The sequence below is a fragment of the Lobosporangium transversale genome (genome assembly GCF_002105155.1).
Source record: "Lobosporangium transversale strain NRRL 3116 chromosome Unknown BCR41scaffold_27, whole genome shotgun sequence".
Classification (NCBI taxonomy): Eukaryota; Fungi; Mortierellomycota; class Mortierellomycetes; order Mortierellales; family Mortierellaceae; genus Lobosporangium; species Lobosporangium transversale.
In genome coordinates this window covers 275,384-534,556 of record NW_019029005.1, presented here as the reverse complement: position 1 = coordinate 534,556, position 259,173 = coordinate 275,384, and the positions used below count along the sequence as shown (strand labels likewise).

At 42.1% G+C, this 259,173-nt stretch overlaps 81 protein-coding genes and 1 non-coding gene across 82 annotated transcripts in view; 46 read left to right on the top strand and 36 right to left on the bottom strand.

Moving 5' to 3' along the window:
* BCR41DRAFT_109956 (hypothetical protein) overlaps positions 1-1,694 on the top strand; it is a 3,428-nt gene extending 1,734 nt beyond the window's left edge. The window contains exons 2-6 of the mRNA XM_022019378.1: positions 60-168; positions 526-595; positions 706-964; positions 1,190-1,548; positions 1,637-1,694. Coding sequence (XP_021879889.1) covers positions 60-168; positions 526-595; positions 706-964; positions 1,190-1,357 — 606 coding nt within the window. The 3' untranslated portion in view covers positions 1,358-1,548; positions 1,637-1,694. The remainder of the gene's footprint in view (positions 1-59; positions 169-525; positions 596-705; positions 965-1,189; positions 1,549-1,636) is intronic.
* Positions 1,695-2,366: 672 nt separating this feature from the next.
* Positions 2,367-4,527, bottom strand: BCR41DRAFT_356932 (hypothetical protein). Its single transcript, XM_022024765.1, has 3 exons — positions 4,207-4,527; positions 3,920-4,078; positions 2,367-3,825 (listed from the first exon to the last, which is right to left on the bottom strand). Exons 1-3 carry the CDS (start codon positions 4,288-4,290, stop codon positions 2,464-2,466), a joined length of 1,605 nt encoding a protein of 534 aa, XP_021879888.1. The 5' UTR covers positions 4,291-4,527; the 3' UTR covers positions 2,367-2,463.
* Positions 4,528-5,483: 956 nt separating this feature from the next.
* BCR41DRAFT_356930 (hypothetical protein) lies at positions 5,484-6,071 on the bottom strand (the record flags this gene model as incomplete). Its single annotated transcript, XM_022024764.1, has 1 exon — positions 5,484-6,071. A coding segment is annotated over exon 1 (209 nt), but the record flags the coding sequence as incomplete, so codon positions are not given.
* Positions 6,072-6,832: 761 nt separating this feature from the next.
* BCR41DRAFT_356928 (ClpP/crotonase-like domain-containing protein) lies at positions 6,833-8,567 on the top strand (the record flags this gene model as incomplete). Its single annotated transcript, XM_022024763.1, has 9 exons — positions 6,833-6,944; positions 7,174-7,276; positions 7,480-7,546; positions 7,648-7,745; positions 7,781-7,870; positions 7,944-8,002; positions 8,132-8,222; positions 8,355-8,383; positions 8,502-8,567. Coding segments are annotated over 9 exons (699 nt in total), but the record flags the coding sequence as incomplete, so codon positions are not given.
* Positions 8,568-11,622: 3,055 nt separating this feature from the next.
* Positions 11,623-12,764, top strand: BCR41DRAFT_109887 (hypothetical protein). The gene has a single exon (XM_022019376.1). The coding sequence runs from the start codon at positions 11,734-11,736 to the stop codon at positions 12,517-12,519; it is 786 nt and encodes a 261-aa protein (XP_021879885.1). The 5' UTR covers positions 11,623-11,733; the 3' UTR covers positions 12,520-12,764.
* Positions 12,765-15,326: 2,562 nt separating this feature from the next.
* BCR41DRAFT_356925 (hypothetical protein) lies at positions 15,327-18,453 on the bottom strand. Its single transcript, XM_022024762.1, has 10 exons — positions 18,134-18,453; positions 17,951-18,046; positions 17,339-17,536; positions 17,038-17,039; positions 16,922-16,962; positions 16,618-16,870; positions 16,387-16,534; positions 16,257-16,274; positions 15,777-16,119; positions 15,327-15,756 (listed from the first exon to the last, which is right to left on the bottom strand). The coding sequence occupies exons 2-10, from the start codon at positions 18,042-18,044 to the stop codon at positions 15,396-15,398; spliced, it is 1,458 nt and encodes a 485-aa protein (XP_021879884.1). The 5' UTR covers positions 18,045-18,046; positions 18,134-18,453; the 3' UTR covers positions 15,327-15,395.
* Positions 18,454-18,959: 506 nt separating this feature from the next.
* Positions 18,960-20,588, bottom strand: BCR41DRAFT_356923 (U1 small nuclear ribonucleo protein of 70kDa MW N terminal-domain-containing protein; the record flags this gene model as incomplete). The annotated part of the gene is given in 6 exon segments (XM_022024761.1): positions 18,960-19,152; positions 19,172-19,191; positions 19,289-19,390; positions 19,762-19,824; positions 19,924-19,978; positions 20,119-20,588. Coding segments are annotated over 6 exon segments (676 nt in total), but the record flags the coding sequence as incomplete, so codon positions are not given.
* A 6,799-nt stretch (positions 20,589-27,387) lies between these two features.
* On the top strand, positions 27,388-28,781 carry BCR41DRAFT_356917 (hypothetical protein; the record flags this gene model as incomplete). The annotated part of the gene is made up of 4 exons (XM_022024760.1): positions 27,388-27,823; positions 27,916-28,057; positions 28,090-28,373; positions 28,636-28,781. Coding segments are annotated over 4 exons (1,002 nt in total), but the record flags the coding sequence as incomplete, so codon positions are not given.
* A 258-nt stretch (positions 28,782-29,039) lies between these two features.
* Positions 29,040-30,536, bottom strand: BCR41DRAFT_356916 (ribosomal L28e protein family-domain-containing protein). The gene is made up of 6 exons (XM_022024759.1): positions 30,445-30,536; positions 30,242-30,312; positions 29,868-29,994; positions 29,515-29,832; positions 29,322-29,414; positions 29,040-29,204 (listed from the first exon to the last, which is right to left on the bottom strand). Exons 2-6 carry the CDS (start codon positions 30,310-30,312, stop codon positions 29,184-29,186), a joined length of 630 nt encoding a protein of 209 aa, XP_021879881.1. The 5' UTR covers positions 30,445-30,536; the 3' UTR covers positions 29,040-29,183.
* A 12-nt stretch (positions 30,537-30,548) lies between these two features.
* BCR41DRAFT_356914 (hypothetical protein) lies at positions 30,549-34,042 on the bottom strand (the record flags this gene model as incomplete). Its single annotated transcript, XM_022024758.1, has 14 exons — positions 30,549-31,066; positions 31,216-31,369; positions 31,399-31,591; positions 31,659-31,756; positions 31,795-31,808; positions 31,843-31,883; positions 31,989-32,081; positions 32,122-32,157; positions 32,275-32,370; positions 32,633-32,683; positions 33,137-33,229; positions 33,306-33,481; positions 33,602-33,668; positions 34,004-34,042. Coding segments are annotated over 13 exons (1,302 nt in total), but the record flags the coding sequence as incomplete, so codon positions are not given.
* Positions 34,043-34,272: 230 nt separating this feature from the next.
* Positions 34,273-35,954, bottom strand: BCR41DRAFT_356913 (hypothetical protein). Its single transcript, XM_022024757.1, has 8 exons — positions 35,399-35,954; positions 35,096-35,307; positions 34,866-35,051; positions 34,730-34,823; positions 34,624-34,682; positions 34,498-34,572; positions 34,404-34,468; positions 34,273-34,364 (listed from the first exon to the last, which is right to left on the bottom strand). Exons 1-8 carry the CDS (start codon positions 35,751-35,753, stop codon positions 34,295-34,297), a joined length of 1,116 nt encoding a protein of 371 aa, XP_021879879.1. The 5' UTR covers positions 35,754-35,954; the 3' UTR covers positions 34,273-34,294.
* Positions 35,955-39,937: 3,983 nt separating this feature from the next.
* BCR41DRAFT_372091 (hypothetical protein) lies at positions 39,938-41,285 on the top strand (the record flags this gene model as incomplete). Its single annotated transcript, XM_022026653.1, has 3 exons — positions 39,938-39,991; positions 40,077-40,440; positions 41,212-41,285. 3 exons carry the CDS (start codon positions 39,938-39,940, stop codon positions 41,283-41,285), a joined length of 492 nt encoding a protein of 163 aa, XP_021879878.1.
* A 152-nt stretch (positions 41,286-41,437) lies between these two features.
* On the bottom strand, positions 41,438-43,224 carry BCR41DRAFT_356912 (hypothetical protein). Its single transcript, XM_022024756.1, has 4 exons — positions 43,093-43,224; positions 42,557-42,788; positions 42,300-42,516; positions 41,438-42,254 (listed from the first exon to the last, which is right to left on the bottom strand). The coding sequence occupies exons 1-4, from the start codon at positions 43,097-43,099 to the stop codon at positions 41,556-41,558; spliced, it is 1,155 nt and encodes a 384-aa protein (XP_021879877.1). The 5' UTR covers positions 43,100-43,224; the 3' UTR covers positions 41,438-41,555.
* A 2,527-nt stretch (positions 43,225-45,751) lies between these two features.
* On the bottom strand, positions 45,752-46,669 carry BCR41DRAFT_109725 (hypothetical protein). The gene has a single exon (XM_022019375.1). It carries the CDS (start codon positions 46,615-46,617, stop codon positions 45,910-45,912), a length of 708 nt encoding a protein of 235 aa, XP_021879876.1. The 5' UTR covers positions 46,618-46,669; the 3' UTR covers positions 45,752-45,909.
* Positions 46,670-48,549: 1,880 nt separating this feature from the next.
* Positions 48,550-50,811, bottom strand: BCR41DRAFT_109687 (hypothetical protein). The gene is made up of 3 exons (XM_022019374.1): positions 50,790-50,811; positions 50,067-50,683; positions 48,550-49,963 (listed from the first exon to the last, which is right to left on the bottom strand). Exons 2-3 carry the CDS (start codon positions 50,436-50,438, stop codon positions 48,599-48,601), a joined length of 1,737 nt encoding a protein of 578 aa, XP_021879875.1. The 5' UTR covers positions 50,439-50,683; positions 50,790-50,811; the 3' UTR covers positions 48,550-48,598.
* A 2,150-nt stretch (positions 50,812-52,961) lies between these two features.
* Positions 52,962-53,453, top strand: BCR41DRAFT_397918 (hypothetical protein; the record flags this gene model as incomplete). The annotated part of the gene is made up of 3 exons (XM_022028919.1): positions 52,962-53,013; positions 53,113-53,217; positions 53,326-53,453. The coding sequence occupies 3 exons, from the start codon at positions 52,962-52,964 to the stop codon at positions 53,451-53,453; spliced, it is 285 nt and encodes a 94-aa protein (XP_021879874.1).
* A 1,256-nt stretch (positions 53,454-54,709) lies between these two features.
* Positions 54,710-55,216, bottom strand: BCR41DRAFT_372088 (hypothetical protein; the record flags this gene model as incomplete). Its single annotated transcript, XM_022026652.1, has 3 exons — positions 54,710-54,847; positions 54,949-55,100; positions 55,195-55,216. 3 exons carry the CDS (start codon positions 55,214-55,216, stop codon positions 54,710-54,712), a joined length of 312 nt encoding a protein of 103 aa, XP_021879873.1.
* Positions 55,217-55,843: 627 nt separating this feature from the next.
* Positions 55,844-57,319, top strand: BCR41DRAFT_356905 (ChaC-like protein). Its single transcript, XM_022024755.1, has 5 exons — positions 55,844-56,022; positions 56,283-56,424; positions 56,543-56,707; positions 56,823-56,913; positions 57,029-57,319. Exons 1-5 carry the CDS (start codon positions 55,964-55,966, stop codon positions 57,253-57,255), a joined length of 684 nt encoding a protein of 227 aa, XP_021879872.1. The 5' UTR covers positions 55,844-55,963; the 3' UTR covers positions 57,256-57,319.
* Positions 57,261-61,354, bottom strand: BCR41DRAFT_356904 (hypothetical protein). Its single transcript, XM_022024754.1, has 6 exons — positions 59,995-61,354; positions 58,933-59,906; positions 58,458-58,806; positions 58,095-58,243; positions 57,683-57,773; positions 57,261-57,463 (listed from the first exon to the last, which is right to left on the bottom strand). The coding sequence occupies exons 1-6, from the start codon at positions 61,327-61,329 to the stop codon at positions 57,359-57,361; spliced, it is 3,003 nt and encodes a 1,000-aa protein (XP_021879871.1). The 5' UTR covers positions 61,330-61,354; the 3' UTR covers positions 57,261-57,358.
* A 1,579-nt stretch (positions 61,355-62,933) lies between these two features.
* Positions 62,934-64,089, top strand: BCR41DRAFT_387713 (hypothetical protein; the record flags this gene model as incomplete). Its single annotated transcript, XM_022027919.1, has 3 exons — positions 62,934-63,365; positions 63,469-63,520; positions 63,614-64,089. 3 exons carry the CDS (start codon positions 62,934-62,936, stop codon positions 63,976-63,978), a joined length of 849 nt encoding a protein of 282 aa, XP_021879870.1. The 3' UTR covers positions 63,979-64,089.
* Positions 64,090-66,533: 2,444 nt separating this feature from the next.
* Positions 66,534-67,150, top strand: BCR41DRAFT_397913 (hypothetical protein; the record flags this gene model as incomplete). Its single annotated transcript, XM_022028918.1, has 2 exons — positions 66,534-66,965; positions 67,049-67,150. The coding sequence occupies 2 exons, from the start codon at positions 66,534-66,536 to the stop codon at positions 67,148-67,150; spliced, it is 534 nt and encodes a 177-aa protein (XP_021879869.1).
* A 55-nt stretch (positions 67,151-67,205) lies between these two features.
* On the top strand, positions 67,206-68,406 carry BCR41DRAFT_387712 (hypothetical protein; the record flags this gene model as incomplete). The annotated part of the gene is made up of 1 exon (XM_022027918.1): positions 67,206-68,406. One exon carries the CDS (start codon positions 67,206-67,208, stop codon positions 68,325-68,327), a length of 1,122 nt encoding a protein of 373 aa, XP_021879868.1. The 3' UTR covers positions 68,328-68,406.
* Positions 68,407-68,568: 162 nt separating this feature from the next.
* On the bottom strand, positions 68,569-71,027 carry BCR41DRAFT_356901 (hypothetical protein). Its single transcript, XM_022024753.1, has 7 exons — positions 70,704-71,027; positions 70,488-70,626; positions 69,812-70,125; positions 69,236-69,670; positions 69,034-69,199; positions 68,790-68,988; positions 68,569-68,685 (listed from the first exon to the last, which is right to left on the bottom strand). The coding sequence occupies exons 1-7, from the start codon at positions 70,869-70,871 to the stop codon at positions 68,574-68,576; spliced, it is 1,533 nt and encodes a 510-aa protein (XP_021879867.1). The 5' UTR covers positions 70,872-71,027; the 3' UTR covers positions 68,569-68,573.
* A 499-nt stretch (positions 71,028-71,526) lies between these two features.
* On the bottom strand, positions 71,527-74,402 carry BCR41DRAFT_356899 (hypothetical protein). Its single transcript, XM_022024752.1, has 4 exons — positions 73,904-74,402; positions 72,589-73,779; positions 71,912-72,544; positions 71,527-71,793 (listed from the first exon to the last, which is right to left on the bottom strand). Exons 1-4 carry the CDS (start codon positions 74,198-74,200, stop codon positions 71,728-71,730), a joined length of 2,187 nt encoding a protein of 728 aa, XP_021879866.1. The 5' UTR covers positions 74,201-74,402; the 3' UTR covers positions 71,527-71,727.
* Positions 74,403-75,303: 901 nt separating this feature from the next.
* On the top strand, positions 75,304-77,388 carry BCR41DRAFT_356898 (hypothetical protein; the record flags this gene model as incomplete). The annotated part of the gene is given in 6 exon segments (XM_022024751.1): positions 75,304-75,979; positions 76,287-76,495; positions 76,526-76,753; positions 76,852-76,970; positions 76,990-77,132; positions 77,230-77,388. Coding segments are annotated over 6 exon segments (1,461 nt in total), but the record flags the coding sequence as incomplete, so codon positions are not given.
* Positions 77,389-80,109: 2,721 nt separating this feature from the next.
* BCR41DRAFT_109467 (hypothetical protein) lies at positions 80,110-81,518 on the top strand. The gene is made up of 5 exons (XM_022019373.1): positions 80,110-80,146; positions 80,262-80,454; positions 80,610-80,873; positions 80,983-81,237; positions 81,366-81,518. The coding sequence occupies exons 2-5, from the start codon at positions 80,452-80,454 to the stop codon at positions 81,462-81,464; spliced, it is 621 nt and encodes a 206-aa protein (XP_021879864.1). The 5' UTR covers positions 80,110-80,146; positions 80,262-80,451; the 3' UTR covers positions 81,465-81,518.
* Positions 81,519-83,320: 1,802 nt separating this feature from the next.
* On the bottom strand, positions 83,321-84,693 carry BCR41DRAFT_397908 (hypothetical protein; the record flags this gene model as incomplete). The annotated part of the gene is made up of 3 exons (XM_022028917.1): positions 83,321-83,461; positions 83,619-83,709; positions 83,975-84,693. 3 exons carry the CDS (start codon positions 84,691-84,693, stop codon positions 83,321-83,323), a joined length of 951 nt encoding a protein of 316 aa, XP_021879863.1.
* Positions 84,694-86,766: 2,073 nt separating this feature from the next.
* BCR41DRAFT_109431 (hypothetical protein) lies at positions 86,767-87,171 on the bottom strand. Its single transcript, XM_022019372.1, has one exon. It carries the CDS (start codon positions 87,040-87,042, stop codon positions 86,818-86,820), a length of 225 nt encoding a protein of 74 aa, XP_021879862.1. The 5' UTR covers positions 87,043-87,171; the 3' UTR covers positions 86,767-86,817.
* A 2,288-nt stretch (positions 87,172-89,459) lies between these two features.
* BCR41DRAFT_109424 (hypothetical protein) lies at positions 89,460-90,750 on the top strand. The gene has a single exon (XM_022019371.1). It carries the CDS (start codon positions 89,753-89,755, stop codon positions 90,530-90,532), a length of 780 nt encoding a protein of 259 aa, XP_021879861.1. The 5' UTR covers positions 89,460-89,752; the 3' UTR covers positions 90,533-90,750.
* Positions 90,751-92,250: 1,500 nt separating this feature from the next.
* Positions 92,251-94,342, bottom strand: BCR41DRAFT_356892 (hypothetical protein; the record flags this gene model as incomplete). Its single annotated transcript, XM_022024750.1, has 9 exons — positions 94,014-94,342; positions 93,902-93,986; positions 93,719-93,776; positions 93,458-93,662; positions 93,333-93,344; positions 93,262-93,299; positions 92,569-92,808; positions 92,397-92,451; positions 92,251-92,348 (listed from the first exon to the last, which is right to left on the bottom strand). Coding segments are annotated over exons 1-9 (946 nt in total), but the record flags the coding sequence as incomplete, so codon positions are not given.
* A 4,720-nt stretch (positions 94,343-99,062) lies between these two features.
* BCR41DRAFT_372078 (kinase-like domain-containing protein) lies at positions 99,063-100,513 on the bottom strand (the record flags this gene model as incomplete). Its single annotated transcript, XM_022026651.1, has 5 exons — positions 99,063-99,397; positions 99,537-99,675; positions 99,908-100,103; positions 100,222-100,268; positions 100,370-100,513. 5 exons carry the CDS (start codon positions 100,511-100,513, stop codon positions 99,063-99,065), a joined length of 861 nt encoding a protein of 286 aa, XP_021879859.1.
* A 738-nt stretch (positions 100,514-101,251) lies between these two features.
* On the bottom strand, positions 101,252-103,008 carry BCR41DRAFT_372077 (calponin homology domain-containing protein; the record flags this gene model as incomplete). The annotated part of the gene is made up of 5 exons (XM_022026650.1): positions 101,252-101,569; positions 101,732-101,770; positions 102,293-102,359; positions 102,577-102,736; positions 102,840-103,008. The coding sequence occupies 5 exons, from the start codon at positions 103,006-103,008 to the stop codon at positions 101,252-101,254; spliced, it is 753 nt and encodes a 250-aa protein (XP_021879858.1).
* BCR41DRAFT_109346 (hypothetical protein) lies at positions 102,743-104,213 on the bottom strand. The gene has a single exon (XM_022019370.1). The coding sequence runs from the start codon at positions 103,924-103,926 to the stop codon at positions 103,030-103,032; it is 897 nt and encodes a 298-aa protein (XP_021879857.1). The 5' UTR covers positions 103,927-104,213; the 3' UTR covers positions 102,743-103,029.
* A 5,497-nt stretch (positions 104,214-109,710) lies between these two features.
* BCR41DRAFT_356889 (hypothetical protein) lies at positions 109,711-112,151 on the top strand (the record flags this gene model as incomplete). The annotated part of the gene is made up of 8 exons (XM_022024749.1): positions 109,711-109,833; positions 110,016-110,303; positions 110,329-110,412; positions 110,455-110,692; positions 110,939-110,993; positions 111,507-111,549; positions 111,571-111,945; positions 112,108-112,151. Coding segments are annotated over 8 exons (1,242 nt in total), but the record flags the coding sequence as incomplete, so codon positions are not given.
* A 9,323-nt stretch (positions 112,152-121,474) lies between these two features.
* BCR41DRAFT_308206 (hypothetical protein) lies at positions 121,475-122,153 on the top strand (the record flags this gene model as incomplete). The annotated part of the gene is made up of 3 exons (XM_022020900.1): positions 121,475-121,569; positions 121,750-121,896; positions 122,000-122,153. Coding segments are annotated over 3 exons (396 nt in total), but the record flags the coding sequence as incomplete, so codon positions are not given.
* A 789-nt stretch (positions 122,154-122,942) lies between these two features.
* On the top strand, positions 122,943-123,771 carry BCR41DRAFT_109273 (hypothetical protein). Its single transcript, XM_022019369.1, has one exon. It carries the CDS (start codon positions 123,066-123,068, stop codon positions 123,672-123,674), a length of 609 nt encoding a protein of 202 aa, XP_021879854.1. The 5' UTR covers positions 122,943-123,065; the 3' UTR covers positions 123,675-123,771.
* Positions 123,772-124,244: 473 nt separating this feature from the next.
* BCR41DRAFT_356885 (hypothetical protein) lies at positions 124,245-127,195 on the top strand. The gene is made up of 8 exons (XM_022024748.1): positions 124,245-124,725; positions 124,875-124,993; positions 125,035-125,334; positions 125,485-125,533; positions 125,703-125,838; positions 125,886-125,944; positions 126,031-126,707; positions 126,728-127,195. The coding sequence occupies exons 1-8, from the start codon at positions 124,458-124,460 to the stop codon at positions 127,112-127,114; spliced, it is 1,995 nt and encodes a 664-aa protein (XP_021879853.1). The 5' UTR covers positions 124,245-124,457; the 3' UTR covers positions 127,115-127,195.
* A 252-nt stretch (positions 127,196-127,447) lies between these two features.
* On the bottom strand, positions 127,448-133,032 carry BCR41DRAFT_356884 (hypothetical protein). Its single transcript, XM_022024747.1, has 16 exons — positions 132,499-133,032; positions 132,296-132,399; positions 131,140-132,172; positions 130,997-131,113; positions 130,681-130,874; positions 129,867-130,537; positions 129,477-129,846; positions 129,114-129,236; positions 128,845-128,921; positions 128,774-128,817; positions 128,451-128,497; positions 128,204-128,216; positions 127,929-128,134; positions 127,782-127,892; positions 127,669-127,742; positions 127,448-127,626 (listed from the first exon to the last, which is right to left on the bottom strand). Exons 1-16 carry the CDS (start codon positions 132,660-132,662, stop codon positions 127,573-127,575), a joined length of 3,402 nt encoding a protein of 1,133 aa, XP_021879852.1. The 5' UTR covers positions 132,663-133,032; the 3' UTR covers positions 127,448-127,572.
* A 1,771-nt stretch (positions 133,033-134,803) lies between these two features.
* On the top strand, positions 134,804-136,381 carry BCR41DRAFT_109186 (hypothetical protein). The gene is made up of 3 exons (XM_022019368.1): positions 134,804-134,925; positions 135,013-135,064; positions 135,163-136,381. Exons 2-3 carry the CDS (start codon positions 135,055-135,057, stop codon positions 136,056-136,058), a joined length of 906 nt encoding a protein of 301 aa, XP_021879851.1. The 5' UTR covers positions 134,804-134,925; positions 135,013-135,054; the 3' UTR covers positions 136,059-136,381.
* A 914-nt stretch (positions 136,382-137,295) lies between these two features.
* On the top strand, positions 137,296-139,784 carry BCR41DRAFT_423460 (hypothetical protein; the record flags this gene model as incomplete). The annotated part of the gene is made up of 5 exons (XM_022030305.1): positions 137,296-137,743; positions 137,839-137,909; positions 138,107-138,617; positions 138,776-139,080; positions 139,131-139,784. The coding sequence occupies 5 exons, from the start codon at positions 137,296-137,298 to the stop codon at positions 139,782-139,784; spliced, it is 1,989 nt and encodes a 662-aa protein (XP_021879850.1).
* An 841-nt stretch (positions 139,785-140,625) lies between these two features.
* Positions 140,626-142,756, top strand: BCR41DRAFT_356882 (7-dehydrosterol-delta 7-reductase). Its single transcript, XM_022024746.1, has 7 exons — positions 140,626-140,807; positions 141,084-141,142; positions 141,205-141,392; positions 141,511-141,520; positions 141,571-142,089; positions 142,232-142,451; positions 142,510-142,756. Exons 1-7 carry the CDS (start codon positions 140,717-140,719, stop codon positions 142,698-142,700), a joined length of 1,278 nt encoding a protein of 425 aa, XP_021879849.1. The 5' UTR covers positions 140,626-140,716; the 3' UTR covers positions 142,701-142,756.
* Positions 142,757-143,330: 574 nt separating this feature from the next.
* BCR41DRAFT_356881 (hypothetical protein) lies at positions 143,331-144,351 on the top strand. The gene is made up of 3 exons (XM_022024745.1): positions 143,331-143,691; positions 143,736-143,921; positions 143,944-144,351. Exons 1-3 carry the CDS (start codon positions 143,365-143,367, stop codon positions 144,004-144,006), a joined length of 576 nt encoding a protein of 191 aa, XP_021879848.1. The 5' UTR covers positions 143,331-143,364; the 3' UTR covers positions 144,007-144,351.
* Positions 144,352-144,922: 571 nt separating this feature from the next.
* On the top strand, positions 144,923-147,447 carry BCR41DRAFT_356879 (hypothetical protein). The gene is made up of 8 exons (XM_022024744.1): positions 144,923-145,400; positions 145,522-145,718; positions 145,817-145,887; positions 146,291-146,305; positions 146,332-146,519; positions 146,629-146,753; positions 146,875-147,008; positions 147,168-147,447. Exons 1-8 carry the CDS (start codon positions 145,251-145,253, stop codon positions 147,341-147,343), a joined length of 1,056 nt encoding a protein of 351 aa, XP_021879847.1. The 5' UTR covers positions 144,923-145,250; the 3' UTR covers positions 147,344-147,447.
* Positions 147,448-147,718: 271 nt separating this feature from the next.
* On the top strand, positions 147,719-149,684 carry BCR41DRAFT_356878 (hypothetical protein). The gene is made up of 7 exons (XM_022024743.1): positions 147,719-147,896; positions 148,096-148,219; positions 148,346-148,439; positions 148,592-148,757; positions 148,919-149,268; positions 149,297-149,422; positions 149,573-149,684. Exons 1-7 carry the CDS (start codon positions 147,765-147,767, stop codon positions 149,616-149,618), a joined length of 1,038 nt encoding a protein of 345 aa, XP_021879846.1. The 5' UTR covers positions 147,719-147,764; the 3' UTR covers positions 149,619-149,684.
* A 3,980-nt stretch (positions 149,685-153,664) lies between these two features.
* On the top strand, positions 153,665-155,458 carry BCR41DRAFT_356875 (Gti1/Pac2 family-domain-containing protein). Its single transcript, XM_022024742.1, has 5 exons — positions 153,665-154,020; positions 154,056-154,304; positions 154,370-154,382; positions 154,502-154,654; positions 155,146-155,458. The coding sequence occupies exons 1-5, from the start codon at positions 153,787-153,789 to the stop codon at positions 155,439-155,441; spliced, it is 945 nt and encodes a 314-aa protein (XP_021879845.1). The 5' UTR covers positions 153,665-153,786; the 3' UTR covers positions 155,442-155,458.
* A 1,513-nt stretch (positions 155,459-156,971) lies between these two features.
* On the top strand, positions 156,972-160,095 carry BCR41DRAFT_423455 (hypothetical protein; the record flags this gene model as incomplete). The annotated part of the gene is made up of 7 exons (XM_022030304.1): positions 156,972-157,210; positions 157,659-157,797; positions 157,910-158,004; positions 158,215-158,476; positions 158,649-159,018; positions 159,138-159,693; positions 159,771-160,095. The coding sequence occupies 7 exons, from the start codon at positions 156,972-156,974 to the stop codon at positions 160,093-160,095; spliced, it is 1,986 nt and encodes a 661-aa protein (XP_021879844.1).
* A 622-nt stretch (positions 160,096-160,717) lies between these two features.
* On the top strand, positions 160,718-162,860 carry BCR41DRAFT_423454 (heme peroxidase). The gene is made up of 3 exons (XM_022030303.1): positions 160,718-160,984; positions 161,713-162,068; positions 162,196-162,860. The coding sequence occupies exons 1-3, from the start codon at positions 160,780-160,782 to the stop codon at positions 162,715-162,717; spliced, it is 1,083 nt and encodes a 360-aa protein (XP_021879843.1). The 5' UTR covers positions 160,718-160,779; the 3' UTR covers positions 162,718-162,860.
* A 1,152-nt stretch (positions 162,861-164,012) lies between these two features.
* On the top strand, positions 164,013-165,513 carry BCR41DRAFT_324584 (Spo7-like protein-domain-containing protein). The gene is made up of 4 exons (XM_022021551.1): positions 164,013-164,488; positions 164,697-164,764; positions 164,906-165,015; positions 165,109-165,513. Exons 1-4 carry the CDS (start codon positions 164,287-164,289, stop codon positions 165,452-165,454), a joined length of 726 nt encoding a protein of 241 aa, XP_021879842.1. The 5' UTR covers positions 164,013-164,286; the 3' UTR covers positions 165,455-165,513.
* Positions 165,514-165,609: 96 nt separating this feature from the next.
* Positions 165,610-167,232, top strand: BCR41DRAFT_356870 (ClpP/crotonase-like domain-containing protein). Its single transcript, XM_022024741.1, has 5 exons — positions 165,610-165,758; positions 165,935-166,141; positions 166,241-166,368; positions 166,583-166,616; positions 166,744-167,232. The coding sequence occupies exons 1-5, from the start codon at positions 165,671-165,673 to the stop codon at positions 167,169-167,171; spliced, it is 885 nt and encodes a 294-aa protein (XP_021879841.1). The 5' UTR covers positions 165,610-165,670; the 3' UTR covers positions 167,172-167,232.
* A 124-nt stretch (positions 167,233-167,356) lies between these two features.
* On the top strand, positions 167,357-170,458 carry BCR41DRAFT_356869 (translation elongation factor G). Its single transcript, XM_022024740.1, has 7 exons — positions 167,357-167,772; positions 167,857-168,103; positions 168,200-168,365; positions 168,497-168,652; positions 168,761-168,911; positions 169,010-169,495; positions 169,528-170,458. The coding sequence occupies exons 1-7, from the start codon at positions 167,518-167,520 to the stop codon at positions 170,380-170,382; spliced, it is 2,316 nt and encodes a 771-aa protein (XP_021879840.1). The 5' UTR covers positions 167,357-167,517; the 3' UTR covers positions 170,383-170,458.
* Positions 170,459-171,328: 870 nt separating this feature from the next.
* BCR41DRAFT_356868 (NMD3 family-domain-containing protein) lies at positions 171,329-173,451 on the bottom strand. Its single transcript, XM_022024739.1, has 3 exons — positions 173,309-173,451; positions 171,872-173,156; positions 171,329-171,777 (listed from the first exon to the last, which is right to left on the bottom strand). The coding sequence occupies exons 2-3, from the start codon at positions 173,154-173,156 to the stop codon at positions 171,611-171,613; spliced, it is 1,452 nt and encodes a 483-aa protein (XP_021879839.1). The 5' UTR covers positions 173,309-173,451; the 3' UTR covers positions 171,329-171,610.
* A 132-nt stretch (positions 173,452-173,583) lies between these two features.
* BCR41DRAFT_356865 (hypothetical protein) lies at positions 173,584-174,491 on the bottom strand. The gene is made up of 2 exons (XM_022024738.1): positions 174,391-174,491; positions 173,584-174,279 (listed from the first exon to the last, which is right to left on the bottom strand). The coding sequence occupies exons 1-2, from the start codon at positions 174,442-174,444 to the stop codon at positions 173,599-173,601; spliced, it is 735 nt and encodes a 244-aa protein (XP_021879838.1). The 5' UTR covers positions 174,445-174,491; the 3' UTR covers positions 173,584-173,598.
* Positions 174,492-174,580: 89 nt separating this feature from the next.
* Positions 174,581-176,624, top strand: BCR41DRAFT_356863 (mitochondrial fission ELM1-domain-containing protein). The gene is made up of 8 exons (XM_022024737.1): positions 174,581-174,698; positions 174,721-174,936; positions 175,034-175,090; positions 175,198-175,287; positions 175,600-175,964; positions 175,991-176,112; positions 176,235-176,283; positions 176,306-176,624. The coding sequence occupies exons 1-8, from the start codon at positions 174,620-174,622 to the stop codon at positions 176,567-176,569; spliced, it is 1,242 nt and encodes a 413-aa protein (XP_021879837.1). The 5' UTR covers positions 174,581-174,619; the 3' UTR covers positions 176,570-176,624.
* A 317-nt stretch (positions 176,625-176,941) lies between these two features.
* BCR41DRAFT_356861 (hypothetical protein) lies at positions 176,942-178,638 on the bottom strand (the record flags this gene model as incomplete). The annotated part of the gene is made up of 6 exons (XM_022024736.1): positions 176,942-177,120; positions 177,152-177,439; positions 177,540-177,833; positions 177,923-178,267; positions 178,364-178,397; positions 178,432-178,638. Coding segments are annotated over 6 exons (1,260 nt in total), but the record flags the coding sequence as incomplete, so codon positions are not given.
* Positions 178,639-180,126: 1,488 nt separating this feature from the next.
* On the top strand, positions 180,127-181,700 carry BCR41DRAFT_356860 (hypothetical protein; the record flags this gene model as incomplete). Its single annotated transcript, XM_022024735.1, has 5 exons — positions 180,127-180,438; positions 180,584-180,695; positions 180,808-181,226; positions 181,308-181,425; positions 181,508-181,700. Coding segments are annotated over 4 exons (714 nt in total), but the record flags the coding sequence as incomplete, so codon positions are not given.
* Positions 181,701-183,874: 2,174 nt separating this feature from the next.
* Positions 183,875-184,923, top strand: BCR41DRAFT_338401 (putative autophagy-related protein 8). The gene is made up of 3 exons (XM_022022114.1): positions 183,875-184,173; positions 184,377-184,432; positions 184,543-184,923. Exons 1-3 carry the CDS (start codon positions 184,137-184,139, stop codon positions 184,828-184,830), a joined length of 381 nt encoding a protein of 126 aa, XP_021879834.1. The 5' UTR covers positions 183,875-184,136; the 3' UTR covers positions 184,831-184,923.
* A 326-nt stretch (positions 184,924-185,249) lies between these two features.
* Positions 185,250-186,362, bottom strand: BCR41DRAFT_387686 (hypothetical protein; the record flags this gene model as incomplete). Its single annotated transcript, XM_022027917.1, has 1 exon — positions 185,250-186,362. One exon carries the CDS (start codon positions 186,360-186,362, stop codon positions 185,250-185,252), a length of 1,113 nt encoding a protein of 370 aa, XP_021879833.1.
* A 412-nt stretch (positions 186,363-186,774) lies between these two features.
* BCR41DRAFT_423444 (hypothetical protein) lies at positions 186,775-188,020 on the top strand. Its single transcript, XM_022030302.1, has 2 exons — positions 186,775-187,033; positions 187,163-188,020. The coding sequence occupies exons 1-2, from the start codon at positions 186,842-186,844 to the stop codon at positions 187,943-187,945; spliced, it is 975 nt and encodes a 324-aa protein (XP_021879832.1). The 5' UTR covers positions 186,775-186,841; the 3' UTR covers positions 187,946-188,020.
* A 6,831-nt stretch (positions 188,021-194,851) lies between these two features.
* Positions 194,852-196,400, top strand: BCR41DRAFT_378217 (amino acid permease/ SLC12A domain-containing protein; the record flags this gene model as incomplete). Its single annotated transcript, XM_022027148.1, has 7 exons — positions 194,852-194,872; positions 194,917-195,070; positions 195,216-195,322; positions 195,345-195,649; positions 195,714-195,842; positions 195,888-196,216; positions 196,249-196,400. 7 exons carry the CDS (start codon positions 194,852-194,854, stop codon positions 196,398-196,400), a joined length of 1,197 nt encoding a protein of 398 aa, XP_021879831.1.
* A 315-nt stretch (positions 196,401-196,715) lies between these two features.
* BCR41DRAFT_356846 (hypothetical protein) lies at positions 196,716-198,505 on the top strand. Its single transcript, XM_022024734.1, has 4 exons — positions 196,716-197,156; positions 197,209-198,016; positions 198,055-198,099; positions 198,129-198,505. The coding sequence occupies exons 1-4, from the start codon at positions 196,842-196,844 to the stop codon at positions 198,395-198,397; spliced, it is 1,437 nt and encodes a 478-aa protein (XP_021879830.1). The 5' UTR covers positions 196,716-196,841; the 3' UTR covers positions 198,398-198,505.
* On the bottom strand, positions 198,477-200,586 carry BCR41DRAFT_356843 (hypothetical protein). Its single transcript, XM_022024733.1, has 6 exons — positions 200,298-200,586; positions 199,898-199,978; positions 199,368-199,728; positions 199,152-199,268; positions 198,765-199,042; positions 198,477-198,649 (listed from the first exon to the last, which is right to left on the bottom strand). The coding sequence occupies exons 1-6, from the start codon at positions 200,345-200,347 to the stop codon at positions 198,574-198,576; spliced, it is 963 nt and encodes a 320-aa protein (XP_021879829.1). The 5' UTR covers positions 200,348-200,586; the 3' UTR covers positions 198,477-198,573.
* Positions 200,587-201,203: 617 nt separating this feature from the next.
* BCR41DRAFT_356842 (hypothetical protein) lies at positions 201,204-205,329 on the top strand. The gene is made up of 12 exons (XM_022024732.1): positions 201,204-201,818; positions 201,932-202,047; positions 202,086-202,254; positions 202,356-202,391; positions 202,419-202,730; positions 202,763-202,856; positions 202,944-203,748; positions 203,777-204,347; positions 204,597-204,649; positions 204,702-204,938; positions 204,976-205,181; positions 205,211-205,329. The coding sequence occupies exons 1-12, from the start codon at positions 201,341-201,343 to the stop codon at positions 205,305-205,307; spliced, it is 3,174 nt and encodes a 1,057-aa protein (XP_021879828.1). The 5' UTR covers positions 201,204-201,340; the 3' UTR covers positions 205,308-205,329.
* Positions 205,330-206,013: 684 nt separating this feature from the next.
* On the top strand, positions 206,014-208,321 carry BCR41DRAFT_356840 (hypothetical protein). Its single transcript, XM_022024731.1, has 8 exons — positions 206,014-206,414; positions 206,440-206,694; positions 206,836-206,928; positions 207,016-207,143; positions 207,287-207,351; positions 207,461-207,599; positions 207,754-207,889; positions 207,912-208,321. The coding sequence occupies exons 1-8, from the start codon at positions 206,121-206,123 to the stop codon at positions 208,293-208,295; spliced, it is 1,494 nt and encodes a 497-aa protein (XP_021879827.1). The 5' UTR covers positions 206,014-206,120; the 3' UTR covers positions 208,296-208,321.
* A 187-nt stretch (positions 208,322-208,508) lies between these two features.
* On the top strand, positions 208,509-211,230 carry BCR41DRAFT_356837 (hypothetical protein). The gene is made up of 9 exons (XM_022024730.1): positions 208,509-208,744; positions 208,909-208,991; positions 209,548-209,728; positions 209,767-209,904; positions 210,015-210,180; positions 210,271-210,362; positions 210,441-210,509; positions 210,603-210,683; positions 210,721-211,230. The coding sequence occupies exons 1-9, from the start codon at positions 208,670-208,672 to the stop codon at positions 211,030-211,032; spliced, it is 1,197 nt and encodes a 398-aa protein (XP_021879826.1). The 5' UTR covers positions 208,509-208,669; the 3' UTR covers positions 211,033-211,230.
* BCR41DRAFT_356836 (hypothetical protein) lies at positions 211,217-211,728 on the bottom strand (the record flags this gene model as incomplete). Its single annotated transcript, XM_022024729.1, has 4 exons — positions 211,217-211,361; positions 211,481-211,520; positions 211,553-211,627; positions 211,648-211,728. Coding segments are annotated over 4 exons (231 nt in total), but the record flags the coding sequence as incomplete, so codon positions are not given.
* Positions 211,729-211,954: 226 nt separating this feature from the next.
* On the top strand, positions 211,955-214,494 carry BCR41DRAFT_356835 (WD40-repeat-containing domain protein). The gene is made up of 11 exons (XM_022024728.1): positions 211,955-212,083; positions 212,163-212,300; positions 212,402-212,532; positions 212,553-212,694; positions 212,810-212,939; positions 213,038-213,164; positions 213,307-213,457; positions 213,496-213,725; positions 213,828-214,112; positions 214,232-214,333; positions 214,428-214,494. Exons 1-11 carry the CDS (start codon positions 212,026-212,028, stop codon positions 214,452-214,454), a joined length of 1,521 nt encoding a protein of 506 aa, XP_021879824.1. The 5' UTR covers positions 211,955-212,025; the 3' UTR covers positions 214,455-214,494.
* A 43-nt stretch (positions 214,495-214,537) lies between these two features.
* BCR41DRAFT_108565 (hypothetical protein) lies at positions 214,538-215,583 on the top strand. Its single transcript, XM_022019367.1, has 3 exons — positions 214,538-214,682; positions 214,776-215,139; positions 215,244-215,583. Exons 1-3 carry the CDS (start codon positions 214,575-214,577, stop codon positions 215,324-215,326), a joined length of 555 nt encoding a protein of 184 aa, XP_021879823.1. The 5' UTR covers positions 214,538-214,574; the 3' UTR covers positions 215,327-215,583.
* A 63-nt stretch (positions 215,584-215,646) lies between these two features.
* BCR41DRAFT_356832 (metalloprotease ATP23) lies at positions 215,647-216,591 on the bottom strand (the record flags this gene model as incomplete). The annotated part of the gene is made up of 4 exons (XM_022024727.1): positions 216,300-216,591; positions 216,132-216,203; positions 215,948-216,090; positions 215,647-215,816 (listed from the first exon to the last, which is right to left on the bottom strand). Coding segments are annotated over exons 1-4 (632 nt in total), but the record flags the coding sequence as incomplete, so codon positions are not given.
* Positions 216,592-216,934: 343 nt separating this feature from the next.
* BCR41DRAFT_108539 (hypothetical protein) lies at positions 216,935-217,826 on the top strand. The gene has a single exon (XM_022019365.1). It carries the CDS (start codon positions 217,087-217,089, stop codon positions 217,705-217,707), a length of 621 nt encoding a protein of 206 aa, XP_021879821.1. The 5' UTR covers positions 216,935-217,086; the 3' UTR covers positions 217,708-217,826.
* On the top strand, positions 217,626-219,780 carry BCR41DRAFT_108545 (hypothetical protein). Its single transcript, XM_022019366.1, has one exon. The coding sequence runs from the start codon at positions 217,945-217,947 to the stop codon at positions 219,607-219,609; it is 1,665 nt and encodes a 554-aa protein (XP_021879820.1). The 5' UTR covers positions 217,626-217,944; the 3' UTR covers positions 219,610-219,780.
* Positions 219,781-226,289: 6,509 nt separating this feature from the next.
* BCR41DRAFT_t100 lies at positions 226,290-226,362 on the top strand. The gene has a single exon. It is a non-coding gene; the product is annotated as a tRNA-Asn (tRNA).
* Positions 226,363-227,774: 1,412 nt separating this feature from the next.
* Positions 227,775-232,248, bottom strand: BCR41DRAFT_356826 (Metalloenzyme, LuxS/M16 peptidase-like protein). The gene is made up of 20 exons (XM_022024726.1): positions 232,056-232,248; positions 231,971-231,998; positions 231,821-231,867; positions 231,614-231,711; positions 231,454-231,575; positions 231,206-231,358; positions 230,727-230,930; positions 230,591-230,622; positions 230,171-230,470; positions 229,992-230,054; positions 229,880-229,912; positions 229,524-229,850; positions 229,357-229,492; positions 229,185-229,245; positions 228,940-229,153; positions 228,614-228,850; positions 228,457-228,534; positions 228,299-228,436; positions 228,103-228,278; positions 227,775-228,001 (listed from the first exon to the last, which is right to left on the bottom strand). The coding sequence occupies exons 1-20, from the start codon at positions 232,071-232,073 to the stop codon at positions 227,893-227,895; spliced, it is 2,574 nt and encodes an 857-aa protein (XP_021879819.1). The 5' UTR covers positions 232,074-232,248; the 3' UTR covers positions 227,775-227,892.
* A 3,576-nt stretch (positions 232,249-235,824) lies between these two features.
* BCR41DRAFT_356821 (hypothetical protein) lies at positions 235,825-237,320 on the bottom strand. The gene is made up of 7 exons (XM_022024725.1): positions 237,222-237,320; positions 237,103-237,183; positions 236,887-237,076; positions 236,603-236,866; positions 236,201-236,537; positions 235,996-236,118; positions 235,825-235,922 (listed from the first exon to the last, which is right to left on the bottom strand). Exons 1-7 carry the CDS (start codon positions 237,292-237,294, stop codon positions 235,851-235,853), a joined length of 1,140 nt encoding a protein of 379 aa, XP_021879818.1. The 5' UTR covers positions 237,295-237,320; the 3' UTR covers positions 235,825-235,850.
* A 292-nt stretch (positions 237,321-237,612) lies between these two features.
* Positions 237,613-239,000, bottom strand: BCR41DRAFT_423433 (hypothetical protein; the record flags this gene model as incomplete). Its single annotated transcript, XM_022030301.1, has 4 exons — positions 237,613-238,223; positions 238,307-238,481; positions 238,646-238,736; positions 238,851-239,000. 4 exons carry the CDS (start codon positions 238,998-239,000, stop codon positions 237,764-237,766), a joined length of 876 nt encoding a protein of 291 aa, XP_021879817.1. The 3' UTR covers positions 237,613-237,763.
* A 1,769-nt stretch (positions 239,001-240,769) lies between these two features.
* On the top strand, positions 240,770-241,852 carry BCR41DRAFT_108317 (ankyrin repeat-containing domain protein). The gene is made up of 3 exons (XM_022019363.1): positions 240,770-241,022; positions 241,257-241,408; positions 241,576-241,852. The coding sequence occupies exons 1-3, from the start codon at positions 240,803-240,805 to the stop codon at positions 241,759-241,761; spliced, it is 558 nt and encodes a 185-aa protein (XP_021879816.1). The 5' UTR covers positions 240,770-240,802; the 3' UTR covers positions 241,762-241,852.
* Positions 241,853-241,873: 21 nt separating this feature from the next.
* On the top strand, positions 241,874-242,486 carry BCR41DRAFT_397863 (hypothetical protein; the record flags this gene model as incomplete). Its single annotated transcript, XM_022028916.1, has 4 exons — positions 241,874-241,920; positions 242,072-242,092; positions 242,203-242,276; positions 242,368-242,486. The coding sequence occupies 4 exons, from the start codon at positions 241,874-241,876 to the stop codon at positions 242,484-242,486; spliced, it is 261 nt and encodes an 86-aa protein (XP_021879815.1).
* An 81-nt stretch (positions 242,487-242,567) lies between these two features.
* BCR41DRAFT_397862 (hypothetical protein) lies at positions 242,568-243,236 on the bottom strand (the record flags this gene model as incomplete). Its single annotated transcript, XM_022028915.1, has 2 exons — positions 242,568-242,717; positions 242,835-243,236. The coding sequence occupies 2 exons, from the start codon at positions 243,234-243,236 to the stop codon at positions 242,568-242,570; spliced, it is 552 nt and encodes a 183-aa protein (XP_021879814.1).
* On the bottom strand, positions 242,971-245,487 carry BCR41DRAFT_108242 (hypothetical protein). Its single transcript, XM_022019362.1, has 2 exons — positions 243,534-245,487; positions 242,971-243,372 (listed from the first exon to the last, which is right to left on the bottom strand). The coding sequence occupies exons 1-2, from the start codon at positions 245,080-245,082 to the stop codon at positions 243,314-243,316; spliced, it is 1,608 nt and encodes a 535-aa protein (XP_021879813.1). The 5' UTR covers positions 245,083-245,487; the 3' UTR covers positions 242,971-243,313.
* Positions 245,427-245,999, bottom strand: BCR41DRAFT_356812 (hypothetical protein; the record flags this gene model as incomplete). Its single annotated transcript, XM_022024724.1, has 1 exon — positions 245,427-245,999. A coding segment is annotated over exon 1 (320 nt), but the record flags the coding sequence as incomplete, so codon positions are not given.
* A 1,789-nt stretch (positions 246,000-247,788) lies between these two features.
* Positions 247,789-249,480, bottom strand: BCR41DRAFT_356808 (alpha subunit of the translation initiation factor eif2b). Its single transcript, XM_022024723.1, has 7 exons — positions 249,292-249,480; positions 249,118-249,178; positions 248,916-249,005; positions 248,635-248,884; positions 248,408-248,511; positions 248,300-248,381; positions 247,789-248,179 (listed from the first exon to the last, which is right to left on the bottom strand). Exons 1-7 carry the CDS (start codon positions 249,346-249,348, stop codon positions 247,855-247,857), a joined length of 969 nt encoding a protein of 322 aa, XP_021879811.1. The 5' UTR covers positions 249,349-249,480; the 3' UTR covers positions 247,789-247,854.
* Positions 249,481-249,922: 442 nt separating this feature from the next.
* BCR41DRAFT_356807 (hypothetical protein) lies at positions 249,923-251,257 on the bottom strand. Its single transcript, XM_022024722.1, has 2 exons — positions 251,148-251,257; positions 249,923-251,119 (listed from the first exon to the last, which is right to left on the bottom strand). The coding sequence occupies exons 1-2, from the start codon at positions 251,150-251,152 to the stop codon at positions 250,039-250,041; spliced, it is 1,086 nt and encodes a 361-aa protein (XP_021879810.1). The 5' UTR covers positions 251,153-251,257; the 3' UTR covers positions 249,923-250,038.
* A 3,652-nt stretch (positions 251,258-254,909) lies between these two features.
* BCR41DRAFT_356805 (hypothetical protein) lies at positions 254,910-257,459 on the top strand. The gene is made up of 5 exons (XM_022024721.1): positions 254,910-255,156; positions 255,273-255,927; positions 255,951-256,174; positions 256,201-256,685; positions 256,742-257,459. The coding sequence occupies exons 1-5, from the start codon at positions 254,961-254,963 to the stop codon at positions 257,159-257,161; spliced, it is 1,980 nt and encodes a 659-aa protein (XP_021879809.1). The 5' UTR covers positions 254,910-254,960; the 3' UTR covers positions 257,162-257,459.
* The last annotated feature ends 1,714 nt before the right edge of the window (positions 257,460-259,173 follow it).

The window sequence follows — 259,173 nt, the reverse complement described above, 5'->3', positions numbered from 1 at the left end:
CTTTCTTTTATATACTTTGTCTAGTTTTACATCCGGGATACGAAATCATCTTCAGGAACATTCCTAAATATACTCGATTGTCAGCTGCGGGTGTAGAGTCAAAGCCTACACAGCTCAAGGATGGGGATGTTGTCCAATTGGGTGTGGATTATCAAGGAGGCACGCAAGGTTAGATACAGTTATCATTACAGCTCTGAAGCGGTTAATTCTAGAGGAGCAGACTCCAAAACAGAACCAACAACAACAATGACTACCTCCTCCACAAAAAAAAAAAAAAAAGCAGACGGTATTATTCTCTTGTTTTGCCAAGCATGCTCATTGAATAAGAGAGGAATGAGAAAGCCGAAGGAGGCTCATCAATATACGGAAGCGATGGTTTTCATTTACTTGTCACATAACGATATACCAAGAAGACATAAGCTTTTGACACAAAACCCACATATACAGAGAGTCAGCTTTAGAGGCATTGTATGAGTCATTAGCTCGCCGACACTGATTAATTGTTTCTTTACTTCATCGTTATAGAAATCTATCGATGCGTAAAGATGCGTTTGGAATTAAATCGCTCATGGCAACAGCAACCGAATGCATTCAGGTACGCAGGAATTTATAGTCATCCCACTGATTAGATTTTGATTGTATACACTTCCCTAGAAAGAAATTTAACATTAGTTGAATGTAATACGTGTTTTTCCTTGTTGCTAGGATGAATACCCTCAAGGCCATCCGGTCTCTCACAACAGCTAATGCAGCAAGTTCCACTGACTGTTGTATCTGTCTTTTCCGCATTGCATCCTTCCAGTCACTTTTTGTTGCTCCTTTTCTCTGTGTATCATTACAAATGCATCCGACCTCTTTTAATGGCCAACATCCAGGGTTTTATGTCCACTCTGCAGGACATTTGCTGATCTTGATGACAGTGTCGAAATCGATGAACCAGTTGAGGAGGAAATACTTGCCGAAGGTGATTGTCCAAAAATCATGAAGTGACATGGCATTTAGCATTAACACACAAGTCTCTACAGAAAAAAAAAGAAAAAAAAGAAAAGAAAAAAAGAAACAAAGAAAATCAGTATACAGCAGCCGCATTCTTTTATGCTTTTTTTGTGAAACATGTCATTCTACCAATCTTCAGTGATTGACAGCAAGGATTTTTTTTATTTTACTTCTGGATATTCCGTATAATCAGAAGTGGCCGCTGCGATTGAAAATCCAACTCGCAGACAAGAGGAAATTTCTAATGATCGAAATTGCGAAGGGCTTGAAGCCTATGCATCTACACCTCCGTCAGAACTGGCACACACGTTTCAACCTTGGGCACCTCCCGAGAGCTGGTTATTGCCAGCGGAGCCTATAGCAGGACAAGAACAAGAACAAAGACAAGGACAAAGACAAGGACAAAGACAAGGACAAAGACAAGCACAAGGACATTGTAATGCCCCAGATACTAGAAGAGACGCAGAACCACAACAACATGGTGCAGAGCCATCTGTGTCGACGGCCATCACCCATGCTGATTTTACACCACAATCACGATTGGCAAGAGAGGTAACAACAACATAGCCCGTGCACATTCATGCTCTTCCTACGGAACTGGACTTTTAGTGATGTCCAATCATTAACCTCATCTGCGCAGCAATCTCCTTCAGCGTTTTTCTTAGGCTCAGAATCGATTTCATTTGGCGTCCTGCAGTCGCCGTCATCTCAACATCAAGGAACAGTTATTGTTGTGAATGTAAGTCCATTGATGCTGTGAGCCATGTGATTCGGAATTTTGTCTGCATTTTGAATCCAAGAAATAGCGCTTGTGCTGTGCTAATTCGAATTCTTTAAATCCCAATTCTGTGGTATAGCCTGGAGTATCAAGCTCTGCCGGGATATCGAGAACATTAAACACGAATTACGAGAATGGTAATAATGGTGGCGTATTGCAAGCACCATCGGTGCAAAGTCATGTTCCTGGTAGGAGCGGCGAGCCTATTGGAGATGTTTTTGGAAAAACTCTAGTAACGGCTCCATCCTCGACACAATCTCTCCGACCGAACAACAGTAGTGCTGGTATGGATGGAATCACCGGAGAGGGATTGGGCGGAAATAGACTTGAAACTGGGGCTGAGATGATGGACATAGATCCGCCTTGCCAGAGCGCTGAGGCTAGTAGTAGCTCATCTTCTTCTTCCGCTGTCCATTCTGAACGACAGGATCAACAACAGCAGCAGCCATTGTCGCATTCACAATATTCTGCACAGCATGCAGCTTCCACTGCTGAGGCTTCTGTGTAAGCGCTGTACTGAAAAATACAAAGCACATAATACAATAAACAATATGAATGAACAAAATTGGTTTGGTGATAAGCTGTGTTTTAGTGAGGATCAGACTGTATATGAATAATAGATATATGGCGGGTTATTGTTTCATGGAGGACCCGACAAACCTATGACTATTAGCTTCATTTCCAGTGCTTTACAAATACAGTTGCTGCACGCTTGTCTTCTTGATCTTACGATTACAACTGGGACATTGACCTGTAGCACGCTTGACCAATTTGAACGTTCCGCTGCCATCTGTACTAGGGCCAGTGTCAGTGCCACGATTCACATTCACGCTTGACTCTGTCATTTTGCCTCCTGACTCCATGTACTGTTCGTCTCCATTAGTTGGTGCTAGCGAAGGCATAGGTGCCGTCCATTTAGCCTTCCCTTTAATGACTGATCGCTTCGAGATCGATTGTCTTCGTGACGATGTTGCTGCCATCCCTATTGATGTCGTAGCAGCATTGGATGCGACTTTAGATTTGATCGCCACCTTGGTCATAAAGATTCCTTCGATACATTCATCGCAAATGACATGTCCACAGCCAACTAGCACCCAGAGTTTTGTATTCTCTTTGCCAGCATGTCCGAGCTCATTTTGACATATTGGACAAGCTATAGTCACATTCTTGTTGAGCGATTTCGTATAGCCTGGTCGAGGTTCAACTGCGGGTTTGTTCAGGTACGATTCGTTATCCGATGAGGTTGACGACGTTGCCCTGCCGCCACGACCACCAATACCGGGGGTGATATAGCTGTCGAATATATTGCTTAACCTAGCAAGGTATTCGTCTATGTTTACATCTGAAGCAGCGTGACGGTAGCGAAGGTTTCCACCTTGAAATGGATGATGACGATGATGATGACGATGATGATAGCGAGGAGGAGAAGGACGTCTAGAAAATGTTAATGGATTATAATTGATGCCATGGACAAGGCTGTCCATGTGAAACCATCTGAATAAAGGGTCTGAATAATCTGTATCGCCCCAATGGTCAGGCCACAGAGGATGTGTTGTATGCTCTGGATAGTTTTGCCGGCCGATTGGTGTTTGCGTCCGTGGCCGCAATGGGGATCTTCTTGAGGCACGTCCTCCAGTATTTACTCCACTTCTTCCTGCAGTAGTTGATGTTGCCATTTCAGGTGTTGAAATCCTATCACGATGTTCCATAACACCTTCAGCTACCCTTGATTCCGATGGACGACGTCGATCGCTTTGTTGTTGCGGTCTTTCTGATCGAGAAAAGGGATTGCTATTGTTTTCAAAGAAATCGAAGAGGCTGGGGAAAGACAAAGGATGGGATTGAGGGACAGAGGTGGAATAGGGAAGGTCTTCTGCCGTGGTTGCCCTAGTGGCATTCCTACTTGTAGAAGATCCATTTGCATAAGAAGGATTGGAGGGATCTAAAGAACGTCCAGGAATTTCTGCTACAATTTGAACATCATCATTGTCATCGTATCTAACATTGGTGGCACCATTATTGTTGTTGTTGTTGTTGTTGTTGTTGGGACACTGCTACTAGAACTGCTGCTTGCGCTATTTGTGGTGTCGTGTTCATCAATAAAGGTTATAATATTATTCCATCTGGACGCCGTAGTTCCTGAACGTTGGTTAAAGTTAAGTGAAAGGGTGGTGCTTCGTCATCGCTTGGAATGTCAATGATTTCGACGCTTTCACTTGGTAAGGTCCTGGGATGAATGATCCGAGCAGGCGTAGGTATTGTTAAATCGATTATATTGTCCATATTTGATGATGAACTGTATTGCTAGTAGAGGACTAAAGGGAAGAAGAAGAAGAAAAAAAAAAAAAAAAAAAAAAGGCGAAACTAATTCATTAGTAAGGCTTTTTCTTTTTTCCGACATGTAATTTGCATGCAAACTTGCAAGTTCTTACTTCGCCAACAGATGACATGAAAGACGTATTCATGCTGTTGTTACTACTACTACTACCACTACTGCTGCTACTAGAGGCATTCATCTTAGTGATGTTATTGTTGCTAAGCTGTAAAAGAAGTTTTGAAGCTTCAAGGTATTCGGTGTGGTTGGGTGAAGAGTCCCAGTTATGATCAAGAGGGTCTGAGAGACTTATTTTTTATTGTGAAGAAAGGAAAACAGTAAGATATAGAAGAGTTTTAAACAAGGAGAGTGATGAGGTTGATGATTATGATGAGGCTTAAGGAGTATAGGATCGTGAAGAAGGCGAAAGAAAAGGAACTTCGACAAGCTTATTGTGTCAGTTCAGTTTTATTTGCTTCATTAAGAGAGGTTGAGTGATACCTTTATTGTGACTTATTACAAAATAGTATTTTTTTTTGGTGGCGCATCCAAGAAAGGAAACACAACAGAATGTTTGAAGTCTTTCATGAAGACCAATAAAGGGTATTCTCCTTCAGGATTATTTGAGGACTCAGGACAAATTGTTACTTCACAGCAGTACATATCCTAGTAATAACTCTATACGCATATCCATAAAGTCCTCTTCCCTCCTCCTTTTTAGCCCAGTGACGAATACCCCTTCTGGCAGATCCTTATTTACAGCGCAAAAAAGTTGTTTTTTGAGGGTGGATAGACGGATGATGAGGCATTTGTACTGTGTATAGATAAAGAAAAACGATTAGAAGGATGATTTTCTTTTACTCTATTTATCTTATATTCCAGCGATGATGATCATATTTCTCTGGCCAATTGGAAAGATGTTTTATAAGGGTTACCTTGGTTGACAGTAGCCGATATAGTTGTCACTTGTAGCCACGCCGAATGTTCGATCTTACACTAAAAAAAAAGTTGAATGTACCATGACCCAATGCATTCAGAAAATCATCAGGTTGAAAATCAGACTAGCTCTTCAAACGTTCGATATTCCCTGCCCAATACTACAGTCATAATAAGAATTGGTAATAGACAGTTAAACAGCATTAAAGGTATAGCTACAACCAATAAACAATATAAATTGAGATAGCAACTGTCATTTGAAGAAACAAGAACGAACCTGCTTTGCACTCTTCTAGCATATACTTCCCCTTTGTTCCCTTAAATATTCTTCTTTTCATCTACTCCAGCTACTCCAGCTACTCTAGCTACTCTAGCTACTCCAACAACAAGATTCAATACTTCAATATGTCAGCCAACAACAACTTCAACGACATCAACGGCTCTTTAGAGGCCCTTCCTTTGAGTCCTAGCACGGATGGCAGCCTCGGCTTTGACAACCAATTCCTGATCTCTGATATCGATAATTCTGTCTCTTTGGATGAAAAACCGGTCGTTGCCCCAGAGGGGTCAAAGGAAAAGGACCAAGAAGGAAAAGTGGGAGCCAAGGGCGGTTTCAAGCATACAGAGGAGCAAGAAGAAAAAGAGAAAGGGAGGGAAGGAAGAAAAGGAAGAGAAGGAAGAGACGAAAGAGGAGGAAGAGGAGGAAAAGAAAGAGGATCAGGAGAGTGAGGAGATCGAAGAAAAAGCAGAGGAAAAACTTGAGGATGTGGAAGAAGAGGAGGAAAAAGAAATTAAGCTTGAAGAGCGCATTGAGGAGGAAGAGGCCATAGAGAACGTCGGTCAATTGACTGAAAAAACAGCCAAGTTGACCGAAGATCCACAGGAAGAAGAGGCTATGGCGATGGTTGTTCCTGCCAAGGCGATGAGCAATGAGCCGGGGCTGATAGCTTCTGACGTCCCTAACCATGTATTCAAGCCTGATGCGCCCACATACGTTCAGACTCGTAGCCTTTCAGCAGCCAGTTTAGCACTCAAGAAGAAGCAGGCTGCAGAAGAGGCAGCTGCAGCGACCAAAGCTTTGCTGTCGAGATCCCAAAAACAGATTCTATTGCCGAGCGGATCAAGCTCTTTGGGGGTGCTGCCAATCCTAACCGTCTAGGAGGATTTCGTAAATGCAGTGTCAAGGAAATGGTCCGCAAGTTCAAAAACGTAGAAGAGCAGAATCAGGATACGATCGCACATGTGGTCCGAGGACACAATGATGCCGAGGCCCAGGGTGCCTGTAGCGCATATTCGTTGTTGACGGCCTCTAGATCGCTCCGACCGACCCCTCGTCGGAAGATGAGTCATGAGCTGGCAGAGAATGGGAACAAAGAGATTGTGAGATCTTGTAATACACATGATGACGACCACAAGGGTGGTGAGCCAAGAGAGCGTCCACAGTGTCCGTAATGCGAAGAGCATCTTTGAAAGCCTTGCGAAAAGGGGTGGTGCGCAGGCCTTAAATATTTAGAAGTCAACTTTTCGAAATGAAAGGGCAGGTGAGAATGGTTGCTTGTCCTTGTAAGAGAAATATATTGTTTATAGCAAACGGTTTAGTAAACATCATTTTTATAGGTACTCTGGATGGGTGAATTGATAGATATGATTTATACGTACCATGGATCTACAAAGTAACGCAATTGCGGTTGGTTGTAAAGTAAAGCTAAAAAAAGTTTTACTTACTTTTTTGCACACCAAACCCTCTTTCTTTCTTACTTTTCACTTTCATACATCGCAATCATGCTTCGCACATTCATCGCACGCAGTGTCCAACCCAATGCATCGCTCGCGCTCCTGTCGCCAAGGTTGCTACATTCCAAAGCATTCGCTTTCTTAACACTACTTCATCATCAGCTACTTATTCTGAGGACAAAGATTGTTTCTCGAGCGACTGGGAGGAGATGACACTGGTAATCAACAATCCGTTTAATTTCAATGACCAAAATTTTCCCACGGGTGGAACATCTCTTGCTAAAAAAAAAAAAAATTGCCAACACGACCACACGACCATCAACCACATCGTGAAAATATAATATGTTCTTGTCAATAGCCCCAATAGCTAATTAGCGCTCCACATTGACCATATCTATACGCCGCTTTCTTATAGGTATCGCCGTTATCAACTTTAACCGTCCTAAGGCCTATAATGCTCTTTCGCGTAAATTTGTTCGTGAATTCCGTGAAGCACTTCAGGAGCTTCGTTACGACCAGTAAGTAGGAAAACGAAGGAAACAAGAAAGCAAAAAAAGGAAAAAAAAAATACACAAAAGCATATGAAAGATCTGTTTTACTTTAGCGTGTAGTAATCAATAGATCAACAAAAACAATTAGTATTTGGCCAACATCTGTCTATTTTACTTTGTTTACTAATTTATCTGACATGATGGTGGCTTTATATAAATGCATATCATAGAGATGCCAGGGCCGTCATCATCAGAAGTCTGGTAGATGGCGCGTTCTGTGCCGGCGCAGATCTCAGAGTATGTTTTCAATGTTTGGCCTGAATATTTATAAGTGATAGTAATATTCCTTTCATCATTCATACCACCTCTTTAACTCTACCTTTTTTTATACTCTGTAGGAACGTTCCACAATGAACTTGACAGAGGTGAAGCAGTTCCTAGCCAATTTAAGGGATAGCTTCCGTGATCTTGAGACGTTGCCCATCCCACGATTGCTGTCATTGATGGTGCTGCTTTGGAGGCGGTCTCGAGATGGCACTCTGCTTGTGACATGAGAGTCGGAGGTGGCAACAAGAAAGTTAAGATTGGATTAGTCGAAACAAGACTTGCGATCATTCCTGGGTAAGGAAAACAAAAAAAAAAAAAAAAAAAAAAAAAAGAGAAAAGATTCTTACAGACTATTTCCTTTTTTTAGCCGGCGGCAGCACGCTCCCCGTTTAATTGGGATCCCCAAGGCTAAGGAACTCATTTCGCGTCTAAGATCTTGGACTCGGCCACAGCCAAGGATATGGTATGTTTACTTTTTTTTTTTTTTTTTTTTTTTTAATTTATTTCTTCTAGAAATCTAATATATTCTCACCCTTATTTCTATTTTATACACAGGCATCTTGAACCATGCTGTTATGGAAGATTCAGGATATGACAAAGCCTTGGAAATAGCCGTGAGATCCTACCCATGGACCTCTTGCTATCCGTATGGCAAGTCTGCTATTGATAAAGGCACCCAGTTCGAAATGTAAATTAAGCTGTGATATATATATTTATCATTTTTAAAGTTATTAGATGCAAATTGATCAACTATCTAACATTGTCCTGTGTTCTTTAGCGATTCTGGATTGGAGTATGAGCAGGCTTGTTATGCACAATCATGCCTTCAGAGGATCGTTTGGAGGTGAGGAAACAAAATAGATTCAGTAGTGTGTGTTGTACTGTGAAGTGGAATTTACAAATCTTTGGATGAAGTTTCAAATAGGTCTTGCTGCTTTCCGTGAGAAGAGGAAGCCCATCTACAAGGGTAAATAAATTAAATAGACAGCGACTAGACTTTGAGTAAATTTTTTTTTTTTTTTTTTTTTACATAATTTCATGTCTGTTGTTGGTGTTGTTGTCATTGTTTCATATCAATCAATCCAACGACGAATGTCATGAGGTATACATTCCTTTTTCTTGTAGTCTAATCGAGTCGAGATGATCAGAATCATATAGAATACCTTGACAATATCCTGTCTCTGGTATAATTCATACCCCATTTCTCTCACCATCAGCATCACCTCTTAATTATACACTTCATCTCCAATAACTTTGGTATATCGTGAATGAGTTGGAAAGTCGGTGAATATTACAGTGCCACCTCTCTTCAGGCCTTTTCATTGCTGTCATGTCATTATCTTGGCCAGGAATTTTATCAGAGGTATAAGATGTGGGATAGCATCAATCCCATGGCTCTTATGATAGTGATGGCTGGTGGCGGACATGCCTGCACATCTTGAGAAGAAAATGGAAGGACAGTTATTTGAATCTAACTGGATCCACTGACAATAGATCGTACCGCTGACGACAATCACGGGGCTTTTATCAGTTTTAAGGCAAAGACGATGGCGTTTTTGTCTTGAAATGTGAAGGAGGAAAACAAGGCAAGGAAATTTTATTGACAATCAGAGGTTGATGTCGATTTGAAGATGATTCCATAACACTGCTCTTGATATCCTAGCTTTAAAAATTCAAGGTAGGGCCGTTGCCACCGTTCGAAAAGCATACTATCACGATGGTTTATAATTGCAGTTGCCGTGTTGTAGTAACTATTGTAGTCTTCTTGTTTCGCTTTGTGTTAACTCTATAGTCTGATCCCTGCCGAGATGTCATTTAACCAATGCCTTGTCATCCCAGCCATAAATTCTAGTTCTATGATGTTTCTTGACAATTACTTACTACTTGCACGAGTTGTATTCAATCAGTAATGGAATTGCATCAAAGCCTGGAAGCACATGGTGCTCACACTTTTGATTGACTCGAGATCGGAACAATATCGATGTAGTGTTATGCTAATCCATTCCAACAGCTGACTTTGATAGGCTGTTTCGCCGAACTAAACACATCCCCATGGTCGTTCTTCTTCCTACTTCTGATTGTCGCTAATTGTTTGTTGTTGATATTGATCTGGGCCTTGTGCAAATTCTACAACACATGATATTATGATAGTGATCAGACTTGACCTTTTCCGTAGCTATCGATGACTGTTACTAATGAATAGACTGAATAAACGCGTTTTTATTTCAAAAAGCAATCGAATAAACATTCAGACAGCAAAAGATTTTCGCGACACCGATAATGATGGTTAGAGTAAGGAGGAGTGAATGAGGGTCTGAAGTTGAGATATAACAGCGACAACAGTAATGTAGACGAAGATCATTGTAATCCCAGAGACGAGCTGATACATTTTACGAAAATAGGAAAAAATAGGATAAGAAGGAGATAGAGGATGGAGATATGGGGGCCCAGAGAAGCAGGAGCGTGACATCCAGTAGTCTGGGAGTAATGATTTTATGATTGGGCGTAATGCTTTTTCCCAGGACGTGATCTGTGCGTTTAAAGTATGTAAATAAGGAAGTTTTTTTAGACATGGAAGAGCATCATTACCGTCAAGGATAGCGCATGACTACGTGTCTGCACATATTCTTTGATTATTTGTATTGCATTTTCTAATAACATGTTTATGCATGCTTCGCATAGCGTTCCTTTTATTATACCGTTGTAATAATCCAAGAGTCATGCTTTCCTCTCCTCTCTCTCTCCTTTCCTTTCCCGCCCCTTCTCTTCCTCTCCTCTCTCTTGTCTCTTGACCCTGCCTGGGTCACATTGAATTTGTTCGATATCAACTAAGTCTTTTTTTTTTTTTTTTTTTTTTTTTTTTGTTTCATTTACATTGAGCATCATAGACACAAGCAATTCAATTGACATTACACATTACACATCTCACATCCTGTTCAAAGTGTGCATTTTTTTCTTTTTTCTTCCTCCCCTTTTTGTCCCATCATCATCGGCTGTTTCGATATCAGTTGTTCTGCTATCTACTCAGCCTCAAGGTGGGGTCAGAGAGTGAGAGGGAGCTGTTCTTTAGTTCTTCGTATGTGTGCCAAAAAGGGTAGTCTTCACACAATATAAAAGCTCATTCCATTTCTCTTTCGCACTCTTTTTCTCTTACTGTTCGCCATAGCCCACTCATACGTACCCTATTCACTGACATATTCTCTCTGTTTTATCCCATACTTTGCTTCCAGAAGGCCTTTAACAGCTCATTGGGCCCATTAGTCATCTATTTTTCCTTTTTCTTCAGTGCAAACAATCCAGCCAGGCTGCTCAAACAGTCGCACGAGTATCGACATGAGGCAGGTTTACAGTCTTCCACCGCCACTAGACGTCCACCACGTACTGCGCCCAACCCATTACATCCAGTCCTTCATTTTCCCATATCTCTCATCAGCACCAACAGCACCAGCACCAGCATCAACAACAGCCCTTTAAATCATTGCATTCTCAACTACCACAGCTTCCTCAGCAGTTTCAGTATCAACACCAGCCTTCACCCTCAACTCGGATTTTGCATTATGGGCTCCTTGGGCGCAAGCACTCTCAATTCGGGGATACGTAGTCACCCTGGTAACACAGGCGTAAAAACAGCTGTGGCCCGTTCTTCATCCGCAGTCATTGCCAAGCCTGACAGGAATGATCACAAGGTCGTTGACCCAAGACACGAGAATACACTTGCTATCAGTAGTACTCATGTCAGTAGCCGCAACAATAACAGCAACAACGCATTGCTGGTAATAGTACAGGCTATAGCTCAGATATCTTTAGCAATAGCACTGGGAATAGCAGCAGCGACAGCAGCAATAGCATCGGCACCATCAAGTCAACGCTCACTAAGGCTCTCAAGGATGACCACATGGTCGACACGAACTCGGAGCCCGTTCAGCCATATTTAGTAGACTTTGGAGACGGATCTATAACCGCTATGACTTGCAGTACTGGTAGTGCAAGTAGTGCCAGCAGCACCACCGGGATAATAACAGTGGCAGTAATAGCCTCAGTAGCGACAGTAGCCCCAGTAAACGAGGCTTCTCCAAGAAGGCCACGCCATTTACGACACCACAACTTCTAGGTGATTTCAAGACACCAGTACCCCAAGGACACTTTCTTCGCAGAATATGCCTCAGGACCCTTCGCTGAGCATGCTCGATGACCTTTTCAAGCCCTCGCTTGATTCCCTTTCTATGCCACCGACGCGACCGATAGAAAGATCAATCTCATCGTCTCGTGACAAGCAATCATCACAACAACAACAGTCGATATCAGCTTCACAGCAGCCACCGCTACCATCACAGCTATCGTCACTGCCGCAGCAACAGCAGCAGCAGCAGCAATTACAACAAAAACAGCAAATGCAAGTACAACAGACGATGAAGCAAGCGACGAGACAGGCACAGCAATATCACGATAGTTCTACAGACTTTTTCAAGTCTTTAGAGAGTACACTACCAAGTTCGCCATCTCATCGTTCATCATCGCGCTCTCCTGCCTCTTTGTCCTCTTCATCATCAGCATCCTCAACGTTAGCGCAGCTACCAGCATTTCCAACCGTCTCAACCGATTACTCTGTATTTGCGCGCACAGGTTCATTCGCTAGAATCACACCGCCCCGCAGCACGTCTCAGGGCGGTGCAAAGAGTGCCGTGCCAAGTTCAGACCCATCACCTGAATCGGTAGCATCCCCTGCAACATCCATGATCACTCCTTTAGGGTTGCATGGGACAGTAGGGGGTGGAATATCCCCACATCGTCATCATCCCCATCATCGTCGCCTGCTTCAGTGGCGTCGCCAACGTCTCCTTCTTTGCAAAGAACTTTGCCTGAGGATTTGCAGTCATCGTTGCCACATTCATCGTCAGGATCGCCTGCTAATCGAGTTTCTATGTCTCCTTCATCCTCAATGAACATGTTTCCTAAAATCGAATTTGCTCCGACTCTAGGACCAGAGGAATTGAAGGTGAAGACTCCTGTCAGGGCTCTGAATGCTCAATGTCCTGCACCGCTAGTAAAACGGGGGCAGTCCGAAAAGATTGAGTCTACAACACCAGCCTCAATGCCAGCCCCAGCGCCGACACCACCCCAAAGACAGTCTTTACGACAACAGCAACAACATCAACAACAGCAACAACATCAACAACATCAACAACATCACAACAGCAACAACAGCAACAACAGCAACAGCAACAGCAACAGCAACAGCAGCAACGTCATCAAGAACAGCAACAGCAACAGCAACAGCAACAGCAACAGCAACAGCAACAGCAACAGCAACAGCAACAAAAACAAGAGCAATTACAACAGCAACGACAGCAACAACAAAATAATCAGCCTAAAGCTCATTCAAGTTCTTCTTCCCCTTCCACCTGTATTTCTCGGCAACAAGAACTTCATTATATGCCGGAGCCGCTGACATCTGTACTAGACACTGAAGCTTTGGAGCCTCGGACACACAGTGACACTCTGTCATCTTTAATGCAACCGAACCAGCCCATACTGTCGATGTGGCAAGATAGTGATGAGTGTTTTTATCGACAACCGTCAAAACTGGCTGTTGCTGCCACTTCTTTTGCATCTCAGAAGCCAGTACCAGGTACAACTAAAGATGCTATCCCACCTAAATCACCACAAAATCCGCAACCTCCACAATCACAGGCGAAGCCACAATTACAGCCTAGAGCGCAACTTCCATCACAATCAAAGGCTCAACCTGACCTGACAGAGCCGACACAGCGACCGAGTGAAATGAAGGCGGGAAAACAACCGTCTTTGTCATTATCACCCAAGGAAGATCGACAAGAAAAACTTGGTCAAGATGTATTGCTCGCCTCACCATCTGCGTCAGCAAGCATCGCGTCTCCATCCATATCAATATCCAGCTATCCACCTCCACCGCCATCAATTCTCTACAGCGACGATCAAATCACAGTTAGTTCTCTGCATCTCACTATTCATGCATTTTATTTCCCCCTCAATACACCTGTAACAATCCCATTGTTATCAATCACAGACGTTGAGACTCTTCCATCCGAAGTAGGCGGAGGAAGCTCGAGTGGGGGTATGGGAGGATGGTTCAAGTACAAGAACTGGAGCAAGACAGCGTTGACCGATATTTGGTGGGCTAGTGACCCTCATCGAAGCGCCACTGGGCGCTTTTGTCTGCTGTATTGCTGTACCACTTTCTAAATCTGGCAGTAAGGATAGTTCCTCGCCATCAGTTCATGTTGTTGTACGAGTCAAGGATGAGTGGCTGCGAAAGGGTTTTGGTGTGCAGCATGAACATGGTGTTAAAGTCCTGCAAGAGGCGTGGAAGAATGTTAAAGACAATGAGGTAGGGTTGCGGTCATTGCGGCCTACTATATCTGGAGCAACAACTGCCTCAACCCCAGGTATGGGTGACGACGATGACTTTGTCATTGACCAAAATCCAGTGGGTGAGACCACTAATGGGCCGAGAAGCGACGGTGGCTTAACTATCAGAATACATGGAACGCGTACCCTTACGCTGATGCTCGCCACAATATATAGCACAGCAGCAACGACGGGTGGCCGGAAGTCTCTCCAATATCGGAAGCATAGGTAGCATCGCTGCCATGGCCGGAATCAGTGCAGGAGGTTTGATTCCGACATCCAAGACTGCCCGGTATTACCAATCACAAAAAGCACGAGCTGGCACTACTATAAACGGTGTTGTCCTTGGCGAAGATGAAAGCTGCGGAGATGAGCCCTTATTTATAGACAATGACTTGAATGTTTATGAGGAAATTTGAGAACAAGCTGCCTTTTCAATTTCTTTTTTTTTTCTTTTTCTTTTTATTACGTTTTTTTTGTGTAGTGTAGTATACAGTGTTCTTTGTTTTTGTAAATAAATACTTGTTTTTTACTTTTAATTCAAAAAGAGCTATGCACACAGAGGTTTGAGCCAGGTAACTTTTAGTTGATACCAAAAATTTCGCAAAGAACAAGTATCCAGGACGCGCCAGTTTTGAGTTCGCAGGGACGACCTACACGACAGTAGTACGCAGGAAGGCTCTTGTAAATAATTAGATGGATTGCGGCTCCTTTGATACTGTTGTGTATCGTCCCCTTTTAGCTGACTTATATCACCTTCACAGTTCTCTTCGCTTTCATGATCTGGAGCTATTATCGGCAATGAAACGGCTTTTTAGGGGATCGTTCTCGCGATTATGTCATCACGAAGCTCAACTGGAATCTCTTAAAGAGTCTACTTTCTAGGAAACCTCAATGATACGATGAAGGCAAAGATTATTATAGTATGAAGGAATACATGTTTTTACATTCAAATTAAAGTTCTTTTTGATTGGATAGAATACTTTGCTTTTATAATTTTGATATTTCATCAAAATTAGAGAGACATGGCTTTACACAAAAGTAGCTTGGGTGATACCACCCGATTGGCATTTTTGCTGGGTGGGATGTTTGGTGGTCCAGATCATTTAGATAAATACACCGGAAATTTTAATCTTTGGCCAATTTGGGGAGTAAAATTGCTGACAAACACATACTTTTAGCCAAAAGAAATTTAAAATATCTGCTGAAATATGCAAGAGCAACCTTCATTGGATCCACATTGTCTTCAAACGATTGTCACAACGGTGGACACACCCGAGGTTTTGAGGGGTCCTTTAGTGGAGGTGAAAGGAGTGAAAGTGTATATATTTAATGTAATCATTGTAACGTTATTTTATTACTTCTTTTATCTACATAAACAAGTCTTCACGCTCCTTGAATAACTTGAGAGTTTCTGGTATTGTCATCTCACCTATCGTTCTCCTTCTCTCGTCCGTACATTCACTGTGCACCGCTCCTTCTCTTTCTCACCAATCACTAAAATAAAGTTATATTGAGCTACTTGTGCATCTCGGACCATTTTGTTGAGTGTTCCTCCTGATTGATCAATATCCACAAAGTAGTGCTTGTCATCCATCGCAACAACGGGATCTTTTCCAGTTTCTAACTGCTTGCCTATAGCATACTTTGATGTATTACTTGGCGTTCGTCCTGCTTTCGCCAGGGTCTCTTTGACATAGGCGGCATATCCTATTAATGATTCGCCATGGTTTGTTGTGCTTTCACTTTTTTCACCATTGTAACCTTCATCACTACTGTTACTGTTCCCTGTTCTGCAGCTTTGCCTCCAAACACTGGCACAACCATGGCCTGCCTTGGTGAGATCCAGAATGGCCACCTGCCACCTGTATGCTCAATCAAAATCGCCATCATTCTCTCCACGCTTCCTAACACTGCACGATGTACAATCACAGGAGTCTGCTTCTCACCCTTTTGATCCTGAAATACCAATCCAAATCTCTGTGGCAACTGGAAGTCCAATTGAATCGTAGCAGTCTGATGCCGTCGACCGAGCGCATCTTTGACCAGAATATCAATCTTGGGTCCATAAAACGCACCATCGCCTTCATTAACAGACCAGGAGAGCCCCGATTGGTCCAATGCCTGACGGAGTGAGTCTTCTGCGGCATTCCAGTCTTCAGTCGTGCCCATATAGTTGGTGAGCGGCGTGTTCGACAGTGCAAGTTCATAGGATGGGAAACGGAAGTTCTGTATACAGTATCAACAAAGGATAGCGTTGAACGGATCTCTTGGAAGATTTGATCGCGAGTACAAAAGATATGGGCGTCATCTTGATGAAAACGTCGAACACGGGTCAATCCGTCAAAGAGCCTATGGCCTCATTTCTAGATCGTGGCAATGGATACAGACGAAGGAAGAGCAGTGTTAGAACATAATAAAACATAAGACCAAAAATATGAGGAGGACTTTAAAGCTAATGATAGCAGCATACCTGTGAAGAGCACTAAAGTCAGCATAGCGAATAGGTAAATCCTTATATGATCGGTTCGACATATCAAAAATCAAACAATGACCAGGACAATTCATTGGCTTGAGTCCAAATACTTCATATGCTCTTCTGCTAATTCTGAATTTCCAGTATGGTGATGTCCATGACTACATCCACGCTGGACCTGAAACATATCGTCCTTGTAGTTCTGCCAATGTCCCGAAGTCTCCCACAGCTCCTTCTTGTACATCAATGGGGTCATCACTTCTTCGAAGCCATATTTGCGATATTGCTGTCTCATAAACCGCATCAGCTTCTCTACAATCCTAGTTCCATGTGGCAACATGAACGCAGATCCTGGACTTGTTGGATGTGTTGCAAATAGCCCCTGATTCTTGCCAAATAATACGGTGATCCCTCTTTTCAGCTTCAGTTTTCTGATAATGCCATTGTTTCAATTCTTTGGCACAGGAAATGCAATCCCATACATCCGAGTCAGTGTTTGGCGATTTTGGATCCCGATCCAATTCTGGCATAAAATAAGCATTCGAAGTCCTCAAGATCTCTATCGCCTGTAATTGTCCTGTATGTTGAACATGGGGACCTCTGCAAAGGTCAACAAAAGGTCCGCATTTGTAGAGCGTGATTTCGTTATCTGCAGGGATATTCTCAATAAAATGTTGCTTGAATTTGTTCTCTGGGAATAAATTGTAAGCAAATTCTTGTGAGACAGACAAGCGTTCAAATGGCAATCGCTGAGCAACAAATTGAAGCATCAGTTTTCTGGATATCGGCAAATTTCTTCTTTTGAGAATTGATGGGAAGGATAATTTGTTTCAACAATTCAGATATGGAATATTTGAAAGGTCCTGCCAGGCTTTGTCAACAGAAATTCATAAAAGAACCCCCCTGCTTGATAGAAGGGCCATCACATAAAAGAAGGCGTGGTCCATATTTAGCCTCAAGAGACATGCCAAGAACATGTGCAGATGAATGCCAGAATAGCGAAGTTAGGCGGTCGTTATTCTCTTGGAAGGGAATTAATTCTAATTGACATGTTTCTTCCAATGGTCGGTCATATCCCAGTATGTGGTGCCATTTAGCTGTGCAACCAGTGTTCTTGGCCAATTTCCCAGAGATGCCTAAAAAAGTATTTGTGTCAATGACTTGCCCATATAACCTTGCCTTCACTTGTTCACTAAGTAGTTCCTAGATCCTAACCTTGAGCGATCTCCAGTGGTGTGGTAATCCTGCTGTGCCGATCTTTCTGATATTGTCAGGAAGCAGAATTTCAATTGCGGTAGGTTGAGATCCATCCCTGATAGCCTTCCTTCTCAGCTCTTCCTGCCTAACTTTCTCCTGAGTAAATGCCTGAGCACGCTTTTCGAACACTGTTGAAGCTGCATGCCAGAAGTAATAATAAAGCAAAAGTCAGACTAATGAGAGTTAGTGTTCTTTTCAATGCCTTATTTTTTTTTTTTACTTTTTATCAAGCCTACTAATATAGTGAGTCTTACAGAGTCGGAGCTGCCCTTTTCCAATTGCTGATCTAGTCTTGAGCACAGAGGGAACATTCCCAAGCTTTAGACTCCTCCATTGCAATGTAAACATGGCTAAATGAAATTGTAAAAAGAGAATGTGTGAAGGACCTGGGCGTTTTTTTTTTTTTTTTTTTTTTTTTTATCGGAGGGATTATTTACCTCAATTTCAGCAGTCATGTCCGATGCTGGTTTTAACGACAACAATGCATGGGGAGTATATTGATGGGAACAACTATGACACTATATCTACAGGTTGCCAGTGGTGTCCTTAAACAAATATACTCAACCCACCAGTAGTAAACATGAATCCATGTTACGCGACTTAATATTCATTTCACGATGTCGGGGATCATACCTTGGGTAGCAGACAGGCAAGTTCACCTCTCGGTTGGATCCAAATGATACCATACCCGAAATACTTTACCCAAGGAAACAGTAGTATAGACATTATAAGGAAATGCAACAGCAATGACAATAACAGAGTAACAGCAACGACAATACTTTGATTGCATAAAAGAATGCAGGATTGATAAATAAATATACCCCTGGCAGTTCACCTGCCTCTTTTCTTCATTTTTTTTTTTTTCTATTACCATTCTTTGCTCGGGTTCGCATAGAGACCGAAAACCAGTCGATGGCATTATATGAACAATATAGAAAGAAAGAGGCAGAGGTCAGCAGCCCAAGGGAAGGGGGATAGGCCTATTTTTTTTTTTTTTTTTTTTTCAATGACTTGAGTGTGTTTCATTTGGACGATATTTTTGGTGAGTAGAGCAAAATTTGTAGGATGTCGCAAGGCTGTCGACGTTAAGGCTTGCCTGGTTGTTTCATAGAAGCTAAGAGAGCGAGCTTATGTGTCGTTGTCTTATCTTTCCTTAATGCGATCAAGCCGAGAGATCAATCCCTGCTGCCACGGCGGCTCCTTGAATAATCTCCGCCAATCCCCCTACTGACGAAATGCCTGGACTTCTAGAGCGACTCCTACTCTTGCGTCTCTTGGAGTCGCGCTCGTACGATCGATCGCTATAGCCGCCTCGACTGCGATCATCATGTCGGCGCTTATCAATCCGGTCTCTATCACCATGTCCTCCATAACCACGCCCATCCCGATAATCACCTCCACGAGAACGTTCCCGTTCCCTCTCATGACGATTGTCTCTTCCTGAAGAAGTCTGATTCTGATAGGTGCTCCAATACGCTACCACCCAAGCCTCCTCCTAAATATGAATAAAGTTAAAAAACAATAGACAGTGGTCTGTTAGCGATAAGGTATAAGGGCAGAATGTGTCCGGATAAACGATTAAAATTACTTACCAAGGCGTTTGGGTCTCCATCCTTTTACTGTCCTACCGCGCTCTACATCAACGACAATACGGCGTCCGAGGATTTTGATACCATCTGCATCCTTGTTGCTGCCTTCATGTCCTTTTCACGCTCAAATTTCAATAAATGCATATCCCTCGACTTCCCTTCCTTGTCTCTCACAACTCTAATCTGTGGGTGAAAGAGCAATTCGTATAAATATAAAGCTGTTACATGCTAAATAACATGTATCATAAATACTTTTCAAATGTACACATTCACCTGTATAAACATTGATTACTCAAACGTAATACGACTTACATTTTCAATATTCCCATACATCGAAAACTCTCTTCTAAGATCCTTTCTGTGCAGTCATAGCTCTACCCGTTCATTAATGTGTTCCAAAGAAAAAGAAATTCACAGTTAGTACTAAACACCAAACACGACCAATTATTGAAAGCAGAGCTCGTCAGTGGTCATACAAGCCGGGAGATATGTAATCTTGTAGGGATCACCAACAACCAGTTCGTCCTTATTTGGATCCCCTATAACAAATTATAGATTGAAATGTTAAAATTTCTGAGGGTAAAAATGAAAAAAGCGTAAAAAAGATGCATATTCTCGACAACGAGGTTTATCCTCACATGATTCTAATCCTTTCTTGAGTGCCTCTTGTGCCTTTCTTTCGCGCTCTTCTATCTATTTAAGCAGGGCCAAAGGTCTTGTTATTAGCTGCATTTTTTAAGATGTCCCTGACAGGATAAATGTCACTTGACATGCAAAGAATATAGGATATCTCGATTGTGCCGGTCTTTCTAGTTATGATATAGCACAAGTACCTTCTTCTTCTTCTGCTCTGCAATACTCAGTGTTGGAACATAATTTGTATCATGGTCTTTGCAATGCTCTAGGTATTGTGCTATGCCCATCAACCGTGACTCATTTTTCTTGCCCGGTTCACGATCAAGTGGCTTTGCATAGGGCAGTGGTGGGCGAGGTGCAAAGAGACGTAATAGATATGGTGGTAAAGCTGCTGTGCCCACACGGCCTTCAGGATCCTGGTTTCCTTGACGACGATTCATTCTTGCCTGATATTCTTCTATACCTTTGCTTTAAAGCGAGTCAAAGATCGATAAAACAAAACTATCCAAGAATTGAGCTGAGAGTGTCTTGCGATTCCTCGTCCTTTATGCTAATGTCGCTTGATTATACTCCTGTGTCCTCCTGGGGGCCCTCCGTCTGTGAATATCGATATACTGGGAGTAATATGGAAATGCAGTAAATACTAACAGGACAATGGCAAAAAGATGCAGCAGATGAAAGATCAGATCTGATTTTCCTGCCACGGGTCATCAAATTAGAGCACAATGTTGCCTAATGACGTCACACTGCCAAGATTTTTTTTTTGTAGTAGGTTTACGGCCAGGAGCAGATAAGTATCCACGACATGCGTGTGCCGAATGGCGCTACAATTACCGTTTGGGGCAGTGGCGCACAGTGCGGATATAATCACCACATCGATTAACAATCAAACTGTGCATACTGCAGCCAACCACAACGAAGAACGCGTAAACTATGGACAAGCAATAAAATCTTATTTTGCCCTCTGCTTTCCCTAATTATACTCACCATCCGCTTTCTCACCTCATAGCCCTTTACCTCTTCGTTACATATGATATGTGTGTGTTGACCGATGTGAAGCACCTTCTGCACCTCGTAAGCTATTAATGATTCGATTTCGGTAGAAATACGCTCCTCAGAGGCCCTTATTCGAAAACATGTATATTTCTTTAATACATAAGTCGAAAGCGATATGTTAAAGCTACTGGACGCTAAAAATTGCGCAATATTTCATTCCAACTTTTCTAGGTTGCTAATCACTTGTCTTGCGCGTTCCTGATCTCTGAGGGCCAACTGCTCAATAACAAGCTGATATTCCTGGATTTGCTTTATGATAGGGTTCCACGACATATTAGAATGGCCTTTCGGACCTTCTTCGTTACGTGCTTTACAGGACCAAGGTTGTACGCGTCTCTGCCTCCCTTCACCTTTAAATCAATACATTTTTTGTGAACTGTTTATGGCACTCACGCTCAAAATGATCCCCTACTTGCATACCATTTGTCCAAAATCACTTTGTCAAGTACGAATATTTAGGTAGTGATAGTTAAATTAATGAAAGGTACTTTCCTCAAAAGGTAAGTAAGGCTGTATAAGGAATTTGAGGGATGCCATGCTTTATCTTCTGGCTCGATATGCACACTGACTTTGTATTGTCCTAGCTAGCAGGGTTCTCTCTTCTCTGAAATGAGCAAGACTGTAAGGAGCCTTCGCGTCAAAACATACTGTATCTTGGTGCATGTTGCGTGTGGGTACAGGTATCCAGCATTTATACAATGACTTATACCCAGCGTACGGTTTCCGCATATTAACTTCGCGTTGTCCTTGAGTGCGTTTGCTAACCATTACGCAATCATAGATAACAACATTTCATAGATTATCATGACTAAGTACATACATTCCTATGTCTGAGGTCCTAAAAGCATCAACCAAAGGCGCAGGCTACTTTCGAGAACACCAAAACCAAGTTCCCAATTGAAAGCAGTATATGATTTCAAGAAAGAATTGGTGGCATTTTATGACCATACAGAGTGGTGCAAGGATAGAATACTTTCATCAGAAAGCTCAAGGTCTGTGATTAACCCTAATGAAGATTAAAGGTGGCCCATCCAGAGCCTTTAACTAAAATGATGGCTTCGGAATGGGCAATGAAGACGCAGAACGAAGTTAGAGGGTTGTATTGGATGATTTCTAATTGATATTGTATATATCATATTGTACTGGTCATAGCTAATTGATCCTTTGTACATACACCTTATTCTGGGTGCAATAGGAAAAGGCTGGGAAAGAGCATTTCCAAGGCCTGATACCGCTGCGGCTTCTTCGCAGACCACAATCCCAAAGCAACGAAGCAAACGAAAAATACCAGATGCATCAGACGTAGCAGAGAGAAGTATTAGCGAAGTATCTTTAAAATCCCACAACAAATTCTTCTATTACTACCACGATCTCTGCACCATAAGCCTCCACCTCAACATAGAGAAGTAAGTAAAGAGTATTTGAAGCTTAAGGCAGCTAAAATAGCACAGGAAATTTTGCTTGAAGATAACAACTTAGGCTTGGGATTGGCTCTTAAGCAATTTCAAGATAGGAGATCGTGAATGTTACGAAGTCTCGTTGTTGTTTTTGATGTTGTGGACTTTGTTATATCAGTGGCAATCACTTTGAATATTGTTAGGTCAGTAAATAGAACCCTTTGTATTGATCAAGTGCCACCATTTAAGATTCTTTTCCCTTATCTTCTCACCACCACTCAAACCTGGTAAGGCAGTCGTTTGTAGTTGATGATGAAAGGAAAATAAACTAAGTTTTGACACTTGGAGCAGAAACATGACAATACGTTTAATAAAACAACTAGATCGCACGCCCTATATTGTTCATCGCCCTTGGTTGTATACTTTCCATGGAAGGCATTTGCGGGCTCCACCGAGTTATTGGATGTTTCTTTGCCATCATGAAGTGTATTTAAATAATACAAAAGCATAGGAAAATATATACTGTATACTGAGAAATAAACAGACGTAGGCGAGAGTTACTTTCAATTATAGTATAAAACGAGGCTAAGAGACGTTTAAATGAGTACATCGAGCTCCCGGGAATGGATGATGAGTTTAAGCAAATGAGCAAAGTATCTTTATTGAGACACAGTAACTAAATGATATTCGTTTTAGCAGCGACAATGATGAAAACAGCAGTGCAGTCTTGCCTCGTCAGAAAATTTAATAATAAAGTACAAAATACAAAGTGTATAAAAGCCAAGAGGGAGAGCATCTGGCAAAAACAACATTGAACGGAGTAGCAGCAGAGTGGTGAATTGAAAAAGACTTCGAGATGAAGAAGTGCAGAGCAACCGAAGATCAAAAGACAATGTCTCTACTGAAAAATTTTAGACAAGCTAGTAGCTAGGGAGTAGAAGTAAGTGAGAATCAGATGTGGGGTATTTATTCAAATCCATGTCAAAGTATAACTACAAGTTTGTCTACGGGCACTATAGATAGGGTATCCATGGGGCGTGTTTTATGATATACAGCCGTTAGTAATATATTATATTTTTACATGGGAATTACATTTTAATTTTTATGTAACACGTGTACTGTGAAATATGCAACGTCTACAAAGCATCCTTGAAGATAATGTTCCGCGTGTATATCCCAGCCTTGCCTTCTATCTTGCCGTTTCCGATCAGTACCTCAAGATTGTTTGGGTCTGTACATCGTGATAGGGCAACGTAGAGATGGGCATGACAGGAAACGTCTTAAGGAAGATAAACACCGACATGTTTAAGTGTCTATCCTTGACTTGTTAATTGTCTTGGCAAAGGCTGACTTGACTGGAAACTGGAATCTGCAGAACATGATTGGGGAAGAGTGGTCATCGACCGTTGTAAGCGGTATGCGGAAGAATGAAGGCACGCTCTCCTTGATATTGCCCATTAGTATTCTCAGTCTGGATCATTCCTGTGTCTAACGCACATACAACCATGCGGGCGCCATTACATAATCCGCACTTTGGGCTCAAGTTGCGAAATAAATGACAGGTTGACCGACTCTCAGCTCCAGTTGAATAGAGGCAAGCCTGGCGGACTAAGTTTGTTCAGATATTTCACAGGATAATGGGCTTTGACTGCTGCTTCAGGGTCTTGAAGGCTATCTTGGCCAATATAACTGACTGACTGCTGTGCACTACAGAGCATATTGGTGGCCAATTGGTTTAGTCTGCTCCAATCTCAACTCTTGTTGCCTCTTCTTGACGTCTTCTTTCCTCCAATTTTTTTCTTTTCCCTCTCTTCACTTTCTTGTTCAAGGAAATCAAGTAGGGCGAATTCGTTATGGAGCTGTAGATTCTGTCATACAGCTTCTCTTCATCCTCCGCATCCTCCACACACTGGCCTGGTAATTCCTCTTCAAACCCCACAGGTTGTGCTTGGGCGGTATGTGAGACGACCTGCCGGGGTCGCCATGCTCGGATGGTACGTCGCACACCAGATATGGGCCGCTCGACTGAGAAATGGCTGTCGACCCTGTGGGAGGTGAAAGCGCAGCAGACAACGACGAACGTGTGGACCGTGTAGCGACCATGGCAATGCAAAAAATAATATCGATATAATAAATGAAAGAAACGAAAGCAAAGGCCTAGAAGAAATTGGAAGTGAACAGAGATCAAGTTCACAATTTAAATCTCTAGTGCATCATAGACGTGACCTAGTAAATTAAAGTATAGCCCGTTCCATTTGGTCGGGATCCCTTATATTTTTTGAATACTCTTAAATGTATTGGCAGCTAATTGACTCGCTTGTTATTGCAAGTGGTGTGACGTGACTGGTCATTAAAATTAATTTCAGTTTATTTTGTATCCACTAATCTGTCGAACCAGAATCTTTGCGCAAAGCCCTTTGTAGTCATAGGTGGGTCCGCCTCACCTAGAAACTACCGAGTATAATATGCTATATATATTTTTCGAATGCTTACTTTGGTATCTCAATGCTATTGTTTCCAATCTCGTTCATGCGAGAGCTTGTATTTATTTTCAATCTCTGCTATTGACTGGGACAAAACCCCAATCCAAACAAAGGAACTGAATAAAGATTGATGTGGCCTGTGAAGCAAAGGATCGATATCAAAACTATATGAGACAATGATAAAACTCATCATCAATCCAGGATATAAAAAGGGATCATTGTCTTCCTCCTTCAAAGTCCCATCCCTTTTACCACTGCCACTTGTTCCTGTATCTTTCCCTCAATATTCTTTATCTATTCGCTTTGAATCTTTACACCATAAAAAAGCTCATCCTTTTATACCTTTGTCGCTCTTTTTTTTTTTTTTTTTTTTTTTTTTTTTTTCATTTCTTTTCATACCACCATTTTTCCTTTTTTCTTTCTCTTTTCGCTTAGATATTGACCATGGGGCTGAAGTCCTTCTTCAAACTGGTTGCGGATCGCGGGGTTTTACCTTCGGAAACTGACGTGGGCATTTCTTGGCGGCAAATCCTGACCATTCTGTTCATTTAGATCTCCTCGGTACGTTCTATTACGACATCCTCCGCAGAGTCGTCCATGCAAAGATGAAAAACGAAACCATCATTGATGTAGGAAGGTCCCTGGCACTCGAGATAAAGGATCTTTTCACAACGGACAACTGACTATACATATTGATGGGGAACCTTGTACTGAGAAAGAAAAAGCAAGGACAGAACGGCAAGCCATAAGACAAAAAAATATGGACGCTTTGGAGAACAATATGAGCACCTTCGAGAGAAATTCTCGGAGTGGGGTATGGACTCGTCCTCAAGTCATGAGGCGCATCCAGAAGGGTCTTCGAGAAGTCCACACCCTGAGCGTCCAGGACAAGGATCAGCTGGCAACAGGCCTTAGTTCTGTCTTCGATGTCTGTCTGTGTGCATATGAAGCGGACCCATGCATAGGGTGCCATGATGAGGAGAATGATAGGATCGTGATATCCCAAGACTCTGATTTTTTTGCGTACGAACGAGTCTGCTTCCTAGTGCGACCCCTTCCGCACCGTAGACGGAAGTTTGGGGTTTACGACGTAGACAACGTTATCCAAGCACTAAGACTGCCAACACACGCGCATCTGGTGTTATTCTGTGCCATCGCAGGCAATGACTACTCAAGGAACCTCGAGACGTTAGGCCCGTTAATAATCTTCGATTAATTCGAAAGGTTGCGTGGAACAGAACTACAATAAAATGCTTCGGCTACCTAAGGGAAGCTAGTAAGGTGTTGGGAAGGAACGTAGCCTCTGAGGAAGGCCGTTTCAGTGTAGCTCTCCGCATTTTTACTTCCGGCCATCAAACGTCGGCCCAAGCGTTACCATCGAACAATGAGTTCGATAACTTCAAGCAGCGTCTACTCAATGGAAAGGATCTTCGCCATAGAATGGCTCAGCAAAGGCGAGCGCAGCGCCGCAGAACGTAAGAAAGCTCAAGCTATAGTTTTTGGCCTTGAAACCAGACGTCCCCAATACTAATCGTTAGTCCCTTTCTTGAATAATGTAGAGGCGACCATCATTCTATATAGCGGAAGGGTCACATAGGAACCAGTTCCGGCCCATCTTTTCTGACAAGGCGAGCATATTGAATGGGCGCACAGTTGATATCAGTAACTGCCGTCAGCACGATAGGCCGGGCCTTAAGCATCCACCACGTCGGAGAAAGGCAAAAAAGAAGCAACAGAAAAAACAAAAGCGGAAGCACAAAGGCAAGAAGCCCCACAGGGCAAAAAAGAAGGTGCACCAATTAGGAACTTGAAGGATGCTACGAAGGTTGATCACAGCTACAGCAGTAAGACCCTATCAAGGCCTTAACAATTGGGTCCCTTAAGGCCTCCATGGCAAGGAAAGGCGGACTGGACGCAGATGAAAGGGATAGTATTGCAAGCCAGATCCGAGGGGCAGTTGTTGTCCTCAACCGACTACGCCGCTATGCATACTGGGCGATTGCCTTGGACATTGAGAGGATCATGCGGTTACCAGGGGCAGCAAAGTCGAGGAAAAAGGCACTGGACGAGGTCTTGGATAGCAATGATTATTCCTTCCGTCTCGCCACCCTTCTTTTGAGTGGTCAAGGTGGCCCCAATTCAGCTTACGCGAGGGCAAAAAAACAAGGAAAGGCGGTAGAAACGCCCCACATCCCTCGCTTATGAACATTTCAAGGCCACCACTGAACTTTCCCCAATAAAGGAAATAGACATCACATTGGGGGACGTCAAGGCTTTGATCCCAAAAAGATCACATTTCCAAGAGCGTCAGAGCTACTAATGGGCCAAGTACAGACATCATTAAGGCAGCACTACAGGAACGCAATGGTATAGCTTTTATGGTTTTTGTTTTTTTTTTTTTTTTTTTTTTTATTCAGACTTTTTTTTTTTTTTTTTTTTTTTTCTAGTTTGATGTCGAGAAAACAAACGAAGATATGAGCGACATTGAGTTTTTTTTGCGGGAGAACAAAAAAGTGAAAAAATACTCAGACTTTCCTACGTCCCCTGGTCACCCGGGTATGTGTATCTGTCTGAACACGCCCTAGTTGACATCCTCTGGGCGAACGAAGATACCAAGCAGCTGCTGGAGCGTATTCTGCCTCTCAATAATCCTTCCAAGACTGCAATGTATGAGTGTGTACAGGGAACAAAAGGGGTTTTGATACAGGCTCTCTTTTGTGACATTGGAGGTGATCGCATGGTTCGTGGATATCAAGACAAAGTATCCCTGCAGTCACAGGACAAAGATCTAACTCGGTTCAAACTCAAAGGAACGATTTCTACCAACGGTCTAGTTCTGAATCTACTTGCCTATGACACAACCCAGACGAAGAGACAGCAGCAGTCTGACGTAGATGAAGAAGACCCCAGCCAAGAACTGGAGCTTTCTCAGGGATTTCTCAACACGACGTGTTCAAAGGCGGCCGGTGAAGACCTAACAGATGAAGACTACAGAACATAAACTGGAAGAGGAGCTCCAAGCTGCTTGAAAACGTTGAGCTCACATTCAACAAACCAGGGCGATGCCCATCCGCAAACACCACAACTATCGTCGGATGTGATCCTGGTATTGTTAACGCCCTTACGTTTTCCTCGCTGGACCCTCACAACCCTAACTTGCGGCAAACGGTAAAGGTGAGAAGCAGGTTCTTGTACCTCCCGTCCTCCGCTTCAATCACCTGTTGAACAAAAGGAAGCGTGAAAAAGGAATGATTGAGGTTGAGAGCGCCATCCCTGTGTTTGGAAGGGATACGTATAATGAGTACTTTCAATGGATGAACGAGGAGTCTCAGACACAGACAGGATCAACGAATTTGGATGTGCTTCAAGAGTTCTACGAATCCAGATGGCATCCTGAAAAAAAAATGGGACCTACGAAAGGCTCAACGAGCTACGTTCGACTACGCGTACAGCGAGTGTTGAAGATGCTTGGGGATAAAGGAGTGCTTGTCGTCGGCCTAGGGTCCTTTGAAAGTAGTAAAGGAGTTCCCAGCAAGCACACTGCTATAACGAGACATCTTGTCACACAGGTATGGCTTTTTTTTAAAAAAGTAAGAAAAGCTGGAAAGCCATAGAACCCTTGCTAATAAACGACTGCCATTTGAAACACTTAGGTCAAAGGCAGGACACTTACTGTAGGAGCGCACGAATTTTACACCAGCGCCCGCTGTCCCCGACCCCTCTGGATAGCTTTTTAGAGACGGTGTACCCTCGCTCTAAATATTGCCGGGCATGTAAGTATTCTTCGACCGTGACGCAGTAGGGGCGGAAAACATCGCAAGAATCGGTCTTGCTCAAATTGAGAGACAAGAGAGGCCTGCAAAGTACAAGCCCACGGAAGAGTCGCCTGCTCCGGCTGCAAAGCGCGCACGACGCTAGACACAATATTGGGCCGGCACACCCACAAAAAATTTGTAAGTTCTGTTTATTTTCGTCTCCATCCTCTCTAATCTTTTGCCCCTGAATTTCCGGACTAACTTTAAAAACCGTACAGATCAACAGATAATAAGGTTCATTGTTAAAAATTAATGATAGACAAATCACATCCAAGATTTCCAACCAGAACGCTCCCATGAGCTTTTTTTTTTTTTTTTTTTTTTTTTTTTTTTTTATTTATTTATTTTTTATTTATTTTTTATTTCAAGCTGTTTCCATTTAAGCCATTGTTTGCTATAATGTTATTATTTGTCGTTCAATGCAGTATATGTATATATATGTTTCACGGTGGCTATGATGGATATGTATGTATGGCTGTCGAAATGATGATAAACGATAAAAAAAAATTGTTTATAGAGCCACAGTCTCGTGCTAAGAGAATTACGTTGAAAAGATAAATGTTATGATTAATATAGCCATACCATATAAACGATGGTGCATCGAATAAAAAAAAAGAAAAAAAAAAAGCGTTACTAAATGATTGCCTACCTCATATTCCTTCTCAAACATGTCTTCCATATCTTCCTCATCCTCGCTTTGATCCGAAACAAACTCGCGTTCTTCATCCTCTTCCTCTTCCTCCTCTGCTTTGACTGTGAGTCATCTTCATCGGTCTGATCACTATCAATCTCTAGTTCTCCTTCTCGCCTTCCAAAATTTCTTTCCAAACATCTTCATGTACATTCAAGGGTGCATCGCCGTATGCATGTGACTTCAGTCGATCCAGTAGCTCCTTCTCGATCGCCTTATCTAATCTCGCTGCAGCTTCTGCCTTGGCTTCTCTCCTGGCCTCCCGCCGCTCAACTTTTTTCTTGATCCCTACCAGCTTGGGTCTCTCATCCGCTTTCAATTTTAGTTTACGCATCTTGATCAAGTATTGTGTAATCTCTGTCAGACGCTGCTTACACTTGTGGATCGAAAAGTTAGGCCAGTAGATCAATTCCTTATCAATTTGCTCCAGTGCCTGTGCATAGTTTTTGGACAACTTGATCTTCTCCCACTTGGCAGTGAGTGTGCTCGTTCAGGTGTCTTCACAAACAAGTAGATCACTCCATTCTGCTCACGAACTGTAGCGTATCGAGAGTTGGCGAGAGGGCAGGATTGACGGTTGCAGAGACCCGTCGCATTGTATTCGTTCCTGCAAAAATTCCCTGTTGGTGTCCTGATTTTTTTTTATTTTTTTTTTATTGGTTTTTATTGGTTTTATTTGGTTTATTTGGTTTTCCAATGATCCAATCGTTGATAAGATGAGGCATAAGTATAATAGGAAAAAAAAAGTGAGTTAATATAGTGAAGCAAAACAAGTGCTCCGAACCAGGCCAAAATTATAGGTTTTATTCATGAAATCAACCAAACATTTATATCTTTGATATTGTATGAATCTATATTATGTTGGACCCTAGACTTACTTGACTTTGTATGAGCAAAATTGTTGGTTGATAACCTGCCAATAACTACAGTTTTTTATGAGTTGCAACATAGATAAAGTCCATGATTAGCTTGGTTATTGTGTCTCTTCTTTTTTATTATTATTCCTCCTTTTGGGCTCAAGAGATAAAGCGAAAGGCTAGGATGTGTATATTAGAGCAACACATTGGTCAGAAAGACGTACCCTCGTCGGTATTATTATGTAAATGTAGAAGACTGACAAGAAGTATGCGACGATGGATGGGGAGATTTATAATGGCGTGTGGTAAAAAAAAAAAAAATACATGGCAAGCAACAAGCACTGACTGTTTATTATTTTTTTTTTTTTTTTTGGAGGGACAGTCACTTGAACTTTAGTTAAGGGTTAGTTAGATAAAGGAATAAAAATACAAGTTTGAGTTATTCACAACTCAAAGTAGACTCTCTGACTTGGTACACTACGTGTAACTCGCTCAATTCAATCAACTTTGAGATCACAGGTGGGCATAGTCTCTCGTCTACCCCACCAATGCTGTTCCTATGATCAACTCAATTTCGCTCACAAGGCTAGCTCTTCGACTTGGCTCTGACTAGGGCCACACTCAGAATCGCTGCTCCGGCTAATGTTGTAGACGATTTATGACCGATGTCCCGACTCAAATGTTCGCTCGTTGCTGTTATAGTCGTCGCTGTTGCTGTCGCCGCTGCTGTCGTTGTTGAGGCTGTTAACGGCAAATTTGATGTTGATTTGTGATTGCGTCAGTTGACTCAAAGCCAAGCTCTCAGCAATGGCTCTTCTCAAATCTTCATCCTCATCTTCATCCGTACTGTCATCCTCGGCGATAGTTGCTGATGTGAAGAATAGGGAATAGACTATGAAGGGGACGTTGGTGGATTGAATGGGTACTGGTGTGCGAATGAGATTGAAGAGTATAAGTCAGAGCTACTTTGGTCTTCTTCTCTGTGCTGGATCTACGACCTCCACTGTGATTCTTGGAAGCCCAGACGACTCAGCCATGGCTGCTGCTCAGAGTTGAATGTAAACAATTGATGCCCTGTACTAGAACGATTGCTATTGTTGCCTGAAGCGCTATTATGGGTAGGAGCACTTGACGATGAATGATTACCCACTGAAGAATATGTGGAGTATTGGTTGAACTAGAGGATGGCACTGATAGAGCTTGTAACGAAGGGGTAGCGGTTGGTGGCCCAATGCGGCTAGAATATTGGATGTCGCTCAAGGTAGGCGCTGCAGCTGTCTCAACATTGGCGCGGTTCACGTTATGACTAGAAATACCATTCGAACCACTATTCACTACCCTATTTGATTCTGTTTTGACGGACAATGCCGCCTGCATGTGGGACACGAGCTGTGATGTTAAGCCAGGACCGAGAAACAAAACAAGTGAAAGATATGACCACATGAAGGACTTTTGCTGAGGCCATACTGTCCCTGCAGATAGCACAGTCATCGCTATAATCTTCCAGTTCCTTCTCTGTTGCTGATGGGTATAATGCTGCATGTTATTGAGAGCCTGGCGGTAGGCATGATGACCGGCAAGTTTTTTCCTTAAATGTTGAACACGCTTCTCATGTTAAGAACAGCACTGCATCAATGAGTGTAAATGAGATCCCATGCAAATACTGATCAAATAATTAAAATAAAAATAATGTATAGATGTATAGATATATGTTAGATATAACTTTTTTTTTTTTTTTTTTTTTAACCAGATCTTCTTGTTGACTCACCATAAATGGAGTAGTGTCCCAAGTTGTCACCAAAATCATCGTGTCAGTAACAAATTCGGTATAGTATTGAATCATTCTTCGTGATTCACTGGTCTTGACGTGATAAATCACCAAGATGGATAATGTATTTCACAAGTGTCTGAACCGTGTCCAGGAACAATGTGAAGCACTAAGAGAATTCAAAACACAGGGGTTACAAGTTTAGCCGGGGCTTGTTAATTATGAAATCTTGGTTTTTTGTGTTTTCACGAAGAAGAAAAAAAAAAATCAAGATTTAGATACATACCTCAAAGGACAGGAAGTAACATGGATCGGAAGACCGAGATACAGAGTAAAACCACGCAATGTTCGAGACCAAGATCATTGTGAGCATGCTCAAAATCTTGATATGGACTATGACGGGGATTTAGGCGATACAGTTACTATAATAAGAAGGGAAGAAGGAGTTTGTTGGCAAAGTGCATCTGAAAGAGGCGAAGAGTTACACAGATGACTACAATGAAATTGGTACAGTAAACATTGTTGCATATTCATACAAATTCAAACCGATCACGGCACAGCATGCTAAAGACTCGTGAAATCCGAGGATAGTGAACCAGGCAGTCCAGATTAAAAGTTTTCCCAGCGAGGCTCCAGAATGGCACCCCAAAGACGACTTTAAAAAGCAGGAAGTTTAGTGCCCTATCATACATGTGCTATGATTTTTTTTTTTTTTTTTTTTTTTTTGGGGAGAGAGAGAAGGTGGGGAAGTGTAAATTATACTGGGATAGGATGGGATTGTCACACGATGATACTTTAGTGCTTTCAAAAAAGCAATAAAATCAAACCCAATTGGACAGGAACACAATTTGAACCTCCCCTCGCCCTTCTCCATGTTGATGTTGATAATTCTGAATGGAAAGTACCAAATCCCATGATGAACAAGTGGTGGTTGTATCCCTGGTCATGACGGGAAGAGGATTGATCCTCGATATAAGCTTTCTACTTTTTCACTTTTTCACTTTTTCACTTTTTTTTTTTTTTTTTTTTTTTTAAAAAAAAAGGTGTTGGGTATTGATTTGTCTCTGCTGTAGTTGGTCCTTTCATTTTGACTTTTGGTCATTCTCTTTCTTCTACCAATGATCAAGTAAATAGGAAAGAGCACCTACCTGCCGTTCAATCATTCGTAGATCGCCAAAGAAAGTCCTCAGGATCAGTCGCCCAGTGAGGAAGGCTAGACAAAATGCCATGTTTGTAAAGACCTAAACAAAATAGCGTGTGAATAAAGCTTCTTTTTTAGCTGTCGCCAGATGTTTGAAGAGCGGTTTGCTCACTCACCAGAACACACAGCTTTTCATTCTGCAAGTAGGACAGAATGACCTGTAGCTGCAGCAGCACAGCTGGAGATGGCGTCCTGAATTTGAGGTATCGTTCTGCCACTGCTTGAAAGACTGAGGGTCGGAATCCATTGCCTATACCTGCTGCTCCTCCAAGAAATCGGCTTGTCTCATAATCTTGTTATTCCCACAAGTTCGTTTTGGATCCGAAGTGTATCGATCGTGAATAAACTACAGATACGTATCCTTGTCCTTGACATTCTACTCAAACCATCCTTCTGCTGTTGCTTTAATTACGATGAAGATGACCATGACGCAGAATCTCATTGAGAACATTGTCGAAGGAAGAGTGTGAAACGGCGAGTCTGCGCCAAAAGAACAACGTCTTTAAGAAAGGGCTCAAGAGACTTTAGCAGACCAAGGTTGAGATGAGGATGGAGTATGAAAGAGCGATTTATGAAGAGGATAAGCGATACAACAACGTGGCTGCCACTGAAAGCAATGAGTAGCGGTTAAATCGAGAACGCATCCCGGATGCGCAAATAAGCGATGAACGATGCGAGGTTAAATCAAAAGAGTTGAAGGTATTGTGACAAAGGGTAAGGGGATTAATAAAAAATAAGAAGAGAGAGCGAGAGCGAGAGAGAGAGAGAGAAGAGAGAGAGAGAGAGAGAGGAGAGAAGAGAGAGAGAGAGAGAGAGAAGAGAGGAGAGAGAGAGAGAGGAAGAGAGAGAGAGAATGAATGAGAATGATGAAGAGACAAGAGCGAATGAGGTTGACGTTGAGAAGAGGTGAAAGAGAGCCAAAAATAGCGTCCTTTTCTTTTAATTCAAGCATAGCAAAAACGAGACACTGTTAGTAAGCCAACAGGCATCACTGGGTTTGTGCAGGACTATAAAAATGACACTCTTCATTCATTCATAGCGAAAAAGAACACTTTAACCAACACATGTAATAGATAGTCTACATGCAGAGGCTTCTTTAAAATGCTTACACAGGATTCTCAACTCTCCATTGTGAACTGAGATGTTGTGGCATAGCTCGTTCTAGGAATGCCTGTCTCACGACCGACAAAAGCCGAAATATCTTGCCATCCTACCGGAGCAGGATCCAATGGTTCAGCATCCTTCCATGACGTATCGTCCCAGGAGTTTCATCCGCATCCTAAAAAACTCAGGCGAAGATGCCATCACCCGCGCAATCACTAACTGGCCATGTTCCTTGTAGTCCGGCCCTTTATATATTGCCTGTGCTGCCATTGCTGCCGTCTAGAATAGTCCTATTTAATGTGTGGAGTATTCCTGGTGGTGAAATCGGACCTCTATCTGTGCCTCTCTCCCCCTTTCGCCTTTTGATCGTTTCCTTCGTATTGGAAATCCTGTTGAAGGTACAAGCGAAGTGGATTGAAGTATCAATATCATCAACCTTCATCTTTTTCGTGGCTCTTCCTGTCATCAGCATCGTTCATAGAGTCTCGCTTCTGTATTGTTGATGTTTCTATCAATTGTTCTTTATCACCCTTTTGATGACTATTCCCCAGTCAAGCATTCTTCTCGAGAACCTGCATTCTTCTAAGGGGTATCACATTCTGCATTTTATTTTTGTTGTCTTTCTTGTTCTTGAAGTCGAGCCAGGGTTCTCCTGTAACGGGCTTGCAGTCAATGTTGTTTGTAATCGATTTCCTTTTGGCTTTATCGCTTTCTTGTTGCTGTTGTTGCTGTTGTTGCTGTTGTTGCTGTTGGTTATACTGTGTATGATACTCCAACCATCGCCGATTCATTCTGTGATCACTGCAGCGGCAGATCTCTTTGCTACACTTGCCTCATGGTCTTTAATCCATCCAATACCTTCTAAAGGTATGCTATAGAGCCCGACAATCTTTTTGCGCACAACTGCTGCTTCTTTATCCCATTTGGCATTGCATTCTGGGCAGGCAACGACAATATCATGACTGGAATGGCTTTTCAGCCGAATCGGGAACCATTTTCTGTATTGTTCTGGAACTACGTGCAACATGGTCGCACCAGTTCTGCAGTAGTCAAGCCACAGATAACGCACTTATTTTCGCGCTCTTCCAGGTAGGGGATCATTTACATGGACCCTGTCCCGCGGGTGAAAAGTTGAGGTGGATCGAATTTGGAGACAGTGGCCGGGCAAGATTTCGAGAGAGGTACCAGTTAGCACGCTTCTGAGAGCATTTGAAAATGAGGTTGGAGTCCGGTGGAGCGTAGACAGAGATATTGTCGTAAACCTGTGTGTTACTCTTGCCAAAATGTTTCGGAACTTTGATTGATTCCTTTTGTGATCTTTTTTTTCGATCGTTGGGATTTGGAGACAAATCAATCTCAAGATCAGATTCAGAATCATCTTCCGAGTCAAATGAATGCGATGAACTCTGTTTCATTCTGCTCTTCCTTGGGTCAATGGAACTGGTTTTATCAGTCGCCATTCCGAGCATGAAAATGAGGTAGTAGATAGTTTCGCTTACTTGATCGCTTAAGGCGTAAACTAATGGTGGAGTATATCCAAAGTTGGTGCTGCTTCAGGGAAGATGAGATATATGTCTTCTTGCTGTCACTGTGTTGCGGCTAACTTTACGAAGCATGTACAACTGGAGCGGGATGAAGGGAAGGATGGGTCCTGTTTCTTCAGTGGCTGTAATGGAATGAGCCTTCTGTTTCTGATCAGATTGTCGTGTGTGACCTGACACGCGTTGTTACGCACAGGGCAAGTTTTTTTTTTAAAAAATTCAACTTCCGCAATGTTGTGTGTTGGTCTTGCTTCTCCGACTCTTTCTCGGCCAAAAAAACCCAAATGACATAAACTCCCCAAAGTGATTGACCAAAGCAACTAAAAAAGAACAGAGAGAGCGGCCAACGCATCCGGATGCTATTACATAGAACCTTTACCAAAAAAGATAGAAAAAGTCTGATGCACACCAAAGGTAATGAAAATGCTTCATAGATCGAATCAGAATCCTCTTTAACTTTGTTCTTTTTCTATGCGAGCCTATGAGAGTATGAGCATACTACTGTTGTGACTATTGCTGCCATCCCTTGACGCTGCTTACCATTAGCTGAAAGTTGTAGAATTGCATAAAAAGTTATTGTGTTGGCATTAATATGAAGAGCGAGGAAGTTAAGAGGTTTTGCTAAGAAGAATATAAGAATGCAAGGGTCTCCTATGGTATGCAATGCTGATATTGTTCCATCATGCAGACATGCTGATAATCGATGTGACATAATACCAGTTTTCTTATTTGTAGCGGCTCCACCAAAAAAAAAAAAAAAAAAAAAAAAAAAAAAAATGCAGCCCTGCTCTCGCTGGTCGATTCTGTTTCCACCGGTCCCCTTCCAGGTTCAGCTGGCATCGATGCCATCTCAACAGCGAAAAGAAAAGGCTCAAAACGCATTCATTACCATTGGTGTGCCTATCTCACTTTATTTTCATATTATCCCTTCGTTTGTCATTTGATTCTAGTAAAGAAGAAAAACAGTTCCCAATCGTTTCTCTTTTATGAATTACTTATTTTTCTGCTTTGCTGCTTTCTCGTTTTCATTCACTCACTTGCCTATAAACCCTTTTCATTCTACTGTACACAAGCGCTTTCACCATACTCCCTGTTTGCTTCAAACATCAGGCAGCTGAATATCTTCCATAGTCTATCCATACACTAGCGCTAGCTTACACTTCTTGTTCTTTTACTGCCCTTTGTTTCTATCACTTAATTTACACGCAAACATACCGTAACATCTATTCTTCTTCAATGCTCAAGTACCAGAGCATCCCAGCTTCCACAAAAGCAACGAGAGACACCAGCAACAGTCTATCTCATCCAAGAACAACACTAGGACAGCAAATTTGTTGGAAGCTCAATAAGCTTACTAAAAGCAACATCTAAAGGCACGAAAATCTACTGGTAAAAAAAATACGAAAAGTAAAGACACGTAGAATGTAATTTGCATGCTGATTTTTTCCCTATTTCTTTTTTTTTTTCTTTTTTTTTTACGTTTATAGTCCTCGCTTTCTTAAACCCAACAGGCCGTAAGACACACATATATTACCACCGTTATAGACAAGGCTCATGTAATCCTCGTACGCACCTTACTGCCCTCCACCACCGCTAGGTGCGGTCTCTACTTCTACGACTACTATCTCTACCTCTTCAAGAAGGGCCTCCATGCATGATATCAGGTTTTGACGGAAACCATGTTGGCCACTACAAACATTACCTTCCGACCCGTCCATTGAATAGTCCTACACGCTCACCACTCTATAGCATTCGACAGGCAGTGCACCAGTATCAACGTCGCCGCTCTGGAAGCACCGCCAGTACGAGTAGTGTCGACGGCGTTTGTAGTAACAGTAAGAAGGGAAAGACCTATGCAAAATCCCAACAGAACGCCAATATAGTCAGGAGAAAACTACAGCAACAAGGACCCCGAGGTTATCGGCTCCGTGGCCGGCAATAAACCAAAGCTGTGACCATTATTCTATAGCAGCAACTGCAAGCCGAAAAAGACAAAAAAAAAGCGAAGTATTCCTGGACGCAAAAAAGCTACAGGGACGTCTATACGGCCTGCCAACACTACCACTACTATTGCAGCTGTTGTAGACAATCTTTATACGGAAGAAGAAAAGCAAGTTGCGAAAGAACAGTTAAGAATTGTTCGTAGAAATTTACGCGAGTGTTCTCCAGGCTCTGCATACTTTCGGCAATTCGCAGAGTTGCAGACGACTGGCGTAATTTCTTGCCATGGAAAGAGGGCGAGGAAGGCAAGAGGAGAGGCCAGGCTGCAATAGCACTGGGAGCAGTGGATCTTCTTATGAAGACGGTGATGAGAGTAGCACAAATGAAGGTTCAAATGATGAGAAAGGCAAAGGTCATTTTTTTCCTATCACTTGTCAACTTGAGAACAAAAAAGGCCAATTGCAATTTCTGCCACGTTTAAACAAGGCCAAGAAGGAGGAAATACCTGATACTGATAGCTATTGCCATAGTACTATCACCAGCTCCTCTTCCACGTCGTCGTTGTCAAGGAGTTGCTCCGTGAGTGGAGCTCTGTTATTGTCTCTTCTACAAGCCTAAGCCGACTCGCCGATCGGTCTGAAGGAGTCTTCATCGAATTTGCTGCTTTCTCTCGAGCAGAATCCGCTTGCGGACATGATCCAAGTACGATAGATGCAAATGACGCAGGTTGGTGGGGATCGCCAGCCCAGAGGAGCTCTATGGGAGACGCTCAAATTAGTAAGGCATTAGAGAGGCATGAAATTATCACTAATAATGCAAATAATGCAAAGAAGTCTCGTCAGAAGATTAGGAAGACTGGGGTGAGGGGAAAGGCTGAGGAAGGGATAGGCCCTATGGACTTACACAGGACCCTCATTGGCAAACCAAAACTGAAAATTGTAGCGAAAGTATTATCAGCTATATCAGGTGTGATCATGGCAATAAATCAAGGACTGGGCATCGAACCAAGTTAACCAAGCTTCGTCGACAAAGCATAGAGGATAGCATAGAGGATAGCATAGAGGATAGCATAGAGGATAGCAGTGACGAGGAGCATCACGATAAGGCCAGCCAACGCCAGCATCATAATAGCAATTCGCCATCAGAAAAGGCTACACAAAAACTTTACCCCATGTCTCAACGCCAGCAAAAGCTCCTGAATCTTCAAAAGGCTCACTTCGGTGACAGGCGAATTGTAGACATTATTTGCAGTTCGGAGTCTGACTTCAGTCTGGCCCTTGGCTGTGATAGCCTAGGTAACAGTAAAGGAAAAGATATCGGTTCTGAAGACTCTTTGACCTACTTGGTTTCTGAATACGAGAATAGTGGCGCGGAAGACTTCTTGGGCGGCATGTCGAGTACTATGGGCGATCCAATAAAGCCTTCTGTTTCTATGGTGTCATCGTCATCAACCCTTTTAAATTCAAGTCTGGGTTCAAGGTCTGAATCGAATGAGGGCATACTGGCAAAGGAAGGCTCTGGGTCAAAGAAGAGCAAGGTTTGCCGTCACAGTCTACCTGTTACAAACAATCGCAAAAGTGTTTGTCGTCACCATTATCTTCCCAGCAGCAACACCAGGCTGATAGACTCGCATCTGGTGTCGAGTCTACGGAGCCTGCAAAACAACATGGCGTATCTGCTACGGCTGTTGCCGAAAAGAAGTATGATAAGAAAAAGAAATATTCAAGTACTGAGACTGCTACAACTGTGGCAGACCAACCTCCTTTAACGCTCCAAACCACAACAAGTGTTATGACTGGTATTGCGCCTGGGGCTTTGAGCGCGCTTGAGGGCCGGACCTTGGCTTCTCACTTTTCGTTAACGAAATGTAATTCAACTTCAAGCTTATATATCGACAGTACAATGACCAAGAGCGATGTGGATAAACTCTGCGGGCGTAAGGATTTTTTATTTACTTAATTTTGCGAGCTACCTCTTCTTAGCATTTCAGCACTCCTAACATTTTCTGCAAAAAAAAAAAAAAAAAAAAAAAAAAAAAAAAAAAAAAAAACAGGGTTACCACTGTACTTTACGAGAAAGTACTCCATTCCCATAGGACCAATGACTGCAGAACTGAAAGAATTATCAATTCGTCTTCCTATGTGCCATCTGAAAAGGTTACCATGACTCAAGCAGATATATTCGACTTTATGAGGTTTATCTTTGACTGCAGCCAGGTATATATATATATAAAGCATGGTTAAATCAAATATCTATAAATGTTTCCTAATTTTTTTTTCTTCTTTTTACTAACTCTGATAGAACCTCGGTGCGGAGAACGCCATTATCACGTTAATTTATGTTGAACGTATGACAGAGTTGGGAAACTTGTCCTTCCATGCGATCAATTGGCGTCGCTTGCTGTTAGGAGCCTTGATCCTTTCTATTAAAGTTTGGGAGGACCTTGCAGTCTTCAACTCGGATGTTTGCGCCATCTTTGAGGGCCTTTCTGTTAAGGACGTTAATGCGTTGGAGCGGTTCGCGATGGCTAAACTCCAGTATAATGTTTCGGTAAAGCGGTCCCTGTATGCGGCTTATTACTTCCGCCTAAGGGATGTCAGCGAGCAGCAGTATAACCAGCGTTATGGCCAATGGTCCCTTAGCATGAACCGGAGAGGCATGGGGGGTATGGTGACACCAATGCTCAGGAATAACAGCCAGGCCAGTTGCATTTCATCCACAAGCATCAGTTCAAATAGCAGTAGGAGCAGCAGCGCCAGCGATGGATTGATGAGCAGCCTTGGGCCCACAAGCGCTCTTAGCGGCATTCGTACATCATCGGCCCCCTCACTCGCTAGCAACCTTCATCTCAAAGCGCCTGTCGGGCCGGTTATAGGAAGTGGACGCTTAAGCCCCTCAGCGTTCGCGAGGCTGACCGCCTCGAGGCTCGCTCAAGCTTCTATACGTCTACTATGATAGTAGAAGAGCAAGAACGCAGAGGTGCTGGCTGTTACTTGGATGTATACTCAAGTGCTACGCTTGAAGAGCTCCAGGGTTTGTCGGCGACACTGCTGAGTGCGAAAGCGTCCACGCATACTATCTCGTCCATGACCTCTGTCTCCACCGCTGTTTCTTCCAGTGACGGATTTGGATCGGCCCTCAAAGCGGATTCATCTGCCAGCACCATTGCTAAAATGTCCTCAAGAGACTCTAATACAGATGTAGACGACATTAGCAGCGGCAGCAGCAGTGCTGCTGCTCAGGAAGCAGAGCTAACCAAACGTGTTCTGAGGCTTAAAAAGAGCCGTAGCGACTTTTTCTTCCAGAATACGACTCCAGCAGCTCTCATGTAAAAAAAAGGAAAAAACCATATAGGTCATCCGGCTATGCTACTTGTTTGTTTTCTCTTATTCTCTTTTTTCTAATAGCTATAATAAAATATAACACTAAAAAAAAGAAAGAGAAATGACTTGCCATCACTGGAAACAAGGTGGCCAGACAGGAGACAATCCATCCAATGGAAAGTACTAAACTTTGATACAAATAAAAAAGGGAAGGAGCAGAGGAATTGGTGCATACATATATTTTATTATATAAAGGTCTAATCCGGTTAGACCCAAAGGCATCCCATTCCTTTTTTTTTTTTTTTTTTTTTTTATCATTTACTGTTATTACTAATGCCATAATTATGTAAAGACATTGTAGACATTTAGTAGATTTGCAGGATTCTTTATACACGAGAAAAACCATATATGCTTCTTTGCCTCTGCCGCCTAAAGACGGCCCTTGCCGTGGCCTTCGTTACATGCCTTGAGGACTCCGACGGGGGCTACCACCATCTACATAACTGTCTGATACAGCCATGAGCTGGGGACTGTGTAGAGACTGACTAGGTACTATCGTGGGTGTTTCAGACTTTTGCTGATGGTGATGCTCAAACAACGGCGAGATATTCGTGACTGGACCACCTGCAGGCTGGTAGATTGTAGGCTGCTGATACGCCTCTGGTTGAGGGCTGTACACAGGTGCAGTGCCTGAAGAAGGAGGGACATAGGTGTTTTGCTGTTGATATGCGTTCTCATAAGCTTGTTGATGTTGTTGACTCGGTGTTGATTGGGGCTGGAAGATTTGTGGTTGAATCTGCGACGGCTGCTGGTAGTCATGAATAACAGGTGGCTGATATAGTGCATATGGTGCCTGGGAGTAGACGGTAGGTTGAGGTTGAGATTGGGGTTGGGGATGCTGGTACTGCCATGTAGCGTACTGTGCTACTTTTCCAGGATCTACTGATGCGGCTTCCTCTGCAGCTCCTGCTCCTGTTGCGGCCACAGTCATTTCACCATTGGTTGGATGTTGAGGTGTGGATGTAGATACCGGAGCCTTGGCCTTCTTCGCTTGTTGCCGTTTTCTGTTACAAAGAATCCAATGACGAGTGCAATAATGGCCAATCCCCCAACAGCGCCACCGATGATGGCGCCCAAAGCGGGACTGCCTCCTCCACTGGGAAAAGAAGGGTCGGTTTCAGGTATGGGCGAATAAGTAGACTGCCAGGCATTCTTTTTGATGTTGTAAATGACAGTCAAGTTGGAAGTATGACTGGATCTGCACACCACCACCACCACCCCAGGCAATAAATAGATCATTGGATACTGCACAAGCAGCATAGCCGCGCGCACTTGGAGTACCAGCATCTGCACCCTTCGTCCATGTCATGTTCGATATGTCCAGGATGTATATATCACTCAGGGCTGTGTTTTCTATCCTCCAAAGAGAATCATTTTGGCGCCTCCATAGGCTGAGACCATGCATGCGCCATAACGTGGAGAGGTATAGGACCGTTGGGTGTAATTCTACTCCAACCATCGCGGCTATCCCAGGTATACAGGTTACTGTTGGCAGTTTTCCCTTGAAAGCGTCCGCCAAACAAAATCATCTTCCTCGCCTGTTCGCTCCAAGCAATAGAGTAGTAGAAAGTTTGATCCAGATTAGGGTGCATAGGGAATAATTTGCCTTCACCATTAACTAGGTTGTATTCTACCATTTCGCCGATCCCATTTGACAAATGTCCATTTGGGACATACGCATAACCCGTGTTTGGATCTCTAGCAGCCCCTATACCCCAGAGATAGGTGCCTGGGATATTTGTACCCCAGGTATCATGTGAAATCGTGTATCGGATTGCGGTAGTATTTGCAAATATAAGCCAGTTCTGCTTGTCGTTGAATAGTACCGCATAGTGGTTATATGCAGAGGGCCATCCGCGAGGTGTCTGTAGGGTACATTGGAAGTATCCCAAGATTTAGAGAGGTCGATTTCAAAGGTCTGCGGAATTGCGTACGTGCCATCGCTACCGCCTTGGATAATAAACCTTTGAGCTTCTATAAAGGTCGATACACTACCCCATGTAGTAGTGGGCGTATAATATTGAGCGGCGGCAGGACTAGTGATGTAGGAAAGGAGCGAGAGTAAGAGAAGAAACATGCTGTAGTTGTCCTTGTAGTTGATGCCGATACAGTGATGCTTGAAATAATCATCTTCAATAGTTTTTTTTTTTTTTAAAAAAAAAAAAAAAAAAAAAAAAAAAGGGCTTTTGGCGATACGGTGAGAAGGGTCAATATCGCCTTCAGGACTTCGAAGTGAGGGGAAAAGGAGGAATAGACAAAAAAAGATAACCAGCAGTTGCGTCGTGTAACTGTGCGTGCAGGATGGAGTGTTAGGGTATGTACAGTTGTACGATTGTCACGAATAGTAAGATATGAAAAAAAAGGGGGGAAAAGGGTGTGAAGGCTAGTAGGGAGGATGAATAAAGACCATAGGCAACTGCACAAACAAGAGTCAAAGAAAGAGAATAAAAAAAGAGGAGCTAAGTAGAGGAGGGGGAGTACGGCTAGTTACACGTAAAAGCCGACAAGAAGCACAAAGGAAAAGGAAAAGACAACTCAAGTAAGGGAGATAAGCTAAGTAAGGAAGAGCAGGACCAAAAAAGAAAGGTAGGTATAAATATTTTTTTTTAAAAAAAAAAAAAAAAGTAGGATGCTAGAAAATTAAGGAGGGTATTCTTCCGCGGGTAGTTCAGGAAAATGGATTGTTCGCGTATCCTTTGGACTAGGGGATAACAGGCCTCGACCTTCGGGATAGTGTTTCCGTAAGCCCATCCTTTTCAGATATCTTTACACTGCCCTTTTTTTGGTTGAACATGATGCTACAGAAGATGAGATGAACTGTGTAAGAGGATCTACATAAGCTAAAAAGGCGCAGGTGTTCACATGTTCATCCTGGCGAAGTAAAGTTGTACAGTACAAATATGTAAAAAAAACATGTCGATGGTGAGGCTGAGCTAAAACCGCTTCTAATTTTAATGTTCTCCCTGTTCAGCTTTGGAGAATTGTGCACCAGCCGCCTTTATGCCGCGGAGGTCGAAGCTGTTTAACATTCCGTTTTATTTTATTGGTCACATTAAATTTACTGGTTAAAAAATATTCATAACATGTAAATAATAGTAGTAACAATAACAATAATAAATATATAATAAAAAACTAATGGAATGCTGTGTTATTCATACTGTCCACATGGACTGGCATTTCTCGTAGCTTATAAGTGTTCAGTTCTTCACGGATCTCATTCTTGAGCTCAGGTGTCAATACCAAAAACGTTGCATGCTTGTCACTCTGTCGATCATATTCATTCTTACGGTACACAGGAATAATCTCTATTCGGTCCATAAAATTAATCGATCGACGCTTATCTTGCCCTGGTGTCCTTGTCCTTGGTCCTGTATCTGATCATAACCAAATTGCTGGCTGCTGTTTTCCCCTCTATTATTGCTACTATTACTGTCTATCGTCCCATTACGTTGCAACTTGTAGCTATAATTATTGTCAAAGTTATTGCTGTAGTTGAGGCCTTGATTGATCGAAACCATTTCATTGTCGAGCATCTCTGCTTGAGACAGTTCTCCCCCTCAGGAATCACTGCGCCTGTACCCATCCACCTGTTGGTCGACTTCGGTGAGATGAATTTGATTGTATTCCCGGAGTGGAATCTGGAGGAATCGCTGCGCCTTTCGGTGATGATGAATAGGGCCCCATCAATTTTTGATGGCCATTGCCGCTTCGTTATAATTAAGGCAGCTGCGGGGATCAGCATCATCCACTATTGTCTCTGTGAACTTCTATCAGTTGACAGCGAAAAAGAGGATGTGATGATGTGGATGGTATTGTAGCGAATGGTTCTCCCTGCGGACTTCTTGACCGTTCCTCTTGTGGCTGAGGATGACTAGGCGTAGGAGAATGGGTTATCAGTTCAGCATAATGGTCTGTCGACATTTTCAGATTCTTGATTTCCTCTGCACTCATGTCAGCTGTTGCCATAGGGTGTACATCCTCTGAACCCAGAATGGGAGATTTAGTCATCCTTTCAGATTTCGTCGCAATAGGCGAATCAACTCAGCTCCATTCACGTCTGCAACAGGTGCATTTGATGCTTCTACTCTTGCAATGGCGGCAGGAGCAACAACGTTGTTATTTTGAGCATTAATATTGGCAGCATCTGCTAATCGTTTCTTGAGAATACTTTTGGTTGGTAACCTCTTGGCAAGCGAGATTGGATCCTGTGACGATTCCTTTGGTATCGCCATGACTACATAGAAGTTATCACCCGGCCAAGCTCTCTCCTCTTCTGAGGAACTCTCATGATCCTCTTCATTGCCTTTCTTCATGATGCGTTGTCTCGTTTCCGGATCCAAATGACCCAATTGATCTAATTGATTGTTTTTGTTTCGAGGAGATGTCCCGAGTGCTGCAGCAATGGATGCTGAGACGGCTGCAGTGGCGGCTGCCATGGCCTCATTATTTCCGGAGCAACTGCTAGATGGTGGAGGGTCAGCACCGAAACCACTGATGGAAACTCGACGCAAAGAGGACAGAAGTGCCCGGGGGATCTCTGTAATACTGGTTCTACGTTCACCTCCATGAGTGCCGAAGGCGCATTGATGTCTGAACTGTTTGTGTGTTTCGATGCTTCACTATGTTTTTCTGGATATTGACCGGCGAACTAGCCCGTCGATCCTTTGCACTATTTTGTTCAGTACTATGTCCATGATACTTTTCGTGGCTAGATTGGTTATCACATCGGTGAGGTATGTGAAAAGGCTCCGTCAAACTTTTCGACGATTGCGATCACCAAAAAATCGTCCGGTCAAAGACCATCTCCTTGGGCGATTGCTGTTATTAGTATCCTCTGCAGGAAGTGCTAGATGCCCAGAGGCTGAAGTCAATGAAGTGGACGTAGGTGGGACACCACGCTGGTACTCTCGTTGACTTTGATATTGGTGAAGATTATGATTGTTGCTTAGCGGCCATGAAGTTGATAAGCTTCTAGTGAAATATCTGCTCGAATGCTCTGTGGATACATCGGAATTCTGAAATGTATGTTCATCAACAGAGGAGATTGGGGTTTGTGGGTGCTGGAGAGGAAGCATTAACTGTCGAGGGTCCGATGGGTAATGATGTTGATATTGTTGTTGCGATTGTGGTTGCTGCGTCTGTTGTGTGAATTGGTTAGCTTTTGATGATGCTAATGCTTCAATTGCCTGTGTTCGTTGCTGAGGTTCATTCAACTGTTGTTCGTTCTCGGGTTGCACAGGCTTCGCAGGCTGCGGTGGTACAAGTGCAGAAGATTGAAGCCCTTGCATGTTGATTACTCGATTGCTTGTATCTTTGGCTGCTTTGTTCTCGGATGGAGTAGGTCTATATTCAAATATTTGCTGTGTTCGCAGAGATGCAGCCACAGCCCTATTAATGTGGCAGTAAGTGTATAACTTATTCTTTCTACTGAATTGGTAAATGTGTTCATGAGTCTTCATAAAAGATCTGTTGAATAAAAGAAAAGGATGGGAAGAACGAGAGAGTTGTCCGTGCAACTAAAGGAGAGACAAAAATAAAAAAAAAAGAAGATCATCTGTCTCATATTCAAACCAGTTATTATGTTTGCATGACGAACATGAAATTATGAAACTAAGTGTATACGCATTCTTTTATTTTTATGCACTGGTTTGTGGAATTAATTTAAGGCCTACGATACGTAGCTCTGAATTTTATTATGGTACAGGAAGCAAGGAGCAAAAAAAGTCTATGATGGAGATTGACACAATCGTTCTATAGTGTCTTATCCTATCGCTTTTAAGGTCTCTTCTTCTGACGCATCTTTGCAATTTTGCGATTGGCAGGCATCTCACCAGGAGCTGGACCAGCACCCATGTTGAATGTAAAACCCCCTGTCAGCGTACTTGGGGCCGGCTGGGCATATTGTGCACCGCCTGGTGCGTTGGATACGTTCTTAAAGCCAAATTGACCATCACTGCTGACCCCAAACCCACCAAAGCCTCCCTGTTGCTGTTGCTGTTGCTGTTGCTGTTGCTGTTGCTGTTGCTGTGATGGCTGCTGCATTCCAAAGCCACCCCAAATGCTGGTGCCGCTCCGCCGGAGTTTGTAAGAGAAATGAAGCTGTTGTTATTGCTGCTATTAGCACTGCTGAATACACCACCGGTACCATTGTTCATAGTATTTGACGCACCGAACATTTGACCAGATCCTGTAGCCCCAAAAGCGCCTCCTGATGATGCCTGCCCGAAAGGTGCAGGTTGTGAAGGCCCCCCAAATGCAGGCGTTGATCCAAAAGACACTGAAGGCGTTGAGGATGAGCCTCCGAATGTTGGGGTAGATTGTGCACTTCCAAAGCCTGTGCCTGTAGAGGAGCCAAATCCGCCGAATGATGTGCTGGCGGTGCTGGTAGGCGCTGCAGGATTGGAGCTCGTCATTGTGGGCGACATCATACCATTGTTGGTGTTTTATTGCTGCTCCCACTGAATGGAAAAGTTGGTGGTTTAGCAGCACCTCCCGCAAATGAGAAGGATGGTGTAGTGGTTGAGGGAGCGGAGGCGCCGAATCCTGCAAATCCTGAACCAAGACCTGAACCAAAGCCACCAGTAGCTCCTGCCCCAAATGTAAATGTGGATGCACTAGTGGACACTGCGGAAGATGGAGCGCTTGTAGTAGTGGTGGGGTTTGCAGCTGTAGCCGGTTGACCAAATGCGAAGCTTGGAGGATTGCTGGATGCGGCTGGCGTGCTGGATGTCCCTCCGCCGAAGGAAAATAAAGGTGCACTGGTCGGTGCACTAGTTGCTGGAGCACTTGCAGTAGTGAGGGAATTTGGAGTTGTATTTGGTTGACCGAAAGAGATATTTTGTGGCTTGCTAGACCCAAAGGAGAATGGCGAAGGAGTCACTGAGGTGTTCGTGGCCAGTGTACTAGATGCAGGTGCACTGGAAGGCGTGCCAAATAAAATGGATGAAGTTGTTGTTGTTGCTGTGGTTGCAGTCGCGATAGTGGCTGCGCCTCCAAATAGAGATCCTGCCGTTGATGATGGCGCAGCTGAAGCTGGAGCCGCAAAAAGAGGTGCTGAGACTGAAGCCGCGCTTGATGTCGAAGCAGAAGTTGAACTAGGAGTAGATGTTGCTGCTGCAGCGCGACAAGGCACTGAGGAAGATGCGAACGAAAACGTTGGCTTGCTTGGTTCCTACATATTTTTGAAGGCGAGAGATAAAGAGTAAGAGAAGGATAATTAGCAAGCCTTTCATTTCTCTTTCATTCGTAATTAACTTTAGTCTATTTGAAAGTCTCATCAATACCTCTGACGACGATGAAGACATCCCAGGAACGGATGCGGATCCGAATAAGGATGGGGTAGAGACAGCAGGCGGTTTCACAGCAAAAGGATTCGCTAGTGGGTTAACCGACGTAGTCTGCCCAGCGCCGGTAGATGCTGGTGCAGAGGTGGTAAGAACGCTAAAGAAAACGTAGGGGGCTTCGTCTCAGTTGAGGAAGTGGTAGCAGGGGCACCAAACAAACTGGGGGTGGTCGTAACTGCGGGAGTTGAGGTGGCAGGGCTGTAGCTCCAAACAGCGGGGGCGCTGACGTCGGCGTTTTAAAGCTGAAGAAAGAAGAGGCAGGAGCTTTTGCAGGGGATGCAGACGTTGAAACTGCAGCACCATCAGGCTTTGGAGTATCACAGCACGGGCATTTACTTAAATCGTTTCCATTGCGGACATCACAGGTGGGGCACTTCCACTTATCCACAGTATCCGGCATTTTGATGGATGTTGCTGCCCAACCTAAGGGCGCTATAGTAGCAGGAGCAGTCGGTTTGTCCATTGTGGTCCCAGCGAGTTTGTCAACAGATTTATCTGAAGCTTTGTCAGCCTCACCTGCTGCGCTAGTACTAGCAGAGGGAGCAAATGGCGAAAAGAGTGGTTTGGTAGCACCAGGAGCGCTTGTAGCTGCCAATGGGGTTGATCCGAATGAAAATGAAGGAGGTGCAGTTGTAGAAGAAACGATTGATGATGATAATGATGATGATGATGATGGCGCTCCGAATGATGGAGCAAATAAGGCAGGTAAGGCAGGAGGTTTTTGTTCTGCTGGCTTCTCGCCAGGTTTGGATGTTTCGCAACATGGGCATTTTTTCAATTCATTCCCATTCCAGACATCACAAGTGGGGCACTTCCACTTATTGGAATTGTCAGGGAGCTTGATGCCTGCACCCCAACTAAAAGTAGGTGCTTTTTCCTTCTCCTTCTCCTTCTCCTTCTCCTTCTCCTGCTCCTGCTCCTGCTCCTGCTCCTTTACAGACTTCAGCTTTTCCATCGCTGGCTCCTTTGCCATTTCTAACCCTTTAGTCGTCTCTGCAGTCATATTCTTGATAGTAGACTCTGTAAGCTTGACTGTGTTTAACGTCGAATCTGAGCCGAGATTGGCCGTCAATGATGTAGGTTTGGCAGGTACCTTCTCAGAGTCCTGATTATGGGATGAAATCCAATCTGATGCAAGTTTTGCGACACTTCCAACACCAGCAGCGGTTGCAATGGTACCAAGTACTGCCGGCGCTGCAGAAACAACCTCTGAGATGATAGTCGACATTTGGCTCTCTTCTCCATCAACCTGCTTGTCTCGTGTTACCGAATCATATGGCAGGGATGTCCACTTACGAGCTTCATCCAGTTTTGAATTGTAAAGTTTCCTGACGGATCCCAGTTGAAGGTTAGGGTAAAGCTGTGGTTGAACTCTGGTACCAGAGCTACCTTGGGATGATTCCTGTTCTTGGTGTAATGAAACCCCTGCCATAGAGGCTACGCCCTCTATTGCTTGCTTTGCCTACAGCAAGGCCGACAGGATAAGGTAGATAATTATAATCAATACTATGACACAAAATAGCTTGTAAGATCATAGAGATGAGTAAAAGAATACAATGACATACTTTCCGTGCCAACATCTGTGCAATATCTTCCTCTTCCGAATCCGAGTCCAAAGCAGAGAAGCGTCCTGGAATAGACCTGACATGTCGCTTAGGTGTCACATTTGACCTGATTTGAAATCCTCCGCGAGACGTACGCTGATCCTCGTGAACCTCAGGACGCGAAGTACGTCGCATTTTGCTTGGTGAACTCTGTGTAACCTCAGGTTTTTCACGACGACGAGGCTGACGAGAGCGGTCACGGAAAAACTGTTTAACATGGTCAGACTCATCAGCATCAAAGTCGCTATCCCCAGAGTCCATGCCATGATCCATGGGTTCGTCACGTGCCGATGCACTGAGTCGTCGCTTTCTATGTTCTTTATTGTAAGGCATGATGGTATCAAGAGGCTTGAGAGGTTGTTTAGGGGCTGGCTCTGGTTCTTCGCGAGCAAGCTATAATGAGCAATCCATGTACACGGAGATGTCAGACAAGAATTGGATCACCAGTATACACTTGGTTAGAGGTGAAAAGAAAAAAGACATACACGAATGAGAGAGTACGGCGTGACGAACTCGCGTGCGATCTTTTCTTCTTGCAGACGGTCCCCAGCGCTCACTCTCGCGTTCTTTCTTGCTCTCTAAGGAAAACATCCGTAGAAAGTAATGAGTCGGATTAGTCAACAAGGTCCAAGTTCCTGTTATGTTTTTAATAGTTTTTCCATGACTTGATTTCACAATACAAACCTCAAGTGGAGTCTCTGTGAGTTTGCGAATACGACCTAAAAGAATAAGCTCCTCCTTAGAAAGACCCTCGATCTCTATATTCAGAAGAAAATCATATAATGTTAACAGAGCTGACAACTGACACATCATTAGACAGCTAAAGCAATAGTGCTTATGTACCTTCTTCCGGTTGAGCATGCTTAGTGGGATGGATGGTATCCGACGATTTATCAGGACTTTCGTCGATGGTGACGTCTTCATCGCGTATTGAAGGGTTACCGTTGTCGACATGTTTCTGTACATTGCAAATGCGTAGTTTTTGTTTGTTTGTTTGTCTGTTAATAATGGGACAAGCCCTAATCATATAAAATCACGTCAAAGCATTAATTTTTACGATGTTGCACTTACATTAATATCGTAGGCCCCTGGTTCCATATTCGAGAGGGTCTTGCGAAATTTACTGCGAGAAGCTTGCCTCTCTGAAGTCATCACAGTATCCGTCTCATCTTCATCGGGTTTCCGAGGGCTAAAAGCATAGATCGACTGCGAGTGTCAGGTAACCATCCAAAGGATGACTTTAATCAAAGTGTATGCAATTTATGGCATAATATATGTCTTCAAATACCTTAAAAGTAGTAATATACTCTCGCAAATCCGGATAGAGCTTCTCTTTCATCTCTGATGAAGCGGAAGTCTTGTTGTTTTCATCATTGTTCGTAGATGACTCTCCTTCCTTTTCTGCACCAGGGTGGAGCTCAAAATCGCCACGAGTTGTGTTCAATTCCTTCCCGAGTGCTGAATCAATCACTTCATCTGCCGAAATACCAAACCAGCTAAGCGACTTTTTTACAAAGCTTACAATCACACTGGGAATATTCTAATATAAAATCATTGTTCGGGTAGTGAGAACGTATTAAAATTATTAGCACCTTTAGGTAGCGGAATTTGTAAAAAAAGAGCCACTCATTGATGCAAAAAAATAGCACACACAAATAAACATAAGAGTAGACAGGCTAAAAAAATGAGTACGATAATGATATTGGTTTCCTTACTTGAAAAAGTTCATTCTTCTCGTGGGACTGGCTGTGGCTGCTGTCTCCTGGGCGTAGTGCGCGCATACGGTTGGAACCGTTTTGTCGCGTATTGTTGCGTCCATGCGAGATTAAAAGTGTGCGCCGCGCGAGCAATGGAACTCTGTTTTTCTTCTTATTTAGGGTTGATTTCTATATGAAAATAAATGAATTATGGGTGTATTTCCACGCGCTTTTTTAGAGAAACGCAGGAAGATACAACAGAGATGGGATGCAAAGAGCCAAAATGAAGGATGATCAGTGATGTACATGAAAAAGTTGTTTTTATTGGCATAGCTAGGCTTATCACGTGGTAAGCGTCATCATTGACCATAGTTTTAATTGGATAAAATAGATAGGGAAATACAGCAAATAGGTCTGCATTTTCCTTGGAAATAAATATAAAAGCTTTTTTTTTGATGTGTGAAAACAAACAGAAAACTAAATATGCTGCGCATGCAAATGTAGCGATGGTAATAAAGGAACGATGCGGGAGGATAATACAATGATAGTATGGGATACTTTTTTCAAATGATCATCTTGGCGTAATGATTCTGTTACCACTGCCCTCTTGTTCCTGTATCTTTCATCAACCTTCTCTGCTGAATGTTGAGCCTTAAAAAAAATACCTCTTTTCGTTTTTTTTATCGCTGCCGCCACTTTTTCCTTTCTTTTGCTTAAGCATTAGCCACAGGACTGCAGTCCTTCAAATACTCGCGGATTGCGGGGTTTCGCCTCCGGAAGCTGACATAGGCACTTCCTTGGCGGAAAACTCTGCTCATTTTGCTCATAGATTTCTTTGACACGTTCGATCATAGCATCTACAGTAAAGTAGTCCATACAAGATCAAATGCAAGCCCATCATCGATGTAGGCAGGTCCCTAGCTCTCAAGATGAAGGATCTTCTCAAAACGAACAATCTGACCATACACATTAGTGAGAGTCCTTGCGCCGAGAAAGAAAAAGCAAGGACGGAACGACAAGCCAGAAGACAGAGAGGAGGGACGCTTTGGAAAACGATATGAGCATCTTTGAGAAAAATTCACGGAACGGGGTTTGAACTTGTCCTCAAGCCATGAAGCGCATCCAAAAAGGCCTTCGAGAGATCCAATCCTGAGCGACCATGACAGGGACCAGCTGGCAACAGGCCTTCACTCTGTCTTCGATGTCTGCCTGTATGCAAACGAAGCAGATCCATGCATAGAGTACCGTGATGGGGTGAATGGTAGGATTGTGATACCCAAGAGGCTCTAGTTTGTTTGCGTACGAACGAGTCTGCAAGCTAGTGCAGTCCCTTTTGCACCGTCGACGGAAGTTTAGGGCTTATGACGTGGTCGACGTTATCAATATGTATTTGACTTGCGAACTCACCAACATCTGTACTGCTCTGTGCAATTTGAGACAATGATTACTCAAAGAATCTTGAAACGCTTGGCCTGATTAATAATCCTCAGTTTCGAAGTAGCTCTCGAAGTCTTTACCTCTAGCCTTCAAACGTCAATTCGAGAGTCACGATCAAACTGAGTTCGATAGCTTCAAGGGGTATCAACTCAATGGAAAGGATCTTCACCGTGAAGTGGCTCATCAAGGACGACTGCAGCGTCGCAGGACATAAGAAAGCTCGAGTCGTAGTTATGATCCTGAAATCAAATATGTCCAGTACTAATCGTTAGTCCTTTCTTGAAAACTTTAGAGATACGCAATCATTCTATATAGCGAAAGGATCACATAGAAACCAGTTCCGGTCCATCTTTTCTGACTAGTTGTCACGTATCGAGGTTTGAGAGTGCATCTCAGGGGAACATCCATTTTTATTCATAAGGTCAGAACATTGTGTGGCAGTCATGGAGGGACCTCCATAAAAGGTTCCCGCCTGGCAACAATAATAAAGGCAGTTTTTGATCCCCTTGACTTTTAGAGTCACAGGAGATCTCACAGGTCGAACATATTGAGCGCACGCCACAATTAATATCGATCACTGTCGTGAGCACCCGAGGCCGGGTTTTATGCATTCACCCATCGGAGGAAGGCGAAAAAGAAGCAACAGAAAAAACGAATGCAAAAGCACAATGCCAAGAAAGAAGATGCACCAATTAGAAATTTGAAGGATGCTACAAAGGTCGATCACAGTTATAGCAGAAAGCATCTTATCAGGCCTTAACAATTGAGTCCCACAAGGCTTCCATGGCAAGGGAAGGCGGGATAGATGCAGACGAAAGGAAAATGTTGCAAGCCGAATCCGAGGGACAGTTGTTGTCCTCAACCGATTACACCGTTATGCATTTGGGTGATGGCTCTGGACATTGAGAGGATAATGTAACTATCAGAGCAGCAAGATTGAGGAAGAGGGCACTAGACGAAGTCTTGGATTGCACTGACTATTCCTATCGTCTCCACATCTCTTCCATTAACTGACCAGGATGGCTCCAGTTCAAATTATACGAGGGCAATAAAACAAGGAAAGGCGGTAGAAAAACCTCACTATCTCTTCGCTTATGAATATTTCAAGGTCACTACTGAACTTTCCCTAATCAAAAAAAGACATCACATTGGAGGACGTGCAGGCGGGAACCTTTTATTAAGGCCTCATCATGTCCGTCACACAATATTCTGACGTTATGAATAAAAAATGGAAGTAGTCGTAGTAGAGTGTCGCCAAATGCTGTCTTTATATATCCGTTCTAAAAAGATCTATGAATAAATCTCTGGATGCATAACAATCGTAACAACCATATAGTATTGGCGAGAAGAAAGTATGGTATTTGCCCCCTTGTAAGAGGATCACTTTTTTTTTCTTAAAAAAAAAAAAAAAAAAAAAAGGCGAATTGGTTTATTAGACAGCTTGTGTAATAGTTGGCATTAATCCAATTATCATGACAATGCTCGCTTCACAAGAGCCTCAATCTCGCTCAACTCAGTTAGCCATTGCATACTAGAGATGATCTGTCGTGCATCTTCTAGGTCTTGGTTAGCTGTCTCGACGCTCTTGCATGTCGAAGCCAGTGCTCGCTATTTTCATTCATGTATATATTATAGTGCAAATGCTTTTAGATCCTGGTCCATAGATGTGTTCTTTCTTTCTTTCTTTGGTAACCTACTGAAGCTTTTACCTTTTCCTCAACTAACTGTGGTACTTTCTTGTGAATGTGCTCATTCACTCTATAAAGCACTAAGGACGAGTCATTCAATACACTTGTAATCGACTCTGACATGTGTAAAGACACTGGTTGTGTAAGATAAGAAAAAGTATGTTTTAATGTTCCTGCAATAAGATGAAAAAAAAAAAAAAAAAAAAAAAAAAAAAAAAAAGCATTCCAGTACCCAGTTATCTTTATCGAAAATACTTTTTTTCTTACTTTTACGGGCCTTATTTTGCATTGTATACCTCCACCATCCATCATCACGGACATCCCGCTGGGAGCAGGTGATGATTTTAGTTCCAGCGGGCATAAACGTGGACGTATGTGATGAAATAAGGCTCGAATACCGGCTTCCAAGTGCAGACGCACGGCGCGTCGAGAAGAAGCTGTCAAAGGAAGGTACTGTCCATGAACCATAGGATGCGGAAAGAGGGGACAAAGGGTTTGCAATGGAAGAGGACCTTCAATATTGTCATTATGTTGTTGTTGTTATTATTATTATTATTATTAGAGGCTGTGTCAGTTATTGGAATTTCAGCTGGGGTTGCTTCGAATGCTCCTGCTCTTGAATTTGTTCCTATGGCTCCTTTGGTTCCTATTTCTGTGTGAGTACTTATCCTTGGTTGGTCATGCAAGGAAGTGTCTGTATGTCCTGCATGTCGTCTTTTAAAAGAATGTTAATGTAAATGTAAATGTAAATGTAAATGTAAATGTAAGAATCCAGGTCAATCAATATGTTTTAACTCCTTATTCAACTATCAATTGTTGCGTGATGACAAAAACGATCCACATTGTCCCACATGTCCGCATTGGGCCATGATTCACTGTTGCTATTAATTTAAAAAAGCTTTGTCTTTTTTCTTCACTCCAATTTATCCTCCTCTCTCTCTCTCTCTTCCTCTCTCCTTATTCTTCTCGGAACCCTTGTCTCTGTTTCCACCAACCCAACATACACTCTACCAAACCAACCACCTTATCCTAAACCATGTGGCTCTTTGGATATGGCAGCCTCATTTGGCGCCCTGATATGGAATACGAAGACAGGTTCGTCCCTCTTCTGAAAATTCTATTTTCATTCTTTTACAGTGCTTTTTTGTTTAAATGCTCCATCCCATTCCTTTAACATTGCATTCAAACCCCAATGTCATGTTGTCTATAATGTGAAGCAATAAAAGACATGCTTAAAAGTTTTTTATTTTTTATTTTTTTTATTTTTTATTTTTTTTATTTTTTATTTTTTTTTATTTTTTTATTTTTTTATTTTTTTATATACATATACATTTGTTAATATTGTATTATTACAGCAAGGTTGGGTATATCAAAGGTCATGTCCGCCGGTTTTGGCAGAGGAGCACGGACCACCGAGGCACCGAGGAGGCACCAGGCCGTGTAGTCACTTTAATTCCTTATGAAGAGTTCACAGAACGATTCAAAACTCTCGATAAGGTACAGTACATAGTACCATCATAGCTCATTAGAAATATTAATATGTATTCAGTGGCCCCTGAGTAATTACCCGCAGAGCCAACGTTTTACATATTTTATTTTATTTAATGACTAATAGCATTCTACAGATCAGGACGATATCACCTGGGGTGTTGCATACAAGATCCCATTATCCAAGGTTGCAGAGACAAAAGCATATCTGGATCATCGGGAAAAAAATGGTTACGAAACACACTTTTTGGATGTCTTTCAACCTGGTAGTGACATTCCTGTAGTGGAAAAGGTATTGGGATCATCTCATTTGATGAGATAAAATTTTTTTTCTCTCTAAAATCAAGCTTGCTTACTAATACAGAGTGTTTTTTTTATTTTATTTTATTTTTTTTATGGCTTTATAGGCGATTGTATACATTGGAAGCACTAATAACTCTGATTTTGCTGGACCTGCACCTTTGGAGCAAATTGCAAAGCAAATCTACATTTCACATGGTATGGGATCTTTCAGGGATGTTTTTTTTTTTTTTTTTTTTTTTTTTTTCCTCCAATATTTTATCTTTAAGTAAACGACTTACCATCGTTATCACTCTTCCCCATTAGGACCAAGTTGGTGCCAACAGAGACTATCTGCTTAACCTAGCCCATTCATTACGTACTGTGGCTCCAACAGGAAATGATCGACATTTATTTGAACTCGAGAACAAGGTCAAAGAGTTGATGTTCCAGGACGCAGGATCACAGGCAGCATTTGATCTTATGTTGTCAGAGATCATTGTTCAATCAAAAACCGCCTTCCGTAGTACCTGTATAGAACAGGCCCCGTCTCTATCATAGATCAATTAGAACGAAACTGGGTAATTTATTCTATAACATAAAAAAAATAAAGTAAAAATACCGGTAATAAAATTACAAAGAAATGTCTAAGACCCGATGTTGGTCAAAGGTCATTCAGTGTGAGTGTGTGGTTAATCACAATTGGTCCTTTCGGACGGTTCAATTGAGCAGACGGTGCCGACGTCGTAGCTCCTTGCGGTCTGGATGCCTGTGTTGGTGAATTTCTTGTTGCCATTTGGACTGGAGCTAACGGGATAAAGCTTCCACTTCTTCGCCGATTTCCCGGTTCCGGCTCTGCTGACTTCGATAAAGGCATAGCTGCTGATTCAACAGTGGGCGCAGTTGGCGCTAGAGATCGTATAAATGGGTAGTATCCACCTTGGCCTGCTGATATCCCTTCAGAGCTTAAACGCCCACTTTCGCTTACATCCTTAGTGCTGCTATTAGTGCTGCTATTAGTGCGGCTTGGGCTGTTACTCAAACGTTTGCGATAACCTGTTTCGCCACTACCCCGAAGCCTCAAAGCTGATACGCCGAAGCTCTTTCGTTAAGAGCTCCTTTGATAGATAGTGGTTTCCATTCCCTCCAAAAATTGTCCTTTGCGGATGATATTGGATTAGCCATGTTAGCTCTATCCAAATAAGAACCTGACTGGCCAACATCTTCATTATTTATTGTCGCGATTTATAGCAGAAATATTAGTGTGTATCTTTTCAGATAGTTGATCCGATGGGTATGGAGAACGGACAGGTGGTTGACGGAGACTATCTTGTCCAACGTTCGTGGGTTCTAGCTGCCTTCTCTTTTCAAACGGATGCCGTTGCTGCTCCATCTCATACCTCTTGCGCTTCTCCCCAATCATGGGGCTCACAGGCTCTGTCAGCGGTTTGACCGGCCTATGAATTGTAATCGGTCGAGAATGATTGATAGAGTGCGTTTGAGACGGCCTCTCGAGGTTCTGTCGACTATCACTACCCTGCTCCCGACCCTTTTTTTATATTTTTTTTTTATAATTTTTGAAAAAGAAATAACAGTCTTGTGAGACATCAGAGATATACACATCGTTACCAGTGATTGATATTGATCACTTTTAACACAAACACTCCGTACTTTGCGCAGTTTGAGTTCCCGCTGATTTAGTGCCGCTAATTCCTCTTCTCGTCTCCTAACTGATTGATCAAATGCTTCCCTTTCCTTAGCACTTGATCAGTGTAGAAGTGGAATTCATGTGGTTGCGTCAGCTCTTTGGTGCTCTTTTTGAGAAGGAACCGAGCGGGTTTAAGAGCCTTTACATGGGCTCGGCGGCCTAGTTCTGGTGAAATAGGTACAGTACGCCTAAATCGTGAAGCCTTTGCATTAGATGAGGCCCCATCTACGCGTGTTGTTGAACGAAGTGGCAAGAGCCCAGCAAGTCGACTAGGCCTTCTGGTGACCGTCGTATGAGCATTAATATGTGCTCCGCCATCATCTTGATGATGATGACTTTGTTGTTGCTGTTGTTGGATATGTGCTTCCGCACGTCGTTGGGTCATAAATTGGAAAGGAACGGGACTGTTAGGCGTTTCTACCAAATGAAAGTGATAATTATAAAAAAAGTAACGGAAAGAAAAAAAAAAAAAATTAACGATCAATATATTATATTATCTTCAAACGGAATAGCGACAGCAAAGGTTTAACTAACTCACCAGTGGAGGTAGCCGTCGCTTTAAAACCTCTGCAGTCTTCATTCTGTTATCTTCTACCGTTTTTGAAGAACCCTCATTCGTTGTTCCTAGACCCGGTGTAGCTCGAGGTTGAAACATGATATGGCGCCGCCTGAGGATCTCATCTGTAGCAAATTTAAACGGAATTGGCTGCGTCAAAGGACGACGAGAAAACGACGGGCCGTGAAGACGGCTCCCAGCTGTTGCTCTTGTGGATTGGCCATCCAAGAGCTGGTCATCTGGTTGTTCAAAGATGGCTTTCGATGAAAGACTCTCCACTGGACTAGGCCCTTCATAAACTCTGCTTACTCTACCCTCGTAATTTGATCCGTTATCAATATCGGCTATCGCATCCAGATTTGGTTGGCTGGCAGCTTCGGACCGGAATTGGGTAGCTATCTCAGTATTAATTGATCTAGCATCACTAGTACTAGTAGGAACATTATTCAAGTCAGCGTACTCCTGACCTGTAGACTGGGTTTGTGAGCTAGTGTTTACTGCGCTTAATGATGCCTCTGGCTTTTTGAGCGTGGCAATGTTGTTATTACGCAGTTGCGGTCTTATTGGTCCTGTCCTTTTAAAGTGGTCAACAACGGGGCTATTAACTTTAGCTCTGAATGTGGTCTTGGGTTCAAAAAAAGGGCTCCTAGCTGGCCCGGATTCCTCCATAGCCCGAGATTTACCGTGCATTTTGCTGAAAACTGGAGACACAGGCACAGTGAGAGGCCTTTTTTGAATTCTCGGGACCCCTAAATCCCCTGCACTCATAAAGACTTTTGGATCTAGACCTCTGGCGCGGAATCCAGACATGCGACTGGAACGTAACATCGCTCGTTCGTTGATTGTTGGAGGGGTATATGGTGCTGGTTTGCGCATTGTGCTTGCTCGTAACGAAAGGAGAGGGGAAGTACTATTGTTATCAACCCCCGGTCCAGTGGGTGTCGTGCTCTAGAGTTGCAGCATCAAAGTACTGTCAGTGATCCTTGCAACCTACATGCTACAGTTCGATCATAAATTCCAGGCAATCTGTACTTACCGGCGCTCTTAGGTCAAGCATTACTGTGTCTCTTGTGAGCCCGTTCTCCTGCTTAGTGATCTCTGTCGCCTCAGGAGCGTCTTTCTTTGTTCGGATCTGTTTTTCTTCGAGGTTAGGTCTCGATACTAAATCCTCCATGTTATTTTCAATAGAGTCTGGATCACCTGGAATATTGGGTATAAAAGATTTTGATGCTGACGGTGCCGTATCCTTGCGGAGCGGTGGTAGTGGATCTGTTCGCAACATGAAAGCTCTGTTTGGTTTTGCAGAATTCCGTTGCGACGCATCTTTTTGTTGCCAAGTATGTAATTGAGATTGTTCTAAATCCTCGGCATCTGTTGCTGTCAGTAGATCTATGAGAGATGGTACACCCTCGCTCGTTGCTGCCACTCGGTTAATCTTCCTGATGGCATTTTGTGGCGAAACAGCGGCACTTTGCATTATGGATTTCCTTGCAAAGTCCAAAGCACTAACGCCATACGGTTTTTTCTGGGGTGGGACCTCATCTACTATACCAACATCTGACTCTTCACAGTAGCTTTGATTCCCATAGTTGTCCATTTGTTGCACGAATTGTGGAGAATCAGTCTTAGGTGACTCGTTTAAAGTCGAAGAAGGATGGTTGAAACTAGTCGATGCCGTAACTAAAAGATTTTCGCTGTCTTTTGAGACAGAGCTGTTTGTTAAAGCTCCATTGCTCTGTGACGACGATGATGCCGATGTTCCAGCCATTGGAAACAACCTTGACTTGAAAGGCGAGCCTGTGTTAGTATTTGTTGGTAATACTCTGGTTAGGACGAGTCCACACGATGACTGAGTTGGTTTTCTTTCTGGAGAACGCGTTCGGATATTCGGTCGTAAATCAAATATGCTTGATGTGGCTTTTTCCTGAGGGCTGATACCTGAGAATAAAGTAGCTGCACCATGTCTGAGTGATTTCGGCGGTGCAGGTGGATTCCAAAAGGCGTCTTCACTCGAATTAGTTGTATGAGCACTCCTATGGTCACTTCTTGTTGTCCCCGTAGCAGCTTTCACGGTGGCTGAAGGTCGGGTTTTGCTTAATGGTATTACTGTATTGATGTCACGCGTGGTTGCATCAGAGAGTATGGATAATGCACGTCGCGACTGTCGCGACAGCTTCAAGTCCTGCTCTGTCTCTTCACGTATAAAAGATGTTGACATATAGCTCATTGGGTGTATTGATGTCATACGGGCTCCTGTGAATGACCCAACTGAGGTAATATCTCTGTGCGTCGCTGAAGCAGATGCTGATGCCCTAGTTGCAGCTGAAGACTTTCGAATGTTTAATTCATATTTCCCTGGAGCCCGATGCATTTAGGAATGCAAATATAAAAAAAAAAAAAAAGCGGAATCAAAGTCCAATGCAAAAGACAAAGGAATAAACGGAACTATAGAGTTTACTTCATGTGTCACATGGTTCAAATTTTATTAAAGTTATGACGCTTTTTACGTATTTTCGGTGGCTGTAAGGAGAACACTTCAAAAGCAGGGATTCTGGCTGTGCTACTTCAACATGCTAGCAAAAGACTACTGTTGCTGATGCGGTTTGCTATTACATCCTTGCTAAATTAGCATCTCACGGTTCTCATCGGTCAGAGTGATATCTTTTCGTGTTTGCGACCCTCTATCTGGCTCTTGGCGCACCAGACATCAAAACTAGCTGTTTTCGCTTAGACAATTAGAGCAAAATGCCCACGGCAACGGCTTGGAAGCACGGGGTCTCGTGTAACTGATTGCCGAGGTAGACATAGAAATAACACGTTTATATTTTTGGCAAAAACTCTGGCTGAACAGCGGAAAGAGTGGTTTATTGAAACAGGTTCTTAACCCAGTCAACGTGTCCTTTGAGGGTGGAACATTGACCATTTGGAGCCATTCGTTGAAAATCAGTCTTAAAATAAAAATCCTACTGCTTCTACAGTATTTGCAAAGTAAATAAGGGGCTTCAGAGCCACCGTTTACGGAAAAATTCGTTGATTGCGCGTCAGCTCGTAGAGTGAAATGTATCACCCCCTTGGAATGAAGTAGTGCCAGTGAGCTCTGTCAGAGTTGACAAAAAAAAAGTGACCTCCTGTGGAAAGAGATGAGTGCAAAGTGCTCTTCACACTCAAAGTCAAGAAAGCATCTCAAATGTCTATGTATTATTATACCCAACAAACACTTTCTTAAACAGATCGATGCATGAGACCCAGACTAAATGGATGGATGTACCTATATCCTGGATGGTTGCTCTGCTCCATCTGTTTACCTCTCTGTTTGCCTTTGTCTGCCTCCTTGATCAATAAAGATCTCTGCAAAAAAAAAAAAAAAAAAAAAAAAAACACTTTTTTTCATTTGACAATGAGCACTAGCCATCCCGATAGTATATGATTTTGTTGTGTGTGTTGTTGCAACAGGATTCTATTTAAAAGCAGCAACTTTCTATTCCCCATTCCTCAATTCAACCTCGCTTTCTTCCCTTCATACCCTTCTCTCATTTTTACTTTACCGCCCTTTCATATTCATTTGTCAATTTATTTTTGTAATTGTATCAATTGTATCAATTGTATCCCTTCAAACTAATACATTATAGCCACGCGTTTTATAATATACACAAGCACACAAGCACACAAGCACACAAGCACATCTTTACAGAGTTAGTAGCAACATGCGGCACACATCCTTCTTGACACTCGCTTCCCTATCCTTTACAAAACATTATCTGCACACAGGGTCAGATTATAGGAAATACACCAGTTCCCGTCAATGGCGCCGCATTCGTTCGTTCAAGAACAAAACTTTATGTACAAGGGGGTGTCGTCAGCCTTAATGGGAATACAGTCGCACAGCAAAATCAATTGTTTGCCCTCGACCTTGCCACTGCCTGGGATGCTGCTAGCCCAACCTGGATTGGGTTGAAACAAGGTCCTACTCAAGCAATGCACACAGCTGCCATTTCTACGGACGAGAACACTCTGGTCACGTTCCGAGCCACCTCCTCAGCTTCGGGCTCGGCTCTCTCGTACAGGTACCATATTCTCAGCAATTCTTGGGATCAATCTGTAGTCAAGGTTCAAAACCCTACTAAAGAGGGCGTTCGTGCCGTTCAAGATCCTGTTTCTGGTCTCGTCTATCTAGCGGGAGGATATCAGAGCGATGATTCACAGATGTACGTCTACAACATCGACACAGACACCATGACCATGCTCTCCATGCCTAGTAATTATATGGTAGACAGACTGTTTTATGCAGGCGTTTACCTCAAAAGCCGTAGAAGCATCATCTACTTTGGCGGAACGGCAAACAACAACCAATCCAGTCAGAATGTGATTTCCGAGTTCACACCGAGTAATGGAGGCTGGCTAACCCTCGTAAGTGCTGAGATCCCATACCATTTCCTACGTCTCATGCCTTTACGACGCAAATGAGCTTTTTCTCAGGCTTTACACTTTTTGTATTTGAAATTTTTCATAGAATACCAGCGGTCAAAGTCCACCACACAGGGTAGACCATTGTATGGCTGCAAGTAAGTTACAGAAGGAGACATACCTCACAAGGCTTCTTTATAGCAGCATTTTCATTTTTATTTTATTTATTTATTTATTTTTATCTTCGTTAGGCGACGATAGCAGTAAGGTGGTTGTATTCGGCGGTCGATTCGATAATGGTACGTTTGCCAGAGACCTTTGGATCTTGGATGTTTCCTCTCTCACATGGACACAGGGAGATCCTTGGTTTGAGCCCAGAACTGCAACTACATGTACTGTCGCTGGTTCAATATTCTTAGCATGGGGTGGGAATAACGGTCAGCGGACCGTAGACGGTACCATCGTCCTTTACGATCTGAACAGTGGTCAGTACATCTCATCCTACACCCCTCCATCTTACTACGCCAATGGTGCTACTAATAATGGGTACGGCGGGTCTGCTGGATTACCAAACGACAGCCCCAATCACGTCCGAAGGAAACGGAAGCAATGGTAATTCTTCATCAAACCCCATGGATGATCATAAGACAACATTATCGCTAATGGTGATTGGCGGTATCATTGGAACGGTCCTCTTGATTGCTTGTGTGACTCTGGTGAGTGTATTCGTCCGGAGACATCACCAAAAAATCGAGCGCCAGTGCATCAGTTATGCCGCCACATCTGCTCTAAAGGGCCCCCACAAAGCTACACCGGATCGACATTCTAGCGCCAATAACTTGGGATCCGTCACTGCTGCAAATAGAAGCAACTTACCTCGTGATGGGCTCTCATTCGATAAAGAGAAGTTTGCGGCTGGTGGAATCCAAAACCACATAACGCCAGAACTTTCTCCAGCAGCAGCAAGGTCATCACTCAACTTGGTACCACGATAAAAGAAAAAAGAAAAAAGAAAAAGGAAAGAAAGAAAGAAAAAGGAAAGAAAAGAGGAGGAGGGAGAAGGAAGGAGAAGTAATTGGATGGTGGAAGATAATTAACTCGAATGCCTAAGCATAGTCCCTGCAGGCGTTTCTTACTTAAGCGTACGTTCAAGAGGCTCTATGATGCATATTGACCAGAAAAACAGAAAAAAAAAAAAAAAGGGAGAGAAAACACAAAAAGGATGCTCCAAGAGATTTGGCCTTCAGGAAAAAAAAGGGGGGAATGAAACATGTATAAAAGCAGAGTTTGATTACATAAACGAAGAGGAAGATAATACAGAAATGCTAAAGAGAGAGAGAGAAGAAGAAAGAGAGAGACAAATAAAAGAAAAAAAAAAGAGGAGTGAAGGTGTATTTCAAGCAAGAAGTAGACAAGAGCAAGAAACGTTACAGGACCGATCATGAACCATCAAGGCTAATTTACAAATCTGGTTTGCAATGATTTTCAATTTATTTGCATTTGTATTTGTTTATTTTGCGTATGAAGGATACAAAGCATGTTTCATGAACGCGTTGGGAAGACTCCTCATGTCACCGACCTTCAGCTGTAAACAAAATCCATGCAAATTATATAACAGATATATATTTTTTTCTTCCTCTTTCTCATTTATTAACTATGCTTCCCTGCAATCCATCCTTCTCTTTTGCAATCTTTCGGCGCTGTTTAAGTACTTATACCGTAAAACTGCTCAAAACCAAAAGTTTTTATGATATGCATGTAATAGCCTCGAGCATCACCCATGCTTTTTTTTTTTTCTCTCCTTTTTCCCTTTTGAAAAATGTTATATTATGAATCTTTTCTGAGGCAAGAAAGCTGGCTATCGTGCCCCTCCACGAGCTACGTCTCATTTTCGCTCTATCAAACAAGTCTCAAGACCAAGTCTTTTTTTTTTATTTTTTTGGTTGCTTTCATACTACTCTGTCTTCCACGCCAATACTTTCTACCTTTCAAGTTTTCTCCATTTTACTCTTGATCATCGACATAACCCTCAGTCCAGAAAGCAGTCAAATGGGGGTCGCTGTATGATTGCGATCTCCTGCAAGGATTGTTAGAGAAAGGGATATTAGTAACCATTGTGATGCAATGTGTAAGACGTTAAAATGTCTCGTAATGCCACCAGAGCATCTGTGATCAGAAACATTTTTATTGCTGCCTACTTTTACCAAGAAAGAAAGAAAGAAAACAAAAGAAAGAAAGAAGCAGGAGAGAAAGAAAGAAAGAGAGCATCTCTTTGCAAGCAACGCTTCTGTTATTTGATACTGCACCGGATTGTCATTTAATTTACCAATTTACCAATTTACCACAGCACCAGAACTCCTTGCTGGATCAGGCACCACGTGCAACAAAAAGGCTGTGCAAACTTTGTGTACTCAAAATCCCCGCTACTGGTCGAGCTCTAAGTTAGAATGAGAGCGTCAAATCTTACAACTTAATTTTTTATATTCAGTTTGTAGACAGGTTTTATTTTACACAAGCAAACTCGCCTGCAATCAAGATGGCAACATTTATATAATGTATACATGTCTAATAAAAATACCAGGCCTTGCAGCTAAACAGATGCAAGATCTTATAAAACGGATTGAATTCATGAAAAAGAATGGGCTTTTATTTGTTTTCCCCCTTCTGTGGTGAAAGATATTTTCCGTTGAGAGCAATGAAAACGAAAGAACCAAAAGAATGTTAGTTTTCCTGTTTTTCAACAGACGAGGGCAAGGGGACAAACTTTCTCTCTCCTAAGGATTTTTTTCCTCTTTTTTTTTCCTTTCCTTTCCTTCTTTCCACTCTTCCTTCCTTCCACTCTACCCTCTTTCCTTCCTTTCGCTCTTCCTTTCTTCCTCCCTTCCGCTCTTTCCTTTGCCATACTTCCGCTACTCAATCCCTCTTTCTGCCTCTCTTCTTCTTTCAGTCTCTGTGCAGTCGCCTGTGAATCTATATCATTCCTCTATCAGTCTTCACGCCTTCATTCCCCACCATCCGTGGCAACCATACAATTATTTATACTACGACACTCACCCCACATACGCAGATACACGCGCCCATCAACTTGTCTGCAATCCACGGATTCTCTTTTTTGTCCCTTCCCTTGCTTCACCGCATCGACATAAACCTTTTAAAAAAAAAATATTGATGATGGCTGTTTTGAGCACCATCATATCGTCATCACGAGCCAAATCAACTACAAGGACAACTACAGCATGTCTCTTCCTCCTGCTCTCGCTCTCTTCCTACATCACTAGTCCTGCTGCCGCTCAATATTATACGCCCACTACTACATGGGGTGGTGTATCGACCTTTATAGAAGGTCAAAGGTTTATTATCCAAGGCGGTAGCAATGGCACGTACGCAATTCCGCAGACCTTTGAAATCGACCTCTCAACTCCTTGGGATACTTCCAATGTACCCTACAGACGTCTCGCGGATGGTCCTAGTGATTATAAACATTCTGCAGCACAGCTCAAAGGCGGGCAGGGCTGGTTCGTACTTGCAAGTGGCGTTGGATACCAATACGATATCTCTCTCAACAACTGGAAAACTATAGGTGGCTCCATTTATCTCAGCAAGGTACGCGGCATTGGTGGTGTCACAGATCCATCCACGGGCCTTGTATATATTCCAAATGGGTATATGCCAACAATGTCACACAGATGGCACAATACGACATTGCCGCGAATACGCTTAAGGGTGTTCCCATGCATCTTCGCCTGGCTACAATGTCACCTACGGTGTTGCTTGGAGCGAACAGCTGAAGAAGATTGTTGTTTTTGGCGGGTCCCCTATGGGGACCAATAATGTCATAATGATATGTACACCTGGGATGCTATTAATTTATGGCAAGACATCCCGGCCAAAGGCACTGTGCCTTCTCCACGTCGATCCCCATGCATGGTCTCAGCCTATGGAGGTGCCAAGATGATCCTCTTTGGTGGGCTCACAGAGCAATCTAACTCAGTTCTAAGCGATATTTACATTCTGGATACTGCAACCATGACATGGACAAAGGGCACGGATGCAGGTCTCCTGAGTGCGCGTGCAGAGACTCACTGTGCAGTGAGCAACGATTTTGTTTATTTCCTGGGGTGGTGTGGCGTCAACACAATCATTAGTTCCAACCTGACTATCATTTACAACATCAAAAATAATGTCTGGCAGTCTAAATATTCACCCACAGCTGAAGCTGACCCCTCTGCTCCTTCCGGGGGAATCAAACCCACTTCTGGGACTGGAAATTCTACAAATCCCACAAATCCCGAAAATCCTGGAAAGTCTTCCAACATGGGTGGCATCATCGGTGGTGTTGTTGGAGGATTGGCCGTTATTGCACTCGTCATTGGATTCTTTGTATATAGAAAACCGACAACAAGCGGAGAAGGCCAAGGTTCCGGTATCTACATCCACACCCAACAGCCAACCAATGGTGGAATGACAGGAGTAGGAGCTGCAGAAGGAGCCACATCATACCCCCCAGTAAATCCTGCGTGGCAGAACCAGCACCCACAGCCTCAGCCTCAACCTCAACCTATCGTCTATTCTCAGGCACCATATACACCATATCAGCCACCTGTTATCCATGACTACCAGCAGCCGTCGCAGATTCAACCACAAATCTTCCAGCCCCAATCACCACCAAGCCAACAACATCAACAAGTTTATGAGAACGCATATCAACAGCAGAACACCTATGTCCCCCCTTCTTCAGGTACTGCGCCTGTGTACAGCCCTCAACCAGAGATGTACCAGCAGCCTACGGTCTATCAACCTGTAGGCAGCCCAGTCACGAATGTCTCGCCGCCATTTGAGCATCAACAATACCAACAGCAAAAGCCTGAAACACCCCCAGCCCTTTCCCGACCTCCACAGAATCCTCAATATATGACACCAGACAGCTATATGGATGGTCCTCGTCGAAACCCCCAAGGCATATAATAGGGTTCATGAAAGCAGTTGTTCTTTACCATCAGAAGCAATGAGACATTATAACCTTTTCATGCATATTAAACCCTGGGTCGCACATAATAATGAAATTAATAATAATAACAATAATAATAAAATAAAAAAGTAGAAATAAAGCAAATTGGGTGAGTCATGTTGGATTAATCCTTTATGTATAATGCAAGGTATCGATAATGTTTTTTTTTTTTTTTTTTTTTTTGTATATATATGTGATAACGGCTAGTGTTGTTCAATGGATGGATCATCGCCTGTCTGCCCATCTTGTTTCCAGTGGTTATTGGCCACTATTTCCCAGAGGACTTCGTGATATCGAGCCGTGATGGGGTATAATCTATATGGAAATCCGCTTTGAAAAGCTTTGGATTATATTCTATTGGCATTGATTCCCCTTCCTGATAGAACTCAAGGATCGGGACTCGAAAGATGCCTTTATACCGCATCCGTTTCATCGGTGGATCCACTCCTAGGTTCTCAAAGTCGTCCAAGAGTGAATCTAATCCATAGACCGACGCCCCTGGGAACGAAAACAAGGACAGCTCCTCACCCTGTCGACCCCCTACAGCGTACGATTTGACCCCATGTGTATTCTTTAACCGGTTCAAACTCATCCCGCAAGCCGATCCACAGGACCCATCTGTCATGACCACGATTCGTTGAGCATCATGCTGCCAAGGCATACCCATCTCGAAAGCCCCTAAATTATGGTTCATCAGGACCAATGGCGAATAGCTTGTCCGATGCCGTGATCGTCGGATCAATCGATCCTGTAAAAAAGAAATTTGTCGTGAAATCCTGTCGTGTGACAGGGTCTGAGTACGCAGCTGGATCATGATAGCCATTATACTCTGCATTCACCAAACCACTTGTGACAAGGCTTTTACGCTCATGGGTGTTCGGAGATCTGATTGATAGACTGAGGTTATGTTGTCTAATGGGAACATCCAATCCACCAGATCATATGCAAATGTCACATAGCCTCCCCCATTTGCCGTCAGATCCAGGATTACATTCTGAACTCCAGCATTATATAATAGACCAAACCCTTGCTCCATGATACTGGTCTCTGTTTTTAAATTAACCGAGTGTGTCGGGATCACTACAACGCCAATCTCGGGTCTCTTCAATAGTTGATAAAAGGCAGTTGAGGTACCATTGTAAACCAGCCGAACGGCCGGGCTAGGTAATGGCTGTTGTCGCTTATGGATCCTTTGTATTGGATGGATCGTCTGATGGTTTAGTGGCTCGATTGCTGCCTGAATAGACTCTTGCAGATCAATGTTATGGCTCTTGACTTTGCCCTCCTTCTTTTTCTTTTTCTCAGTATCCCTTTGTTGAGGTCCATCATCGCTGTAGATTGTTCATCAGCTGTCTGCCCCTTTTTCGTCTCCGGTGTTGATTTTCCGTATTCTGTGGGTCTGTATCTTTGTAACAATTCTGTGTCAGAAATGATTCTGTACTGTCGAATTCATTCCAGTAATCAGGCGATAAATATCCCATTTAACATCCATATGATGTTCCTGTCCTTCCGGAAACTCTGGAGAGGTTGGGCATTTGATTTGATAGACCACTTTTTCATGTTCTGGTAAAGTGGCCCTTGTTGAGAACGATCCCGTAGAGAGTATATAGTCCTTTTTGTCTGTATCGAATGTATATGAAGCCAAAGCCTTGTTTAATCGAACACCTCGATCCTTTGAGATCGAAGAGTTGATATCGGCCCAATCCTGGATGGCATCAATGGCGTTTTTGCCATCGATCGTGACTACTTCGCAATCTCAAGATTGCTGAAAGTTTTATCTTGCAATATCCTTATAGTCTTTGGAAAAATGGCAGGAAGGAGAAGTGGGAGAGGAAATTAGTGGATACAAGGGCGATACTAGCAAGTGATGGCAAGTTAATTAATATGATTGGTATCATCATGGTCAAAATTGATATAAAAAGTTGTCCTGAACGTTATCAATGACAGGGGCATAAAGCTCAAACGGTTGAATAAGAGATAATGCGATAGCATTGTGCTAAAATTAAAAAAAAAGCGGTTTGGTCAGCTTTTTCTTCAAGGAAAAAAAAAGGGGGAGAGGAGGACATTTAACAATAAAAAAAAAAAAGGAATTATGGTTTTTTTTTTTTTTTTTTTACCCATATAGTTGGCATGAGCATCATTGAGACTGCTTACGAGTAGATCCACTTCCTTATGGAACTCGAAATCGCTGTTGAATTGGCGTTTAGATAAGAGATCAAGGCTCTTGGTCATATCCACTGGTGGAGTTGTGAAGGGCTTTTCTAGGTTATCAAGTGTAGCAGAGTCGATGAAGATGTAATAGTCCGAAACAGAGTATAGAGGGTTGAAAGGACATCGTCGGCAAGCGTTGCATTGTAAGGCACATGTTCATAACATCGTTTGACATGTTCAAATGTGATGTTCGGCTCAAGAAGTTCCCCAAGCGTCGCACAAGGGTCCTCTTCCACCGGCTCTTGTTCTTTTTCTTCCTCTTCTTTGGGTGGCAAGTCTGGTGGAGGCATAGGATTGTCCTGTCTATTGTATAGGAGATGCTTGACTGTTGGAGAGACTTGCGGACAACTGGCGCAGCAGAGACATATCCTGAGGTGTGTCCATCCAATTTCAATCCAATGTCATGAATGCTATTGCTGTTAGTGTTTGTGAAAGAGATGGTAAAGAGGGCCGAGGCTGCGGCGAGTGAACAGATGATCCGAGTGCCCAGCTTAAGGCCCCCTTGAGGCGTAGAGTTGCCTTGACATCTGGTAGTCATTCGTTGAACAAATGACTGAGAGTTGCGAGAGAGGAAGAAAACAATTGCTTTTCCTGCGGATTTTTTTTTTTTTTTTTTTTTTTCCCCCAAGAATCGACAGTCTATATGCTTGAGAAATCCTTGTGTCCTGTGAAGCAAGCAAAGGAAGAGAAAAGAGAAGTACAGAATGGAGGAGGAAAAGGAAAGAAGAGAAGAAAGAGAAAGAGAAGAAAAGGAGCTGGAGAAGTTGAAGAGAAAGAAAGATAAGGACTGAAACTTTGGATGCATTTTCGGCGATACATTTGTGTTTGGATAATGTGTGCTTATTGGATGGATTATAAACAAACAAAGCAAATCACACCAATGCAACTTTGATTCCCAATGCTTAACAGCAACATGGCTCACTCAACATAGCCTACTCACATCTTTTCTGTATTGTCTACTTTATTTCGATCGTCTTCGATGCGACTGAAAAAACTTTAGTTTAATTTATTAAATACTTAATACTTGTGGATTGATTGCCTTGGCTGCTTGGCTGAGGAGGAATCTCGTTTACTTTCAGTCCTGCGCAACGGTTTATAAAAAAACCTTAATACATGCAGCCTTAAAAAATCTCCAGCCTGTCTAGATTATACCGCACTTTGGCGTCGCGCATGGCGATGTCCGCGATCCGGATCAAGCACCCCTGCCATTTCCTAATTGTGTCAAAAATATTTAATGTAAACAATAGACATAAATGTATATGTTATTTCTTCCTTGTAAAGTATGGATGCATGTATTTCGTTGTACATGAAAATGTCAACACAAACTTACCAGTAAATCTCTATCAATGTCCTGTTCTCCATCCTTACTACGTAGATGGATTGTCGCGCGTCGATTAGCCTCACGCTGCTCAAAATCCCACTCTTTCTTCTGTCGCGCCTTCGCTTCAGGTCCACCCAATCCCCAAACTTCACATTCAATCACCTCGAAATCAATCTCAAATCCCAACTGTCGTTCTCCCCCTGCATTCATATACACATTACCCCCCGCAAAATCTTGTCGGTAGCTACCGTACTGAAAATTGTCATCATCCATAAACAACAAGCAACTGTTGGATTCTTGTCCTCCAAAGCCAATGCCAACGTTTTTGAGGAAATGAATATAATCCCGTTTTTGTTGATTTGCTGCTGCTCCGCCTGAGCCCATTGCCTGCCTTGGACTCGTTCGAGCAGGTAATGACCGTGGTGGGCCTTTATTAGCTGCAGTCGTTGAGGAATTTGTTACTTTGGCCGGAAAAACTTCGAACCATGGTGATAACTCAAAAAGTGCAAATGAATCATTGCCCCATCCTGTTTTAGAAACCTTCCATGTCTCTGACACATAAGCGCCCAAGACTAGTCTTTCTTTCCGAACTATTGGTCTTGGGGCTACATTGATAGGAAGACCCTCTGATGATGACGATGACTGTGTTTCAGTCAATTCTGCCAAGGCTGCGAGCTTTGCTTCACGTGTCGGTCAGAAGGCCATTTGGAGCTTTCAACACTCAATTGTGCATTATATGAAGGCGCATGGTGCGATAATGCAGAGCCAAATGAGATGGATTTTCTTCTATTTGAAGTAGGAGCCGCGGTTTTTCGGCGTTCGACCAGCAATAAAAGCAAAGTTGGTGCCGGATATTTACAAACATGACTTTCAAATTGGCTCATGCTGAATCCATGCTGACTTCCTGCGTAAAGCAGAGTCATTGTGGGCGTTGTCTTACTGAGTGGGAGAAACCATGAGACCAGGGCAATAGTCTCTGGCGTCAGAATGGTTGAGGGCGCACTCATTTTAGGGATCGGAGAGACCCCGGGTAGAATATACTTTCCTGCGGTGCTAGTGTTGGTGTTGGATCCTGTTGGTCGGAGGGTATTACCGATGAGAAAGAGATTGTAAAAGTAGGGTGAGAGTACTTGGAAGAGATTAGGAATGTTTCGCGAGACATATTTTGAAAACATGGCAAAATCAATGAGCTCTGAAGTCAAATCAAGAGGCGTGTTGATTCCTTTGGATGACGAGGCTTTGCTGTACTGAATAAGATGCTCTACCATTATTAGAGCTCGATGTCGATGAGATCCTATAGTTGTTGTGGTAATGGATACAGAATGTGATTCTGCAGCTGAATCATTTGTTGGGCTACCATTGTCATTGCTTTCAGTATAATGGAGCACTTGTTCGATAAGGCAGAATAAACCATCGAGGACTTCGACCAGATCTAATGCCTCCACCTTGGGACCACTATCTACATCTTCTTCATCTTCTGGATCCCATTGCAGCGTCAGTTCTTTAAGCGAATCCTCTATTGTCTTTGAACGATGTAGTGAGCCTTCTCCTCCCAATGACGATAAGGTATCGGCGTCAGTATTGGTATTGTTCACGTTGTTGTCGCTCCCATGGGCCTGGGCGGAGTCTTGCTCTTTGGGGACTGTGGCAGCAAAAGACTCAAAGATAACTTTGAGGGGGTTGAGATCCACAAATGTGCCTTCGCTTACTTTCTGACAATACAATGCCAAAGGCTTGATGAAATCACGAGCTGTTAGAACCTTGGGTAGCCCTTGGCTCCGCAATGTTTCTGGGTGATCAGGATACACTGAAAGATTGTAAAATGAACGGAAAAGCAGCTGTGCTGCACGGCTGTTACCAGGAATATCAAGATATTCCTGTCCACGGGAAGAAATAAGATCAAGAGAAAGAAAGGAAAGACAATGTACCGAATTTTAAACATCCCATCGGATTATTTGCCCAATAAAAGTACGAGACCATTGGAGATACAATGATGATTACCACAAAGGTCGCTTCGGTGATCCCAGAGACAGGACGGATGTCCTTCTTTGTTTGGGAAGCATTCGCTTCAACTGCAGCCTGTTGTCGGATGGCCTTGTCCTGTTTCTGCTGGAGTTGCTGAAGAACAGTACGCAGAGAAAGCATCTCAAGTTCCGTGAACTTTGAAGCCATGCTTTTATGCAGCTTCGTACTGCCCCAGGAAAGGTTCTTTTGGTCAGTCATGCTTTGCTGCCTGCCTGTTTCAGCTGCAGCAGCAATTTCATTTTCGTGGTCGAATAAGGACTGAACAGCACCCATGTCTTGATGTATCGAATTCTGGAGATTTTTTTCTGTTGAAAAGAGCGGAAGAAGAAAGGGAAGGAGAGAAGGCAGAAGCAAGGAAGAAGAGTCAAGAGTGAAGAGGTAAAAAAAGTGGGATGAATGGAATCGAATGAACCATGAATGAGAAGAGAGTAGGAGCAGAGATATACGCCTGTGTGTGAGAATGTATGCGAGAGAGTGCGAGAAAGAGAAAGAGAGAAAGAGCATAGCGCAAAGGCCATGGTTTTAATGATGATGCCATCATGGATAATTGTTATTTCCAATTAAGCAATGGTGAAAAAAAAAAAAAAAAAAAAATTGTCCGCGGGAAATGGCAAAAATGGCAGGTTTGTCAGCGAGGCCAACATGTGTTTCATTAAATGTATGGTTTATTCATTTGGAACGTGCCAATCTCTGTAGAACTACGCGCGTTCGCCTTGCCCTGTCTCCTTGACCCCTGCTAATTTTTTTCTTTAGCCATGCCAGACAAGACGATCGAAGGAATCAAAGGCGATGAAGTGGATCAGTTGGAATGCAGATATATATTTCTGTATAATACCGAAGAATACGTATAAAAAAAAAAATAAAAAAAATAAAAAAAAAAAAAAAAAGGTTGATAGAACGCATGCATCAATGTATGGTGCCCAAATGAAGATGAAAGAGAGCGCAGGGACATGTTTTCTGCCCTAGCCCAGCTCAGAAAGATAAAAAAAGAGAGGGGGAGGGGGAGAGGATAGAGAGCCTTCTCTTTTCTTTCCCTGGATGCATTGCTCGTAGTTCATCAATCGCTCTTTTTATTTTCAGCCTTCTTTTCATCCTCTCTTTCTCTCTTTCTCTCTTTCTCTCTTTCTCTTTCTGTCCTTACACCGCCTTCTCACTCCCACCTTTTTTTTTTTTTTTTTTTTTTTTTTTTTTTCCCTCTTTCCTGACCTTAATTTAACCTTCCAACGTATCTTTTCCCATCAGCATGCTTCAAAAAGGCCTCGCAAACAACACGCTCCTTCTTCCTCTTGCTCATCCTCATTCACATCCACATCCTCATCCCCATCCTCATCTTCATCCTCATCCCCATCCGCTTCCAGATCATTCTCATTCAAAGCTCTCCGTTACTTCTCGTCACCCTCACAACATCCCTAGACTTGCTAGTCTCAGCAGTTCAGGCACAGTCCACTCCTTTAGCTGTCCAGGGCCCTGCCTTTGCCAGAACTGCCACACGCTTTTATATCCAGGGCGGTCGAAATGAAGAGCTCTCGTATGGTCAGTTCTTCTCTCTCGACCTTGCTGTCCCTTGGAACTCTTCTGCCCCTGCATGGACCCAGCTTAATGATGGGCCAAAGCAGTATGTTTTCCCCGCTGCCTTCTCTGCGGATCAAAAGACCATGATTACCTTTCACTCTGGTAGTGCTGGTTTTGCTTTCCGTTACTCTCTCATCACAACTCATTGGACGCCTTCCAATTTACGTATCGGTAACACCGATCGTCAAGGCGTTGGAGCTGTGACAGATCCCAACACCGGTCTTGTTTACTTGGCTGGCGGCTACACAGACAACACTCGCGACATCATGAGCGTTTATGACTTTTCGACAGATTCGTTCACGTCAATTCCGATGAATACAACAATCTTTCAGAGCAGAGCTTACTACGCCAACGTGTGGTGTTCTCGACGGAAGAGTATCCTGTACTTTGGTGGTTACAACGCCACACTCAGGCCTGTCACTACTGATAATGTTGTCACAGAGTTTGTCCCAAACGAAAACAGTTGGTATACCATGGTAAGTGTGAGCATGCTGTCATAGCTCAATATGCGACACTTGTGCTAGTCAAGGAGTCTTGTTGCTCCTTTGGGCTTTTTTTTTTTTTTTTTTTTTTTTTTTTAAAAAAAAAAAAGAATGCTAACATCATCCCTGCTTACCCCCTTACTAATTTGTAGCATACAACAGGAGTTGCTCCACCCTGGCGAGCAGATCATTGCATGGCGTCCAGTAAGCTTAAACAGTAGAATAATATGTGCAACCTTATTTCTTTTGTGCCGTGCCGTTTCACGTTTTTCGTGTCTAAAGTCTGTCTTGAATCATGTTTATAGATGACGATGGCACATTGGTTATCGTATGTGGTGGAAGACCTGTCGCTGGGCCATTCACAGGCGATTTGTATATTCTGGATACAATCAGAGGAAATGGACTCAAAGGCGCTTCTGGACCTCCAAGGGCCTATACAGCGTGTACTATTGCAGGTGATCAGTTCCTGATTTGGGGAGGACAGACGTCCGATGATGCCGCAGGCCCTGTTGACGTCTCCATTTACCAACATCGGCACTAACAGCTGGGGTACAACGTATACTCCCCCGGAAGCTTATGTTGCAGAAAGAGAAAAGAAACAACTTCGTCGGCTCCAGCGCCTACAGGAACCAATGGACTCAAAGGACCGGAGAATGAGTCATCATCCAGTAATGCAGGAGCTATCGCAGGAGGGGTCGTCGCTGCGGTCGCTGTCATCTGCGGAATTATTCTTTTCTTCGTTTTTCGCAAAAAGCAACATCGTGCCACTCCTGTCAAAACTACTGAGATCCTGAGGAAAACCCATCATGCAAGCGGCCCTTGCAACCAGAAGGCAAAGATGATGACGAATTACAAAAAATGCGGACACAGATTCAGAATCAACAGGAGCAACTTGACTTGCAGCGAAGATTACTTCAATTGCAACAGCAACAACAACAACTTCAGTTGCAACAGCAACAACAACAACTACCACAACACCATTACAGGATGTGCCTTATAGCTATCAAGGTTATCAACCTCTATTATTTACTCTGCTGCGGGCGTATCCAATCCGATCATTGTCTCCGCCGTTTCTCCAATGTCGGGTATGCATGTTTCTCCAGAATCCATCAAAGCAGTACCTGTCAGTGGTGGATATACCCTACAGGATAGTAGGAGGCAATAGCCTGTATTCGGAAGTCATGCCATGACCCCTGTGGCATTTGCTCCCCCTCCACCATCGGGTTCTTCAGGAACAACGGTGCGCAGCAGCCCAAGCGAATACTCCCAAGCATGAGAGCAACTATTGGGAGGAACGCGCACCTGGCAACCCACATGCTATCATCGAATCATAACCTTTTACCCATTTTCTATCCTTCTCTCCCAATCTACGAATATGTGTATACCATATCATAATTAATAATTATTGGCAAAAAAAAAAAAAAAAAAAAAAATCATAATCATGCATCTTGCATCTTGCAGAACGCCTTTCTTTGTTTACATTCTTCCAAACAAAATAAACAACTAAAAAAATAAGCCCCGATCGACTTTTTTCCTTGGGAAGAAAAGAGAATCGATCTTGAATCGATTGAGCTATTTTCATACAACCTGACATTGGCAGGGACAAAAGTTTCTCGATTGTATTCAACCTCCATGTGTTGTGCTATGTTGCTCCAAACAAAAAACATGGGTGTAAATTAATACATCTAAATCATCCAAATACAGTATAATATTATATATATATAAATATCTACATTTGTCTGTTCATTTTTTCTCGATAAGAATTGTTGAACTCAATTGAAGAAGAAAAAAAAAAAAAACCTGATTTGATCTGCCTTTAACCTTGACCTTAACCTTGGCCTTGACTTTGAGCCCAGAACAAGTTTCTTCTTGCTCTCTTTTTATTTACTACATTTCTCATCTGTTCCTTCTCTCTCCTCTTCTTCCATTTCAAGTTGGACATTGCTGATTCAATTCTACACTAATTGCCGCACTTCTTGTTGTTGCCACCCGTAAAACCGCTGTTCATATTTCAAAACTTTTTTTATTTTTTATTTTTTTCATATTTGCTCACATTCGCATGGCACACGACCAGCGCTCAAGAGGTACCAGCGTCCGATCCTACAGCTCCAGCAACAGAAGTGGAAGTGGGAGTAGCATTGGTATTGCAGGCACAAGTGCTTCGCCCACTTCTCCTGACAGTCATCATCATAACAATAGCGCCGATCATCGAGTAATGCAGCTAATGATTCTGATACTCCATCAACACCACCGAAAATAAACAACGCCAGCAATGATATCAGGGCAAACCAACAGCGACCTTCCAGGATCACTATCCTTCACTAATGCCCAATATGCTAGGGTCTGTATTTCTAACCACCACCAACCAATTGACGCATTCCCCTACCTCTATTCAACCTCTCCCCAGCCTCAGACGCCTTCATCTCAGCCTAATCAGCTGACTACCACATCCATTCAGCACCCACGTCGCCCTCTTCGATCGAACACCAAAGTACCAAATGAGCTCTTGTTAACAGACCACTTGCCAGCCATTCTTTTGCTGAAGGCATGAGTGGAAGCCTTCAGTCCCTGCGCAGAAAGGCTTTTGAGCGAAAGCATTCTACTCGAGAACAACGTAAGATTGCAATCTTTATTTTATTCTATTTTATTTTATTTATTTTATTTTTTTCAGACGTTAAAGATTTCATCCTTACATCTTTTTTAACTACAAAAAAAAAAAAAAAAAAAAATAGTAATGGACAAGGAGTTGGGTCTGATTCAGCCGTTGGAATAACACAGCCGTAGCCAAGCCGATCATGCTAATTCTCGGCCTAGCATAGCCCAGTTTCGGGTGCGAGATCAGCCTTCAAAGATGATCATTCCACCACCTTACGGACAGGAAGAAGTCCAAGCGGCAGCCAAGGCCTTAGCAGCAGGCATTCCTGATGGAATTCCACATTCTGACATAAAAGATATTCCTGTAGCTCTTGAGCCCCACAGCGTAAGGTTTTTTTTTTTTTTTTTTTTTTCTTCTAGTTTGCATGACACTAGTTAGACTTGAGAGTTTCTGCTTATTCATCCTTATCTGTGTATTTCTTTTTCTTTTTTTTTTTTTCTTTTTCTTTTTTTTTTTTTTTTATTAATAATATATATCAAACGAAGTGCTTCCGACTTGGAGTCTGCTTCTTCAGATGAGGATCCTGAAGTACGCGTTCACCTTGGTAATAATATGATGATATATTGATCCAAGTCCAAATCCTGTCCAGGGGGAAGGGTCCAGGACAAAAAAAAAAGGTTGTTTAAATTAATTAACTTTATTTATCGATTAATTTCAAACTAGAAATTCATGTTCAGGAAGATGCAAAGAGTGAACCGATTTGTCCATTGAACGAAAAGAATCTCGCGACATTGACAGAAGAACTTGGACTTTCGCCAAAAGAGCGTCTGGATGTGGAGGCGATTCAAACTAAAGAGGAACTGGCCACCTATCTTGAAAAGATTCCTCGCGATTATGATGTCCGACTTGTTGCTTCAACAAAGGAACCTGAATGTAACTTTATATTATTATTGCCCAAGATATAAATTTATACTATTTTGTTTATCATCAACAGTTCTTTTAACAATTTTGACCTTTTTTTTTTTTTTAAAAAAAAAAAAAAAAAAAAAAAACTCTTTTAGCACCGGGGGTGACATTTGTCAGGATGATCAAGTTTTAAATGGAGACTCATTCGCTGTTATTAAAGAGAGTCCATATCTTCATCAATTAGAGAGAGAAAAACTCGGCGCAAAAAGCAAAAGTATAGGTAAGGAAGTGATCAAAGGAAAAAAAAAAAAAAAAAAAAAAAAAAAAAGAAATCATCGTTAACTGATGAGTATTTGACTCGTGAATGACCATATTCTTTTATCTTCCACTCTTATCCTTCCAAAGACGACCTACAACAGATTTATCGTTGATGCCTATTGAGGATCCAAAGGCTAGTTGGCTAGGTAAACAAAAAAAAAAAAAAAAAAAAAAAGCTAAATATTAGGCTTTTATTAAGTTAACTTATTAATTTATTTTATTCTAGAGTTGTTTTATGATCTTCTTTTTGTCGCCAATTTAACCGATTTTACACACAGCCATCCTATCACTGGGAGCGGAGCACTTGGTCATTACATTGGCTGGTTCGTTATCATGTGGTGGGCGGTATGTCTTTTAATCCGAACAAATACTTGCTTATATTCCTGAGTAGTAATGTTGCTCTGCTATTGCTTTATAATATATATATGCGTTACAAACTCTTTATTTCTTTAACGTACAGTGGGCAGGTCAAACGTTTTGGGCCGCTCGATTTGACATGGATGATCTGTTTACAAAAGTTACAATGCTGATTGAATTTTGTGCGCTTATTTCCTTTGGAGCGTTTTCGGTCGATCATCTGGACCGTACCTCGACCGGATTTATTGGAAGTTACATTGTTTTAAAGGGCGTCTTGGCTATTGAATACGGCAATGGTAAAAGAATTGTCTTTTCATCCTAGTCATTCAATTAACACCTTTTTTTTTCTTCTTTTTTTCCTTTATTACTGACAATGGGAGGTTTTTTTTTTTTTTTTTTTTTTTTTTTTTTTTAAAAAAAACTTGTTTATTACTACATCTCGTTACCGTAGTCCTTTACTGGGCTCGAAAAGAATCGGTCCAAGAAATCATTAACACCGCTATGGTTACAGATCGGAAGCAATGTTTTGGCAATGTTGATCTGGGGACTCTCAATGCTCGTACACAGTATGGCCTGGCGCTACGTGATGTGGTATTTTACGATTGTTGTGGAAATTATAGTTTTAGTGGCGTTTGGACGACGCACATCTGTCACCTTTGCTGGAAGCCATCTACCAGAGCGATTTGCATTGTTTACTATCATTGTCTTGGGAGAGGTAATACAGCAATAATCACAAAAAAAAAAAAAAAAAAAAAAAAAAGCTTTCAGGCGTGCTGATTTATGGCTACGATGTTTTTTTTTTTTTCTTCTTCCAACCAATATAGAATATCATTGATTATAGGCTTGGGCGCTGGCACGAGCTCTTGGACAAGGGGAACAAGCCCGTTCTTGTAATGTGTGAAACAATTTTATATCTCTTACCTCTTAGGCCCCTAATTAGAAGAATTAGAAAAAATTACCTAACTCACCCACACACTATTTTGAATCCTCTTCCGGATCCTTCTAGGATTTTATTCTTGTTAACCACAGTGATCCTGTATGCATTATGGTGGATCTATTTTGACGACTTTTCAGAAGATGTAAGGTTCTTTTTTTTTTTTTTTTTTTTTTTTTTTAATAACAATAGAAAGGGAAAAAAAAAAAAAAAAAAAAAAAAAAAAAGCCGCGTGTTGTTTAATCAAGTTCATTTTCAACAAAATCAATCTAGGTATTTCACAAGACAACGACACTCTCTCAACTCTGGGCATATCTCCATTTGCCATTTCATGTTTGTATTGTGTTGGTGGAACAGGCGCATTGGATTTGATCCGCCTTTATAAACTAGAGAACCATATCACAGAGATGACCATAGGCTCTTCTCATTTGACCTCGAATGCTGCTGCTGCTCGATTCATACCGAACGTAGCCTTGTCACTCATGGATCTATCAGAAAACTATTTTTGCATTGGGATTTGAAATCCCAATTGAGCGGCGATCTGCTGCAGGAGCCTCTGGTCCGGGATCTCTCCTCGAGCGTGCTACAGACTACGATTTGACCAGATACTTCCTTGTTGTCTGCGGCCTCGTTTCTTATGCAACTCATTACTCAAATGGATCAACCTACGGACGTATGACAAATTTCAACGGATCGTCTATCTCTCACGTTTCCTAATCGCTATCTGCATTCTCTGTTTACAGGCTTACCGCTGGAAAAGATGACTCCATTCGTCCTCTTGGGGGTCATGGCGTTTTTTCTGTGTTGTACAAGTGGGCGTTGATCTAGCAGTGATCTATTTTGGTGCCTATGGGTTCGTGAGATGATTTAGAGGCTTGGGCCAGAAGTGCACGCTCCAGTATCGACCTTGGTAGTTTCTTACCTTCACCCCTTGGAGGGCGTTCCCGCGCCAATTCGAGAGCTGGCTCCGTCGTGAACTTGAACGGCCTATACCGAGTGGTGGCAAAGGTATCGGTATGAATAACAGCGTCACTAGTCTGATTAACCCTACAGGCTCCCCGCTCACTACTACAGCATCTTATTTTCCTCAGCAACAACAACAGCAACAGCAATTACAAAAACCGCAAGAACATCAGCTGCAGCACCAGCTTTCATTGCAGCAGCAGACTTCTTCCTTGAGCCAACAGCAACAACAGGCGCTTTACAATATGCATGTGAATGCCAACAGTTTGGCGCTTCTGGTCCCTATGGTAACCTTGTCCAGGCTCTGGCCGAGATCAAGAGACGTGAGCACTGGGCCCATCCTTCTGGCGATGGCTCTACACCCATTCGGCAAGTATCACTTAGGGCTACAGAGCGTGGAATCCATTCGGTACCTCGCAATGGTAGTTCCACAGATGGTCCTCATGGCAGTAAGATGCATATCCAGCGCAACTCTCTTTCTCTGAATCGTCCAGGAATAGTAGGATCCATTTCTTCTCTCTCTTCGTCTCCACGCTCTCCGAGTGCCGGTGCCGGTGCCGGTGCCGGTGCTTTAAAGTTAGCTACTATGTTTGATCAGCCACTGTTGCCTCCACAGCAGCAAGGAAAGCAATCACCATCACTATCCTCTACACATGTGCAACTAAAATAAGTGCATATACCGCGCATTTTAGCGCCTCCTTTTCTTTTCTTTTTTTTTTTTTAGACTAATAAGACTTTGCATCATGTATTTGACGTTTCACGTCTCTGTATTAACCCCCAGTGATATTTACTTGACACTCTAATAACATTTTTTCTTTGACTACGCAGTATGATGAAATTACAAAAAAAAAAAGTTTTTTTTTTTATTATTATTACTATTATTTTTACTTTTACTACAAGGAGCAAAGGATGATGACGTGTTAAAGTGGATTTGAGGGAACGAAGACAAAGGGTGAAGGATAGGTTGTGTGAAATAGTAAATAAAAGTACAACATGCCAAAAAATAAAATAAAATGCCACATGGATCATAATGGAAAATAGGACCTACAAATTGGGAGAATAAGAAGTGTAGAGTTGAATCTCTGAAAGACCAGCTCCCACCAGATACAAAGGTAGAGATAATAGATAATAAATAAAAATACACACATACAAGGTTTAGAAGATACACATGAAAAAAAAAATAAAATAAAATAAAAAAAAAAAAAAAAAAAAAAGAGTGAAAGAAGGGCAAGCGAACGAGTTAAAAAGTCACGCTTGTTTGTCATCTATGCAAAGTTGAGATCCAGTAAAGAGAGCAACATGTCCTGTAGGATATGAATCATGACCAAGATGAAGACAACAATCAGCTCAGGGTATTCTTTGAAATCTTGAGGGCCTCCTTTGTGACATGGTGTCCCATCCACCTTCTGCAGATAGTCCGGTTAATAAAATTAGATATCAGCTCACTAGCCCAGATTCCCAATGAGCATAGACCGTGATATCACGGTTATTCCCTCGATTCTGATCCTTGAATTGGAAATACGAGTAAATTTTGGCATTGGGTCCATAATACAGAATGTTTACCCATAACAAGAACGCCAACATTGTCACATTCTCTGCCAAGTTTCTCAAGAACAATCCACGTCCGACCTGTCGTTTGTACTCCTCATACGTCCTTGTGATCCCAAACAAATAGACCAAGTTCTTGTAGACGGTATGTGTCATACAAATCGGGTGAAAAAATACAGACCCAGAAGGATGAGGCCAGCTGGATGACTAAGAATTGCTCATAGGATCGTAGACGTACAAACAGGTTCCGATAAAAAGATGAAATAGATCATGAAATAATAGAGCTTGAAGATCGACGATAGAGGATATGAACGAACTCGGGTCTCCACGATATAATCCGTGATGGCATCCAAAATATAAATCGTCCCCACCCACGAATACACATACACCAGTCCTCAATTGTCGTATGCGGAGTCGTCCGTGGTGCCTGAAACTGATCTGCATACATCTCTCCTGTGACAATGGTGCTGAGCGCAATAGCGAGGGCGACACAAAACCATAGGAAGCGGATATAAGAAGCTGGAATCCGAGATTCGATCGACGAAGCTGAGAGAAATGTCTTTTGAGCCATTGTGAGCGAATGTCGATATACATTTCGGTTTTCAGAACGGATGACTAGGAACGCAATAAGGAGTGGCATAGTCATGGTGCAGAAAGTGAGGAAGACCCAGGTAAGACGATAGCTTTCTAGTCCAGTAAAGTAATAGACCAAGATCCCCATGAGTTGTGTTGAGAGCCAGAAAATGAAGTAGGATGTGAGACCACCGAGGGCCTTGGGCCACCAGTTGAGTGAATAGATGTTAAAGATCTTGGTAATCAGCAGTAGTCCAATGGCGTTGTAGAACCCATAATAAACCATAAAAACCACCAAAAGTTGATCAACACTGCCGGTTGTGGAGGCGTCGTTGGAAGCATGTTGGTGAGATTGGCTGATAGGTTTGATAGGTTTGCTGATAGTGCGCCACCATCGAATCCTGCTGCTACACCTCCTGCAGTAGCTGTTATTGCTGCTGCGATAAGCGAAGAGGGCTGCAATGTAGCGTTTTGATCCTGGTGAGGTGGGTTCCAGGGGAAGCCATCCCAAGGCCATGTGGTGTTGCCTCCTCCTCCATCCTCTGGCTCATCTGGATAGGTACGTAAAGGCACTGAACACCACATGATGACCTATTGTCACACATCATAAGAATTTAGGATTTAGCAATTTTTTTGAAGTCATCGGAGATCATGTGTAAATATGAATGTGTATGGAAAACAATGAAGGTAATTCAGGAACAGACAAAAAAGACAAGCGCTAAATAACCTAAAACTGACTTACAATTGAGACAGGAAGAACCAGTAGCACGGCCTGCCGTTTCCATATGCTGTTTAGTCCATTGCGCGACTTGACGACGCGTGGGGATTAACCCACTAAGACAACAGTGGCAAAGTTTCGTCGTCCTCATAGATCGTGACGGCTCTGGAGGCAAGCGAAGTGGAGGAGCGGTTGTTACGGCTTTGGCCAATTGTAAACCGCAGTACTTCTGCACAATGAGACCACGGAAAGTGAGCCAAAAGAGCCAAAAGAGCCAAAAGAGTCAAAAAGGAATATCAAAGAGCAACATGGTTAGAGAAAAGAGTACAAGAGAGAGTTTAAAAGAGGCGAAAGGGGAATTTAAAAAATAAAAAATAAAAAAAGTTAAAAGAGCCCATCACCCCATTGGTCCCAACGCACAAAAAAAATAGTCAAAAACATCGGCTTATGTGATGCTGTTTGTTGTTGCTATTGCTTTTTACTGTTGAAAGATGACCGCGTGCACTTTTTTCTTTTTCTTTTATTTTTCTCTTCGAAAGGCACTGCACATGTCAACAGTGCACTTGCATCCGTGGTATGTGACCCAAGGCATGTCATAGTTTGTGTTTGGGTTTTGTTTATGTTTTGTGTTTGTGTTTAAAGGAACAAGGAACAGAAAAAAAAGAAAAAAGGAACATGACTTTGGCCTAGAAAAGGAGGCAGTATGACGGTGCAGAAAAAATAAGCATTCGCTGCTTACACATTCGTCAATGCGCACGCGCATGCACCCAAAGTATACGTTATCCATATAACCATATAAATGATGGATGAATAAATGATTAGCAAAAAAAAAAAAAAACGTTACTTACCATTCCAACGTGGATCCTCTATCTCCTCATTACCCTGCACCATAGAGTGATACATGACTGGATAATAGGATGTATGAGTTTAGGCAAGGATGGGAAAAGGGTCGATCTGTCTATCCAATGAAAGCTTGCTTTGGGAATGTGTAGATGAGTAGTAGTACGTTGCTACCGACAACTGTAAAATGCGGAGCAATCAGAATAGAGAAGAAAGTTGAAGAGGTCTGGTTTTCTAAACCGTGCCGGGAAAGTGTAATAGTGTCAGGAGGAGGAGAAACAGTGAGGAAGTAAAGGAGAAACAGACGTCGCGTTGATCCGCGGTGTATTGGCCAAAGAAGAGCAAAAGAGAAGGTGTTGAAAGCGGGCTAAAAGAAGAAGGAAGAAAAAAAAGTCTTTTTAAAAAGTGGTTGAATTGAATGGGTGTGGAGTGAATGAGAGTGAGAGTGAGAGTGAGAGTGATGTGAATGACAAGATCAGAGTTGAATGTATAAAGGTTAGGTTGAAAAAGTTTTATCTGTGAATGAAAAGGAGGAAAGAAAAGAAAGGAAAGGAAAGGAAAGAGAGAGAGGAAGAGAGGGGGCAGTAAAAGAGGTAAAAGACAAAAAAGGGCATTGCATTGCACAATTATCCACATCCATGTTCCTGTGGGTTCATGACGATCCTTTTTTATTTTCTCTCTGCATCTTCATTGACTCTTTTCAGCTCCTCATCTCAATCAACTTATCGCTACCGCATCTCAATCCACCAACGATTGTATAAACAGATGATGGACAATGGATAATGGCATAAGCATTTAAGCATCGGCATATTCATAAGCATAGACGTTAGCACAGGCAAAACCTCTCAACTCTTCTCCCGCCAAAAAAAAAAAAAAAAAAAAAAAGCAATCGTCCAGAAGCATCTGCCCTGGCATTGTTACGTTTGACAACTGTGCCTGGCATCAGCATGATCCATCATTCATCCTCACTCTACCCCTTTTTCTCTCAAAAACTAAAAAAAAAAAAAAAGAGCAACGACCCTTTTTCTTTTTTTTTTTTTTTTTTTTTTTTTTTTTTTTACTTTTAGATCCTCTTCTATTAATTCACAATATCAGCTTGAGCACGACAAGTTGAATCACAATCAATGAAGGAATGACGAGGAAGAAGGAAGGAACATCGTGCAAAAACAGACTTCCCGAAGCCCTGATGAATGACACAGACAATACAATCCCACCGAAACATCTTTTCATTGCCCATTGTATCACCTTCCCTTTCTTCCTCTCGACCCCCTTTTTACTTTTTACCCCACGGGGGTAGACTAACGTCATGGATCATGAAGAAGAATGAATGACATTAAAAATAATATATACCTCGAGAGAAGGGACTAATCTCCATCTCCGCTCATGCTCATGCACATGCAAGTTAAAGAGCCAAACATGTAACACCATCATCTCCCGCGCGATCTATCTTGTTCCTCTTGGCCAATGCTGATGGATTCATCTCTCTGATGGTGTGTGCTGGGACAATGCGGAAAAAAAAAAAAAAAAAAAATGACGGTAGAATTGTTAAGCACATACACGTCTTCTTATGTGATAAAGATGATAGAATTATGATTATTAGGTCCAACATCCCAAGGGTCGTCTGAATGGGAATGGGCGTTCAGTATTACTTTTTGGTTGATGTTGCCAAGCACGCGATACTTCATTAGATTCAAATCAATCCCCTCCTAGATGTGCATCAGGGGAGAATTGCTTTGAAAAGACGATCAATGACCCTGTTAAAATAATACGAAAGAAACAGGATGAAAAAAAAAAAAAAAAAATCCGAGTACAAACAATCAGTTTCTCTTTATTCCATGACTTTCAGCATCTAGTTTTTATCCACTTTACCTTTGTTCCCCCGTCATTGACAACCATGTCGTGGCGTGGGAAGAAAACCTTGATCTGCATAGTTAAGCATGGCTCATTATAAACCGTTCGATTCCCTTTTTCCATTTTACACACACACGATTCATTTTTTTAACAAGGACCCTCAGTTACGCATACACGATTCAATTCGACTAGATATACCCTTGACATGCACATGCCTCAATATCACAGGACTTTCACCTCTTTGTTGTATTTCTTACTGGACCGTTACACACAACACTTGCCATTTGATGGTGTGGATACTCGTGCCTACTGCCTATCTGGAGATTCGCCAATCAATGAGAGCAATTTTGTACAAGGAACTGGTTTTTTCGTTCATTGGTAAATTGCTTGTTACCAGTCTTCTCTTGATGGGGATTTTGTCTCGACTTTGTGTCCTACTGCACGTTTGTTACTTTTCTTTTTTCTCACTCTCCCACCTTTCTTCCTCCCAATTCTTGAAGCCCCATTGTCTCCCACTGTCTCCTCAGACTTACTTTCCTTGCTCTCTTCTTTCTCCCGTGCATGGAACTGTTTCCTCTTCTTTTCCCCCCTTTTTTTTTTTTTTTTTTATTTACCATCAATTTTTGCTGTGGTCAAAGAAGTCGTTACGTGTAAAGTCCTCTAAACCACCGTCTTTAGCTCATCATCACTTTGTCGTAGCAAGCAATCACTTTGAGCTGACAGGCCAACATCATTTTAGCCTCTTCCTTACAAAAAAAAAAAAAGAGCGTTGAATTTCTATGAATTCTTTTGTTTCCTCTGTACTCTTACAAACTTTGGGTTCATAAGCAAAATTAAGCGTTATTAAGTGACCAGAACAATAAAATTTGAACGTGCGGTAACAACAATGGATTACGAAGCCGACAAGCATTAGCCCAGTCTACGACGGCGTTTATCATTTCGTTGGATACAGATGAGACTCCGCTACCACCATCTCCTCTGCGAATACGTCAACTAAACTTTTTCCAGAAGGTCATATTATGCTTCTGGATCTGAAAATGAATATAACAGTTTCTAATTGTCAACCAGAGTCGTCATCGTCTAAATGGTATCCTCATCAGTATCAATCTCACTCAAAGTCAGAGCACCAGGCCAGTTCAGGAGTGCACCCTCATTCATGAAGGAAACACAGTAGCACACTGGCAACCATCAATATTACATAACCACAAGGGCTTCGCTGCCTCTTTACCCGCCAGCCTACGTACAACAAAACGTGATGACATGGAAGGACCTAGCCCTCACCCTGGGGCCGTTGTAGTCGAATCAACAACAACCTCGCTTCCTCAAAAGTGCAAACGAAACGTATGCAATAGAAACGGAGATGATACATCATCAGGGGCCTCTAGCACCAGCAGTACCAATAGCAGTAGCAACTACTTCCGCGCACCCATGCCCACACCAATATATCGCCGACCGTTTCTGGAGGAGGATGAGCTTCCGGGATATATCCCCATTCCCATATCCGCATTACCATTCAACCTTCCAGAGGATCAGAGTACAACCTACGTTGTGATCCCGAGCTATAGCCTTGTGGAATCTTAGACTATGAAGTCAGGCGGCAGCATATTCCATCGAATATAGTTGGCCACACACACCCTGCAACCACTCATACGCTAACACTAACTCAAACACGACACAGACAGGGCCTTGTGGGCCAGGGCAGCCTACCCATTTACAGCAGAGACAAGATGAGACATTACAAATCGAAGAAGCAGAAGAAGAAGAAAGAGAAGAAGTAAGAGAAGGCTCACCTTCTCAACAAGGTGCTTGGACATTAGAGTATTGGGTCGAAGATACAATCGAATATCTATGCTATTTGATGGATCCAAAACTATCTGGCAAATCAACACAATTAGTTCCAAGAACTCGCAACAGTAGGCGCTTCATCCGTAATCATAATCTGCAGGGATCACTTCGGACCTTACTATCGCAACGTTCAGCCTGCCCAATCTGACCCTAATGCCCTCACAGAGCTTCCTATGACAGTCAGGGATCTACAGCCTCAGAATCCATCACAGATCCGGAATTCGCATCAACTACTGCAGAATGAGCACGATTCAGGTCGCTCCTATGAAGTTGTAGCTGAGCGGACCGACAACCCGGACAGGAAGCTATTGAGTTCAATCATATGGATGCCAGTCAGCACCGAAGTCTTTCAGACACGAACATTAACAATGATCGGGTGCAAAGATCGAGCGGTCTAGAGAGGGTGGCTACTGGACACATCCGAGGCGGTCCGCCGCCGCTGAACAGGCCCGGAGGACCAGCGTCGAGATCGCGACGGTACGTGCCACCTCGTAGGCGTGGGCCAGTCCGACAATCAGAGGGAATGACCCCTGCTGATCAGCGTAGCCCTGGAGCAGCGACTACAGCCTTATTGGCCAATACGCAAACACATGCTTCCTCCGTTTCTAGTCATGATTTGGAAAACACAGATACTTTGTCTTTACCGGTACTAAGGACTATGGCTCCAGTAAGTGGAGAGGGGAATATCAGAGACATGTCACCACTGTCCGCGCCTAGACCACATTCTCCGTCAACAGAGGTGCCAGTAGCAGCGCCGGTAACAGTTTCAGTAATATCAGGACCTTTGCCATCAGCATCTTTAACGTTCTTTGGGGCGACAGCAATGGTCGAAATAGCAGATGTCACAGAAGAAGTTCTTGCTTCAGCAGACACAAGCCAAGCGTCCGCAGGGTCAGAACTACAGGTAAATCCTTCGTCCTTGGCAACACCAATATTGACATCGACAGTGGTGGTGCCAACGCCATTACCGCCACCCTCATCCCCAACATCATCACTACTGCGAACATCCATAAACGCGAGGCCCCTGCCGTCGGTTCAGCATGTTCAGGTCAACGATGGGTACGAAGGTGAAAGGAGGATACGATCCTGGCACACCAATTGAGCCTAGGACTGGATCAGGCTAATCGTAATGGCAGTGACAATAACCTATTCAATAACGCATTGACATCTGAATTTTCAAAAGACCCTCATTCGCGTTTGTATAGCTGAAGATCCACAGACATGGATTTGGTGGTCAATTCATCATGATACCAATCTTCAACAATGTCGACAAGAAAGCTCACATGGAGAGTGGTCATGTGGTGGCGGACACGGCTGGATTATTATTCCAAGGAGAATAAAGCCAAAAGGCAGAACAGAGAAGGCTAAAGAAGCTTCAGCAAAGGCAGGAGCAACAGCAACTACTATCAGCGATCCAGAGGGAAAAGGATGAGTCTGATTGAGCGATTAAAATCTTCATTGGATTTGAAGCCGTCTTATCGAGAATCCATGGAGATATCGATGCGCATTCGTGGACAACACTATGCTTGGCGAGAAGAATGTGGCACCACGCAAGCATCTCGTCGAGTGGTTCGGCCGATTTCGAGCACACAACCCCGTTACCACCGCCACCACCATTTGAACAGGCAAATAGCTCAGCTTTTGGGCGCTTTGATGGCCTTAAAAGCATTACTTCTCAAGGCCAAGAGCACAATCGAGGCCAAGGAAACATCTTCACCCCTAGAATAGCAACGACAGGAATAAATTATACTATGCCTTCAGTGCCGGAAACGCCTGCAAGGCGTCTATTTACTCTCGCTCGAGATGATTTCTTGGTCATGGGCCAGCGTGTCAAAGGCGGGCCCGTTGCAGAAGTTTGGATCATCCCCGACAATGACAGATCAGAAGATCCACTGTCAGTGATATCCAACCTGCAGGACAGGGAAGGGCAACAAGCAGATCCTTAGGGGCAGACCCCCTTAGCAGCGGTCAATCTCAATCAACAGCTGCGGATGCTGCAATGATGACATTGCGCGCAAATACACAGCAAGGCTACATTAATCTGTCGCCTTTCTCCTCCTCCTCCCTCCTACCACCCAAACGAGCATTCTGAATCATCCCCCAATGACCCTCGATGGTCATCTTCATTTCCTATCAGCCTCCGCAAACGAAGGGCAGTCATTCGAGTCTTACATGGTCTGAGGCCAGAGGTCGAGACATTTGCGCTTTCGACAGGTCCAAGGTTGCCGGAACTCTTTAATCTTTACTCGGAGGAGTCAATCCCAGGCCCTAGTAAGGCTAGTTTCGCTTGCTCCCTTTTGACTTTTGGCTTTGTCTTTTTGGCCATCTTTGTCGCCATTGCTTCTAGTCGGTGAAGAAAAAAAAAAAAAAAAAAAAAAAAAACTGCGAATCTTTGATACCACATTAACATTGTTAAATAGTAAAGTGTTTACAAGTAATAGTAGCGATCACCATAACTCATTTTGTATATATAATAGTATGATAATAATAATGATGGTTTAAAAATTATTCTAAATGATGGGTTAAAATTATATTTTGAGAATATGTACAGATGTTATATTTACAGAAGACAGATGGTTGTTCTTGAAAAAAAAAAAAAAAAAAAAAAAAAAAAAGCCAACAGGGTATCTAATTATTATACTATATTCCAAATTTCCCATTTCTCTGATTTCTTTGTCAGGCTTTTAGTTTGCAGACAAGCTCGATCACTGAGACCGCGAGACTGCCGAGATTGTTGAGAGACAGAACGACTTATGCTTAAAGAAGAGGAGGGAGGAGGAGGGCGTGGGTGTGAAGTAGATGGTACAGCCATGACATTACCCTCATTGTGCGCAGTACTACATGCGCAACTTGCCTGGGCATTCTCTTGATCAAACGCCTTGACCAGAGTTAGTGGTGGCATTTCTGGTTCAACTGATCTCAACGTTGATGCGGTTGCTGCTGTCGTCGCTGTCGTTTGCTGCTACTGTTGCTGTTGTGCCAGATGCAGATCTTGGTCGAGTAAGTCTCTGTGTCGTTGGACTTGTTTGAAGACTATTATTCTCTATTTCCCCTCTTTCTTCTCTTTCTCCTCCTTCTCCTTCTCCTTCTCCACTATGAATTGTGTTCATTGCAATCCCTTCATTGCTGCATGATAACTCGGAAGATCAGGTCCATTCTGATACATGGGGGCGGTTTCCATTTCTGGATAGAGAGTAGCTCCTCCAGGACCAAAACATCTAGTAAACATAAACCCCGTGTTGCTATTATTATTGAGTGAAGGCACGCCCCATCGCCAACGCCATCGGTTATTGCGGCTGTTGTTGTTCACAAAGATATCACTGCTTTGGGTAATAATAGACTCTGCTATGGAATCGCGATTATCCATTGCTACAACAGCTAAGACGATAACGACAATGGGTTATCCTAGTTGAATTGGCTGTCTCTTGTAATGGTCGCTTTCCCCTACAATGACACCAATAGAGATGAGATCCAACTTTTTGCCCTATCGCCAACAGAAGCAGAAGCAAAGGCAGTAGCTGTAGCAGCGGAAGTAGAGGCAGAAGCAGAAGAATCACAGGCTTGAGTACGAGATCGAGCACGTGTCGTAGTGTAACCGTGAAGTGTACGCGCTGTTCCTGTTTGTTCACATATGTGACCCATCCATCGTGATGTGAATCGTTTCCGCTTATAGTGCCCAAAACCCGACTCCGAGTCCAATCCCCAACGCTAAACAACATATCCGATCAAAAGCCCCTGAACAAGATACTCCTGTGCAGAATACTTTGTGGTCGCTCCTCCAGCTGGTGATGATCCACTGCCTCCGCCATCTCCGCTCCGTCCTCTCTGAACCATCGACACAAATCCCGTACAGCTGATCCAAGCCCGTCCTTTGACATACAAACGGTGGTCGACAATCCAACCTGGGCAAAGTGCTTTAAAAAGCAAGATCCTTGAACAAAATATTCCACGCTTGACACCATCACGCTACTTGACGTCGCCGTTGGTTCTTATTACTATAAATAATAATAATTATGGATGCTTCTACACAAGACTGAGTGTACTTGGTATTGATCCAAAGAGTGAGTAATAGTTGCCTATCAGACAATCCGAGCTACTGCTTCGACTCATCTTGCCTGATCCAGGCGAAGGTAGAGGCAAGAAATTGGCTGCTACACAGAGTTGATCCTGGCAGAGAATCGGACCATTATCATAATCTTGATCATCATTGGGGTCTTGGGTATCTACTATATCTGTACAGGCGTTTTGGAAGCTGTTGTTGTCGCAAAGGTATTGTAATGGAATGCACGTGTGTTTTTGTAACAAGTCATATTATTGATATTGGTGTTGTTGGGACCCATACAATCCTGGCATTGAAGTGGGATTATTAACGTGGGCGTCGAGGAAGGAAGTAGTAGTGAAGATGTTGCTGTTTCTGTTGTTGTTGATGTTGTTGTTGCTGTTCCAAATTGGTATTAGCTGCTGCTATTACTGTAGCAGGAACAGTAGCATCTGCAATCTCCATCGAACTTGTTATCGTTGCTGTTGTATCGATAAGAGCCTTTACAGCGCGCATTCTGTGGATTCACAGGGTAAACCAATACAATAGCAGACATAGTTTGGATGAAGTGGATAAGATAAAGGGGGGAAAGAGAGTATGTTGAATAGAGGACTTCATACGAAGTAGTTGCCGCCGAAAGCGTTGACGACGAGTGGAAGGAAGAAAAGGAAACGAGAGGACACTGTGTGACAGTTTCATTTTTTTTTTTTCTTTGTCAAGGCAATTTTTTCTTTTAAAAACGTTCAATGACAGAACACAATGAACATGTGAACGTGAATGTGAATATGAATATGAATGTACGTGAATGAGTTTTTTTTTTCTATTTTTTTTTTTATCAAGAGCGAGGTAGAAGGTGGAGAGAGGAGTATAAATAATAGAATTATAAAAGTTCATGAGAATGCCATTTAGCGAAAGAAAAAAAAAAAAAAAAAAAAAAAAGATCATTCCTGCCAAGAAAACAGAGAGGTGAATTTAATGTGTGCAACCAAGATAAAAATACAGGCCATGGCTATTCATTCACCCGCACAAGTTCAAAGCACACATTCTTTCGAAAACAATAAGAACTATCCTGGCAAGGTAAGAGATAAAGAAAGCTTTGTCCGAAGGAAGAACAAGTCCGTTGGAGAAAGAACAAAAGGCCCATTAAACAACATACCCATAGAACAATGTCTAAAATGAAAGATACATACATGCATTGTTTAAGGACAGATAACGTTTTGATTTATCAATATTGATAGACATTCATTCACTTTTCACTATTGTGGTTGATGATCTAGTCACATGACACATGGCATCCAGTTTCAATCTCTCTTCTCCGGCATCACTTCAAGTTACAAAGTAATAAGTAGAAAATTACTCTCATTGACCCCAACATCGCTGGATCATCCTGCTCAGTTCTCAAGACAACAAAAAGACAAAAACCGAAACACTAGGCTAATTTCATCAATGCTTCTTGAGTGAATCATTGACCAAAGCAAGATCTAAAAAGAATTCAGGAAACCTCCGAAGGATTCAGATCAGCTAAAAATATTTATATAACATACTTATTTACTTTATACACGACACTCAAAACCAACCGGGATATAAAAACCCATTCTACATTTCTTTATCGGGAGCCCCATATCCATTTCTTACACAAATTGACAAGAGAGAGAAAGAATAAATAATGCGACCGCTCACGCTGTTGCAGCGACAGCGAATCACTCTTTCACTCTTCTTCACTGTCGCGGTCGGGGCCGTCTTCACTGTCGCAGCACCTGCATTTGTTCCTTGGCAGGTCGTCGATGAAAAACGTGCCCAAGCATTGGATCAACAACGTCGTCAAGGCAAAGATTTTCATGTTATCGAAAAGAAGAACAAAAAGAATCATCATGCAAGTCAGTCGTCTACCGCTACTACCACCACAGATGCTCCATCAATATCATCACAAGGTCCCCTCATATCACTTTTGACAGATCACTCTAGACCGATAAATACAGGTACAGATACAGACCTAAACACTGGTACCTCAGATCAAACCCTCTCAGCATCCATACAGGATCCCTCGACATTGACAACTATCAAGAAGAAGAGGAGGAGACGGAAGAGAAGATGGTGAATGAAGGATGGCAAGAATTCACCGGACGGACTGCAAGAGAAGGAAAAGAAAGACAGCTATTAGAACAACAACAGGAAAATACCCGGCATCCATCATCTTTAGCATCAGCATCAGCATCAGCATCAGCATCTTCTTCTTCTGCTGACTATCAAAATCCTGTTAAAGGCGAAAATAGTGGTATTGAAATTATGTGGAAAAACAAAACTAGAGCATAAAATTATCCAATTCTTAGTTAAAAAAAAAAAAAAAAGGAAATGTATCTTTTATTGTCATTATCATTATCATTATCGTTATCATTACAAGTATTAGTACAATAGATATTAATTGATGTCCAGTCTGGAATGGAATGGTGAATGTTGGTTAAATAAATGGCATCATATCATGCCCATACCGATCTTTTTTTTTTTTTTTTTTTTTTTTTTTTTGCTCGTCATGGGACATGATTTGGTTTCTTAATCCCAGTGCTCTTTCTCAAGAGTTGCACCCATACTTCGCCGAATGACCTTACGACCCCTCTTGAGGGCCGACAAAGCAGCCTCTGCTCCTCCTCCTACCAAACCATTGGCATGTGATGAAGACGACGGTGGTAAAATTGTAGATGAAGAAGTGGAATCTGCTGAGTAATGGATCCCACCAGGTGATGAAGCTCTCCATGCGTTTGTTGCATTCTGTAATAATGTTCCATTCGCTGCCTCAAGTTGGTGGTGGCTCAATTCATACCCCTGAGCAAACTTTGTTCTCTGCCCGACAATGTTATCGAACTCTGTTGAGTTCGACATCCGTGCTTCTGGCAATCGTGTCTGATGTTTGCTGCTGTAATGGATGAATTGATCTTACTCCAGCAAGAGCCTGGCCATGAAGCTGCTGGTATTGTGTAGGAGCTTGGATCTGGTGCTTGATTGCTCCTGTAGACATACTGTTGATGTTATTATATGCATTTAATGGACTCTTGTTGGAAATATCGCGATGTTGTTGCAACAGCTGTGTCTCCTTTTCTTTTTTCTTTGTCATGCACACTCAGCGGCGGTCATAACCGTGTTGTGTGATCCTTGTTTGAAGCCGAGAAGCGGTTGAGCATGGTCCGAATGCCTACGTGATGAGCCTCTCGAGGCTGTGTTGCCAAATGAAATCCTGTGGGGACATTGAGCATTGCATTCTTGGACCGAGCCCCTCCAGAATGATACTGTTGCTGTTGAATTTCCTTCATCGCCCGTTTTCTTCTTCCAGCAATGCTGCAACCGAACCCAGAGATGAAGCAGACGAGCTATTGTTCGATTGAGTTGACGAATAAGACGACGTCAACGCTGCAGAAGAGGACCCAGAAGAGCTGTATCCACTATTCAGCTGACTGCGTCCACCACCAGAAAGTGAAGGTTGCTGTTGTGACTGTTGGGTTTGCTGAAGACACTTTCGCATAGCTGGTGACTTTGCGCCTGAGTGAGGCCTAGGAAAATCATTTTGGTGATAAGCGGCTATGTTTGATCGCGGTAGTCGTGGCGGTGGCGACGGTGGCTCCCGGCTTAGCTGCATTTGTTTATGACTCAATGCCTGGCCAAAGGATTGGTGGCTATTGACTCGAGGTGTCCACACCGTTAGTAACGACAACAGGATGTCCAGCATCGACACTCGAACGTGGTGTTCTAGCCACGAAGGAATTAACATCCCTTCCAGATCCTCTCTTCCATATCATCAATGCCATCATGGCCATTTCGGCATCATCATCGCTGTCCACTCTTTTCTGCTCTTGTTCATCGTTTCCATCAAACTCATCGTCACCATACTTTTTCAACGACGACGCGCTATGGCGGCTTCCCAGAACTCTGCTCCTGCTCCTAACCTTCTTCCCGCTACCGCCATATAGTCCGTATGAAACTGGTGGCGCACTTGTAGAGAAAATATTGATCGAGTTGGTCTTTGATGGCTTCGACTGAAATGGCCAATCACATTAATGTCATTATCATCCAATGGATCCAACGGTCCAGGCCCAGGATGATATAGACGCCCACGATATTTTCGGCCCGCGGAGTCATTCAAATTAACTTTATTGTTTTATTGTTGCCTGTGATCGGGACAGGAAGTGTTTTTGGTGGTGTCGTAGGAGGTTGCCGAGGTGTCTTGCTAGAGTCTGGAGTCCCAGCCTGCTGTCGTACATGTACAGTGGAAGAAGCGACAGCAGATGGCGTAGGATTAGAGCTATACGACGTAGGTGGCGTTGGGAGTGGATGGGCATTTGATGCAGATGTGCCTTTCTTACTGAACGAGAATCTCCTCCCCTCCTGAAATCAAGTTGCGGAGTCCTGAAAACGTCGGTGATGTAGGGCTATCGCATTGGCGGCTTGGTGGTCGCATTGATTGGCCCTGAATCTGATTCTGACTGTTGTATGGATCCGCAGGGTCAGGTACCCTTCAGGGGACATGGTACGCTGAACAGAAGTCAAGGGGAGCTGAGGTAATGGCAGTGGAGGTACAGGGGAAATAACCTACTATGCTCTGAGCTTTCGTTGATTGTGGTCGTCTCACGTTTGCTGAAAATTGAGAGCGGAGGTGTTGGACAGGGTCGTGGTGAGAGACCTTGAGAAGGAGTTGCGGATCGTGATCGGTCATCCACATTCAACTGTGAAGCCCTGGAACTGGGACGACTGCCTCCTTTGACTTTTCCATTCGCTAGTACTTTCAGGTTGGGCAAGGATGGAACAGGTGTGCCTGACTGGAAATAAGAGAGATGTGGACCCGGAAAACATGTATTACCGACATAGAACTGACATTTTCGGTGAAATACCATACTGCAATCTAAGGAGTCATAAGGAGAGTTTTTTTTTTAAAAAAAAAAAAAAAAAAAATGAGCACCATTTCTATCTCTCCAGCCATGTTCACATTTATAAGCCATTCTATTGAGCACCGACTTTACCTTGACAGATTACAGCCTGCTTCTTCACGTGATCGTGGCACAATCTACACTCCACAGCTTTAAGAGGTTATAGAATAAAAGAAAGTAGCATCAGTAAGAATATTCAGGAACAGTACGTATCAATAAGATATTACAGCTTCCAACATAATTGAAATCTCCATTACGTTTTGCAAATGAACTCTTAACAAACTGGTGCTGATTGGTTGCCTTGCCGCTCATTCGGTTCATTTCCTGATACCGATCATGGAGAACGGTCGGAGCTGGAACAGTCGAAGAAGCATAAAATGCACCAGCACTGTCAACGCTTCCTCGTCGAGTGCTACGCCACTTCCACTTGCCTGCAGTGGAACGTTAGGAGATACAGCCGGTGGTGGCCCTGTAGCTGTTCCTGAAGAGAGCCCAAGTGGCGTTAGAGACCTTCTAGCAGCCGCTCCATTTTCTTTGCCTTCTTCTTGCGTTGATGCAAGGACTCTCTCCTTTGGCTCCAGCAGTTTACGCTTCATAAATGGTAAACTGTCCATAGGCTTAAGTTCCTGAAAGAATGGAATAAATAGATAACCTTTTCGCATTAGACTACCAAGCCGTTTTTACAAATTGACAATGGGAAACGAGCAAAATGTTTGTCCTATGCTAACCTTTGCTGCAAAATTACGCTTAATCCAAACATGGCGACCCAAATCTCCTGCGCTGGGCCGCAACGCTGGGTCTTTTTGAAAACACTGGCATAAGAAATCCAATAGGTCTGCAGACACGTCACTGGGCAATGGCGGTCGCTCATCTTCTACAATGCGGAACAAAGTTGTCATTGCAAGTAGATCTGCATAAGGAGGCCGTCCCGTCAGCATCTCAATGATTGTGCATCCCAAAGACCAGATATCACTGGCTGGTGAGGCACCTTTCAACTCAATCACCTCCGGTGCCACTAATGAAAATTTATAAAAAAGGGAAGAAAAAGGGAAATGATATTAGAGAGAGAAGGACAAGATGTAATCGGAAATTAAACAATCCCATAGCTTTGTAAAGGCCAATCCAATAACGACTATTGCATTCGATCAACATACTCCAATTAGGTGTTCCAGCAACAGCACCAAAGTCAGACTCCTTCACCTTGAGATTAAGAGATACTCCAAAATCTGAAAGCTTCACGTTTCCATTCTTAGTTGTGAGAATGTTGGCAGCCTTTAGATCACAATGAACAACCTAAAAATGCCATAAAATAAAAACCCACCATATAATCAGTAGACAATCTCCTTTGCGTCATTTCAGACTACTTTACACAAATCATACATTCAGTGTCTACTTTCAATACAAAATAATAAAATTACCTCTTTGCCATGAAGATAAACAAGTCCTTCCAGGATTTTGACCACATATGCGACTACGAGCTTTTCGGGAAATGCCCCAAAGGATTTGAGTGTTGTCAAGAGCGAACCGTTCTAACAAACTCCAGGACAATGTTGAGATAGTCCTCTGTTTTAATAAATCCCTCATACTTGACAATTGATGGATGAGCAAGTGACTTCAATAAATCTACTTCCTGCATCAACATGTCCCGTTCTTCATCTTTCAGCCCATCGATCTTGATCCGCTTCACTGCAACCATCTGGCCTGTCACCATATTCATCGCTCTACAATTGTTATCAAATACATCGAGTATGAAGTTAGTTTAAATGATATAAATAAACATAATGATTAATAGGCCCCAATAATAACCGAGCAAAGTGTCAGACAAACAAAACAACTTACTTATATACAGAGCCAAACTGTCCCCTTCCAATACAGTTTCCAAGTTTCTACATATGACCAGCATAAATAAAAGTATTAGGTTAACGCGATATTAAAGCCAAACATGCCACTTCTTCATATCCTTGCTCCCTTTCATTGGTCTTCTTACATATGTCGCTACTTTTTCGTCGTTCTCCCAAAGTTCCAGCTCCTCACGGACAGGCTCGATGCTATGGTGCTCTTTCGAAGGCCTTGCACTGGTGTAGTTGATCGTGAGGACACAGGGGATCCCAAGCCTCCAGAGCAGTGACATTAGTCTTCTCAGATGAATACCGTGAGTGTTGCTTCAAATTTGAGTAGCCACCAGGGCTGGTGTTTGTCATATTAGAAATAGCGTTGTAGGAAGAGGACTGAGTCAAGCCAAGGGGGCTGCTGGGGCTAGCTAAACCATTCCGATAGCCTGGAGTGGTATAACAGCATTCGCAACCTGAGGGTCTAATGATATACTTTTCTTCTTCCTCCTGCTGGCGCTAATCCATCGTTGCCGCTGCCGACGATGATGATGATGTCAATATGCTTCCGTCTGCTAAAAACAGAGGTCCTGAAACTGACTTTGGAGCAAGTGAAGATCGGGTCTGTTCAAACAATGAGGTGAGCCACTACTGCCAAAAACCAAATCGCGCGTCGTTGTCTATCCTCAGCTGTCTCGAGCTGCGAAGAAGATTGAGCTTCACTCTCGTCACTGCCAAAGCTTATGTCCGCTACTGCTGTATCAATGTCACCTACGGTAGCGATACGATGACGAGGAGACCTCTTTGCTTTAACAGGTAGCGAGGGCGCTTGTTTGTTCATGACAAGGGGGGTGCTTTGATGGCGGGTATCTTTTAGCTTATTATAGAGATTCTGCGAATTTCTAGACGATCATATCCAGTTGCAAACCGGATACTATCTTCCTCCATTTTTTAATTTGGGCCGCATAAAAGGATGATGATGAGGATCGCATCGAAGACGATGACGACAATGATACAGCGCTCGGTGTGTGCGCAGTCTTTTATCGCATCCTTGTTAATGGCGCACCATTATCTGTTGCTTTTGGTATTTGCGACGATGCAGATCCAGATGATACGAGCGGGTTTGGTCCAGGACGCTTCTCTTTGGCTACTATCCGTGCTACTCCACCAACTACGCGCTCCAGCGTCAAAATTGTTGATACACCTATATCGGACCAAAATAATGCGTTAAAGCATGAACTCGAAAGCATTTGCCACAAACTATGCAATGTCCATACGTGCGCTAATTGTACCTGATTCATGTCCTTGCCTTCATAAAGATCAACGGTCTGAAACAGATCTGAACTCTGTACGCCAAGCTATGTAAGAATGAGAAAAAAAAAAAAAAAAAAAAAAAAAAAAAAAAGGCTGCTCAGCGATTCTGATCACATCCATTGTGTGCGCATGCTAACGCATCTGAAATCAATTATGAACTTGATCATGTATATCGCGGCCATTAACTCCACAAAAAGCGTCTGTACCTGTTTTGCTGCGTTCAGAAAGTTGCTGATATTCTCCATCTAAACAACATTTCAAACATACATGAAAAAAATAAAAAATAAAAAATAAAAAAATAAGACAAGAGTCATGAGTTGTGCAAGATCTAAGGTATTGAACTATAATAGGCATCTAGCAGACCGATCATAGAAGACAGGAAAAAAAAGACATCACGAACGGTAGGCAAGTTACTGGCATTGATATGTAACTGCATGCCTTATAGTTTGCCATTAGCTCATCCCAGGCCAAAAAAAATCTGTCATTGAGTACAAACAATAGATTTTCTGAACCGGGAACAGTGATGTGATTGTCGATTTCTTTTTTTTTTTTTTTTTTTTTTTTTTTTGCTAAGCATACTACCTATTTACAGCCGCAAGCCCTATTTTGTTTGTTTTTTGTCTTTTGTTTTTTGTTTTTTGGGATATTTGTTTTTCTTATTTTTTGTGCACTCCTATAATTATCCTCGTTGTTGTAGATTGCAATGTCACTCCTGCTCGCCTTTTGATTGCCTGCTTGCCTGTCAGCCATTTTGCCGCTGGTCTTACCTTGACAAAGGGGAGGTTTTTCAGACTGATTTGTTCGACAGTGCCCGGTCGTAGTCGATTCGCCAGTCTAAAAAATCATTTATACCGAAACATGTGAGGTTAAACACAGTGTATCCAATAACTTTGCATAAGAAATGGGGGTAAAAGAGAAAGGAGAGAGGATAGAGTGGGCACAATGATGGCACAGACAGGAGTCAAAAAAAAAAAAAAAAAAAAAAAAAAAAAAATGCAGGGATACCGGACAACGTTACTAGGATTTTTAAAATAGTCAAAATATCAATTACCGGCAGAGAATAACTCCATCCTTCAGTGACTCGTGCAGGTCGCTTGAAGGCAAGGCCTGACCCACTGTCCGCTCAATAAAATTCTGTGCAGCCTTGAATCTGTCCTGAAGTTGTTGCTCCCGTAGTCGTTTTCCAACCACGTCCACATTAGAGGCAATTGCTGTCGTTGTGGAACAGCAGAAGTACCATTGCTTTGCGCACTCGTTGTTGGACCAGTTGAGTTGGTTGAAGGCAATGTGGCTGTTGCGCTAGTCCCGTGATACAACTATCATTAGCCGCAGTAGTAGTAATAGAAGTAGTTGTAGCTGGAGCAGTGGTGGCAGTAAAAAGATTAGTAGCATTAGCGGGGGACGTTTGTGAGGTTGAGGTTGAAGTTGTAGGGACTAGAATAGGTTTTTGTGGAATAACGCGGAGCTGGAGGCATTGGTACATTGGGTATGGAAATAGACGACGTCATGTTTGGCTTTGGACTTGGTGAAGAAATCCGACTAGAGGGAGAAGACGCTGACGGCACTGAGATCGAGTGTGATTGCATCTGCGTCTGCGTCCGTGGCGATAGCGATGGTGTGATGGTACTGGTGAGGGTGCTTTTGTGGTTGTATTCAACCGTTCAGACAAGGCTGAATTGGCCAAAAAACTGAGTGCTACTCCAGATGGTCCTTGATCTCGTGCGTTGTAACCAGAACTGGTGGAGGCTCTGGCTCTTGTCTTTGAAAACCCCTCAGTAATTGCCGTTTCCATTCCAGGGTTCTCCTGTTGTGCTAGGACCTGGACTGCTCGATGCTTATTACTATTATCTCCTGCCTCAGTCAAATAAGATCGGGAAAATGAATCATTGATATGAGTGGAGTCGTTTCCAGTTGTGCTACTACTGATGCTACTGTCACTACTTTCTCGATGAGCACGTCGTTGAGAGTAGAGTGTTTCTGAGAGAGCGAGAGAGGGAGATTGATCTCGATAAAGCGGTGGATGTGGATTGGAACCTGAGCGCATTCTGGTGGCAACTCGATTGCCACCGATCCCGTTGCCAGGTCGGAGAAAAGCGAGTGACGGTCGTGACTGTTGCGTTTGTGAAGTAGAGAGTAAGATGCGGTGGTGATACTGGTACTGGTATTGGTACTGGTACTGGACCTGGCATTTGGGATATCTGACAATGTACTGGTGTTTGTTTTGTGCTTGAATGTGCATGAGAGAAGGGATTGGATGTTGTGGTAGACATACTGGTGTGGAGTGAAGGTGGAGGAAGAGGGGGGTGTGGACTTGTTGACCCATAGCGGGTAGAATCCCTGTTATTATCAGAAAAAGAGGAGGAGAAGGCTCCACTCCTACTCCGTTGGCGTGTTTGTACATTGTTGTTGTGTCATATTTCTGTTGGGATCGCAATGAAAGAGAGATGGAGTAATTGCAATGGGAGCAAAGTCAACCTTACACACACATACAAAAAAAAGAAATATGTATATTTATATATATATTTATAAAAAAATAAAAAAATAAAAAAATAAAAATAATAAAAAAAAATAAAAAAAAAAAAAAGAGTGTGTGAGAGTGGGAGTGAGAATAAGAGTGAAGAAGAGAGAAAAGATATAGACAGAGAAGGACGAAGTAAAAAGAAACAAACAACAGAAAAGGGAAGGAAGAGAGAGAATGCAGGCTAGACAGAGAGCTAGAGGCTAGGCTGGAATAAGCAGACCATTACATTGAAGGTTATTGAGAAAAAAAAAAAAGAAAAAAAAAGAGGAAAGGAAGAGAGAAAGTGGAGTGGGGAGAATGTTATTACAACCAAGAAGATACAAGGTATTGGCTCGATTAAACGATAATAATAAATGGGACTATTTACTGGACTGTGTCAGTCAAGCAAGGGAAAAAAGTAAAAAAAAAAAATTACAGTAAGAAAAGGGAAGAAAATAATTTTAGACAAAAAAAATTAAATAAAATAAAAGGGAATGAAAGAATGAAAGAATGAAAGAATGAAAGAATGAAGGACAGTTACAATGATTATAATGCAATGTGCTGATGTTCTTTGTATTTTCATTAATGTTAGTGTATCATGTTGTATGCTGTGTGTGCGAATTCCAAAGAGAGCCTCAAGGTGCAATGATGACGGATGCATGCAAATTACTCCATGTACAAAAAAAAAAAAAAAGGAGAAAGGTTCAATTCCATTGTTTTTTTTTTATTTCCTTTATTAATCTTGAACTAAAGGGCAAACTTATTTTACATCTTTTTTTGTCATGCGACATCGTAAATCCTTCTTCGGATGACAATGTCGCGAAAAAAAAAAAAAAAAAAAAAAAAAGATGTGAGAGTGAGCGATTAGATTAGGTGAGCGCGTCAAGGAAAGACGCGAAAAAAGGAGCCGTGGTTGTATAACTAATGTCATGGTGTGTTTACGTAGAAAAGGGCAATTGAGCCAATTTTCACACCTTTTCGCTTTACGTTTTACGCTTCCTCCTAATTCCGTATCCCATCCCATCTCCGGCTAGGGGACCTTTGTCCTCCCTTCCCACTTCTTTCCTCCTCTACTTCAGCGCAAAGTTGCAAAAAGGTATCTGTACCCGTTTCTTTGTAGCCCAAAAAGGTGTAAACAAATGGATCTCCCCTGTCCACGTCGCCATTGCATCACTGCTCTTTCTTCCCCTCCCCTCTCTTGCGACCATCCAAACCACTACCTGTCACAGAGTACATTTTTTTTTCCTCTACATTTATGCACGTTCCCAACAGAGGACTTGTCACAAATGTCGTCAAAGGAACCTTTTCCCCTTGACAAGATGAAACAGCTTCTCCTGATCCTGTGCAACAATGGGCCTTTATTCAAATATGTAATGTATGACCCTGCTCGATGGGCTGCATAATTTTTTCGTGATAACGGTAGTGCTGATAGTTAAATATGCATGCATGCACAAAAAAAAAAAAAAAAAGAGAGAGAGAGAGAGGAGAGAGAGAATAGGACAGAAATGCAAATATATCTCAAGAGTTGAAGATCCACCAGCGAGGCAAAAGCATATGTAACATTTCATTGGATGACATTTGAAGGAATAGACTATGGAGATAAATTGCATGCGAAAGTATAGTTTACAGCAAAATGGGGAAAGTGGTAAAGTGGGAAAGTGGGAAAGTGGGAAAACAGGTCCAGGAACAACAAAAGATGATCAACGACGCAATTGATGCAATGCGCAGACTTACACTCTTCTCAATTAAAACTGTTTCCGTTCCTGAAGAGCAGGGCCACATTCCTTGCCAAAGCAAGTAAACTAATGTGAAAAATAAAGTAAAAAAGACAATGACGAGTTGCATCGTCAACTGTGCTACAAAAGACAAAACACATAGCACAAGACACAAAAAGGCTGGCAACCATGCACAAAGACTTCATGTTTTTCCCATGTGCCACGCGACGTCCGCTTGAACATCCTCTCCCTCTCTCTCCTCTCTCCTCTTTCCCCCTTTTTTAATTTTTTCGATCAACAAATAAACAAAACAGATTGAGACTCTTACACTCATATTCGTTTGTCTAATTGATCTGACTACAGCTATTGGGCAAAGATAAACAAACGCCCCAAAAATCAGTGGTTAATTTGACGATTTGAAACATCGTATTAGTATGGATAGAGACACAGTTGACATGGGCAGAGGCAGAGGCAAAAAGACATAGATTGACCAAGATATATAGACATTGAACAAAACAAAAAGCTCCTCATGTAAATAGTCATTTAATATCTTTTTTAGACTGGAAAGCGATGAGCACCCATTGTCGAGCATAGACAAAATGTCCTTTAGACTCTCAACCACACACGCATCACGTCAGTAAAATGATCATATTGAATGTTCCGTATTACATATTATTTCATTTGGAATATTCCTTAATTGTGAGCAGCCATTTTCATATGTATAATATTAACTGCTTGCCATCCTTATCATTAACATCCGTAACTACATATCCGAAGCAAGCAATCATTTTGAATCATTTTGCTGTTACCATCCCAAGAAAAAAAAAGAAAAAAAACACTTTTCTTCTTTCAAAATGGATTGTGAAATATAAATAAAGAATAACATAGCAGCAATGTGGTTTTCATGTGTGGCTATTGACTTATTTTATAACACTGTTTCCAATTCGTAGCCACACGAACAATAACAACAACAATGAAATGATACAATAATATCATAGTAAGCAGATACTTGAACGCTCTTTTACGTACCCATCATGGTAGGCACACCCAAAAGGACGTGACATTTATTTCCTTGAAATGTAGGCTTTAATGGTGTCAGAGGATTCTGATTGGCGAAGAGCACATTCAGTTGTCGCCATTTACGAGCCTCTTTCATAGTTCTATATCTTACATACTTTATCAAGTCAAATGGCTATCTCATACTTGAGACATGCGTATCGTTGCAGGATCCTTTCTTTGTTCAGATGAATATGATCAAGTTAGATGAATAAAATATTAAGGAATACTAATCAAAGTCATAATGGTGGTGATAAGCCGGAGCAAAATGAATCCTTAGAACAAATATCTCTCATATTTGTCCAAGTACTTTTTTTTTTTTTTTTTTTTGGCTTTCTCAGCCTCTCAATCTTTTCAGCTGACTTTTACCTTGCCTTGTTCTCATTCACTTTAATCTTGACAAAGATCTTGCAGCAGATCTTCTCAATGGTCATACGCCCTCACTCATCATAAAGAGAATGGCCGAGAAGGGCGCTATGTCTACTCATTCTTTTTACAAGTAGCAGCGCTTTTTTCTGAAATCAGGACAGCCAATCAATGGCAGTGTATTCCATTAACCTTTACAAAATCCTGTAAAGGTTGATACTAGAATTGATGAATGTATCTTGTCTCCTTCTATAAAAAAAAATCGACAGGAAAGATCGAAAAGACCCCTGAAAATACTTTTTTTTTTTTTTTGCTGCATTACTATGCCTCTCTTTACAAATAAATAAAGGGTGACTGTAATTTTGAAGGATATTGTACATTTAATACATTCAAACAGGCCTTCCCCTTGATCCAATGCATGCGCACAAAATTAGATACATCGGATCAAAGGCCACTTCGTACAGTACCTTCCGCATTTTATTACATGGTCTGTAGGGAGGTCTGTAGCTAGCTTATTGTGTCAACAAATGTAACGTTTTGAGAATGAACATTGCGGATTGTAAAATGTAAGCCGATGATGCATTAAATGGGAAGTATGTACATGAATATGTACATATATACCAAGGGGCTGTTTAATAACTGCATACTTTTACCGAGATTTGTATATAAATAATTTCAAGAGAGGCAAAAGATGGAAAGACACGAGTATAAATGATCTACGAGTGTTTTGATAAAGCATAGGATAGCCTAGGGACACAGCACCATTTGAGTAAATGTCTGATCAACATCTTTCATTTTTCAAATTTTTTGACAATGTAATTTATTCTCCCAACCAATCAGAATATTTGACAGCATCGCGTTCACAAAATTAAAAATTTAAAGAACAGCTATTATCATGAAAAGGATTAACTGCCCAATATCTTTTTTATAAGCCCATGAGTGCAAAGTTCTGGATGAACGGACCTGGGATGATAACTGCTTTAAACTTCTCTCCAGAATAGCAAGGAGATTGTACAATAATAAAAAAGCATTTGGCTAAAGCATTGTCTCCTAGGAAAAGCATTTCAAAACTTTGCTTGGCCCCATTGTTACAACAAAAAGACTTGTCTATGGGTGGCTGCAAAATAGATCTGTTCGGATGAATCTCGTATGCATGATTACTGTCGTTCAGCTCCGCGATGAGAGCACCTGTCATTGATACCGGGATGTTGTTCCTTGTGATGTTGCTACGAAGACGCTCGTTTTAGTTAGAAGGCGAAATTGGGACTAGCGTGCAGGTGTCTCTTCCCTCAACCGAAGCATACCACTGTACTGGTCCCCTCCTCCCGGTCCCTGTCCCTGCCCCTGTCCCTGCTCTAGCGCTTTGCTCTTTTGTCCTTGTCTCAGTCCTGTCATATTTGCTATATGTATATGATAGGGACTAATTGATAAAACAGATAACACTTAATGGCCTCATCTTTATTTCGCGCACGCTCCAATTCAATGTATGTGATCATAACCTGACCCAAGAGCAAGAAACAAGATCGAAGGAGCCCTGGCCAATAATAGGCTGTCACAGTGAGAACTGTTTCACTATTATTGAGGATATGTATCATTGCAAGGTTCACATTATAATGTATTTGTATATACTTCAAAAGAATGAAGAATGACATTTGTACAAGGTCCCTCAAAAAAATAAAATAAAAATGTGGACTCATTTATTCTTTCTGTGTTGTGTATTGATCTTTTGTGCTTGAGAGCAAAAAGAGAGAGAAAGAACAACGTGCCATTTTTGTGTTCCTCTGCCAATGAAAGAGAACTGGGGTCAATATTCATTAGCAATTAGAGTGGTTTTGGTCCGACATTATGTTATACAAACTGAATGAAGATGAATGAGCCAGCATTTTTTTTTTTCATTATTTGTATGACATGGCACCTAATCCATTCCAGTAATTTTCTTCTTGAAGAAGATTTTTTTGTTATTGCACCTAAAATAAAAGACAGTTTTATTAGCTGAGGGCTCTCTCACTACTCACTGAACGAATTGGCTGAGGTATATTTATCTTTTGCTCAGCATAATCAATCATCTCTGAACTTGAACAAGGCTCTCTGATTCTTTTTGCACACCCTTTCTGGCGGGCAAAATAGGGTAGGGGAATTGGAACTAGGGCTCGGTTCCTCTCTCCTCTCATTTCTTTCCCTCTTCTTTTCTTTCTTTCTTTTTTTTTTTTTTCTGTGCGTTGTCTCCATTCCCTCATTTCTGTTGCATCGTCCACCTCATCACCCTCTCCCCCACCCTTTGATTTTACTGGCTGTTTTGTTAGTCCCATTCATTTGATTGTCCCTGAATTTAATTATCCGAAATTAAGTGGGAAAGCAAAAAAAATAAGCATTAAGCATTACGCCCCTCTCTTTCACAGACCTTAGTACCCAAGAAAAGAACAAAAGGAGTGAAGGATTGAACGTTGAATACAATAACATACGTGAAAAGGAAAGGACAGAAAAAACATTCAACAGTCATGCCGCTTGAAACAGCACACTTTTCTTTCATCCCTCACTTTCAACCCAGCACCAGTTCCAGCACCAGAGTCATCAACGCTCACCTTCCGACAATGTCATGGCTGCACCATCGTTACCGTCACCTTCCTCTCCATCCTCCTTCTCCTCTTCTGCAGGCAACAGTCAGAGTATAGTCAGTCCGCCTTTGACGCCCGCCTCATGGCATCCAACACCCTCTCCTATCACTAAAATATCCATAACCCCATTCGGTCTACACGGACACCCATCTTACTGGATCAACCACTCTCAAAAATGCCTCCCTCTAATTCAAGAGGTCCAACAAAGCCTTTAACACTTCTGCATCAATATCAACAGACAGGATCCTATACTCAGCATGCCATCAACAGTAGCAGCAGCATTAGTGGTAGCGCACAATCGTCCCCTCATACTCCTCAAACCCCACTTTTCCGCTCCCATCATCACATTTCATCCTTACCTTCTCCTCCTTTGTCCTCTGTGGAGCCTCCCAGTTCAGTTTTCTTCCCAAGGTCACCATCACAAGAACGATGTGAAGCCCTTGAGGCAGAGATCTCAACACTAAAGCTTCGTCTGAAGCGCTCTGAACAGTCATCGAAGCGCATGTCCCTCTTCCACCTCAACGCTGTCATCATCATTAGCCGATTTTCAGCCATCACAACCGCCACAGAGCATCATGGCCCAATATGAATCAACTCTTTCACAATTAGAGGACACTAAACGCGAGCTTGACGATGTAAGGGTGTCTCTCGCGCTCAAAGAAGAACACATTCGTCAGTTGGAGACTATCGTGCAGGATCAGGAAAGAAAGCTGGACGGGTTCTTGTCGGAGAGGGAGGCTTTGTCTTTGGAAATGAAGGAGAACTTCAAGGAGAATGCCGAGCTACAGAAAAGACTTCAGGAAACCACCGACAAAGTCGGACGTCTTCAACTAGAAAACCGCCAACTGATTGAACAGGTACAAGAGCTTCGAACTAAGACTCCAGAAGCGCAGAACACAGTCACAGACACAAATTGTCAAGTCAATAGACAGTAACTGCAGCAAGAGTTCAGAGAGCAACGATGTTCCTAAATTGGAGAAAGAAGCGAGTAAACACAGAATAGAAGTGGACAGATTACAAAATGTTGTTTTTGATGATGAGCAGCCGTCATGTCCAGGTCCAGACACAGCTCACGTTCTTCCAGCAGCAGGCTCAACGACTTCAACAACAATTGAACCAATATAAGGAAGCTGCTAATGTTGTTGTCCCAACTGACCACAGGGATAACAACAAAGCGCATGTACCACATTCTCGTCAAGGATCGACATCATCCCCAGTGAAGAATAATAACAGCATGATGATGTGTGATAGCACCTTGTCATCGCTTTTGGCCTCTGTGGCCACTGTCGCCGCTACATCTATTCTTATAATAGTAAGCGGTCAAAACCAAGCCGGCGATTCACAGTGAATGCACCCCGCAAGGATAATGAATTGACCTTGGAGCAACGCAAATGTGAATTCTTGATGGATCAAATCGCAGTCCTTCAAAGAGGGTATGATTCTCTCCGCCAGGAAAAAGTAACGTTGGAGCTTCAGCTGGATCTGATGCAACGACAACATCAATACCATCAACAACAACGTCAGAAGCGTCGAGAGTCCCAACAACAACAGCGACGCAGCAGTCAGGCCGGACAGGAACAATCTTCAGCCTTATCTAAAGCATTGGCTATCATGGTCGCCTCATCAAAGGAAACAAATCTACTTTCAGCTATCCCATCCATCCCTCTTTTGCCTACAATCTCTGCCGCAGAGCAAGAACAGGAAAAGGCTAGGATCCAACATGAGCTAGAGCAAGCTCAGATCCGAGCCCAAAAGAGGCAGAGGAAAGAGAGGTACAACGGCTGGCTGCCAAGGCAGCTGCAGAAGAAGCCGAGAGAGAGGCTATCCGGCTTCGCCGACAAAAGTCAATCCATTTGAAAGAAACTTTGGCATCCTTGGAAGCTAAGGTCGATCGGTCGGAAAGCGCTCGTGCGATCCGATTTTCGGACTCTGAGGAGCTAAAACATTTGGAACATTTGCGCCTTTTGAACGAACAACAAGAACAACAGCGACAGCAACAGCAACAGCAACAAAAGTCGTCATGGGAGGGAATTAACATTTTCCAGAATGCTGTTGCCGCGCGAGCTAGTAGAGGATTTATGTCACCATTTAAACAACACCATCGCTCGTCTTCTTCCACTCTACTTTCCTCACCTTCGCCTGCAGCGTCACCATCACCACTATCCGCGGTCACGACCCCAGCCCTTCATCAGCATCGTCAGCATCATCGCCATCACTGCATCCTTCTCATGACAAGCAGCAGCAGCGAAATAGGCCTGCAAATTATACCCGAACCACCATCTGCAAGCCAATTCTCGCTCTCGTCCAACCTATACCCTCACATTGAACAGTGCAGCTGCTGCCTTGGTTCTATCATCGAGCTCTAGTTTTGCCCTATGGTTTTTTTTTTTTTTTTTTTTTCTTAACAAGATAACAACACTCAAGTAAAAAAAAAAAAAAAAAAAAAAAAAAAATAAAGTCAAGCATAAAAAAATGGATCTTGAATCTTTGTACATATCGCCAATTTCATTTGGTCATGATACCTTATATTTTTAATGTAAAAACGATGATTGAATTGTTCTGGTGGCATTTCACTGCGTGACGGACTTGCAACAATACTCGCAACAAGCGAGCCAATTGGCTGCCAATACACTCGAAAGTATTCAAAAAATATAAGGTATATGACAAATGAAACGGGCTATATATACATTATTTATTCATTGAAGTATAAATAAACTTTTTTTTTTTTTTTTTTTTTTTTTTTGCTTGATGCCGTGAATAAGAAGAAATGAATGAGTGTGTTTTACAGGTCAAACATGCAATTATTAGAGAATGGGTGCATATCCCATGTTTTGTAAACTTTCTGAATATTCATTTATTAGCGCCAATATTAAATCTTTAAAGACAAAGAGCAATCCATACAGTAAACGAGCCTAATCAGCTGCATGTATTATCAACCATAGTAAACTACCTACAACTGTGACCCTTCTTACAATCTTAAAAGAATGGGCCTTTGCGTTGGACTAATTTTCGTAGGTTTTCCCATGGGAACATCGTCCGAATCTCGTGGAGGAGTTGAAGGTAAACATATTTCATCCAAATATGCCTGCCAAAACAAAAAACAAAAAATTAAGACGTTGCTCATGATTATGATAACAAAGTATAGGGAATTGGGAGCTTACCTTCAAACTCTCAAGCAGCTCCAAACATTGCAAAATCCTACCAAAATTATGTCGGTCCAAGGTAAATAACTTGTTCCTATGGCTGACCAATGATACAGCCCTTCCTTGTACTCCATGGCATATACTGTAGCTGGTGACTGTGATTTCAAAGTTCCACAAAGGTTAGTACCGAAGGCGAACATTAATGAGTACAAAGGAAAAGAAATAAAATAAAATAAAATAAAAAGAAAAAGAAAAGGATCATTACCAAATAATTGAATCACCGTCATCTTAGCTATGCCCCGAAGATTATGTAGGTATCATCTACCTCATCTTTACAGAGGTTAGCTATCTTCCACAGATCTTCAATATACTTCCTGCCGGAAGATACCTCTCTTGGACATTTGATCTCCACGACACACACTTTGGCATGCCATTTTCGAAGATAACCATCAGGCTTAAAGCCATCTATCCTTCTAGCCTGTGAGCCTTCATTGATTTCGTTTGCCCATCCGAATTCATAATCAGAGTCTCGAGGGAACAAATGTAGTATGGGCAAAAGTATCTTCATATTCTTCATTTGATGGCAGCCTCTTCTTAACGAGCCTTGCAACCCTATGATTGCACATGTGAGTATCAAAGGTTGTGATAAGAATAAGATGCATTATGAATAACTTTGAAAATTTGATAAAGCAACTTACAGATTTTGATAGAGCAACATGATAAATGCGCAAGCAGAGTCATTAAATAGCTGGGCTGTCACTCGACCAGTCCTCGAGAGTTCACGGGACAACTCCAAGCAAAGCATGACTTGGGACTGAGGTAAGTCAACTTGTCCTGCTGCACATCCATTCTTAATCAAGGAAAAACGTTTCGTTGCTCATTCCTGGGAGTGCACGCGATGGCAAATCGAGTATATAGTTTACAGCCCTAAACTGAGTCAAGAAACAATAACAATGACAAGGAGGAACAAGACGAAAAGTAAAAAATGAGACAATTATCTAAGTAACACGCCAAGAGTCCTCATGAATAAAAAAAACGAGACACTTACAAAAAGAGGTGTAAATTATCCATTGTTGCCTTGATTTCTTTCTTGTTCACGAGCTTGGCTGCTGAACATTGTAGTTTGTGAAAAAGTGCAGCAACGTCAAGTGACCCAACCAGGTATGGTATTAAACTTTAAGCATTGCCCTTGACGGGTTTTTTTATTGCACATTCCTATTTCAAATTACATCTAGTTTATAGTATATTATATTTGTAGAATATAAAATAACAAATACATACGCGTAATAGTGGCATCAATACAAGTAACCCTATCCAATCATAAATCGGACCGTCTACGGAACCAAGCCCGTTTCTACAACAACTTGTCCAATTCTGAGTTCTATCATATAGTGTAGATGAAAACATAGATGTATATATATATTATAATACATGTATATATTAAAGGCAGCTCATCTAAGCCTCAGCCTCAGCCTCCGCCACAGTCTTGGTTGGAAATGTTTACGTATAGGAATTTAAGAATGCTTGTTTTATTTTCGCGCATCATGAGGATATTCGAGAAAACATTCCTTCCTAGTGAGCACTCGCGTTTTTTTTTTTTTTTTTTTTTTTTTTTTCATGCATCGAAAAACGTGTTTTTGTTTTTGTACCACCATCCTTCTTACATGACGTGCAACAAAATATACGTTTGAATAATATTGAACTCGTCTACGTATAACATAAATATATATACATAATAGTTCCTACCCATTTAAGGCATAGTTGACAAAAAGAATTGGGGAAGGAGGAAGGTAAGAAGGGACCAAAGGGAGGCGAAGGCGGGATGGGAGAGTATAAGAGCGGGAGGACGTTAAGAGCTACATGGATCTAGTTTTTTCAAAAGGATTTTAATTTTAATTTTAGTTTTATTATTATATATATTTATTATAAAAATATACTCTTCTTTTTTTCTTTTTCAAAATCATATTAAAGAATGCTAGAGGAGACTTCCACCTTCAAACCTCATGAAACCCCGCCTTTCTGCTTAGCACCGAGACATGTATAAAATGAATGCCAAAAGCTCGCACCTTTAAAAAGGCGCCCTGTGCGATATGGGATCTGATACCTGATACCTAGAAACTTTAAAAATAATAATCATATTAAACATTATATAAATATATATATTATATATAGTATACATCTTCAAATAATAGCATATAGTTTATAAACATGAAAAGACTTTGGAAAGTTGCCCGTTGCGCAGTATCATCGCATTTGTTAAATATATATATATATATATATTATATTTATACATGTATAAAGACAAGGGAGAAGATGGAAGCAGGGTTTTGCTTTTTTAGACACTATGGGAAGAGATGATTATATATAATAGAGGTATGAGAGAAAAGGAGCATGTCATTCTTTACTCTCTGTCTTTGTCTCAAAAAAAAAAAAAAAAAAAAAAAACGTGGCGACTCTAATATGTTTACTTTGTACTCCGGAAGGAGAAGGTTTTTTTTTTTTTTTTTTTTTTTTTTTTTTTTAAACATGGTAAACAAACAAATAAAAAACAACCATCTGCCCTTTTCCTTCGCGCTTTTTTTTTTTTTTTTTTTTTTTTTTTTCCCGTATCTTCTCATTACGACCAATATCCTCCTAACTCGTATATTATACATATATAATATTTCATAGCAGAAATAGGTAAACAAATAAATAGAAATTTGTCGCGTTCAAGCACTTTTTTTTTTTTTTTTTTTTTTTTGGAATAACCAAGAAGTTATCAAATCAATGTCCGAGTTGAACAGTAATAAAAAGATGACAGGTTATTGAAGAATACTCAATAATATATATATTGTATATATAATACATATATATAGAATACCATAGCAATAAGTGTTTACTTTTTGCATACAAGCTGTAAAAAAAAAAAAAAAAAAAAAAAAAAGAATTAGCAATCAGCAAAGCATGCCTTGTCCAGTCGATGATAGGGATGGAAATTATCCGATTAACTCATTGGATATACTTTAATCTTTCTGCTGTATGTATTCCAGAGATCATTGGTAATATATATATATAAAATAAAACCATGGCGATGGTGAGCACTTTTGTGAGGAAAGAGACAAGGCGGTCCCTGGGAGCTTGAGCCAAAAAAAATAAAATAAAATAAAATAAAATAAAAAATAAAACATTGCTTGAGCTAAGCTGGCTTTCAAAAAAAAAAAAAAATACGATCAAGGGAAAGGAGTGTCTTACTGGTAATCTGCACAATGGCCAACTTCTGTCTTGATTTTACATCTTGTCCGATTACATCGTCTATTCTCAATCATACTTGACTAAAAAAAAAAAAAAAAAAAAAAAAAAAAAAGATGTCAAAGCGGTATTGATCAGTTCTGTTGATTGTATAATAGTATATATACATGTTACTCCAAGTCTCAAAACCTGGCCAAAGATCAATCCATGCTATGGACTCGACTTTCTGACGAAGTAGATGTCATTCATCTAACCATAATTTGAGCTTATATTTTTAATTATTTTAATTTATTTACTTTATCTTTTTATTTATATGAATATTAAATATTACATATACGTGAATAAAAATAAAAGTGATTGAAAGCGAAATAAAGACATCACATAAGAGTTCAAGCAGAGGAGCACCCGAATGGAGATGACATAAGACAAAATAAAGAAAAAAGAAAAAGAAAAGAAGCTAACGACGAACGATGGAGATTATGGTTGGTAATTGATGACGATGATGTTGATGGCTCTCTGATATGAATATGATCTTAATTTACCAATAAAACAACAGAAAACTGTAAAAAAAAAAAAAAAAAAAAAAAATGAAGATGATTGAGTTGACGCCTAAGCAAGTATATATATATATATATATATATATGCATATGATAGCCAGTTTAATAGTCAAGAGTGGCTATTCAATAGCGCCTTCTCTCAAAATATTGTTGAAAGATGTGGAGGCCATGCCTTTTTACATCTGTATATTTTATACTATCACCATCAGTTCCCTAAATATTAACTCTCCTAATACAACTCATAATGCTTTAGCTGCTCCAATATGTCAAAAAAATAAAAAATAAAAAATAAAAATAAATATAAAAACAAAATCAAAATCAAAATCAAATAACGTTAATTGACATATAGGATGGCGCGTTCGCTGTATTTTAGTATTGAGGATATTTGATGGTTGTTGATCTGGTTTGTTAAGGTAATGAGATGGAGAGCGAGGCATAGAAAGAGGTGAAAGAGCAATGAAGGAAAAAATGGGCAAACAGCAATTGGATTAGAATCAAAATGGAGAAGGATGATTGATGAATAAGCACAGGAAGTAATCCAATCATTATCCAGTGCCATGAACAAGTCAATATAATCTTACGTATATTTTAAAAGATATTATATAAATATACTATACAGTTGATATTAAACATAGTTTATTACACCGCATATACCACCTTGATCGATCAGACCTTGTTTTTGTTGTCTCGGGCGTTGCCCAGTCTAAAAAAGGACCGTAATAAAGCCAAGATGAAAGAAGAAATAAAGGAGAGGTCAATGTGTACATGAGCTATATATTTAGTCCGACTTTTGATGGGATGTTCTTCAAGTCTAAGCACGCGATTAGCATAAACGCCTTGTCTCTGAGACGAAGTGTTTCCGTTTTACTTGTTTAAAAAAAAAAAGAAAAAAAAAAAAAAAGGAAAGAATTATTGCGTTAGCAGGTTTTACTACGCGCTTAAAAAAAAGGAATTCTCATTCTTACCTTCTTTTTTTTAATCAACGCGTATCATCGCTTTATATTCAGAAATCGCTGTGGATTAGCGTCATGTGTAAATCTCTGAGTACGGCTTATGGTCATGATCATGATCATGGATTTATAATTATTTTTATTCTTTTAAGTAAAAAATAAAAATAAAAAATAAAATAAAGACGATAGGATTTACCAGTGAAGACTTGATCAAGAGCATGAGCATGGGTATGAGCAAGAGCATGGGCATGAGTATATTGAGTATGAATGGAGATGAATATTCGAATGTCTTTACAAGAACATGCTGTCTATATTATATTTAAAGAAGTATTAACTTTTAATTTTAAATTACATTTTTATATAAATACTAATGATAAAACATGACAACAACAACTACTGTATATACAAGGCTGAGAGAAAAGTGGCTCTTTTTTTTTTTTTTTTTTTTTTTTTTTTTTGAACGGACCAAGCTTTTATAATCTTCATGTAGAAAGCACAATAACCCATCTGGGCTCGGATGCATGCATCTGCATAGAGCTATGAAGGAGCAATGGGTGAGAACTGTAATATTTTTTTGAGACCACTGTGATGAGAATTCAATTTTGACCTTTTGCTTCAAAGATTAATGTCTGAAATGAATAATTCGCATGTCAATGTCTATACACTTCTATCATGATCACCTTTTATTCACTAATCATTCACTAATCATTTAAACAGGACAATAAGTATATGTAATACATGTTTTTTGAAAGAGAAAGAAAAAGGAAAAAGCATCTCACGAACAGTAATCTCATCATTTGATCAAGTAACGCCTTTGTCTGTTTATTTTTGCCTTGAATTTTGTGTCATGGTCCATTTGACCACGTTTTGTTTATTTCAAAACGTTGTTGCCTTTAGTGAGGAAAGATTGAGATACAAAGGGCTCTATACTAAAGGTTGCTGTTGTACATGTTTTTTTTTTTTTTTTTTTTTTGGGGGAAGAGGGGAGGAGGGATGTTGATCCTTATTAATCTTGAAGATCTGTCTGGAAACACAACTTCCAAAAAAAAAAAAAAAAAAAAAAAAAAAAGAAAAAAAAAGAATTTGGACATGGACAACTTCCCGACCCCATGTATGCACAGGATTGTATCACAGTGAGCATTGCACGTCATGCCACAGGTGAAGATGTATACACCTTCTGTATCCGTTGTGTAGTCCTCTGCGTGTATATTTTTATATATAAAAATACTGCAGACATTGTCCCCCTGTATATTTCGTATTCATTATTATATTACAAATGTTATTATATATTTTATCCTTCTCTCGCCTCTTTCCCATGTCTTCCTCTCCTTTCTACCCCTTTGGACAGAATCGATCAAGCGGTAAAGAAAGTCGTGCCCCTTCTTCCTCCCCCCCCCTTTTTTTTTTATTATTATTATTATTACCACTATTATTTATTCTTTTCAGGAACATGACGAAGATCGTCTCTTTTGTTAGACTAGGAGTGATCTGGATGTGTATGGAAATGCTTTTTACCGTGCCGAGAGCAGCGCACAACCTTGTAATTCATCATTCCTCATGCAGTCAAACAGAAAAAAAAAAAAAAAAAAAAAAAAAAAAAAGTTGATGTCCTCGTGGCTCAAGCGAGCTGCATATTGTGCGCCTGCGTGCGTCTGTGTTTTTGTTGATTTGACAAACAAAACAATTGCACTCAAATAAACATAAACAAAAAAAAGTTTTTTTACGGACTATTCCTCAAAACGGAATGCAAAAATAAATATATAATTCAACGGTAAAAATTCTAAACGAGAATAAACAAAGAGGAAGTTGGAGTCGTGCAGGGAATCTATGCAGCATCGATGTACGTTGACCACACTGGCTGAAGAAAAGAAGACATGCCTATCCAGTGGTTTGCTGGGAGAGAAAGAAAGGAAGAGAGAGACAGAGAGAGAAAGAGAGAAAGAGAATAAAAAAAAAGTTTTTCATCCGTGTATGTATAGAGTTCTGGCTCTCTTGTGGTGTATGTATTAAATACCCACCATCTGTGCAAACCCAACCAATTCTAATATATAAATATAGTATAAATGAATTGATCCGCTATATTATCCTTTCACAAATATTATCCTTCCACTCAGTTGTTTCGTCTTATTCCAGAGGTTGTACCTGAAAGAGTCTCGATTCAATGACTCTTCCGATCAACATGCTGTTTGTACACAAATCTCGATTCTAATACAAAAATAATCTCGATCCTAATACAATCAAAAATACAAAAGAGGTTTCAGCAAATCCCGCCTCTTTTATTTGCCATGAAATACAAAGAGAACCCTTGCTTCTTTTTTTTTTTTTTTTTTTTTTTATTGTTCGCGGACAACAAAAAAGAACAAAAAGAAAACCTTGCAAATGGGATTGGCATCCATGCACACAAATGAATGGATCTATAATAGCCTACATGTAATAGCTTTTGTGTATACCCTCAAGGAATCATACTAAAAAAAAAAAAAAAAAAAAGAACATGGAAAGCAATAGAATAAGTGCCTCGATTGTATTATATAATACACAGGATGTTATAATGCGCACGCAACTCCTACAGCGCAAAACAAATCAAGCAAGAAGAGCAAAGGAGCAGACGGATCAATCGTGGAAAACACTATTTTTCTATTATACATGTATTATTCACTTCATCCGACTCACTTTGGTTCTTTTCCTGCTCAACTCTATCACAGTCGTTTGTATATATAAACTTGTTTATTATTATTTTTTTTACCAGCAGAAACACACACAAACAAATCTTCAAGGATTGAGTCAAAGTAGGATCTTATTTTACATCTACACTTTGCTCTTTCTCTTTTCTTCCTCCCCATTCCGTTTTCTCTCTTTCTCTCTCTTTCTCTTCTCTTTACACTTGGTTTCTGTTGTCCTCGTCTTCGTGTCTCTCTGATCGCTCTGTTGGTCATTCCATTAGACCCTGCTTGTCACACCTCATTCATTTCACACTCCATCACTGTTTTATTCATTCCTTCACACCTTCATTCCTTCACTCCATTCCTTTATTCCTTTACTTCACTTCACTTCACTCTGTTTCATTTATTTCTTTTCTAAAACTGTATAGTTCCTCATTGTCCCCATTTTCTTCCCTTGTTCTTCTCTCTTTCTCTTCTTCCTTTTGAACCGAGTGTCTGCAACAGTCTCTTTTTATATTTTATTATTATTATTGTTTTTTTCCCCACTTTTTTTTTTTTTTTTTTTTTTTTTTCCTCCCTGTGTTGCCAATTGCCCGTGCGCACAGGAAGCATTCGAGTCCACGACCCTTTCTTTGTACCTGGTTCCACCATCACCTCCTTTTTTTTTGACCCTTAAATTTATTACTTCTTCTTGACCCTGTTCTCCAATCTTTTGTCGAACATCATCCTTCCCATTTTCATCTGCGCCTTTTACTTGTAACACCTGACAATAAAAAATATCACTAATACCGAATAACAATAACGATCAAGATCACGACAACAATACCAGCACCAGTACCAACACCAGTACCAACAACAATAACCCCTATTGATTACTTGTAACGCCAATGGATATCCGCAGCATGCTTAATTCCGGGCCTGAGGCTCAGCAAAAGTTCAAGCAAGAGCAGGAAAGGGAACAGGAACGTTTACAGCGTCACCCTTCTTCTTCGCATAGCCAAGGTAGCCGCAAGAACCGCAACAACAATCAGGAAGATATGGATCTTGATATGGATACAGATATGGACGATAATGCAGAGGAGGACAATGAACTGGATGATGATGAGGGTGAAGGTGGAAGGAGAGTGGTAGCTCTTCAGAGGCAGAGGGCACAGTCTCAGAACGACCTTATGAATGCGTCTGGGAGGATTGTACAAAGTCATTCTCACGTCGATCAGATCTGGCAAGACATCGCAGGATCCATACTGGCGAAAGGTATATACATATTTTTATTTTCACATAAAACGGATCGAAAGTTCTGCTTGTTCTTGAGCTTCTTCACCTCACAGATGCAAGAAAAAAAAAAAGGATTGCGAGTGAGTTTCTTCATGTCTCGATTAAAAGATTACTCATCCAGCGATTACTATTATTTTTATAATTTAATATTTATTCAAGACCTTACCAATGCGACTGGGCTGGTTGTGGAAAACAATTTATTCAGCGGTCAGCACTCACGGTTCATTACCGTACTCACACTGGAGAAAGGCCTCACGTATGCGAGTATGAGTCGTGTCAAAAATCATTCAGTGATGTAAGTACCATGTCTATGCCTCTACCAATAATTTTAACAATCAAATGAGCATCAGAAGTTAATAAATTAGTTATTTTATTTTATTTTATTTTACTATGTTTTATTTTACTTTAGTCTTCATCTTTTGGCTCGTCATCGCAGAACACATACTGGAAAGAGACCTTATGTGTGTGATCACCCAGGTTGTGGTAAGACCTTTACCAGACGTACAACTCTCACTCGGCATCAAAAGGGCCATGAGCCAGATATCAGAAGCTTTATTAGGTAAAAGCACCTCTTTATGCTTCTGCACAGAATGCATATCACTTCAAACATATTTTAATTATTATTATTATTATTATTATTGTATTATTATATTATTATTATTATTATTTTTTTTATGGCTTCACACAACAGTGAGAACAGGGAACAGCTTGCTGCTGCAGGCGTCCTCGATTCGCTGAGCTATGGTCCAAAGCGCCCCATCCCTCCGAACCGTCCTCATTTGCAAAGGTCCCAGTCCCACTCGGTTGCACATTCCTCACCACCGTCGCCTAGTCCTCATGGTCGGCCATATGGTTCTGGATTCCTTCCATCTCTGAACCACGATCGGTATGGGACCTCGCCACTTGGATCCAAGTCACTAGGACCATCATCGGGATCCAAGTTCTTTGGCACAAGTTCGCCCAGCTCCTTCCAGAGACCTTCTCCACCAGCGCTCTCCAACAGCGGGGGTCATTCATCTTCATATCAAGGCGAGAGTAGTCTCCCGCGTCATCTGCAACACTCTAGCTCTAGCAGCAACCTTTCCGTAGCTCCTCGGCTCATTACCATGATCATGGTCATCATGGATATTCCCAGAGTAGCGGTTCACAGCACTTGCAACAGCACTATCGTCATCATTCGGAACATGGCGGACACCATCATCACTCTTCTCAGCACGAATTGTCCTCATCGTTCCTTCTCACTTCCACATGCAAACTTCACAATCAAGATCTGGAGGCCGATGGGAACAGCCTCCCAGTCATCGTAGCCAAGGCCATCATACCAGCAGCGTGAGCCCCAAGTCGGAGCCTATCGATACTACAATGTCCTCATCCCTACCATCTCTGCCATCTTGAGCTCCAGTTACTCTTCGCCACGTGCTGGCAGTGGAGGGCAGCTGCATTGTCTTACGCCTACCACAACAGCAGCAGCCACAATGTCACACCTCCACGCCCGCAATCTCCTTCACACTCACAGACGCTCTCTCACCGCCATCAGCCCCAACATTCACAAGATTTTTCTGGCCGTTCGCCCTTGTCGACGACCACACACAAGTTCTCACCAGGGTTATGATGTTCCTGGTGACATCGTGACCAAGGTGCCCATGGTCGCGATCAAGGTTCTGGATATGGACATGTATCTCATTCTCATTCGCACTCGCACTCGCGTTCAGGTGCTGGAAGTCCTGATTCTTATTCTCAATCATTCCCCAGCTATTCATCTATGCACCCACACCAGCATCAACAGCACCATTTCCCTTCCTCGCCTCACCCTCAGTCACCTCGCCCTCAGTCGCCACATTTGGGTCACCACCATTACTCCTCTTCGCCCTCATCATCTTATCTCTCCTCTCATCCTTCTGGACCCAATAGTAGCCATCATCATCATGGATCATCGTATTATAATCAATCATCATCGGCGACATCTTCGCACCACCATCCTCAACAGCAACAACAGCATCCTTTGCATCAAGGTTCTCCTGCCCCAATGGAAGAACGTCGTTTCCATTCAGCCCCCATTCCTGTACGACATCGTTCATAAATAAACAAGCAAATCGAATAGATCATTATAGACCTTTATATAGACTTTTTTTCTTTTTCTTTTTCTTTTTCTTTTTTTTTTTTTTTAATTGTACAAACACCTAATGTAGAGACGAGTAAAGTAATAATAAATATATATATAAAAAGAACGAGAAATATATATGATGTGGTGGGAGTGCCGTCATGGATAATAAAGATGGCCAGGCACAGATTTACAGATTCTACGAATTCTATTTTGGGTACAAGAGTACAAGTGTACAAGCTACAAGGGCGCGTGTTCGGCTTTTGTTTTGCATGACTACCCTTCTTTTTATTTTTTGGGTTTTTTTGCGTCAAAGCCCTTCATTGCATGTCTGCTTGTCTGCTTCATTGTGCAGATCCATGAGTAACAGAGCAAGAGGCAAAAAAAAAAAAAAAAAAAAAAAAAGAGAGAAAATGGGGGCGAGAGTGGTCAAGCATGCCAACCGACTTTAAGTCTAGGAGCATTCTTGCCCTGTGTGGTCAGCGAGGAAGTAAAAAAAAAAAAAAAAAAAAAAAAAAAAAACAAAGCAAGTGGTCCCTGTGGCTCTTCCTCTCTCTTCTTCTCTCACCCCTCATCTTTCTTCTTTACATTACTCCTGCTTTCTTTCTCATCATTACATCTCGATTCCTTTTTTTTTGTGCATTCCAGTCGATGACTCTATAACATAAACTTTAACAGCAGACAGTAGATAATCGAAGTGCTATTGCTCGAGGCTGCATTTTCTTATTTTGACATTCCCACCATATATACATATTGCTCTTTAAGAATGAAAGAGAGCTGTGCTTCTTGCTACTCTGTTGCACCACCACAGAGGCACCATAGTCATGGCCACCCTTATCATTGTCGCGTCCACAGTGCCGTAGCAACCCACTCCTCATCTCCCTCTTTCTCCTACTTCTTCCTTCTCGCCATAACTGTTGTGCTTTCAGCTTTTCTGTCTTTCATCCCTCTTACTGAGGCCCAGAGCGAAGGCCCAATTGGTCGTCGACGCATGGCCTTTGCTCAGAGTGGTGATTCGCTTTATATCCAAGGTGGTTCTCGATTCAATCATACAGTTCTCAGTTCCAGTCACTTGATTTGTCCAAATCCTGGCCTACATCCGCACCCGCATGGTCCATGCTCCCGGATGGACCCTCGGTCACCCATCATGCAATGGTAAGGGTGGCACCTCAGCATTCTGCAGGCCTTGGTGGAGGGAAACAAGGTTATCTGTTGTTAATCGGAGGCGCCTTTCAAGGTGCCGCAACCCAGCCTTTCTTTAACGCCTATGATCTGGAATCAAGAGTATGGTCATCTGTCCCAGTGAGCGCAACATCAACAGCAATCCATATACAGCATTGGAGGGTCATACTGCAGTGTCAGATCCAGATACAGGACTAGTCTATATCGTTGGAGGTTACTGGACTGGTGGGATCTACAATGCATTGATGGTTTTTGACCCTTCAAACCGGTCGATTGTCTCGCTGCAGAGTGAAGCGGCCCAGACTGCATCCCTTACGGATGTGGCCGCTATCTGGTCAAGTGTTCGAAAAACCGTCTTGACCTTTGGAGGGTCGCGAGCACCGCCTTCAAACCCAGATGGACTTGGTTTGCAATCGTTGAGTGAATATGATCCTAAATCCCAATCTTGGAGGCAACCCATGGTAAACAAACACAAACAAACAAAAAAAAAAAAAAAAAAAAAAAATCTCTTCGCCCTATTTTTTTTCCCGCGAAATGGGGCAAAGATTATGCTAACAATGGTTCCCATGCATGCATCCCATGTTCCCTCGCCCCCCTTTGTGCTACAATAGAGAACTTCAGGCAGTATTCCACGTCGATTGGATCATTGTGTTGCAGCTTGTAAGTTTGAACGGCAAGAAACTTTTGCACCTTCTCTTTCACTTTTTTTTATTTATTTATTTAGCCTTATTTGTATGTTAAGGCCAATATCAACAACTAACACAAACAACAACAATGCCTAATTTTTTTTTTTTTTTTTTTTTTTTTTAATATTGACGTACATTTTCAGCTGACGATGGGTCAAAGATCGTGCTCTTTGGAGGCTCACTAGACAACACGACCTTCTTTTCAGATATTCACATCCTGGATGTTACTACTGGACAATGGAAAGCCGGCTCACCAGCCAGCACTCCTCGTACTCGAATGTCATGTGCTTTCCACAGGGTCAGTTTATTGCCTGGGGTGGCTCAAGCGGAGACAAAAGAGACATCACTATGCACAATAATATCCCCATCGTCTATAATGTCGCTCGTGATGAATGGGTTCAGAATTATACTTCAGACCCATCCGCGTCCCCTTCCGTAGATCCAACCCATGGGATGACAAAACCAATCTAGGGCCTATCATCGGAGGTGCTGTAGGTGGGGTGGTGGTCTTAATAGGATGTATTGCTGCCTTCATCATAATAAGGCGCAAGAAACGGGCTGCGAAGAAAGATCCAGTGTCTAATGGAGACAAAGTAGGAGGAAGCGGAGGTGCAGGTGGAGGAAAGCATTCATCTTCAAATGACGACTATGATGATGGTCTTGGCTATATTGCAGGGCCTCGCACAGGAAACCGTCAGCAGCAGCGTTACACTAACGTAAACATGGTGGATGATAGTGAGCCTGAGGCTCATCATTATCCAGATAATCGATATTCTATGGGGCCAATGGTACAAACGTCAAATCATCTCGCAGCTACAAACGGCCTTGGTGGAGTAGGACAAGACCCATACTATGCAGTTGAACCTGGAGTAGGAGCAATAGCTGGAGCAGGCGCTGGAGCAATGTATGGACATCCGTTGCCAGGAGAGCATCCTTTACCAGGAGGCGCTAATACAATGTCTGGCTATTGGGACCCTCTCGCTGGCTATATGGACCCGGCAGCTGCGAGGCCTTTGTCTGGTGCTGGTATGCCGCTCGAAGAGAACGCTTATAGTCCACAAACTTTTGTGGACCCGTATAAAATACCACCACCTGCAGGCTATGAAGCACCACCAGATATCGGTGCAAAGGTCATCCCGTGGCCGCCTGTACAATACCAAGGGCTCAGTACCAGGAACAGCAGCAGTATTCGCCACAACACCTCCAGTTTCAACAGCAGCAATATTCGCCGCAATATTCTCCAGCTCAACAACAAGAGAAATTAGCATACCACGATCAATATTCTCAAAGATCCAGCTATGCACCTCCGCTATCACCCCCTGCATCAACTTCGTCTGCAAATTCTCCATACCCTTACAAAACACCATACGATGACATGTCTCCTAAAAGCTCAAAAGACCAAAGACTCAGTATGCAGAACACAAACCGTCTTTCAGGACCACAAAGTATCCGTGACTCTTCTGGCAGCGCTTTTTCAGATTCCAAATCTGCTAGAGCTCCCCAGGTTTTGCACCCGGTAGGAGAGGACCTGGGATACGTAGCGCCTCCAAAATGATTGTATTTAATATCATTTTATTATCATCATCATTCATTTATTCAATCATTCCATTCATCCGTAAAAAAAAAAAAAAAAAAAGGCTTTTGGCTGCCTCTTTAAGCTTTTTTTCTGTTAGTCAACATATTTTCATTCTTGTAACCATATAATGGGCATAATAAACAAATTTGTTCATATTAACACGAGTATGACCCTGTCATGGCTCAACCTCCCTTGCCCTAAAGTTCTTCCACCCACTCATCGAGTTATTGGGGAGGCGGCTCCAAAAAGAAGGGATCATTTGCTAACTGCTCACAAGCAAATGGTTCCTGTGAGTTTTTATATAGGATTGTAGGGAATTTTGTCGAATGTGCACTCATTTGTTCGATGAGGACATCGTTATTATTATAAGTATTATATAATATGTTAGGGGATAGCAAGGTACTAAGATAGCAAGATAGTAAGATAGTAAGAATATATTATACTCCAGATCTATCGGGCTTGTCCGAGTCGCGCCAAAAACTCATGGTCCGCTTCATAATACCCTCGGAGCGTCTCCTGGATATGTCCCTAACCTTGGGGACAGGTAATGTTTCTGTCAGATCAAGGTTCGCGGCAGGTGAAGGCGTCTTTTGGGATTCCTCTAGTCCTAAGGGATCCGGTCCAGTTTCAATAGCGCCACCGCTACCATCTTTGCTATTACCATCTCCATCACCAGTACCGCTTACAGCTGCATTCGCACTTGAACTCCCCAACGCTTTCGGTACATCCTCATCTTCATCATCATCGGTATCATCTTCTTCAGTATGGTTATGGCGTCGACTGACCCACGCACCGCCTGTCTCATATCCAAACTGGGGCTTATCTGTTCCTGTAGGCCTTCCATCGCCATCATCATCATCGTTGTCGTCATCATGGTTCAATCCACCGAAAATCATATTCAAAAAGCCTCGCGCATTTTTAGGTTGTGTGATGTGAATTGAGCTTCCAGAAACTGTACCAGCTCCAGAACCTGAATGATTTTGGGCTGGAAAGAATGTGCTGCGACGACGCATTAATGGTGCTGCTGGAGGCAGCGGACGCCCGGGAAGTGGAATGTCAAAGAATTACTATTGGCTAGGTCCTGATCAGTACTTTGTTCAATTATGGAAGGGCCATGGGAACAAGAGCGCAAAGGGGTCCTAGCGCGAGGCCTTGTCACTACTCCAGATGATGATAGCGGCGTGAGGGCATCTTTCCGGCTGACATTGCTACTATCAGATGCTTGTCCCACTGGGATCGTCATGCGTCGACGAGGACGGAAGCTAGCAAGAGAAGATGCGTCTTGATCTAGAGATTGCTGTAAAGCCTTGTGAACCGATAGAGGCGACATAACTGGAGTGCTCAATTAGCGATATAGGTTGACTGCATGGAGAGGAAGTCTGCGGCGAGGAGGAAATGTATTGCGATTGAATGATATTTGTTGCATCCATAGTTCTGGTCCTCAACATATTCCTCTGGCATTGCATCTCCCTCGATTGAGGCAACGGATTTCTGCAGAGCAGAGTTCTGAGCGGCTTCGAGATTTGAAGGGCTTCCTAGACATCCTTCCCAATTAGAGGCAGATGTTAAAGGCGCCACGGCTGATGTTGGAGCCGACAAATCCCCTGTGTTGGGTCCGTATGTGTCATGACAAAGTACACGAAGATCAAACCGAGGACTTTGAGCAATACCAATGCCATCAACTTCATACACACGAAGCTTGAGTTTACCCTCTGTAGCTGAACTGTTGAGCGCAAAATCAATTTCCATCGTGTCATCCAGATCCCAATGCTCATACAACGGGTTTCTAGGTAACCACATCTTACGGTTCAAGGGCTTGAACAGCGCTGGATGAATATAGGTCTCAAACTCTGATGTCTGATCCTGATATATGATTTTGGACGGAGAATGGTCAAAGTGAGCTGCTGGATCGGTACAGGCCTGTAAGAAATGAGACGGCCCAACAGTCTTGGAGAAATAGTTATTGTCGGCCAAAAACCCATCGCCATACGTCGCTCTCTTGTTTCGTCTAGATGTTGCCACCTCAGCCGAGGGCCCTGAGCCGCCATTAGTAAGTTCAATGGCTGTTGCTGTTGCTTCGTATCCAGTAGCAAAAGTTCCACTATGGTTATCATAATCACAGAAATCGTCATCCATATTTAACTGAGGCCTTGCATCTGCATATATCATCATCACCCTTATCAATAATATCATCTCTGCCCTCTTTGCTTGTATCCCGTGATATCGCTATAGTTTCCTTTTCCTTTTTGCAGGCTCATCTACGATATCTTCCAGGTGGCTCTCATCCAAAATATCATCATTCGAATCGCGGTGCATCAGTTTTCATATCGATCCGATTGACCCGCAGCTGGACGTAATCGAGAAAATGTCTTTGGTTGGCTCAAACCCAGATTGCTACTACCAGAACCACCGCTACCAGAACTGCTCCCAACAGGATCGCTACTGCCTAAGTCTGCCAACCCCTCTGATGTCAAATTGCCCAATGACGCGACAGAAGTAGCTGCAGTCTGCGCGTTTTCGCCAATATGACGCTTTCTCAACCCCCCTCTTCCGGAAGTGGAAGCAGCGCTGCTAGCGCAGGACCTTGTTGAGGTGGACCCGACAGAAGTAGATAATATATTCGATCTTAGTTCTGTATCCGGACCCGTAGGATCTGGTTCAGGCCCAAAGTTCCGAAGTCCTGTATCCAACGGCAAGTATTTTGTCCTTGTCTGAATAAATCTGCACAAACAATCTTGAAGTAAATTGTGAATCCGAGCAAGACCACAATGAGGAATCCACCGACCACAGCCTCATTCAACCACAAAACACCGATCATGGTGACGTTGAAAATGATCAGACCATCCGATGTGTACTGGAAGACGTGTCTGAAATAACGCCCACTGTTTTCATATCGACGAATATAGCAATAGGCAAGCTGATACTTGAAGATGAGGAGTGCAAATCCAAAGAAGAACACGGCAGCCAAAAGGATCAGTGGACTAATAATCGAATATATGAGTGTGATTACAAAGGCGAGGATATTTTGTGGTAATAGTAGTAGTACTGAAAGCACCAAGGGGTGATGGCTCTCTGAAGGGATCGAGGTGTTCCTGTTAGTCTCTTTGCGGTAACAAAGATATGGATCACAAGCTGCGCCCACACTTGAAGTAGCTCTAGAAAATGAGTACAAGTATTGAAGATGATGTAGAATACGAAAAATTGTTGATCCGGAAGGCAAGAGATCGGCTAACAATTTAAAAATGTTGGTTGGTTCCTGAAGGATACTGATGATAGATTTGACAACCGCGCTCCCGATCATAAACACAAAAAGGACATTGAAGATCAAGAAATGGTAATAGCGCTGTAAGACTTTGCCCTCCAGTTCTGAATGGGATACGGGAAGTTCTTGCTTGGATATGGCTAAAAAAATTAATAAATCAATAAAACGAGGAAGGATGGAAGTCATGAAGGTAAAAAAATGGGTCGAGTTAATATCTATTGTAGCTATCTATCCATCTCATTGGACTCTGAGCTCTATTCCACATCATTGTTATCCTTATTACCTAGGATGATAACTGGTGCAAGAGCAAGGAAAATGGTGACAAAGATGATTGGGAGGACGTTCTGTATGAGGGACTGTATCAAGGGTGAGGCCTCAAGGATAGGCTCCAGGAATTTGAATCGTTGCGAAAGTTGAGTCAATGACATCAATAGCAGAAAAGATGATGTAGGGAAAATCCAGAATATGATTAAAGCCCTAAGCCATAAAAGCAACAGCGTGGTCAGTTGACAAAGCTTCTTCGCTTTTAAATGAATTCAGACATAGACATGAAAAAAAAAAAAAAAAAAAAAAAAAAAAAAGTCATCTGAAGTACTCACCATGAGCTCAAGTTGACAGCCACTGTGCGGGTAAAACGATTTCGGAAGCTAACAGTTAGGTTACTCCATAGTACATCCCTAGGTTCCATTGCCAGGCGCACACTCAGCCCCTGAGGCCTCGAATCGATTTTGTTTGCGCACACAGCTGTGCGGATAGATGATGCTTAAACGTGACAAAACCAAATGAAGTTGATTTGTATCTCAAAGAACCATCCCGAAGCTCCTCGATTTTTCTATCCAGACGGTTAAACTTCTTCAAAAAGTAGTCAATTGAGTCCACACGTTCCCCGCTCTTGAAGCGCTTCTCTGTCCGGGTCGGTTGGAAGGCATCCAAATCTTGACGACGCAAGGATGCTAGAATATGCCATATACTGTTTTTGCCAGGGTCATTATAGCGACCAGTAGTAATGACGGTACTAGTTTCTGGTTCCTGCAGTCCTGTCCGGAAAGGCGCAATGGATTCAGGTTCCTGATGAACTACAATGTCAATTGTATCCAAGTCATGACGCGCTACGACTGTCTCAGAGGTGGCTGTCGTCTCAAGTATTTGTTTAGCAGTAGTTGGTTGGTTTATGTCTGCAGCAACCATACTGGTGTCCTTATTGCCCCTAGTTGCCAGAGCACGCTCTATCGCAGAAATCGACTTTCGCACTTTATTGTAGTGTTTCCTGTCTTTGTATAGATCTTGCACAAGTTGCTGCAGGGTTGCGTAATCCACTGTGGTTGAAGATGAAGTAGCATGAGATTTGTCAGATACTATTACTGTTGCTGCTTCTTCGGGAAAATGTCCTGATTTGACATTTTCAAGTACAGAGCGAGCAAGATCAATATGCGCCTTTTCCAGTCTGTTGAGTGCACTGTCCCTCCGATCCAGTTTTTGAGAGAGGCGACCACAATCCTTGACAACTGTTGCAGATTCGACGGGTCCCATCTTAAGAGACTCAAAATATTGCTTAAGTGCTGCATCGGATCGAAGGTTGGAAGGCAACCGACTAATAAAGATGGACCGTTCTGCAATCTCACCATGTCGAATTCGTTGTAATGTGTATTCCCGCCGAAGGTCCATCCACTGCCAGTAATTTTTGAACAATAAAAACATCCAGCTGAGACTGATAACGTACGTCAAAAAGACATGCGCCCCAAAACAAGTTAGTGTCCCGGGGCACGTTTGTGATGCTCATCCGAGCGACTTCTGTTAGAGTTCCACCAGCAAAATAGTGAATTGGGAGTAAGATCCCGCCGGCAACGATGCCATTGAAGACACAAAAATGAAAACACATCCGCAAGAAGCGTAAATACATGACTGCGTCCAGACCAACATTGTTAATATAGAATCTTCCTTCAACTTGACTGTCGGTATAATCCAACCTAGAAGTTTGCGTGATACTGGCGGAGATGGATCACTAAACAAGTGTGATTGGCGATTAAATGTTATAGGAGTGATAAACAATACAGAAATAGAAGAAGAAAAAAAAAAAAATAGCGCAAAAAGGATAGCTTACACACTTAGACGACATCGAGGTGAGTAGAGATAGTCGAGCGTCTTTTTCCGACGATTGTATTCAAAGCAAGCAAGACAAACGACGCTAACGCCAACGCTGAGGCCGATCTGGGCCATCAAGCCATTGAAAGTAGAGTCGTAATAGCGAGTTGAAACATCGGTCATGGTTGTCAGGCAAAGTGTCTAAAATACCAGAAAGGTATAATGTCGGACGATTGCGTCTGACAGAATTGACAAGAGCAGGCTGAGCGTTAAAATAATAATAATGAACAGTGGAGGTATAGGGATTTTCGTTTGGGTTATAAGGGAAGAGGGAAGAAGAGAGGATAGTGTACAAGAATAGGAAAGAAAGCAGGAGAAAAGAGTGGGAAAACGAAAACAATAGCCAAATGTAAATCGAGAGAGAGAGAAGGAGGGTAGTTAAAGTGGTATGATGGGAGAATGAGCTCAAATATGTAAGCAACAACAGCCAAAAGACATCAAGGGTTTAGGGAGGAGAGGAGAGGAAGAAGGAACAAATAACTGAACAGTTTGGATGAAAAGAGGAGACACCCTGGTGTTATTTCGAGCTCGACTTCGAAAGTGCCACCATGAAACTCTCGGCAAAAAAAGATACTAGCACAAGGCAGGACCATGCAACTTTAAAACAGACACAGACATAAGATGGTGATATTTATAAAAAAGCTCCCTCAGTTGCCTTTCCTACTTATTTTAATTAAAGGGTTTGTCTTCAATCGTACCAGAAGGTGATGGAAGTTGGCTATGATGTGGGCAAGCATGTGTTGACATTGACCGGGCTTTGCGTCACTTTTTTCTGGAAAAAAAAAAAAAATCGTTATCTAGTGCGTTGACATATTCATGTCAATGGCATAAGCAGCATAAACAGCATAAACAGTACAAACATAATCTTCCAATCATGAACTGTTTATTATTTGTGCTTGCATCCTATAAAAAAAAAAAAAAGAAATCCTTTTTTTGAATGTGCAAATGAACCCAGACATTTCATGTTGCTCCATTGCTGTGCCATGTCTTTTTTTTTTTTTTTTTTTGATATTTTCACTAGGCTACAACGCGTTGCCTAGAATTGCCGTTCATCTTGTGCCTTGAATATGACTCCTTTCGGTGCTCACTGTAGAATATAAAAAACAATTATATATATAACATGTATACAAATCGTACGTTGTGCAACAAAGAGTTTGATTTATCCATTCTAAATACATCACCACATGCGAGTTGTGCCTGGATGGTTGTTGCAAACATGCTTTAAACTTCCAGATGCCCAATGAAATGAGGCATGTAGGCAAATTCCTGCTCCGAAGAGAAATGCAAGGGAGGAAGAAAGTATGCTCATTAGATTGCTCACCCTTTCTTCAGACGGCGTCCAATGTAAAGTTCAATCCCTTAGAAAGATAACGGATTCATGTGTGCCTGATTGTCTTTGATCAGTCATTTGCGAGTAGACATCAATTATGTGTTTTTCTATGCACATGCATGGTGTTTATTTCTTTGTTTGATTGTTTGCTACTACTTTTTTTATTTTTTTATTTTTTGCTTGTTCCTCTCCTTCACCATTCTTCTTGAATCTCACCTTCTCATTCATTCTCTCCACCTGCATTGCATGCCAGCATTAGTTTGGGCGATTTAACACAGTTCCTGTCAAACTAAAACATTGAAAATCCCACACAAGAAACAAGCAGGATAAACAATCATGCAAACCTCACGAAAAAACACTGCCATGCAACTCTTATTCTCACCTATTGCTGTCATTCTTTTCTTTAATGCCTTAACAGCTCTTTCGCACGCACAAGTGCCAGCCCCTGTCCAGGAGATGGCTTTCATGCGTGCGGGGCAGTATCTTTATGTTCAAGGAGGTAAACACGTGGCTGGCAATAACGATGATCCGACCATAGGCCAACTATTTGCTCTAGACCTGGCTGTATCCTGGGACGCTCACACGCCACATTGGAAGCCTCTTTCTTCTGGCCCTTCCCATAATCTGTACAATGGCGTAGGGAGCCCTGACAACCGGACTTTGACGACTTTCTTTATGGATGCCAGCAAAGAGCTCCTAGTTAATACATATGATATCCAGCAAGACAAGTGGGAACGCTCTGTCATGGCCACAGACAGAATAGAACCCATGCAAGCGATTCGCCCAGTCTTGGATCCTCAATCAGGCACTGTCTACATTGCTGGACCTAATAACTTCTATACCTACCACCTCGCAACCAAGCGTTCGTCTATACCCCTATCCCACCTGATGTTCTCACTTCACGGTTCTTCTCAGGTGCTGTATACAATGCTTATAGAAACTCCATCATGTATTTGGGTGGACTCACAGTAGAGGTAAAATGGGAACCACAAGCATACATCACGGAGTACTCTTTAGGCACGGCTACAAACGAGGGTAGATGGCTTACTTTTGTAAGTGAGTTGAGCAATCTGCAAACGGTCTGCTTATTCACTCAAGTTCAATATCTTATCTAATCTTGCCACGTTTATTTTCTTTGATTAGGACACGAAAGGTGATCTTCCCACGCCTAGAGCAGATCATTGCATGGCCTCTAGTAAGTATCTGCAGCTATAACGTGTCATGTCTTTACCTTTTATATAATCAAAACTCTGATGATACTTTTTTTTTTTTTTTTTTTTTTTTTTTTTTCAGGCGAAGATGGACGTATCGTCGTAATATTTGGAGGTAGAATACCAGCTAATATGACTGCAACCCCTCCTACCAACTTTACGAGTACACTGTACGTCTTGAACGTTACTTCATCCATATGGTCTCAGGAGAAGTCTGCACCGACACCAAGGCTCTATACGGCCTGCATCATCATTGGCAACCAATTTATCTCATGGGGCGGCTACGATGGCCTCAATACCGTATCTGCCACACCGATGATCTTTGACTTAACTAAGCGTCAGTGGACAAAGTCCTATTCTCCACCAGACTACTATGTAAATGCATCTCATCCTTCCCCGAGGCAGCCCAAGTCGTCCCCCGCAGAGCCCTTCCTGCCCGTATTGCCTTCACAATCAGGGTCTGTAAATATGGTTGTCATCCTTGGAGGCACATTTGGTGCATTGTTCGTAGTAGCTCTAGCGGGCATCGTCTATCTCTACATGAAGAGGAAATCCGATCGACAACTGCATGACTTAAAGACTCAGCAGGAACAATCAAAAGATGGAGCTCAAGCCTTTGCAAGCGGAAGTGAAAAACCAGACATGAGCACAAACCCGAATCAGCAGACCCCACCCCATGCCTACGGCCGAAATCCTCATGCGGTAGTTCAAAATAGTCATATCGTTGAGCGTCACCCTCAAGACGCTGTGGCTATGGGTCTTGTACACGACTATACACCTGTACATGTACATACTTTAAATAATCAGCACAGTCCTATTCCCGTCAGACATGACGCAACAACAATACCCCCTTATCCCCGCATTACTACAGTGTCGGAGCCACCACGCCCGGATACCATCATCAATCAGCCATATACGCTACTACCACCGATGGGGTTGCCGTCTCTGGACCTGCTCTTACAACAGCAGCAACAGTAAGCTACGTCCCAAATGTGTTTATTCCCACAGCCGCTATAGCAAGCCCAGTCATCTTTCAACCAAACTCTCAATACAGCCATTATAGCCCAAACAATCAATACAGTAGCCAATGGAATGACTTCCCTACTAATGAAATGCATGCAACTCAAAGATCACCTAGTTCATATTTCTTATCGTCTCAAGGATCTTCTAGTCCGAGTCCATCCAACGCTGCATCCGACGTAACCATCATATCTAACTCTTAGTAGGTGTACTTTTTGATAGAAAGCAATAAGTAGACTACAAAAATAAAATAAAATAAACAATATTATAATTTAAGCAACATATCAAAACGTACTTCCAAGACAGTTGCGAAGAACTTTGATAGCGTCGCGTCTTTTTTTGAGCTTAATAGATGCACATCTTTATTTCTAGTGATAATTCAAAGTAACTACAGCCTGTCTCTCAGTTAGGATCCTCAGGACGACATATCTATCTTTACAGCTTTTTTTTTTTTTTTTTTTATTTTTATTTTATTTTTTATTTTTTATCCAGTTAGTTTGACACGTCAGATCACAATATCCAAGATACGGGCGCGACCATGGAGCCAGGGCCCCTTAATCGTGCCCTTGCAAACCATCACATAAGGCCGTAAGTCTCTATTTTGGAGCTCGGATTTGGATAAGAGGGGTTTTTCAGCACGGTACTATTACTTGAAGCTGGTTAAGATTGGCTATCGATATCGAGTCTAATATAGAAACACGTAGCTCCATGATATGACATCAAAGCTTCATTCATAAGGAAAGTATTTGTAATGGCTGAAACTTCAAAAGAATGACGCTTCAAAAAAGAAGAAGCACAGTGATAGAAATCCTACCGGGAAATTGTTTTAAATTGTAACATTGAAAGTTTCGAAACAGGAGGTGCATTGCAAAAAGTTAAGATTTGGCGAAGCTTGTGAAACCATTAGAAAGGGAAAGGCCGGTGGCAAATTTTCGACTTTTATTTGGTGGAACCGTTAAGAAAGAGTAACTGATGGCTCAGTAAAGTAATCCCAAAAGTCTAAAATGAAGTCAGCAAAGAAAAAGACGTTATCTAGAAAAAAAACATTTTTCAAAATATATTTGTCGACGACTTAATGGCGAAGACTCTCTCAGTCCGTTAGTTGCTCAGGAAGTATAAATAAAGTAATGATTCCTCTTTATTTTTTCTTTTTTTACTCTATCTCATTTCCGATCCTCTTTGTAAACTACTACCAATGGCAAACTCTCACAAACCAGTCGCGTTTGCGCTCGCACTTGTATCGGTGCTTTGTATTGCACTCACCGTTCGCTCCCTCGCCGATATATCTTCTCCTCCTCCTTCTCCTTCTTTTGAAAGTACAGACCCATGCACGATCCTCAGTCATTTAGAAACGACAGAGATTACTAGGCGAGATGTCGCAGCTTGCTACAAATCCATCGAATTCAATCCGGATTTCGCCAACATCACACTTGATTCGCTCCAGACCCTTTTCAACGACTTCTTTATCTTCCGAGATTCTGCTCTGACGCCTAATTTGACACAGCCTTTTTCGAGTGAACCTGTTGATGCCTTGGCTCGTATTGAACAGATCCGCCAAACAAAATATTTCGCGGATTTTGATTTTCAAGAGGACCTGATCATGCTAGCAGAATCACTCAACGACGCTCATGTTTCCTACTGGCGTAAGTCATCAAATATATTGGTATAATTCTTTTCTATGATAGCGGTATCTACTACTGTTTCTAACCATCGTACCATGGACACTCGTCATATTTAGCAACGTGCTATACCTCGTTCATATTTATGCAGCCGTTTACACTCTATGCCCCAGTTGTGAACAGCAAGCAGGTAAGACTCTTTTTTTTATTTTTTTATTTTTTTATTTTTTTATTTTTTTATTTTTTTATTTTTTTATTTTTTTATTTTTTTATTTTTTTATTTTTTTATTTTTTTAAATCTCCACAAATACCGCTTTTCCATTATACCTTTACTTATTTCCTTTTTACATATTCAACAATCCCCTCTCTGTTGTCATCTGCTTCTAGTCCATCCGAGTATTTGATATGAGTGGCAGTGATATTCATGACTGTGAAGTGCTGACTATCAATGAACAAGACGCGCAGTCGCATATTCAAGCTTGGGCAGACAAGTATACGGGAGAATCCAAGGACCCTGGCGCTCGGTTTAATTTAGCACTTGGGGAAGTTTACCGTGATCCCGAGACACAGAATTGGGATATGTATATGATGGGTCTATTTTCCGCAAGAAATCGTCTACCAGAAACCGATGATCTGATCTACCACTTACGATGTGACAGCAATGACAACAATGTAAACGGTCCCAAAGACATGAAGTTCCGTGTCCCATGGCTGGTCGTTGATGGACCAACCCCTGGAACGTTCAAGGATACAACTTCGTTCTTGGAAAACGTTTGCTATGCCACATCTCAATCCCAACTCACTTCTGAGGATGCTCCACTTGCCTTAAGGACAGTCAACAAAGTGTATCGCAAAGCCGGTCTAAAATCAATGGAGTCAAGCACACGAGTAAGCGCAAGTATGCAGACTATTTCCAAGGACTCTACTCGGGGAAGGACAAGCTGGTTTTCAAGAAGGGATCGATAGAAATTGAAAGAGGGGAAGGAGAAGAAGGCTTTCCAGTAGTAGTACATCAAAAGTCTTCCATCAACCTCCAAAACGCTACTTTTATTGCAGGGAGGGATGCCGTAGCTGTGTACCAACTAATGTCAAGGCCAAATGTGGGCATCCTAGCTATATCTTCCCTAGAATGGGAAGATGATGAGGTAGAGGTCTCAGCGATCCAATCATATTTGGAGATGCTGGCACAGAGAAGCGTGACCCATATCATTATTGATACTACAGGCAATACTGGAGGCTATATCTCTTCTATGACAAATCTGGTTAACGTTTTTTTCCCCTCTGAGGACAAACAAACAAACTCTCACCCGGCTCGCTTCCGACTTATAGCTGAAGTCTCGAAACTAGCGGCTGCTGATCTAGTAAATGCTGATATAGATACTTACTATGAACCGGAAATATTGGCAAATAGGACAACCCAGCAAAAGTTCACAACGACGATTTGTTCCGACAGCCTGTGTCCTTGAAAATCAATGATCGGGTTGCTGAATACACAGATCTGTTTTTTATGGCCGAAGACTACGTTTTACCTCTCAACAATACCAATAACCAGACATTGGCAGGAAGAACACAACATCCATGGTTGCATAATGCTGCCAATATCACGATCCTGACAAGTGGCCTATGTGGCTCTGCATGTGGCATGTTTAGTGACCTCCTTGTACGTCAACATGGGGTTAAGGCTGTAGCGGTTGGTGGCTACCATCATCCAAGGAACAACAACACCACCGGGGATAATGGCAGTGGCAGGAACAACACTAGTGACTATGTGTCTGAGGCTCTGTCCATGTTTTCGTATGCTGGTGGATCGATTATAACATTGGACGAGCTAATTGAGAGCTTTGAGGATTTGTCAGTACTTCCACCTCCAAAATTGATGCGTTTGCCGTACAAGGGCTTTTGCTCCATTCCTTTTATTGAGATCTATGCTGGCAATGACACGATTCCATTAGATTATAGCCCAGCAAGACATATTGCGGCTCATCGGCTTGCCTATACCCCAGAGAATGCATGGAACCGAGACAGCTTATGGACTGCTGTTGCAGACACTGTCTGGGCCATATAAAGATTTTATAGATACATTCATTTCATACCCTGACCTAAATAATAAAAAAAGGCTTTTATAAATATACTGTTTTTACTACGTACAGATCACAAGCATTAAACCTCACTGTCTATTATATATATATACATCTATATACATATATAATGCTGTTATGAATTATAATTATGATGGCGAGAATCAAGTCTTCCTTGTACGTGAGCTAATGAAAAAGAGGTCCACCTTATCTGACGCCAGAAATGAAAAAAAAAAATGGAATGATAGTCGCGTCAGCCAATCAAAATGCACTGTGGAAATCAGATCACATTTTCGAAAAAGGAACACAGTTCCCTTTCTTACACGCCAAATTCTTGGGTAGGATTTACCAGTAATTCAATCAAAATGTGTTCTGATTTGCCTCCACATCCTGTATCACAACCAGTCGACCAGCCTTTCCTGTTTGTCCTGCCAGTTGGTTGTACATGTGCAATCCTCTAATTCTCCAGTCGTTATGCGTGTGAAACTTTTCCTCCTCGTTCTTTCAATGATCAATTACAAGGCATCAATCAATGCTTGAAATGATAAAAAAAAGTAATCGGATCCAATCCAACTAAGCATTCAGGAAGGAAGAGAAGGACAATGGTCAAGTTGTTTAGTAAGAACAGATAATGAGATAGAGGGTCAATGGATAGGTCTGTTCTCTGTGTCATTGTGTGTTCAGTTCACAAACAAACAAACAAACAAACAAACAAAAGGAAAAAAAAGCAGTGCTTATTGACTGTTGAGAAAATGCTATTTTAGATAAAGTTGTTTTCTAACCGTGATTAAGGAGTTTTTGATGTTCTCCCCACACAAAAGATCCCACTTTTTTTTTCTTTTTTTTTCTTTTTTCCTTTTTCCTTCTACAACTCTTTCCTCTTTATCCTTCTCTTCTTACTTATTTCCACTTCATCGCCATGGCTGTGCAGAGGAAACCATCACCTCAAGAGACAAAGGTTGAAAACAAAATCGATGCTCAGGTCGGCAAGACATGGGGACGCGATCGAGGTAAAAATAAAAAATGAACAACACAATAAAGACCCACGAACCCTCTTCAAATAGGAAATGAGTGGAAGAAAAAAAAAAAAAAAAGAAAAAAAAAAAGACTAAGAGGCTTCCCTTTGAACTGGGGTTGGAACGTCCTTTCTTTCTGACTTGTTACCTTCCTCAATTGTTTGCAAATGAGGAATACAAATGGAATCTCCTGAATGAGAAGAAATCAAGAAAGTGAAAACATTGAAATGTGTGCGTTTTCTCATTCATTTCTTTTATTGATTTCGCTAGATGTCTCGTTTGGCACGATCTTGATATCGCTCGGAATTCTGGTTATGTCGCCTTTGTGGGTGATGTACAATACATTTCCTGCAATGCCTATGAATGTGCCATGTCTGCACCTGCATTGGAGGTCTACAACGCGCCTGACCACATGGAGGCTCTCAAAACCCTCCTAATCCGTGAAGTCCCTCGGTTCTCGCCCCATGCTACTCGTATCGCCTTCGGCTGGCTGCTCTTCCAGGCTGCTCTCTATGCCTTCTTGCCCGCCAAGATTGGCTATGGTCAGCGCACCCCTGCTGGTCACCTTTCCCCTACAAGGTAACAAAGAAAAGGAAGAAAAAGGAAAAATGGTGTATTGCTGTATACGACGCACTCCTTTATCAAGCAATGGCGAGGGTTTTTTTTTTTTTTTTTTTTTTTTGCTTTACTGAAACAGAAAAAAACGCGTCTGAATGTGTTTTTTTTTTTTTTTTTTTTTTTTTTTGGTTTCTTATAGGTTAATGGCTTGCTTGCTTGGATCATTTCACACATCATTTTTGCTGCTGGCGGACTGTACTTTGGCTGGTGGAGACTCTCAGTCATTCAGGAGAACTGGGGTGGTCTCTTGCTTGCTGCCAACATGTACGGATACTTCTTGACCTTCTTCTGCTACTTCAAGGCCCGCGTTTTCCCCTCTCATCCTGCTGATCGCAAGTTCTCAGGCTCGTTCATCTATGATCTTTTGATGGGTATCGAATTTAACCCCCGTATTGGCAAGTACTTTGACTTTAAGCTCTTCCACAATGGTCGTCCCGGTATTGTGGCCTGGACTATGATCGACCTTTCCTTTGCCGCAGCTCAGTACCAGAAGATTGGTTATGTCACCAACTCGATGATTCTTCTCATCTTACTCCATGGTACCTATGTCCTCGATTATTTCTACAATGAGGACTGGTACCTCCGTACTATTGACATTGCTCATGATCACTTTGGATTCTACCTCGCCTGGGGTGATGCCGTCTGGTTGCCCTGGTTGGTAAGTACTACCACTAGTTAGTCATAAACAGTGATTCATTAAGCAAGGAGCATGATTATTCACCCTTGGTGCTCATATACATATCCATACCTATATTTCATGCTTATGCTCATTCTCTTTTTTTACTTATTTCATATAATAGTACACTCTCCAGTCACACTATCTCTTCCGCAACCCTGTCGACTTGACGCCTGTGCAATTCGCCATCATCTTTGCCATCGGCTTTACTGGATACTTCATCTTCCGCTCTGTCAACCATCAGAAGGACATTGTCCGCTCCACTAACGGCGAATGCATGATCTGGGGAAAGCCAGCCAAGGTGATCCGTACCTCATTCGTGAACCTCAGATGGAAAGTCCACAGTCTCTCTTGCTCTGCTCAGGTTACTGGGGTCTCTCTCGCCACTTCAACTTGTCGGAGACTTGATGATGGCATTGGCCATGTGCATGACCTGCGTACCAAGCACCTCTTGCCTTATTTTACATCATTTACATGAATATCTGCTCCTTCATCGTATCCAGCGCGATCACACTCGTTGCAAGGGCAAGTATGGCAAGTACTGGAGAGTACGAGAAGCTTTACCATATAAGCTGTTCCCTTACATCTACTAAGACATCCGTCCTTTTAGTAAATGTATAAAAATAAATAAATACGTCAATTATACAGAATGTGTTTCTTATTTTATGGCCGATATATTGGGGTCAAGCTTGTCGCTCTTTTTGGTTAGTCCTTTTCAATTATAAGATTTTGTTAAGTAAACCATTTATATTTGAAAAGGGCTAATCAAAAGAGATCTACTGCCGGATCATTCAACATTTCCAAAGGCCAACGTGAAGGCCTTGAGAAATAAATAGCACCAAGACATTTGTAAGGATGGGGCAAACAACAACAGAGAAAAAAAAAAAAGGTCTGTTTGAGGAGAAACTTCGGAGAAGGACGACAGACGCGTAACGTTGGGGCATTATGAAAATGATCGGTGCGGTAAATAAATAAGCGAAACAAAATGCAGAATAGGTAAGCACATCCTTTTTCTTATTTTTTCCCTCTCACCCCTCTCCCCTTTCTCTCCTTTTCTTCACATTCATTCATTCATTCGTCTTTCATTGCATTCAGTTTAAACGAGAACAACAATATACGGCCATAAGCAATTTTTTTTTTTTTTTTTTTTTTTTTAAATATACGAATAATTCCATCTATCACCTCACCCTCAAGTAACAAAGGAGGCAAAAAAAAAAAAAAAAAAAAAAAAAAAAGATCCAACTGAAACTTTTGCTCATGACTATCTCAAAGAACTCGGCTCTTATCTTTGGCGGCACTGGTGCGGTGGGGAAATGTCTTGTCCGTGATGCTCTTGCCTCCAAGGCTTTCACTCATGTCCTCACCCTTGGCCGCCGCCCCGTCAAAACAGACGACGGTAGTTTTACAAATACAGAAGTGATTGAGCAAAAAGTCGTTGATTTTGAGAACATCACCGAGACATTCCCACAATCGGACTTGCCTCAGGTAGTGTTTTGTACTTTGGGAACTACACGAGCAGCCGCAGGAGGAGCCGAGGGTTTCAAGAAGATTGATCAACAATACGTACTGGACTCGGCCCGTTATGTCCATGAGAAAGCACCAAAAGATCCAGGACCGGACGATCAAAGGTTCATTACCTCTATTGTTCTTCTGCAAATGCGAGTGAGAAATCATTCTTCTTGTATCCCAAGACTAAAGGTGAAACCGAGAATGCATTGGCCGCGATTGGCTTTGAGCGAGTGAGTATTTTCCAACCTGGGTTCCTCAAGCCTGTTGAACCTCGTGAATCTGGTAACCGGTTCGCAGAAATGGCAGTTGATCTGCTTATGCCGGTAGTGGATTTGTGGCGAGAAGAAAGCAAGTGTCGGTGTAGATAAGGTGGCGAAGAGCATGCGCTAGTCGGACCTCAGATACGGTGGAAGTGGTGGGCGTGACACCAAGCAGGGTTGAAGTTCATCCAAAATCCAAGACACAGGTGGCTTTTTACAGCAATGCTGATATTCACGACATAGTCAACAACGCGTCAAAGTTGTAAATTGCAGATGAAAAGAAACCTACGGATTGATCTTAATCTCTGAAGTAGCATTTATCCGACTTGTGCTAGCACTCCTATTTTGTGTATGCCACCACTTCTTCATTAACTAAGAAAATAAAAGTATGAAATATAGTTAGTCTTAATAATTCATGGACTGATTGGTTGGAATCGAAATGATAGGACAAGTATGCAGTGTAATAAAGATTGATATTCTTTCTACCATTTGAGGCAGGAACTATGGAGCAATCGAGTTTAAAACAGGAAGGAAAACAAAGAGATGGAGGTATCTTTGGACATACCCCATGTGACATCTGCCCAAAATAACTCAACATTAGAATTCATGATAGAGGATATGCCACCAAAGACGCGAGACTCCACAGGTCAGGATGTGATGATCCGAAGAGGTGAGCTCGGCTCTAACGCTTCGAAAGAGAATTGGGCGAAGGAAGCTCTGTAGAAACGCCCAATTGATGACTAGATCTGTAGATAATAGAGATAGGACCATTGAGATTGAAGGCGCGGTTATAATGTTTCTCGTCGAGCATTATTCATTTTCACAAATTAGCAGATCGTTTGATAATTCTCACACATGGTTAAGGTGGCTTACATGAGATGGCAGTGAAACGTTGAAGTGAGCAAAACTATTGGTCAATTATATTCTGCTCGAGGTTTTGGGTATGGGGTTTATCATACCTTTGTTTTATTGTCTTCAATAAATTAGGCACAGAGAAATGGTGTCATGAAGCATCTCCATTGGAACCTCTATATTGTCCCTTTGATTTCCATTCGGTGCTCGAGCGAGACTGTGAGAGTATTTTCTTCCACCCTTTTAGGTCAATTTTCTCACAATTAATGCTACATGGGAAACTTGAAGGCGTCCCTGAATGCTTTGCATTTGAATCTGTATCCTACATCCAATAAGGATTGAATCGACCGTCTCTACTCCCAAAAAAACTGATAGTAATATATACATCTGTATTTATTCTTATTATTCTTCTTCTTCTTCTTCTGTTTCTTTTTTCCTTCTCGCCAACTCAGCTTCGTTCTTCGTTTATAGACAAACTCCATCTACCTACTCATCTATTTATTGCAGTGTTGTATCCATATCATGACCTATCCTGACGCAACTGAACACCCTGCAGTCACTCGTTTCCGCGAGTATTTGCGAATCAAAACTATGCAACCCACCCCCGACTATGCTGGTAGTACTGCATTCCTGATTCGTCAGGCAGAGGAGATTGGTATTCCATACCATGTAGTGAGTTGGGTAATGACCATGACAAACATTTGTTGGAACCCTCATTCTCATTCTCTTGCAATAAACTCATTTCTTTTTTTTTTTTTTTTTTTTTTCTCTTTTCTGATTCCATAAAAAAAAGTGTGTGAAGGGTAAACCAACGGTGTTCATGACTTTGGAAGGTCAAGACCCTAGTCTGCCTTCACTCCTACTCAACAGCCACACAGATGTGGTGCCTGTCTTTCTCGATAAGTGGACCCAGGATCCATTCGCAGCTAACAAAGTAGATGGCTTTATCTATGCCCGTGGATCCCAAGATATGAAATGTGTTGGCAGCAGGTAAAAAGCGAAAAAAAAAAAAAAAAAAAAAAATTCACTTGAGTTGAATGGAATGTCTAACATTTTCCTTGTTTCATTTTTTTTATGTATTGTGATAGTTATCTCGAGGTCATTCGCCGCTATCGTGCTGCAGGAAAGAAGCCGCTCCGAACTATTCACCTTACATGTGGTCCCAGGCAAGAGCAATTTCGTAGACTTTATTTTAATTATTTTTTGTACAATAATTGTTTTATTTTGTGGCGTGAGAGTTCACATCAATGTTGTGGTAGCGCAAGCATTCAGTTTTACCCGTCTTCTCACAATTGCCCTTGATTGAAGGAGAGAGGGTTGCATTTACACTAAGAAAAATCACGCAAAAAAAAGACATGCCGCCTACTGCGTAACCTTACCTTATTTGGTCTGATAGTTACACAATTGCAGTAACTAATCAAATAATCATTAATCTGTGATCAATAGAGGAGGAAGTCGGAGGCGTCGAGGGCATGAAGTTACTTGTACATCAATCCAGATTTTAAACGTCTCAATGTTGGATTCGCCTGGATGAGGGTATTGCGCCCAAGAATGCACTGAAGGCTTTTATGGTGAGCGTATGCCATGGTGATCAAAATCACAGCTACAGGCCCTACAGGTCATGGGTCGCAATTCATCCAGGATACTGCCCCCTCCAAGCTGCTCAAGGTGATTGAGAAGTTTATGGAGCTGAGAAATGAGCAAGAGAAGTTGCTTGAAGTTGGATTGCATCACAATGGCAAGCGCTACACACTTGGAGATGTCACTACCATTAATCTGACTTTCTTGCAGGTAATAATATTTAAATATTCAGTGGATCAACCAGGGTTACATACCTTATCAATGATAGACTTAAGCATTATGCTCATCATTTTTGATTAACAAATCACATCAATTCTAGAGCGGCGTTCAATTCAATGTTATTCCCATGAAAGCTACTTGCGGATTTGATATCCGTGTAAGCCCCTTCTTCGATATGAAGGAATTCCAGGCTAAACTTGAGAGCATGGTTGCATCTCAGCCAGGGTAAGGAATAAAATATAAATAAAATAAAATAAGGGAGCCTTTTCTTTTCCTTGTTAAGTTATGAATGCTTGCGGATGAAAATAACAACGACTTTTTTTTTTTTTTTTTTTTTTTTTTTTAGCGTCACCATGGAGTTTGTCAATGGCCATTTTGACAACACACTTACTTCTATTGATGAATCTAACATCTGGTGGAAGGTTTTCAGTGAAGCCTGCAAGAGTATGAACGTAGAGTATGAGACTGAGATTTTCCCAGGTAAGAAAAAAAAAAAAAAAAAAAAAAAAACTACTTTGCCATGGCAACTGCTTTTTGTTACAGCAAAAAGACTATTTAGCTCTTTAATATTAAACTCTATCCTTTTCCTACATTAACATAAAAAAATTAGCTGAACGGATTCACGTTATCTCCGTGAAGTTGGTATTCCAGCCTTGGGTGTTTCGTATCTCAAGAACACGCCTTTGTTGTTGCACGATCATGATGAGCGTATGCATGAAGATATCTTTTTGGAGGGCATTGACTTTTACGAGACTTTAATCTCGCGTCTTGCTAATATTACTGCTGCTGAAGTCGAGGCCACTCTTATCAAGTAGACAAAAAAAAAAAAAATGCTTTTGTGAATCCGTTGGACACACATTCACATAAATATATTCATCGGATTATCCATATTATTTTATAAAAGTGATCCATGACAATAACGTAGATATTTAACTCAGGGAGAGTGAACCATTCGAAGAAAAGTTAAAAACAATTTTCACGTCATAAATAAAGAGAATATTTCTTCACTTTAGTCAAAAAAATAAAAAAAAAAGCTTCTTGAACTTGAATGAGAAGTCGTGTAACTATGTTATTTCCGAGCAAAAATGTTATTTCCAAGCGAATTTTCAACTGTCGACCATCAAACTTTTTTAATAGTGAAGTGATCAACTTTCTTTTTTTACAATTACCACATCACTCCTTTCGAACACCTTTCTCTCTCTCTTTTTTTTTTTTACACCGGTTTTATAATATATAATGGATAAGCGCAGGGATCCACCAACATCAGAAGGGGCGCTTGTGAAACGCCAGAAAGCAGACGAATCTGGTGCACAATCGAATGCTGTCACGATCCAGACAAAGGGAGCCAGTGGAGCACTTGTTCAAACTGTAATGGATAAAGAAAAAAAAAAGTCAATACGGGATGAGAAGAAGGAAATATACTCATTATCTAAACAAACGAAGTGATCGCTGGATAGCATTATAGACACGGAAATCCCTTTTTTTCTTTTACTATTATCATAAAAAAAAAAGTCATGGATCATTGGATTTGGTGGCTAATATCACTTAAAAATACATATAACATTAGGTCAAGAGAACGTCCGCGCTCAAGGCTCCAATATTGTTATTACAGGGTCAATCAGAATTCCATACTTGCAAGTTCAGTCCTTCAGGAGAGCATATTGCATCTGCAGGAACGGGAGGCAATATTAGTAAGTTTTTTTTTTTTAATCTTTTATCTTTTTTCTTCTTAAAAAAATGAATGAATAAATAAATAGAAATATAAACTACCCAATGATCCTTAATCATTATTGTTCTCATTAATAAATACACGTCAGATCTTTGGAATACATATGGAGATTGCAATAACTATGGAGACATCAAAGGACATTCAGGAACTATTTCGGAGCTTCATTGGTCGAGAGACAATAGGTATATCAATTATGGACATATAAATGCAGGAAGATATAATTGTAAACAAGCATGGAATGTTAACATTTGAGGGAAAAATAGGAAGCGAAACCACTCACAGTTAATACTCTTTTTTTTTTTTTTTTTTTTTTTTTGTATTAATTTGATTGCAGTATGATTTTTACGGCTGGTACAGACAAAAGCTGTGGTGTTTTTGATGTGCAGACGGGCGAAAGAATTAAAAGATTTAAGGGTCATTCAACATTTGTCAACAGTTGTTCACCAGCAAGAAGAGGACCCGAATTGCTTGCTAGTGGATCTGATGATGGTTCAGTCAAGGTATATGGAAAAAATTAAAAAAAAAAAAAGCACGAGAGACCCTAGAGACGGTGATACTGGTTCTTTATTATATAATATATGTGTCTATTGTTTTCCAATATTTCTAATGAAACACCTAAAACGCGTTTTTTTTATGCTTTCTCCTGATATTTCTCTACTAGATTTGGGATCTTCGATCCAAAAATGCAGTTGAAACATTTGAGTCGCCCTATCAGATCACAGCGGTCTCATTTTCGGATGCAGGTGATTTGGTATTTGCAGGAGGGATTGATAATACGATTGCAGCATGGGATTTGCGGAAGAAGGCGGTTTCATATTCGTTGGTGGGACATCAAGATACAATTTCGGGGATTAGTTTATCACCGGATGGTAATCAGCTTTTGTCGAATGCAATGGATAACACGGTGAGGACCTGGGATGTAAAACCGTTTTCAGCAACGGGTAATCGATTGCTCAAGACGTTCGAAGGCGCACCGCATGGGTTTGAAAAGAACCTAGTCCGTCCTGCATGGTCGAAAGATGGAGCCATGATTGGGTAGGCTCTGGAGACAGAACCGTCGTCATCTGGGCACTGTGACACGTAAGATCCTCTATAACTGCCAGGACAAGGGATCTGTCTATGAAGTAGACTTCATCCAAAAGAACCTATTGGTAAATATAGAATTGTTGCATGGCTTTGATATTTTTATATTTCTATTGTTTTTATTTTTTTACTGGTTCATATATGTATACTTTTACTAACTTTTTCCTTTCCTTTTCGGCTTATTATTTTTCATGATTATGGATGCTTCCCGAATAATAGTTGTTTCATGCAGTTCAGATAAAACTATGTTCTTGGGAGAAATCAATCCAAGCAAGTAACATTAAAAAAAAAAAAGATAGACAGAGATCGGAGTTGAGTGAGTGAGTGAGAGGGTCAATTTGACGAGTAAAATCAAGGATTGATAAAGATATCAAAAATAGACATTTCTTAGGCCTTGCATTGCATTGATTTGCTTTTTTTTTTTTTTTGTTTTTTGTTCCATGGTATATACGTATAATCGTCACATCCCCGCCGAAACTTCGAATATGCTCAAAGTTTGATTAAACTCTTGTGAAAAAACAGCACTGTGCATGTACTTGAAGCTCCACGAGGCTCTCATGCATCAGTAAGTTGGCCATCTCTGGAAAAGAAGGATTAGACCAGCATATGTGCATATTCCAAGCACGAACCTTTGCCTAATTTCTTTCCTTGTTACAAGGCGCCCGACAACTTTTACCGTGACCTCGAAGGTACTTGGAGGCAAGAAGGGACCATGAGCAATTTCGGCATTAAGCCTAGCTTTAAACAAGGGGAGCCTTATTGGAGAAATACACCTTTATCAACAAAGGGGTTGTCCAAAGCCAAGGAAGTTGGAACAGACGAAGCAATTTCCAATAAGCTGTGTTTCTGAATTCCTGGCTGTTGATTCGTCAACTGTGGTCCAAATCTTATAGAGAGGAAGGGCTGTGTATGTTTCCTGCAGGGGCGTGTTCTTTCTCCGAGCTCTTAATTAATTCTCCGGATGTTTGTACTATGGTGGTAGTACGTACATGTACGTCTACAATTTTACGACGCGTAACAGCAACAGTAACACGAAACATTTTCCATGAGAGCGTGCATATGCCATGTACATGTATACAAAACGTTTGGATATGTGAGCCTTTGACTTTTTTTTTAAAAAAAAAAAAAAAAAAAAAAAAATTTGGTGAGACGTCAAGTGATCTACCGGTTAACTGGCACCACTGATCAAAAGTAAAAGAAGAAGAAAAGAAGGAAAGAAAAAGAAGGAGGAAAGAAAAAATGAAAAAAAAAGAAAGGGTCTCTCAAGGTCCTTCTTTTCTGGTATCATTCGAAACTCAATCCGGTGTTGTAATAGCCACGTTGTACATGTACACAGGAGAGGCAAATAAAATAAGAGTAAAAAAAGGTTCGAATAAGCATCTGCGAAATAAAATAGAAAAAAAAATAAAAGAGGTTACCCAATTTTGAATCTGAACCAATGGCAATCCAACGCAGCAAGAATGGTAATACATTTTCCTGGCCACAATTTCTCAGGAACATAGTTTCTCATCATGTTGAGATATAAGGGTTTTAGGGTCTACAATTTTCACCTGTGAAGCATTATTCATCAATGTGTGTTACCTGGTCTTGAATATGGATCCTTCTTTTTTTTTTTTTTTTTTTTTTTGCCTAATGCTTTCTTGTTAAACTGATATCCGTTGATTAAAGACAGATTTGGCATACACATAAAAAAGGGACGTCAATAGAGTGTAGGGAATAATGTAATGCTGCACAACGCAAGGGTCATTAAAGACAAACACTATTTCTAAGAACGAAGCACATGCCTGCGCGTATTTTGAAGAAAGAAAGAGAGAAAAAATCATTCGAACATCTTTCCTAACATCAAAATATTAAATACAGACACCATCTCCTTTTTTTTTAAGGATCACAAGTGTGGAAGAAAGGAGAAAGGTATGACATCAAAGACTACGAATCAAACACCAGATAAAGTGAAACAATAAAGAGCTTAGAAAACCATTGAAGGAAGGTTTCCACGGGGAGTTATGGATGTACAGAATTTCTTGAGTAGGGCAAGGTCGGTGTCGGACTTACCTGCTTTTCCTGCAAAGGACCTTAATCTTGTCGTTTTTCTTTAGCAATTAGGTTACTTGGGTGAGAGTAATAAAGAAAGTTAGGGCGGACCGAACCATGCAGGTCCCACTTCCATTCTCTCTCATCCTCATACACGGAACATTGAGGTCCTTTTTTTTTTTTTTTTTTTTTTTTTAACTAGACATTGTTCTTTGGAGTATTGGTGTGATCTTTTCTTTTACTTCTTTCTCCATCTTTCCTTTTTTTTTTTTTTCTTTTTTTTTTCTTTTTCAGTTTTTAGGCTTTTCAAGCTTTTTCTAATTCTTTTTATTTTTTTGTTGTTGTTGCATCGAACATTTACACTTTCTAAACCTTCTCGTTAAAACCTTTTCTCTTCATAATCTCATTGTTCTTGACATCGAACCTTACTCCTCCTTCTATTGCTCTCCTCATTGATTCGTGTTGATTACAATAACGGTGAGTACTTCACAGTGCTTCACCATTATCTTCTTCTTTTCGCTGCACCGTTAGAATATTTAACGCACAAAGATCTGATCCACAAGACCCATTGTTTATCTAAAAAAAAACAAATGAAAAAGAAAAGCGGCTTTAATACATCAAAAAAGTCTTTTCTTTTTTATTTTATTTCTTGTTTCCTACAAGTGCCCTCATCCATTCCTCTCATTGCATCTCATCGTTTTGCTCATTCCTAAAAGTCCTCTCATTCCACACTTTTGGTTTTCTGGACTTGTTCTTGCAAGAAATTTTTACCCTAAAATTTTTACGCTCGCAACAAGATCAAGGCTGAATTAAAGTATTTAAAAAGAGCACTTTCTTTTTTTTTTTTTCTGAATCTCCCCCTAAATTTGTATTGAATTGATTGTCATCCTTTGAACAAACAAAGCTGCAAATCAAAGTACTTTGCTCAGGTTGGTTCACACATTGTTTATTTTATCCTCATCCCTCCCGCGCCCTTTTCATATTTGCACGTATGGCCATTGGCCCTGTTCAGTTACGTATTTGCAAATAAGTGAACCGTAGTACAGTACAATAAGCACATCTGTAGCCATTTCATAGGCTCATCGCTGGAGGCAGCGCAAAAGGACACTGAACTGAATTTATAAGCTTTCGTGGCATTTTTACAATTGCTCCGCATTGTCCTTGGTAACTTTATCACACCATCACACTATCACACTATCACACTATCACACAGAAGCATATCCATTACGGCGTGTCTTTCGGACTAAAATGCATATTTCTTTCCCGTCGAGAATCTTTTTTTATGCGCTCCACACTATATCTCTCCCTATCTCTTTATGGGTATCTATAAGTGTTTCTATTCTTTCGGGACCCATTTATTTTTTGTGGATCTTTTTTTTTTTTTTTTTTTTTTTTTTTTTTATCCCTAGCCATACTCCCTTTTTTTTTTGTCCGCATGGTCGAAGCGGGGATTGCTCTTTGCCAAAATATTGTTTTTTATTTGTGCTTCAATGTCCTTTATGAACACACCACTACCCTCTTTATTTTTACTTTATTTATTTATTTCTTTATTTCTGTTTTTTTTTTTTCTTTTTTACGGAAGATCAGGGAGCTCTTGTTCATGCAATGATATACAATAATGCGGGTACAGGAAGGACCATTAGGGAAAAAGAAGAGTTAAGAGCGCATTGTGAGACGTATTGCTTCTCCTTACTGACACCAAAAGGCCAACATGTCATCGTTTCTCTCCGCTCCAAAAACACAAAAAAAAAAAAAAAAAAAAAAGAAAAAAAAAATAATCAGGGAGACTAGCCCAACACACGCCGCTGCCATATTATTTCTGTCACTCTTTTTTTTCTTTTCTTTTCTTTTTTTTTCTTTATTACTTCTTTTTATTTTGAACAACCACTTCCAGATCGAAAGAACATTGAGCTGTCCGGCTGTAGTCTTCATTGTAATTTAAGCCTTTAATTATGCTTATGTATGATGCACTGTCGATCTCTGTCTTTTACGAAATGATCCAAAGAAAGACGTAACTGAGCTTGTTTTTCGGTTGGAACAGAAAAATATTGGTGGTTGGAGGCATCTTATGGTCCCTTAAAAAAATAAATGAACGTTGGGAGGGACGCGGACAGGGATAAGATGGGTGACAACCCAAAAAAAAAAAAAAAAAAAAAAAAAAAAGGGACCTTTGGGAGAAGTATTAAAAAAACTGATATAAATAATAAATAACATTACATTGAGAAAAATGGAGCTGAGTGTGTAATATGTGAGTCGTAATGTCACCATACGCACCGCGCGCTCACTTTCCAGTCCTCATCAGACGCTAACAGAATCTCATTTCCTCATCCATTCACCTTTCTCATCTGCAGTCCCTCCAAGAGAGTTTTCCAATCAACCCTATCTGTTTAAAACCTGGTCCTTATCAGATTTATTATGAGTATTGTCGAGACATTTCACGGTTATGTCGAGACGACCCAAGACACACTCCTTATCTTTGAAGCGTGTCGTCGAGGCCTTCTGCCTCGCATTTGTCGCCGCCTTCAGGAGAAAGAGCGCCGTATAGTCCAGTCGGGAACCGTCTTTGTCTTTGATGAGCGTGAATCGGGTATTAAACGTTGGACTGATGGTCTTATCTGGTCACCCTCGCGAATCCTTGGGAACTTTCTAGTCTACCGCGAGCTAGACAAGCGTAGCAACGGCAGGAAGGATACCCGCCTTCCGAGCGAGCCTCCCGCTCTAGTCCAAGTGACATAGAGTCTGCGGTCGAAAAAAGCAAGGAACGCGCGCTTGTTGGATCTCTAACGAATTCTTATCACTTCAAGAAAAACGGTTTGATCAAGAAGACCATGTCCATCGTTGTCAATGGTGTCCCTCAGCATATGATCTCGTACTATTCCAGGGAAGACGTTCTAGGAGGGAGACTTCGTACTCCTTCGTCTGTGCCCGAGTTGGTAGGCCTTGAGATCAGTCCGGAGTTTTTAATCAAACAAAACTTTCGTATCCCCCTACTGTAGAGCAACCATATGAACGTAAGAAAACAGCACACTTGATTCTATGGACGTCTAGCAGAGTGCCTTATTTCAATTCATCCGCGAGCATTAACATGATTTATTCTTTTTTTCTTTTTCTGCATAATAATTTAATAAAGTCCTTAACAAGCCTGGATCATCTGCTCAAAATCAACACTCTAGGCCTGTTAGCGGGTCCTTTGAGCACACAGTCGGCCCAAATAATGATTTCTCACCTGTTACCTTTGGCCACAATAATTTGAATCTAAGAATCGAGACAGATATTACAGAGAGTTCAGCTATGAGCCCTTTATCAAATCTTATCATCAGCAATCTACTCATTCGGTGCACTCTCAGCAAGGAGCTTATCAATCCATTCAATCACATCTTGGTGGAGCACATCAACAGCATCGACACCATTTACAGCAACAGTCGCAGCGGCATACCCAGCATCCTTACAAATAGTACTTCATACTTCTCGGCCAACGCTGGATACAATTCTGCCTCTAATAGTAACAGTAGTTCCAGCGCGCTTCCGGAATCACCATCCTCGCTCCGATACATGTCTCGCAGCCAAGAGCTTTTAACATATTCAGGTCAGTCTCCTTCGTCTCAACCCTCCGGTTTCTCCGCAACAGGGTCCGACATATCATCATCACCATCAGCAACAGCAGTCACCACACATAATGTCTCATCAACGGCATCTTTCATCAAGCCAGTATAATGGTGGCTCGCCGGGCCCATGATGCCAGCCAGTCCCACAACCCCTGGTCCTAATCCTCAGGATTTTGGGCTTACAATGGGATATCAGTCTCCAGTCCAACGAGCGGCGCTAATACATTTGGTGGCGCTCCCTCGGATATTAATAATAACCACTCTCAGATGCCACAGCAGCCACAGCATACACATCAGCAGCAGCAGCATCACCAGCACTATCAAAATACACAGCCACCGCCAAGTACGCAAGGCTGGAGTGACTTTAATTACCCATCTTATTCTACAACGACTGCCCCTGCTAGCTTAGGACCCACTATGGATCATCCCAGCCAGCAACGTGGTCCACGCAACGACTCTTCTTGATATACAAAACCACGTGGAGGGGGTTTTTTTTCTTAAAAAAAATTAATTAAAAAATAGTTTGTGAAATAAACAGAGCAAAGTTTCTTAGAATGTTATGCCAGCTATGGTTTCTGAGGCGTAGTTGTTCTGGAATAACGGAAAGATCCAGCAGAGCTGAGGAAATTAGTCCACACGATGAAAGCTCCTGAAATTGTGGTATATCAAATTCATGCATGAGCTCTTTGTTTTTGGACCAGAATTCTGCCTCCCAGATCTGCTTGTGACTGTGATTCAGGTTTGATGTTAATGAACGCGATTAATTTGAAAAAGCCACTTGGCGCTGTGTAATAGGTGAATGAAATACATATTCCTTACGCACCTCTTTTTTTTGACTCCCCTTTCCTTCACTCTCACATGTGCTTCACAAACTGCTGTTTCCTCTTTTTTATTTGATTTGATTATATAACAATTCAGAACAACCTCCTTTACCACCTTCCTATTTTTCCCATTCAATTTGAAGAAAAAAAAAAGTGCGTAAACAACACGCTATTTTACTGCATCATCCGTCCATCTATAGTTCTACTCACTTTGAAAACATTCATCTCCCCATCACTTCTCCCCTTTTTCTCTTCAATAGAATTACACTTTAGAAAAGAAAGCAAAACAGCAAGTAATCTTCAGCCTTTAGCCCTGCGACTTGAACAAAACATATATAAATATACACGTACACATCACAAACTATCACATCACATCTTTTTCCATCTCTCTCTCTCTCTCTCTCTTCTCTCTCTCTTCTCTCTCTCTCTCTCTCTCTTTTTTTTTTATTTTTTATTTTTTTCTTTTTTTCTTTCTTTCTTTTCTTCATTTTTAAATCAACAACATACTCTCAATCACATCCCCCATTACCCGCAAAACATTCTATCTTTTACTGCATATTCAAGTCGTCCTTTCTTCCGCAACTCTCATTTACCTTTGGATATTGATTAAACACAAGCAAGTACAAGCAAGCACAAGCAAGCAAGCACAAGCAAGCACAAGCAAGCAAGCACAAGCAAGCACAAGCGAACAATACTTCATCTAGGCTTTAATACATTCACATTCACTCTTTTTTTTTTCCTCTGCCACAACCTCAAAACAAAAAACTATCAAAAGCAATCTTTTTTTTTTTTTTTTTTTTTTTTTTTAATATTCGTATTTTTATCCAACGGACCTACTCAGTTTACCCAGCAAAAGTCCCAGCAGCAACAACAACAGGAACAGCGATAGTACAATAACAAAGGTCTAAGGAGCTATCACGTTGAGATCGAGATCATCTTTTTTAAACAAAACAATACACTCCATTTCAGCCCCCGAAAAAAACATATACGGCCAGGCACCACAGTTCGTAACAGGCGCATATCAATTCGTCGTAGCCTTTGCACTTTATTATAATTATCGAGATTACCAAGCACATATTTGCAAACGCACCTCTTTTATCAGTGCTAAGCTTTCTCTTTCCAATTTTTCATATTTTTTGTGTATTGGTTGACCACTTACCCATAACTGTGGACGATGATTACAGTGCCATCGCAGGAGCTTGCAACCTTTCTCGGGAATCATCTCGACCAAGTGCTTCAGCAGAGTGCGCTCGAATTTTCACAGACTTTAGCGGCGAATCGGCAGTTCAAGGCAGGATGTGCACTCATGGATGTTTTGAACGCTGTCGAGTCTGTTCAGGAACGGATACGAGCATTTCTACAGGAACGGAGAAGAACACTAGTGCCAACCAGAAAGATCTTGTGGCTTCAGAGGTAAAAAAAACTATTCTCACTATCCAGATCCATTCATCGTTTACCTGACCTAACAATCATGATATTCAGTTGGTTGGCTTGAAATTGAGATATCTCTTACATTTGCATTATATTTGTATCTTTCCTTATCGTTCTATATATTCGCTCGCATAATGATGATGATAATTATTGATATGTGTGAATCATGAGGAAATCATCAAGTTTGTTTGATTTCTGAGATTGGAAAGGCTTTTTTTTTTGTTTACATGCACGCTATGTCAACGGTCATCAACCTCAAATTTAGACGTTTTCTTTTTCTCTCATTTCCTGTTTTGCTCAACTTGTATAGCGGACCTGGTTTTTATTTCATTACTTTTAACATTAAAATTTACCAACTTTTTTGTTTTTGTTTTGGTATCTGATCATAGCCGCTCAAGATCCGAATAACGTCTTTGTATTTGCTCTACAGTTTGTACAGCCGCTTTCCGATCCATCAGAATCCATTCCTTTGTCTTTTCATGGACATTTATACCACATCTCTACAAGATGAACAGCAGCGGCCAGAGCGCTTTGTCGTCAGTGTGATCCTCAGTGGCGATGGAGAAGAGGTAATAAATCAGACCATGGATGTTATTTCCTGTCCATAATTGAGAGATGCAATACCGAAAATTACATATGGTTTATTAAGTTGTCTTCCTCATTATGTATTAAACATGATAGCTAGCTCCCAGTACTCCTTCAGAGCTAATCACAATCGCACATGAGGTCGAATCAAAGCAAATAAACTTTCAGCGTTTGGAAGATTTCTTCCAGAAGTACCACTGGAGGAGCAAGTCACCCTAGGATTAGGTTGGGAAAGTGTTGGACGCCAAAAAGCGGGTCACCATAAGGAAGTCTGGGAATCATTAAACTTGCTGGACAAGTTGGATGGCTCAGGATATTCATTCAAGAGAGAACAACATGGAGACGACGGGAGCTCTACAGCTATCATAGGACAACCGGGAGCAAACAACGGTTTAACAGAGAATCTACGTCAGTTCTTTGGCCACAAACCAAATACAAAATAATGATGATAATAATAATAACGGAGAGGACGAGGAAGAAGAGCTTGAAGAATGGGAAATTGAAGCTGAGAAGCATTTTCAGGATGCAGAGGATGCAGCCCCTGCGCCAGCAAAAGTCAATGTTAGAGTTAAAAAGCCTGTAGAGGTTACTGTCAATCGCCAACAGCTAAACGCCATCATGGAACAGGCTGCTGTGCAACCACTGACGTTTGATCAAGAGCAGGTACATGGCATCGACATCTTGTTCGGATGAAACAATAATTTAAAATACCAAAGGCTTTATTTGTTGACCTATTTTTTTTTTTTTTTTTTTTTTTTATGGCCAATACGCAGTTTATGCTTTCTCAGTTTAATACGAACTCTACCAAAGTTCACATCCCACTTCCACCTCCGAGACTCTTCCAGGGATCGTTGATAATAATCCATCGATCGCGTTTAATTTGCTGTTGTATTTGATTCAACTTTCATCGGATCTGGATGGAACCGATATTTCTGGGACAGCATCAAAACTTAACGGCAATACTGGAACCCCAGGCAAAATTAGTGCAAAGAGTAGCAATTTTAGCAGTCCGGAGCCTTCGATCGTAGATGCATACTTGGACACGATGACCCACGCCAAACGATTAACTCTTCATTCACTAGAGGTAGTGAATCGATTGACTGGAGCCACAACACTTTCACCTCGCTTTCTTCACGCTTATATTGAAAACGCAATCCGATGCTGCGAACTAGTGGACGATAAGGTTGGGCAAGCTCGCGTCGTCCGTATGGTAAGTTTCCAAACCTTTCACATGTTAATTTTAAGTAATTTATTAAAGATAAAAGGATATATATATATATAAAGGTATTAAGAGAAATTATTGTTGCTCTACTTTACATCATAGTTGTGTGTCTTCTTGCAATCGCTTCTACGGAGTGGGGCTATCACTATCGCAGGATATTATCATGCTTTGCAGAGTTTTTGTGTTCAGTTTGCAAGAGTCAAGAGGTTGCAATCCTATTCCAATCACTGGTAGAGTATCAGAGGAAAATGGATGCACCATCACCTTCTCCAGTACAAACACAAGGTCCCTCTTTCCGTGGATCGCCACAGCAGCAACAACAACAACAGGCATTTTCACGTCAATCTACTCAGTCCGCATCCGTACCCTCAACTCCTACTACTGATACTCCTTCACGGTCGTCCTGGCTAGCCAGTTCAGGGTCTATCAGTAATGTTAAATCGACCCTCAGCAAGCATAGCTCCTTGAACGGGTTTTCGACTCCGGGCGTGCTTTCACAGTTCATTCATCCAGGACCAGCTTCATCCGTAAACAACAATAGCAGTAGCCAACATTCTGCTCTAATGGTACAGGCAGTGGTGGATCCCACTTCAAAACTCACCACAAGCACTCGAGTCAACATTCCTCGTCATCGGGAACACTATTTTCTTCACCAACAGTAATGTCAGCTTCTGTGAATGCTTTTAATTCGGGATTAGGAAATCCTACGAGTCTAACACTCAATGGTGGTAATAGTGGGAGTAATGGACAAAGCGGATTCCGTGCGAGGCCTGGATCGGGCGCACCGTCAGGATCGACGTCAACGCCGAATTCAGCATCCATAGATGGCTCCTATGACCTTGACGCAGCATTGAGAGCGAGTCTAAGAGATATGGAGGCCCGCGGAGGAGTATCTTCGACAGTCAGTGGTTCTACAAGCTCTAACCGAACATTAAGCAATGGACAATATCAACAGCAACAGCAACAGCAGCCGCAGACGATCCATTTAGGACCCAAGGGGCTTAATACCACATCTCATTTCAACCAAGCTCGAGGACGAGGCGCACGCCGCGGTGGTTGAAACAGCATCTCACTTGTAATATAGTTTCATTTCATGATTTTTTCTTTTTTTTTTTTTTTCCTTTCTTTCTCTTTTTTTTTTTTTTTTTTTTTTTTTTTTTTTAAGAATTTTTTTATATATTTTTTGCCACATTAGACAAACCACCATTGTATATTATTAAAGAAATAACTGTTGTCTGTGCTAAAAAAAAATGGCGTACCTGCAGCGGCCATTTTGTCTGAACGACTGCGCAGTTACAGCGCACAGACATCTCAGTTCAGGAAATCGCTTAATTTAGTGGCGTATGTCGGACCTGCAATAGCACTGTGGTGTAGTGCTCCACCTAACATGATCGTCTTCCATAGACGCAAAACTGTTAATTAACTGATATGAGATTAAGAATGAAAGAAGAGTGTAGGGATGGCCATGTGATCAAGTTTGTCTGAAGGGAAAAAAAAAAAGGATCTAAGCCATCCGCGCGTTGTCTGGCACAGAGAGGGCTCTCTCGGGTTTTCGGATACTTTCACTGTTGTCCTCTCGGACTTGTCGAGGAGAATCTCATGTCTCCCCGCTCTTGTGTATAAAAACTAAAAGTTTTGACTTGCTCATCTTTCTCTTTCTCTCTCTTTTTTTTTTTTACTCATCTCATTCCTTCACCTCATCGTCACCTTCTCCCTTCGAATCCTCACTCCACTCTACATAAATATGATCGGATCCCGTGTTCTCCTCCGAGCTCCCTTGGCAATTGTTGCTCGCCGCGCAGCTTTCACAACCTCGGCTCGTGTTGCCACCCGTGCCTATTCTTCCCAAGCTTCTGCTCCCTCTAGTGGTTTCGGCTCCAAGTTAGCTTTTGCTGTCCTTGGTGCTGGAGTTGGTGCTGCTGGCTATCACCTTTATCTTGAGAATGAAAGTAAGTTTGTATAGGATCATAGTGGAGAGATTACAAAAAAAGAAAAAAAAAAAAAAAATAACAGCAATAATTCAGGCACCAATCTCCCCGTGGACAGAGTAGTTTAAATTTTTTTTACCCCTCTGCTGCGCAGTGCCTAAAAATCCGAGATTCGCGTCTTGGACACCAAGAAAAGAATAATTTTGAAACATAAAAGAACGAAGAAAAAGTTATTTCTATACACTTCAGCTCTTATCTTCCCAACCTGAACTTGAGTGCTGTCTTTTTTTTTTTTTCTTAACGTTGTCATATGGGGAAGAAACTGTGTGCAGTTGGAGGCAGAAACTCTTCGGGGCAAAGTTTAAATTTTCTTATGCCTTCGATCGGAAGAGGGAGGAAGAATTTTGTATTTTGTTGAGTAAGATGGTTACATGACTGATCTTGTTATCCATTGTGTATCAACCCATCTCTTGTAACTCTATACTACACCAGACTACAAAAGTATCTTTATTCCAAGTAGGAGTTGATCAAACATTTGTACTCCAGTCACCATATCTTATTTTATATATTTATCTTTCCCTGTTCCCTGTTCACTGTTCCCTGTTCCGTGTTCACTTTTGAATGCATTTCGGGAATATTAATATCTTTTACTTTTCCCATCTCATCTCGGAGGCGTTGCTCCTTTTCTGATATTTTCCTGGTCACTAACTTTGTTTTGAAATTCAAATCCGTTTCAACAAAACTCTCAGATTCTTCGCTTCCTAAGGTCGCAGCCGCTACTGCTGAGAAGCCCAAGGAGCCTCTTGATTACCAGAAGGTCTACAACGCCATTGCTGCCCTCATTGAAGATGATAACTACGATGATGGCTCATATGGTCCAGTCTTCCTTCGTCTTGCATGGCACGCCTCCGGTACCTTTGACATCAACAACAAAGATGGTGGCTCCAACTACGCTACCATGCGCTTCAAGCCCGAAGCTGGCCACGGTGCCAACGCTGGTCTCGGAATTGCTCGCGAGCGTTTGAACCGTGTCAAGGACCAGTTCCCTGAGATTTCTTATGGTGATCTCTGGACTTTGGCAGGTGTTGCTGCTATCCAGGAGGCGGTAGGCTTAAAAAGAAAACTGACATGATTGATATAGAGGATGTACGACAATAATGTCTAAGGTAAAACGATGGCTGACCAATCCTGTGTTCTTTTCTCTTCCTCCCTTCCTACTTTTTCTCATGTAGGGCGGTCCCACTATCAACTGGAGACCCGGTCGTGTCGATGGTGAAGAAAACCATTGCCCTCCAGATGGTCGTCTCCCTGATGCTTCTAGACCTGATGGCCAGCACTCTCGCGATATCTTCTACAAGATGGGCTTCAACGATCAGGAGATTGTCGCTCTTTTGGGAGCACACGCTATGGGTCGCTGCCACACCGATCGCTCTGGTTTCGATGGTCCATGGACAGCCTCACCCACAGTTTTCACCAATGCCTTCTACACTGAACTCTTGGGTCGTACCTGGACTGAAAAGAAGTGGAAGGGTCCCAAGCAGTACGAGGACAAGGAATCCAAATCATTGATGATGTTGCCTGCAGATATGGCCATGGCTAAGGATAAGGAATTCCGCAAGTGGGTCGAAATCTATGCCAAGGACGAGAAGAAATTCTTTGACGACTTTGCAAAGGCTGCTCAGAAGCTGTTTGAGCTCGGTGTCAACTTTGATGAGAACACTAAGGTCTACCAATTCAAGCCTACCAACGCCTAAAAAAAAAAAATCTCATATAGAAAAAACTCGTACAGTGCAAAGCTTATTTTATAGATCTTTCACAGACTCCATCTCTTCCTCACATATTCATAGACTACTATTATTTATGCCTATTTCGCATCATTTCAAAATAAAGAAGCCAGCCTCATAGAAAGAAAGAATTTAAAATTGACATTCTCTCTGAAGTAGAAATCTCTTCACTTCTTTCAGCTGCACACATAAAATACATGAAAAGGTTTACATTGCGTCGATTGAATGGTTGTTTCCGACATCTGTGAAAATATTTGTAGCAGTAAAGCTAATCCAATGATCTGAGCAATAGCAATGACGACGATTTCTAGTCGAGTGTTTCGGAAGAATCTCTTAGATGTCAGCCAATGGTCAGGTCCAAGCTTCGTGAAGGGAGTATATTCTTCACTCAAGACAAATATACTCGAAAGCAAGAAAGGTCGTTATTGACGGCTTGTTGAAGCGTGTTTAACCAGCCATGAACGTATTTACAAACACCTTCACGCTGATCTAATCCTACAACGGATCCCTGCATTGCTGACAGTGAAATCATTTGCAGAGCTTGTTATTATATAGAACCTTGATCAGACACTCTACCCAAATCCATAGTCGATATCGGGGCGCTTTAGTACAGGAACGACAGTATTTTTTTTTTCTGATGATGTGCCCAGAGATGGAGTATCCAATAGCCTTGGGATGGAGAACATTTTCACGCGATCAACTTTAATCGCATCATATATACTCTCGCCATACGACGCCTTGTTCACATCTTTTGCCATGGTCCATAACTATCAAAAAAGTGATGTCCCTCCCAGCTGCGGTCGATTGCTTGGTTAGCTTCTATACTGATCTCCTTCACATCGGCTGCCTGTCGTTGTCCCATGATAGGTCCTAGGAAATCGTCTTTACGCTCAATGCAGTTCGCACCCGTCTGTGTGTTTACTTATAAACGTGGTATCTTTGGTTCCAGTTAGCACTGACTTTGGCAGCGTCCGTTCCAAAACCCTCCCAATTTCCTGGATATTCTTGGCAGGTCTACATGCTTCAAATATTAGAAAGGTATTGAAAATATCCCTTCTAGTTCTGACTATATTTTTGACACCAACCCGTGACAAAAACCCTGGACTGCTGAGAAGGCTCCTTTGCTATCGTCATTTTTGTGTTCTAATATATATATATATATATATTAACTGTGAGTTGGTGGCGCAAGTGCTTCCTGTTGAGTGCGCACGTGATGCATTTCGGCACAAGAAAGGGAAGCGTCCATGTAAGCAAGCGGGCCCTCTCATTCCTCTACATTTCTTATTTCATCATTTTCAATAGAAGCTTGTTTCTGTCATTATTTAATCTACTCAAAAAGACCTTGGCATCAATAGTATTATATTAACATTCGGCACTCGTTGGTTAGCCTGCATGAATGATTTGGGAGCTTTATATTAATAATATCGGCTCCACCCCGCCTTTTGTACACACACATACACTGTCTATTTTTATTCATACCTTTACCTTTGGGACCTTAAGCACGGAGAAAAAAAAAAAGGAGGGAAAGAGGATTCAATTATGTCAGCGCCCCAGGATTTTTCACCAGTGACTCAAGTGTTGGAGGCGACGCCAGCATCCTCACCACCTGAAGAGAAGGTTTCGGAAGAGCAGTTCAATAGTCTTCATGCATCGTCGGTTACATATCGGGATCTTTTGATCTTTGAGGAACGGCTCAAGCTGAATATGTTTAGGCTTAAGAAGCGGCAGCAGAAATATGAAGGTACGCCGCGTGTAACAAGATAATCTCTTATTCATAACTCGTATACCCGCCTGCCTCTATTCTCTTTCTCTCCTTCTTCCTTCCACTTCCCCCCTTTTGGAATTGGAAAAGAGATTCGGTTGCAGGATGCAATCAATATTTGAATGACTCTTTCTCTGGTTCTTTCACGCGTATTTTTTAATAATATAATATTATTATTGTTTTATAGCATTCTTGGGTTGCTTGATTGTTTTGATTGCATATTGCGCCTTTGCCACGTTTTATCAACCTAGTCAGGTACAAGTGTTGAAAGGATGACACAGTTCACGCTGAATCATACTAATTAAATGCATTGTGAGTCTACTTCTCAAAAACATTTTTCATCTGTTTAAATAGAAGATTCATTAACTGTTGTTTATTCTCGTATTTTCAATGTAGATATACTATATTCATCTACTACACAAATTCTTCTTGCTTCTTTCTGTAACGACGCTATTTCTCTTCTTTGCTACTGGAATGTACTCTGAAAAACTAGGATACTCTTCAAAGTACGTAGAGAACCCAAGATATCACCATTTGGCAGCTTTTGTTTAAATAATAGAATAGTGATTCTTACTTTTTCCGTGTGGTCGTTAAATTAGATTCGTTCCGCAATGTAACAGAGTTCTTCGCATCTTTAATATGCATTTTAACCGTGATAATCGACCTGAGCTGTCATTTTTTCGGAAAGTGCCCAAGAAATTTCAAGAGGGATTCAGTGCCTACAAGGCTAGTTACTTTAAGCGCAGATCAGAAAAGCGAGCAGCGGCTCTAGCAGCTAAGTCAGGGTCAAGTAGCGCTGCATCAGGGCCAACCGTATCAAGGACAAGTAGTCAGGGCAAAAGACTACAGCCATCTTCTAGAGCAAGAAGAATGGCAGGAGGCGGTGGGGGATCTGCATCTGGATCAGATTCAGGCCCACGCTCAACTATGGGATTTCATCGTTGACAAGATCAGAAGGAAGTAGGGCAAGAGCGCCTCTTCCAACTAGTTTGTGAATAAAAATGAATTTGTCACATCAGCCGTTGAATTTACACGTGATTTTGATGGAGCATTCTGTATCCGTGATTGCTGTAGCACCACTCAAATTCACTCCCGATTTTTCTTTTTTTTTCTTTCTCGACTTCAACTCACTCCACTCCAACTCCTCTTCCATCTATCGCCATGTTTGCTGCCCTTCGTCAACCTCTTGCTCGCGCTTCTGCTGCGAAGCCTCTCACTCGTGCCTTCTCTGTTTACAGCCCTTCCTTGAGCAAGTGTCTTTTATAGTTATTACTGGTCTACCTGTTACAGAACAATTGTATTTTAAAATACTCTTTCACACCCAAAAACTAATTCCCACGCCATAAAATGTTTTCTTGCGCGCTTTTCCCCCAATCCTCTGCTCTATTTCCACTCTCATTCCCATTTCAACATCGGACGAAATAGATGCTGTTGCCCCTACTTCTCCCAAGCTTGAGTATCTCTTGACAGAGACCCGTGGACGCGTCGCCCTCGTCACTCTTCACCGCCCCAAGGCTCTGAACGCGCTTTGCAACGGCCTCTTTGTGGAGCTTAACCAGGTCTTAAGGGAGTTTGATGATAATAAGGATATTGGTGCTATTGTCCTTACTGGAAGTGAGCGTGCCTTTGCTGGTAATGTGTCTTTATCTTTATCTCCTTTTATTTACATATAATTCATCGTCGAAATAGTTCATAAATATAAAATATTTTATGTTTGAATTAATATTGTAGCTGGCGCTGACATCAAGGAGATGAAGGATAGAAAATTCATTGAGAACTACAGCGAGGATTTCCTTGGTCACTGGACCCAGATCACCAAGATTCGCAAGCCAATCATTGCTGCTGTTAATGGTTTTGCTGTAAGTGGAAACCAATTTTAGACTTTTTTATTTTATTTTTTTAATCTTTGTTAGCTATGATCTGACATACTGTAAGAGCAACAAGTTTGGATGGTTCATGGATAAAAAATGAACCAGATCAAGATCAGATCAGTTATTCATAGACTCTTTCTTGACTCTTATACATTTCTTTAACTAATGTGAATTGCTTAATTACTGACATTGAAATATTTAGCTTGGCGGTGGATGTGAGTTGGCCATGATGTGTGGTAAGTGTTTACACAGCTGTTTCGACATTCACTTGACACTCAGTAGTACTTTAGACAAATTTATAAGCTTTGTAATGGTGGCCTTATTCACCTCGAATTCGCCATTTTTGTTGCATTTCACTTATAGATATCATCTATGCTGGTGACAAGGCCGTTTTCGGCCAGCCCGAGATCAAGCTCGGAACCATCCCTGGTGCTGGCGGCACGCAGCGTTTGGTCAAGGCTGTTGGCAAGTCCAAAGCTATGGAGATGTGCTTGACAGGCTCCGTCAATTTGACAGCTGCTGAGGCGGAGCGTGCCGGATTGGTGAGCAAAGTGCTCCCAGCCGATCAAGTCATTGATGAAGCTCTTAAGACCGCCGAAACAATTGCTAGCCTGTCGCAGCCTATTGTGCAGATGGTCAAGGATGCGATCAACCAATCTTTTGAGGTTCCTTTGGCGGCTGGTTTGACCTTCGAGAGGAGATTGTTCCACTCAACTTTCGCCTCTAATGATCAGAAGGAGGGTATGGCTGCCTTTGCTGAGAAGAGAAAGGCCAAGTTCACCCACAACTAAGAGATTTTAGGGGTTAAATTGTAAATAAAAGTAAAGGGTGTTCCCTCTACTTGTTCACTACTACTGATCACTTGCCACTTGCCATTTGCGACTGTTTGTTTACAAAAAAGTATTGTCCGAAAGAAATGCAGTCACTCGTGCATTGGTTGGTACCTGACTGTCTTCTCTTCTTTCCTCCTCTTCCACTCTCACTCGCCCTCTCCCTTCCGCACTTCTGCCTTCCTTTGGGCTACTTTCCTTTTCTTCCGACAGTCCTCTCTCTCTTTTTTGTTTTCTTTCGTTCCAACTTCTGGAATACATTCAAGAGATCCTTTACTTCTTGGTTGCTCATTCATTGTTCTTCGTTATGACTTTCTTCCGTTCTTTCATCAACGCACACAGTGCGCTGACCGCACAGGCCCGTCGTACATTCTCAACAGCTATGTATGGCAGCAACAGCACTGCCACTGCCACCAAAAAAAACTGCTTTAACCCAGATATGCTCTATTTGCAACCCCGCTGGCATGTTCAGAAGGATCATGCTGCTCAGGGTACTGGAAAGGTTCTTGTCGGAATGATCCAAAAGCGCTGGAGTTCGGCTTCTGCACAGCCTGTGAAGCCTGTAAGTCTAGCTGCGTTTTTTTTTTTTTTTTTTTTTTTTTTTTTTCTTCAATTATTAATCCTGGAAATCCTTCTCTGATCATAGGGATCGATTGACAGGTTGCGCAATATTGGTATCTCGGCCCATATTGATTCCGGAAAGACAACATTGACGGAGCGTGTCCTTTTTTTTACTGGTCGTATCAACCAAATTCATGAAGTTCGTGGCAAGGACAATGTTGGGGCTAAGATGGATTCAATGGACTTGGAGCGTGAGAAGGGAATCACTATTCAGAGCGCTGCCACTTATGCGGCATGGAAGGACTATAACTTTAACATCATCGATACACCTGGTAAGAAGAAGGAAATATGAAAACGGTTTTGAATAATTGATTCAAGAAAAAAGGCTCGAGAAGGACTGATTTGTGTTAATCGCATGTTCAATATAGGGCACGTTGATTTCACCATCGAAGTGGAAAGAGCTCTTCGTGTTTTGGATGGAGCTGTGCTTGTTTTGTGCGCTGTCAGTGGAGTACAATCTCAAACAATCACGGTCGACCGCCAAATGAAGCGTTATAACGTCCCTAGGATTTGCTTCATCAATAAGATGGATCGGTAAATACTTCAATCCTAGCAATAGCATTCTCGAAAGTATTATCGATGTTGACAGTACTTTAATGATGTTCATCAAAACGTACTTACATTGCGCATTTCATATGACTATGTTGAATCTCTAATCTTATTAGTGCTGGTGCAAATCCGTGGAAGGTTGTAGATGCTCTCCGGACCAAATTGAAGATGCATGCCGCCGCCCTTCAGATCCCGATGGGTGCTGAGGATAATTTCAAGGGTGTTATTGATCTTCTGAAATGGAAGGCTATCACCTTTGAAGGCCAGGATGGGTAAATGCTTTATCTAAACTATTGAAAGTCCGTGCGTCTCATTTGTTTATTTGTTTGTTAGTTTGTTTGTGAAACTTACTCGAAACTGCTGAATATTTATCCATCCAGAATCCAGGTCGTTGAGAGCGAGATCCCACAGGAGTTCTTGGAGCTCGCTAAGACCAAGCGTACTGAACTCTTCGAGCATTTGGCTGAGGTTGATGAGACCATGTCGGATATGTTTATCATGGAGGAAACCCCCACAAGTGAGCAGCTGGCTGTAAGTGAGTGTTTAAAAGATCTAAAGCCCATTATAACAAATACATCTATAATTGGTTGATACTGATGTGAATTTTAATATAAATCATGATTATCTAGGAAGCTATTCGTCGCGCCACTATCGCCCGTAAGTTCATCCCAGTCATGATGGGATCTGCTATCAAGAACAAGGGCGTCCAGCCTCTCTTGGACGCTGTTTGCGCCTATCTTCCCAGTCCCAATGAAGTTGAGAATATTGCTTTGGACATCAAGAATGAGGAAGCCAAGGTTACGCTATCATCAGGCGAGAAGGATCCCTTTGTTGGTTTGGCTTTCAAGTTGGAAGAAGGGCGCTTCGGTCAGCTGACTTATATGCGTGTCTATCAGGGTATGTTGCGTCGCGGAGGGTTCATCACCAACGTTAAGAACGATAAGAAGGTCAAGGTCCCTCGTCTGGTACGCATGCATGCCGATGAGCTCGAGGATGTTGATGAGATTGGACCCGGAGAGATCTGTGCCATGTTTGGTGTTGACTGTTCCTCTGGAGATACTTTTACAGATGGCGCTCTCCAATATACCATGACCTCGATGTTCGTCCCTACCCCTGTCATTTCACTGTCGCTTAAGCCTAAGGCAAGGAGACTCCAAACTTCTCCAAGGCCCTGAACCGTTTCCAGAAAGAGGATCCTACCTTCACGGTTCACGTCGATTCTGAGACCAAAGAGACTATTATCTCTGGTATGGGAGAGTTGCACCTGGAAATTTATGTTGAACGTATGCGCCGTGAGTACAATGTCGACTGTGTGACTGGAAAGCCTCAGGTCGCTTTCCGTGAGGCTATTACGAACTCGGCCAAGTTCAACTACACTCACAAGAAGCAGTCTGGAGGAGCTGGTCAGTATGGTCGTGTCCAAGGATATATTGAACCTGCAGAGAGTGACGAGGATGGCAAAGATGCCTTCTTTGAATCCAGAGTTGTGGGAGGTAACATTCCTACTAACTTTATTCCTGCTTGTGAGAAGGGATTCCGTGAGGGCATGCAGAAGGGTTTCTTGATTGGACACCCCATCACTGGTGTTCGCATGATCCTTGAGGATGGAGCCGCTCACGCTGTCGATTCCTCAGAATTGGCTTTCAAGCTTGCAACATTGAACGCATTCAAGGAAGCGTATATGAAAGCCAACCCCGTGATTATGGAGCCTATCATGAAGGTTGATGTTACTGCACCTATTGAGTTCCAAGGTACAGTCATTGGTGGTATCAACAAGCGCAAAGGAACTATTGTCGATACAGAGTCTGGAGAGGACTACTTTAGTTGTGTGGCAGAGGTTTCGCTGAATGCCATGTTTGGATATGCCTCTGAGATCCGTGGTCAATCCCAAGGCAAGGGTGAGTTCTCGATGGAGTACCTTCGTCATCAAAGGGTACAACCTCAGGACCAGATTGAATTGATCAAGGCATATCAGAAGAAGCAGAAGGAAGAGCAGAAGTAAATAAAGTAAAAATAGACATAAAAGTAGTTTTAGACAATTGGCCTTTTCACATTTTTTTTGCATCAATAAAGTAGTATTAGAGATTTGCACAATCTAATATTTCCGGTTTTAATTCGCTAGCTTGGGTGTCCTGCTTGGTTGAAATTCCTTGCTTATCTTGGGTATCTTGAGTATCTTGGCGCCTTGGTATGTTGGACGACTTAGATAACTCGATGATCTTGACGAACGCCGTTCCAAACCAGCCAACTTTATTTGAGCACGAGCCATATTTAGTTACACGTGGAATGTGGCGATGAAATTAAAGTAAGAAGTATGAAAGAACCTTCCCCATGCTGGTCAGTCTTCATTCGAATTATCTATCCTCTTATCCTATCGATTCATGCCTTTTTTTTTTTTTTTTTTTTTTTTTTAACTGCTTTTGTCAATATGCTTCTCCCATTCTCATTATTCCATACACTAGATTTATCCATCCACATTACTTAACATTTTGAGTACGTCAAAATAACTGCCACGAGATCTGCATGCGACCTATTAAGCACACAGCAAGCGCTTGGACGCCGCATACCCTCACAGTAACTGGCCTAAAGTCAGTGAGCAAGGGACAAGACATTTACCTTTCTTGGGAAGGCCCGCCAAGAATATCTAACTGTAAACTGGACTCATAATAAAATAAAAAAACTCCAAGGACGCCGCGAAATAATAACGAGTGAAGCAGGCTAAACCCTAACGGAGCTGATCTATCCTAAAACTAACTTGCATCAAGAGCCGGCTTCGGATTCTGTAGTATATTTGCCTTTTTCTTCATACGTTTTCTAATGATTTACCTAGCATGTTATTAGGCTAAAAGCTCACACAGAGTAGAAACTTAAGCAGAGTAACACGTTGCCTCAGCTCTTAAACTACCAATTGTTTATTAATAATATAATGGACTATTAAATATCCATGAGGGTATGACCAAGGAAAAGGCTGGACTGCGATTATAGTGGAGCTATCAACTAACTTGAGCCCAGAAAAGTCATGTCTTTTGAGCGGAGAGTTACTGAGCAGTAGAATTATAGACTTTGTATAACCAAAAGTTCATATGAAGTGGGCCATTAATGTTTGAATGAAACCAGTGTCTAGGATGCTAAAGTTTATGGACATCATTGTTTTACAAACAAAAATATGAAAAAATGTAGGAGTTGGATGGAGGATATAATCTACAAGTATTCTGCTTCGGTGATGATGCTTAATCCATCATCATGTCTTCACCCTCCTCCGAAAACTCGCCATCAGGGCCATCATCCAAATTGAGGTTGTCCAAGAGCTCATCTAACTGAACCTCAGGGAAATCTTCGTCTTCAAAGTCCGACTCATTATCCATATTTGAATCTTGCACCGGTTTCGGCTTGTCAGCTATAGAATTGATAAATAGTAATAACAATAACAATAAAATTAATATATGTGTGCTCATTGGTGCAAAATATAAATGATGCTAAAAGATACACACCTCTATAAAGATTAATAGTAGCTCGAAGTTCTGGATCTTCTTCAAGATCGCGCAAGAACATTTCATAATCATGCTCGATGCGTTCTTGATCTTGTTTGCGAGGAGCCATTTCCTCCTCTTCCTTCTGGAGCTGTCGCAATTGCCAGTTACGTCCACGATTGCGCTTTCGATGTGCTGGGTAAGCCTTCTTGATCAAAATTACATCTGGCAAAGATCCTCGGTGAAGTCCATCGAATGCATCGTTGTTGAAGTTGGATGATGCAATATCATAGCCCATAACACTGTCACCAGGGTTGAGAACACCTCCAAGATGAGAGCGCGCAAAGAAAGTGGTATCGTTACGGCCAACGTCATTTGCACGAGCTACCTGGATGTCGGCCAAGACATACTTGCCACGGACAGGCCCACAAGGCTCAACATCGAGGACATAGTACTCAGTCAATTGTTTCACCGATGCTAATGCTTGAAAGGGAGTACGCCAGTATGTTTGGGTCGAGACCTCTGCAACAGCAAGTGTGTTTACATCCATGACATGGACAGAATTTCCAACTCTATAACATATGACCAAGGGACTGATGTTTCCCAAGGCCTTAGCAACCTTAGGTGGTAAACAAAGCAAGTCATCTTTACAGATAGGAACCAACTCAACCGAGTAACTGAACTTGTAATTTGATGATCCTGAATGAATATCGGTAGAAATGAGCTGTTCAGAGGATTTACTCCTCAATGGCGTGACTGCTGCCAGGAATTCGACCATTTTCAAGGCATGTGAACGAGATCCATAGTAAAAATCGATTCCGTCTTTGCATTCTTTGATGTTAATAGTCTCCTTGTGTGCACTATGCTTGATAATCAACTGCTCCAAGTATAAGAAAGTACGTTTGTGATCAACCTTTTGACGAACTTGAACCATAGCTTTCCATGTATTTTGAGCCATGACCTTGGCACAGTCATCACACTGCTGATGCGAGACGACAAACTCGACTTCAAAAATTTGTTGCAGAATAGTCGAGGTAAAGACTTCTTTTTGGATAGTCAACTTGAGCTTGATACGTTTTGAATGAGGTTCTGTCCAGATAAAGCCTGCATCGACAAGGCGGACTTTATTTAGACCCTTGAGCTTCTTTAAGCACAATGCAAGTAGTTCTCTCGACTCCAACTGGCAAGCAACCCAATGCATAGGAGGCTGAAGGTAACGTTCGCAGTTACGGCAGAAGCAGATGGTGGCGTGCTTTGGGATCCCTTCAGTTATATCAACTTGATTACGAATACAGTTGATACACATATTCGTAGGGTTTGGGGAATAGTTGTTCCACATGAACAACAAAGACTAGAGTATCATATGAAGAGATATAAAAACATACTTATTTAAAAACAACAAATTTTTACAAGTACAAGTAACAAGTAAAGTCGATGGGGTTATATACTGTTCCTTACATTTGTTGTTGAGTGAGCTCTGGTCGATACTCCATTGTTATGTACTGAAGGAAAAGAAAGCGAGGAAAGAAATAAGTTGAATGTAAAGATGTGAGGGCAGTGAGGGAACAATGGAAGAAAACCAATGCTGCGGCCTGTCGATGACAAATTGCTTCCTTTAGAAAGGAAAAAAAAAAAAAAAAAAAAAAAAAAATGTTTACATTTTGAGACTGCGTTTCTATGAAAATAAGATTTTTTAATCAGCACAAGTTTTTGCGCAGTAAAAAAGTTTCAATGCCAGGACAGTACTTCTAATATTGAGTGACAACTGCAATAACCATGTCCTTGACGAACTGTTGAAGTTCCTCTAGTGAGTATGGGTTACCAACCGAAGGAAGATGCACGAATAAACAAGCTCGCTCGTCCTCACCCTCCTCTCCTGCTTGAATTCTTCTGTGTCTCTCAGCCATGCTCAAGTAAAATGTATATTCACAAAGATATAACCCAGCATCCATGCTTTTTTCACAAATCCAGCCTTTCTCGGTCTTTAAGTATTCAGCCAACGCTTCAGTGTCGATAGTTGTAGTCAGGCGCTCAGGATCATTAGACCAAGCATCTCTAGAAACAGGAGGAATATCTTTTGATTCCGGATTCCACTGCGAATTATCTGGATGGGAGTAACCGACTCGATGGGCCTGTGTTTCAATCGCAGTATGTCCATCGCGACCAACGCCAACATGAATATAGTAAGTCTTTATAAAATCCTCAGATTCTTCCTCCGCTTGCTTGTTTCTGCTGTGCTGAGCATGTAAGGCCGGCACGAGATCAGGAACCTTACGGTATTCGACTGGCAACTCCTGGCACACGATATATGCTTCTGTAGCTTTATGATGCTTGGGATCCTGCTCGGAGTGAGGGGGCAGTTGTAAAGTATTACAATTGAGAGGTTGGACGGACAGCCATGAAGGGTTTGTCAAATGTTTGCCAAAAGGCTACAAAAGAAAAGGGAGTAGATGTATAAATAGAAGAATGTCAAGAAGTGAAAGTTTATTCAATATCAGGTACAAAAATATGCAAATGACCCATGTCTATGTGCCTATTACCTCAAAGCCGGTCAATACGACCTTGACCTTGCTGTGGGGGGTAATAGGCGCCATAATGATGATGGAAGCGAGGTGAAGAATTAATAATGGGAAAGGATGGAATGCTGAGGAAGCAAAAAAAAAAAAAAAAAAAAGAGCCAATTCAAATCGTGAGAAAATTTAGTACTTTGTACTTGTTTTTTGGCCATGCATCCTGCTTTTGGCATCGATCAGAATTGGACAGTATTGAATGCACATCATGGATCCCTTGCGAACTGTCGCAGGATTTACAACCCGTCATGTACTTCTGTCTGCTAATCAGCTGAATCGTACGACCATGACTCTGAACAGTATGCTCCAAAAGTCGCCGGTTAATATGGTGCCATCGGAATCTATATGCTACAAAAGCTATGCACGAAAAAGCCTATCGAAGAACACGCTTTGCCCCCCGGGCTGTATATCAACCTACTACACCCGTCACTTGGATTATATCAGAGGGATCTGTCAGTGCTGACAAGGAGTCTATTGCTCTCGCCGAAGCACTTGGGCTTCCTTGGGCTATCAAGCGTGTTTAAATGGCGCCCAAGGTAATAAACCAAACGCTTGCTCTACAGGAGGTTGATATATAGAATAACAAGCCCTATTCCGTAACTTCAATCTTTAGGTTTACAATGGATTCCAACGCCTTTCAAAAAACTTTTAATGGGACTATCATCATGTTGTCAATAGGAAATCGAGTAGGTTTCTCGCTTGACCTGTGACGTATGGTAACCTTGACTCTCCTGTTAATTAAAATCGGCGATACATTGTTGCTAAAACTGTGATTAGCGGACAAACTACCATGGTTCATGGAAGGTGATGCATTGGCTGCACCATATCCTAGTTTTGTGATTGGTTCGGGGGCCAAAGCTTTTCCTGGTCTGTGCATGTATCAAGGATGAGTGGAAAGGCATCATTTTCAGGTACCACTGCTTTTAAACTGTCCATCCAAAATAATTTAATTCGCCTCTGAGGCATTGACCAATCATGGCATACGTCTCTTCCCTTTGCTCTCTCATAGCCCATATTCATTTTCCTGCTTTACCATTTGTGCATTTCGATCAAGTGTTCCTTCAACGGCACGAAATCTAGTCCAGCTTGGTAAAATAATTGTGGGTGGTTTGAATGATGCTTCAAATACGTATTTGGTCAATGCTGATAACCCTCTTCCTTTTTTTCTGACGCCTATAGCGGGTCTGGGGCTGATGAAAGATCAAAAAAATTACTTCCGTATCAATTCAACGCTTAATACCATCACTCAAAGATCACTTGATGTTGCTAAACGCAAGGCTTTTGAACTAGAACTTATTCCAAAATCCTTTTTCAATCAGGGAAATAGAAACGGGCTAACTCGACAGCCCATTGTTACCATACTGATTGGTGGTCCGAACGAAGATTGCTCGCACAATACTGAAAGACTAATCAGTCGGCTATCCCGCTTATTGGATGTTCAAGGCTCCAGAGTCTTACTTTCGTTTTCGCAAAGGACTGCCGATAATACCAAAGTCGCAGTCAAAAAGCTCGAAAGTCATATTCAGGATGAGAACAGGCTTTACGTTTATGATCCGGTCGCTGATGTAAGGTCCAAGATACTATAGGATTCATCAATGATCATAATCCATACGAGGCTATGCTGGCATTAGCGGACAAAATTGTGGTCACAGCAGATTCGGTTGCAATGACCAACGAAGCTCTGGCCACTGGGTAAGTCCTTCTATTTTATTTTATTTTATTTTATTTTTTTTCATTACTTTAGAAAGTTGTGAATTATTAGCCTGTCTCGTTATACTCTTTCTGATTCTAATTGCCCCCAACCTTTACTCTAGTAAACCAGTGTACATCCTTGGCGGTGAGCTCGCTCGTGGGAAGCTAAAGGTTTTTCATCGGTACTTGGCAGATCACAATGCGACCCGCACGTTCCGGCCTGCGTCGTGTTCCAGTCTTGAGTGGCAACGAACCCAATATTGTTTCTAATATAACGACTAACGATACTGCGGACCCCTTGAGTTATCCAGGTGATCATCCACCATGGAACCACAAGCTACTAGCAGATCAGGGAACAGAAGAGGTCAAGCGTCTTGCGCAGCGCCTCAAGATTATAAGGGATTGTCGCATATCGGGTAGAAGAATCCCTGAAGAGATAGCCAATAGCACCTGCTGATCAAGGCCTTCATTTTAGTGCCTTGATTTTAAGCTTCCTCAGGGTTCAAACAAACAAAAAAAAAAAAAAAAAAAAAAAAAAAGTGCACACATTTATGCTTGGCCGATTCTAGCCTAGCCTGTCATTTATATGAGTATAGTACTTGGCTATCATGTATTCTGGTCTACATCTGATACGTAGCAACGACCCAAAGTGAACAATAACGGCTATCTGCCATAACAATGTCATAATAAGCACAGAATATAGATATATTCAACTTCGAAGATGCAGATGGGCTAGAAAGTGAGGATTGACACAGTGGTCAAAAGGGTTTCTTGAATACAGTGGCATTGGCTGGTTGCATCCTTTTTTTCGAGATTTTTACAGAATTTGTTTCAGAAAGGGCTGCAAGGCTACACTTACACCTGATGGTATCACATTCTTTTATCCATAAAACAATAAATATATCTTATGCTATAATCACTCTGGGATTTCATAAAGGACGTCGGCTCGAATGATATATTTGGCTCCTTTGAGTACTGGAGATCCTTCATGGAGCAGGCTACCTGCTGCTTCACCGTGTGGGAAAACAGAGTACGCTACCTGCTCTCGGTGAGACTGCCCTTGCATCCATGAAGCCAACATCAGCGGAAGGAGTAAAAAAAGTAGTTCCGCCACCCTCAAACTCATCATTCAAATAAACCAAGAACGTAAGCCGAGACAACCTCTTACTCCCATATGCATCATACAAGTACTTTCCTGTCACTGGATCTAGGCCACTACCTGGCCATTGCCCATCTACATGAATGCGATAGATAGCTCCAGGAACGTACCGATAAACCCTCCATCTCGAATTGATGCCAACAGCTCCTCGTCCATCACCACTGGTCTCTGGAAAATGAGCCTTGCAGCGCATAAATATGCTCTAACAACTGGTCATCAGCCATCCAGAAAAAGTTGTGCGCTAGCACTGAGATAGATTCTGCTGCACTTCCGACAATGGGGACATCGGGAGTAAATCCTACGGATTCTGCAGCTGAGATCATCTGGTGGCATTCTTTACGAGTGAGTACATCTTTTAGTAAGAATGCACCCGGCACATGCGGCATGTCGATGCGTTCGACAGGAGGTTGTACTGCAGGATTGTCTCGGTAGCACAAACGGACGGTATCGGGCTTAGAAAGATAAAGTGTGAAATCATGTAGGTTCGGAGTCCGGCGGAGTGGTCCTTTTTGATGGGAAACAATTCTAAACGAGGCCCTGTAGTGTTCTGCCTCTTCCTCCGCTGAGAGATGTGGGTGAGGCCAATTAGTTCAATGAAAACCACCAGGTTATACTAAGCACTTATAAGCGCCACACTGAAACAATGCTTACAAAACAAGGTCTTTGCCAAGGCAGCTTCATATTTCTGGACATTGTCATCCACTCTTGGGAATGCGTGCCACATTGGATGCATTCTCACAGGGGACTCCTCTTGACCATCTACACTGACTTTTTTGGGGATCATAGAAGGATCCACTGTTCTAAGTATTGAGTCTAGGAGTCTCAACACAACAGGGTCTCCGAATGCACCACTCTTTGCAGATGCTGCATCACAGTCGCGCACCCACCGTTGCAGAGCCCCTAACTTGGGCACCTGGCCTCGGGACCTCATCTCCTCCAGCGCCGACATAGCATCATTCCATCGGCCGTCCACCAAAGCATCAGAGATACGGCCGACTGGGTTTGTCCTAATATGATGTTAAGAATGGTCATGAGCCTCATGCTACAGCTTTCCAAGTTAAAATAGCCTTATTAGTAGGAAGTGATTCTTACCCATGCCAGACGCTGCAGTGGCTGTCTGTTGGAGCTGGTGAATAACTGCTCGAAGGGATTTGCATGACTTTTGATCGGAACACATCAGTATGCTGCTCCAATGTCAGCAAAGTACGGAGGGTGGTAACCATGTCCTCTTCAGAGACAACACCTCCAAAAGACTTTGTGAGGTTTTGTGAAGTATTCTCATCATTGCCGATGAGATTCTCTTGATTCTTTCCGAATTGACGAGCTCCTACACCTGTTACCTCGGCGAGCAAACGTCGTCGCTTGCGATCTTTTCACAGCTTTCCCATGGTTTCTAGGTCAGTTCGACTAGGACAGAAGGAATGACCAAATAAGAAAAAAAAAAAAAAAAAAAAAAAAGAAATAGAAAGAAAGGCCCAAACAACCGTCACGATAGTTCATGTGTTGTGTGCACATCCTCCATTTCACAAACAGACGATCAGGAACTGGATACATGAGACCGTGCATGGCGCTGTAAGGACCGGTAGTAAAGGCTAAATATTGAACTTCTCACATAAAATCGGTACATTTCTAGTGCAATATGTCTCGCGTCCAGCTCGTTCCGCTAAGAAGAGATTACGTCTTATTTTAAGTGGTGGATGAGGGGCCAGTGGAAGAGGTACGGAAAAGTAGACGCCGCAAAGCAAAGCACAGCGATAGCTCTGACAATGGATCTGACTACAAGGGTGATGATGATGATAAAGAGAGTGATGGATATAATGATGATACTGGCGCGAGGGTTTCTGAGGCAGAAGACGAAGATATGACTTCAAATTCAACTAGAAAGCCGCGACGGCGCAAGGCCATGCAGAGCTTCACAGTCTCATTAGATCAAATGAACGAGCTTCTAACGGAACAAAATGAGTCTTCGCCTACGTTGAGTGCTGTGCGTAGCAACGATGGTAGTGGACGTGCTTTGAGCATTACTCCTGCTAAACCTCAACACCGATTCGCACCGATAACGACTACACAGCGTAAACCTCGAGAGAGCAGCAAGAATGTGCCAAAACCCAAGAGAGGACAGTTGCTTAATTTGAACCATTGCCCACAACATTGGAGATTCTTCATTTGAGGCACCAACCTGTGAAGATGTGGCTCAAGTTTGCATGAAGGAGGAGTTTTTGAAACAGACCGTATATCCTAACATTGGTCCAAGTATAAAGGACTTCCGTGTGCTTAGGTTAGCATTACAACTAAATTTTCGCTATCGTGGCTGTACATAATGCTTTTGATCCCCAAGTTGACAAACTATTCTATGTCATTAATAGAGAGCCAACTGATCTGGACGAGTACCTACCTCTCCTAGCCACAACAAAAGTAACCGCGCGTGAAACGCAATTCGATATGAACACTATGGCGGCTCACTATGTGAAGGCAGCTCAAGTCTGTTGGTTATAATTAGCTACAAATCCGAAACTCATGCGCTGGAAACAATGATAATCTTAAGATTATGTTGTATCTCTTTGATTAGGTACTGGAAACAAAGATTACTATCTTCTAAATACTGGTTTCTCTTTGGGCTCTCGACTGGTGTCCGTTCCTAGTTATGGCGGCGAAGAAGCAAACGAAAACAAAAGCTATGTAGCCATTGGTGGCTTTCCAGATACTGCTGAAAACTGTATAGCGCGCGATCAGTTGTATCCTTTGGGGAAACAGGACGCACATCCGAACTTGATTCAGCTCTGGAGTATGAACTGCAATACCGATGATGATGGTGCACTTCAAGGAGAGCCTCTCCGTATCTGGCTCTGTGCATTTTACACTCGTATGGTGCTGTCCTTGATTTAAAATGGTGTCCTTCAGGAGGTTTCATGCAGGCGGTATGAACATGACCTAAAGAGAGCATCTTGCTCTCTTCAAGACTATAATAACTTTGCAATTCATTCATCTAATATCTTCTAAAATATGTTGTATAGGAATCCGCATCAGGGCATTTGACAAGATTAGGTATTTTAGCCGCTACATTCAGCGACGGTTCTATTCGGATCTTTAGCGTACCAGACCCGAAAGCCTACGCCATCACCTTAAGGTCGCAACGGCAAATGGCTCGCTGCCGGAGACTTTATATAGTATGTTCCTTTTTGGACTAATTTACGCATCTAACACTAGACCAGCATTCACTCTAACTTGATCCCATCTTACATAAAATCTAGTTGAGTACTTCAAGCCTTACGTGACGATACGATTAGGCGATGTCAACTTCATGTCTATCAGCTGGGGGCATCGGAACGACTAGCTGCAAGTGCAACTAACGGAACTGTCGCAATCTGGGATATGAAATCTATGCTTGTTCAATCAATCGAAGATCTTGCTAGCAAAGATTCTGGTAAGAAAGAAGTATATAGACCTTTGCTGGTTTTTTTTTTTTTTTTTTTTTTTTTTTTAAATCAGTTTGGAATAAGTAGACTCAAAAATTATTTTAAAACCCTTCGCTACAGAGTATCTTGATCCAATATACCTACTTCAAGTGCATGATGTCTGTGTACGTTGTGTTGACTGGCTCAGGTCTAGTGATCCTGCAGTTGTACCTTGGATCATTGTAACATCTGGCTATGATGGCCATGTACGCTACACCGACCTTCGCGACCCATATGCACGGATTGATATCAAGACTATCCTTGGGGCTCCCATGTCATCTATATGTGTGCCCTGGGCTGAGGGCACAGTTTATGTCGACATTGATTTTGGAGCCAAAATGGATCAACTCTATGTTGAGTCTCGAGGACTTCGATTATTTAATGTCAAGGGCACAATTTGGGATTTTTCTTATTCCGACTACCAACCCTATTTAGCGGTAGCGGTCTCTGATGGCCGCGTCAAGATCTCAAATCCTGCTTTCAAGGCGCGCCGTGGATTTGTAATGAACCTTACCCATCTCATTAGCTAATGAATAACTTGCTTCCTTATTTCGGCTAATCAAAATCCTTTTTTAAAACAGGGAATGGTCCAGAATTGCGTATATCAGCTTCAAGAAGCTGACGTCGGTGATGAATCCAATACAGCTATCCAAAACAACTGTGATAGCATAGACGATGAAGCCCATCAAATACAAGAGAGTCCGCAAGTAGAACGAGAGCGAAGCTTTTTTTCAAAGAAGATGAAGAAAGGAGTTTATCAGCAAGTCAGATGGACTGTTAGGCTTCTATGGAGCCAACATTGCTATTCAGAGGGTATTTAGTCTCTTCACACTGTTTCGTTTTTGATTTTGATGGCGTCTTAAGGTTTCATCTAGAAAATCTACTCTAATTTTTTTTATATTTATATACGGTTCAGGTACAATGGTCACGGTGCTTACATTCAGCAACATGGCTGGCATCGGGCTCGGCTGGAGGATTAGTTAGGATCGATAATACCATGATGCGAAAGGAACAAAGCGGCACTCGTAAAAATGTCGGGAATAAGCGACTGGGTTCTAGTACTCAACCCGTCAAGGCTGGAAAGCAAAAAAAAGAATTAAAATAAATATAAATGTTCAGAAAAGTATAATTTACATGCTTGATTAAAACCTCTCCTCTTCCGCCCCTCTCTCTCCAATTTACTCAAATAGCCATGGCGTTGTCTTCCTGTAATAGCATTCCTAGGAAAGAATGTTTGCAACACCTCTTGTTTGTTGGTCGATCGCTCACTACTGATTTTTTTACACAGTGGTGTTGGTCTTTCCAAAAGAGATTTCGCTCTTTCTAATCACCATAATATGTGTCTAAGATTCGCAAACGCCGGAGCCTTATTCATCAAACTGTACAATCTCTCTCCTATAAAAGAGTATGCAGGGTAGAGCGTAGGCACATGTGGTAGAGGATCAAGGATTGAAATAGCAGAAGCACATGAATTCTATTTGAATCAATGATGGTAAGCAATAACGCATGATTTTATCAACCTGATTGTAGCCCATGTCTACTGTGCAGGTTTGATGCCTCAATATGCTATTGCTCCATCCTTACGCTGCAGCTTATATGTCCAAGTAGCAAAAAAAGCTAGTTTTGGTATCAGAATTAAAGTCGATTCTCTCGATAAGAAACGCGATGGGACCGAATTTCTTATATAAAGTACATGCTAGGCCCATGTAAGAAAGTTATTTGTTCTGAACTATGAGGGGAGAATCGGCTGTATATACATTTAAATGGAGGGCGTCAGCCTTGGTGGCTCTAATGAGGATGGTAAAGCCTACTGGGCTTGGAGCTCGTTTGGTTTATTCCAAGATATTGGCTCCATTTATCGACTCATCCCGCTCTATATCCATTAGTTATCAACATCATAACTTATAATGACAAAAGTCTTCAAAGTTCTTCAATAGCGGCGAATACAATTAGAGAGGGCTTATCAGCTTCCATGAATTATTATCGTTTGGGGGAAATAAAAGCCATTTTATCACGAGATAGGCTAGTTAATTTTTTCAACAAATCAGAGAATATCGAGACGAGACAAGATAGGGCTCAGGCAAATAGCATCGTCTCTCAAGGCACAGAACCAACGACTTGCAAGAGCCATCCAACTCTGGTATTAGTCAGAAGTGGATAACGAAGGCCACAGCATCTACACCGATGTTTAAACAATATCCTTAACCTAAAAAAGGTCGTGTATCCAGAGGTGTACGGAGCAGACATTGAAAAATTCCCCAAATACTGCGGCAGTTAGAGGAATAGAAAGGTTTATCGGGGGCGGAGAAGCATCGAAGTAAGCGAGTATGAATGAAAAAGTAGCCGCAGCTGCAGTCCCACTTGATATCAGCACTGTAGATAAAAACATACCGGACACTATCGCTTTGTCGTGGTTGTTAGAGTTGAGCGACAAAATGATCCAGCACACCTTCCACAGTCAACGAGAAAGTCTCTTTCAGTTCCAATCCCTTCACGTAGCGTGGGGTCCTTTTAGTGTCAAGAAGTTTCCTGCAGCGAAGCAAGGGAATCATAGCTTGAAAGGAAAAAGGAGGATCGAAGAAATGAAGGCGACACAACCTTGTGAATAGGGCTGCGATAACCCATATCGACTTTGATAAGTCGAGTAGGTTTTAAAACAATTCATGTTATTGTAGTTTGTATTTTGCTGATGAGGCGACCCACTAACGCCGCACTGAGTTATATTAAAGCCCCATGGGACTTTGACTTTTAACCTAACAGACAAACTATTCCTGCAGTATACAGTATAGTTGAATACCTGCTTCAATGAAATAAATCTGACATCTTGTCATTCCAAATACCTTTTTTTTCTGTCGTGTTGCATCGTAGGGACTGATTTCAAGTCTGAGGCAATAGGCAACCGATATACGACAAGTAGAACACGGGGCACAAGTAAGTAAGTCTAGCAAATTTGAATAGACGCAAGAGCCATCACGAAGTAGCACCATGCTCACAAATGGAAATTATTTTTGTTATCAATTCAATAAATATAAGAATGAATAAAAGTCGAAAATTTGCCGAGAACAGTCACGCGGACTCACGAGTTCGACTTTGGAGTAAGGGATGCAGCCCAAAGTGATTATTTATAAAGACCCGCATGACAACTCCAAACAATTTCACTTCCCTCTTTTTGCTTTCCAATCATTATCAGACTTACCCCATACAAATATTCAGCTTACTGTCTTTCATTTGTTCATCCATCTATTCATTCACACGCGTGTTATTCATTTCTTTTCAACCTCAATTATCTTCATTCTAGTACACATTCTCTGTCCTACGCTTCCTCTTTCTTTCTCTCTTTCTCTCTTTTTCTCTCTCTCGCACACGTAAGCACCTATACTCTTCAAATCAATCCATCCTCCAATTTCAATATGGTTCGCTCCGCATTCCAGCAAGAACATGCCTTTGGTAGGTAGTGCTTTGTCTTTTGGGTTGCTGAACCATCCTCAAGTAGACCTTGATAGATGTTGGTTTCAAAAGCCGCGCATCAAAGGAATTGAAATATGCAAAGCATTTACTTTCAAACTTTATTACCAAACAAATATATTACAAAAACTTATGACGTATGCATATTATTATTACTATTACTATTATCATTATTGTCATTATAGAAAAACGCAAGGCAGAGGCTGAACGTATCCGTCAAAAGTATCCCGATCGTATCCCAGTAAGTTAGTCAAAGATTCAGCTTTATTATTTGTCATTCATTTTATGCATTTTATGGAATTATTATTCTAAATATTTTTTGTGCTTCCAATCTGCTTAAATCATCTCCAGGTCATTTGTGAGAAAGTCGACAAGTCTGATATCGCCACTATCGACAAGAAAAAGTATTTAGTACCCGCTGATTTGACAGTAGGCCAATTTGTTTACGTAATTCGCAAACGTATCAAGCTATCGCCCGAAAAGGCCATCTTCATTTTCGTCAACGAAGTCTTGCCTCCAACTGCGGCATTGATGTCATCAATCTACGAAGAGCATCAGGATAAGGATGGATTCCTCTATATTACATATTCTGGCGAGAATACGTTCGGTGCAGAATCAGAGAGCAATGAGACTGACTAGAAGAAAGTAACAGGCTATACAAACACATTGTCCTCTTTCCCTATTCATTCTTGGCCACGTGTTAATCATGCAAGAAAAGAATGAAGAATGAACAAACAAAAAAAAAAAAAAAAAAATCATTCCACAGGGTTTGAAGTTGACAGCAATCAGTGCCAGTCTATCTTACTAGAAGTTCAGCATTTGAATTTTCCCGCCCATGTTTTTCTCTGTTCATGTATATTCCTATATTTCTCTTTGTACCATCACCAACTTTGCATCAATCGTCTTTTTCTAGCTGTAACCTTGTAGTTGTTTCTTACTCATTTTAATGCGATGGCGAATAGGAGTGAAAGCAATAAAAAAGACGGTTCATTCAGTAATAAAGAAAGACCATTACTATCTAGTAGATTATTCAGATCATAGAGTCCATGTCATAATCTCTAACTGCTTTTTTTTAAATCCTCAGTCACCGACGAGCTGGTATCTAATTCATCAGACATCTCGGGTACGCGTTCTCCTGCGCTGATGATGGCATCGATGTACTGGTCAGCCTGTTGTGTAATGGCATCAATGTCTATCCTGCTAAGGGCTAAATCACGAGCCTCCCTATATTCGCTATCGCCTAACAAAAGACTGTGCTCAATCTCCCGTCGTTTCCAATACTCGACAAACTGCTTCCTCAACGTTTCATGCCTCAGCGATGCGACTCTGGCCAATTGAAGTGCCCGATGTCTCTGAATCATGGCTTCTTGCGCATGACAAAGATCGTTGAGGATTTCTATCTCATCCCTCGATCCACCACTACGGCCAGATCGCTGCAAAAGTGCAATGATTACCGCCGACATCAAAGCGAGAGCACCATGTCGAAGACGATGTGCACCCGTGTATCCTACCAACCAGGCATCGTCATTCATGAGGCCATTTAGCGTCCCGAAACCAGCGCTTCTCTGGTAAATTCCGTATTCAAGCACCGCAAATAGAACCAAGGCGGCAGCTCCCCAACTTCTGTATTTGTTTAGATGTGAGGTTTGAGTGGTTGCCAAGCCCAAGATAATACCCATACTCATATAAGAAGCCAATGCTCCAGGGATGAGATATAGCATGAAATCCGACTGCTCTGTGCAGTGATCACAGTTCAAAAAGGCATCTTGCCCATATACCTCATACCAAAGTCGATACTCCATAGCTTTGAATCGCTCTCGCATCGAATCCGGATACTTGTCCATAAAACCTGGATGGTGATCCGCGTATTCCTTCCACGACTGATGCAGAATGAAATTAGGGCAGTCAGGAGGTAAAGAGAGTGCCCGAAAGATATTAGGAGGATTGTATAAGGCGACATTATAGAGATGGTAAAGAGTTGTCAGACTCAACAAGGCTAATATAAACCGATTCCATGAACGAGTCTTTGGAGATATGTCTTCCTTATGCTTGTTGTTTAAGCGTTGGAGTGGCGATGGCGGGGGTGCTTTTGCAAAGAACGACCGCACGGCCTTAACCGCATATGGCAAACCGAGAACCACAAGGATTTGGATATAGGATGCGTTGAGCATCATGAGCAAGGTCGCGGCCAGGTTGTTAGTGCCCGGTGGAAGGAGAAGTCAATGAAAGTGAAATGGGGGGAAAAGTGAGCTCGTCACCAGCCTAAGTGGCTTTTGTTTAATGCACGCACAAAAGCTCGCTGTCTCTTGTCGCTTACGTCGTAAAGAAATGGCACTCTTTTTTATTTATTTATTTATTTATTTGATTGTTGCGAGAGTGATGGAGATTGCAGAAAAGTGTATTTTTTAGTGGGCGAGGATGGCAGTGATCGGAAAAATGGATGTGATCGTAATGATATGGGTCATAATAAAAGACGCGACATGAACGACTGCAATTTTCAAGTCCAGGAAACCTGTTGTGGCTTGGGTGTAATCAACTATCTTGGCTAGTTAGTACATCTTCTATTCATTCGAGAATGCTCTGTGCTTCATGAACTTGACGAATATGCAATCCTTAGAGGACCTGTACCAACTTCAAGAGTTTCAATTTGATGGACCACGTGGATATTACTATAAAGTCACTACAAACACAAATGCCAATACATAAGGCTGGTGTTGATACCAAATCCTCTGGTACCGACAATGCTGCACAAAAACACCTCTATGCTTGGCAATTATTACCTGATGAGGAGCTGCAAAGGATTTCATACAATTCTCGCAAGCAGCAGCAAAAAAGACTAATGGTATATATTTTTTAATCCGACGCTGGTTGCTTATCTTGGCTGTGTTTGCTTTGGTTTAAAACTCCTTGTTATTTATATGACAACAGACGTTCTTTTCTTTTTAAATTATCGCTGTTTACCTTTGAATAGGAAAACCCACCAAAATGTCCCACTTGCCCAAATGCACGTTTTACCTCAATCGCCATGCTCACAACTCATTTATCGTCTAAAAAGCACCTTGCAAGAGTAAAGCAGTTACATAAAGATCAAACCTCAGTATCCACAGTTGATCCTTCCAACAAGTTCTCAAAACCGACCTCTGCACTATTAAAGCCCGAAAAAAACAACCCCATTGAAGAGGTGGAAGTATCACGCCGGCAAGGAGCAAAACAACGAAGAAGACAACTTGAAAGAGCCATAAAGAAGGCAAGGTCTCGGAAACAGAGGTTAGCTGACTCAGGTGATGCAGGACTAAAGATGAACTGGATATCCAATGAAAAAACGCAAGACAAGAATAAGAATGATCGTCCTTCGAAACAAACATCTATAACACACATCTCGGCCCCCCGTCTGTTAAACCAAACAGATATAAGTATAGCAGCCGCTTCCCAGACACAAAGTAGCTGTACGAAAAATGCAGGACAACGTGCAATGCCATCAACTCTTCTCAACGAAACTTCCATCAATGCAACTCAAGCTCATTGGTATTGTTCTGTTTGCGGGTCACGTTGGAATAGGTGGAAGGCATGGCTAGGCCACCTCCTTAGTGCACAGCACTTGCGTCATGTATTACGCACTATGAAACAGGTAGCTCTACCAATTGCTCCATATAGAAGAATAGATGTGGCTGCATCAAAAGATGTTTTCGGGTGGGGCACTGGTGCAGGTATCGTTGAGGAAGAAGAAGTAGAAGATGAAGGTGAGGTGAAATAAGCTAAAGAGAAAAACCTTATTTGTTCCAATCCTCTTTCGTCAACAGACCCCACGATCAATAAAAGTCAGACTCAGTAGATATTTAGTATATATATATATATATATTATATATTATATTTATACACTTCAGAACAGAGATAAAATCTCTAATCCATCAGCAGTCTCACATCCTTGATAACGTCAGTCCCAACGGCATCCAGACATTCAGGGTGTTGGAGAAAAGTATGTAAACAATCGTGGAAAACTTGCCTTGTTTGATTGTTGTGCTACCCACAGAACTCAAGAGGACTGTGCACTTTGCTCTTTGATCTCCCAAATTGCAAAGTACTTAAAGAATCCAACCAGAGTGATGGGTAGAGCTATATTCATTCAGATATTCGTATACTTTGCTTCCTTAATCACATCTCGTAACGAATATGATTAGGACGACTGACTTAAAACCTGTCGGCGACTGAAACATGGACGATGCCAATCATTTCTTTATTGGATCTGCTCATGACAAAAGAGTCTCAGTAGCGTGCACAGGGTCACAAAATTTTTCCTGTGATCCTATATATGTCGTCACATGATATTTCAGTCCTCCCTTTTTGATTTCCATCTATCTATCCGTATCATTCTCTTATGGTGAGTTCCTTGCGTCAATATGAATCACAAATATAGCTATTCATTTATTATATTTTAAAATAAGAATCAAAAATGGATAACATTCTCTTCCTATTTGCAAGGCGCATTGTGGCTTTGCGCTATCGCCATCCTTTAAAATACTCGCTCCATTGAAACTATTGAAACAAACAATCATAACACTACCATGGCCACCGAAGTAACCCTCTTTTGCGTTATCGATGGAGATTCCTCCATATTCTCAGTGGATATCTCCTCTTCAAAAACGATAGACCATCTCAAGGATGCCATCAAGAAAAAGCAGCTAGAGTTTCATGATATTAATGCAAGCAAGCTCACTCTCTGGCATGTCGCCATTTCTTCTATCTCCAAGAAACCAATTACATTAAGCAATCTTACAGACGAGCAGAAGGCGCAGAAAAACCCAGAGAAGCTCGAAGATCCGACTAGCGAGGTCTCTGAGGTTTTTGGCGCTGTACCACCAAAAAAAACCATCCATGTCATTATTGAACGACCAGGTACTATTCCACTCTACTGGTATGCCTTTTTTTTTTGTCCACAGTTAACTATGATTAAACAAGTCATACGCACTTTCTATTTGTATTCCTTTCTCCTAAGTTAAAAGTGAAGGGAATGAACCTATAATCGCAAGTCTACAGACGACGAACGCAGATCTACAAAAGGAAATCGCCGACTTGAAGCAACGACTGCATACGAACGCAAATTTAGGAACGATGATCGTAACTTTAGAAACGACAATCGCAAATTTAGAAACGATAATCATAAATTTACACAAGGAAATGACCGACCTGAGGCAACAAAAACTGCATATGGAAGCAGATTTAGAAATGGTACAAAAGAAAAACGCCGAATTGGAGCAACAACTACAGGCGGACACATATACTAGTAAGTGATAATCAACAATAAGTGAGAATGTGGAATGGAAAGATGTCGAAAGGAACCATAGTGAAAGAGAGCTGACTTTGTTGTTATTCTAGCACTGAGCGTCGTGAACAAAAGAGATCGGAATAAGGTTATTTGCACATATTCCACCAATATTAAATCAGCTACTATAGGAAGCCTGCGAGAAAGCCTTCGAGATTATTGCTTGGAGTTTGAGGAGTTCGAGGAAGTCCAAATATTTGTGTACGATGAGGAAACGAAGACATTTCCGTTGTTGAGAGACGACATTCAATTTCGTTCTATCTTGGAAAAACTTCAGCAAAAAAAGTGGAAAAGGCTCATTATATCTTTGGCTACCCCAGCCATTAGTTTTTCGTCATGGGACTGGAAAAAAGTTCAAGACACGTATAAATTACAATCGTTCATTGATCTACCAAAATTTGATCTCAAGCCCAAGGAGGACTTGACAGAAGCTGAAGAGACAATATTGGGACATATTGTGGACGATTGCATTCGCAAAGGTAGAGCCTATGCATTTAATGCACAATCAAATGAGGCTACAAGATCAACAATTGTCGATGCATTCATGGTTGGAGCAGTATCGCTCTATGCGCCCGACATGATCCTTTCGCAACAACAGTCTTTGAAAGGCACGCGCGGCTATGGGACTTTGGACTTTGCTGTTGTTGACTGTATCAATTCGGGACAATTTCTTGGCATTACGGAAGTGAAGAAGGACGATCATGTGCAAGGCCTTGCACAAAATATGGTACAGCTCGATGTAGCCTTGCACAATAGGAAACGAAAACGAACTGAGAGGATGGAGATTGCCCTAGAGCCCTTAGGGCTTATGGAATCGTAACCAACTCATTTCAATGGGCATTTGTTGAATCTACATTGGAAAATGGCACGCTAAAATACCGAAGGTTGGAACTGACTAAATCTTTAGAAGTGATAGGAGAAATGGAAGACGTGAGAGACAGATGCAAGCTTATATTTGGCTATGTCCTTACTCTTTTCGAATTAATGAAGAATGAAATGAGCACGAGAGGTAGTTTCAACATCGAATCTGACTCCCCAGCAACCAAAAAATCAAAATTTGATCAGTCATCAACAGCAACGATAACAACACCAATAACAACAACACAATGATATCCGCTTAAAATAGCATACAGCAGTTTTGTAATAAATAATATTCCAATATCATCAGTTGGAAGCTTTCAAGTAAAATGGAGTGACACTTTAGAAGTGTCTAACGAAACGCCTTCAACGGTGTGGTTTATTTTTATTTTAAAGAAATATATGTATAAACACATTACTTAAAAGCTTTTTTTCTTTGTGCTCGACGCATCTTAATGTAGGAATTGTTGGAGCCAGCGTTGATGATAGCCTTGGAAACTGACGTCAGGGCATCAGCTTCCTTTTCCACTAACGTCATGCATGTTGATTTTGATATCTCTTCTAGCACAGCCTCAATTAGTTCCTTCTTGAATTGATACAACTTCCTTTTCTGTGCATCGAATCCTGAACGCCATTTTGCTCTTTTTTGGTCAGAGCTCTTATTCAAAGCCCAGATCGAGGGCCGTCCATCGACACCATGGAACCATTCCTTCCATTGATCCTTGAGAAGCGCTGCTTGCGGAAGCATTTCGTGCGAGGACAGGGTTGTTCCAATCTGAACGTAGAGCATGGCGATCTGTTCTGCCAACTGGTCCAAATCAACTCTACCTTGCATACCAGACTGAGATTGAGGTTGAGATTGAGAGTGAGCTTGTCTTTGTTCTACAACTACTTCTTCTTCTCTTTCTCTCGCTCCGTCTACTTCATTGAAGAATGAATCCTCGCCTTGTAAAGGTGAAGAGGTGTTGGTAACGCTCGCTTGCTCATGAGCCGGCTCATGGCTAACCAGGTGCCCGTCTGTGTGCCCTTGCTCCGGGGTGAATGGGCTCCTCTGTCCTGCTCCACATCCCTGCTGTATCTGGAGATCGAACTCTCGTATTTGCTCTCTTTGGATTGATTTGATCTCAGATACAGTGTGGCCTATAGTTCTTCCTGCACCATTGAAGGCCCCCTCATCCCTTGAGAGAGTGCCACTAGCTGACGATTGACACTTGACATATGCGTCCTGAATGAAGAAGTCAAGTTACAGTTAGATGTATCAACGCGTTCTCGTGATCGTATGAAGTCATCAAGAGCTGAAAGCTGTGCTCCTAAAACATCAAGTTTCTGTGCTATTGCGGGAGCGTTTGCTGCAAGGCTATCCATCGAGGGAGATCTTGCCTCACTCATTGTTTGGCGCAACTTTGCACTAAACTCTCCGAACTCTGGCGATTGAAAGACTGGCATCTGGCAGATATGGTGCATCCGGTAAATCTGGTAATAGCAATTAGCATTGTCGGTAATTTCCATAAGTACAGCCATATCCTGAAGAATAATCTTCCGAAAATGAGCAAGAATAATATTAAAGCGTATTTTTGGTATTTCCTCCTTGCAATGGCTTGTTTGTTCCAAAAGGGGTCGATTGTAGTCCTCGGGGCGGTCCATCATGATATTCTCAATGCGCTGCTCCCAGTCTTTGTTTCCTTCAAACAGGTTCTCAATGAAAGGAAAAATCATTCTCTGAAGTTTGGGATCAGGAATAAGTGTGTTGCGAGGAAGCCAGAATTCCTCATCAGTTCGCGTGAAGCCTGCCATCGAATACGGAACAGCTCTTGGAACTGGATGTAGGTAATGGATCGCCAAGCGAGAATGAAGCCAATTGCCTTGCTGAGATATCTGGTCATGCGATGATCCATTGAGCATCGCGTGTTGTGCTCCAGCTTTGCGGCCCGCATGAGTAACTTTATCACTATGATGGCCTGCCTTATTCATAACCCCTTTCATAGCCCTAAGAGCAAGAAGTCGCGAGGAAGCGTCAATCCATCAATTACTATTGCACTACCATACAAAGCCATGTATACCCTGTACTTACTTGTAGAGTGAGGTTGAGGACATACGGGTTCTATCAGAAGCGCCGAAAATGAGGAAAGTTTCCATCCATTTGTCGTCATGAAAGTCAGGAACGTTTTTTTTGTCCTACAGTCAAAAGTTACGAATAATAATAGATGTGAGCAATCGAATGTCGGTACAGCCCCGAAACATTAAACAGAAAAAGTATCAGGAACTAACCATCCATAGCTCTAATAGATAAAATCCTAAGGCACCTAAAGGACACAGCTCAACATCTTTATTGCGAATACAAGACGAATAGATAGTGAAGTCCTGATTTGTCTTGCCATGTGTAATCTCAAGAACAAGGGCAAAAGAAAGCTGGCGCCCATTCTCAGCCGTTGCATGGATATGTGGGAACAGGCTACTCAATTTCGCATCAAGTAAATTTTGGCCACGAGCAATCAAAAAATGATTCAAGGCAAAGCTAACTCGGTCGCGAGCCCCAAGCAGCTTGTGAGTCTTAGCTCCACCATTCAGAGGTTTGTAAGATCGAGTCCAACAAAGTTTCAAGAACTGCTTGAGTTGAGCTGGTGTGTATGCATTGTCGACCGACATTCGATATTGGTTCTTGAATTTATTGCTTTGTTGATACCTGCAGAACAGCAATTAGGGCAATTAGCAATATGCAATATTATATGTTTTAAAACAACATCCACTCCTTCAATTTTCAGGCCTCAAAGTTAAATAATACTACATTATGCTGCTGTCTACTCCTACCTTTTTCTGTATGATGAAATGATCCCTCTGAACTCGGCTGTACGTAGACTTGCCCATGGCTGGTTGCTAGGGTTGGGAACTAATGCTCGCTGAGACTGATAGAGCGATATGACCGACTTGACATATGCATCAACTGTCTCTGGAGAAGGGAGATCACCTTCATAATCTATTGTGACGTTGACACGCAATGGCTTGATGCTATAGAAGTCGTCCTCCGCCTGTACTGATTCTTCTGCCACAAGTTCACGCACATAGAGTAAGAATTTCTCGTATGTGACCATGTCTCCATCCATGAAATGCTTACGCTCGCACCAATCCTATATATATTGGATCAATTAATTGCTACCAATAAACATTATTTTTTGCATTGCTCAACTACTATTCAAATAAGCTCACGCACCACCCAATGCCGTTGGTATTGTTGATAATGATACACTGTTCGACGTGCTAGGGATTTTTCACGATCCTTAGCTGCCTCCTGTAGGACCAACGTACAAGCTATTTTGTTATGGGTGGCATATGCTGTCTTGTTCGCCATGGATGCAACAACATCAGCTCTGCTCGCAGCTGCTATAGGTTGACCTTTGCGTCGTTTAGGAGTTGCCGGGTTTTCTTGTAGCGTTATATGCCGCTTTTGGCTTTGAAGTCCTTGTTCCTGAAATTGGAATTGATCTTGGAATTGTACCTGAAATTGAATTTGATTTTGGAGTTGGGGCATGTGTATGTGTGAATCTAACTGTTGTCCTAAATACTGACCAACATTCTGTGGTGATTCTAATTATAATTTCAAGAGTTCAAGAGTTATTATTTGGTTTTCTTTCTTTAAAGGATCAACAGCAAGCGACGACTATTGTTTGTATATAATATAATGCTGAATAACGAATGTGCTCACCAAACCAGCCTTAGTCCGCCAGCGATAGAGAGCGATAGGCTACCTTGAAGAGGACTTCCTAACTATTCTGTGCATTGGTTGCATTAGATGTGAATAGCGCTTCCATGTTATTTAATGCTGAGTGGTGGGGAATGAAGGGGTGGGTGAAGGGAGAAGTGATAAAACAAGTTAAGAAAAATGTTTGCTTATCCCTCTCCATTAGTGCAAGTCATATGCGATGGCCTTTCCAAATTTACACATCTACACAAAAACGGTATTCAGGCTAAATCACGCTGGAGATCACATTCTATATATTTTGTCAATTTTTTATATTACTTTTCTTTGTGATTCAATAAAAGAAACAAGGTTTGTGACCACATAATTTCAAAATACCAATTCAGTAAGCGGACAGGGTTTGCTTTTTACTCCTTTCTTCCCTTCTTTTCTCCGTTCATCCTCATCAATTATTCATTATTCCTTGATATACCCATAAAAACACTAGAAAAAAAACCCTATACAGATTATCAGAAATTGAATTCTTCAATATAAAATTTACTTCGTACTCTTCCCTTTTTGTATATATTTATTAAAAAAAAAAAAAAAAAAAAAAAAAAGCCAAGCAACATAACAAGAGACAACAGTATTGAGACGGTTGGAATGCCTTCAAGGGCTTCTTCTTGGTCTTCTCGATCTAATGAAAAGGTTGATACCATCGCCAAATTGCCAAGCTTCCGATCCGATCAGCAGCCAATTCCTCCAAAAGATAACGAGCTCAAGCGTGGGCTCAAAGCACGACATTCTCCATGATTTCGATCGCTGGCTCAGTTGGAAAGGGTTATTCTTGGCTTCAGGGTCATCCATCGCACAGGCTGGACCTCTGGGAGCCTTGATTGCCTACATCATGATCGGATCAATGGTATTCTTTCTAATGACTTCTCTCGGTGAGATGGCAACGCTGATTCCTACCGCCGGCTCCTTCACCACTTATGCTACCTGTTTTGTGGACCCAGCACTTGGATTTGGTTAGTCAAGGAGGACATAATCCTTTTTAACGTCGTTCTTGAACATACCAACTTTAAGAGTGAAACTAATATCACATATTTATATTTGTTTACCAATGTGTATTTTTTTAGCCTTGGGCATCAAACTACTTTTTTGGTTGGGCAGTGACAGTGGCTGCCGAGATCGCAGCTGCAGCATTAATTCTTCAGTTCTGGGTCTCATCTGACGCGCTGCCAGCCTGGGTTTGGAGCATAATCTTTTTGGCGTTCATGGTTTTTGTTAATATTATCTCAGTCCGTGCATATGGCGAGCGAATACTGGTTCAGCATTATCAAGGTCCTCACTGTCATCATCTTTATTATTGTCGGGATCCTGGTAGATGCTGGAGTGGTTGGAGGGGATAGAATCGGATTCCGCAACTGGACACTACCAGGTGCACCAGTGGTCAATGGGTTTGGAGGTATCCTCTCTGTGTTTTTGATCGCTGGTTTCTCTTTCCAGGGGACAGAGTTGGTTGGTGTTGCAGCTGGAGAAAGCGAAAACCCACGCAAGAATGTCCCTAAGGCCATTAAGCAGGTTTTTGGCGCATCACGCGTTTCGTTATTCATATCTATACATTATTGGGCTAATTATTCCCTACGACGACCCTAATCTTCTCAACAGTGTGATGTCGCGCAAGACTGCTGTTGCTGTCTTCCATCACACTTGTACTTCAAAAAGCCTTAAGCCTGCATCCCATATTATGAATGCTGTCATTTTGATTACAGTCATGTCAGCAGGCAACTCGGGTATGTCGCATCTACGCGTACGCTACTGATGCTAGCTCGTGATGGAAAGGCCCCCGGCTTTTTTTAGCCGAGTCAATTCCCGTGGTATTCCTATGCATGCCCTCGTCTGCACGACTGTTGTCTCAGCTTTATGCTTTGGTGCATCGCTCCTGGGCTCGGGAGAAGTTTACTATTGGCTCCTCAACATCTCTTCTGTTGCAGGATTCATTGCGTGGTTGGGGATTGCACTCTCACACTTCCGTTTTCGACGTGCATATATCGCACAAGGTGGTGACATTTCGCACTTACCATACAGGGCTGCCATGTTTCCATTTGGACCACTATATGCGTTGCTGCTGTGTATGGTTGTAGTATTAGGCCAGGGATATTCCGAGTTAAGTAAGCCTAATCCACAAGTCTCTAATCTGTAGCGTGCTATATCGGTCTCCCCTTCTTCTTGTGCATGTACCTTGGCTACAAAATTTACTATAAAACCAAAGTTGTGCCCCTGATGGAATGTGATTTTGGTGCTTCTAACCTAGAGAACGGAGATATTAATCACCCTCATGAGCATTGCCAATAAAGTATTTGTCAATAATCCTGTGTGGGAAGATGACTGTGTGGGTCAATGCTTAGTATATACATTACATATTTATACAAATGTCTTGTAAGATTGAAAAAGCAGCCAATAAGCACCTTGCTCATGTTGCACAACCTAATTTATCCCCGAGACAGCATCAACGCCCCTACCCCTGGTATTTCCAAGATTTGTTAGTACCTGAGATTTTTTTTTAAACAGCAATTCCTCTCTCCTTTTCTTCCCTTTTTCTTTCCTCTCTTCCTCCCGCCTCACCTCTTCCTTCCTCCTCTTCCTCTTCCTCTTCTTTTTTTTTTTTTTTTTTTTTTTTCTTCCTCTTCTCTTCTTCCTTATCCATTTCTTTTCTCATCTTTTCATTATATGCATTGATCTCTTAGCCACATCTTTACTACTTCATCCTTTTTTTTTCTTTCTCTCAAACATATAATGCGATTTCACAGAACCAACGTCAAAACCGCTTTGATCCTATATCTCTGCCAAAGCTCTTTTGGATACTACCTCACAAACAGTAATGATGTGGTTGATAGACAGGATATTACACCCACTGCACAGAGTACATCATTAGCCACTTGTCTCAAACCTTTAGGCTCCAAAGTTCTGGAGCGCAAGACCACTGCCTTTGAGAACAACAGATATGCGTTCGATCTTCGCTACACTTTCAACCCCCAGATCATCGTTATGGCATTTCTGCATCCGATGTTTCAAACAGCAGTCAAGTGCGCAAAAGCTGCTAATATTGCTGTAGCGCCTCGATCTGGAGGTCATTCATTTGAAGGCTATTGCATTGGCGCAGGATGGATCTTTGGTGGTCGATCTTTCTGGGCTGTCTTCTGTTACTTGCGACCGGCACCACATTCAAAGTTGGTTCAGAATTCGCTTGGGCCCACTCTATCTGGAGCTCTTCAATAAAGGCGGCTGGACGATCAATGCTGGCACATGTCCTAGTGTAGGAATTGGTGGTCATGCACTCGGAGGTGGATTTGGACTGCTATCTCGCAAATATGGCCTGTTAATTGATCGCATTGTTGAGATGGAGATGGTCGATGCCAACGGAAATCTGCTACTCGCTTCAGCAACACAAAATCCGGATTTATTTTACGCACTACGAGGGGCAGGAGGAGGCTCCTATGGTGTTGTTACTTCGTTCACTATCCAGCCTATCAAACCTCCTCCTGTGGTCACCTACTTCTCTTTCAGTTGGGGCATGGCGAGCCATGCTAGCGTTTTGCGCGCCTATGTCAATTTTCAAGCCACGGCTTCACGAGATGTTGGTGTAGAGATGAATATCTCGCCTGATGGACTAGAGTTATATGGCATCTTCCAAGGCGCGCGAGCACAAATGGACGCTGCTCTCTCTTCTTTCTTTAGCACAGCACCAAAACCATTATCCGCAGAAGTACAAGAGGGACGCCAAATTGACGCTAATTTACGTTTTGCATACGTTGCCGGCGACCCTAAAGATATCAATGCTCTGGGTTTGAAAGGTCCTTATAAGGCTGGTGATTCGCACTATACGAATGGCAAATCTCTAGTCTATTCCAAACCTTTGACAGACTCGACCATTGGCCTTCTTGGGAAATGGGCTGCAAGAAAACCCATCGGTTCAACTGCCAACTATATCATCGTTGATATTTGGGAGGAGCTATCCCAGATACTCCTGTGGATGCAACATCATTCGTCCACCGTGACTCGCATACTGTCTCGAATTCGTAGTCGAATGGGATGGGAACCCGGATGCGAAACCAGGCAAACCCGACTGCCAAGATTGCCTCAAGTGGATGAACGACATGTACAGTGAGTTCTTGGCTGACTACACTACCAACTATGGCCCTGTTCGTGGCTACCAAAATTATATTGATAAAACCATTCCAAACTGGCAGGAAGCCTACTATGGCTCGGCCCTTCCTCGTCTAAAACAGATTAAAGCCGCAACAGACCCTACAAACGTCTTCCGATTTCCACAAAGCATTCCACTACAATAATAAATGTCCTTCCTCTGTATAATAATAAATGAATTCGAAAAATATATTGATCTTTTCGCAACACTCATATATACTATAGTTCTAAAGCTCTAGCTCGAATTCACTCTCTTTGCTCTGTATCAACGTCTGCTCTTTATTAGATCAACTATACCGAGCAGGCTGTAGGTTATTATTCATTAAGATGGAGGCGCAGGCGTATTGAAAATAAAGTTCTCAATCTGCGACTTGGCCACCTGCGGATCAGATGATATACTAATAATAATAATAGATAGAACAGAAGAAAAAAGGCATGTTGAATACGAACACTCTGTATTGTCGTTGGACGCTGAGTGTAATGGATGACAGCTCCAGTTCAATTTGAACTTACTTTTTCAGTCTAAGGTCGAATCCGTCACCATTCGGCTCAAAATATCTGGAAACATGCGTGGTTCCCTTCTCTTCGCGCTCCCTTGATTTGAGTCGTTGGGCGTCCTCGACCTTGCTTTTCTCCTCTGTTGCCAGTGATTGGTTATTAACTTTTAGAGCTGCAGTCAGTTTGCTCCAAAGGCGACGCGATTCGTTCCACTCTTGTTGATCTTCAGGCGCGACGATCTTTGGATGGATTCTGGCTGTCTTAACATCAAAATAAACCTCCTTATTGTTGCCCTATTATGCCATATAAAGTAACTTAGTACGATAAAAGATCTATAAAGGCCCGCAAAAAAAAAAAAAAAAAAAAAAACTTTTATCCTTTGCTTCATTCTTATTCTTGTACCTTCTTAGAAATATAGATTTCGTTGGACCACTTTCCAGAAATTTCATAAAGAACCTCCCCTGTGGAGATGCGTTTGATTTTTCCTGAGATGCCATTGTAAGAGCCCGTGAAGTACCCCTAAAAACATTGATATATGACCTTTAAGTCGACAAGTTCCAAGCTATCCTCTCTAGTTATCTCGGAGCGATTAGTATCATGAAACACTAAGCTGCGTACCTTCACTTTAAACTCAAGAGAGCAAATAAGATCTAATTTCGAACACTTTACAGTTGCAACGTCTCCTAACTCCATCAACATCGTACCAAACAAAATACCCCTAGCATAGACATTTGGCATAGTAATGAGGTATTCCTCGCCAGGACGGTTCGTAAATGAGACATTAATCTCACCCTGCATTAACGTTGCCGCGCTGTTGCCAAGAAATTTGGATTTAGGCAAAAGATCACCAACAATCCTGAGATTATTCTCTGGGCTGGCATAGTAGTAAACCGAAATAGGAGGATGATGCGAAATTGTTCTGCCACATAAAATGCCTCTGTACCGTCTGCGAATTCCCATTTTGCACGGAAATGTTCGCCTAGAATAGGGTTATATGGCTTTTTCACACCCTAAAAAAACATTGAAGTAATAATAGTTAGAGAATGTTTGATAGACACAAACTAAACTAAAAAATAGAAAATTATAAAGACCACCATGTCTTGCGTTTTGCGCGCTTGAAGCGATTGTCTAATACTTCACTAGCTTACCTTGGGCTTAATGTGCCAGCCTGACAAGAAATAGCGGTCACGGATACAAATCTCTCCACAGGATCCTCAAGTTGGTTGGCTCTAGAGTCGCAATGGAAAAATTGAACAAAGTAAGCAATCACTATCCAAAGTAAACTGTACAACCATAATTGCTTAAAATAAAATAAAATAGAGAAAAAGGGGCGGGGGAGGCCAAGATATTGGGACAAAAAGAAAAAAAGCATGTTGTCAAAAAGCTTCATAGTTATCAATATCTTGGGATAATAATGCAATCCCACATCCATAGTTGCCAAAAGTAAAGAAATAAATATGCAGCAAATTGCCATCAACATGCGAATTGCATTATAAAATTAAGAATAAAAAAAAGTCTAATTGTGTGGTAAAATGTTTCCGAGCTTACTTGATGATGAGTTCAGGGTGGGACATGAAATCGGTAATACGTTCCAACATGCTACGGGTTCGAGAACAAAGGTTGGAAGAGTAACGCGATGAAGGTCGCCGCCTTTGCTGAGCTGGGAGATGATGTCCATGAGGATGCTACGGTTACCCTCATCTACAACCTCAGTGTCTTCGCCATCAATAGGAGAACCGTTAGTGTTATTGAGATCAGTCATGGCAAGGAATAGATTAATGAGAAGTGGACTGGAAGAAGGGATGCCAAAAAAAAAGATCCAAAAAAAAAATAAAAAATAAAGAAAAAAAAAAAAAGTAAAGCGGTGACGAAGAAGAGAGTAGAGAAGAGTAGCGAACAGAAGCAAGAGAAGGAAGTACGAGAGTTAAAGTAGGAGTGAGGAGTAGAGTTGGGGTTTTTTTTGTATTACCGTGAGCATGCTTTTTTTAGTCTGTAGAGAAAGGGCCTGTGACCTTGTGCCTGTCCTTGTATCCCACAACAATTGGATGGCTGAAATGTCCCCATGCCAAAGGATTTGTTCAGCAGGAGCGACAACTTTTGCACGCTTCATGTCATTCATCCTGCAGATATGAATGATGACGAAGACTAATTGCCGCCAAAAAAAAAAAATAAAAAAAAAAAAAATAAAAATATAGATATACATAAAAGTCAGGTGAAGATGTCTTCTACTTACAGTCTAATATCATTAACAACAACCAACTTTCAAAATGAAAGATCTGCTCTTTTTTTTTTTGAATTTATTACTCACTCCAGATCATTATGTGCCAATGGCCCTTAATAGACTCGAAATCTTATCTGGTGAGTCTTTGATCTTGATGTACGATTCATATAAAGCACTCAACCACACCCTTTTCTTCTTTTTTTTCTTTTTTTTTTTCTTCTTCACCGCCCCACCTTCCATTCACCGGCTTCCACCTCTGCCTTTCAGTACTGATTGATATTCGACCAAGTATCATCTTTACGAGAAGGACCATTCCACTTTGCAAAACCTACATCCAAGCGACCAAAAGGATTTCTATTAATCATCAATCATGTATAAGCAACTCTACAACAAAGCTCCCAAGGCGGTTTCCGTCAAGGGCTCTTCTGCTCTCCTCTCCAATTCGTTGATCTCGGTTCAGCGCGCCTCAAAAAACATTAATTCTTCTCCACTCCCGCTTCTGTCCACGAAAGCTATGTTCCATCAAGCGACTAGCCCTGCACATGGAAGCCTTCGCTCTTCCATCCCTATGCCACTTTTATCCTTACGATCAAGCGTCCACAAGACCGCTATTTCCAAACAGATCGGTATCAAATCTATGGCTAGTTCTCAAGCACGATGGTTCTCCATGACCCGTGAGAACCATCAGGAACACCGAAGCTCTGGTTCGGTAGCTGATAAGACTACAACCAAGAAGCTCGTGTCAGAAGCGATTCTAGCAGATGTGCCTCTAGTGGAGGTCAAGAAGGTCCTAGTTGTGGGCTCTGGTGGTCTGACAATTGGACAAGCTGGCGAGTTTGACTATTCAGGTAAGAGATGAAAGTCTCATGATGGCTTTGTAAAAAAGAAAAAAGATCAGCGAACGATCTTTCGTCTCTTAAATAACTGACATGATTTCATTTCGACCTTTTTTTTCGATTAGGTTCCCAGGCAATTAAGGCCCTCAAAGAGTCTAATATTCAAACTGTACTTGTCAACCCTAACATTGCCACTATTCAGACGTCTCATGCCCTCGCAGATACTGTCTACTTTTTACCTGTCACTCCCGAATATATCGAGTACATCATCGAGCCGAGCGACCTGATGGCATTCTTCTGACCTTCGGTGGACAAACAGCGCTCAATTGTGGTATCCAACTCGACAAGATGGGCGTCTTTGACCGCTTGAACGTCAAGGTACTCGGTACTCCCATCCGCACTCTGCTCGTCAGTGAAGATCGCGACCTCTTTGCCAAGGCTCTGAATGGTAAAGTATATTGAATTCTTGGACATACTGTTTGTAGCTGATATAGTCACACCCTCTTATCTGTTTCTCCCCCCCCCCCTCTCGACTTCAAATCAACTTAGAAATCGATATCCCTGTCGCCCCAATCTGTTGCAGTTGTATATAATAGGATGCTTTGGCTGCAGCCGAGGAGATCGGCTTACCCTGTCATCTTCGATCGGCATTCTCTCTTGGAGGTCTAGGCTCCGGTTTTGCTGCCAATGCTGCCGAGCTTATGCTCTCTCGGAACAAAGTCCTTGACTCTTTCAGCCCAGATTCTGGTCGAAAAGTCTATGAAGGGATGGAAGGAGTAGAGTACGAGGTAGTGCGTGATGCAGCAAACAACTGTATCACTGTTTGTAACATGGAAAACTTTGATCCCCTTGGCACCCACACTGGAGACTCGATTGTCGTTGCGCCGTCCCAGACTTTGAGTGATGAGGAATATCATATGTTGCGTACTGCTGCATCAAGATCATCCGTCATTTAGGGGTGGTTGGAGAATGTAACGTCCAATATGCTCTACACCCTGAGAGCTTAGAGTACAAGGTCATTGAGGTCAATGCTCGTCTCAGTCGCTCAAGGTAAGGCCATCACTTGTAGAATTGGAATCTATCGTTTTTTTTTTTTTTTTTTTTTTTTTTAACCAACTGAACTACTCTATAAATTAGTGCTTTGGCATCCAAGGCAACTGGATATCCTCTGGCGTTCATCGCCGCCAAGATCGCTTTGGGTCATACACTTCCCAACCTTCGTAATTCTGTCACTAAGACTACAACTGCTTGCTTTGAACCATCTTTGGATTATATTGTTACAAAGATCCCTCGCTGGGACTTGGCAAAATTCCAGCACGTTTCTCGCGAAATTGGCTCGTCTATGAAGTCTGTCGGCGAGGTCATGGCTATCGGACGTACGTTTGAAGAGTCTTTCCAAAAAGCAATTCGTCAGGTTGACCCTCAGTTCAAAGGATTCCAGGCTCTAGAATTTCCAGATGTCGATAAAGTCTTGGCTAACCCCACTGATCGCCGCCTCTTCGCAGTTGGTGATGCTATGTTAAACAAGGGCTACACCGTTGATCAAGTCCACAATATCACCAAGATCGATAAGTGGTTCCTCCACAAGTTATCAAACATTGTAGCTGTTCATAAAGAACTTGGAAAGTTCAATGTTCAGAACCTTCCCTTTGAGCTTCTGCACGAGGCGAAGCGCAAAGGCTTCTCTGATGCTCAGATTGCAGGATTGTTGCAACAGAAGACTACAGAAGACACTATCCGCAAGGCTCGTAAACAAATGGGCATTACACCTTTCGTGAAACGCATCGATACACTCGCCGCTGAATTCCCTGCCGATACCAACTATTTATACACCACATACAACGCTTCTTCACATGATGTTGAATTCAATGATAAGGGCACCATGGTCTTGGGCTCTGGTGTCTACAGAATCGGATCATCGGTTGAGTTTGATTGGTGCGGCGTTTCATGCATTCGCGCTCTTTCGCGAGCTTGGAAAGAAGACTGTTATGGTCAACTACAACCCTGAGACAGTTTCAACCGATTTTGATGAATGTGATCGCCTTTATTTTGAGGAGCTGTCTTACGAGCGTGTCATGGATATCTATGAGCAGGAGTCGGCACAAGGCGTTGTTGTCTCCGTTGGAGGGCAACTTCCTCAGAACATTGCCCTCCGCCTTCACGAAAATAACGCCAATGTCCTGGGTACATCTCCTGTTATGATTGACGCCGCTGAGGATCGCTACAAGTTCAGCAAAATCCTCGATTCAATTGGAGTGGATCAGCCCGAGTGGAAGGAGCTGACTTCTCTAGACCAAGCGTCCACTTTTGCGGAGCAGGTCGGCTATCCTGTACTCATCCGTCCTTCCTATGTCCTCTCTGGCGCCGCTATGAACGTTGTCCACACTCCCGAAGCCTTGCACCGCTGTCTCACTTTTGCTGCAGAAGTTTCACCTCTGCACCCTGTTGTCATCACCAAGTTTATTTCTGGGGCACAAGAGATTGACGTCGATGCCGTTGCCCACAATGGAAAGCTTGTTTGTTCACGCCATCTCTCAGCATGTTGAGAACGCCGGAGTCCACTCTGGGGATGCTACATTGGTTCTTCCCACGCGTGACCTCAAGAACGAAACCAAGGACAAACTGAAGACAATTGCAGAGCAGGTTGCAAAAGCATTCCAAATCACCGGCCCTTTCAATATGCAGATTATTCACAAGCCTGCGACTTCTGATAATGCCAACCAGGAACCCATTTTGAAGGTTATTGAATGTAATATTCGTGCTTCTCGATCTTTCCCTTTGTCTCCAAAGTTCTTGGTCACAATTTCATCACCACTGCCACCCATGCCCTCTGTGATACAGATGTACCTGCCCTGAAGACTTGATGGCTAAAGATTACAACTACCAACTGTCAAGGTCCCACAATTCTCTTGGACTCGTCTTGGTGGTGCTGATCCATTCTTGGGAGTTGAGATGGCGTCAACGGGTGAGGTAGCCTGCTTTGGACGTGACAAGGAGGAGGCTTACCTTGCTGCAATTCAGAGTGTACAAAATTTCAAATTGCCTGCCCCCAATTCAAGTGTCTTGCTGAGCTCGGATGACTTGACTACCTCGGGCGATTTGGCTAAAACGGACAAGGACTTCAAAAATATGGTGTCAACATCGTAACCATGTCTAAGCACACACAGAGATCTTGGACGCGTCGGGTGTCTCCTGCAAGTTAGTTGATTCGCCTAATTCGTTGCCATTGATGCATAAGACTATGGCGAAGGAGAACGTTCAGATGGTGATTTCACTTGCACGGAATCGTGCCCAGAATGTGGCGGATAAAGAGTATATGATTCGTCGTGCTGGTGTAGATGCAGGAATCTCTCTTATCAACGATGAGAAATGCGGGTCCTGTTTGTTGATTCCCTTAACAAAAGTGCAGAGCGTAAGGCAACGTTGGCACAGAGCAAGGATGGATCCAAAATTCCTCCTGAGGTCAAATCCTGGGCCGAGTTTGTTGGTGGTCGTTATTAAGGATGGATGTATTTATTAGCCATCTTTTTTTTTTTTTTTTTATTTTATTTTTTTTATTTTTCTTTTTTTCTTTTTTTTCTTTTTCTTTTTCTATTTTTTTTTTTTTCCTTTTTTATTTTTTAATTGCATCAACATCACTCCTTTTTTTAATTCGAAGTACAAGTTGGTTTCCTAAGGTGCTTCTTCTTTTGGTCGGGAAGCTGCAACTACTGAATCTAACAATACTTTCGAACGGCTGGACTACTATTCTCTCGACAACAGAGTAATGTCATGATATGTGGTCTTCTTTTGGTCGGGAAGCTACATATCGCAAGGCATTACTGCGCTACTGCAATTTTGGATTGCTTCATTTTCTTTTCCTTTTATTTTATTCTGTTTATTTCAATCCTATCTTTCGATCATTTTATCTTTCAAAAACCTGCCTTGCATTTTCTGCTCGCTATTACCTCTTTCCTTTTGGTCGGGGAATGTAGGTCATAGCAGATGGATCCCACGGTGGACAGGATAGCCTTTCACACAAATTCGGGGCTTATGAGGTTTTCTTTCGAAGGATTTCTAGATGTAGACGGATTGGTGGGTGCTAAGGAAGAACGGAGACATAGTGGGCCTCACAATTGGAGAATAAAGCAAAATCGTTTGGTTGCAGTTCATTCGTGACTTTTTTTTTTTTTTTTTTTTTTTTTTTCCCTTATCAGACATGTTTGCAATAAACTCTCCACTCACGTCGTCAGTTTTGCATCATCACCTTCTTAACAATCACTTCACTCACTGCACTTTATACACATTCATTTACAAAACAAATTGCGTCTAGTCATGTCCAGAACTCCAAGTATATACAGTGACGCTCTTGATACACTCCACTTTGAAGCAATGGATAGTACCACCAGCTCCTCTGATCACAATCATCAGACAAACCTCCAGTCCACAACTATGGGCTCACAAAACCATAATATACAATCTCTTGTTAGCGAAAATCCAGGAAACCGCTATGAAACGGTAGTTGATCAATTAGGAAATGACATGGATGTGGATGAGGATGAGGATGAAGACGAAGACGAAGACGAAGACGAAGAAGAGGAAGAAGACGAGGAAGATGTAGATGCGGATGTTAAATGGCCGTGCAAACAATGAGGATCACCCATCTAGAAATGACACTGAAAACTCACAATCGGCTACTGTATTGCGAACAGGAAGTAGCTCGGATTCTACGAATATATCGAGCAACGAATTAAGATTAGGACCTACAGCTGCTGTTGCTGCTACATCAGGAAGGACAGTATCCGTCCCAGTTGTGGATGAGAAAGCTCAGAACGAGCTGAGGCGCAAGATCATGGATATCCAAAGAGATCCCAATATCAAATTTGCAGACAAGGCTGGAATGATACAGGTATATTATGCATATCAAGATGTACATCTTGCCGCTGTTGTTCAATATTGTTTTCTTTTGTTTTTGTTTTGTTTTGTCAGTTTCATTATGCTTACTTTCACCATCGTCTGATATCTCTTTGCTTCCTTGTGTTTTGTTTAGAAACTTATGTCGTCCAAGTGGCATGACTCGCAACGCTCATCAGACAATCAAAGCGGCGAGGCTGGGGCAGACGATTTGAAAAAGACATATTATGTATGTGCTCTTGCCATTCAGTGGACTTTGTGATCAAGTTTCGAAGACTTCGAGTCTAACTTTCTGTCACACTAAATTTTACTCTAGAATGAAGAATTAAATCAGTTGGGATGCAAACACTATATGCGAGGGTGCAAACTCAAGGCCAACTGTTGTGGCAAATGGTTCAACTGTAGGTTTTGCCACGATGACGCCAGTGACCACGCAATCGTCAGGTAAGATGGCGCTAAATTAGTCTCTGCTACTTTTTTTTTTTTTTTTTTTTTTTTTTTTTTTTTCCTTTCACCTTTTGGTCTTTTGTATTCATCTTGCATCAGTGTCTTATTGCTTTACTCATCGAATGTATTATTGGTTTTAGGAGCGAGACGAAAATGATGCTTTGCATGCATTGCCAGACAATTCAGGCAGCCGCGCAAAACTGTAGTTCTTGCAAGACTAAACTAGCAAATTATTATTGCGATGTTTGTAGCTTTGGGATGATGACATCAAGAAAAATATCTATCACTGTGAAGATGTGGCATCTGCAGGATAGGACAAGGACTTGGACGAGATTACTTTCACTGCCAAAAGTGTAATGTGTGTATGAATATTCAGCTCCAGAACAATCACAAGTGTATTGAGAGGAATTTAGAATGTGATTGCCCAATCTGCGGCGAATTACATGTTCACGAGTACGACAACAGTTATTTTTATGGTACGTATCACTTTAACGACAAGTTGAATGCTGGATACTCATGCATGGATTGAGATCATGAAACATATTCTATATCCTCGTATTTTGCTTTATTAGCATGTGGTCATTGTATCCATTCGAAGTGTCATGAGGAACTACATCAAAATCTCGTACCAGTGCCCTACATGCTGGAAATCATTAGGCGACATGTCAGCATACTACTCAAAGATTGACTCGCTACTTGCAGAGCAGACAATGCCTCCAGAGTATGCAAATATCTTTTCTGTTGTTCTCTGTAAACGACTGTGAGGTTAAGTCCGAGGCACCATACCATTTCCTGTATCACAAATGCGATAAATGCAAAGGATACAATACAAAAGTCTTGGAAACATTTAAGCGTGTCATGGATGGCCAAGTCCAACTTGTGGAAAACGCTACTGCAGCGGGAGCAGCGGGAGCAGTACCAGAGAACAATATCTCTGGAAGCAGTAGTGGCCATGCTGGGTCCTCTTCATCAGCAGGGGCAGGGCCTTCTTCATTGAATACCAATGGAGGGTCTTCTTCCTCTGGCGCAGGAACAGGCGCGACATCTATCAGCCTGACAAATGTAACCTTACCCAGATCGCCATTGATAGACGAAAATGCGTCTGGTGACATGACCATGACTGGTATCTCTGGCAACTCAGCGCCGTAGAATTATTTTCATTGTTGTGATCCTACATAAAAAATGTATAAAAATGTTTGTACACCATTGATGCAACCTTGTTCCAGGAGAATGTCATTTTTGCTGATAGGAGAGATAGAGGAAGGGATTTGAGTCAAAAGCAATGAAGCACGTCACTGGTCACTGCCCCCAGCGGGAAAAAAAAAAAAAAAAAAAAAAAAAAAAAAAAAAACAGAGGACCTTATTCTCTTTAGCTCTATTTTTGCTTGCACTCCACCTTTTTGCACAGCAAGCATCAGGACCACGCACGGAACCAGAGCAGCATTCATCTTGATCGACCGCGTAAACCCTGTTAAAAAACATTGGACACACATTGCTGAACTGGTCTTCATCTTAGTGGCAACATGACAGAAAACCTTTACCCCGTTGGAACCACCGTCTTTGCCAAACTCAAGGGATATCCTTGGTGGCCAGCGCGTGTAAGGAAAAAAAGAAAAAGAAAAAGAAAAAAAAAAGAGCAATGAATGCACACTATTTCTTCATAGGAAAAGTACACCTGAACAGAAACCAATGTTGACAATATCCTGTTATTGGCTTTTTTTTTTTTTTTTTCTTTAATTGCTGCCATGGGATGTACTTGTAGATTGAGAATGAACAGGACCTACCAGTCAATGTTAGTAGCAAGAAACCAAAACAGAGACCCATTTGGCCAGTTTTTTTTCTTTGGTTCATACGACTAGTAAGTAGTTTTCGCGTCGGACTGTTGCGAGCTCTTAAAAACACCTCTCGATACGTCTAGCAGCAAAGACCAGAGTCAAGAACAACGCTAGATTGGAAAAGTGTTGGAATGCTTTCGACCACACTATATTATTACAAACCAGTAGTGTTTCTTGTAGCATGGTCGGCAATCAAAGAGTTGCGTGGATGAACAGCATCGCTATGCTTATTTTTTGAGAAAGAGAGAGAGAGAAAGAGGAAGATGGTGGCTGTATACTGCCTAATAGCCATTTAAGCTGCTGAGCAGTATCAGGAGATAGCACTGGAAGTACGGATTGCAATGGAAGATAGATGTGAGGAACTGGCAGCAGAGATTAAGTCTTGACTATTTTGACATCTGTCTTTTTTTTGCACAGCTATCCTTCTTTTTATCCTTGGACACTGAGCAGAAGATAAAGTTCCCTTCTCTTCGTTTAGAAAGCCGGCAATAGGGCGTTCTTATGGTTTCACTATTACTCCTGTTTCTGACATTGCCTTGCAATTCTTCTTTCTGCCTTTATCTTAGTGGCTGGTTCGGGACCACAGAACTCAAACCATTTGATCCTGCCTCAGCTGAGAAAACAAAGTCAACTCTCAAGAGAGGGAGTGCTTTAAGGACTGCACTGGGTGAGGCTTTAGATCCAAGTATTATCGCACATCGAATTACAGGCGATGCCGAGGAAGATGACGACGATGACGACGATCAAGTAGCAGCAACACCATCCAAGACGAATGCCTCCGAAAGACCAAAAGAACGACACAAAAAGGCCAGACTAATGTGGAGAAGAAAAGACGACCAAGCACTTCAGAGGACCAAACTGCAAAAAGAAAGGTCTCCAAGAAGACGGCATCGGTTGAAGATGATAATAATGAGTTAGCCAAGGTGTGTGTAATGCAGTTTGGGATATACTAAAAATAGCTGGGTCATGGCATAATTAGAACTATTTCCGGGATCATTGTTTATTATTGACACATTGACCTCCGTGCCTCTAGCCTTCCATTAAGCGAACGGCAAGTGCGCCTCGCTCCCGCCTCGAGTCAGACTTCAAGAGCGTGGATGATGATATTAGCATTGGAGATACAAGCAATGGACGTACGAAACAATCGGAAGATGACGCAGGGGACGCGGGAGACTTGAGAGCAAAGAAGAGGATTAAGAGTATGCCATAGTTCTGCGTCAATATTTTGAGCGATGAGAGAAAGTGTTCGCATTATATCAAGCTAATAACATCTTTTGGAAATAAAATAGGTGGCCAGCCCAGCGAGCGTCTTCTGAAACTCCGACATAAGCTGCAGAAATTGCTTCTGGTGGAAGGCCTTTCAGACGATGTTTTGATTCAGGTATAAAAAAAAACATTTGCTTTTTCTCTTTCTTATTGGGTACCCTAATCTAATATCCTCCTATCCTTACGCTACTAGAATCTGGAGCGTGCGGACCCAATCCTCGCCGAAGTAGAAGCATTTGACATTGATTTACAAATGCTTAAGGTATATCAAGTATCCTTGTATATATATAGTTTCAAAATTCACAAGCAGAAAGATATGAACATATTGTAATGTTGCTTTTTCATTTTTCGTTAGGATACCAAAATTGGTCGATTAATGAAAAAGATCTCGGCACTTCAGTTCAGCCAGGACCCTCACAAAATCGTTGAAAGATCAGTAAAGCTCATCAAACAATATAAACATGATGGAAAAGGCACAGGAACATGGCGAGATTTTGAACACGAGCGTAGACAAGGGAACAGAATCGTCTACACCTGTTACAGAGACAGCACCTGTCGTGGCCGATAAAAACTCCAATGCTGCCGAGGCGGAGCATGAAATGGCGACCGCGCCGCTGGCCAATTCAAACAATAATATCTCAGATCCTTCAGCACCTGCGCCAGAAGCTGTAATGGCAGCCATGGCAGCCATTGTAGGAACAAGCACAGTTGATCCGCCTGCCAGCTCAATCGAACCTGTTGCAGCTCAAGATGACCAAGCATCAACAGGAAACAATGTGGTATAAAGCGCGCCCAAAAATGGTCTTAACTGAAATAGCCAATCATCAGGAAATTGACTAGAGAAGGGTAGGAAATATCGGTGCAGCAGCAAGAAAAAGGAAAAGAAAAGAAAAAAACAGCCCACAATGCCATAATTCTCAATGATTCATTCTAAAGCATTATGGAAATTAAATACAGTTATTAAATATGGAACAGAATTGGAAGAGATGATTTTTAATAATTTACATGGGCATAGTTCTCGGAAGTGCTGATTTAACAATGTTGATATAATGTGTTTGTTTATGCAACTATCGCTCAAATTATTTTTTCTTGAGAGTGGAGCGACGACCTTGACCTGGTGAACAGTAACATTTGTTTTAGCATACAATCCATATTGAAATTAAAAAAATAAAAACAAAAAAACAAAAAAATATATTCAAAGTTAAACAGTTACCTTCTTTGGAGGTCCTTTACCACGCTTCTTGCGCTCTGCAAGATCTTCGAGGCGTGTCTTCTCTGTTTGGTCAATAAGATTCATCTCTGGACCATCCTCGTGATCTCGCGCAACTTGATCTGCTTCACGTTTGGATAGTATGAATTGATAGTAGGTCCGATGAGTCGCTGACGAAGGATCTTATTACCCGTTGGATGTTCTGCGGGTTATACACATTCCCGAAAATTGCACATGAAATCTTGTTCAGCAATGCGAGTTTGTTTGTCGCCTGGGTCGTCAGGACATGATGAATGGTTTAAATATGAAGAGTTTAGAATGGATCCGATCGTTTTGTGTATAATTTCTGTTCAAAAGCCATTAGTCACGTGGTAATTGGCTACTACAACGGAAGCAAGTTATCTCCTGGAAAAGCATAGCCTTCCTGATCGCAAACTAACATAAAAAATCTTTTAGGCTTGCAAAATCCCTTTTACTAAAGGTACTTATTCATCTAACCCGTCTCGCATCACGCAGTCTTCAACAACTAAAGTCATCGTATTTGTATTATTGCAAAAAAAAATACAGGATGAGCGTCACCAGTGAGGAAATCAACTATCTAATTTTTCGGTACCTTCAAGAGTCAGGTAAGGCTCCGCTTTGAGGGCATCACTAGTATCACCAACGTGATTTTATAAAATAACACATACCACTCGTCTATTTCAGGATTTGTTCATACAGGATTTTCCTTTCAGAATGAGTCACATATCCACAAGTCTGAATATCGGAATGCAAATGTTCAACCAGGTGCTCTCGTGAGTGTGATTCAAAAAGGCTTACTGTATATGGATTTAGAGCTTCAATGTTAATGAGGTAAGTAGACCTGAATCTCTCAATGTCGTGCCCTGGATCTAATTTGTAGTGTAATTTTTATTTTACTTCTCGATACACATTATTTTAACAAGACCTTGCCATGAATTTTCCATCACTATCATTTACGACTTATCAAAACCAGGATGGAACTGAACGGGAATGTACGGGACCAGTGGCACTTATTGGACCTCATCGCTGTGATAAGCAAGGCAAAAATCAAGGCGTGATGATTTAGTTGGGAAGGGTAATAAACGAGATCGAAAAGAGAGTAAACGGCCTCGAGAGCAGCAACAAGGTCGAGACAAGCGCCTGAGAACAGAACTTGATGAAGATGATAAGGATGACGACCCCATTGTAGATACTGACCAAGTTGAGGATGTTTCCTGTTGGCACGCGTATGTCCAATGTCGAGTATTCTCTCATGCTAAATGTATATTAGAATGGACACCTTACTCTTCTTTTTTTTTACGCGTGCATGTGTGATTTATGGGATAAACTAGCTGTGGAAATAATGGATGCGGCGGAGGTGAAGATCATACCAGCAAGCGATGCTATTACTTTGAAAGGCCACACTGCGGATGTATTTGTATGCTCATGGAGTCCTACCTCACCCTTATTGCTGGCATCCGGGTATGTGTCTGATTTACAGAATGCGAAAATTGCGCAGTCATCTTGATCATATCTTTATCTAATATTCCAATCATTCTTTAATACAATTACTAGGTCAGGGATGCAACGGCTCGTATATGGCAAATACCCAGTAGCACCGATGACGCCCTGCTGGAACCAATTGTGCTAAAGCATCTGCCAGCATTAACAGACAGCAATAGAGATGTCACGACAATGGATTGGAATGTAAGACTAATGTGCACGCAAGTCGCAAGGCTCGAAAACCTATCATTTTCATCTAGAATCATTAAGAAGAGTTTACAGACGCATGAGATTATTATTTTATTCTAATATACCTATTTATTTATTTATTTATTTTTCTGGATAGGCTTCAGGAACACTTCTTGCTACAGGATTTTATGATGGACAGGCTCGAATCTGGACGCAGCGCGGACAACTGAGATATTTGATGAGCCAACATCGTGGACCGATCTTTGCTCTAAAATGGAATAAAAAAGGCAACTATATCCTCACAGGAAGTTTAGATCACACTACGATTGTGGGGACGCTACAACAGGGGACGCTAGACAGCAACATGAGTTTCATACTGGCGCAGTACTAGATGTAGATTGGCTTGACAACACCACATTCGCGACATCATCGTCTGATGGGAAAGTGTATGTATGCAAAGTAGATAGCTCTGAGCCCGTCAAGGTGTTTGATGGACATAAGGACGAAGTAAACGCTGTTCGCTGGGACCCTTTAGGAGAACTTCTTGCGTCGTGTTCAGATGATAAAACAGCAAAGGTAGTGTTGGTTTTTGTATTCAAAAAGTCTGATGTCGATATACTTTTTTTCCTTTTTCTTTTTTTTCCTCCATCACCCTCTAACTCGATCATTTTCATGTAGATTTGGACTATGTCGCGGGACGAATGTCTATTTGATCTTACGAATCATACTGAAGCTGTCTATGATATGACGTGGGCACCTCATGAAGCATCATCAAAGGAGCCAAGGATTCTGGCGACAGCCTCGTTCGACATGACAGTGAGACTATGGGATGCTAGAAATGGCGATAACCTTCGTGTCCTCTCAAGACATACCGAAGCAGTATACTCTGTTGCTTTCAATCCAACTGGTACACATCTTGCCACTGGGTCTCCAGACACGACAATCAATATATGGAGAGTGCAGGTCTGTTAATCATTTAAGATTTCATGCCACTCCTTCGATATTTTACTTTAAGGCATGTTATTAACCCAAAAAAATACTTTGCTATTCTTTTTTTTTTTTTTTTTTTTTTTTTTGAGTAGGATGGAGCACTTGTCAAGACATATCAAGGAGAAGGCGGGATTTTTGAAGTGGACTGGAATAGCACAGGAGACAAACTTGCGGCATGTGTGGCCAACGGCACTGTAAGGAAGAACATGCTTATAGTGCTTGTGGTAGACTATGACTCTGATGGCCTTACTAATTCCTAGCATGAACGTTATATTTAATTTTCAATAGCTTGTAGTCGCCCATGTCAAGCTTTAATGGTTGCATTTATAATAGCTCTGTAAACATCGATACCCACATTCATATAAAGAATATTTTTGAAAACGTAATGAACCTAAAAAAGTACACTTCTCATTAACTCTTGATCTGTAAAAACTCATGTCATCTGCTGACAATACATCCCTGCTCACTGAGGCGACAGCGCTCATTACTTCATGGAGAAATGCACTTTCGCTATCGCCTGCAGAACTGCGACCGATTCTAATCGTAGGCTTTTATTTATTTTTTTTTTTATTTTTTTATCTTTTTTTTAAAAAACGTAATATGCTCAACTCTCATAAATCCTCACTTTCTGAATAGGCATGCACGCTGGCAGGAGCCAATTTCCCCAAGCTACTCATCCCGCTGGTCCAACAGGCTTTAACAGATATTGCCGAAGGGTCACTATCGATTTCACTGACTCCTGTCGTTTCCTCTTCAGATATCTTGCCAAATCAAGTACATTTCATTCGTAGGCTTCGGGAAGCGCTTTATAAAGGATCGGCCTTGTGCGGCGGTCCCTATGGCATCAATGCTCTTGGCGCTGTGAATTTCGCGCTTGATCCGGATCTAGTAACAGCTGTGAACAACCATGGGCCTGTGCGTGGACCGAAAAATGCTACGACTCCTGAAGAATACTATAGGCGTGGCCGGGATCTCTTTCAGGCTATTTATCAGCATCACAGTAAGTCCGAAAACCATCCCATTATTATTGGTGACTAAAGATCATATGCTTTATTAACCTATAATTTCCTTTTAACAAAAAAAAAAAAAAAAAAAAAAAAAAAGCCGAGCCGATCCTTAGAAAATTGGAAACAGCAGTCAAGATTTGGTGCAAAGCATTCTCGTTGACACATATGGAAGAGTGTTGAGTGACACCTCAATAATATCTATCCCTGAGACGGAGCTATGTCTGGTAGCGGTACTAGTACCGCTTAATGTCCCTCCTCAATTGAAGAGCCACATCTATGGCGCAAGAAATGGGGTGTCCCAATGGAGCAGGTGCGACAACTTGTGTCTGTGGCTGAAACGATTACACATTGGGTTCATAACCATGCAAACGAGAAGAGTTTGTTATAGACTAGTACTCTATGTTTTTTTTTATTTTAGTTTTTTCTGATTGAAAAAGGAGGATTTTTTTTCAGTAAAATTCATCAAAAGGCCGTGTATCATTGTAACAAGACTCAAAAACCCGTTAACAGCTCTTTCTGCTGCAGTGCGAGATGGACATTCAGGATTGGCCTCGACCGAAAGAATAGCGCGTCGCTTTACACACTCTTGATGTTGCTTTGTAAACGTATAATTTCCACGTCTCACCTCACGCAACCAGTTACAATCTCCACTTAGTGCAGCTGCACGAATCTAGCTCGACATATGAACAATGATGATGATAACATTAAAATAAAATTAGTAGTAGAAAAAAGACGAACAAAAATTGTGTCGTACACTAAGAAAATACCGTCTACACAGGTGTAAAAAAAAAAAAAAGGTACCTCACTGCACGCATGATGACGAAGGTTGTCCCACTCGACATTAAAGACACAATGGTCATACATATGTATCATCTCATGAATCATTGTGTGCTCCTGGTGTTTTTTACTGAAAAATCCATTTTGACAAAGCATGATACCATGATCTTTGGAGAATCCACCAGATTTATCTTGTCGCAAGGAACACATTCGAGCATCTCTCTGGTCAGTGGGCAGCCAGCCTTTGCCAAATTGCTCATCATGAACCGTACGCCCGGACCTAAGATAATTAATATCAAGGACACTTTTGAGTTCATGCACCTTTTCTGTGACGCTTTTATCAAGTTTACAAACTGAGGGGGAAACTGTAACCTACTGCTCTTAATAAGACGCTCTTTGTGAAGCTCACATTGCTTTCGATCTGCTTTATCAACCTCAGCTTGGAATTCTTCAGGGGTTAGACCAATACCAGTAATAAGTGAGAGAGTCTTTCTCCAGCGTTCAAATGACTTGTTTTCCTTCCTTTCCTTCTCTGAGGCACTTCCGCTCGCAGTTGCCCAGGTTGAGGACTCAAATGATTTCGGCGTCTGTTCTACAGGCACTTCCGTGGGCGCTTGTGCCATTTTGAATAGTTGGAATGGGGATGGCTGGTTGGTTTGTTGTAATGCTGCAACTAATGAAAATTATTTCAATGTCCTACTTCAATGTCCTGTTTTTATATAACATTACCATTTTGGGAACAGGAATAGATCCGGCGGGGCTTGGTGTTTACTCAACACTTGCAGGGCGAAAAGTGCCTGCCTTCAACCACCTCCATTACCCAGCACGTCTCTACGCCATTCACTACAAGTTTTATGACAAATGGCCTCTAACTGCTGCGTCTGAAGGTATTGTCGAGACCAGGTGCGAAATTGTTTTTTCACTATTCCAAAAGAGCATAGGATATCCACTCACTTATGAACAACTCTTTTAGCATAAACCTAGATACAACATGTCGAAATCTAGAGCTATTCAATGGCCAACTGTAGTTATCAGCTCCCTTCCCAAGTCTCATTCAATACATGGAACATCGCCAGCTAACTTGCCATTCAGTACTCCGCGACAACATTTGCGCATGAAGACACATAGATTGTCTTCAGAAATATCAACTTCAAAGCTTTCATATGATCAATCTTTCGAGGCGACACCGTTTGCAAAAAATCAATGCTGTTCCCAACAAACGCGTAACCCCACTACGTGCCCGGTCTTTAAGCCAGTGCATTTGCACTACAAGTTATTTCTTTGAATCTTTGAACGTACTTGCGCCAAAGTGTAAGATATTGAACTCGACTACAAATCGCTTTGGATACCGACAATATCGCCAGTCTCACACCTCAAGCGCATCTAATGCGCAAAACCTTCAAGCTAGTGCCGCGACTCGGCCTTCCACTGACAATAGCAGTCCGCAGCGCTCACGAAGGACTCGTGGCTCCAGACTAGCTGACTTCTTTTCAAACAGTACGCCATCAAACACTCATAATACCCCCAACATTGTCGTAAATTCTGTGAAGTCTTCAAAAAAAAAGAATACGTCAATAAGACAACCTCGCCATTCCTCAGCTGCAATACATATCAAGAAGGCGGTCGTGGCTCTCGATAACTTGAGATTATTAATATATCCAGATCGATTTTATACTCACTCGTCCCACTTGGGACGTAACGACATATCACAGAGCATTAATGGAAAAGCACCGTATACCATCATCCATAGTCCCACCACTGCCAGCGCTTCAGCAACTCTATAATATCCTTTTCACATCGAGACACATTAACTTACTTACACCGGCTGATTGGGACGCCTATATTTTCTGGCTCTCACACCATAAGGACTATCATATGCTAAGCTTAGTTCATCTACCATCCTTGGTAATCCAAAGTTAGCACGTAAATGCAGTGCTCAATCATACATCTTACTCACCGAGGCTCGATTACACACACTTGTTAATGGGAAGCAGTCCATCCTGGATCACTCAGAGTCAAATATGCGATCAGAGGATACAAAACAAACAAATGGGCTGGATTTGCCTATTATTCAATCACCATCAGAGCTTGTGGAAAATACGATTGAGTACATGAAAGCCCATAAAGTCCTTCGCAATGCAGATCTCTATCGTCTCTGGCTTGCCACAGCATTTCAGGAAAGGGACTGGCATGCAGGGATAAAGGCTTGGAAGCAGATGGAGTCTGAAAAAAAGAGCTTGCCTCTACCTTCGATCGCTACGATTGCATATGCCATTCAAAGCTATATCCATACTGATGAGATTACGAAGACAGTAAAGTTACTTGGCTCGGTTATAGATCGATATATCTCCATTCAACAGCAGCAAAGTGGTATCGATCTTCTAGATGTAACACCGCTTGTTGTGACAAGCGGGAGTACTGGAGGAAACACCACGGATATGGAGGCGGCTGATGGAAGGATAGAGTTCCTGAGACGACGAAAACAAGCCATACAAAGCCTTGCCACATCGCAAGGGAAGTCGATTGCTGCTCGGACTCCTAGTTCAATCGAGGGATGGAAGGCTGTCATCAATCCTATATTAATTGAAGTCATATGCCTGGGGCGGGATGAGCATGGGTTCCCACTGGCCATGGAATTGGCGCTCGATCTATTTGAGAAAGGACATGCTCTTGATGAGATCCAATTTCAGTATTTAATTCGATCCATTGCAGCTAACAAAAATTCACAGAAAGCTATGGGGTTTATGAGGCGTTTAGTTGAAATGAATAAATGGACCCAACTTGGCTCACCAAAAACACATAATATCGAGATTGAACGCGTTTTACAGAGCCTAAACGATCAGAATAGCGCGAAAAGCCCGATTGAATCAAGGAGAATAATGACAGAACTTGGGCTTCAGGAGATTCTGAGGCAAGCGAGTAATGACCATGATTTTGATCGCGTTCAGGATATGATCCAGGAGCTGACCGATCAGGAACTCCCATTGGCAGCAGACGTGTCGGAAAAGGTCATAATTGATCTAACGATGAATCATCGATTCGGAGCCGCCCTTGAGGTATTGGACAAATCTTTGCGAGACAATCATGTACCATCTATCAGTGCCTTGAACCGTTTGTTACGTGGCTTGGTTAAGAGTGACATGTTGGACGAGTCAGTAGAGCTGTTTCGTAATTTGGCTGAGAACCATGGCGTCAAGCCTGATGTCCACATGTACCGCAATGTCTTGAAGTTGACGGCAGCATACGGACAGCCCCCCATGACACGAAGAATACTATCAATACTCGAAGGACTGGGCGTGAAGCGAGATGGCGAAATGTACCTACAACTGATGCTGACCTATGTTCGTTCAGAGAACCTGTCAGAGGCTATCAAAGTATTTGAGGAGATGGATCGTTCTGGAATAGCAAACGAGATCAAGCACATCAATGCTCTACTCGAAGGGGCTGTTCGACACTCAATACCAGCAACAGTTGTTGGCATCTTAGAGATCATGTCATCACAGAAAATACGTCCAAATGCTCAAACTTGGAACATCCTCCTTGGTGGCGCATTAAGGGCCCGAGATCGACTGTTTGCTCGTGAGTTGTACCAAGAACTTTGCCACTCGTCTTGGGTGATACAGAGGATAGGTCTGATGGATCCCTTCACGCATCTCGTCATCCAGAGACTTTTCAACTTCTTATGAATTCATTTGCAGATCGATATGGTGTCGAATCAACACTAAAACTACTAAAGGAAGCATTAGATGCTGGATATCCTAGTCGCGTGGCATCGAGCATGTACCGAGAATTGTTGGGCAAAAGCTGTAAACGAGGAAGGGAGCTGTTGGCTATGAATTTTATCGACTATTACGACAGTCTGAAAATGTTAGAAATAGGACTTTCCGAAGGGCGATGGTCAGGGATCGCCAGACCATGCCGTAACATCCTTAATTCGCAAGGCCGCTGTAACGCTCGCTTCTCCCACGGCGATCATTCCAAGCTCTCCATCAAATGTACCTACTTTGACCGACTTATACCAACAACTAATGACACAGCTGCATGTGGAAGATCAGATTGCTTATGGACGGGATATGTCGACAGATTTGATCCTTTCCGGGTTCCATTTGACTCAGCATTTAGCTGCGGATGCTATACGCTTTTACGCCAAGTCAGGAGAGTTATCAGCTGCATTTGGGCTGTTCATGAAGATGGCCGTGCATACGGAATAGAATCATCATATGACATGGTACAAGTGTTGTATGAGGCTGCTCAGACATATGGATTAATTGAATCATTGCCTTCAACTGAACTATCCTCCAAGATGAGTGGGGTGAAGCAATCTGCTAATTGGGATGAAAATTTGACGCAGCTCTGGATAAAGGCGTTGCGTACTGCCATGGAGAAACATAGCCTCCCAAGACCGGCAAGCATACTATAATAAAATTTATGGCATTTGCTCACATTTGGTACCTTGGAACCCTTTAACTACATGTATACTAGCTTTTAGTTGATTTGGATAAATAAGAAGATCTCCTCCTTTGGACTTCATCCTATATTTTGACTTTTGAGGCTCACTTTTCCGCATCATCAAGCAGGGTTATGCTCGGACGGAAAGTAGTATGGCTACGGAACTCCTATAAACAAAATTCAGTTTACCACTCATGCTGGTGTAGTTTGAGAATTGAGTGCGATCAAGACCGCAATAACTCATTTATAGAGTCCAGTCTTGCGGTTTTCAAGGCATTGAGGCTTCTTGATATGATCCTTGGCATTGCTGCGGAAAGAGTGCACAGGGTGTTTATCGACCCAGCGTTGATCGCTACTCCATATCGTCAAGGTTACAGATCGCTCTCTTTGTGCATCGTTGGGCTGTCCATGCTTGTTTGCCATCGGATGATGGTTTGTTGCTTGAGAAGTTGACGAAGCCCTGTTCAATCAATTGGCCATGAAAGTATGCAAAGTGTTGGATATCAGATTGAGCACTGAGATCGGCTTTCCAAGGTGCAGAAGCCATTCTAGCTGTTCTAGTAGCCACCATATCAGCAAACACATTGCCAGCGCTGTTGCTATGAGCACGGACCATTTTATCTCAACTGACCCTGGTCTGTCGTTGACGGGTTAGTAGACTACTGCCCAAAGCCCAGCATAGTTACATTGAGGACGTTTCCTAGGCAATATATGGTGCCGAGATTTGACAGGCTGTTGATATTGGATCACAACTACCTGGTTGTCGAGCTCCACACAAATATCTTTACTAGAGGGGTAGAGAGGATAGCAGTAAGCAGGCCTATGTGCTCCGCTTTGGCAGATGAAGCAAACCCATCAATCCGACCTTGTACTGTGGTAGCCGCCGCTTGAGGTCTGTCAACGACACCGAAAGCTATAGTGACATCGGTAGAACCAACCTTTATCATGGACCCGCCTGAAGAGAGGACACGTGGGGTTGTATTGTCAACAAGTCACTCGCGTATCTTTGTCCCCTCGCTCGCGACCTCAGAGATCGACATGCAGACAAGGTCAATGGTCATAGAATTAGTACTTTTTTTTTATAACGAGGACCACGAGGTCATGTAGGATTTATTTGCGAGGGTCATCCTTAGCCGTAGGCCTCAATCATCAAAAATTTACCGCCAACTCCACCTACTGTCGGTAGCTTGCCGTCACCCGTCGATCTGCCTCAGCCCTGATCCCGTTCACGTCTGCTGCTCGTCGATGTTCTTGGTGAGAGCCAAAGGATTCACCTCTACTACGTCTGTGCCTCCCAACACAGTTGCGTCCCCTGGCGCGTTTGCTTACAGAGGTGGTGCCATTGTCTCCTGCAGTTGACAGTGACTTTGCAGCGCCTGTTTCAGATTTCAGTCCTGCCGAGCCCTCGGCTGATAGCGGCCGGCTGGCGTCTCCGTTGTTGTACAAAAATGTTCAATAACTGCTCCTATATGATTTGCTGGCGCTGAGCGCGGAAGGTCTCACTTTTTTTTTTTTTTTTTTTTTTGATAAGGACCTCGGGTCATGGAACCCTGACCGCCGTGGTTGGTACTCAAAGTCCACCTTTCCGGTGTGGCCTGTTGCGCAACACGACAAATTATCCGCTATCCATAGTCATCAAAAGCTCCATTCCACCTAGCCGCTCTACCACGTCCAGTTTAGTTTTCCCAAGGTAGCTGTCCCGGACTCGATCATCCACTGAGTGTGGAAGGCTTTTTTTTTTTTTTTTTTGATAACAAGGACCCACGAGGTCATGTAGGATTTATTTAGATGTTAGCTCTATAAATGGGTTGCCCCATTACTGGGGTCGCAAATAAAGCGGTATCCAATAATCGACCGAAGCCGCATCGTCATACTGCCACAGTACTACATCCTGTTCATAAACCACGTCAGCATTGAGTAGACTTCCTTGGTCCCAGAGGACCTGTGGCACGGCTCTACTCCCTACTTGGCCTGTTGTGCGCGAAGGTCATCCTTTAGCCGCTGTCCTCAATCATCAAAAATTTACAGCTTTCCAGGCGCTCCATAATCGCCAATTCCACCTGCTGCCGGTAGCTTGCCGCCACTCGCCGGTCTGCCTCAGTCCTGATCGCCTTCACATCTGCTGTTCGTCGTTGTCCCTGGTGAGAGCCAAAGAATTCACCTCTGCTACGTCTGTGCCTCCCAACACAGTTGCGTCCCCTGGCGCGTTTGCTCACAGAGGTGATACCATTGTCTCTTTCCCAGTTGACGGTGACTTTGCAGCGTCTGTTCCAGATTTCAGTCCTGCCGAGTTCCTCGATTGACTTGACAAAGCGGCAAACAATGTACCTTGAGATCGATGCTGTGGTTCTGAAGATCGTCTTCCATTTTTGTATCAGTTCCTTCGGCACCAAACCGTGGTACAAGTCTTGGACAGTCCAGTGGGCATCTCACCCTCGTTCCTCCGTCCCATATCCACATCTTCCTCACCAAACAGAGTGCTCGCATGTCGAATCTCTCTGACGCCCTTGAACATCGCTTCCAAAGAGCCCCAAATCACGTTGTCGGCTACAGGTGTAAACGAGGGCCTCCTTTATTCAGGTTTGGCTCCTGTGTTTTCCCTTGTTTGTCTTCCCAGAGCTTCTTCTCCTTCACTAATGCTCTTTTGCCATCCTTCGTGATGAGTTCTATGGCCTGCTTCCAACCTTTCAATTGCTCGTCCAGTGTCATGGGACATCGCCAGAGGTGTTCTATGTCCTCCTGCTCCTGTTCACACATCCTGCAGATGTCAGTCTCATACAGGTCCGGTCGCCACTGCCTCATATAAGTGAGTGTAGGAAGCATACCATGGACCTTTTTATTCTGTGCGCTCTCTTGTGACAATCTGCTGGGCTGGTGAAGAGGCCTCTAGGCGTGTTGCCATCGTGAAGAATATGCAGGCTTGCTTTCCATTCTACTTCTCGCCAGTCTGCAATATAATTCCTGACTCTGTTCTGAGACGCCCACAAGTAATGTGTTCTCACTGCTGATTGGAGTTTTAGCAGGTGTCTAAGATCATCCTCCACCACCTCGTTCTCGAAAATAGCGTGACAGCGCAGATCGTTGTGTTCCAGTCTTTGATTGTCCACATTTCGCTAAAATGAGCATCTTTGGCGGCTTGGTCTGCCCTTATATTGCCTCTATTCCCAGCATGGCCCTTGACCCATTTCACAGTTACCTTCCCGCCCTGCTTAAAGAGCGCTCTCGAAATGGCTGCCCACCACACTGCGTACTTGGATCGCAATCGCTGCCGTTCAGTGCTTGCTTCTCGCTTTTGAGCAAGGTCCTTGAACTGAACCACTACCGCCATGTTGTCTATGTAGACAGTCGTTGGAACGTTACGGGGACTGACTAGAATGGCTGCGTACAGTCCTACTAGCTCTGCCTTGGTGGATGAAGCATACCCATCGACTCTACCTGAAACTACATTTGAGAAGCTTTCTGGGCCTATCTGAGCCACCACCCGAAAGCCATCCGCGCCGCCCTTCTTCCTGCCTCTTCAAGGGACCCATCGGAGTAAAGTGTTAGCTGACTCATCGTTGATAGTTTCTCTCTTTGACGCAGTATATTGTCCATGTCAACCTGTGGGATCTCTACACCTAGGCACTCAGAGGAGCCAAACCACCGATGATGACCCTCTGGGATTTTATTATTCCTTGTTCTTGAGGAGTCCATCTCTTCTTGCGCTTTCGTCCTGAGCCTCCTATCGAGAGCTTGTTCATCGAGTTCATGGCGTCCACGTATCTTGTTTCGCTCTTGTGCTCTACGTCTTGCTCGGTTGAAAGCCGCTCGTCGTCGCTGTTCTCTTCTTCCTTGTTCATCGAGCCTTTGAAACCTAGCCTGTAACCGTAGGCGTTCTTGACGGCGAGCTCTTTCGATAGCCTTCGAGTGTGCGGCTTCTTGCTTGGCTTGCACCCACTGTTCACGTCGCCACACTCTCCTTCTCTCCGCCTCTTCTTTTTTCCTCTCTTGCTCTATTTTTCTTAGCAACCATTGCTCCCTCTTCCCTCTTTCCAAACGGTCGCGAAATTGTAACATTTTCCTTCCTTGAGGATCTTTCCACAGCCTATGCCTCTCGTTAGCTTCGCGCTCTTTTTCTCTCAAACGCTCTCTTTTTTCAAAATTTTCTCGCAAGTATTCTTTTTGGAGTTCGCGATCAGACTCAGTGTATCCTTCATACTCCTGCATACCCTCTTGTATGTAACACTGTGCTCTTCTTTCTCTTTCCTCCCGCTGTTCTACACTTAGGGGATCAAGTGGCTCTCTGGGGTCTTCTTCCACGTCACTGAGGTAACTTATATATCCAACTTCATCATCCTCATCATCCTCAGTGGGCTGCTCCTCCAACATATTGTCTTCTGTGAGTAGTTCATCTGCTCTCTCATTGTTTTCAGCCTCATTTAGCTGTTGGAGCTCCCTTAAATCTCTCTCTTCCTCTTCGTCTAGTCTCTGAAGAATGTTCTTTTTGTCTCTACACCATACTTCGATAAAGTTGTGTGTGTAAAGGGACTCATGAAGGGCATTTTGAACATTGTGGAACCATGCTGGAGATGCCTTTGGGTCTCTTCCGAGTGTGGAAGGCTTTTTTTTTTTTTTTTTTTTTTTTTTTTGAGCAAGGACCCTCAGGTCATGGGCCGCTGAGTGCGGAAGCCTCATCTGGTCCACTTCACCGGTCCGCATCTCTACTCCTTAATCTGTCACTCGATGTTGATGTCTTCCGTATTAAATAGTTTAGATCCAGTTCGATTTTGTCGTAGAGCATCTACTAGTGATCTCTGGAAACTAGTAGGTAATGATGAAAAATGAAGAATTGGGCAAGAGCCTCGTGGTTTTGGGATACGATAGTGATCCTAAGTAATGCTTTGAATGATTTTGAGGATGCTGCAAAAGGGCATCGATAATAAGAAGTTTTTTTTTTTTTTTTTTGATAACAAGGACCACGAGGCATCGATAATAAGAAGAGAGTCATTTAATAACTGCTAATTTTCTGAGAATTCATAATGAGAATAATGAAGATAAACTCACCTGCAAAAGGCATCGAATAAGAAGAAGATTCTTTGCAGTGAAGGAAAAAGCTTTTTTTTTCTTTTTTTTTTTTTTTTTTTTTTTCCTGTTAACAAGAACCCACAGAGGTGAGGAATTTTATTTCATAATCTCGCTCTAAAGTAATGATATCGCCCTCAACTATGAAACAAGCGAAACTCTCAAAGTTCGCACGGGATGGCTGTGAAGAGCCAATTCGTATCCATGTTTTTCTCTACCAATGTACACCGTGATCGGTACTCGAAGTCCATCCTTCCGATGTGGCCTGTTGCGCCCGTGAAAAGCCGCGGAGGCTGGCGTGCCGACTCTAGCTAAGGACGACTTTTAATTTTTTCTATTCGATCAAATCCACTGGCATGTGGACCAAATCTTGCGGAATTGGTCTGAAATTTCTACTTTGGACTCCGTCAAACTTTGTGATCATCGCTGTCCTAGTCAATGGGTGATGGGGGATGCTGCCAGATGTACCGCTGGTTCGGCTGGGGGTGGAATATAAACCTAAGACATGTGGCCAGCCAGGCGACTTAGGGTAGTGCACCCACGATCTTAGCCTTAGCGGAGAACACTAGGCTGTCTCGGAGAGAAAGTATAAAACTCAAGCAAATCCCTGACCTGGCACATGTTTGCTTCACTTTATGTGCCTTAACCAGGACTCGAACCCGGCCCCTGGGCTAGACAGGGGGGTGCCCTGACGAGTTTTACTACTCAGCCATTGGCTTGTTTGCTCTTGCAGTGAAGGAAAAAGCTACTTAAATACTATTTAAAAATGGTAGAAAATAGGATGATAGGAAATAATAAATTGAAAGGAAATACATATTTAGGTAAATGAATAGGCGTCATTTACGACAATTTTCAGGCTCTTGTGGCGCAATTGGTTAGCGCGTCTGACTGTTAATCAGGAGGTTGGTGGTTCAAGCCACCCAGGAGCGTACATTTTGCTGGTAGCATTTTATTCGGGGTGATGATATTTGCACGGCCCCGTACAAATAGTAATTTTTACCATTATTTGGCAGCCTTTTTTGCGGCAGCAGCTGGGCTGCCAAATAATAAGCTGTTTGCACGGGGTTATTATCCCAGTTTTTTAATTAAAACCCGCCTTTAATTGGTGGGCTTCCTCTAAATAAAAATGTCAATAGACAGGAAGCATTAGGATCGCAAAATATGTTGATGTGCCTCACTGGATTGTAGCTGAATATCACGATCAAAAACAGGATTGTCCTCAGTAAACGAGATACGAGAGTTTTTACAGAAATAATAGAAATAGGCTAATAACGCTAGGTAGGTTGCCAAATCATGAGGGTGTTCCTTGACAGCTGGGCTGCCAAAAAAAGTCTTCAAAGTTGACTATATTTGCACTTGGATTGCCAATTAGATTAATCCAATATCTTTTTCCATGAAGGTTATTTGCACAGGAGACGGAAGTAGTGTAAATCAGTGTGTACGTTGGTCGTGCGATAATTTTTTTAGATTATTACATGGGGGGGGAGGGGCATGCGAGTAAGGTGTGTAAGGACCATGCAGATGTCTTTTCTTCAAAGAATGAATTTACAAGAGACACGTTTTTTCCACGATACAAGCGCATTGTGGTGACATGAAGTAGATGAATCAAGAGAAAAAGAGCTCCAGAGAATGGGCACATACATAAACATACTCCTCAACTTCCTTCAGCTTCTCTCTTGTTCCCAACTTCTATCACTTACTTTCATTACTCCTTCCACTCGTGCTCCTTAATTGTATTCTTCCTTTAACATTTATTCTTTCACAAGAACGCTGTATCTCTAGTCATTCGTTCCTTCACTGCAAGATTGGTGGGGAGATGATCTTTACACATAGGAATGGCTAACCTATAGGAAATAGGATGTCCGAATAACAGATGGTATCAAGAAGGCGACGACACATCTCAAGCCAATCGAACCGAATCCTTCTACTCGAAAGGATGTGGATTTTTGAAGCGGTATGGGTAGTACTTGAATCTTGGGGATCTATACTTTACCTCTTCCCAAAGGACTCTGACACGTACAAAGTCCTATCATGGATGCATGGACGTAGAATGCTCCAGTTCTTTAAAATCCTAATAGAGCGATGGTTGCATAGGTTTTCTACTACATTCACTTGCTTCTTGTTCCTTTATGGGGACAAATATAGCGCATTTGCTTCGGACGATGAGTATTATGGGTCCGGCAACTATGATAGTGATGAACATCGATATCGATCAAGACTACACAGCATGCAGCTCGTAGGACTGCGGCATGTGTGGCAAATACGGTTACTAGTTTAAGTGATCCCGAGTAAAGGATGGCCACTAGTCGCTCTGCCCTTGAAATGTATGAATAAACTTCAACTGATCTTTTTATTTTAAAATCGGATACACGCGTGTATTTTCGCTAGTTTAATGTCCGTGCCGTGCCGCGGTTTGATGCTTTATTGCATTCTATCTGAAAGAAAAACGAGTGAAAAAATTATTCTTCGTCACCAAGGATGCAATGGCTCGATGGCTGGTTGAGTAGATAGCGGTTAGCCACCTCCTTGACATCATCGCTTGTAACTTTGAGAAGCTGTTCACGACGGCTGTTGTAAGAGAAAGAAAGAGAGAGTATCATTAGTCAAGTGTTCAGGAGGCATTTCCTTGTTATCTCGAGGGCCTTTTGTTTCATTCTTCTAAAACTTACTTTTGACGCATTTCATCTGTGATACCCTCCGAAAATATAATCATTCCTTCTTCAGCTGCACTGACAGGGGTATCCATGCGTTGGAAGATTGATAGCTTTGCTTCTGCCATCTCTTGATCAGAAAAGTCCTTACGATCCAGCACCCAACGAACAGAGTCTTCGTAAGTGCTTAGCGTCTTCTTGGGGCTAGGATCACGATAAGAATAGAATGAAATAGACCGCCTGTAGAAGAGTAGCCGGCCCCACCACCATAGGCACCATTCTTTTCACGAATCTCACGATGCAGGAACAAGTTCGACATGAGTGAAGCAAGGATCTGAAGCTTTGCCCCATCCTCATGTGTGTAATGTACACCGCGCAGGCATTTTGCAGTGAATTGATACCATATGGTAATCCAAAGAAGGAATTTTCATACGATGGCGAGAATTCAAGCTAATAATTGACAATAAAATGGTGTTGATATTTTTTTTTTTTTTTTTTTTTTTAAACACTTTAAATTAATCCATCTTACCTGGGAAAAAGATTTTACAGGGCTAGCATCAAGACGTGAAATAAATTGTCCGATAACTTTCTCATTGCTCGACATTTGATCATCTCCACAGGTAACGGCAAGTCTTAGGCTGGAACGCTTGATTGCCACGTTAGCAATCTCCTTTAAACGTTGCGATACTTCAGTGAGGTCATCCATTTGCGCAAGCGAATTCATGAATTGAACCTGAGTCATACCACCATAAATCTCAGAAGCATACTAGATAATAAAAACAACAGTATGCATTAGCTTCACATGTAAATATTTAACGCTCATACTATTATTTGTTTATATCCAAAATGACTTACGCCAGCAGGTGTCAAGCGCGAACCAGCATTGGTTCTAGCAAAGCATGTCCAGAGTCTGCAACGGAATTGGAGAGAGCCGAAGCATTCTACAAAAACAATTGAGGTCGATCGAATTAAATTCAGTGCAAAGCTTGAACAGATTTCTCTTTGATACACGCTCACGTACCCTTTAATCAAAGTTCTGAGCTTGTCGGTATTGTCAAAGTTTGTTTCGCTAATGAGCGCGCCCATAAGATCGTACATACGATTCTTGCTTGTCCAAGCAATAAGAGCTGAAGGACAGGCCCTCTTCAGTCCTGTCAATTGCTATATAGTTCATGATCATAGAAGGGAAATAAGTAAGGCAAAATGGCTTTAATAATCATGACAATACCGCTCAGCTAGAATACAATCAAGCCAAGCAGAAGTATAACTTACTAGAATGATTCGTGGAAAGGAAAGGCGCAACACGGACTCCACCTGTGTGTAGCCTGATCTCGTCATCAATCTCACTCATTGCACGCTTATGCGTACCGAGAGATGTTAGAGAATCAGCGAAAAGCGGTAGATATTTCTTTAGGTCAGGGGTAATTCTGAGATGACACTGATCCTCGGAAATAAGTGATACCGTTGGTTGAGGTGGGTCTCCATTGCACGGGGACGCTGTTTACGGCGCTATGTTCCAATGAAAAGATCTTTGTCTTCTTCGAAATATCATCTACTTTTAAAGTCGGAAGACATGAAACATCCTCAATCTTTTCTTGGTTCTTGAGCAATGCCTGGCCTTGCTCATAGATAGCCTCCTTGTCTGCCTTGGTTAGAACACTAGTCTTGCCCATAAGGCGCGTCATCTCGTTAGCTGCGACTTCTGCTCCATAGTCAGTGCTGGGAACCATAGTGAATACGAGTTTGTGTGGGTTATTCAACAAGTACTTGTTTATCAAGTTTTGGAAGAATGGACCAGATGAAACTCGGATTTTAAACGATCAATGTTCTAGGGTACAAAAGGCTGCGTGTCAGTCTAGGCAGCGACTCTGAAAACAATACGCATTATATTTGTTATGTTTGCTAACCTTATTAAGCTCTAAAAGATCCAATGGATTACAGCCATTGAACCAGCCAGACGAAAGTCCTTGCTAAGACCCATTCCAAAAAAGGATGTTTTCTGTTAAAGAAGATAAAATTAATTGGTGTACTTTCCGAGTGGAAAAGAGCGTAAACAGCATTGACTCTATTTGAACCGATTTCATACATGTTTCTGTCCAAGCTCCATCTGGTGAACAATGGCTTCGACACGCTTGGGGTCGACGCCTTCTTCTCTGACTTTTTCAAGGACTGCGATGATGGTCTGTTCTACCTTGGGCACATTTTCTACTTTCATCCCTTGAACGCCAAATGACAGTGAGCTCATCATGGTTGACCCATCGTATCCAGTGTTCGAAGAGTATTCTGACCCCAAATCAGACTCGATTAGAGCTTTGTACATTGGTGAGGCATGGCCATCTGTAAGTAAATCTGAAAGGATTCTGAGGCCAAACCCTTCAAAAGTATCCTAAACCCAATAAACAAAAGTGTTCGTCAATTTTCCCCGTATATCTCACGGATGTTCTTCATTAGTATCGCATCGAGGAGATTTAAACGCGTACAGTAGCCTTATTTGCAAGAAAGAAACTGACATCTTGGCTTGCTTTTCAGGGGGCGTCACTGAGAAAAAAAAAAAAAAAAAAAAAAAAAAAAAGTCAGTCAGATCAATATTCGAAAGGTTATGCAACACTCTATCCCATATACTTCTTCGAATATTTGCGTACTAGGATCGACAGGGCAGGTTAGATTGATTCGCCGAGGGCTCTCGAAAGGCTTGACGACTTTATCGACGACTGGAGGCGTGATTGGAGAAAATTCATGTAGCTTTGAATTGATAGCCTCAAGCGTATCCTCCAAACGAAAATTGCCATAACTGTAGAATTTAGCGTTACTTGGATGATAGTGAGTTTTGTGGAATCGAACAAGTTCTTCGTGTGTCAATCCGTGATATAAGCAGGGTCCCCTCCACTGTTATTAGCATAAGTCGTTCCAGGAACATGAACTGCTGCATCTTTGACAAAATAAATATCCTGAATCTGCCATCTGTCCCTTCATCTCATTATACACGATCCCTTTGAAAACAATCGGGAACTCTTGTCTAGAATCAACCAGCCCATTGAGACAAATTTTACGGTTATTATCCAAAGTCAACTTTTGACACCGACAATATCCAATCTTTAAATAATAGACAAAACAAAAGTACCATTGGGGTCTTCATGTTCTAGCCTCCATCCTTCTTGCTTGAAATCCAGCTCCCTGAGATGCGGAAAGAATGCAGCGTCCATGTAAACGTCCCTCAAGTTCTTATAGTCAATGGGATTAGTTGTTGAAAACGGATACAAAGTGTAATCACTTGCTAGTCAATCGATATTTGAATATATTGTGCGTAAGCACGTCGATTCAAGCCCAATCAATATTAATGACAATCATTGAAATGAACTACAAACAAACCTGTGAAAGCATTCATAAACGTAGCCATGCTACGATTCAACATCTTGAAGAACGGGTCTCTCACTGGAAAAGATCGACTGCCACAGAGTGTCGTATGTTCGAGAATATGGGGAACACCCGTGCTATTTTCTGGAGGCGTGGCAAATCCGATGCCAAAGACGTTTTGGAATCATCTCGGGAGATATGAAGATGCTCTGCTCCTGTTTTCTCATGCCTTAGCCGAATAGCGTCGAGTTCCAGCTCCTTAATGTGTCGAGTCTATCTCCGATTAACAAAATAGGTCAAATTTCCAGTATTTCTGTATAATGCGCATATTGATGGGATGGCATGATACAGCATCGGGTTTAATTAGACATGTCAACCATACCTCGAGCACTTTATATCCACACAGTGTTTTTCCAGGCTTCCATGTCTCTATAGTGACAAATAAGCAACATCTCACAAGCGTCAGTTATTAGCTCTATAAGCTGCGTAGCCATATGTATCCATGCCTTCCTCGACGCTCACACTTCCATACCACTTGTGGAAAGAGTAGCAAGACCAGTCTGTACGATTTAAGGATGAGACTGGCGTGCGCGCAGTTATTTCCGGATGGCTGCAACCTTTGCAGCAGCAAGCATGAATTTAGTGCGTTTTGGTGAATGAAGTTGCGTCGCCGGACAAATATTAAAGAGTTTATGTCGAAAATTAAACAAACAGCATGAACAAGCGAGTCACATCACCATTCTAAAGTTTGCCTTTCCAGTGTGATGGTCCACAAACAAAAGGCAACTCATTGAAATGAACATCTTGCCACACAAGAGGTAACAAGGAGTAAATCAAGGCAATAAGTGCAATATGCTTTATGAAGCGCAGCATACCAGGGAAAATATTGATATATTTATATTTCTATATATTTTTTTAATAATCTGTATCGCTTCAGTTGGCACGTTTATAACCAAAAAAATCGTGACCGTGTCCGAAAGGATGAAGCAGAAGCAGAAGCGAAGAACAAGAGGAAGGCCGAAGAGACATTAGCTGCAGTAAGACTTACTTCCACTGCCCATTAGCTATTTTCGTGAATGGAGCTATTTCAAGCCCGGAGCTGTATGATCTAACCCTTCGCGATCAAAAATCACCATAAGGATAGAGAATATAAGCTAAAGGTGCTAAGGGATCGAGCGAAGCGCCGGGTGCTCTCTAGCAATGACACTGAAATCCTTGACGAAGGGCAACCTAACTTGCTAGAAAAAGAGACTCGAAGTCCATATCTAAGGATTCAAGAGCTCAACATGTCAACTTCTGGGCCGATTTAGAAGGGCGAGTAAGTGTATTACACAGTAATTATGTATAAAACATAGTTTTCTTTTCTTTTCTTTTCTTTTTTTGCTATTAAGCACCTCTTTGATTTTATCCATAATTCATTTAGGAGGCGGGCTATAATAACAAAGGAAATGAAGAGTATGAAGCAGAGAAAAAAGCAAAACTAAATAAGTTTGAACGAAAGTCGGGCATGTTTCTTGATAATGTCAAAGGATTTTTTTTTTTTTTTTTTTTTTTTTAAAAAAAAATGCGTAGATAAAGATGCCGCTTTTAAGATACCAATTTGCCATATAAATACATAAATAGGAAAAGAACCATGGTTGCTTCCTACGTATTCTCAAGGGGACATCAGCAAAAAGTAAAGATCGAAAGTTTATTTCTCTGATATGGTGCCTGATCATTACCATAAAACTGATTCATAACACTAATATGGATGTATTTTACGATGTTATTTTTTTTTAAAGAGATCGAGACCATAATTTCAGCAAAGTTCGAGAGATCCTATGAGTGCAATGAAATCAATGCTGGGAAAGCGAGACGAGCAACGTCTGAAGAAGTACAAGTCATCATCGTCACCGCATAAGTCAGAAACGAAGCGTTTACAGAAAGGAGACGAGCCATTGCAGCCAGTAAATACCCATCGTTTTGTTATATCCTTATCGAGGCTATCTCTTGGTCCTCTCATTCATTAGATTGTATTCTTCTCTTAACCATTAGGTCCACAAAGAGAAAGAGCTGAGCACGATCGAGAAACTGAGGAAGGAGCGTTTGGAAAGAGAACAAGCAGAGCAAACAAAAGTTCACAAACTATTGAATCCAGACTATGTAACCCACAAAAAAGCCATGGATCTGTCGGTGCATATAGCCAACAGTTTAATCCAGAGCAACCAACCTTGCACACTCATCCTCTGTTTCCATTAAACGGCAAGAGCGCAATCATGATCACTTCATGGTCGAGCGTATAGTAATAACGGAAGCGGTGGAGGCCTGAGGCATGACGAATATCCTCCAAGGGATATCCGCGATCGCTATTCACGCCCACGTCGGTATTAGAGTTATGTTGTAGCATAGTTGGCCCTTCTAGCAGGACCTTTTGTAAAATATAGTCGTTTATTAATAAATATATAAAAATGCCTACCACTCCAAGTCAGAGACAGGACAGGCATTTAGAGTTTCGTCAGGGTGCGCGATACACTGTCCGTTCTTGACTAGATCGAAACCCCAGTAGTGCACACCACATCGAAGTGTCATGTCTGCACGTAAAACTCCCTAGAAGAAACACATGGTTACATTTATTGAGCAAAAAATGTATCAAAGTTAAAATGCAAAAAAAAAAAAAAAAAAAAAAAAAAAACATACCCACTTGAGGAATCTGCGTTAGCATGCGGGCAGTATCGATCAAGATCGAATGTTTTTGACTTCGTTTGGATACGGAGTCGACGGGGCAATTAATATAACGTAAAAAACCTGGCGATGTGTGCTCTTGAGACCCTTGGCCCTCAGCAAGCTTCCTCAGGGCTTAGTATCTTCCTCTATCTTCACGGACTGAGAGGCATTCTTTGTGTGCTCACACCTCATTTGTATTACTTTTATCGATTGTGTTCATATCTGATAATTCAGACGCTGGATTGACCGAGAGAGTTGCAAAGGATTCTGAAACATTATCAATGGGTTCGGGTGTCGAGGATGGCGGTACTCCTACTTCTGTTTTTCTTCTGTGTTCTCTTCTCCTTTTGTTATTGAATGATAGCTGCTGTTTGGAGATGTAGATGTTATGTTGTTACCGCCAGACCTGAATTGACTTGCTGTGCTTGAGAGGATTGGCCTTCATTTGATGAATATCATTTTTTTTCCTTTTTTTTTATTCACTGGGAGTGGGGGTTGGGGAACGAATTGGTGCAAGAAAAAGGAAAACAGAAGGCAACAAGAATTAATCGAGGCTCTGAGAGTGTGAACGTAGATAAATTGCACAAGAGAAGAGAGAGAAAAAGAATAAAGAACAGTTCAGAGAAAGTTTTTGTTTTTAAAATACTGGAACATCATGTGTAGCTAATATCCCACGCTCCCATTCAGATATAATCTAAATTTAAATAAAATTTTGGTGTGCTCGGTCCTGACATTCCTTCAGAAAAAAGAGTGAGCGGTCAGGGATATCCATCTAATCCTTATTGTCTAGTTGCTTTCGAGGAAGGGTATAAGCTTATGAAATACAGCTTGGTGAGAAGAGATATAAAAGCTGGAGACCCATCCAATGTGCATCAGTAGCCTCTGTAGAGGTCTAACTCCTATGATTTCCCATCAATATTGCCGATTTCATTCTTTGTACCATCTCTGCTCTCTATCCAACAGCCACTCCCTTCCTTGCCTTTTAAATCTAGCTGGTCAATGTTACCCTCAGTTTGTTATTACTGCTCACAGCAGGAATGTCCACTAAAAAAAAAAAAAAAAGAGCTTTATGCAACATTCTGGCACGCAGCTAACACCTACTGCCGAGAATTTTTGTAGACGGATGTGCTGGCCAAGTGCATAATATACTGTCCTATACTCAAGTCGTTGCGTGACCCGTACATTTCCAAACCTCACCAACTCTGTCAGGATTTCATCCCACGCGTACTTGACATCGTTCCCGCTCCACTGGCTTGACTTCTGTATGGGTTCGATCACTCTCTGAAATTGTCACTCCTGGTTTGAGCGATTATCTTTTCCAATATTCAGATTTTGAACTCGCTCAGGGTTGAGGATACAAAATAAATAATTGAATAGTTCTATCCTGGAGTTCCTCACCCAAAATACTAGACATGGATACCAGCAACAAACTAACGGGCGGATCAGAAGCTCAACTGTGTTCTTCCGCCGTGAATATCAGTCTGGCTTTGGCAAGACGGCCCTCGAGGCATTGGCCTATCACTACTTTAGTTTATGAGCGTATTGTTTCTTGTGTAGAATCCAGATGGCATTATCTGTTTGATCTGTACGGTTTTTAAAGTTAGTCCAGAAATTCAGGGGCAAAAGATTAGAGAGGATGGATACAGGAGACGAAAATAAACAGAACTTACAAATTTTTTGTGGGTGTGCCGGCACCCAAATACTTGTGTCTAGCGTCGTGCGCGCTTTGCAGCCGGAGCAGGCGACTCTTCCGTGGGCTTGTACTTTGCAGGCTCTCTTGTCTCTCAATTTGAGCAAGACCGATTCTTGCGATGTTTTCCGCCCCTACTGCGTCACGGTCGAAGAATACCTTACATGTCCGCAATATTTAGAGCGAGGGTACACCGTCTCTAAAAAGCTATCGCAGAGGGGTCGGGGACAGCGGGCGCTGGTGTAAAATTCGTGCGCTCCTACAGCGAAGTGTCCTCGTGCTTTGACCTAAGCGTTTCAAATGGCAGTCGTTTATTAGCAAGGGTTTATGGCTTTCCAGCTTTCTTTACTTTTTTAAAAAAAGCCATACCTGTGTGACAAGATGTCTCGTTATAGCAGTGTGCTTGCTGGGAACTCCTTTACTACTTTCAAAGGACCCTAGGCCGACGACAAGTACTCCTTTATCCCCAAGCATCTTCAACACTCGCTGTACCGCGTAGTCGAACGTAGCTCGTTGAGCCTTTCGTAGGTCCCATTTTTTTTTCAGGTGCCATCTGGACTCGTAGAACTCTTGAAGCACATCCAAATTCGTTGATCCTGTCTGTGTCTGAGACTCCTCGTTCATCCATTGAAAGTACTCATTATACGTATCCCTTCCAAACACAGGGATGGCGCTCTCAACCTCAATCATTCCTTTTTCACGCTTCCTTTTGTTCAACAGGTGATTGAAGCGGAGGACAGGGAGGTACAAGAACCTGCTTCTCACCTTTACCGTTTGCCGCAAGTTAGGGTTGTGAGGTCCAGCGAGGAAAACGTAAGGGCGTTAACAATACCAGGATCACATCCGACGATAGTTGTGGTGTTTGCGGATGGGCATCGCCCTGGTTTGTTGAATGTGAGCTCAACGTTTTCAAGCAGCTTGGAGCTCCTCTTCCAGTTTATGTTTGCGTAGTCTTCATCTGTTAGGTCTTCACCGGCCGCCTTTGAACACGTCGTGTTGAGAAATCCCTGAGAAAGCTCCAGTTCTTGGCTGGGGCTTCTTCATCTACGTCAGACTGCTGCTGTCTCTTCGTCTGGGTTGTGTCATAGGCAAGTAGATTCAGAACTAGACCGTTGGTAGAAATCGTTCCTTTGAGTTTGAACCGAGTTAGATCTTTGTCCTGTGACTGCAGGGATACTTTGTCTTGATATCCACGAACCATGCGATCACCTCCAATGTCACAAAAGAGAGCCTGTATCAAAACCCCTTTTGTTCCCTGTACACACTCATACATTGCAGTCTTGGAAGATTATTGAGAGGCAGAATACGCTCCAGCAGCTGCTTGGTATCTTCGTTCGCCCAGAGGATGTCAACTAGGGCGTGTTCAGACAGATACACATACCCGGGTGACCAGGGGGCGTAGGAAAGTCTGAGTATTTTTTCACTTTTTTGTTCTCCCGCAAAAAAAACTCAATGTCGCTCATATCTTCGTTTGTTTTCTCGACATCAAACTAAGAAAAAAAAAAAAAAAAAAAAAAAAGGTGTGAATAAAGAGCATTTGATTGCAGAATATGCATGAAAATACCCTACACAAGCTATACCATTGCGTTCCTGTAGTGCTGCCTTAATGATGTCTGTACTTGGCCCATTAGTAAGTCTGACGCTCTTGGAAATGTGATCTTTTTGGGATCAAAGCCTTGGACGTCCCCCAATGTGATGTCTATTCCTTTATTGGGGAAAGTTCAGTGGTGGCCTTGAAATGTTCATAAGCGAGGTGATGTGGGCGTTTCTACCGCCTTTCCTTGTTTTTTTGCCCTCGCGTAAGCTGAATTGGGGCCACCTTGACCACTCAAAAGAAGGGTGGCGAGACGGAAGGAATAATCATTGCTATCCAAGACCTCGTCCAGTGCCTTTTTCCTCGACTTTGCTGCCCCTGGTAACCGCATGATCCTCTCAATGTCCAAGGCAATCCGCCCAGTATGCATAGCGGCGTAGTCGGTTGAGGACAACAACTGCCCCTCGGATCTGGCTTGCAATACTATCCCTTTCATCTGCGTCCAGTCCGCCTTTCCTTGCCATGGAGGCCTTAAGGGACCCAATTGTTAAGGCCTTGATAGGGTGCTTACTGCTGTAGCTGTGATCAACCTTCGTAGCATCCTTCAAGTTCCTAATTGGTGCACCTTCTTTTTTAGCCCTGTGGGGCTTCTTGCCTTTGTGCTTCCGCTTTTGTTTTTTCTGTTGCTTCTTTTTTGCCTTTCTCCGACGTGGTGGATGCTTAAGGCCCGGCCTATCGTGCTGACGGCAGTTACTGATATCAACTGTGCGCCCATTCAATATGCTCGCCTTGTCAGAAAAGATGGGCCGGAACTGGTTCCTATGTGACCCTTCCGCTATATAGAATGATGGTACGCCTCTACATTATTCAAGAAAGGGACTAACGATTAGTATTGGGGACGTTGGTTTCAAGGCCAAAAACTATAGCTTGAGCTTTCTTACGTTCTGCGGCGCTGCGCTCGCCTTTGCTGAGCCATTCTATGGCGAAGATCCTTTCCATTGAGTAGACGCTGCTTGAAGTTATCGAACTCATTGTTCGATGGTAACGCTTGGGCCGACGTTTGATGGCCGGAAGTAAAAATGCGGAGAGCTACACTGAAACGGCCTTCCTCAGAGGCTACGTTCCTTCCCAACACCTTCTAGCTTCCCTTAGGTAGCCCGAAGCATTTTATTAGTAGTTCTCGTTCCACGCAACCTTTCGAATTAATCGAAGATTATAATCGGGCCTAACGTCTCGAGGTTCCTTGAGTAGTCATTGCCTGCGATGGCACAGAATAACACCAGATGCGCGTGTGATGGCAGTCTTAGTGCTTGGATAACGTTGTCTACGTCGTAAACCCAAACTTCCGTCTACGGTGCGGAAGGGGTCGCACTAGGAAGCAGACTCGTTCGTACGCAAAAAAATCAGAGTCTTGGGATATCACGATCCTATCATTCTCCTCATCATGGCACCCTATGCATGGGTCCGCTTCATATGCACACAGACAACATCGAAGACAGAACTAAGGCCTGTTGCCAGCTGATCCTTGTCCTGGACGCTCAGGGTGTGGACTTCTCGAAGACCCTTCTGGATGCGCCTCATGACTTGAGGACGAGTCCATACCCCACTCCGAGAATTTCTCTCGAAGGTGCTCATATTGTTCTCCAAAGCGTCCATACAATTTTTTTTTTTTTTTTTTTTTTTTTTTTCAGTTTCTTTTGTTTGCACTGGCCCTTGCTTTGTGCTTTGTGAGGAATTTAATGAGTAAAAGAAGATTTATAATTTTGAACAGGGGTAATAAATGCATTGACAGATATGACTTGATGATTATATCCTTGTCAAAGGTAACAAACTAAAGAAAAAAAAAGTCTTTTTTATCAGAGAATGGGTTCAGATGTCGTTCTTTGCTCCAACAGCCCCAGTACTATTGCGTTAAAGCAGAGATATTCGTTGGCTCTCAGGTTCCGGCATCAATGGCGGAGATAGGTGATGTGCTTATTGCTTGGAGTAAAAGCTAGCTAAGCACCCTTTCTTACTGGACGGTGCCTTGTTAATGGTGATATTGCGCAGCGCCTTGTGGATGGATGGAGAGCAGAAGCGAGAGTGGTGGTTTTTGGCGGTCGTTTGGTGTGTGTATGTGCGAACTTGATAGTTGATACCAATCGCCAAAATATATGCATTTAGAATTACAGAAGCGAGATTAATACCGACGCGTTTCATCCTTTCCTAGGGATTGTTATAACCATGGCATGATTGTGGAGTGGCCACCAAAATAAAGTTTGTTTATTTCTTCTGGAGGCACCAATGGAAAAAGCTTGTGTTTTGTGTTTTGGAATTGCAGAAAATAAATAAGACGCCGCGATGTAAAATGTGTCTACACATGTACAGAAACCAAGGAGATGCTTCAGCTGCTTATTCGTGCACACAGTGATTGACGAACAAAAAAGGAAAAAAAAAAGCCCGCGATGAAAGAAGGCATGTGCAGACAACAAATAAACACAGCAACTGTTTGCTCACATACATTTTTTTCACCGTTGTGTCTGTATGTCTTTTAAGCTTTCTGTCTGGCCGTTTAACACAAGGAATCCTCAGAAAAAGAAATACCTCGCATGATTAGTGCCAGGTCTGAAAACACCAATAATGCAATGCTGTACGTGGAAGATAGGGTCTAGAAACTATACCATTGTTATGCGGACTCACCGAAATCAACTTTTGATCACAACTACTACTCATGCTCTCTTGCCAAGGACTTTAACAGGTATACCAACCCCTTCTTCCTTGCTCTCATAAACCGCTCACATCCTTTCGATGCATCCTTTCGCCGTTTATGTCCACTACATCTGAACCACACAGTTCAGCACTCACTCCAACAGAGATATTTGTATCATCTTGGGTTGATATGTTGCTGTGGTTCCCTCTGGTTTCAACAAGCCCAACAAACTCTATTAGCAGTGTTTACCAACCCAGGGAACACAGAAGACGAAGAAGCAAATGATGTGACAATCAAGTCTTGCCGAGCAAGCTCTATGGTGCGGTAGAATGAATCAACTCAGATTGCCCTCCTTTCAAGTCGATACTATGGCAAATATTATCACTTCTATTACACCAGTCAATAAATAAACAACACAATGGCCCCCAAGAGGATGCTAGTGTCATGCGAAAGCCTTCAAGAGTTTTTTATTGGCACAGATAAAGAAGCCAGGATAGCTCCATGACAGTTTAGTTTTCGGTCATTTATTTCGACATCGAAATAAATTTTCAAGGCAATGCCCATGAATTGCTGGATTTTAAGCCCATTTATAATGGCAAATTTGCCAGGTTGACGGTTTAAGGGATAGTTGATTGGTGGCAAATAACTATCACGTGGAATTGTTGTCTTAAATGTAGAAAAGCTTTTTTTTTTTTTTTTTTTCTTTTTCAGTAGCCATTTATTTTCATTAAAGCCATTGCCACAAATCATGACAACAGAGCAACAGCTAATACAACCCATGTCAAAGCTGTCAGTCGAAGATGCCGAGAGTTTAGAGGAACTGATTGAATGCGCTCGTTACGGCGAACTGGAAGAGATTCAGGGCATGGTCAAGTCATTAGGACCAGAGAAGGCCAAGACCGTTTTGTCTCAACAAAGCGAATATGGAAAGACCCCCCTCCACATGGCAGCTGCTAATGGACATATTGGTAAGCGAGGAAGCACTGGAAATATAATAGCAGGATGAATTTTATCTTCCTGCTTGAAGACTCGAGGAGAAAACAACCACCATAAAAGAGGTTATGATCAGTGACCATGTCAAATAAATACCAAAAAAGGACGTGACTTGAAATTGCGGACATCAAGGAAACGGAGGAGGGACCCATTATTCTTCATTTGTGAACAAAGAGGGCTTACAGTAGTATTCGATTTCATGTAATGAGTAGATATAGTCGAGTATCTCATATCTATTATATCGCCGGAGGCTATCAATATTCAGAATGAACAAGGAAACACTGCTTTACACTGGGCTGCCACTAATGGTCATGTCAAGGTTGTCGAGGCTTTAGTCAGCAAAGGAAAGGCTGACTACAAGGTATTGGTGTTACCGATTTCTAATATAGCTTTGCAGATATCCTATGGATCGCCGTCCACACATATATTAATGCACATTCATTTGCTTTTTTTTTTTTTTTTTTTTTTTTTAACTTACTCTTTACTTTCTATTCCCTGATATTTCTCTTTTTTTTTTTTGTTTAATAGCTAAAGAATGCAGCTGGACACACCGCTATGGTGGAGGCAGAGATCCAAGAACGTGAGAAGGTTGTGGCCTGGATGTTGATCAACACAGAGCCCGACGAGGAACTTCAAGAAGAGGACGATAATGACGATAACGAGGAGGAATCGGACGATGACGGCGAGGACCAAGGATCAACATCAAAGGCATAGAGAACGACATAAGAAAAGCAGTCATTTTCAACCTTTCTTCCGCTCCTTCCATACACACACCATGCATTCTTTTTCTTGATTCATTCATTCTTACATGAACATCATATAAACCATGTTTAAACTTAACTTGAATAAACCTTCACATATTATGCTTACCTGGTAAAGAATGATGAAATGTCATTTTAAAACTTGATTTAGCCTTGATTTGAAATTTTCGAGATGCCTGTTCTTCACTGAGCCTGCCATATAACTTTGCACCTTTTTTTATTATTATTATATTTTTTTTTTTATTGAATATATTGGTAATTAGGGCTGGTTTAACAGTCAGTAAGTAAAAGGGTTCATCCTTAATCTTTATGTACATCTCCAGCACATGTTTATACAGTATTTAACCACTAATGCATAAAAAAAGCTGGCTTCAGTTTCTATGCCTTAACGAAGAACGACATTTACCTTCGCCGTCGGGAACAAGCGTGCCTTCAAGTACTATCCCAACCAAACCACAGAAATATCCTGTAAGGAAGTTCTTACAAGAAAGAATGAGACATGTGGCGAATTTGTAAAAGAAATTATACAGTCATTGATTTTTTTTTCTTTTTTTTATAGGGGAGGAAAGAGTCGCAATGGATGAAGCAAATGCAGCAAAGAAGGGATACAAAGTCAACTATAAGGAGATCTACAAGGCGTCTGAAGAAGCTGCGGCAGAGTCTGAGGCAGGAAAATGAATAGAACTGATCATCATCGGTCATCAAAAATTAACAATAAATAAACATATAATAATAATATTTGAAAAAAAAAAAATTTCTTTAGTCTACTGCTCGCGTTGGAGGCTGTATGCATTCTGAGCCGCCTGGGCCGCCATCTGAGCACGTTTGAATTTGATGCAGTCCTCCAGATGTTCGCCTCTTACTTTGTAATGTACCCGCCGCTTTCTTTTTCTTTACAGTTTTGTTGACCTAAGGGCATTGTAAATGTTAAATAGCAAAATGAAATGGCAAGGTTAGGATAAACCCCAAGCGACCGATGTAGCGATAGGGATACCGTGAAAAAATCCATTATTTCAAACTTCTTACCGTGCATCCTCCAGCGCTGTTAGAACATTTGTAATAAATACTTTTACACCCAGTCTTTCTTCTGAGTGTGTTTCCATTGTTCTTCCACAGATATTGATCTATATGAGGATCAGGTGACTCGACAATCTTGTTAACAGGCTGCATTTCTCGACGTTTACGTTTTCTCTTTTGATCTGCTGCTGATACCGCGGCTGACGTAGTTGAGCCACTTAATCCTGCTGCGCTAGTTGGCACATTTCGTACAGTGGTACCATGCCCTAGCCCGGAAATACCCATAGAAACTACGGAGCCTGTCCCATGAAGGGATGAAAGGATCGATGAAGAAGTGCCTGGCTGGTTATGCTGACTGCCTTGTTGCGGTGGCTGAGATGTATATGGCCCATTTCCAGAGACAGTAGCCATGTCCGAAAAGTCCAAGGTGAGTGACGTCTCCCATTGCCACCCATCATGTTGTGCATACTAAAGATGACCCTGGTCGACTATCCATCCATACCACCCAAAACTGGATGGTCGTTATAACCATCATCCGATTCGTCATCTTTTTTTTTTTTTTTTTTTTTTTTTGTATGATTGTTGGTAATCAATAGGAGGGAAAAAAAAAAAAAAAAAAGAACAGTCAGTAGGCGGCCAGTATATATATGAATATGGGCAATTGCTCACTACTTGTAAAGTCAATATCAATAAAACATCTTCACATACCACTGTCATCTAGTGTTCTGAACGAAGAAGCACTGTCATTCCTTGGTCGACTTGCGGCTAGGCGAGGTTCGGTCACTGTTGCGTGTGGATTCTGAGCAAAGTGTGAGAGGTGTGAGAGCGAACTTGTTCTACGAATAACGTTTTGAGGTTGAAACTGAGACATAGTATGATATGGAAAAGGTTGTGGGTATTGGCCAAAGTGTGGTGGCAGCTGCTGGTGGGCTACCTGCTGCATCTGGTTCGATTGCTGACTCTGGTGCTGCTGAAAATGCTGTTGCTGGAATGGTTGCTGCAATGTGAATGGTGCCAACTGATTCAGTGAGGGGTGCGATGGTATTTGGTGAGGGTGATGCTGTTGCTGTTGCTGAAGAGCTGTGTTGGGTCCGGTCAAGCCCATCATTGATAGCGTACCAAACTGATCAGCGGAAGCGGTTATAGTCGATCCTGTGCTGGAGAGTGATGGTACCGAGGACATGGATTGTGAGCGCAGATGACCATGGTGTACATCTCTGGCAAAAGTAACAGATCTCTTACGGGCAAGAGCCAGATCTGCTCCTTGAGCGAAGCCATTGCTCCCTCCACTCCCATTTCCTGAGTTTGCTGCTCCAGAATGCGAATCAAACGCATTATCCATAAAACGTTTTCCAGAAACTGCCAGGCCTAAGGCGCTAGAAGTTGTAGTTGTAGTAGTAGGGATGGTAGCAGTGCTCGTGGTTATAGTGCTTGTAGCTACAGTACTTGTTGTAGGGCTGGTCCCCATGTTACCAGTAGGGATGGTTGATGTGGGTGTCCCTGCAGTTGGGCCTGGAACAACTTGACCAAGCAATCCTTCATAGCCTGTGATGAGATTTCGATTCTCGCCTCTCATGATCAGATCCATCATCTTGAATCGAGCCTCCTCAGCCCAGCGCCGGTCTTCCTCTGTTTTAGAGGCAATAATAAGCTTAAGCAACTCGGGCTGATTCGCATAGGTTGCTAGAATTGAATCTAGATCCGCAGTGTGTGGTGGTGGAGTTGAAGGGAGCAATGTAGCAGTGGTAGGGGTAGAAGGGACTTGAGAGGATTGCGGTGATGGCAACATATTGCCATAGCTTGTGAGTATAGCAGTGTTGATGGTTGGATGTCCATGGCTTGCAAGCGTGGGACCTGAAGCGTTGCTGAGTGTGTTGTTACTAACACTGACTGGCGATGCTGCCAGGGACCCAGAAACGGAGACACCTGCAGAAGAAGTTTGCAATGAGGGATGCAATGACAGCGGGGTCGGAGGGGCAGAAAGATCCTGTGTCAAGTCTTGCTGCTGTTGTTGCTGCTGCTGTTGTTGTTGCGATTGTTGCGACTGCTGAGGTTGTTGAGGTTGCTGCTGCTGTTGCTGTTGTTGTTGAGTGGTCACTGGACCAAGTGGATGCTGTTGCTGTTGCTGTTGCTGTTTCTGCTGTGGTTGTTGTGGTTGTTGCGACTGTTGAGGTTGATTCTGGTGCTGTAATCCTGGCGAGGTCACCTGCGAGGTTGACGGATACGGAAGAAACGCATAGGAAGAGGCGGAATTCATCTTTTCTTTTGCTCTTTCGCCGGATGAATATACTCTTTTTCTTTTTTCTTTTTTTCTTTTTTCTTTTTTTTATTTTTTTTCGTCGCGTCCTTGAATCGTACTGTTAGAGAAGTTGATAGGACACCTCTTGTCTCTCTTTTTTTTATATCTGTTTTTTTTTTATTGTGCTGTACTGCTCTCGTTTCCGGTGCGTGCTCAGTTAACAAGAGCTGGCTGACAAAACTGACCTCACAAACTGCAAGTGAGCAAGAACAAGAAAAAAAATAAAGTAATCTATGCAAATCACCCTGCACTGACGGAAGTGAGCTGAGAAGGGAAAAAAATAAGAAAAAAAATAAAGAAAAAAATAAAAAAAAAGGCAGGAACAAGGAGATGTAGGGATAAAAAGGAAAAGGGGAAGGAAGTGAAGGGGAGAGAGAATGATTAAATACGCCCAGGAAGTGGGCAAGGAAGGAGCAAGAAAAGTACAAGGATGGTGTTAGTAAATGCTTGGGATAAGGAAGGAGGGATGGAAGTGAGGGGAGTAAAAAGCAAAGGGGAAGGAGAGAGGAAGAGAAAGAAAGAAAAAAAGAAAGAAAGAAAGAAAGCAGAAGAAAAGAGCAGAGAAAAGACAGGATGGAGAGAGATACTTTGGTAGATTGTATGTAAACCAGAAGGTATTGAATGGTGTCGAATCCAAATCCAATGGTGTATACTGGATGGGTATAGTTTGAATGGGGGGAAGGGGTAAGTAGTAGGTGCATGCACAGGCACAAGGTGCTTTGTGCTCTTCTTGGGTTTAGGTTGGGTAGTGTTAGGGTGCAAGTAGCCACTAGTCGAAACAGGTCAGCAGTTGCTCCTTAAAAAAAAAATCTTTTATATTTTGGTAAAAATTAAGATCAGGAAACAACAGAGCAATGGTTAGGAATGACTTTTCAAACAACAGTTGAGACTGAGAAACAAAAAGAAAAACCAATGGCTTCTCTCTTACTCTGACAAAGAAAAGAAAAAAAGACAAAAAAAAAAAGGCGTTGCATGATTCGACATGGTTGCATGGTTTGCATGGTTTGTCAATGAGGTTGGTCGCATGGTGTGCTTCCCTCACTACACGTTTTTGTGGACATTCAATGGTTGCGATATACACCATGCAAATCAAATCGCCAACAAGAATGTGTATATTTTTATTGTTAATACCTAATTACTAATTATTAATTACGAACCACTAACTACTAACTACTAACTACTAACTAATTATTAATTATAAGCTATTACTTCTATTACTTTCACTACTGAGCATCGTCTTCATTATTGCCACCTATTTACAATAGCCATTCTCCTTTTCCTCATTTACATCTTCATTTTCAATCCCTCAATGATCATGAGAAGGAGTTTGATCAGAGTAAGGTATGCAGTCAGTGAGCGGTGCAAAAAATCCTCCCCTTTTTGGTTTTGTTTTGTTTTCTTTTTTTTTTTTTTTTTTTTTTTGCACAACCCTGAACTCCGTCTTTTGGGCGTTGGATCAATAACAAATGAGAGGAACAAAGAGGCGAGGCATTATGATCGATACTCAAAAAAAAAAAAAAAAAAAAAAAAATGTAGGATGACATGGATGGTGATGATGGCTGCATTAGCATTATCATTGATGCTCCACTTTAATAGTCAATTTCTTAAGTCCTTTCCATTTCATTTATTCGTCTTCGCCTCTTTTCTCTGTCTAGATTTGATATGCCGTTTGTGTTCACAAAGATGGATGTTCTTTCCCTCGTTTTTTTTTTTCTTGTGAATGTTGTGCACTTTTACATGGACGACAAACACAAAATACACAGACCATCCGAACGTGGGGCTTTTGACATGCATATTTTGAATTTTGAATTGGTGTATCCAATATTCACTGATAAGCATTTGCCTCTTAGTAACGGCCCTTGTGGAAATTCGTTTATGTGAATATGAATATGCACACATGTGTAAATTGAGCTGTGATATTTCTTTCCAATAGACGATTCTGGCCCAGCTATCTCTGTCTCTTGCTTTCTTTCCTTTCTTTACCAAGGCATATGTGGGGAAGGGTAGTGGTACTCGGAGCAGAAACGTATCCGTTTTTACCTTCTTCTGAGATGCTCATCTATGACATAAAAGAAGCGATAGATGCACCATTATTCTCATCTCGCCCCGCCACACTCTCTGAAGGCGCAAATCTACATTAATGGTGAGCAAATTCTGGTTGGCATTCTCATGACATGCCTTTCTTGTTTTTTCTTGCATATCACAGCGTTTGTCAAAAATCTTTTCGTACAGATCCCTTTAGTCGCCACATCAGAAAACAAAGAACGCGTCTGATCTCCTCTGATCAGCTTTACACACCAAAGTTCTGGAAAAACGTGTGGCACCATCACTTATTAGATCTAGACTCCTATCGATTGTAGCTCAAGACTATCCCTGTTCTTGGTCTTCTCCTCTAGGTCATCCTCCAGAGCTACCCCTTCATGTTTTCTCAACCAACGCAAAGTAATGTTTTTGCAGAAGAACATGTACATGACCCATCTGTTTTTTTCCATTTACACGATTTGATAAATTATGCAAGAGGACGACGAAGCCAAGCAAAGTAGGGCTTACAGACACCCAAGTTGATCTGTCATAAGCATACACATGCACGCACAGCCTCTCTCAAGTATGCATTAAATTTTGAGTCAGCATTTGGAATGTCAGGACTATTACGTGTTCTCTGTTATTTGTTTGTTTGTTTGTTCAATGAATTAACAATGCCTTGATCTTTACTCAGTAACAGCTGTTTCTTTACAAGTACAATTTGATGAGCTCATCTGAAACGCCAGAAGGTGTGAGGACGCCCAGATCCGTGAAAAGCAATGTGATATAGCTAGGAGGTGTGTAATCTACTAACGGGTTCGAGCCCTGTGAAGCTCTGTCTTCAGATGTCTTCATATGCAACGCTGTCTGTGATGGCGCTGAACCTGTGGAAGATGTTGATACCGCGGGGATGGTGCCATCCTCCTTTGTCAGAGAACTTTGGTCGACATTTAATTCTTGGAATGATAGCGTGTCCGCGTTATAAGTGGGGAGATCATATTGATTCAAAGGGAATAGACGCACAAACTTGTAGCTAGAAAAACGAAAGGGAAACCAATAGATAAAATTAATTCAAGAGTCACAATGTACTTTGCGAAACTGTAAGATAAAATAGTAAAATGCCTTTGATTGTACATGGCAGCCATATGAATACCTTTCTGCAACGGCATAAAAAGGTTTATTGGCAGCTTTGGCCACAATTGCCATTTGGTATGATCCAATCTGATTGATTAAACCTCCATTTTCCACAACCCCTCAGCACCGACAAGAACCATGTCAACCTTGTCAATCACATATCCGACAGCAGCATCCAAGATGATAGTTGTAGGGATTCCTGCAGCACGAAGGACTTTAGCAGATCGGATACTACAGGGAAAGCCGTTGTACAAACGCACATACAATAAATGAGTCATAGTATAAGAAAAAGCAGCGCCACCACAACAATCCACGCCTTTTTTTTTTTTTTTTTTTTTTTTTTTTTTAGCCTACCCTCCTTGTGTCTGACTTGACTCTGTGACAAACACCTTAAATCGTTTGTGGTTCTCTGCAGCCTTCTGCAATAACAGGGAAACCACGCGCGAATGGGCATGGATCAAGACCACGCTTCCATCCTTAATAAAAGGCACGCCTAAATCTGCAATCTTGTAACGACACGCATCAGCCTTCTCTACAAAGCTCTGACCACGTATAATGAGCGTCTTTTTCCAGATCTCAAAGTCTGCTACATCTTGTGAGTTTTCTGGTCACGAATCGTAAAAATAGATCGCAACCTGCCGAAAGCGATATCGAATTGCGGACAGATGACTTGAGCTGCTGGCTTGCATCCTTTATTGAAAGCATGAACTCAGACATGGTTGTGGCTGTTGGATAGGGAATAAGAGTTGGCGAAGATTTTCCCGAAAGCAACGTGAAGATAATGTAAATATATTAATGCTAACGAAAGTCATGCAAGACAAAACCAAGAGAGCTTGCCTTTCGAATGCTTGATGAGTTCAACTAAGGACTGAATAGCTGCCACTGGCATGGAAAGCTCCTAAAAACCATATGGGGGAACGCGAATCCATATCAGCAGGTATTGAAATGAAGTTATTCGTTGCCAAGTGTTCTGTGAAGGGAAAACAGACAAGTTAATAAAACCTTCCGTACAGGTGAGTTAAGCAATAAGCTCTTGTATGTTGTAACGACGTCGAAATTCTCCGCCATGGCTGATTAGGGAATGCTATTGTTGAATAGGATTGTAGCCAATGTATTTACAGCTCCTGTCTCTTATTGTCCTGTGCCGAATGTTGGCGATGTTGAAGAGCAATCGATGAAGGTCCAAGAAACCGTCAACAAACAGATTCATGTTACTCACAAAAAAGAAAGCAATAAACAAGTGGATTCCTGACCCTTAATGGCGCAATCTGGCCCTAATTTTTATTTTCTGCAGATAAAGCTCAAAAAGTTTTTTAATTGAAGATGTGGTTATTACAAGTAGAACCGAGAGTGTTGATGGATGCGACTCCCAGAAGCGAAGTTTTTCAAACCTTTCAAGTATTCAACTTGCTAGTCGAGTCTGCCGTCAGTATCATCAGCGATAGACTATCACAGTCCTTTTTTCTACTGCGTTATCCAACGTGATTTTAGTTTTTAGACGTTGTCAGTTTTCTTACAGATGAGACTGATTAGTCCACATAGTCTTTCCGTGATATCTCAAGCAAGACATCCAAAGTTTCGACCCAAAGTACCGCTTACTTTTGGATAGTAACAAATTTATACGGTTCCCTTTACTTCACATGCTGAATTAAAATATATAACTTTATTAATGTCTATTTAAATATGCCTAATGGAAAATATAATCAATCTAAAGTGTACAAGTTGTACATCAAAATGCTGTCTATTCAGTTAGTCTTATTAGAGCGATGGGCGTGTGGTGGTATCCTCTTTTACGATGGCGCGCGACAAAGACACTACTTGCTCCTGGCCGTCATCCTCGGTCGAACAAATCTCAAACCGTATCACATCATACTCATCCTGGATTTTATCTTGCTCCACCCAGCTCCAAACATAGACTCCTGGTTTGACCTTTAATTCTCGCTCGTACCCAACATAGAGCTCATAGATAGTTCCTCGTTTATAGAACATTGATCCTGCGGGTACTGCGATGTCTGACTCATTTGTTCCTGAATGTGATGGAATGACGTGTAGGTCGTTGGGCGTTTGAGAAATCCCTGCTCCATTAGCGTAGTATCCGGTGCGAAGTCCAAACGTCAAAACATCATGGATTAATGATACGTAACGAGAATTGGTGACATGGCCTAATTCGTCTTCATCCGACTTGCGAAGATGAATCTGTACACGAAAGGCATTCTTGGGGCGTGCAGAACCAGATGGCCGCCTTTCAGGAGCAGTCTCCCTCAGAAAGTGAATTACTTTTGGAGCAGCTAGGTCAAGATTATGAAAGACACCTTGTGTGGGTTTGAAGAAGCGGTGGCCTTTATCATCTTCCTGCCACTTGATAAAAACAAGAGCCCCTTCTGCGCTAGCAATCAGTCTCTCGGGCTCATCACCTTCCTTTAGCTCAGTATACAGTATGTCCTCATCCCTGTTATTGAAGTCACGACTGGCTTGCGACTGAGGCACAGTCAAGAAACGGTGCTGGAACTTGACACTGGTATTGCCCATATTGACGAACCTTGTCTCCACACGGAGCAACTGACCAAAATGAGGGCGCGTTCCGCGTCTGCTGCGAGCATCAGCGACGTGTCTGTAGTTTTCGGGATAATGCTGATCCATTTTAATGTTTGCATAGCGAACAACTCTGCTTTTATCTTTGAGATGTGGGAAAACTTTGAGGAGTTGCTTCAAGTGTGCATCGCGTGCGTCCATCGACAAGAAGAAAGAGAGATTCAATGTGTCTACATTCGGTTGTGCCTTCAATCCAGCGCAGCGAAATTGTTGGTTGTAATAAATGAGGTCGACTCTTCCAAAGCACCTGGAATGGTGTGATTTGATCTGTTGACATCATGTTGAGAATGTGCGATGCGTATGAAAAAGACTGGGAAGGAATGATTAGGAAGCGAAGAACAAATGTCAAGGCTGGATTATAAATGAATGATGAAGAAAAAAAAAAAAAAATGGAGAGAGAAGAGAGAAGAGAAGAGAAAAAGAGAAAAAGAATTACGGGGAAAGAGATCAAAAGAGAGAAGAGATCTGAAGAAAATATATATTCGATTATTATGATAGAGAAACTGATCACCCCAAGACAACCGGAAGACTTGCAACCGAAGGACACAAGTGTGCCGGTTTTTCCAGCTGGACTATTTTCCTATTGGATCTGCATACCGGCATTTTAATTTTCATCGTTTTTTTAATTTTTGGCCAATTGGTTTTTTCTCCGGAGGTTGCTGTCAATTCCACAGCAATCTTCAGCTCCCTTTGTCTCGCAATAATAAAGGTAGCGAGAAGTAAAAAAATAAAAAAAGCTGTAGAAGATTGATAACTAAGGGGCTGGAATAGTTAAGTGGCGTATGAAAAAGGTACTTTGCACTGGAGGGCCATAGTATACAAGCACAACAATCGGGTGCTATGATTCCTAAGCGAGGTTTATATTTCTATTTTTGACGAACTATTTTTGAAAGGTTTGTGGAAAAAGTTTTTTTTTTTTTTTTTTTTTTTTTTTTTCCTCAAGTATTCTCAACTACCTTTGAATGGTAGTCAAGTAGATAATGGCCGAAATTCAGATAGCCTACGCGATTGGGAATGGGTTGTTAAAGGAAAAGGTTTAATACTCTCGGCTTTCAATTGAGTCAGAGTAAGGATTGTTTAATAGTCAAGTGCAACCGGATCCTTATAGATGACCAGAGTTACATGGAGCATAGATACTGCGTCGGATAAAGAGTAAAAGTTGTCGTTTTGAGTCTTAATCATGTTCCTTAAAAGGATAAGAACGAGTATGTCGCTAAGGTCTTATGAAGGGAATGGTCTGAGTTTGCTCAGGAATTTGATGGCCAAGGTATCTAGACGAGTGGATGATACCTAGCAACACATCATAGATACTCGGTCACGTAAAAAAGTCTACTAGCGTGCATTAGATTTGCTTTGCTTTCTTCGTGCAAGACCTTTTAATCCGGATAGCTTTTGTATATATTGTGATACAGTGGCTCTGGTTCTTTATTCCACAGAGCTCAATAAGCTCTGGATGTCATGCCAGCAATTACACGACTCCTACGGGTCTCTCACTTCCTCCATCTGACAATGTTTCTGACTCAGTCATGCAATAGCGGATGAAGATGGCTTTCACTACTTCACTACATCTCTTGTCATCCCTTATTGTAATAACAAGCAGCACGTGTTTATTAACAGCCACACAAGATAATCTCCACTTCTATGGCCGTGTTTTCTATGGCCGTGTTATCTATGGACGTGCGTTCATCCCTTGTCTATCATGTAGCAGGGATATTGGAGGCATTGACTGGTAAGGGTGCAGCGAGGCCCCTAATAAAGTGAATGTCTGTTGCAAATACTAATCAAAACTAAATGCCACCATTTTTATAGTTCTTCAAAACAGGGCAAATAAAAAGAGCAAAGGGCTTCACAATAGGGCTATCTATTTGTTTCAGTCATTATGGGTCACGATATTTTCAACCTTAATGGTACTCTTTCCGCCTTACTTTGGTCTCTTGACTGTACCATCCATAGAAGATGAGATTGAGCATGCGTATTATGAAAGATCAAAAGCTACCAAAAACAATTTCTGGAACATGCATCAAAAGTAAACAAGCACGATTTTACCATCTAGGTTAATTCTTTTTAGAACAGACGTGATACAAAAACAAAACGCTTGGTGAGAGCAATTTGTTAATCATGGGTCATGTTTGCTCTTGATATATACATGTATACATACTGAGTTTTATTCAAGTCGGATCATTGAGACACCATGCACATAAATCATGTCTCAATGTTTGGGACACAAAGAGGTGGAGAAGGTAAAGTGAGATACATTTGAACAAAAGCTTGCTAGGTCTAAACAGAATTATAAAAAATACTCGTGGAGTATATTATGCACGACAGCGTGCTCGACACATTGACGTTTTTTCTTTGAGGAAAGTAATAGTACATGTATAATGCAGAAGGTAGCGGGTAAGAACTCTGGCGTATCACTGTTTTTTTTCTTTATTACTTCACTCATTATGAATTCATCTAGAGGCCACATGAAATTTCCTGCAACTGATTGAATAGGGCTTTATATTGATACATGTTATAGAGAGCTGTTCCATTATAGCTCAGTTGGGCGTGTTGAGATGAATGTAGTCGCAATGTTTGACGGAACATAACGAGAGCACAGGCACAGATGGAAACCTGTTAGAGTGACTACGTGCATTATTTTTTGCAACCAAGCAACGATGGTCGAAATGACGCGTTTTCTAGTATTCCTGAGATCTGATTGGCTGCCGCCATCTCTTTTTGAGTTATTCTGTTCAACCCCTTTTTTCTTTACCGCGACTGGACTCACTCAATTGGTTCCCTGACCTGTTGAACAACAACAAAAAAAGTGCGGCAAATTTTTTTAAATTAATGTATATACATGCTCCAATTTGCCAGCGTCAGTCAAGAACAGAGGTTAGGTGCCATTTTAATCATTCATAGAGAACAGCATTGATGATATCTTGATGGCTTTAGTCGCGAAGGTAATTGAAATAAAAAAAAAGAATAATATAAATAAAATAAAAAAGCTGCAATATCGATACATGATGCATTTGAATCTTCATGTTAGCTTTCATAAATGATAATGTTGAGTGGGGACACGGTAGCTTAAGAATGAACCGATATTTTGGTGCGACCACTGGGTTATGAAAGGTGTTTTATATTTTTATGTCACCAAGTTGCTTACACACGTTGTGTAAAAGTTTTTTCTGTGTCTACACTTTTTACACAACTCAATTGGAAAGAAAAAAGAATGGCCCCAATGCGTTTCAATCTGTAAACAATAAAATCTACTCTAGAAAGGTGACAAATCAAGAGCAGACCCCAACCATCTGTTATTCATTTGTATTCAATCATGGCTACAGATTTTTTTTTTTTGTATCACATTTGAGCAGACAGGTAAAAATGGTCGAGAGCATTGCCATAGGTCTGACCCGAGCGGTTATATAAAGAGTAGCTGAAGTACTACGAACAATGTTCGTCCTTTTTTTCTTTCTGTTCCTCTCTTTCTCTTCTTATCGAACCAACACGCCGCTTCCTTTCTTCTCTTTCTTCCCACTTCGACCAAACTTTCTACTATTTATACCAGCAACTATTCTTCCACACTCGCACTACGCGCACATATACCCACATATATACCCACAGACAGCTTTCCTCGCAAATTCATCCATTAAGTGGTTGTAGTTTTTTTTTTTTTTTTTTTTTTTTTTTATACAAACTTTCTCTTTCTGATCGAAGGTAAAAATCTTTTCTGCAATAAATTTGATATCCCTCTTGTTCTTTATTTTCTTTTCTCGTTCTTCCATATTCCTCTCTTTGCTTGTTTATGTGTCTTCCTATTTTTTTTTTTTTTTTTTTTTTTTATTAACACAGAGCTTTGCCTAATTATCATTGGTAATATGTGCAATCAGCCAGTGCAACTGTGCCCGCTGCGATATGTCCCGAGATGGCGTGCTTTTTGTTTATGTTCCTCCTCTAACCTATTTAACCTTGAACCCTAAATAACGTGACCTCCACTCAGTTGCTTTCTAATCCACCATCAACTAACGCCGTTCTCTTTACGTGCTTCTGTCATAGATATTACCCAGTTTCTGAAGTTTTCTACAATTATCCATTTACCTGAGGCCGACATGCCTACTAATATGGACATTGACTCGCCCAGTGCTAAGGCTCGTACTACCCTCGATGCGGAGAAACTGATCCAGCAACACTTGCTCAACCAGTCTCGTAAGCTTATTCTCCAGACCATTGCTTCGCGTGATACCGTCACAAAACCAGACGCTCCCATTCAAGATCTGGCAGCGACTATTCTTCGAAATATCTCAGGTACGTCAAAGTCTTTTAGGAGCTTTGTAATATCAGACATAGCTCCATCTTCTCACAGCGTCTCACTTGTTCCATTTATTAACCCTTTGATTCGTTTTCTTCATCATCTCTCACAGGTGCCAAGACGTTGGAGGCTCTGCAAAAGCTTCAGGAGCTCCAGAGTCAGACTCAACAATCAGCATCGCTCTCCAGCAAATCATCAACCCTCTCGTCAAGCACATTGTCATGGAGGCCATCGACCATCCGCTCGAGCATAGATGATGATGATGATCTACAACCTACACCTGAGCAACAAGAGTACTTTCGCTTACAATTGCTTAAACATCAGCAGCAGTTCCAGCAACAGCAGTATCAGCAAAAGCTCTTGATGCAGGCACAGCTCCAGCTCCAGCAACAGCAAGCATCTAAACAGCAGCAAACAACATCTACCAAGAATGGTGAGGATGCTTTCGGAGAATATGATTTGACCAAAACTTCGTCTCCTATCTTGGCTCCCAAAACCAGTGCAAGCACTCTCGATAACGTTTCTTCCGCAGACTTGGACTCCAGTTCCAAAGATGATGTTTGGAGCCTCGCAGCTGCACTTCAAAAGGCAGGTTCCAAAACCCAGAAAACAAAAAAGCAGAGCTCGCGGCCTCCTCGTACTCTCGAATGCTTCAACTGCAAGGTTACCCAAACGCCATTGTGGCGTCGTACTTTGGATCGCAAGCATTCATTGTGCAATGCTTGTGGACTATATTACAAACAGTACAACGGTCATCGTCCTCTTATGTCCGCCAGAAGCCATCTTTAAGTCAGGGTCAACAGCGCGAGTCATCTGCCCCTTATACTCTTACCCCATCTCCAAAATCATCACTTTATAGGGCCATTCTGGCACCTAAGTTGGATACTTCGGTTTTATCGTCCTCTCTCATTACGTCCTCATCCAAAAACATGGATGTTGAAATTGAATCAGCCGCTCGCGCCCGTGGAGCTACAGGACAAGAGCAAAGCGTCAAAGCATTGTCGACCTCCGAAAGTATGAATCGAGCGGCAAGTCTCAAGATGAGCAGCGTGTACATCATAGGACTGACGATAGTGCAAATGCTTCCACAGTAGTACAGTCTCAAACATTTGCTTCGTCAAGTCCGACATTCTCCGCTTGTATCAAGTCCCCTTATACCAATGGTTCACCCTCATCAGCTGAACTCCAGTCTCTCTCATCCGAATCGCCTCTATTGACAAGTGACGGTGGCTCATTTTCGTCAAATAGCTCTGTATGCTCTCCTCTCACTAATGCCGAGGTTCCTACCATGCCACCAATGAGTCTTTATTCGCTTCCTCCAACTGCTTTGGGTAGTGTACCTTTCTCTAACTTGATGTTCAGCGCGGCTCCTGCCTCAATGTTGAGCCAGACCTCAACTCCTACTCCACCCACAACGCCACCAAAGTCTCTTATTTTCGATGACGCTCGTTTTCAGATGTTGGTTGAACATATGAGGCCTGGTCAAATGTACAAATTCCTTAATATTCTGGAAAAGCGATGTCGAGTTTTGCGCAACCACTTGGGCATGCCTCCATTCCTGCCTCAACTCTCGATCATGAGCAGCAGTTGCTCAATTTGCTCCAACCGCAGCCTATCTCTGTTGAGTCCAAGTCGAATGAAAGCAACTTTGAGCACGCTCCCCTGTCCCCTACAAAAGAGGCTATCTCCAATGATTTCTTACCTACTTTTCAACAGCAGAGTGACCTGATTGCATCATTTCTTCAGGCAAACGAGGCTGGTAGTACCTTCATGGGCCGAGGTTCGGACATGAATGACCAAGCCGATTCCAACTTAGAGAAGGATACTCATCAGACAGCAGCTGAAGAAGACACTAGCATGGCTTACTATCCGTCTTCGCTCCCATCCACATCTGTCACATCTTTTCTGACGTCGAGCTTGAATCTTATGGCCAATGAGACAGCTGATGGCAAATTCTGGCAGACAGCCTCTAACTCGATTGCTATCTATGCCAATGAGTAAGCCTTCCCAAGTGATGGAGATCGTCAGGTGGTTTCCCGCCACCTTGAGGACCTCGATGGCCTTCCTCCATCTCAATACGGTGGAGGGGCCCCTCGCCTTGCGCACATCAGTTTTGGTTTCGCGCTCAACTACACTTTCTTACCCTTCCTCGTTTTTTGTGCTGTTTTGTTCTTTTTTTGTGTTTTGATTATCGAGCTTGCAGTTTAAAATTTTCGTCACTTCCTCTGTTATTATCATCACCACCTATCAATACTTCAGCCCAGCCTCTCCTTTATGGCTGTTGTCAACTTGATCCACCACTTTCAATTTTTTTTTCTTCATTTTTTTTTTTTTTTTTATGAAAAAATGATTTTTTGGCCTTTTTTTTCTTTTTCTTTTTCTTTTTTTTTTTTTTTTTTTTTCTTTTTCCAAGCTTCATCACATGATGAATGACCTGTGGATTGTAGATACTTTTCTTTTAGTCTTTTTATCGTTCTGCTGCGCCGTTGGATGCATACCACTTGGCTATTGCTTTTTTTTTATCTTTCGACACTTTACTTTTTAGGGAGAGCAATGAGTGAGAGTGAAAAAAAAAATTAATTATGGCATTAGTATACAAAAGTTGGAGGAAGTGCATCTCCCCAACCCCCAGAATTAAAGATCTAAAAGGGCCAAGCCAGGAATCTCGAGCTGAAAATCGAGAACTTCCTTTGATGCTTGTGCTCACACACCCCCCCCGTCCTGGGCCAACGAGATATTTGGCCTGAATCAAACTTCCCAGATTTATTGATTGAATTTATGTTTTGTTGAGGAGAGGGCTCCTGCTAACAAAAACTACTTTTTGACTTGCATGTAAAAATGACTGTGGCTGGTCAAGGATACTTTTTTTAAAAGTGAAAGATCAGAGTGCTTGAAAAGAAACAGAATGGCACCATGCCATTTTTTTTTCTTTTGCACGCATCTTTCGTCGTTCCAGGAGAGACTAAATGGTTTTTTTTATGCTTCGCGATCGATCGACTATTCAGCCTAAACTTGACCAGAGGAAACGCAAAAAACGAAGCTTTTTTTTATCTTTTGTATAGATTTGATAATTCCGTTGCGTTCGTAAACTAGATGAGGACTGTTGCTTTTTCCAAGCTTTAACATTTTTTTCATATTTTCCAAGCACCATCCATCGACAACGCAAATGGTGTACATAATATAAGGGTAGGAAGTTAATATAGATTTCTAATCAAGATGAATGACCGCTGCAAACTGATCATTATTCTTGATCCTGCTAAGTAGGAAATTATAAATGTATCTGTGAATCTGATAGAACTTTGTTATTTAACAGTTCCAGTTTTTTTTTGAGCACTTGCAAAAAAATTTAATATGTCTTTCTTGACTGCAATCTTCTTGGTCTAGCTTCAGTCCCAGCACCACAAGCCTCAGGAATAAATACTTGATCTGACGCCACATTATTTATCAAAGGGGCTGTACTCAAGTTGACAGAAGGAGGCAGATGCCCTTGAGATAACCATAGACTTCGTGAACTTATAATGACTTTTTTTTTTTTTTTTTTTTTTTTTTTTTTCCCCTAATGACCGCTGTTTAATAATTTATACTTCCCCTTCCCGAAAAGCTGAATGATGAAAAAGCAAGCGATTCGATGCGAGGGTGGACGAAATGGAAGAATAATGTTCATCATAAATTGGGGTGTCTACACCTATACCTATATCAAACATCCACACTTCCTCTTCTGCACGAACGCCGCTTGCATGTGGGGATGTAATCCTAACTTAAGAATAGCTTGTTGAGTGTAGGTCAATGGTGATGGTAGTTAGTTTATAAAAGCGCTTATATTCGTACAGTCATTGACAGACCTGCCTGACTTGCGATGGCATGATAAACTTATGGAATATTTGTCACAGACTCGAAACGCTGCTAATGAGAATCGAGCGCATGGAGCAATGCATACAATTACCTGAATGGGCTATAGGACACCTTTACTATTGTCGTTGTCTATTTTCATCCGCAGCAATGATCTAGCAAAA

What these genes read in the sequence shown, in the direction of transcription:
- BCR41DRAFT_109431 (XM_022019372.1), bottom strand. Translation starts at nt 87,042, where the DNA reads ATGACGTTAGTCTACCCCCGTGGGGTAAAAAGTAAAAAGGGGGTCGAG.
- BCR41DRAFT_356863 (XM_022024737.1), top strand. Translation starts at nt 174,620, where the DNA reads ATGCACATCATGGATCCCTTGCGAACTGTCGCAGGATTTACAACCCGT. An exon ending in AATGGGACTATCATCATGTT is followed by an intron (nt 175,091 to 175,197) that starts GTCAATAGGAAA and finishes AACTGTGATTAG; the next exon opens with CGGACAAACTACCATGGTTC. An exon ending in AGGATGAGAACAGGCTTTAC is followed by an intron (nt 175,965 to 175,990) that starts GTTTATGATCCG and finishes CGCTGATGTAAG; the next exon opens with GTCCAAGATACTATAGGATT.
- BCR41DRAFT_356840 (XM_022024731.1), top strand. Translation starts at nt 206,121, where the DNA reads ATGTCCAGAACTCCAAGTATATACAGTGACGCTCTTGATACACTCCAC. An exon ending in AGGAAGATGTAGATGCGGAT is followed by an intron (nt 206,415 to 206,439) that starts GTTAAATGGCCG and finishes GCAAACAATGAG; the next exon opens with GATCACCCATCTAGAAATGA. An exon ending in GGCGAATTACATGTTCACGA is followed by an intron (nt 207,600 to 207,753) that starts GTACGACAACAG and finishes AAGTGTCATGAG; the next exon opens with GAACTACATCAAAATCTCGT.
- BCR41DRAFT_356837 (XM_022024730.1), top strand. Translation starts at nt 208,670, where the DNA reads ATGACAGAAAACCTTTACCCCGTTGGAACCACCGTCTTTGCCAAACTC. An exon ending in ATCCTTGGTGGCCAGCGCGT is followed by an intron (nt 208,745 to 208,908) that starts GTAAGGAAAAAA and finishes ATGTACTTGTAG; the next exon opens with ATTGAGAATGAACAGGACCT. An exon ending in CAGACGATGTTTTGATTCAG is followed by an intron (nt 210,363 to 210,440) that starts GTATAAAAAAAA and finishes TTACGCTACTAG; the next exon opens with AATCTGGAGCGTGCGGACCC.
- BCR41DRAFT_356865 (XM_022024738.1), bottom strand. Translation starts at nt 174,444, where the DNA reads ATGGCGCCTATTACCCCCCACAGCAAGGTCAAGGTCGTATTGACCGGC. An exon ending in TCGTATTGACCGGCTTTGAG is followed by an intron (nt 174,280 to 174,390) that starts GTAATAGGCACA and finishes TTTCTTTTGTAG; the next exon opens with CCTTTTGGCAAACATTTGAC.
- BCR41DRAFT_109725 (XM_022019375.1), bottom strand. Translation starts at nt 46,617, where the DNA reads ATGAAGACTCATGAACACATTTACCAATTCAGTAGAAAGAATAAGTTA.
- BCR41DRAFT_324584 (XM_022021551.1), top strand. Translation starts at nt 164,287, where the DNA reads ATGTCAGCGCCCCAGGATTTTTCACCAGTGACTCAAGTGTTGGAGGCG. An exon ending in GCGGCAGCAGAAATATGAAG is followed by an intron (nt 164,489 to 164,696) that starts GTACGCCGCGTG and finishes ATTGTTTTATAG; the next exon opens with CATTCTTGGGTTGCTTGATT. An exon ending in CGTTTTATCAACCTAGTCAG is followed by an intron (nt 164,765 to 164,905) that starts GTACAAGTGTTG and finishes TTTTCAATGTAG; the next exon opens with ATATACTATATTCATCTACT.
- BCR41DRAFT_356913 (XM_022024757.1), bottom strand. Translation starts at nt 35,753, where the DNA reads ATGGCGACTGATAAAACCAGTTCCATTGACCCAAGGAAGAGCAGAATG. An exon ending in ACCCGCGGGACAGGGTCCAT is followed by an intron (nt 35,308 to 35,398) that starts GTAAATGATCCC and finishes TGTTGCACGTAG; the next exon opens with TTCCAGAACAATACAGAAAA. An exon ending in CAAAGAGATCTGCCGCTGCA is followed by an intron (nt 35,052 to 35,095) that starts GTGATCACAGAA and finishes TATCATACACAG; the next exon opens with TATAACCAACAGCAACAACA.
- BCR41DRAFT_108317 (XM_022019363.1), top strand. Translation starts at nt 240,803, where the DNA reads ATGACAACAGAGCAACAGCTAATACAACCCATGTCAAAGCTGTCAGTC. An exon ending in AGCTGCTAATGGACATATTG is followed by an intron (nt 241,023 to 241,256) that starts GTAAGCGAGGAA and finishes TCATGTAATGAG; the next exon opens with TAGATATAGTCGAGTATCTC. An exon ending in AAGGAAAGGCTGACTACAAG is followed by an intron (nt 241,409 to 241,575) that starts GTATTGGTGTTA and finishes TTTGTTTAATAG; the next exon opens with CTAAAGAATGCAGCTGGACA.
- BCR41DRAFT_108565 (XM_022019367.1), top strand. Translation starts at nt 214,575, where the DNA reads ATGTCATCTGCTGACAATACATCCCTGCTCACTGAGGCGACAGCGCTC. An exon ending in AACTGCGACCGATTCTAATC is followed by an intron (nt 214,683 to 214,775) that starts GTAGGCTTTTAT and finishes CTTTCTGAATAG; the next exon opens with GCATGCACGCTGGCAGGAGC. An exon ending in GGCTATTTATCAGCATCACA is followed by an intron (nt 215,140 to 215,243) that starts GTAAGTCCGAAA and finishes AAAAAAAAAAAG; the next exon opens with CCGAGCCGATCCTTAGAAAA.
- BCR41DRAFT_356846 (XM_022024734.1), top strand. Translation starts at nt 196,842, where the DNA reads ATGCGATTTCACAGAACCAACGTCAAAACCGCTTTGATCCTATATCTC. An exon ending in CAAAAGCTGCTAATATTGCT is followed by an intron (nt 197,157 to 197,208) that starts GTAGCGCCTCGA and finishes GCATTGGCGCAG; the next exon opens with GATGGATCTTTGGTGGTCGA. An exon ending in GGCTGCAAGAAAACCCATCG is followed by an intron (nt 198,017 to 198,054) that starts GTTCAACTGCCA and finishes GATATTTGGGAG; the next exon opens with GAGCTATCCCAGATACTCCT.
- BCR41DRAFT_356899 (XM_022024752.1), bottom strand. Translation starts at nt 74,200, where the DNA reads ATGGGTGCTGTTCAGTCCTTATTCGACCACGAAAATGAAATTGCTGCT. An exon ending in AATGGCCTTCTGACCGACAC is followed by an intron (nt 72,545 to 72,588) that starts GTGAAGCAAAGC and finishes ACTGAAACACAG; the next exon opens with TCATCGTCATCATCAGAGGG. An exon ending in ACATTGATAGAGATTTACTG is followed by an intron (nt 71,794 to 71,911) that starts GTAAGTTTGTGT and finishes TGACACAATTAG; the next exon opens with GAAATGGCAGGGGTGCTTGA.
- BCR41DRAFT_356808 (XM_022024723.1), bottom strand. Translation starts at nt 249,348, where the DNA reads ATGGCGGAGAATTTCGACGTCGTTACAACATACAAGAGCTTATTGCTT. An exon ending in GCTTATTGCTTAACTCACCT is followed by an intron (nt 249,179 to 249,291) that starts GTACGGAAGGTT and finishes TATGGTTTTTAG; the next exon opens with GAGCTTTCCATGCCAGTGGC. An exon ending in GGTTGACATGGTTCTTGTCG is followed by an intron (nt 248,382 to 248,407) that starts GTGCTGAGGGGT and finishes TGGAAAATGGAG; the next exon opens with GTTTAATCAATCAGATTGGA.
- BCR41DRAFT_109887 (XM_022019376.1), top strand. Translation starts at nt 11,734, where the DNA reads ATGCCTCAGGACCCTTCGCTGAGCATGCTCGATGACCTTTTCAAGCCC.
- BCR41DRAFT_356805 (XM_022024721.1), top strand. Translation starts at nt 254,961, where the DNA reads ATGCCTACTAATATGGACATTGACTCGCCCAGTGCTAAGGCTCGTACT. An exon ending in TATTCTTCGAAATATCTCAG is followed by an intron (nt 255,157 to 255,272) that starts GTACGTCAAAGT and finishes CATCTCTCACAG; the next exon opens with GTGCCAAGACGTTGGAGGCT. An exon ending in TTCTGGAAAAGCGATGTCGA is followed by an intron (nt 256,686 to 256,741) that starts GTTTTGCGCAAC and finishes CTCGATCATGAG; the next exon opens with CAGCAGTTGCTCAATTTGCT.
- BCR41DRAFT_109467 (XM_022019373.1), top strand. An exon ending in CTATCATTGTCTTGGGAGAG is followed by an intron (nt 80,874 to 80,982) that starts GTAATACAGCAA and finishes CAACCAATATAG; the next exon opens with AATATCATTGATTATAGGCT. An exon ending in TTGACGACTTTTCAGAAGAT is followed by an intron (nt 81,238 to 81,365) that starts GTAAGGTTCTTT and finishes AAATCAATCTAG; the next exon opens with GTATTTCACAAGACAACGAC.
- BCR41DRAFT_423454 (XM_022030303.1), top strand. Translation starts at nt 160,780, where the DNA reads ATGATCGGATCCCGTGTTCTCCTCCGAGCTCCCTTGGCAATTGTTGCT. An exon ending in CCTTTATCTTGAGAATGAAA is followed by an intron (nt 160,985 to 161,712) that starts GTAAGTTTGTAT and finishes CAAAACTCTCAG; the next exon opens with ATTCTTCGCTTCCTAAGGTC. An exon ending in TTGCTGCTATCCAGGAGGCG is followed by an intron (nt 162,069 to 162,195) that starts GTAGGCTTAAAA and finishes TTTCTCATGTAG; the next exon opens with GGCGGTCCCACTATCAACTG.
- BCR41DRAFT_108545 (XM_022019366.1), top strand. Translation starts at nt 217,945, where the DNA reads ATGCGATCAGAGGATACAAAACAAACAAATGGGCTGGATTTGCCTATT.
- BCR41DRAFT_356870 (XM_022024741.1), top strand. Translation starts at nt 165,671, where the DNA reads ATGTTTGCTGCCCTTCGTCAACCTCTTGCTCGCGCTTCTGCTGCGAAG. An exon ending in CTGCTGTTAATGGTTTTGCT is followed by an intron (nt 166,369 to 166,582) that starts GTAAGTGGAAAC and finishes TGAAATATTTAG; the next exon opens with CTTGGCGGTGGATGTGAGTT. An exon ending in TGAGTTGGCCATGATGTGTG is followed by an intron (nt 166,617 to 166,743) that starts GTAAGTGTTTAC and finishes TTTCACTTATAG; the next exon opens with ATATCATCTATGCTGGTGAC.
- BCR41DRAFT_356869 (XM_022024740.1), top strand. Translation starts at nt 167,518, where the DNA reads ATGACTTTCTTCCGTTCTTTCATCAACGCACACAGTGCGCTGACCGCA. An exon ending in TAACATCATCGATACACCTG is followed by an intron (nt 168,104 to 168,199) that starts GTAAGAAGAAGG and finishes TGTTCAATATAG; the next exon opens with GGCACGTTGATTTCACCATC. An exon ending in CCACAAGTGAGCAGCTGGCT is followed by an intron (nt 168,912 to 169,009) that starts GTAAGTGAGTGT and finishes ATGATTATCTAG; the next exon opens with GAAGCTATTCGTCGCGCCAC.
- BCR41DRAFT_108242 (XM_022019362.1), bottom strand. Translation starts at nt 245,082, where the DNA reads ATGAATTCCGCCTCTTCCTATGCGTTTCTTCCGTATCCGTCAACCTCG. An exon ending in CAGAACACTAGATGACAGTG is followed by an intron (nt 243,373 to 243,533) that starts GTATGTGAAGAT and finishes AAAAAAAAAAAG; the next exon opens with ATGACGAATCGGATGATGGT.
- BCR41DRAFT_356925 (XM_022024762.1), bottom strand. Translation starts at nt 18,044, where the DNA reads ATGTTTACATTGCAATGGAGGAGTCTAAAGCTTGGGAATGTTCCCTCT. An exon ending in CGCCAAACACTGACTCGGAT is followed by an intron (nt 16,871 to 16,921) that starts GTATGGGATTGC and finishes TGGCATTATCAG; the next exon opens with AAAACTGAAGCTGAAAAGAG. An exon ending in ACAAGGACGATATGTTTCAG is followed by an intron (nt 16,535 to 16,617) that starts GTCCAGCGTGGA and finishes TTTGGACTCAAG; the next exon opens with CCAATGAATTGTCCTGGTCA.
- BCR41DRAFT_356835 (XM_022024728.1), top strand. Translation starts at nt 212,026, where the DNA reads ATGAGCGTCACCAGTGAGGAAATCAACTATCTAATTTTTCGGTACCTT. An exon ending in CCAAGTTGAGGATGTTTCCT is followed by an intron (nt 212,695 to 212,809) that starts GTTGGCACGCGT and finishes GGGATAAACTAG; the next exon opens with CTGTGGAAATAATGGATGCG. An exon ending in CATGTGTGGCCAACGGCACT is followed by an intron (nt 214,334 to 214,427) that starts GTAAGGAAGAAC and finishes AATTTTCAATAG; the next exon opens with CTTGTAGTCGCCCATGTCAA.
- BCR41DRAFT_338401 (XM_022022114.1), top strand. Translation starts at nt 184,137, where the DNA reads ATGGTTCGCTCCGCATTCCAGCAAGAACATGCCTTTG. An exon ending in CCAGCAAGAACATGCCTTTG is followed by an intron (nt 184,174 to 184,376) that starts GTAGGTAGTGCT and finishes TTGTCATTATAG; the next exon opens with AAAAACGCAAGGCAGAGGCT. An exon ending in AGTATCCCGATCGTATCCCA is followed by an intron (nt 184,433 to 184,542) that starts GTAAGTTAGTCA and finishes AATCATCTCCAG; the next exon opens with GTCATTTGTGAGAAAGTCGA.
- BCR41DRAFT_356868 (XM_022024739.1), bottom strand. Translation starts at nt 173,156, where the DNA reads ATGTGTATCAACTGTATTCGTAATCAAGTTGATATAACTGAAGGGATC. An exon ending in TACTATTAATCTTTATAGAG is followed by an intron (nt 171,778 to 171,871) that starts GTGTGTATCTTT and finishes TCAATTCTATAG; the next exon opens with CTGACAAGCCGAAACCGGTG.
- BCR41DRAFT_109273 (XM_022019369.1), top strand. Translation starts at nt 123,066, where the DNA reads ATGTCACACCTCCACGCCCGCAATCTCCTTCACACTCACAGACGCTCT.
- BCR41DRAFT_356821 (XM_022024725.1), bottom strand. Translation starts at nt 237,294, where the DNA reads ATGAGCGACATTGAGTTTTTTTTGCGGGAGAACAAAAAAGTGAAAAAA. An exon ending in TAATCTTCCAAGACTGCAAT is followed by an intron (nt 237,077 to 237,102) that starts GTATGAGTGTGT and finishes AGGGAACAAAAG; the next exon opens with GGGTTTTGATACAGGCTCTC. An exon ending in ACCCTAACTTGCGGCAAACG is followed by an intron (nt 236,538 to 236,602) that starts GTAAAGGTGAGA and finishes GTTGAACAAAAG; the next exon opens with GAAGCGTGAAAAAGGAATGA.
- BCR41DRAFT_356875 (XM_022024742.1), top strand. Translation starts at nt 153,787, where the DNA reads ATGAGTATTGTCGAGACATTTCACGGTTATGTCGAGACGACCCAAGAC. An exon ending in GAATCCTTGGGAACTTTCTA is followed by an intron (nt 154,021 to 154,055) that starts GTCTACCGCGAG and finishes TAGCAACGGCAG; the next exon opens with GAAGGATACCCGCCTTCCGA. An exon ending in CGAGACAGATATTACAGAGA is followed by an intron (nt 154,655 to 155,145) that starts GTTCAGCTATGA and finishes CCTAATCCTCAG; the next exon opens with GATTTTGGGCTTACAATGGG.
- BCR41DRAFT_356882 (XM_022024746.1), top strand. Translation starts at nt 140,717, where the DNA reads ATGGCTGTGCAGAGGAAACCATCACCTCAAGAGACAAAGGTTGAAAAC. An exon ending in GACATGGGGACGCGATCGAG is followed by an intron (nt 140,808 to 141,083) that starts GTAAAAATAAAA and finishes TGATTTCGCTAG; the next exon opens with ATGTCTCGTTTGGCACGATC. An exon ending in CCGTCTGGTTGCCCTGGTTG is followed by an intron (nt 142,090 to 142,231) that starts GTAAGTACTACC and finishes TTCATATAATAG; the next exon opens with TACACTCTCCAGTCACACTA.
- BCR41DRAFT_356904 (XM_022024754.1), bottom strand. Translation starts at nt 61,329, where the DNA reads ATGCATCGGGCTCCAGGGAAATATGAATTAAACATTCGAAAGTCTTCA. An exon ending in TGCTTGACCTAAGAGCGCCG is followed by an intron (nt 59,907 to 59,994) that starts GTAAGTACAGAT and finishes CTGCAACTCTAG; the next exon opens with AGCACGACACCCACTGGACC. An exon ending in CTAATAGCAGCACTAAGGAT is followed by an intron (nt 57,464 to 57,682) that starts GTAAGCGAAAGT and finishes TCACCAACACAG; the next exon opens with GCATCCAGACCGCAAGGAGC.
- BCR41DRAFT_109346 (XM_022019370.1), bottom strand. Translation starts at nt 103,926, where the DNA reads ATGTACAAACACGCCAACGGAGTAGGAGTGGAGCCTTCTCCTCCTCTT.
- BCR41DRAFT_109687 (XM_022019374.1), bottom strand. Translation starts at nt 50,438, where the DNA reads ATGCCTTACAATAAAGAACATAGAAAGCGACGACTCAGTGCATCGGCA. An exon ending in CACAGATGTTGGCACGGAAA is followed by an intron (nt 49,964 to 50,066) that starts GTATGTCATTGT and finishes GCCTTGCTGTAG; the next exon opens with GCAAAGCAAGCAATAGAGGG.
- BCR41DRAFT_356843 (XM_022024733.1), bottom strand. Translation starts at nt 200,347, where the DNA reads ATGTTGGAACGTATTACCGATTTCATGTCCCACCCTGAACTCATCATC. An exon ending in GCTGGCACATTAAGCCCAAG is followed by an intron (nt 199,729 to 199,897) that starts GTAAGCTAGTGA and finishes ACCCTATTCTAG; the next exon opens with GCGAACATTTCCGTGCAAAA. An exon ending in CTCTTGAGTTTAAAGTGAAG is followed by an intron (nt 199,269 to 199,367) that starts GTACGCAGCTTA and finishes CAATGTTTTTAG; the next exon opens with GGGTACTTCACGGGCTCTTA.
- BCR41DRAFT_356842 (XM_022024732.1), top strand. Translation starts at nt 201,341, where the DNA reads ATGTATAAGCAACTCTACAACAAAGCTCCCAAGGCGGTTTCCGTCAAG. An exon ending in ATACTGTCTACTTTTTACCT is followed by an intron (nt 202,048 to 202,085) that starts GTCACTCCCGAA and finishes CATCGAGCCGAG; the next exon opens with CGACCTGATGGCATTCTTCT. An exon ending in TTGAGTTTGATTGGTGCGGC is followed by an intron (nt 203,749 to 203,776) that starts GTTTCATGCATT and finishes CTCTTTCGCGAG; the next exon opens with CTTGGAAAGAAGACTGTTAT.
- BCR41DRAFT_423444 (XM_022030302.1), top strand. Translation starts at nt 186,842, where the DNA reads ATGGACCACGTGGATATTACTATAAAGTCACTACAAACACAAATGCCA. An exon ending in AGCAGCAAAAAAGACTAATG is followed by an intron (nt 187,034 to 187,162) that starts GTATATATTTTT and finishes ACCTTTGAATAG; the next exon opens with GAAAACCCACCAAAATGTCC.
- BCR41DRAFT_356901 (XM_022024753.1), bottom strand. Translation starts at nt 70,871, where the DNA reads ATGCCTCCACCAGACTTGCCACCCAAAGAAGAGGAAGAAAAAGAACAA. An exon ending in ATGCAACGCTTGCCGACGAT is followed by an intron (nt 70,627 to 70,703) that starts GTCCTTTCAACC and finishes AACCTAGAAAAG; the next exon opens with CCCTTCACAACTCCACCAGT. An exon ending in ATCTCCGAACACCCATGAGC is followed by an intron (nt 69,200 to 69,235) that starts GTAAAAGCCTTG and finishes TGGTGAATGCAG; the next exon opens with AGTATAATGGCTATCATGAT.
- BCR41DRAFT_356885 (XM_022024748.1), top strand. Translation starts at nt 124,458, where the DNA reads ATGAAAGAGAGCTGTGCTTCTTGCTACTCTGTTGCACCACCACAGAGG. An exon ending in GAGTATGGTCATCTGTCCCA is followed by an intron (nt 124,994 to 125,034) that starts GTGAGCGCAACA and finishes ACAGCATTGGAG; the next exon opens with GGTCATACTGCAGTGTCAGA. An exon ending in GGATCATTGTGTTGCAGCTT is followed by an intron (nt 125,534 to 125,702) that starts GTAAGTTTGAAC and finishes GTACATTTTCAG; the next exon opens with CTGACGATGGGTCAAAGATC.
- BCR41DRAFT_356912 (XM_022024756.1), bottom strand. An exon ending in CACGTTATGGCGCATGCATG is followed by an intron (nt 42,517 to 42,556) that starts GTCTCAGCCTAT and finishes TTCTCTTTGGAG; the next exon opens with GATAGAAAACACAGCCCTGA. An exon ending in ATCAAAAAGAATGCCTGGCA is followed by an intron (nt 42,255 to 42,299) that starts GTCTACTTATTC and finishes TTCTTTTCCCAG; the next exon opens with TGGAGGAGGCAGTCCCGCTT.
- BCR41DRAFT_356878 (XM_022024743.1), top strand. Translation starts at nt 147,765, where the DNA reads ATGGATAAGCGCAGGGATCCACCAACATCAGAAGGGGCGCTTGTGAAA. An exon ending in GTGGAGCACTTGTTCAAACT is followed by an intron (nt 147,897 to 148,095) that starts GTAATGGATAAA and finishes ATATAACATTAG; the next exon opens with GTCAAGAGAACGTCCGCGCT. An exon ending in CTATTGGTAAATATAGAATT is followed by an intron (nt 149,423 to 149,572) that starts GTTGCATGGCTT and finishes TGTTTCATGCAG; the next exon opens with TTCAGATAAAACTATGTTCT.
- BCR41DRAFT_356879 (XM_022024744.1), top strand. Translation starts at nt 145,251, where the DNA reads ATGACCTATCCTGACGCAACTGAACACCCTGCAGTCACTCGTTTCCGC. An exon ending in TTGGTATTCCATACCATGTA is followed by an intron (nt 145,401 to 145,521) that starts GTGAGTTGGGTA and finishes CATAAAAAAAAG; the next exon opens with TGTGTGAAGGGTAAACCAAC. An exon ending in TGAGACTGAGATTTTCCCAG is followed by an intron (nt 147,009 to 147,167) that starts GTAAGAAAAAAA and finishes ATCTCCGTGAAG; the next exon opens with TTGGTATTCCAGCCTTGGGT.
- BCR41DRAFT_356932 (XM_022024765.1), bottom strand. Translation starts at nt 4,290, where the DNA reads ATGAATGCCTCTAGTAGCAGCAGTAGTGGTAGTAGTAGTAGTAACAAC. An exon ending in TCATGTCATCTGTTGGCGAA is followed by an intron (nt 4,079 to 4,206) that starts GTAAGAACTTGC and finishes GTCCTCTACTAG; the next exon opens with CAATACAGTTCATCATCAAA. An exon ending in TTCACTTAACTTTAACCAAC is followed by an intron (nt 3,826 to 3,919) that starts GTTCAGGAACTA and finishes TTCTAGTAGCAG; the next exon opens with TGTCCCAACAACAACAACAA.
- BCR41DRAFT_356881 (XM_022024745.1), top strand. Translation starts at nt 143,365, where the DNA reads ATGACTATCTCAAAGAACTCGGCTCTTATCTTTGGCGGCACTGGTGCG. An exon ending in TACTGGACTCGGCCCGTTAT is followed by an intron (nt 143,692 to 143,735) that starts GTCCATGAGAAA and finishes GGACGATCAAAG; the next exon opens with GTTCATTACCTCTATTGTTC.
- BCR41DRAFT_356826 (XM_022024726.1), bottom strand. An exon ending in GTTTATGAATGCTTTCACAG is followed by an intron (nt 231,359 to 231,453) that starts GTTTGTTTGTAG and finishes TCGATTGACTAG; the next exon opens with CAAGTGATTACACTTTGTAT. An exon ending in TGCTTGGACAAGCAAGAATC is followed by an intron (nt 229,154 to 229,184) that starts GTATGTACGATC and finishes CGCGCTCATTAG; the next exon opens with CGAAACAAACTTTGACAATA.
- BCR41DRAFT_109424 (XM_022019371.1), top strand. Translation starts at nt 89,753, where the DNA reads ATGGATGCCAGTCAGCACCGAAGTCTTTCAGACACGAACATTAACAAT.
- BCR41DRAFT_356884 (XM_022024747.1), bottom strand. Translation starts at nt 132,662, where the DNA reads ATGACCGATGTTTCAACTCGCTATTACGACTCTACTTTCAATGGCTTG. An exon ending in GTCCTCGGTTTGATCTTCGT is followed by an intron (nt 128,498 to 128,773) that starts GTACTTTGTCAT and finishes CTCTCCATGCAG; the next exon opens with TCAACCTATATCGCTAATTG. An exon ending in AGATGGTAATAGCAAAGATG is followed by an intron (nt 127,743 to 127,781) that starts GTAGCGGTGGCG and finishes CGGATCCCTTAG; the next exon opens with GACTAGAGGAATCCCAAAAG.
- BCR41DRAFT_356905 (XM_022024755.1), top strand. Translation starts at nt 55,964, where the DNA reads ATGTGGCTCTTTGGATATGGCAGCCTCATTTGGCGCCCTGATATGGAA. An exon ending in ACATTCCTGTAGTGGAAAAG is followed by an intron (nt 56,708 to 56,822) that starts GTATTGGGATCA and finishes ATGGCTTTATAG; the next exon opens with GCGATTGTATACATTGGAAG. An exon ending in GCAAATCTACATTTCACATG is followed by an intron (nt 56,914 to 57,028) that starts GTATGGGATCTT and finishes ATTAGGACCAAG; the next exon opens with TTGGTGCCAACAGAGACTAT.
- BCR41DRAFT_108539 (XM_022019365.1), top strand. Translation starts at nt 217,087, where the DNA reads ATGATCAATCTTTCGAGGCGACACCGTTTGCAAAAAATCAATGCTGTT.
- BCR41DRAFT_356916 (XM_022024759.1), bottom strand. Translation starts at nt 30,312, where the DNA reads ATGTTGCAACTCATAAAAAACTGTAGTTATTGGCAGGTTATCAACCAA. An exon ending in TTTTGCTCATACAAAGTCAA is followed by an intron (nt 29,995 to 30,241) that starts GTAAGTCTAGGG and finishes AAAAAAAATCAG; the next exon opens with GACACCAACAGGGAATTTTT. An exon ending in ATGGAGTGATCTACTTGTTT is followed by an intron (nt 29,833 to 29,867) that starts GTGAAGACACCT and finishes CTCACTGCCAAG; the next exon opens with TGGGAGAAGATCAAGTTGTC.